Consider the following 261,108-nt stretch of genomic DNA (forward strand, 5'->3'; position numbering starts at 1 on the left):
ATATCAAACTGGGTAGTTTCCATTTAAAAAAACATAACTTTAGTGTTTTTATAATATTGGGACACTCTGTATATATACCGCAATATTTTCTGAATATGCAGTAGAAGCGTAGCTATCATCTAGAAAAAAGAAAAAGTTGATATCTTTAATAACAAATAAGTTATGGAGCTTTTTCGCAACTCTGGGACACCCTGTATGTATAATGGATATGTATCAATATGTATTGTCAGAGATGTTTACTGTAAGTATGTATTTTGGTATAAAGTTCGGTGATTAAGATAAAAACTAGACTTCTCATAGGAACAGTATCGTTTCGAACACTACATGTTTCAGTATCGTCGTGACCAGAAAATTTTTACTTGTTTTGGTTTGCATTCTATTCTGATATCATCGAATGTGGAAATATTGATAGCAACTTTCTACCATAAATTATTATCATTAACAAGGAATTCAAGCTTTTTTATTTATGTGAATTCAATAGGCTGGTCCAATAATAGGTCCACATAAATCCATATGGATTTATGTCTAAAGAAGTCGTTTTTCGGTCTGAAGACTTCGAAAAGGGAGTACGAGTCATTTTTCCTTGGCAACACACTTCACACGTAGTATTGTGACTGGTTGAATCGAGTGCTTCTACGCCTTTAATGGATCCGTTTCCTACAGCTCTGACTGGGTCCCTGAAATTGACGTGTCCTAAACGGCGATGCCAAAATTCCAACAACAAACGCTATGTTCTCGTAGAAAAAATCGTGGTACAGGCGGAACAATTCGAATTGGAAACAGTCTGAAAAAGAACCCTCACAAACTTATTCAAACGAAAATGGAAAGTATAAATTTCGTTGTCACAAGTGCGGTAAATACGGTCACAAAGCAAATGAGAGTAGAGTAAGGCCAGTCTGAGATATGACATTTGGTGGGGGAAATCTGCGCGGACAAAATATTCCAGTGGCGTGACAAAACCAATCACAGCAGAGAATAGCCGTTACAGTTACAATCAGCTGATTGTAAATGTGTTAAACACCCCTATTTTGCAAAGGATGGACTCGTCCGACTATTTTCCGTCTATGCACATCCTCACCAAATGTCATATCTCAGCGCGGCCTTACTCTACGTACGAGTATAATAAGAACGATGAGAATAAAGACAGTAACAATTCGGAAAAATATGCGAAAAAGGATAAAAATGTGTCACTTTGTGCGCATGTCGAATCGTTTATTAATGGTCGTGAATATAAATGGGGTTTAGACAGCGAAGCTATCACACATTTGAAAGACATTTAAACAACGAATCACGAGATTTTTTGAACAAGAAAAAGTTGTCTAATGTCAATTTGAATCTCGCGAACAATCAATGGACAAAAATTGTAGGTGCTGGGGTGGCATCTTTTACAGCCGATGTCTTCGGAGGAGTGAGGAACGTTACCTTGGACAATACGTTACACGTAGTACCACATTTACGCACGAACTTGTTGTGTGTAAGCAAAATAGCGGACAAAGGATGCGAGATTTTATTTAAAAAGGACGATGTACTAGTGTTCGGCGCGAATGGAAACGTGAAATTAATTGGAAATCGAGTCGGGGACTTGTGCTTCGCGCGTGTACCAAGAAACTTGGCGTTTACCTCGAGTAACGACAATTTTTCGTTTTATGGAAATTTGGCATCGCCGTTTAGGACACGTCAACTTCAGGGACCTAGTCAAAGCTGTAGGATCCATCGAAGACGTAGACGCACTCGATTCAACCAGTCGCAATACTACGTGTGAAGTGTATTGCAAAGGAAAAATGACTCGTACTCCCTTTCCGAAGTCCTCAGACCGAAAAACGAATTCTTTGGACATAATCCATACGGATTTATGTGGACCATTTCGCACTGCATCGAATGGTAAGGTAAAATATTTTGTCGAAAATATTGATGATCAGTCAGATTCTTGAAATCCAAAACAGAAGTCGTCGAGAGAACATTTGAAGTCACGAGAAATTACTCAAAAAACGTGGAATCACCAGACGACTGACAGTTCCTTATAATCCGGAACAAAATGGCATCTCGGAACGTAAAAATCGAACTCTTCTGGAAATGGCACGATGTTTGTTAATTAAATCAGGTCTCCCATCTTCTTTTTGGACCGAAGCTGTAAATGCAGCGAATTACCTGAGGAATCGATGTCCGTCCAAAAGTTTAAATGGAAAAACCCCATACCAGATATGGACCCGTAAGAAGTCAAATCTGAAGCACTTACGAATTTTTGGATCTAAGGTGTTTTGCCTGAACAGATCACCTGGTAAGGGAAAATTAAATTGTCGAAGCAAGGAAGGAATTCTCGTCGGTTATTCGGAAGAATCGGAGGCATGTCGCATATTCGCATTTGGATACCGGAAGAAAGGAAAGTCGAGATCAGTAGTGATGTGAAATTCATGGAATTAAATTTTTATTTAATTGAAGAAAATGAAACAGATGTAGGTACTCCTGGAAGAAGAACTAGAAACTATTAGGCCTCAAACTATCGACATCGACGTTCACCCAATGCTACAACACAACGTTTCGCAGGACTTAGAAGTAGAACGAGATGATGAAGTAGCAGATGAAGAACAGAAAGTCGTAGGTGATGAGGAAAATGTTGTACAAGAACAACAACGGTCAAGAAGAGATCCAGGTAGACCTAAATTGGTTGATACTTGGACATTAGTCAATCGACCTCGTGACACTCAAGTCGTTGATGAAATTTTTCAGAGGAGAAAAGCTAGATTGGTGGCTCAAGGTTTTTTTTAATAGTCACCTGTAGCCCGATTTAGTTCCATTCGTCTCGTGGCTTCCCTGGCAGCTCAGTATGGGATGAAAATTAAACAATTCGACGTTAAAACCGCTTATCTTACCGGAGAATTGGAAGAAGAAATTTTCATGGAATCACCAAAAGGGACTCGAAAAGTTCCTGGAGGAGAACTGGGTTGAAGGCTAAAAGTATGCTTCAAGAATTTCGTAAAAGAGACAAGGTTTGTCTACTGAAGAAATCGCTCTATGGATTGCGCCAAGCCGGTAGAAGCTGGTATTCTAAGTTAAACAAAACACTGAAGAACTACGGAGCAATTCCAACGGCATCGGATCCTTGTTTGTTTCGCATCGGTTCAGGGGAAAATGTGACATTAATTTACGTTGACGATATTTTAGTAGCTTCTCGAGACCTGAAAAGGATCAGCGAAATAGGAAGAATGTAGGCCCATCAATTCGAGATTAAGGATCTCGGAGACGTGAGGCACTGGTTGGGAGTAGAATTCAGTCAGGTCAACGGTCAGGTTACGATGCATCAAAGAGGTTACGTAGCTGACGTACTTGAAACGTTTTGGTATGTCTGAATGTAAACCCGTTGGAACCCCAGTGGATTTGGACACGAAGTTGAAGAGAAACGGCCAACAGAGCGAAGAGGATCTCAAACTTTCCTACCGCGAACTCGTAGGGTCGCTGACGTATTTAACTACAACTACGAGGTCTGACATTTCTTTCGCTGTGAGCTGTTTGGGACAGTTCAACAACTGTTACAAGGAGGAACATTGGAAAGCGGCGAAACGGATCCTGTGCTACCTAAAGGGTACCATTGGTGTAGGTTTGACCTATGGACCCAATGCTGAACCAATCAAGGGTTTCGTGGATGTCGACTGGGGAAGTTTTCCGGAAAACAGAAGATCTTACACCGGATTTGTATTTGTATTTGTACTGTGTCTTGGGACTCAAAGAAGCAGAAAACTGTCGCCCTATCAACTACAGAGGCGGAATATATGGCACTATCGGAGTGTGTGAAAGAGGCCATTTACCTGCAACGTTTCTTGCGAGAATTAGGGTTCGACAAGAATGCTGCTCTAAAATTGGCAGAGAATCCAACGTTTCACGCCAGAAGTAAAAATATTTATGTACGGTTGGCTTCAAAAAAAACGGGAACTGTCAGAAAAAGTTCTGTCAGGTTTTATTAAATTTTTATAGTTTGAAATGACCTTTTAGAATTTAGGTTAAAAAACTGCACTTATGTGTCAGAAATACTACTGTCAAACAGACACAAATTGACATAAATTGACAAAAAGGTGAGCGTAGCCTATGTACACTTGCTTTCAAATTAAGTAATAACGATTTTGTAAAATTTAAGCAGTGTGAACGGGTAATTTTGAGATTAGGTTAAAGATGACATTGACAGCAATTAAAAAAATTATGATCGGTCTTCTCCTCACGGTCCCTTCTTGTTCCCACCTCTTCTTTACTTATTACTTGTAGAACATTGCTTTTATTTAGCCCATTTAGCCCCTTCTTATGTACCACTCCTCTACTAATTTGGAAAGCACCAAAACTTTGTCTTGCTCTGTCACTCGAAGCATTTTGACTTTTCAAAAGTTTAAATGTCAGAGTTGATTAATTACAGCCCTGATTTAATACAGCGAAAAATAGGTGTACGCGAAAGTTTTGAAAGCAAGTGTACAATTGCGGCCATCCAAAAGTGAACGATAGCTTGCGAAAATTTCTGTATTTTTCGTTAGATTAAATCAGGCTGTATTCATTGGCGTTCGTGCAGCAGGCGTTACTATTTTAATAATAAAAAGTTGTAATAAATAATCTATATACATACATATAGATATAAAAATGAATCGCCGTTCGTTAGTCTCGCTAAAACTCAAAAACGGCTCGACCGATTTGAATGTGCTTTTTTCTGTGGGAACGGCTGGAACGATTTGGCAAATTTTTTTTTTATGTTCGTAATAATCCGTATGAGGTTTTTATGTAAAGAAAAATTGGAAAAGTTACCCGGAAAATTGGAAAATTCGGGAAAAACTGAAAGTGCTTTTTTGTGATGGATATGCATTTTTTTTTGTTGTGTTCGTTATAGTCGTGAAAAAGTTTTCAGGAAAAAAAAATCTGGACAATTACAAAGGAAAGTCGAAAAATTCGGGCAAACTGCAAAAATTATAATTTTTGTATTTACCTATGCATTCTCGATCATAACTGACGATAGGAACGACATATTTGATTAATTCTTTTTTTTTTTTGTTCGATATGCCCCGAGATGGAAATAACTCAATTGAAAGTTTTTAATAGAAAAAAAAAATCTGGAAGATTTGGAGAAAAATCAGGAAAAACTAAATTAAAATAATTCTGGGAAAACTGAAAGTGCTTTTTTGTATGAACTCAAGACCATAACTCAGGATTCGAACGATGGCTATGCGTAATTCTTTTTTGGTTTTGTTTGTTAGGGTTTTGGATAAGTTTTCGGAAAAAAAATTCGGGACAATTTCAAAGGAAAGTCGTAAAATTCGGACAAATTTAAAAAATTATAATTTTTGTATGCACTCTCGATCATAACTGACAATAGAAGCTACATATTTGCTTGATGATTTTTTTTGTTTTAAATTGAAAAAAAACCTGGAAGATTTGAAGAAAAATCTGGAAAAACGCAATCCAGTAAATTAAAATAAAATTACATTTGCTTGGTGTTGTTACGCGATCTGCCCGACAAATGTAGTATTTGTTTTATTTCTATTCCAATTTATTTGCCTACATGCACAAATGTCATGTGACAGCTGATTGTGAAATTGGGAATCAAACCAATCGGATTGTTTGCTTGAACATCGATCTTGCAATCGAAATCGAAATGTAAATATTGGGTGATTCAAAATAATTGTGGATAAATCTGGCAACTATGTACAAAAATTTATGTCGCAACTGTGTGGGTGGGATAGAGTTGACATTTTTTTGGCAGTTTATAGTCGCACAATTTTGAAAGTTGTCAAATCAATGTGTAATGAAATTTTAAAAATCAAATGCACGCTTATGAAATGTCATACAAATGTCAACTCTATCCCATTCACAAAGTTGCCACATAAATTTTCGTACATAGTTGCAATACTTATTCATAATCATTTTGAATCACCCAAGAAAACTGCTTGAGATTCATTGATATTTCAAATGTAATGGAAGAAAATAAATAATTAGTTTGGACATGAAATTCTGACTTAATTAAATTGTGACTTAAATTCTGGAACAAAACCGCATGGTTCCAACTCGATCACACTCCAGGCACATCACACATTTCCAGCATTTCAGCAGTGTAGAATACTGCCGATAGATCTCACATGTAAAATTCCTCATTTTTACTTTGTGTACACATTTCCAATAGCTTTTCACAAATTCACAAAACGATCACAAACAAATTTAGGTATTGAAATTTGGACAAGACAACGTCTGTCGAGTCAGCTCTTCGCGATGTTATAATATTGGGTTACCCTCCGGATCGACCACTCTTCTTCTAATTTGGAAAGAATGATACCACGTAAACGTTAAATTCGCCTGTCAACTCTGTCAAAGCTGACAACCGGAAATCAGAAATGCGTTTAGATCACAGTGGTACCAATTGTATTTATATTTCATGTACGGTCGGTGGACAAATAAAACTGGGACACTTAAAATTTAATCTATGTAAATCAGACCATTGAATTGTCAATATATTTGTCAGTGTCTATATAATATGTCATACCAAAGTTAACCTATTTGTGATAAAGGCGTAATTAAACGATGCAAATTTGTACATTTTGACTTATGTGATTGTCATTTTTGTCCCAGTTTTATTTGTCCATCGACTGTACTACGGCGGACAATAAATTTAGGCCGGCCTGTCATTGAGTTGACATCAAAATGTGAAGCTGGCATTATGTTCAACTAACCCCATCTTCGATTTTTGTCATTCTTGTCATCGTGACAGCGATAATCAAAATTATAATTGGGAAAAGAAGCGTGCCCCAGAGAGAAGTGCTACTAGAAATCAGTTATGCTACTGCGTCATGATCTGTAAGTTACGAAAAAGGCGAAGGAAACGCCAAACAGCTTGAAAACCTTCAGTTTGACAAACTGACACATCAGTCATAATGACAATAAATGGTCGCTTGCATTGACCTTTTTGAAATGTCAGAAATTTGCCGGCCTAAATTTATTGTCCGCCATAGTACTATTCCGGACACGGAATCTTGGCCACAACTGACGTTTAACTGACAAATATGTGTGAACTGGCCTTTATTGAATATAACCCAACTTTTGACTAGATAATGCCATTTCCATGCTTTTTTGATGTCACAAGAAAAACTTCGAAGTGATTTTTAATAATTGTCATTTATTAATAACACTAATGGTTGGTTTACATAATTTTTTTTAGAAATGTCTAAAAAATGTTGGCCAAGATTCCGTGTCCGGAATAGTACTATTGCGGGCAAAAAAAGTGGGACATTAAATTTCTGTCAGGTTTGAAAAATTCGATGTAGTTCAAGCTTTATTGTCATTTTTTTGACACTATTCCAGCTGACAGTTTAAAAATTTATTTTATACTCCTATTTTCCTTTTCGAAATGCCTTCTTCTTTTGATAAAGGTAGAGTTTGATTGGAACTTTGCATTAAATAAATATTCACTACGTGCTTACTTACAATCATTCCCTACAACCTACAATACTTAATGACAACGTCAATCAATTCAAAGTAGGGTTAGAATCAGGTAAGGGTTATTTCACATTAAAAGTCAAGACAATGACGTTGATGTCCCACTTTTTTTGCCCGCAATAGTACATACAAGACATCAAATTTATTGGAATTGTAAACAAGTTTCATTTAATAACCGAACGAAATTCAAACCGTATAAGATATAGCCAGTACTATTGATCTCAATGAATTGAAGTTGGAAGGTTGATTAGGATTGATTATGGCTAATCAAAATGTTACAAAAAAAAATATTCAAATCGGTGAAGCCGTTTTTGAGTTTTAACGAGACAACGAACAGCGATTGTAGGTGATACGAAGTTCACCGGGTCAGCTAGTTTTTAATAAAAATGAGACTGAGAAGTAATTAATACATTATTAAAGTGAAAGTAAACTTTAGTAAAGAAACCTTTCCAACACCTATTCGCATTGGCCTCTCAAGCCTGTTTTCTTGCCAACCCCTCTTTATATTGAAGATGCAATGTAATTCTCTCGCCACAGCAGCCAACGAACAATATTCTTCTAGCTTTGCAATAGCCCTAGCTGTCTGCATCGGAGTGAGATGTGGCATTTAAAAAAAATTGTTTTAATAATTTTTTTATCGCTAGTGTCAAACTTTGACACAATATAATTTGCAATTGTCATTTTCCAAACTTTCTGGTGTATAACTATAATGTGGTTGTGTATTCTTTAATAAATTGAATTTAACAGCTAAATTCATGTGTATAATTTTAGCGAATATATCATGACGTTTCTTATATTCGCTTTAAGCCAAAACGGTGCAAGAAGAAATGTTGTGTTCAATTGTTTCCCCTTCAGTTCCGCAAGTCAACATTTATCAATGATCGATTGCAAACCGCATATGTGTTTTTTATAATTTATTGTATTTATAACACGATCTTGTATTGCAAATATAAAACCCTCCATCTCAGGGTGAATATTTGATTTCTTAAGCCATGCATGAGAAGCTTGAATATTAATTTCTGGTTGTTCCAGTTCTTTAAAGTATCTCCCATGTAAAGACTTCTGTTTTATATTTGCTATAGTGTCAGGTATATTTGGCTCAACAATATCTGAAATTATATTGTCAGTAGTAATATAACGAGTGACATGGACATTGCCGATTATATTTCGACTGAATTTTACGAGTTGCTATGATTTTGGAAATATAACGAGTGCGAAGCGAAGCGTATCACGAGTTGTATTTCCAAATATCATAGCAACGAGTTAAAATTCAGGAGAAATATATTCGGCACATGTCCATGTCAAGAGTTGTATTTTACATGAGAATTTAACAAACCAGAACCACAGACATTTACGAAACGGTATTTATTAATTATTAATTATATCAACAATGGTAATTTCTGCCACTGAAGTAGACCCCCATCTATTTGCTTGCATAATGACTAGAGAGCGGATAGTCAGGCAAGAAAAAATGGCGTAAAAGGCAAAAAAAATAGGCAAAAAGGCGGCATAAAATTTCCAAAAAAGGCAAGAAAAGTACCAAAAATGGACAAAAAAGGCAATTTATTTAATAAATTATTCTTTATTCAAAAAAGCATTCAGATTATACACACTATAGAAAAACTTAAACATCTACTTTCCACGAAGAAACCAGGTATTTTTCTATATTTTCGGGCAATAAATTTTGCCGTCTATCTGATAAAATAGTTTTATAATGCGAGAACGATCGCTCAACATCGCAAGATGTTACTGGTGCAAATTTTAAGGCACTTGTTTGTTTAATAGTTAAAGGTGTTGTCCCTACGCCCTCCCTATGAATTACAGCTACATCCATAATTGTTTGAATTCCAGGATTTCTGGCTAGCACGTCCTTTAATTTCGTCTGGATTTTTTTACCCACATCACTTTTTCAACAGCAAGTTTAGCACCCTCAAAAATATCTACATATTCAACCAAAGACAAGCCACGGGTCTCTAAATCTTTTATTACTTGTGGCAAAGTTGAATAATGTGTTTTAATAAAAATTAATCCACTTTTTACCGCATTATTGCGAAACGCTGCTTGTGATTTTGCAATGGCCTGTGCAGAAGCTGAATCAAAAGCATCCACAACCTAGTAAGAGTTAAATAAATTAATCGACATAATATGGAAATGTATTAGTATTACCTACCTCTTTGATTCGATCACTTAAATTTTTGTCCAATTTGGTCCATTTTTCAACTTGGCACGTTTTCATCGGTGGCATTTTGAAATAGCACACTATCACTACCTAGCACGGCACTACACACGGCACAGACAACACAGAAATTAGAATGAAAGAGAACTGGTAAATTCGGCTCCTTTTATATACACTTTAATCTTGGATTTTAAACATTTTAAAAGCCGAAAACCCATTAGGCGGCGATGATACTTACCTCAATGAAATCATTGTTTAGTTCCAGGTAAAAGACGATTATTGGTCCGACAACTATGAAAGGGACAATGTGACGCTGAAAGGTACTAAGAAATATTTAATTTTAGGGAAAATTAAAAAGCAATTAGGTGGTTCTTCCAAAGCAAATTTCTTGATAATTGAAGTTTGTATTTTAAATTTTCTTCTAAATTCAATAAATCTGACCGAAAAACACCAAAAAAGGCAGAAAAGGCATCTTTTTCTTAAAAAAGGCAAATTTAGAAAAAATGCATGAAAAAGGCAAAAAAGGCAGGCAAAAGGCATTTGCCTAACTATCCGCTCTCTAATAATGACAAATTTAAACTGTCAAAAGCGAATTTGTTGATTTGGTGACAATTGAAGAGTTAGATGCAGAATAATCGCCTATTTATTTTGTACCTACAGAATAATCAAAAAAGCTCGCTCGTAATTGGCTGTTATTCAGTCCAATTCTTAACGTTCATTGGTTCTTTGACACGTGCGTTAAATTGTCAGTTATAATACCACGAGTAGTCAAAGATTGCCGAATATTTTTGTGGTGGTCTCACGAATGGTCATTCGCTTTATGAACACCATGAGTGCGTAGCACGAATGGTGTTCAAAAGCGTAATGACCATGAGTGATACCATCGGAAAAATAGTCTACTATCTTTGACTACGAGTTGTATTCAACAGACTATTCAATGAACCAAATCAATTATTAAAATAAAAATTTTCAAAGCTAGTTCGCAAATATGTGTTACACATGATTTCATTGTTCAGTTAACTTCGTAAGAAAGTAATAATTTCCTTGAATAAAAATAATAATCAAGGTTTGTTTAAAATATTCACCTCGACCACTAGTGGAATAGTCAGTTATATTTTCACTAGTGGAATATTCGCTGGAATTTTCTGTTGCTAGGCTACGAAAGTAAATTTCTGCAATTTTATTGGTTAATATTTGAAAAATAACAGGTGAATTGAATAGTCACTTAAATTTAAAGGCGGCACGGCAATTTTGCCGGAGTACATACACTATTACGGATATTACTATCAAGTAATAGTGCAGTGCTATTCAACATAATTACCGGCGTCTCGCCTCCACATTTTGACTTTGTTGTGTTTTATTATGTTCTGTGTCAATGTTAAGGAACTTCCTCATGATATGATATGAGTATAATAATATACCTTTTTGAATTTCAACTACCAATGTGTTACCTAAATCCAGAATTTTTAAATTTTTAAAAAGAGATTGCGGTACTATTCTCGTTGCTGAAATTATAAGTGGTAAAATCGAAATTTTTAATATTTATAATTAATTATTATAATTAACGATTGAATCGAAAAATGTTGCGTTGTTTTGTAACCAATTCTAAAAATATTGAGTTGTTTTGCACCTAATTTAACTCCTGTGTCTGAACGGTGTGTACCTACTCACTTTATCACATCGCTTTGACGAAGCGGCAACCATAAATTTTACATTCAGTTTTTACACCTACTTGGACTACAATCATTTAGAGTATCCCTGTATTTTGTATGTGAAAAGTCAGTTCCTTACATTAATATAATTTGTTCAGTACCCCTATTGAAATAGCGTTTCATTGATAATACATAAGTACTTCGTAAACATTCCCTGCTAACACCAATCTCCAAAAATGCCACACCACACATTAACACTAAATCGTCTTTGGAAATTTTCTTCCACAATAACATGATGATTATTATAAATAAAAATTTATTTTGACAAATGAAGTGATTAACATATATCCAAAGGCCAGAGCTTACTTAGTCATTTCGAGCATTTAGAACAAACTTTTGTATAGTTTGCTTTGGTCATTTGACTTTTAAATTTTGTACATTAACTCTTTAATTTTTTGACTTTTGTTTAATGAATGGGTATAGTTCTTTGCATTTTTACACATACTAAATGTACAGTGGTATTTGAAAAAAAGAAGTTGATGTTTATTTGTCAAAAACTGGAAGCACGTTTTTTTTATTTAGTTGGTATTGAAGTGTTTTCAAAATTATTTCGTTTGATGTGTCATGTGTCAAATCGGATAAAAAATAAGCATTGCTGTATATTGTACAGCATCAAAGGTTTTTCGTTAATCACCCGGTATACAACGTGTAACAGAAATAAGTACATTAATTTTAACCAGTAACAGAATCGGCAAATTTTTTAAATATTAGTCGCTTATCCCTATCGACCAGGTAGAGCGGTCTCCAGTGGCGGGTAGCGAAATTTATTTAGAAAAGTTGTTGCTCTTGATGAGTTTTATTACCAGTTAAAATGAATGTATAAAGTGGAACCAGAAATATAGTGTTTTTATGAGGGATGGAGTACATTAACTTGAGAGGGTCAGTTATGGCAGGGCAATAATCTTCTGGCACTCGTCGCGCGACAGGGCTCTACCTACCTTTGTCTCCGATGGTCCATTTTCAGACGGCTCAAAAACATCTGTCATAGAAGATTTATAACTCTCTTTAAGTTGGTAATAAAAGTGACCCCAAAATTGTAAAAGAAATTATCGACCAGAGTCCATAAAAACACTATATTTCTGGTTCCACTTTACTTGTTTCTGTTACAGGCTCTATACTCGTAGATTAAGGGCCAGTTTACAGAAGCGAAATTAAGTTAATCAAATAATGCCAGATTAACTGAACATGATCACATTAAACCAATCGAAATTTCGGATTCATGGGTTAATCGCGCATTAAAATTTAATTCGAATTAAATATTTAATTCTTTTTCTATAAACTGGCCCTAAGACTTTTAACATCCAACCTTAGCGATATCTCAAAGAGAAGTTCGAAAAGTTCAGTTCCCGTAGGTTTTTCAGTACTCCTTGATAAATCTTTTGAAAATCCTTGAACGATTGGCCATTTCCAGAACAATAATTAAGGTACCTATAGTTTATCTCAATTCTAAATTTCTACCACCTCTTGAATTATGTTGGCAAAATAAAAACGGAAATTGACAGATAACCAAACAAATACAAACTGACGCATTTTTCACCAAATAGTGTTGCCGGTTGTTTTTCCAACGTAGAATACAGTGTTGGTGGAAATTTAGAATTGAGACAGACTATAGTTGACTAAATATTATAGCCCGGTTGTATAAAGCTTAGTTAACATCGTGTCAGCTAACAACGCGTAAGTCGGAAATCAGCAGATTTGATTTGATTGGCTGATAAATCCAATTTTAAATATCTCCCAATCAGATCGCTTGAGATTATGTTAACTTTAACAAGAACTTGATATCGCTTTATAACGGGTGACTATTAAAATTTTCACTTTGAGTTGGCTTTGAACGAGTTTTTTATTTTTTCTGTTACTTTAGACACACGCATGAACGAACGACAAATGTCAGTCAGTACAGTTGAAACAGAACCTATAATGTTAATTATAATGTCAAACTTGTCAGTGTCTAAGATGCAACGGAAAACAAAGAATGATCCATAGCCAACCCTAAGTGAAAATTTTAATAGTCACCCGTTACAACCGGGCCTATATGTATAATCAAATTTTCTTGCTATTTCTAAGATTATTTTTTAAAGAGTCCTGTCAGCCAATCGTAATGAGGAAACATTTCAAATGGACCAATAGCATCAAAATTACACTGACTATTTCCTTCGAAAAATTTAAGCTAATCAAAAAGCTCGAATATTTGAATTTTAGCCAATAGCGATCGAATTACAGCGATAATACTACACTAGTGCAATTATCGATAATTTGCACTAGTGCCAAATTTTCGCGTAGTCCTAATTAAAAAATCATTTGGTATTAATTTTATATTTTAAAAAGAATTACGTTTAAAGTCCATTTTTTAATTATAGTCCGATGTATCAATTAAAAAGCAGAACAACTGTCATATTGCTAAAGAAATAGCAATATGACAGTTGTTCTTTTCAACATAATGTAAACAAACTATTGAATTCTTGTACGTATTGTATTAAACGTGTTCCACTATGCATCTCGCTTTAGCATGTGTGATTCGAGCAAGACACGAGTTGTACGTTTATTACATTAGCGACGTCAAATTTTTAGGTTATGTTTTAACCACATTATTTGTGGTTATGTCCTCCGTATGATGCCAACGAAAAGCATGTGGACAGATTAATTTGTAATTGCAAAATTAATATTGGAATTGCGCGGAAACTTGCACAACTGGAAGTTAACAGGTAAGGTAAACTAATTGATGGCGTTGCCGAAACAAAATCTAGGAAAAAAGAAAGACAGTTTAAACGTAGTTGTTTAGTGCTGTTTTCAACATTTTTTAATATATCTGACGTATTAGTTGATATGTAAATAGTTATCCAAAGAGTTCTGAAGGGAGCGGTTTTTTGAAAGACAAAATTAAAACGGAGGAATGAATTTGTAGAAAAACCAAGAAAGCACGAAAGAACACAACTCAAAATCTTAAAAAAATTAAATTTGTAATGATATCTGTCTCATGTTGCTTAAATAAATTTTCAAATATTGGTAGAACCATGCACTGCTGTCAAATGTCGAAAGCAGACGCAGGTCATGTCGACTTCTTGATTCGGACTAAGCTCATCGGACTATAATAAAAAAAAAGGACTATATTTGTCCTTACTTATCATGTAAATTTTTCTCAGGAAATAGTCTGCCAAAATATCCTCATGACATGCACTCGGGATATTACTAGTGATTATTTGCTAGCAGCTAATTACAGCGATAATGTTTTCGTTGTTAAGGTAGCGCAGCCATTTGTTTCAACATAAACATTAAAAATTCAGCACCGTCGCCATTATGGAGTACCACTGAGATTTCGCTTTTGAGATTTGACATAGTTTGAAAAATAATCACGCCGAATTACATTTTTTTTGATAATTTTAACTAGATTAGCACTCATCTTTGTTGCTATTAAGAAATCCCACTCGTGGACTTCGTCCAGTCGTGAGATTTCTATAGCAACAAAGATTCGTATATCTAGTTAAAATTATTAAAAAATTACCATCACTTATGTAATTACTGTTGATAATTTTGCCACAACAAACATAGAAGCGTTTCTTTCTTTCCTTAAAAAGAGTTGAAGCACGGAGTTATTAATTAAGTAAAAATATGAAACATTTATGAAAGAAATTATCAGAGTGGTTATTATTGTTTTATGAAAAATAAAAAAAATATAAGAAATTACAACCTAACATCAGACAACATAAGTAAGTAAGTGAGTAACTAAGTAACTAAGCTTTACTGGGAACCACTAGAGGTGCAAATATTCATAGGATAACGATTATAAAATTTGAATTTCCACACGGCTATTATTAACTAATTAATTAATGTTATGTACATTATGTTTGTTTTTAATGTTCGGAAATACATATTTTCTTAAATGTAATATCTACACTTGCTTTCAAAACTTTCGCGTACACATTCAAAATCAAGTAACAACGATTTTGCAAAATTTATTCAGTGTGAATGGGTAGTTTTGAGATTAGGTTAAAGATGACGTTGACAGCAATTAAAAAAATTGTAATCGGTCTTCTACTCACGGTCCCTTCTTGTTCCCACCTCTTCTTTACTTATTACCTGTAGAACAGTGCTTTTATTTAGCTCATTATGAGTAGCAACCTTTCTTACGGACCACCCTCTTCTAATTTGGGAAGCATCAAAACTTTGTTTCGCTCTGTCAGTTGAGGCATTTTCACTTTTTAAAAGTGTAAATGTCAGAGTTGATTAATTACAACCCTGATTTAATACAGCGAAAAATAGATCTAGGCGACAGTTTTGAAAGCAAGTCTATATTTGAAACTCGATTTCTGTTTTTTTTTTCTTTAAAATCTAAATACATATTTATTTTTGCTATAAAAAAAATAAAGGGTGTAGACAACATTTTGAAAATTTGTTAATTTGTGCACCTGTATCAAAAGAATTTTATGTAACTGCAAGTGGTGAAGACACACGAAATATTAACATGCGTCAGCGTGATTAAACATTTTTGTCGTAATAATTATTCATATAAAGGATGTTTTTTTTGTTAATTTGGCGTCGAAGTTGGCTTTGGAGAGTCGATTGAGAACGCACCACTCGTGTAAAAGCGTAAGATTTTAAACAGGTGATCCGTGATCCGTTATCCGTATAGTGCATTCACAATCGACTCTTCAACGCCAACTTCGACGCCAAATTTAAAAAAACACCCGTTATGTACATACATAACGGGTGTTTTTTAAAATTTGGCGTCGACTGTACATACAGTCGTTGACCAAAATAAAATGGAACAAAGTATCCATCTCTTATGGTTGGCTTCAAAAAAAACGGGAACTGTCAGAAAAAGTTCTGTCAGGTTTCATTAAATTTTTATAGTTTGAAACGGCCTTTTAGAGTTTAGGTTAAAAAACTGCATTTATGTGTCAGAAATACTACTGTCAAACGGACACAAATTGACATAAATTGACAAATTAAATTTCCAATTCGCATTAGGTCAAATTTCAATTCCCGTTTTTTTTAAAGCCAACTGTAGGAAACAAAAGTGTCAAAAATTAAAAAAAAAACTGTTGGTAGGTATTTATTTTAGTTTAATTTTTTAATTTACAATCGCAAGTCCATGTTCGTTTTTCTACTTTAGAGAACCAAATACAAATGAACAAGTTTACCGACAGTTTTCAAAAACTCACAATCATTTAATTGACCACATTATAGTGACAGGGACGAAGGTGACAAGTAAAAAATACACAACCTAACTTTTTGTAGATTAATCGTCAAGTCAAATCAAGTTGTAATCTGAGACACATACACTACACAAATCTTTGAATTGTGAAACTGTCTAAGGTAACACTTTGTCCTATTTTATTTTGGTCAACGACTGTACCTAATAGTTGGAATCAAAGGGGTCACTGAATAGTTTCGTTTAGTTAAAAACCTCATTTATAATAAATGGTACCTATAGCTACTAATTATCTAATTAACAGAACGAGTATTTTATTTGATTTATCAGGATTATCAGAAATTTAAGATTTTTCTTAATACTTACTCGTAGTATATTCGTTGCGTATATGGGTACATATTCGGTAAATATTTATTTAATAAGTAGGACAACTGATAATAAGTAATTTATTTATTAGCGTTGTTAAAGTTTTATATTTAAATTTATCTACTGGGGAGTTTTAATATGATTAACTTTTACTCTGCACATATTATTAATTATAGAGTGCGAGTAAGGCTTACCTTATAGTTTTTTATTTCACCCAGTGGTAGTGCAGAAGGAGATAACTCAAAAATTTTAAATAGGTAGTAACAAAATTCAAATGTTATATTTTTTGAAATAGTTATTTTTGTATTAAGTGCGCAAAATGATTTTTTGTTGGCGCATGAGAATGAGTTTTTCGTTTTTGGTCGAGATCCCCAGGTCGAGACTTCAAAATCATTCGAATGCGCCAACAAAACAATCATCTTGCGCAGAAAATACAAACACTATTTTTTCTACAACCGCTTTTTAAACCTTTGGGAATAAAATTCATACTTTCTAAACGTTGTTCACGTTGAGTTGACAAATTCAAGATCAAATAATTTAATTTTTTGGCTCTGTAATTATGTTTTGTAAATAGTGACATGCAGCTAACAAACATAATGCAATTTAGCAATGTCCAATTCAACGTGAACGGTGTTTACCTTCATGTCACTATTTATAAGGCATTCACGATCTTTTTGGGACCGAGTTGGCTATGACCATCTAGTGATTTTGTTGGCAGTACCTCGGTGATAACTACATTCCCTAAAGGAAAAATTTTTATCGTTATAAAATTATTTTGGCAATTTTGACTGTTCCTTTGACGGAAATTTAAAGTATTTTTACACACTTAATAAATCATTTAGTTTCTTACGAATATTAAAATAATAAATATGGCAATGCGGTGGCAAGAAAATGTCGAACAGACACTGACAGGAAAAAAAATTGTATCCGTTGCATCACTGAGTCAGTTAGTCCAACATGAAAAGAAAAAATCATAGCCAACTCGGCCCCAAAAAGATCGTGAATGCCTAATACAAAACATAATTGCAGAGCCAAAAAATTAAATTATTTGACCTTGAAATTGTCAACTCAATGTGAACAACATTATAACGGGTGACTATTAAAATTTTCACTTAGGGTTGGCTATGGAACATTCTTTGTTTTCCGTTGCACCTTAGACAATGATAAGTTTGAGATTATAGTTAACATTATTGGTTATGTTTCAATAAAATTGACTGACATTTGTCGTTCGTTCTTGCGTGTGTCTAAAGTAACAGAAAAAATAAAAACTCGTTCAAAGCCAACTCCAAGTGAAAATTTTAATAGTCACCCGTTACAAAACGATCAGGCATTCAAGTTGTCCGCTTGCGCTGGTTACTTGGTTACGAATTTTTGTAAAATTTTCCTTGGGTGTTTTAATATTTTTTATTTCATACTGTCTGGTAGATGTTCGATTGCATCATCAATTTGAGTCCGGTAGGTGAGTTATAACAGTATCAGAGCCGGAAAGTGTCACTAAGCAACACCTACCGGATTGTTTTATTTTTATCCATCAAATCTGACATTGAAAAGTGAAAAAGTCAAAAAATATTCAATCTACAAAAACAATAGCAACGGCCGTTGCCACAGGAAAAAAGTGATGCTATTTTCACAGAATAATGTGATTTTTTAATTTTTGAAATAAAATTATGATGCACAAGAGACTTCCAGTATGAAATAAAATACGTTACGATATACATCCGGTAGTACTTGTAACAGGTACTCGTTTAGACATTCTTGACTCGGCTCCTAACGTCGCCTCGTCCATAATGTCTAACTCGTACTGTTACAACTAACCTACCGGACTTATAACGTAAATTACTATTTTTTCACTACTAGTCTCAGAAGGCGTCATTATTGACTATCGAACCGACCCCAGAAGTAGAATTTCTCTCCCTAGGTTAATAATAATTTTCATTATTAACCAAGGTCAATAATGAAAAGCCGTCACTTAGCAACGAAAGATTTTCGTTGATTTCATTGGTTAACGTAGACGATTTTCAGAGCAACCGTTGAAAAATGAGAACTCGGATCGTCGCATCAGAGAAAATAATTTGATTAATAATTATTATCAGAAAGGGTTTTAACGTATCTAGTAGTGAAAAAAAATAGTATATAAACCACGGTGAAGAAGTCCCTTATAGCCTTGGCGCCTTAGAACCCTCGGCACGTCTCGGGCTCTAATCTTGGCGCTCTGGCTATAATCATGAACTTCTTCACCTTGGTGTATAATATACTATTTTACAACCGTCAAAAAATCGTAACATTTATGCATCGTTATCAAGTCGCAAAGTATGTCATTTTTGACAAATATTTTAGCATCCAAGGAAAATTTTACAAAAATTAAAAAATTCAAAAATTTCAAAATGTGGTTGTAGAAAAAATAGTGTGTATTTCGTGCGAAAGATGATTCAAATGAGTTTGAAGTCTCTCCCTGACGGTCTCGACCAAAAACTCATTCTCATGCCCTAACAAAAAACAATCATTTTGGGCACTTAATACAAAAATAACTATTTTCACCGTAAACACAGTGAAAATAGTATATTAAAGAACGAGTCCCAAGTGTAGAAAACCACCCGTAGGGGAGTTTTCTATGGGACGAGTGCGCCAATACCCTTATAAAACCAGTTTTTTAATGTTATTTTTTAGAATTTGCACCCTTGTTTTAATATTTAAATAAAAAAAATAAATTTTCAAATTCTAGGGAATTTCGTATTAATTGGTGTAGTGACCCAGTTTAAAATTTAAAATTTTAATTCCCGGTACCGCCACGAGAGCGCGCCAAATGTGAAGGTACTAGCGGCTAGACTAGGAACTAAGGGATGGGGTTGGTAATCTTAGGGAGTTGGCAACACTGAGAGCGGAAATATAGCGGGGGTGAACCGGTCTCTCGCGCGCGTGGTTGAAGGCGGTAGGTCACTTTTGTTTGGTTTTTCGAAACGAACACATCGTGCGAAGAGCGAGCCATATTCAAAAAATTTGTAAGTTAAATCTGAATCAATTACACTACCGTCCCGAGTAGATATTTTGGGTCCCCGTGAGGAATCCGACGTTTTAATTCACCCCGGGTAATTTGTCCCACGTTCGTTCTCTTTTTGTGTTTTTTTTTTTGGGGACCTGGACCACGTGGTAAGGGTATGTAGTAGCTTTCATTTTGTTGCATGCTGTTTCTTTCGAGAAGCGCCCATTTGTTATTTTTAAGCGTTATCGCTAAGTTTTCCCCGGGAGGTTCATTTTCTTTAACAATCTGGTAATTTCAAAAATTAGTAGCCGCGGGCGTCCATTTTGTTTTGCTTTGACTAACATTTTCTAACGGCACTCGACCAGCCAGCGATTATTGTATTCGTTATTTATGTTGCTTATCGTTTAATGTTGCGTTTTGTGTGCTTATTTTATCATTGTTTAATGTTGCGCTTTGTTTTGCTGAATTTCCTCATCGTTTAATGTTACGCTTTGTTCGATTGAATTAAACTCGGGTTTTTCTTTGTGTTGTTGCTGGATTTCGGAAAAGTTAAAGTAAAATGTTGTAAGTGCGCCCTTGTGGGAGCTAGGTGACAATCAGGAAGTCGTGGGGTTGTTTAGTAAATTTCTGTGGAATCTACGGTTATTTAGAGCCGTTAGCGGAGGCGGACCGAAGTCTTTGCGGAAGCGGCGTCGGGATGTTTTCGTGAAGCTTCCGTCGAGGTTATAGAGACTTCGGGGTTTTGTCGGGAAACGGTTGGTTGGGGACGCCGGACCTAGGTCTTTGCGGCTGCGGTCTAGGAATGCTAATCGTAGGACCCCGAAACGCTCTGTCACTCTTGCTTACTCGGTGAAATAGTCTGACGTTCATTAATACCCCGAATATCTATAAACGTCGCTTAATTTCAAGATGATTCAGATTATTCTTCCCCTCGCGGCCGAAAGTTTGTTACCTCCAGCTCTAAGCTCTCGTTGGCGTACCTTGACCGCGTAGTTCCGAATTAAACATTGTTTTTGTCTTAATCGAATTGTAAAATATGAGTAATACCTGGGATACGGTTTTTGAAGAGGGTTTTTCATCCGTCCCTGTCTGTAATAACTACATTATAATTTGTTTACTTGTTTTGCAAACTTTAACCTGTCATTTTGTCTGTCATGTACCCGTTTTCTGTTGTTTTAAATGTTGCTGCATTCATCTTGTCGTTTATCTTTGTAATGTACTCAACTAGTTAATTTCTTGTACTCCGCTAAACTTAATTTCTGTCCTTTTGTATTCGTTTAATTTTTTTTTTATCGAAGTTATTACAGGCATTTTAATAAAAGGTATTTTGCGTCCCTCACATGTGTGTTTTATTTGCGGCACTCTTCCAACTGGAACCCTCACCGTTTGCATTCCGAACCTTTTCCCCCAAAAGAAAAACACAACGTAGGGCTCCTCCGCTTCGATGACGATCACGACCACATTTGTTACCGTTTTGCGCAGGTTCGAATATTTGGGGGAAAAAGTAATATATTCAGATCATTACATTGGTAATTCAAGGTAACGGATGCAACTACATCTGCAACAGATGTTAAAAAGTAGAGTTTAAACATTAATATTGGAAGTTTTTTGGTGTAATACACTGAAATATTGATAAAAATTTTATTAAAGTACAGTGTACTTTTATAAAGCCATAAACGACTACTATTGACTGACGTTTATAGACGTATTATAAACGCAAATTCTAAAAAAAATATTAAAATATCCAAGGAAACTTTTTGACAACTATTTTTGATCTATCAAAAAATGACATACTTTGCGACTTGATAACGATGCATAAATGTCGCGTCGTCATGGTGTTGAGATAAACAACAAAAATACTGTCAGAAGTTTTGTGAAATTTGTTGCAAAAAGAAAGAAAAGGAAGAATGGCTTTAATGCCTGACGAAGACTTTGAAGGCGATTTTCTTGAAATACAAGAAAATAACCACGGAATTACCAACGCTGCAAGTGCGGTTCTCTACTGATTCGATCCCAGGAGCGATATGAAAATGACTTTCGAAACGGATCAAAATGCATTATTAACGTATGTAATTGCAACAATTGATAGTTAAATTTGTTTGTGTTTGTAGTAAACTTAAAAAAAAAACATTTATTTAGTTTTGAAGATTTATTTTTTGATGAGCCTTGTAATGTCTTTATAGGTCTCTTCTACGTGCCTGTTAAATATTACAGGGCTCTGCCTGTAATTACCCATTTACTTAGTTACCACAAATGCCAAAGTGTCATTTACTTAGAAGGTGGAAATAAATAGTAGTTTATTTGACGAGTTTGTGTGTAAATTGGGCCTTTTTTGGCACTCGTGGGCCTTTAAAACGCTCGTTTCACTCGCGTTTTAAAATGGCCCACGCGTGTCAAAAAAGGCCCAATTTACACACGAACGAGTTGAATACAACGTTTTTTTGTTCGACGAGCCCCTTAAAGGCTCCAAATCGCTTAAAACCTTTAAAATTATGTTGACGTTTCGTTTTGACAAGTTGTGACATTTATCAAAATCCGTTCACATAGGAGAAAATTCTCAAATTCTGACAGTGTAGCACAAAAAAATATTTTGTATGCTTTCATTACTTTTTCATAAGACATTGTTTTAAACTGGACCTGCGCTTACTTTATAAACTGAAACTAATTGTTGTACAATAATATTTTACTTCATGTAAACAGTTATTTCTTGCTAGATTTAATATGTGCAAATTTTCTTTAAATATTCAATTTTACTTGCATAGTTGAATTCTTTGATTTTTTTTATTTACGATCACACTTCTCCTCTAATCAGTACAATTCGTCAAATTAATATTACCTATTTAAACAAAACATTTTTAAGGTAACCTACTTTGAACTGTTTTTTTTTTCGTTTGACACTGTCAGAATTTGAGAATTTTCTCCTGTGTAAACGGATTTTGATGAATGTCACAACTTGTTAAAACGAAACTTTAAGCTATTTTAAAGATTTTAAGCGATTTGGAGCCTTTAAGGGGCTCGTCGAACAAAAAAACTTTGTATTCAACTCGTTTCTTGTGTAAATTGGCCCTTTTTTGGCACTCGTGGCCTTTTAAAACACTCGTTTCACTCGCGTGTAAAAATGGCCCACTTGTGAGAAAAAAGGCCCAATTTACACACGAAATCATTAAATAAACTACTATTACTTAGGCTATAAACAAAAAGTCTTGTCTTATGTAAAAGTAGTATGTACTCGTATATTGGGGTATAAGGTCAGTAAGTTGCATTATAAATTATAACAGAATCGAGAAAGAGTTTGAAATTTTCGAGATTCTGTTATTTTCTTTTTTTGTATTGCGATGAAAATGTTTTATTTTTTCTAATATTGAACATTCAAAGCAAGCGTTTTGAATTTGTCAAAAAATCTGACACTGTTAGATTATAATTACTACAAAAAAAAAAAAAAATACGATTAAGCAGTTATATCATGGAGGCCACAGGCAGAGTTATAAAGAGAAAATGCCTTACTTTGGAGACAAAACAAAGTATTCACCGGTATTTAAAAAAAAATTGGGATGTAAATGGTCAAAATTTGGGGAAGATGTCAGTTTACCCAATGGTTGGGGAGATTTTTGCCGTAAGTGGATAAAAATCCGCTTTTAATTTTTTTTTTTTTTTAATTTCTTTATTTACTTTTGCATCATTGCTAACATACCGGAACATTTTTTTAACTCTGAACATAGCCCACACTTATTCCCTATGTTCAATTTTAAAAAACACAGGTCAATGCATGTATGTAATCACGTAACCAAGGAAACGAAAATAAATACTTGACAGTTTAAAAAAATGGTCAAGTTGTTTGAAGAAGAAATACACATAATGCAGTTATTCTATGCCAATCAGAGCATTAGAAATGTGCGTGACATTTCCAGTGCAACACATGATAGACCAATTCCATCAATCGGAACAGTTTTTAACATTATTTCAAAATCTCTGGTGTTCGGTAGAGTTGGTTGCATAGCAACTCACAATGCATTGATCTGTGTTTTTTAAAATTGAACATAGGGAATGAGTATGTCCCGGTATATTAACAATTAATCATCTTAAGTAGGTACCGTCACGGCTACGGAATTTCGTCAGTCGTTGTCATTCAACTGACATTAACTGTAAAACCCCATATTGGAATTTTTGACATGGATGTCAATTTGTCAATCAAAAACGTTACTGGTGGCATTTTGATTTTTATTGTGCGTGAGAGAATTTCTGTCACAAAAATTTTGAATGTCAGTCATACTGACAATAAAGCTTAGGCTACACAAGTTATCCTCATAAATTATATATCAAATTAAAGCTAATTTTTTTCTCTACACTATGGAATACGGTTGCTTATGAAAAAGTCGCCGCAAATAGGGGTAACTGTTAAAAATAGATAAGAGCGAAAGAGAGTTAACGCACCACATCGTGCATCAGACAAGGATACATTGTGCGTGGTTAAAATAAAAATGACGCAAAAATGACGTGAAGTTGGCAAGTGAGAAATGGCAACTCAAACTTTTCAAGTTCTTTACACATCTCTCTTTGAAATGAATTATAATTTATGTAAAAAAAAAGTGAACGAAACTGTTTGGAAAAAAATAATTAATTTAATTTTAATTAAAAAATACTCCACCCGGCGGCACGGCAATTTTACCGGAGTACATACACTATTACGGATATTACTATCAAGTAATAGTGCAGTGCTTATCAACATAATTACCGGCGTCTCGCCTCCGCATTTTGACTTTGTTGTGTATTATGTTCTGTGTCAATGTTAAGGAACTTCCTCACGATGTGACATGAGTATAATAATATACCTTTTTGAATTTCAACTACCAATGTGTTATCTAAATCCAGAATTTTTAAATTTTTAAAAAGAGATTGCGGTACTATTTCCGTTGCTGAAATTACAAGTGGTAAAATCGAAATTTTGTCTAAACACCAAAGATTTCTCATAGCAACGGAGAGCTCTAAATATTTATTAATTTTTGTGTTATATTGGGTGATTCAAAATGATTGTGGCCAAGTATGGAAACTCTGTACGAAAATTTATGTGGCAACTGTGTGGGTAGGGTAGAGTTGATATTTCTTTGACAGTTCATAGTCGCGCAATTTTGAAAACTGTCAAATCAATGTGTAATGATATTAAAAAAATCAAATGCACGCTTATGAAATGTCATACAAATGACAACTCTACCTCATCCACACAGTTGCCACATAAATTTTCATACATAGTTGCCATACTTGGCCACAATCATTTTGAATCACCCAATATGTCTGTGTTATATTGTGTGAATTTGGAACAGCTATATCTAAAAGATATGCTTGCTTTTGTTGTTTATTTAAAATTATAATATCTGGTCTATTATGCTTAATATGAATGTCAGTTAAAATTGTTCTATCAAAATATAACTTGTAACTATCATTTTCCAAACAACTTTCTGGTGTATAACTATGATGTGGTTGTGTATTCTTTAATAAATTGAATTTAACAGCTAAATTCATGTGTATAATTTTAGCGAATATATCGTGACGGTTTTTATATTCGCTTTGAGCCAAAACGGTGCAAGAAGAAATGATGTGTTCAATTGTTTCCCCTTCAGTTCCGCAAATCCTACATTTAACAATGATCGATTGTAAACCGCATATGTCTTTTTTATAATTTCTTGTATTTATAACACGATCTTGTATTGCAAATATAAAACCCTCCGTCTCAGGGTGAATATTTGATTTCTTAAGCCATGCATGAGAGGCCTGAACATTAACTTCTGGTTGTTCCAGTTCTTTAAAGTATCTCCCATGTAAAGACTTCTGTTTTATATTTGCTATAGTGTCAGGTATATTTGGCTTAACAATATCTGAAATTATATTATCACTTAAATTTAAAGGTGTGTAGCCTTTATCGGCTGAAACCAAAGCATTAAAAAAGGTGTTATCACGAGCTCTATTGAGGAAATAATTTTTTAGTGAAGCAATTTGATTTTTTAGCAGTATTTCTAGATTTGAAAAACCCCTACCACCGTTTTCGCGTGGTAAATTAAATCTTTCAATAGCAGATTTAGGATGGTGTTTACTAAATTTTGTAAAAAGAACTCTGTAATGGAACAGCATATGTATTAACTGCTTTAATTAAATTATTACTGTTTAATTTTGATTTTAAAATAGATTTAATTCTTAAATAAAATTGCTTTTCTAAATTTTCTTTTATAATTGAGTGTTGAATATGATTTGATTGATTAATACTTAAATATTTATAAAATTCTCCTTTATTTAAATTTTTAATCATTTCTCTATTCATAATATGTAATCTATAAAAAATGTATTTTGATTAAAAAACAGATGAACGTAGAAATCATGCAGTGGGATCTCGTACTATTAGGTACGTACTCTTACAGATATCTGAAGGGGAGGTACGGAGTAATTTCTGGGTCGGGAGCACAGGCACAAAATGGAAACGACGCACGATGGAACAGTGCAGAAACATTTGCGCCATTGTGCGTTTTTTTTTTTAATTACAAGACTGGGCTCCAGACGTGACCTGACAGGCTTTGCTCGTGAGCACTATTCATTTTTAATGTCTCATGCTTCCACTCTGTGTCCTGCTCTGAAAATTTTTCGTGAAAATCGGTTTACGTTAAGCTAACATTCTAAATAGGTCAATTTTGATTAATACAACTTACGGCAAAAATCTCCCCAATCATTCCGGTAAACTGGCATCTTTCCCAAATTTTGACTGACCATTTATTTCCTAAAATTTTTTAAAACACCAGTGAACACTGTTTTGTTTCTAAAGTGAGGCATTTTCTCCTTATAACTCGGCCTGTGGCCTCCATGATATCGCTACTTCATCGTATCAATACGCCCGTTTTGAATGTTCAATATTACAAAAATTAAAACACTTTCATTGCAATATAAAAAAGAAAATTCCCTAACAGTAATGTATATTGAAAATGGATGGACTTTATCGGTGCCGTTATTTACTTACAGCAGATTGTGTCAAGAACAATGGTAACTAGCTATAGCAACACGATTGTGTGAAAAATAATGGATTTGTTAGGTGTAGTTTAAAAAAAAGTTTGAGTCAGTCGTAATTCTGTTTATGCACGATTATATTATAATTTGACAATTATGCACAAATTTTCTTGACATAAACGTCTCTTTATGGTCCACGGATCATTTTATGCCCGTGGGCCATAAAGATATGTCAAATAAAAGTCAAATCATTTTTGGTGAAATTAGGAAAAAAATTGCCACTTAACTTAAATTACCTAATCCCGAATGGGGATTACTCGATACTGGACACTCATTTCTGCCGCTTTCTCATCCTCGTTTATCATTTCGTTAATGAATTTATAACCGAAAATTGCAATTGGCATAATGGCTACGGGTGTTTTCACTGTTCCCAAGGTTACGCGCAAAACTAAAAATTTGACGGGAGCACTACGCGATGCAAACATCCCGTGGTGTGGACAGACATTTATTTATTAATTTTTGTTAAATGTTAGGGTTTTAGGTCTTAATCCTGCATAAAATAGTGCATGTACTGCGGGCGTGAACTGGCTTTTATGGCCTTCAGCGTGTTTTTAGCGCTCGTTATCACTCGGGCTCAAAATCACACCTCAGGCCATAAAAGCCCTCTTACGCCCTTAATACATAAATAACTAAAACACATTTCATTTCGGAAATTAAAAAGAAATCAATTACAAATAACTAATACAACAACAACAATGCTTTAGGTGCGCCGCTACGCCCACTAGTTGTTACAAACATTTATAATGACCCCGTACTAGCAACATTCTCGATTTATTCATAATCTTGAGTATAATCACAGATGGTTAAAAGAATTGAATGCGTGAATTGTGTAAGATGTAACAATAGTGCTTTATCATTATGTATACTTATCTAAATTCTAAAATGCGATTTTAAATTTCGTTGTATTAATTGAATTAATGTAGTTTGTATTCTTGATTGTACTGTGGGTGTTTTTAAATATTTTTAAAAATACAGAATTTCCAAGAAATATGGAAAATATCCAAGCAATAGATAAATTCAATAACAATAGATAGTCGGTGTCATTAAACCTTTTAAAATATAAACAAATGATCAAATTATTTTGTCACATCCTGTTAACCTATACATGGTATTTTAAATGTTAATTTAATGTACACATATAAATAAATATGTGAATATATTTAATCAAATTAAATGATTTAAAACATTCACGTTTCAGTTACAGTAAATTATTTTATGTATCAATTAATAATAACAACAATAAATCATATTCAATTGCGATAAAAAATATAGAAATGTGTCTACAGTCGTACTTCCGTGAAAAACAAAACTGGAGACATATTCCGTTAGTCTTCTTACTTCATCTGTAGGCGTGATCAAAAATACTTATCAGTTTCATTAGTAATAATTATTATTGGACTTGGAACTTGATTTTGTCCTACATATATAATTATGATTTGTTTTAAGCGTGGGCAGTTCAGCAAAATTAAACAAAGTGCTTCTATGTACGTAAGACGCGTTTATCTCCAAGTGTCTGTGATTTGTGGGTTTTTGTCAATTGGCAACTAATATGGCTCATTTACTCAAGGTATTGTAAACAGTTACTTAAATTTATGCGAGCGATAAATCCGTACTTCTTTCAACATTTGGTTTTACAGTACAGTGTGGTACCTAACACATTCTGTCATTTAGAATTGCACTTAGGACACAGATTTTTTAACATACTTATATATTGATCGTCAGTGTCAAAGTTTGAATTTCAAAATATTTTACTTTATTAGTCTAGTTAGGTATTCAATCCGATGATCAATGCGTGATTTTGATTAAAGATTTTTTTCAAAGCAATTATTGGAAACTTAAGCCAGTATAATAATTTAGATATTTTGTACTAATTAAATATGTTATTCTCCAATCTTGGAGTGATAAAAACAATTTATATTTTAAAAATTTATTAATTAAGACAACAAATGATACTTATGTTTACTACAACAAAAAAAGTACATATAAGATTAAGAAATTATTTTAATTGTTATTGTTCCTACTACATTCTGCTAATTAAGAAATATACAGATAAATCTACGATATCAATTGACAAGTGAAATTAAACATCATTCACCTGCGCAGCGAAGTAAACATTAATTTTTCTTAATATGGCAATGAGTTTTTATTGAGACAGTGTTTACAACTACCTACATACCTATCTGAAGTATTGTAACTCACTTGCTTATAATAATAATGAGAAATGCTTAATAGCGGATTTAGCTAGTTGAAAAATATCTTTTTGATTATGAATAATTTTTATTCTCATATAAAGATATGTTTTCCATTTTACTGTGTTTACTACACTAAATTCGCATTAACTATGGGAAATGTTAGTATTTATATTTAACTGCTTTAGCTAAAGAATTGAGACCTAGTTTTCGATATGTGTGTATTTATTATTACTCAGCTGACTAACTATTCCAATAACTAATGTAGAAAATTTTAAATGATGGATAATTATATTTGAGCGATAACATGTTTTTTGCCAAAATTCTTTTAATGTTTTATTAGTCTCACTTCTCTGTTATAAGATACCTATCTAGTAATTAAATATCTTTTTTATTATACCTGAATCATAATCCCTGTTTTTAACACTAAAATGCATGCAAAAAGGGCCTTTAAAACACTAAAGTTTTAAAGGTTCCTTAGGTAACAACAAATTCACCTACATTTTGAACAATGAGAAATACACAATTTATAACAAATATACATAGCAACGAAACAACAACAATAGATCATGATACAGAGTTATAAGGGCCTTTAAAGCACTCGCGACCTTAAAAGCGCTCCGCGACGCGTCGTGCTCTTAAACTCGTCGCGCGTGCTTTAAAGGCTTCCTTATAAACTTGTATCATAATGTATTATTATGCATTAATTATTATTCCTGTTTTAATAATTACTTTTTATTCTAATTTTTAGGCAGCAAACTATTTACAGATGATGCTTCTTTTAGTTTTGTTACAAATGGCAGTTACTAGACCAAGCAATTTTGAAGAATTTGGGAGTCAGCCTCATGAAGATAAGTGTAAAGAAGGACACGTAAGTTGTATATATAAAATATAATTTTAATTGTTAATTGATGCGTAAGTTTAGTTTTTACATATACGTATTTTTAAATATATTTTTCTGTTGCAGTCAATGGTTGTTGAAGTTTGTCAAAGGTGTGCTAAACAGACGAAGTCTCCCATAGTGTATCCCATGTGCTGCGTTAACGAAGACGATGTTTATAACTGGTGTGGGAAATACATTAACTATGGAAAAAAATCCAAATAGCTTGCATAAAGTGCTTTACTGCAACTCTTATAACTTGCCACGGGTAATTTTGTGAATATGACAGTCGGAAATATAACTTTAATACTAACAAATTAAAATGTTGGATACATTCCGAATGCACGTGTTTGGTTATAAAGTACGCAGTAGTTATCAATTTTTTTAATCGAATGAATTTTCCAAAAATTCAGTTTTGATAACCGTTTTCTATCGAATCATTTTTTAACTAATAACTTTGGTAGAAATTTAAAATTTTTGTCAGTGATTACTTGAAAACAGTAAATTATTAATTGACAAGCCAATTCTTGTCAAACTTTAACGAAATCAATAAAATTTTATGTAATTAATTGTTTTTTGTCTCTTAACGTTTATGGGTGGACATTTTAGTTTGCTTTCCTGATTTATTTATACTTGTTAATTTCCAGTTATTACATCAGAATAATTGACATATTAACTACAACTTCAACTATTAACTTTAATATCTTTGTTCAATTTTGTGATATCCACAAGTTGAATAAAATGATTTATTTTGGTAAATTCATTGATGATAGACATGGCTGTGAATATAATTTTAAATAGTTTTATAAGTGTGTAATTTTCTATTTTCCTTTTACACATATGTATATGTATTTGTGCAATATTTATTTATTCTTTTTTAAATATATTTTTAGAAAAAAAATGCATTTTTATTTTTCATAATATGTAATTGAATTCATTTATATTTTTTGATACATACCTACATAAACAATAATAATTGTTGAACAAACATGGCTCTTTGAAACCTTTATATCCTAGTTAATTTTGTTTAAGTGGAACAGTTGCTAAATACGGGGTCATTATAAATGTTTGTAACAACTAGTGGGCGTAGCGGCTCATCTAAAGCACAGCGCACAGCCACCTACGATGGTACACTCATTTATAATGACCCCGTACTATGATAATATTAATTGTTTATTTAAAATAATTGGCCATTATACAGCACAAAAGTATTAGAACTGTTATGAGACCTCGTAGTGGAGAGACAAATGCACTTGTCTTCTTAATGTGTTTATTACTCAAAATACTCGATTTTATATTGTATTGATGTATAAGTACTAACGAAGTGTTAACAATAATGGAATTCGAAGGAATGAATTAAATGTTATAATCGTAATAATGTGTCTTGTCGAGAGTGATGGTTTATACCGGGTATCAACCACCAAACCTGGCCATAGGCACATTTAAAATTACCATATTTAAAAAAATATACGAGTTGCTAGGAAATATATTTGTTTAATGTCATATTGACAGCTGTAATTATCATCCGTACAAACTGCAATGCCATTAGGAAGCTTTTGATGTTGTAGGTAGACGTAGAAAGTAGAATTTCTTTTGGAATTTGGAAAAAGGAAGAACGATCACAGGGCAGTATTATGCTTAATTATTGGGCAGATTTGACGATGTATTGAGGAAAAACGGCCCCACTTGACGAAAAAGAAAGTACTGTTCCACCAAGCCAATGCGCCGGCACACCGATCCCTCGTTGTCTCAGCGAAATTAGTGTAATTGGGCTGGGAATTGCTGCCACATCCACCGTATTCTCTAGATTTAGCCCCCGTGGCTTCTTCCTGTTTCCAAACATGAAAAAAATGGCTTGGTGGAAAAAGATTCGCATCGGATGAGGAGGTCATTGCCGAAACTGAAGCCTATTTCGCAGTTTGACAAATCTTATTTTTGGAAGGCTGAAAAAGTTAGAAAGTTGTTGAGCCAAGTCTATCGAGCCAAAAAGTAGTTATGTTGGATAATAAATCGATTTTTTTTTAAATTTTTGCTTCTTGCCTAACACGGTTACTTTTCAATCTTATCATACATCCCTCGTAGGTATACTCCATACCCTGATAGATTGCACGTTTTTTTGACAGAAAGCAGCCACAGAGACAAGTGTGGCGGGAATCTGCAAGGCTACAACGGTTTTCTAAATAACGTGAAACAATAGACCTTTACATTTATAAGAGATGGAAAATATGCGCAGTAGATTTGCGCATTCTGAAACAACAGTTGACGGCCAAACCGTATTCCTATTGCTTTGTGTTGGTTTACTCGTCGAAGTTATTTTAAAATTACAAGCAATTGTGTGGATGAAAAGTTTGGAAACTTTCAACAATGTTTCACTGCAATCATTAGTTTCGTTTTATTACCTATATTCGTGTTACTATTCAAATTAATAAAATCATGATTTGTCATTTACATTTTGTTAACTCTTTTCCGTATCCAGTCACCATCTTTCTTGTTAGTATTTTTCACTGCGTTATGTTTTGGAACTAGAATTTAAAAACGTGCAATCTATCAGCGTACGGACTATACCAGAAATCATGCAAAAACAATTTTTCATGTTAAATCCCTATGGCCAGGTTTGGTAGTTGACACTCGGTATATATTTTGAATGGGTGATAAGCGGTCTGAAAATGTAAGTGTTCGCGCGACCAAATTCTCTGTTTACAAGTTTATAGTTCAAGTTGACATAATTGTTGATATTACACATTTGTATAAATATAAGACAAAGAATTTTGGTTTGTGTCGGGGTTGATTGCCCTTTTGTTTTCGGAAAATGAAGATAATAAATAAAATCAAATAATAAGCTTACATTTCCATTCTATGATAAAATTCTTATAACTAAAGGTTGATGTTCTATAACACACCTCCCTTTTTAAAAGGTTTGATGATGATGATGAGCGTCAAACTTAAATGGGATTTATGATAGTTTTTCACGACTGGTGGAGTTTCTGGGTCGGAGGTTATATGGATTTGAGACTACAGGTGGTCTTTCTTCTTCTGTTCTTGTTACGGTGTTGTTTTCAGTAACAGGATGAAGAAGACGATTGACAGCATCAGATGCAGAGAATATGTTTGTTTCATCGGTGCTAATCTCACGAAGATCTGCCATGCTGATGGGATGTGGAATCATCACGACACTGTTTCGAATTTGATTTTTGCTATTACGACAATATTCGATTAAACTTCCAGACTTAGAAGGCAAGAATTTTCCAAAATATGGGATCCAAGTACAGTCACAACAGTACCTAGAACAGCAGCAACAAATTATGATGATGATGGTGGAGACAGTTAATATTCCAATGAGTAGTCCAAAAATGCAATGGTGTTCAGCTAAAAATGGTTTGTTGACTTCCTTGGCTAAGATTTCGTCAAATTGTTGAAGCTTGTGTTTGGCATGTCGGAGTGCATCGAGATCGGAGTTATCAAATTGGAGAGGTCGCATTTGTGTTGATTCAAGGAGATCTTCTTTCTCTATGCAGCAATTGTCGTGGTTAATATTGATGTTTGGGATGTATTTGGTGAAGTTTCTTGTTATGTTTGAACTTGCTACTAAGGTAGTTGTCATAGTGTAGCAACGACATGTTGGTTGAAGTTCAAAGATTCCTACTCCTTTTAGTGTGACGTCTATGATGTTTTCTGTGTTGGGTTGACAAGATATTGTTGCATGTACGGGTCTTGAAACAACGTAGATCCATTGGTTGGGATTTAAATTGTGCCAAATTTCCATGCTGGCTTTGACAGATTTTGTATTGCAATCAGATGGTATGTCCTTGAGGTCTTCAGTTCTAAGGCGTACTTCGCAGATAGGACGTTGTGAAGAAAGGAAGATTACAGGTACGGAGCACATAAAGGTTGATTCTGGGAGCTTTGTGCAAGAAGAGAGATCTCGCAACTGCCCATAACGTACTCTCGTCACGCTCAACAACAAATAAGGGTTTGGAGGATCAATGTAGGAGAAAATGTTTGATTGATTAGATTAGGTAATGGTATTAATTTGTACAATGCAAAGCTTTCAACATTGACTAAAGGAATCTTGATTACATAAATTAAATTTTGGTTATCATATATTACGGAAATTTTACTTAAGGAGAAATAATTTGAAAATTTTGTGTCATCCTCGATTGATATTGGAAATTGTAAATTTGATTGCAGTTGAATTGTTCTTAGTTCATTTCTAAGATTAATTGGAGTTACAGCGAATGGATGTAAAATATTTTGTTTGGCAAATAAAATTGAAGCAATTATTACGTCAAATTCTTCATTTAATTCTAAGACTAGGTGTGATAATAAATCTATGTGGCTTGTAGCACGTTCTGCAGTTATTAGTTGATTTACTTTTTTTTGTTACTGATTTAGTGAAATTATTGAATGTTTTAATGTTTGCATTCAGCTTGGTCTCAATTTCTTTGAAAGATTGAACAGAGTTGTTATAACTAATGATAGCTGAATTCATGATATGAATTTGTTGTCGCATCAATTTTAAAGTTTCACGATTTTTATTCTGAAGTGTTTTAATAGCAACGGAATAAAATTCGGCATCATTTGCGTCGGGTGCACCAATGAGCCATTTAAGTCCAGTAGAAATTCCGTTAAAGAGACCTCTTCTTTGACGAGATGTATGAACTGTGTGTTCAGTCAAATGAGCTATCGTCTCAAGTTTTTTGTTGAGTTGAATTATTTGGAGTTCAATAAATCGTAGGGATCTATTGCAAGAATAAGCTTGTCCGTTAAAGTTTTCACATTTTTTACAGATTTCAATGCTCTTAGGATATAAATCTTTAATGAAAGTAAATTTTTCTTGGTAAAAACTTAGGTTAGTAGATGAAAGTAAAGATAAGAAACTATTGTATATTTTCGCGTTGCCAAGATTTTGATAAAATATACCAGGTTTGTCTGTGATAGGAGTAATGGTGTATGGATCGGATAAGGACAGCGTCCCCGTGATTATTAAAAGTAGAACTTGAAGGATAAAGTTTTTTTTCATGTTTAGGACGAGTCTGCAACAAATAGTTTCAGTAAATTTTTATGATACGAGTACGTTACAAATTTATTTTTTATTTTCAATGTAACAGTTTGGTTTTCATTGATTCGTATAATTTCATAAGGCCCTTTAAAAGTTGGTGATAATTTTTTATTTAGACCGGGTTTATTTGATTTGTCTAATACGAGAACGAAATCGCCAATATTATAGTGATTGGTGGTAGTATCATATCTGATCTTTGATTTTTCTTTACTTTTTATGATATTAGATCGAGCGATGTCAAATGATTTATTTAGACGTAATTTTAATTGTTGATGGTAATCTTCATACGAATATCGGAAATCAGGTGCGTTAGTTATAGAGTGAGGTAGAATGGCTTTATTTGCGAAAACTAATTCATATGGGGTATAATGCGTAGTAGAATGGATGCATGTATTATATGAAAACATGGCAGTTATTACAAATTCGTCCCAGTTAGTTTGAGATTTATTAATAAAATGTTTTAAGTAATCTTTTAATGTTGAGTGAGATCTTTCAAGGGCTCCATTACTTTGAGGGTGATAAGGTGATGTAGTAATGTGACGAATTTTGAATAAGGAATTTACTTCTTTCATTAATTCGGATTTGAAGTGATTTGTTATAGCTTGAGCGTAAGAAAATTTCGTTAAATCGTCTTGAAATGTTAGTATGAATCTATTACCATTTTCGGTTATGGGTAAAGGACCTACAATATCTAAAAATATTTTTTCAAAAGGTTGCTTGGCAGATGATGTTATCTCCATTGGAGCTTTAGTTGGGTGACGACTGACTTTATTAATTTGACAGTGAATACAACTCTTTATAAATTTTTTTGATATCATTTTTCATATTAATCCATTTATATAGTTCCTTGATTGATTTATATATTTTTGAAAAACCTTTATGTGCAGCTATGCTTGTGGAATGATGTTCTTCTAAAATTTTTGTGATTTCGTCTTTTGTTTTCGGTTGAATTTTTGTTTTATCTACCAGAAAAACTTTGATTTGAGTTGATTGAAATATGAAATAAATTAGTTCATGAATCATATCTTGCTTTAAATTTTTATTGTAAAGTGTTGGATTGGTAATGTAAATTTCTTTAAGATCTGTTTCAGTTACTTTATTTCTTAGGTTAATCAAAGTGTAAAATAGGTCTTTATAGGTGGGAACATCAAAATGGTTTAGATGAGTGAACAATAAAAATGTCTGTTGTTTAGTAACCGTGTTTGTTAAATTTATCGCATCATACAGATTTATTTCTGGAGGAATTGAGACTAAATCTTGGGTTTGACTTAATGTTTCGAAATATAAGTTACTTTCATCTAAATCTTTCGATATGAATATGGCATTTGGGTTTTTTGAAAAAAGGTTAGTTTGAAGACATGGGATTTCAATTAATTCTTGATTTTCATAATGAAATCGAATGAAATTGTCATAAGTATCAGCTGTTTCACTTGTGTTGTTTAACAGTACAGGGTTTCGAGATAAAGCATCTGCGTTGGAATTAATTCGTCCAAGTTTATAAAAAATTTCATAATCGTATTCTTCGAGTTTTAGTCGCCAACGAATTAATCGAGAGGATGGATCGGTGCAATTAAAAAGCCAAATTAAAGGTCGGTGATCGGTAATTATTTTGAATGTTTGTCCATATAGATATGGTCGAAAATGTTTTGTCGCCCATACGATAGCTAACAGTTCTTTTTCAGTTGTACTATAATGACATTCAGCATTATTTAGAGTTCGCGAAGCATATGCTATAGATAGATCTTTGCCTACTTCACCTCGTGATAATATGGCGCCGATTGCGAAATTTGAAGCATCAGTGGTTAATATGAAAGGTTTCGTGTAGTCTGGATATTGCAAAATTGGTTGTTTTGTTAAAGTTTCTTTGAGATTGTTAAATGATTTTTCTTGTTCGGGTCCCCAAATAAAAGGGATATCCTTTCTCAGAAGATATGTTAAAGGTTTTGCAAGCAAAGCAAAATCTTTTATAAATTTTCTGTAATACCCTAACAAACCAAGAAATTGTTTTATGGTTTTTACATTGGTAGGTGCTGGATATTTTACGACTGCTTGAATTTTTTCTGGATTTGGTATTACTCCATTTTCGGTAATAATATGGCCTAGATAGCTTATTTCTTTGTGTAAAAATTCACATTTATCTGGCTGTAATTTTAAATTGTTAGTTCTGAAACGATTAAATACATTTTTCAATTTATTATTGTGTTCTTCAAGAGATGATGCGTATATAATAACGTCGTCAAGATATGTAAAACATTGGCTACCTTGTAAACCGCTTAATACTAAGTTCATTAGTCTACTAAAGGTGGCAGGAGCATTTTTTAATCCGAATGGCATTCGTAAATATTCATAATGACCATCAGATGTTGAGAATGCTGTTTTCTCTATATCTTCGGGTTTGACAGGAATTTGATTGAATCCGGAAGCAAGATCTAAAGTTGTGAAATATTTACAATGTCCGAGTTGATCTAGTATGTCGTCAATGTTAGGCAATGGGAAGGAGTCTCCCACAGTAAAATTGTTTAATTTTCGATAATCGGTAACCACACGCCATTTGCGTTGACCGGAGGCATCGGATTTTTTTGGAACTACCCAGAGAGGGCTATTGTAAGGACTGATAGATGGTCGAATTATTTCTTGTTTTAACATTTTGTCAATTTGTTTTTTTACTTCTATTTGGTGAATTTTTGGAAACCGATAGATTTTTGTTGATATTGGGTTTGGATTGGAAGCTTTGATTTCATGTTCTAATTTCGTAGTGTATGCTAAATTGTCTCCTGGTAAATGGAAAATATCAGTGAAAGATTCGCAAATTTCAGATATTGAATTCTTTTCTTCTAGATTTAAATGATTTAAGCGTAGATTTTCTTGTAATAGTTTAGATCTGTTAGTTAAATTTTCAGATTGTTTATTTTCTGTGTTAATGTCTAAGTGAAAACAATTGTTGTCCGAAAAATTATCTAAATACAAATTTAATTTGTCTATTCGAATTTTCTTTTTAGAAGTGTTTAAAATTGTAGTGAAAGCTGTATTATTTTCAGTCACCTTTAAAATTGCTTTAGCAAGATAAACTCCATCGCATATGGGGATTTCGGGAGTTATACCTTCTGTAATATTTTTGTTTAATATTCCGACTTCAATTTTGGTTACAGACCGTGGTGCTAGAAAATAAGTGGATTCACTTCTTGGATTTGAATTAAGATAAATTTGTAGTGGACAAGGAGAATCTTTAATTTTTAGTTGTAATTTATTGTAATCAATTTGAGCTTCTTGTTTTTTCAAAAAGTCATTTCCAAGGAGTCCGTCAAAAGGGATATTGGCATTTTCTTTAACTATATGAAATTTCATATCAAGTTGGTGGTTGTTTAATTGAGGTTTTAATATTACACTTCCGATTGTGTTGACTGATGCATTTGCGCTGAGGCCATTTAAAGTTAAAGTTTCATTTGGATTGTAGAATAAATTTGTTTGTTTTAATTTTTCCGTTCTAATAAGAGACACATTAGCGCCTGTATCTAATAAAAATTTAAATTTTACTATTCCATTTTTCCTTCATGGGGAATAATTACATAAGAAATATTGTCACTTTTTGATAAAAAGACGTCAACCGATTTAGAAGAATTTGAGGAATTGGCATTATTTTGTACATATTGATTGTTGGCAGAGTGATAATGCTGTGAATGAGGTGGATTATTCCCATTTAATGATTTGTTTGTGTGATGATAACCATTATTAAATGGCTTGTCATTGACACTTTTAAATTTGGAGTCGCCGTTTGAATTTAGATACTGTCCACAGGCACGGCCAACACCTGGGACTGAAGAGAGTTTAAATGAATTTCTTGTTGATCAGGTGAATTATGCGCATTTTGATTTGTTTCTTTTCGTTGGGAAGTAGAATTAAATTGTCGATTTTTGTGACGATTATTATACTCGCGTTTTCTACATTCGTTAATTAAATGTCCAATTTTTTTGCAATAATTACATATTTTTGGAGAGTTCTGGTTTTCGTGATTTGGACTTGTTTTTGAGTTTGATCCGTTTTGATTGAAATTGATATTATTCGTAGATGACGAGTTATTATGTTTCCTCGAACGACAATCTTTAAAATAATGACCAGGTTTATTACAAAAATTACATGTTTTTGGATTATTTTGTCGTGCTCTGAGATATTTTTCTTCTAAAAGTGCTTCTGATAGAGCGTCTGACAGAGTTTTGGGTTTTGACCGACGTAGAGCCATAGAAATTTCGTCTGATGAATGCAAAATAAAACGTTGTAATGCAATGTCGCGAATTGTTTGTGTCCGACCAATCAAGTTAGCGTCGTTAGAATATTGCAATGTTACAGAGTTCAAAACGCGTGTTTGAATTTGTTCTAATCTAGTATAAAATGAATGAACCGATTCGTTTCTGTTTTGTTTGATGCTACTTAGTTCTTCCATCAACTGTGTTAAATCTTTGTTATCGGCAAAGGCTTTAATAAGAACATCTTTTAATTCATGCCAGTTACGAAATTCTTTTTCTCTAATTTGAGAGCGAGCTGAACCTTTTAATTTTGAAACGATAAATGCTAGTATTAATTCTTTTTGTGAACCTTGACACAAGCCATGTGCATTTTCGCAATCTTGGAGGAAATCATAGAATTCGCTTTTCTTTCCCGAAAATGAATCAGGAATCATGGCACCTATGTCAGCAAAATTATGCATTGGAGGATTATTTTGAATGGGAGTTTGAGGAGTATTTGAATCAGGCATTGTGAGTAATCACCAGAGTACGCAAAGCAAATGAGAAAAAAAATCTCTCTACTTACGGGAAAAGAAGACAGTCAATGACCAGGGATTTCCTGATGAGTCTTTGAGGAATCTTCAAAAATTTTTGGGATAGAATCTGCACGATTTCTTCGTTTTAGCAGGGATCCGACTTCTGACGCCAGTGTTATGAGACCTCGTAGTGGAGAGACAAATGCACTTTTCTTCTTAATGTGTTTATTACTCAAAATACTCGATTTTATATTGTATTGATGTATAAGTACTAACGAAGTGTTAACAATAATGGAATTCGAAGGAAATTAATTAAATGTTATAATCGTAATAATGTGTCTTGTCGAGAGTGATGGTTTATATATATTTTGAATGGGTGATAAGCGGTGTGAAAATGTAAGTGTTCGCGCGACCAAATTCTCTGTTTACAAGTTTATAGTTCAAGTTGACATAATTGTTGATATTACACATTTGTATAAATATAAGACAAAGAATTTTGGTTTGTGTCGGGGTTGATTGCCCTTTTGTTTTCGGAGAATGAAGATAATTAATAAAATCAAATAATAAGCTTACATTTCCATTCTATGATAAAATTCTTATAACTAAAGGTTGATGTTCTATAACAGAACCCAAAAATACAATATAATTTAATAATAATTTGTAGCTCTACCTTTGCAGCGATACGATAACTGTTCGAGTCCGTCGAATTCCAAGTTTTTTGAGAATACGTTTCTTTAAACTGTCTTTTGAAGCCTTTATTCTAATCCATCGCACAAATTCTCGATTGGATTCATATCACGATTTTGAGAAGGTACCTAATGGCAATGACAATTTGATTTTGATGCTGAAAAAAAGTTTTAACTCCTTGACGTTTTGTTAGTTTCTTTCAACGTCTTAAGTGTGGCTTGTTTATTGTAAAGGGTGTTTTTGAAATACATATATAAAAAGATTCTGGGCTGTTGGAGAGTCCCAAAAGATTCAGAAAATTGTTAATTCTTACCATATAAAATTAATGGTTGTTTTAAGAAGGAATGTTAGTTGTATTTAAACTACAAAAAGTAATCAAAGTGACATCCACCGTTATGTATGAAACTGTATGAATCACCCTATGTATCTTATTTTTGCTTATGTTGATGAACATCATCTCATAGCGGGCAACTTCAAACTCTGTCAGAGTGATTGGTCATAACATAACTCATAAACATATTGAAAATACGGTTTACGTAGCATAGTAGAAGCTTCAAATAAAATATTACAGTATTCATTTATAATACCACGAGTAGTCCAAATTATGTCGATTATTTTTCAAACTGGTCGCGAATTATCAATTGTACTTGGGAATGAATCCACGAGTGCGTCAGCACGAGTGAGATTCCCAAGTACAATTGAATGAGTGAAATCAGTTTGAAAAATAGTCCACATAATTTGGACTACGAGTTGTATTCGGAGGACCATTCCATGAACCAACTTTGGCAATTTGGCAGCAAATCGGAAGAAGAAATTAATGCAGAAATCGAAGAAAATCTTTCCAACAACACAAAAAAGACACGTGAGTCCATTTGGAAGCAATTCTCAAGGCTGCATTCATTTGTTTAAAATTATGGCTGGGTATTACCGATACAATTTCCACGAGTGGGAATATTTGGTCCAATTTTTTGAAACCATGGTAACAAATGTGTAAAATTGTGTTTTTATTGGTCTATTTTTAACAAATGACAGGCGAATGGAATAGTCATTAAAACTGAATGCCTTTTATATTATTATCATTATGTAGCTCGGATTCACCCAAGGGTGAACCGAATTTTATGATTCCCACACCGTCGCACACCATGACAATAGCAACATTTTCTAATGAGTGTAAGACTTGGTTTTTGCCCAAGGGCGTTATCCCCTCAATATTTGATAATTACTCGATCAGACTCATCGGTACACGTTAAATTAGACAATATCAGCTACAGTCGTACGATAATCTACAATCGGACTCACCTCCACCTCATTCAGTCATTCAAAAGGTAAAGCACAGGTCCGGACTCGGGTTTGCTCAATGGGACGGTACAAACATATAAATGATAAATACCTGACACATCTGTCGCGAATCAAGGTCCTCCCCCTAGCTTCTATCATGATGAGGGGTTCCAACCACTGGCGTCGTCTTCAGAGCGCTACATTCCGGGGTTGCGTTGGATGGTCTGGCAGCACCTGTAACGGCCCCGTGTGCAGTTTGGGGTGCACAGCCCGCCCGCAGTCTCCACAGAGGAAGACCGCCACGGCCAGGGTATGAGCCTACAACCCACTTCCATACGTTACAATGCCCCCTCAGTACCTGGGGACCGGGATGACCTCATAACCTTTTAATCAAGCACGTATGATCGGTGCATTTGGTTGCCACCACCAGCCGTCTCTACGAAACGCGCCCGGTAAACGGCCTAGCCGTGTCATGAGCCAAAGGTGCCCCACCCGGACATCCGGTGCTCAGGAATCATACCATGGTATAGGGAGGTTTTACGCATTAAGGTACTGATTTATAGCCCAGGTTGCCTAAACCTGCTATCACCCAGTTACCAACACACTATGCTATCACTAGCCTAATTCACTACACCACTTCCAGGCCACAATTATTCACCTGCCGTCACTCTCGTACTCGTACCTTGGACAGCCCGTCCGTTGCAGCTGCCAAGCGACACACTGCCTCTGTCTCGCCTGTGGAACTCTTAAAAATCACCCCCGAGTCAAGGACATTTCAGAACATAATTTATGAGCCACATGTTTGGGGTGGAAGAGGTAGTTTTTCTGTTGCGTTTTTAAAATTCTCTTACATGAGCTACTTCGTGATGCCTCATTAAGTGTAGGGAACCGAGAATGACTGCTTCTTGGATTCTGCAGACCGTCAACGTAGAATTAGTGCAGCTAGGAAGGTAGTTCTCTTATGAAGGATAGTTTCATGTCACCGAAGACTCGTACATGCAACACTCGAAGCTGGAACATTCGGTTCCAGTATTTTTCTTTCTTTTCCACCTTTTTCCAGCCCATTTTGAGTGCGGCGGGGAAGGAAGATTAAATGACGGGATGGTCTTGGCTCGGAGGTCGAAAAGCATGACTTGACTTGACTTGACTTGACCGATGAAGGTTGTTTGGTCGTGTGGAATACGTAGTCCCGTAAATTCGGCATTTCACACTTCCCAGAACGGACTTGATCTTTCTTGACACTCCTCGATAGGATTGGTGTCGAGTTGAAACCGTAGGCATATCCTAAGTGGTAATAACTAATAAATCATCCGGAGAGTCGCATTAAGGCGACCTTACACAAAGGCAACAATTGGCAACATGTAGCACGCAACATTTTCTGGTAATGTTGCCAGTCGCACAAACCAGGTTGCTGCGATTATGTAGCACGCGATAGACTTTTTGTAAACTTCGTCCAGCGAGAGATTGGGAGATTTTAAACTGTATTAAATTAACTCAACGCTACAAAATGCACTAGAACACATTAATTACTACTTGAAGGATATATTTCAAATTTTACGTGCGCTAGGTAGGTACTACTTTCTCTACGTAGAATTTAGTGATTTTTATGTCAACCAATCTCTCGCTGGACAAACTATACCTAAGCAATTATGTACCTAATTACCTTCAGTACAAGTGCAATATTTACATTTCAAATGTCGAATACAATAATTGCAGCTACGGCATACCTACCTCATTAATTTTAACTAACAAGTAAAAAACAAAAAAGACGAAAGTGGTGGAATAGACAATTATTACTGTTTGCATAATGAAACTTGTCTCAAGAAAGATTTTCGTCTCAGTGCAATGCAGATAGTGGAGTCCTTTTTAAAAATTTTACAAAAACGAGTTTAGCAACTTCCATTATTTATTAAATAATAGTATATTATGGTATGAGGAGGAGCAAAAATGAAGTTTTATGTGCTGCGGCTGGTAGATTGGCTGCCAAACTCAGTGAGGCAGACAAACCAGCCAAAGCACATAAAACCATTTTTGCTCCGAATAACATAATACTATTTTTTCTTCTAATCTTCATAACAAATTATTTCAGACATTTTAAGAAACCAGGTAGGGATTTCAAATGATTTAGCTAGTTTACTTTACAGCCGCTCATCAGCGGAGATAATAACTTCACGGACGCCCTCGGCGGAGATAATAACTTCACGGACGTTCCTCAGCGGAGATAATAACTTCACAGACGCTGGTCAGCTCGTTAGATGCCATGACAATGAAGTGACATTATCAATGCAGCAGTATAATGCCATATTTTAGGGACGTTTGAAGAAAAACATGATTAAATTGTGTTCTAAGGTCTTTTAATTTCTTTTTTAAATTGACAATGTCACTTCCATATTTATCACTTGAGATAACTTATTCTGTTATTCTTGAAATCTCTTAATTTGTGATTCCAAAGTTTTTCATTGCTCCTGTGATCTTTGATCAACATTATAGTTTTTTCATTGAAACATTCCATCACTAATCGGCTTCAAATTCAAAGCACAAATTTGTCGGACGAATAATGTTGCCTATTTTACCACTCGCTGTGAATCGACGTGCTACAGACGGCAGCAGCAACTTTTCTAGAGCTTGTGCTAACTGTCATGATCGATGACCTTGACAAAAGCTGCGCGAAGGCGGAGCCCAATTTTGATAAGTGAAACGTAAAAACGTCGGTCGTTTAATTCAAATTTTCAGGGTGGTAGCAAATTTGCATTTTACACTGTTCAAGGATAGATACTGGCTTATCAACCAAAACCACCCGGGTTCGATTCCCAGTTAAACATGAGGTTTTTTCAAATCACTACCATCTTTCGGAGGAGATGTAAAGCTGTCGGTCCCGGCTACTACTTAGTAGTGGTCGTTAGGTTATGTTAGAGGCGCTTGCGCGACCTGAAAACATCTAGCACTTGGCCTTAGCCAGAAGGTATACGATTATTTATTTTATTTTTAAGGATTTGGATTAGAATGTCCAACATTCAACGGCATGTTACCTATGGCAACCCATGCTATAGCATAGGCTCCAAAGCAAACTCGATTTATTTTTTAAATGATCGCTCGGTACTTGACCGCAGATAAACGTTCCTTTTGTCGCATTTATAGTAGGCGGTAAGCCCTACCTATAAATCATTTTTCAAGGAATTCTCTGTTGTGAATTCCAGAGCCCTGAACGAACAAAGAATGGGAACGGCACGTGGCGGAGGTAAGGGAGGTAATCGGTGTACAACCCTCTTAATTTTATGGTGGTTGTATAGCTTAAGTGCAACTTCTAGAAAGTGGCCGACTGATACCGCATCTGTGCATTGACGGTATAGGGAATGCTCCGTCCTGACTAATACTAGGTCCATGGGGCACGCTGATATTGGAATGGGTCTTAATTATTATTATTATTATTTGGACAAGTTGACCAACAGGATGTCCCAATTACAGGTCAAACAAGTAAAAAACAAAGCAAAAAAAAAAGAAACATAACGATGAAACCACCAAACAGTCATTAAGAATCAACAGAACTATTCCAACCCATACCAACCAACTAGCATCCTATTGCAGGTCTCTAATGAGAGGGTTGAAATAGCACCTCTTAATAGCATCGATGCCACAACAAAGTATGTTAATCATACCCTCAATGTTCTGATAATTGATCATCATCCGGACAGTCAACAAGGCCTTGGATCAATTTGAACAGGAAAACCACTGAGTGCTCAGCACGTCTCGACAGTAATGGTGACATTCCGAGTTGTCCCAAAAGAAGATCATTAGGATAGCCTCTGGATGGGTAACTACCTGTTAACATACGAGTATACAGGCTGTTTGATAAAAAACGCCTCAACCCATAACTTTTTTATTTATTATCCGATTTCAATGAACAAAAAAACCGAAGATATGGTTTTTCATGCGCTACGAAGCAGTCATAAAATGGTTTTATGGCTGTTTAGTAGCGCTTGAAAAACCATATCTTTGATTTTTTTGTTCATTGAAATCGGGTAATAAATAACAAAGTTATGGGTTGAGGCGTTTTTCATCAAACAGCCTGTATACCCCGTTCTTCAAGAATCTGCTCTGAACGCGCTCTAGATAGGATATGTGATTGTTATATAGTTGAATTTTTTTAATAAACAATTGTCAAAACGTTGTCTTGTTGGTATGAGCCAAACTGTGATTTTCATGAGAATACGATTGGTCACATTGAGTGTCAACAGTTTTTTATGTAACTGAGCCTGCGCCCTAACGAGCGAGAGTTTATTTCAAATTCGAACAGGTTTCTCCTGATTTCTCATTAAATTTGTTTTGAAAATGAATTCACGGAAGAAAGGTACGGGAAGTGAAGTGAACATAACCTTAAAATTGTTATACAGCTGGTCCATATGTCCGAATTTTAGGGTGGTACAGTATGGTTTTTTACTTCATTTTGACACTGACAATTGTTTATTAAAAAAAATTCACTATACATAGGCGACCAAACTATAGAGCATACTCCAAGCCAGATCGAACGTAGGTGAAGTAGAGCAGCTTTAACGTGTCAACATCCGCAAATTCTCTGCCGTTTCTCAAAACAAAGTCGACAGACTTAAAAGACTCGATATGGATAGTGAACGACAGCCTGGAGTCAAAAACAACACCAAGACCCCGAACTGAATTACTGCGCGGAAGTGTTGTACCGTTGATGCTATAATTGAACAAGTTTTCTTAGTGAAACTGACCACCTTGCACTTGGCCCAGTTCACAAACAGATTATTATCAGTGCACCATCGGACGATGTTGTCAATACCATCCTGTAGTCGTAGGGCGTCATCTTGGCAACCAATCATGGAGTAAACCTTCATATCATCGGCAGAAGGCGAACATGGCAAGTCCAAAGATTCCACAATGTCATTTATGTAAATGTTGAAAAACAGCGAACCCAGAACTGATCCCTGTGGAGCTCCGGAATCTTGTCTAAAAAATAAGATGTGAAACTATTCAAGTATACATATAATTACCGGTCATGTAAGTATGACTGAAGGAGTAACGGCAGATTATCAGAGAAACCAAAGGAATCGTGATCTATGCTATACATACAGGGTGTCTCAAAATTCGCGAATTCCGAATTCAGAGCGTTGTAGGGGACGACTTCCGTAGTTCAAATTTGGAAATAAAAAATAAATCGGGACTCCCCCCACAAAGATACATTAGTCTGAAGGTGCACTCTTTGAAGTGCGTTTTCTTCAAATATAGGCCGAAGAGTTCCGTGTTTATTGTTATTTATGGTGTAGATGATTGTAGAAAATAATAACGTAAAACAATTTTGTGTGCAACCGTACGCGAAATGAGCACTTCGCGTGCCTGCAACAGGCGGCGAAATTGAATTTCGCAGCCGTGGCCTTGACAACGGCCGTAAAAGTAAAAGTAATTTTTATATTTATTTATTATCACAATTACAACATATCTATCTGCATATTTCCGGTGTAATCTTACAAAATCTGGATTGGTTACAGTTAAAGTTTGATTTTGTGTCAGGAACGGCCACTATTAGTACAGAATTTTCATCCGGTTTGAAATTTCCACCAATTTCAAATGAGACAGCCATGCAGCCGCATGAGAAGGAGTCGGTAAGAAAGATCCCCATTATCGATCTATCATCTACAGTGCATTTTTTTTAACTGTTGCCATAGGGAATTGCATGGTAAAACTTATACCCCCTGTTAACTTTTGTTCTAATGAAAATATTCAAACCATTTTTGGAACAAAGTTGGAAGATTTTTTAAACTATCGGATAGATTACAATTCAATATCCTAAACTGTTGAAAAAATTGGGAAAAAAATATTTTAAAGCGCGCCGGAATAATCGTACGTCGAGCGGCCGCCAGAATAGCGTCCTTGTAGTTACTAGTTAATATAGGAGTTACAATATTTATATTATACAAGGTGATTTACGAATAGTGTCTGATTTAGCACATTTATTTCTGCAACATAAATTACTCTCTCATAGAATATTTCGCTGTTTTTCAATTTGAATAAAATTTTGGGATCATAGTAATCCGATTTCAGAAAAATGAAACAACAATGGCAATCAAATGTGTCAAAATAATTATATTTTTGTAAATAAATCAGACACTATTCGTGAACCACCCTATATGTAATTGTATGCTATTTGGTTTTTGAGAGCAAAACGTATTTTTCATTAGTAATAAACAATTTTTTATTAAATATAACTTAATATAAATATTTTTGTACAAAATTTGTCATTTTTGGATGCAACTGTATTAGTTCTTATTTTGCAGTGAGTGAAGTTTGTAGTAAAGCCCCTTTAGAGCTATTAGCTCCGAATGTGTTCCCATTTCTGACACTATTCCTTTGTCGATTACACATATGACATCAGCATCTTGGATAGTTGTTAAACGGTGAGCAATAGTAATGCAAGTTCTTCCTTTCTTTGCATTATCTAGGGCTTCTTGTACGATCTTAAAAAGATATTATATAGAAACTATTTACAATGTAATTCTTACGAGTATTTACCTTTTCACTTTCAGTATCTAAAGCAGAAGTAGCTTCATCCAACAATAGTAAAGGAGGATTTCTAATTAGTGCCCTTGCAATAGCAACTCTTTGTTTCTGACCTCCTGATAACTGTGTTCCTTTCTCGCCAAGTGAAGTATCGTAGCCCTACGTGTAATTAAAATTAATTGTAATTTAAACAAATAATTTAATGCAATGTAATATTTACCAGGGGCAGTGACGAGATAAAATTGTGTATATTAGCATTTTTAGCAGCTTCTATTATTTCTTCTTTTTCAACATGTCTTGAATTGTCGCCGTATGCTATGTTTTCGCCTATTGTTCTATCAAACAAATTTGGTTCTTGTGAAACTATACCCAAATGTGAACGATGTGATGCTAGTTTTATATTTCTTATATCTTCTTTGTCAACTACTAAATTACCCTCAAGAGGATCGTAAAATCTTTCAATCAATTGTATTATTGTCGATTTGCCACAACCACTTGGTCCAACGAGAGCTACGGTTTTTCCTTTCATAACAGATAAATTTAAACCTTTAAGTACGGTAACATTTGGTCGAGTGGGGTATGCAAAATATATCATATTGTAGTCAATAGAACCATTTCCCTAAAATTGTGTTTTTTATGTTATAATCTTATTGTAGTGTAATATCGTATATTATCATTTTACCCAAAGTATGTCTTTAGCATCTAATTCATCTTTTATTTGAGGAACCCTTTTCAATAATCTTATTATTCTACTTGCAGCAACCAATCCTTTTTGTAGATTTGGTGTAAACGCTAGGGCATTGGCTATAGATACAGTTCCCATGATAAGTGATTGTGATACTCTGTAACATTAATTATTGTAAAAAATTTGCTAATTGTAGAGGTAACATATTATTACTTGAACACATCTTGGTAAGGTAATCCATCTCTGATAAGTATACCTCCGTAATACATGCATGCGGAATATGCAAAAAACATTAAACTCCTGGCCAGTCCTAAGACCACAGCACGAAAATGAGTATTACGCAAAGTTGTTTTGTGGTGGAGTACTAATTGTGAGATGTAAAGATGATGAAATGTTTCTTCGCAACCTAAAGATGCGACAGTCCTAACGTTACCTACAGCTTCTACAGCGAGCTATAAAAAACGTTATAATACTTATAATAATTTATAATTATATAGCAGAAAATATTTATACTTTGGTTGATTTTTGTAGTGATTTGTGATGAGCGTCATTTTCTACATTCATTAGTCTATGTTGTAAAAATATAGCCACCAAAATGAAAGGAGTAAAAGCTAGTGCAACCAATCCCAATTTCCACTGGTAAAACATGGATAGTCCAACTGACAGTCCTAAAGTAGCAATAGATTGCAAAATTGTACCAATACGTTGACCTGTTGCCTAAAATACTTGAGTTAATACTATGTATTAAGCAAAAAAGTCGCTATCTTCTACCCCTTGAACATGTGCAGCTTCTCCAGATAATCTGGCTGTTAACGCTCCAACACCATTGTCTTTTTTATCATACCAACCCATTTCTTGTCGTAGCATGGTGCGGAACATTGAACTACGAAGTCGCATCGTGAGTTTTTCTCCAGCAATACTGAACATAAATATCTGAAAAATTAATTCTAAACTACCGTTTCAATTGCGTTGATTCAAATTTTACCTGCAAGAATGTGGCAATTCCAGAAACTACTCCAGCTATTACAAAATATATGCAGTATCTGTTGGTTTCTGATTGAACGTAATCTGCGTTTGGTTCGGCTAAAACCTACAAAAATTAAAATTAAAAATGAAATTATTTTGGGTGGTAATGGAAAACAGTTGTTATTATTGATTATTCCCTTCATACATAACTACATATAAAAAGTAGTTGTTATGGTTTTTCTGGCTTTTATATCGGTTAAATTTGAAACATCAAAATTTAGCCGGGTAAATATCTGTGTCAAAATTTAATCGCTTCTGAATTTTTTGCAATCATTGTCAAAAGATGTTGCAAATAATTCGTTATAAAATCTATTTGTTCATAATAATTCAGGAAATAATCATTCCGAATACCCCGCTTGCATAAAGATAACCTGATTAAATTTTGACGTTTTTTGTCGCAACGTTTTGCTTAAAGAAATATTTCTCGTAAATTTTACACACAAAATCCCTCGTGCTACGCACTAAGCAAAAACGTCAAAACGTCAAAATTTAATCAGTTATTTTCATGCGCTCGGGATATTACTGTTGATTATATACCACATCATAAATGTAGCCAGTAGCAAACGCGAATTTTGCATAGCGACAATGTATAGATAACTTAGTGAATATACCATTGACGACTTGGTATAATTACTTCGGTTATTCGGTGGATCCAACAATGTGAATTTTGTTATAGTAACAATTGTTAGACGCTTGTTGATAAACGTCAGAAAGAAAAAACGTCAATTTTCGTGCAAGTTTATTTGTTATATAATCAAAATGAATACCACTCGTGCAAACGAAAATAATCATTACTTACCTCCTCACTCGACGTATTTCTTAAAATTAATATTTCGCAAAATACGTCTCGTGACTCGTAAGTATAATCGATTATTTTCTATGCTCTTGTGATGTTATGCAGGGTGTATCCGAATTCGATCGACAAAAAATAAGCATAAAACTTTTACATATGGGGTCAAAAACGCTTAGTTTGCGAGATAACTAACAAAAACGTAAAAATAATTACGATCTGAATTCCTTGGATTTTATGGAGTCATCTGTGCATTGAACGGGCGCGAAATTTTGACAATTTTTGTAAATAGCTCCTTTTTATTTTTGTACGTTTCATCAAAAATTTTCACCCGATTCCTTTTGTTGCTGGTAGAATTTTTAGTCGATTATCTCGCAAACTAAGCATTTTTGACCCGATATGTATTAAGAGTTTTATGCTTATTATTGATCATAGAATCTGCCTTAAAAGTTTGTCTATCGAATTCGGATACACCCTGTATATGAATAAAAAAGTATAAACAAAAATTTGTTTTTTTAAAAGAGATAACAGTTATTTGTAACGATTTGTCGTTATCAAAAAAAATTGATCTGATATTTTGCGACATGGGATTGCCTCTATTCATAATATAATAACCGATAAGTAAGTAATGTTTGTAACATAGAGATAGCCAAGTGTACTTACTCCCATTATATCACCAAATATAACAGCAAAGGCAGGCATAGAACAGCCCATTGCGATAGAAGATATGCATCCTACACAAATGTAAACCCATTCTGGGGTATTCATCTTCAATATTGACCAGAGAGATACAGGTCTTTTTTCTTCGTCTTCGTCAACCTCTTCATCGACGTGCTATAAAATTATTGAAGTGTATATTATAATTAGGTACATTTTTACAAAAATGTTTATTGCTGCTTACCTCCTGTTCATCTACAACGGAAATTTGTCTTTGCACCTCAGGGTGTGTGTTATCGTAATCTTGATCTTTATTTTCAAAATCCCCTGCACTAGTCACCTGAGTAGTGACAAGGTTATAATATTCATTTTTCAGAGACATTAACTCATTGTGGGTACCTTGTTCTACAACTTTCCCTTTAGATATAACAACAATTTTATTTGCACCACGTATTGTGGACAAACGATGTGCCACTATGATAGTTGTACACCCTTTACTAGCTTTATCTAAAGCTGCTTGCACTTTAGCTTCACTATTTGTGTCGAGGGCTGAGGTGGCTTCATCCAAAAGTAAAATTGAAGGATTTTTAACTAACGCTCTGGCTATTGCAATTCTTTGTTTTTGTCCACCTGATAACTGAGCTCCTCGTTCACCGACCAAAGTATCATATCCAGCTGGTAACTTTTTGATAAATTCGTGAGCGTTAGCCTTAATAGCCGCATTTTTTATTTCTTCGTCAGTTGCTTCCCGATTACCATATTTAATATTTTCAGATATTGTTGTCCCAAATAGCACGGGTTCTTGTCCAACAACACCAATGTTACTCCTCAGCCAGGTAAGGTCAAGATCTTTTAAATTCTTGCCATCTATAGTGACCTAAGTATTTCCGATTTTTATTTAAGTATATTTTTTTAATTTGGAAAATAACAATGTTACCTCTCCTGAAATTGGATCATAAAAACGCTGAATTAACTGTATACATGTGGATTTGCCGCATCCGGAACTTCCTACAAGAGCGACAGTGTCTCCTGCTTCTATTTCCAAATTAAGTCCTTGCAAAATCTGCAAATAATTGAATAGATATTTTGTATAGATTTTTGATGAGTTAAAGTATTGCACACATTTTTTATTTTATTTATACAACTAAAGTGTCTTTCCCTACCCAAAATTTTCAAATCGATGTCCATTGTTATAATTTTATAAAAAATATTTTTCACGCTGAAATTATATGGTAGACTATAAGGAGTCCGAGAGAATTTGTCTTATTGTCTTTAAGTTTCCTAGCCAGTTTGACAATAACAATAAACATTATTTGAGTAATAGCAGAAGAGTGGTAAACAGCCACTAGTCAAGATGCACTGGGGTTTGGTGTTGTCATGGTTTCATAAAATTAGCAATTTACTCGTCACTACTTGGTAACAGTGCTCCTAATGAAGAACTCTGAATCTGGGTTAACTGCCGGGTTAGGGGTAGAAATGTATAATAATATTTTTTATTATTAATTGTTATTTAAATTATAGAGGCTGTCTTAAAAAGAACAGCCCACGCTATAACTTTGCTATTGATAACCCAAATGGAAAAAAATATACAGGAAACGAAATGGCTCGAAAAATACTACAAACCTGAGTGAGCATGTAATTTTTATACCATCTATCCATTTATGGGCAATGAGCAACTTTTATTTTTCAAATGGTACATTTAAGTGAAGTTAGTAAAATGAAAGCATATATTTTTAACTATAAAATATATGTGCATGATAATATGTTATGCATAATATACAGGTGTATTGAAATGTGTGATTAAATTTTAACGACGAGCTACTGGCTTCATATCAAATGTACGCCAATGCGAAGTAACCTTTAGGAAATATGCTTTAAAACAAGGAAATCGCATTGGTGTATGTTTTATAAAATATGATAAACAGAGTGTATTTTTAAAATGTGTTACCTACGAGGTTGTGGGACAACGTAGAAGACTAAAAGCAATTAAAAAAAAAGTAGCTCAAAAAATAAATGTCATTTTATTTTTCCACAGAATTTTTTAAATATTTTTTCCGAGTTCTACATGAAGCCAGTAGCTGGTGGTTAAAATTTGGTCACGCATTTCAATAACATCCTGTATATAAAATAACAAGATTCAATTGATCTTGGCAGAGATACATTTTTTTTTAATAGTTGTCCGTTTTCGTCTCCGGCAAATTCCTCGAATGCAGTTTCTCGAAATCAATTGCTCGAAAATGAAATTGCTCGATTGTAACTTTTCTCGAAATACAAGTTCCTCGAACGGCAATTTCTCGAAAATGTTTTGCTCGAATTTATATGGCAGAAAATGTTTATCATTAGTGTAATTAGTAATTGCGGACTACATAGTCATAACACTATTCCTTAGTTCACGATCCCTCAGTTCTGCAATTTGTAACAGATAGATAGATAGAATTTCTAATTTTCAGGTAGGTTTAGATTAATGACAAATGATAAGAAATATCCAAATCTTACTTTCAAAAGAAATTTTGAACAGTGTGATTTTTGTGTCTGAGAGTGTTTGTTTTTTTGTCAATTCATTTATAGAAAATGTTTACGTTTAAGAGCCTGGATCGAAAGGGAACGACATTATTGCATAAACTTACTCTTTCATTTAAAAAAAAAACGTTGTGGCCTTTGGAGAAAATACTGGAATTTCAAATGCCTGCACCCGAAAATCTCTAACGGGTGCAAATCTTTACCCTTATCACAATTGCAAATCCCATATCAAAAATAAAACCAATCTTCAGATTTTTAATATTGTTTAATATAAAAATCTAATTAATATTTTTCTTCGTTAATTTCGCCTATAAATTTTAGAAATGAATCCTCATATATCAGTGTAAAAATCAGAAGTTAAAATTTTTGTGTAAAACAGTTTTTTTTTTAAATTTATTAAATGCAATATGGATGCGGCTTTTGTAATAACAATCACCGCATTATCCTGAGTACATACATGATAATATTACCTTCGAGCAAAACATTTTCGAGAAATTGCCGTTCGAGGAACTTGCAATTCGAGCAAAGTCATATTCGAGCAATTGACTTTCGAGCAGCTGATTTCGAGCAATTCGTTTTCGGGCAATTACATTCGAGCAATTTACCTAGATTCGTCCGTTTTATCCAAAAATTTTATGTTAGACAAGGACATTTTGCTGCCTTGGGGTATTACATGGACTTTGCCTACAAATTGTCATTTATGAAATAAGGATAAATCTAATTTTGATGCAACATATTTTCTTTTTTTTCTCGGAAATTTTCTTATTAAAGGGTATAGTTTTTTAATGCCATTGCAATCAGAAAAAAAACAGAATCAATAAATGTCCATAAATGGGTAGATGGTATAAAAATTAAATGCTCAGTCAGGTCTGTAGTGTTTTTAAAGCCATTTCGTTTCCTGTATAATTTTTTCATTTGGGTCATCAAAAGCAAAGTTATAGCGTGGGCCTTTTTTAAGACAGCCTGTATATGTATATTATTTTAAAGTTTATTATTGAAGTTTATTAAATTTGTAATAAGATGATTAATTTTTGCAACATCATACTAAAATTAAAAACCTAATTTACAAAACTATATAAATACAGCAGTGTAATTATTAATTTACATAATTAATAGGGTCAGTATTATTGGTCTGTTTAAAGCTTGAAAACCAAAAAAAATTGTATGTGGAATTTCTAATTCTCTATATTTTTGTTATTATTAAGATGTGCATAACATAAAACCCTTTGTTTTAAATATCTTTATTTTTAAGTGCTGACCAATAGTGTGCAATAGAAGAATCAATCAATGTGTCATGAAATTAAGCAAGCATGGTGAAAGATTATGTAAAATACGATTAGCCAAAAAAGGAGATAAGAGGCGACTATGAAAAACAAAACAATTTTTTTATCAGCGCGATAATCGTAGCTATATTTAAAATTAAACCAAATCTACGGGTTTAGTGTTCATCTTTTATCTGAACGTAGACAAAGATAAGATTAAAAGAAATACTTACTGGAACATCTTTTCTCGATGGATACACAAACTCGACATCTTTAAATACAATTTTCCCTTTCAGGTCATCAATTTTTTCTCCCTTTCCCTTTGAAAGATTGATAATGGGAATGTTATCTATAATCTGAAATACTTTACTTCCAGCTGCCTTTGCTACTCCAAATGCTTCTATATATGGAGACGAAATTCCAAAATTCATGCTGCCTGTCATTACACTGAAGAATACCTTGAAAACAAATAACATTAATGAGTAATGGCTTTGAAGAGCTGCTTATAACAACTCACGGTAACCATGTTTCCTGCGTCATATGTCCCGGATGGGTCTCCGCGATCTTGAAGTACTAATTTAACACCATACCAGAACGCAAGTGCGTAACTGCCATAAATAAAAAACCACAAAAGTCCAAACCCTGATGCTGTCATTGATTGTCTTTTGACATTATTTCTTTTTGCAGCATCTAATTCGATATCATATCGAGTTATTTCTTTTTCTTGTCCTCCAAATGCTATAACTGTTCTAATTGAAGTTAGTACCTCTTCTGCTATTGAACCAGCAGAACCATAAGCATCTTGTTCCTTTTTAGCCAGCTTTGAAGTCAGCTACAAATTGCTTTTTTAGATATTGTTAACGGACTAATCTTAACGAACAAACAATTCCTATGATTCCAATAGCAACCATTGAGACTGGAAGTGAGATCAGGCAAATGAGAGCAAGCTCCCATCCTTTTACCAAAGCCATTATAAGTGATGCTACAAAAGCAGCTTGGAAATGAACAAACATGGGAACCTTTTCACCTATGCCATCTTCAAATTTTGAGAGATCGCTGTGGGGAGGTAATTAATGTTAATTAAAAAAAAAAATAATTATAGAGTACGTACTCTGACATCCTGCTGGAAAAATCTCCGGTATTGTTGACGTCATACCATGATATATCTTGATTAAGAACTTTTTCCAAATACAAGGATCGAATATGAAATATCTTAAATTAAAATTATAATTATAACGGTTTCAATATTTGTGCAAGTACTTTCGTATTAAATAAGTTAATTACCTGTTTTAATGCAGTGTAGTTAAAAGTTTCTGTAGAAATGTAACTTAAGACCAACATTCCAATTCCTATTAGAGTGTTGTAGATTGCAAAGTCATCAATACCATTAATAAAGTTATTAGTAGCTTCCTCTAATTTCTCCGGTGTAGTATCGTTTGCTAATAAAACTGATACGTAGTCAACTATGCTACCTGTTAATGTTCCGAACAACAATGTATTTAATGGTTGTAAGACTCCTGTGCCGATAGCAGCCAAAGAGCCTATTATCATTAAGATATTTTCCACCTTGGTAGCATAGCGAAACTGTAAATAAATAATGTTATTTTGTACTCCTATTATACATCTGCGCTATTAATTTATTGCACAGCATTTTGTAAAATTATCATAGTGAGTAACAATTTGTCTGTTTATTTCTATGTATTTATGTTATACAGGTCTTTATGGACGAATCCTACAGTTTATGACCGAACGAGCTTTTGAGCGAGGCTAATAAATAGGGCAAGTTCATAAAGCCTAATTTATGTACGAATTACATACAAAGCTTTATGTACGACTGCTTTGGAGAAAATTAATTAAAGAAAATCAATCTTTCTAAAAATCTACCAAATCTAACAATTATTATATTATTTTCGAGGTTTGCTTTGGACGTTGCTATTGATACCTACTTTATTTTACTATTTTCTACTTTATTGTACTAGTACATAAAATGCCACTTTATGGCATAATGGCATAATCGTACATAAATGTATTTTATGAAAATACTCGTTTTCAGTTTATAGAAATGGAATATCGTTTTATTGATAATAATCAATTAGCAACGTATATCAAAAATTGTATTTTATCGGAGTACTCACTAATTTAAAAAATCCTACAGGTGGAGCTTTCGTTTCCTTTTCCTTTGGGTTGATAAATTCGCTATAAACCAAGAAAATACGTTACTATAATTATGTGTATATTATGTACCGAGCGATCATTTAAAAAATAAATCGAGTTTGCTTTGGAGCCTATGCTATAGTATGGGTTGCCATAGGTAACACGCCGACTCGATTTATTTTTTAATTGATCGCACCGTATATTATGTACTTACGGAGTTAAGGCATCTGTTTTAGATAATTTGTCATTTGGTTTAGTGTCTAAATCGTACACTTTTTTTTTCCCCATTTTGAAACCCTACTGTTGATATATATATTATTCTGTTAGTACACAATATTACTGTAATATCAATAAATTAAGTTACTATTAGTTGCAATAAAGTTTTTTATCACCTGTTTTTTAACGTAGAAGTATTCACTGATTCAAATTAAACTGTTCTATTTGATACAAAAGACTACCTATTTTATAAAGAACAATAGATGTCTTATCATGATAATAGCTAATCATTGGACGAATTTTATCTGATAACATGGATTATATCATTTTGATTAAGTATTGTCATAAAAATATTCTCGTCGATACTTCGAATTACAGTTCAGTAAACGTATAATTTACTTTTATCTCGAATAAAATAAGTTTAACACATTTTTTTGACGTCCGTTATTCAATGCACAGATTTTTTTATAAAAATAAAATATGTGATTTTTGAATCGGTCCAGAAGCGTTAAAAGAGTGCCATGGCGGTTCATTTTTTCATCCATTTGCGTTAAAAAATGTTTTTTATGACGCAAATGAATGGAAAAACCTGTGCAGTTAATAACGGACGCCAAAAATTGTTTGTATGTAACTCGTTAGTAAAGTTTTTTTTTCTCGGTGGATTTTTTCCCCTCTCATAAACAAAGTATTACTTTACTCACTTGTTACACTTTCATAAATAAAACTCCGAATTTATAAAACAAATTTAATTGAGAAAGTTAACTTATACATATAAAACATAAGTTAACTTCATTATTTGAATTTATGATATTTAATTTTTAGATTTACTGACGAGTTTTCAAAATGCCACAATTGGAAATTTGATTTGGTTTTGATATTACTCAAGTTACAGTAACTAATTTAGTTAGGCTCAAATTATTTTTAATCAAAAATAATAACCTCTGAAATCTGAAATCAATTAATTATTAATAGGTATACATATTTTAGTTTAACATTTGTTTACGAGTCGACATTTTATAGATGAGGTAAACCTTATCTGCGTTATAAGTTTTTTTGTCAAATAATTTATTAAATGAAATGAATTTTATAGTTCGTGAATTATGGAGCATATCAAAGGTTTAGACAATTTCGTCGTCAATCGAGTATAATTCACCGAGTATTGCACCAAAAAGCAGTAAGAGTTATTCCAAATTCTGTTCAGTCAACTGATGATTGAAATCATGTTTTCTTATGATGACTGTTTTAGACAAGAGAAAGGCATTTACAAAATTGGAAAGCTCTGTTGAGATTTTTTTTTACTTATATCTATTTATCATACGTTCATAATTTTTTGTTGCATTTAAAAATGTAAGATATGAACTTTTTATATAATTTAAAAGATGAAATTTTCTAATAAGGAACCAAGCAAATTTTTAATTCTTTCAATGCCAATTAGGTATTTAAGAAACAGATAGAAACAAATTTATGAGCAGAATAATATAATTTTTAATAAATTATATATTCAACATATCGCAATGAAACACGTTGCAACTCACAACCAGTATAGTGCATACAAATGAATATTAATTTTCACAGAGATAAATGAAAGCAATAGGTATGGTGAGAATTCCAAAATATGGATAAACGACCTTTGTGTGATTTGTATTTTCAATTGGCTAGAATCCTTACTACCTTACGCTGTAATTTAAAAATACGGTTTGTAAAGTTAATTGTTCCATCAAACCAAGATGGCACTTATACAAGGTGATTCTGAAATAAGTTTGGAAAAAAACCGGTAATTAGTGATGATGAGAAGTCATAGACAAAACAATTTTCTTATAGAAGTTTTTTCGTTTTCGAGATACAAATCATTGAAAATTGCTAGTACGCTGCTGAGTTAAAAGTGATTAATTGATTATCCTGGTAGTAACAACAATAATAATCAAAGGTAAAAGGTGCCCGTCAGTCACAAACGTGACATTATCTCTTTTAATAATTTCCATAGAAACATTTACAAAGCAGTGTGCTTGCACCTACGACTTTATAGAGGAGTTGATATAACAATGGTTGCTCATAAAGTGAACAAATTCGGACAAATTTTCCCTATTCATAAGCGTCGCAAATACGCGAATATGGGGTAATTTCCATGCTTTTAATTTCACCTTCGAAAGCCATTTACGCAGAATTATGTTGTATCAAGGATACTCCACATTAATTTCCAAACTTATTTCAAAATCACCCTGTATCAGTCTGAACTATATTATGAATGTCATGTTTCTGATTTGGCTGTAACATATTTAAATCCTGAAAAGAAGAGGAACTTCGTAGTTATATGATAAGAATGAGCAATTAGAATAGACTATCCACAAAATTAAATTCGTCATCGACTCATCAGCACTGAAAGAAGGTGAGGTATGATTATTATTTTAGTTGAAAATAATGAATAATGATAATTCTGCTTTGGTTCTGTATGGAATAGCAACAATAGGTAATACACAAATGTAAATATACCTACTCATATACTGAAAAACACTATCAGAACCATTAATTGGTGCGATTCTGTTTTAAAATTTACCAGTACATATTGCTATACCTATAACAAGGTTGTAGTTGTTATGATATGAAGCTGTTGACTGGTTTGATCTTTTCAAAATCAATGTTGTTCAATAACAATATTGCTAAATTTTGAAACAGAATTGCACTAATTCTTAGTTTTTTAGAAACTGCCATTGTACGAGTATTTAGAGATCTTTTCTTTTTTGTATCATAAATTGAGCAAATAAGTGAAAACAAGAGACTTTCATAACGTGTTGTACACACTATTTTTTTGCATAATTATCGAAAAAAGTTGAGAAATTTGGTCTAAAAGGATTTATGAAAAATTACGAAAAAAATAGGTATGCTTTGACAATCATCTCCAAGGAGATGGAATAAAATGATGCAAAAAAGTACAGCTTTCACTACGATTTTTCGTGTAAAAAAAAGTGCTAATTTCACAACGATTTTGCGTGTAAAAAAGTGCCACTTTCATTACGATATGCAAAAAAAAAAGAATTATCTAAATCGGTCCAGCCGTTCTCAAGTGATGCGCTTACCAACCAACAGCATTTCATTTTTATTATACAGGATGTTTTTGAAAGTTGTGCAGAAATTTTAATCACGAGCTACTGGCTTCATGTAGAACTCGGAAAAAACACCTTGTATAGATGAATGAAAATCAAATTAACCGACCTCCATTATTCAATGATTTTTATGAATTATAATTAAATTAATAAAATTTGCAACATAAAACGTGTGTAAAATTGACATTTAAGTGAATTTCAGCACACAACCAACAAATTTTCGTTTATGAAATAGGTATAAATCTAATTTTGATGCAACATATTTTCCTTTTTTTCTCGGAAATTTTGTTATCAAAGGGTAGTTTTTTGGTTTAAAAGGATTTATAAAAAATTACAATCAGAAAAAAAATTCTAACAGAATCAATAAAATTTTTTATAGATTACCATTTGAAGTTGCCCATTGTCCATAAATGGGTAGATGATATGCTCACTCAGGTTTGTAGTGTTTTTAGGGCCATTTCGTTTCCTGTATATTTTTTTTCATTTGGGTCATCAATAGCAAAGTTATAGCGTGGGCCGTTTTTTTTTTAAGACAGCGTGTATAATAAGAGTTTGTTGTAGATATATACTTGGGAACTTTTACCTATGAACCAGTACATTTTCTTGTATTTTACAACGAGTTCTGTTTATTTCTCTTTCACGTACTCCTTCTACTTCAACTTTGTGTCTAAAATCATTCCGAGATATTTGGCTGTATTAGCGCAGGGTATTATGATACCATTCATATTAATATTATGTTGACTCTCTATTCTTTTGTTAAAAAAAATTATATGTCTAGATTTTGATTCGCTTAATTTGATTCATCAGTACAGTTACGGCCACGGAATTTCGTCAGTTATTTTACTGTCAATTCGAAAAAACTTGTGTAGCCTAAGCTTTATTGTCATCATGACTGACAGTCAAAATTTTTGTGACAAAATTCTGTCACACACGATCAAAATCCCACATGACATCCATGTCAAAAATTCTAATGTGGGGTTAGAAATATATAAAACCTGGTTTATAGATCATGTCAGTTAAATGACAACGAATGACGAAATTCCGTGGCCGTAACTGTACACAAGTTTGCCAGCGAGAGATTGGTTGACATAAAGATCACTAAATTGTACGTAGACAAAGTATGTAGTATCTAGCCCACGTAAAATTTGAAATATATCCTTCAAACAGTAATATTTTTGCTCTAAAATTATGTTCTAATTAATGTATTCTAGTGCATTTTGTAGTGTTGGGTTAATTTAATACAATTTTAAATGTCCCAATCTCTCGCTGGACAAAGTATACCTACTTTGCAATTTTCTAATGCTACTGCTTATTTCTTTGCCAATCGCTAATCTCGCTGTATCATCTGCAAAGTTGGCCATGGTGATGTTGTTTGCTTTTCGTATATCATGCGTATACAGTAGATAAAATACTGGGCCCAAAACACTGCTGTGGGGCACTCCAGTCCTTTATCTTGAACTCCGAATACTCATCTTCCATCTTCTTGTTTTACTCGAAATATCATTCTAGTGAGGAATGATTCCAACAGATACACATATCACTTTGGCAGGATGTTGTTTAGTTTACTCATCAGTTCTTCGTGCTAGACTTTGTCAAAGGCCTACTAAAGCCCTAAGGGCTGCAAGGTTAAACTGCCGACATTTTTTTTTCAAATGCAAACATACACTTACACACCAAAAATAGAAACAAAAAAAAAACGTTAAAAAACGCTACTATCGTCTATGCTTAATCCCCCCGCAGTAAAATCCACTCCAAAAGGGAGTCTATTTTTAGATTATTTATAAAAAAATCTTCGGAGTGAAATACAAAATTCTTTGACTATTAGTGGTTTGCCACTACATAAGTTAGTATTGAAAGTTAATTGCATCGTTTTACTGATCAGAAACTTAAATACAAAGGAAGCATTAGGTAGTCAATGGAACAAGAACGCGCATCAAGTTTATGGATCGTGATGCTATTGATTGCGAAGTTTTAACTGGAACCGCACACAATAAGAGAATTTTGATTCCACGTATAAATTTAACATATACCTATTTTACCATTTAACTTTCAAAGAACTCAGTTTCCAATTATACCTGCATTTGCGATGACAATAAGTAAGTCAAAAAAAACATTCGAAAAAATTTGAATTTAATTGAAGCAGCCAGTTTTTACACATCATGGTCAATTGTACGTCGCAGCAAGTAGAGTTCGATCATTCAATGGTTTGAGATTTTATTTTTCCGAATATAACGGTCAAGGGAGTTTTAAATCATTAAATTCATTTTCAAACTATTTTTTTGTTTCAATAAAAAATACAGGCTTTCACGTAGCAGGTTCATTAGAAACTTTCTGATTTCCTAAAATCATATTAATATGAAAATTGGTAGTTCACTATAATCGACTACTCCAAGTTCAAATGAAATATTTTCAAAATGGCGGCACTTCCGGAAATAACGGAAATCGACGCCATCTGTGTTTTTTTAAATGGAAAGGCCCCATTTTGATTTCACATTTTGATTCTACGTTAAATTTTGAGTTTGGAACGTCTTTATGTCAACACTTATCTGTCATCGTTTTTGACCTATGCCATTTTTTTGTTAATTTGCTTATTTTTTATTATTTTGTTGTTATCTACTGTTTATTGCATGTGATTTTTGAATAAAAATTCAAATAAAACAATTGCTTGATACAAAAAAAAAAATTTATTCAAAAAATCGCAATTACGCGAAAACGGCTGGGAACAGGTATACACAATTTAATAAAAGTAGGCTTAGAATTAAATTTTACATTTATATCTAGTGTCAGAAATGGTAGTTGCCATTTAAAAAAATTAAGTTTTCGACATTTTTTGATTAGCAATTTTGAAAAATTGCAGTAGGTGTATGAAACATAAAAAAAGTTACACTAATGGCACAAAAGATCGGCCAGGTCTTTAGGAATTTAATTAAAAAAAATCAATTATTTATTTCCAATGGTTCAGGAGTTTTTATTATTTTTTTTTCTCAAAGACTTCCTTATGTAAGATAACAAAATTTTTATACTGTCATTTAGACAATTAAAAGGGCTATCAGAGTCAAGAAAAAAAAATAGGGGGTTTTCATTTAAAAAAACTATTGATGACGTCATAACTCGAAAACAAATGACTGCTTAGAATTTTCTTTGGTACTTACTAAAACTGTATAAAAAAATACGAAGCACGTATTCTTCATTTAATTTTTAATTTTTTTATTTATTAATTTTTTATTACATTTTATATAATTTGAAAAAGATAGGCAAATTAACTCTGTAGCCTTGGCGAAACCTGGCCAGTATAGCAATAAAAAAACCCAAGGAAATGTCAAAAACGCGTTATCGTTTTTTAAATATGCTTAGCAAGCTATACCTCATTTTTCCTATCGCTGGTATTTTTCAAATAACTCGAAAATTAATCCATAGTGACGTAGTTGTGCACGCTCGGAGCTGGCGTAATAGAAGAAAATTCAAATAGCTGTGTGTGCAATAAGTTAGGAAAATAGTAGTTTATTTGACGAGTTCTTGTGTAAATTGGGATTTTTTGGCACGAGTGCCAAAAAAGCCCAATTTACCCACGAACAAGTTGAATACAACGTTTTTTTTATTCGACGAGCCCCTTAAAGGCTCCAAATCGCTTAAAATTTTTAAAATTAGCTTGACGTTTCATTTTGACAAGTGGTGACATTTATCAGAATCCGTTCACATAGGAGAAAATTCTCAAATTCTGACAGTGTCGAACAAAAAAACACTTTTTCTACGAATTGCACACATGATTTTTTCTACTGGAGTTTGGAAAATACATAAAATTTGGATATTTTTAATATACTATGTAATAGCTTATATAAATAACATAATTACATAAACATTTTTGTTTTATAATACAAAAATTTCCGATAATATTGCGGAATCTGGAAAAGTGCCCCGAATGCTTGCAGTGTTTCCACGTTGAATGGCAAGGGAAATCCTCTCGAAAAGGAATTTCTTTGATTTTGAATCGCCTGATTCCGCGATAAGTCGGTTTCCGATGACATTAATGAAATCGATGGCTTCTTTGCACCAAGGGCCTAAGGTTTCAAATGCTAAACCTTTAAACACGTAGTTTGACGAAACGATTGAACTATATTTGCTATGTTTGCGTTTGCAAGCCATTTCAGCGGCAGAACCTGAGACTTCAGATGTTTTCAATACGTAACTGTCTGCAAGTGTATCTACCACAGTAACGTCCCAAACCAAAGGTTGACCTATAATCCACGATACTAAAGTCATCCCATCTGGGCGTTTTCCGTCATCCCGAGACAGTCCGTTTGGTTCTAAAGTTGAATTCACATGAATTGAAGTTAAAGACCGGTTGATAATGGAATTAATTTCAGTGTGTCTTGAAAATCTACCACTGCTTTTGAAACAACTTAGACCGTGGGTGCCAATTTCGTCAACTTTCGCATTGCATTTGCAAATATGAGGTGTACAGAGATTGCAACCCAATCTTAAACCAATACAAACTTGGAAGGAAGTGTTATCTAAAAGAGTACCAATATTAGGAGCAGGTATTGCATGTAACCAAGATCCTGATTCTCTGCATTGCAAAGCTTTAAAACGAGCCAAGTCTCTAGGTGATTTAAAGATTAAGTCATTGGCAATTATTCCTTTGATATTAATATTATCCCAATTCTTCCGAAATTGTGGAATTGTTGGTATTTCGTTCTCATTTGCTACACCCCAGACTGCTAAAGCTTCATCATAATGGTGAATATTAAGCTCATTATCCTTTGAGTTTAGTAATAAAGAAACAAGCTTTTTAACCCCATTAATTGAAGATAGGAAAGCAGGGAGGCAAATATTGGAAATGCGACGAATTCCCAGACCACCAAATCTAATCGGTAAAGTGAACTGACGCCATTGTAAATCAGTTAAACGTAAATTAAGTATTCTCTCTAAACAAGACTTTAAAGAAGAATCAATTGAATTAACATAATTAGAAAATTTCCAAAATGGAGTTGTTCTTAATAAAAAATTAAATTTTGGTATGAAAAGACAGTTTTTGATTAAAGTATAAGCCACGTGTCTGTTAAGGAGTTCAGCTTTGTTTAAAAGAATTTCAACTGTAATTATAGCTTTTTCGACGGTGTTTTTGAAACCTTGGTCAAAGATTGGAGAGCCTAAAAGAGATAAACTTTCTCGGTCACAGATTTTAATGCCTGGTGCTAAATTTTGAAATTCCTTTATGACTTTTAAATCTGTGTCTCCAGAACAGCAAAAGATCTCGCATTTGTTCAAGTTTAATTCAAGGCCAATTTCCTGAGATAAATTTATAACTTACTTAAAGTCGGATAAAACTACTTCTGGATAATCAGCTAAGGTTCCATCATCTAAATACCATATATTCATTTGAGAATCCAAAGATAAAATAATTGGTTGAATGGCAAGACTAAAAATCATGGGACCGCAGGGATCTCCTTGCTGAGCTCCAACAGAAGAAGAAATTAAATGATTACCGAAAAATAAAGTTGAAGGATTTCTATAGCACTGATAAAGATAAGGGTACAGAAGTGGGGTATGACATTGGACTTCTTTCAGAATACAATCCCGTTCGACTGAGTTAAAGGCATTTTTGAAATCTAATTTAAGAAGAACTTTGCCACGGTTTTGATCGTTATTAACAAAGGTTCGTGTGGTATGAATTGCTGCTTCGCATCCTAGTTTAGTTGCAACTCCAAGTTGGTGTGGAGATAAATACGAATTTACAATATTTCGACTTTGAAAACAGGCTAGCTTTGAGGTCAATCTTCGCAAACAGTTTCCGATAGCGATCGGTCTAAGTCCTCCATCTTTCTTGCTAAGGGCACATAAAGACGCACCATACAATAAATGGCAGATTTCTGAAGGAAGTTGCCCAGATAATAAAAAATTGCACAGTTTGGTTAAAGCTCTTAGTGCCTTCTGACCTGCTTCACCCGCTGACAAAGATATGATATCTTTCAAATATTGTGGTCTCATGCCATCTAAACCTGATGAAGAACCGGCAGGAAATGAATTGATAGCTTCTCGAACGTTTTGCTCATTGACTATTAAACTAATGTCTCCTGGTTTGGAAGGGTCTGGGAAAAAAAGTTCGCGAGATGGTGAAGGATGTTTTTTTTAAGTTCTTCAGCAACATCTTCGTTGAATGAAGCTAATGAGTCATTCGAGGACAATAATTTAACAGCTCCTCTGATATCAAAATCGGCTACTTTTGCTTCTACTTTCTTAGCTAATGATACATTTGTACGTTTCTTAGAACCAGTTCGTATTTGAGGTACTTCAAAATTAGAAAGATTTTCTTTTATATGCTTATTCAACGACTTATCAGATTTCTCTGCTACATTGAAAGCTCTATACGAAAAAAGCAAAAGATTCTCAAAGGATGATAATGATTTGGTCGAAAGACAATTATTAATAATGGAACTTAATTTATCTGCAGCTAAATGTCTACAAGCTTTTGGAATTCTTCTAATAGTTGGTAACTGAAGTTTCAAATTAATTAGCAATTTTGTTATTGAATCGGTTGAAGAAGAAGTAGAAGAAGTTGATAGATTATTATCGACATGATACTTATCTACATGAATTTTCAATCTGTTGTTATCCTTAAATGATTTTCCAGGACTACATAAATAGAGAATTTCCGAAACCAACGACCTCAATGTGTACCTAATCAAAAAGACAAGGAAAATGCGGGGTATGAAAATTTTGACAATGCTAATGTCGCGGCAAGTTTGCTAATGCTATTTCATTGCAGCGCCAAGGAAAGCCGACTACAAGAGCTTTATGAGATTCCAGAAAGTGCCCCCACATCTTGTCTTCAACTTCTGTCTACATAAAAATTATTATAATAATCGATTAATTTTGAATAAATTGTTTTGTTTTGAAATCCTGTACCCGCAACTTTGCATACATTTATTTCCCTGCCGATGCTGCCCACGACCGAGTTTTAAGGAAAATTGTTGAATTACATAATTTTAGTCCCTAAAAAGTTGCTTCTATTCACACCGACACGAACGTTTTTAAAAAATTCATGTAACCCACTGAAGTTTGTCAGGGAAATAGACGTGTCAATAATTTAATTAAAGCAGTGAATACATATGCTGTTCCATTACTGACCTATTCTTTTGGTGTTATAAAATGGTCAAAAACTAATTTACAGAATATAAATATTCAAACTAGAGTTCTCTTTACAAAATTTTGTAAACATCACCCCAAATCTGCTATTGAAAGATTTAATTTACCACGCGAAAATGGTGGTAGGGGTTTTTCAAATCTAGAAATTCTACAACATAATCAAATTGCTTCACTAAAAAATTATTTTCTCAATAGAGCTCGTGATAACACTTTTTTTAATGCTTTGGTTTCAGCGGATAAAGGTTACACACCTTTAAATTTAAGCGATAAAATAATTTCAGATATTGTTGAGCCAAATATACCTGACACTATAGCAAATATAAAACAAAAGTCTTTACATGGGACATATTTTAAAGAACTAGAACAACCAGAAATTAATATTCAAGCTTCTCATGCATGGCTTAAAAAATCAAATATTCATCCTGAGACTGAGGGTTTTATATTTTTGCAATACAAGATCGTGTTATAAATACAAGAAATTATAAAAAACACATATGCGGATTACAATCGATCATTGATAAATGTAGGATTTGCGGAACTGAAGGGGAAACCATTGAACACATCATTTCTTCTTGCACCGTTTTGGCTCAAAGCGAATATAAAAAACGTCATGATATATTCGCAAAAATTATACACATGAATTTAGCAGTTAAATTCAACTTATTAAAGGATACACAACCACATTATAGTTATACACCAGAAAGTTGTTTGGAAAATGACAGTTACAAGTTATATTTTGATAGAACAATTTTAACTGACATACATATTAAGCATAACAGACCAGACATTATAATTTTAAATAAACAACAAAAGAAAGCATATCTTTTAGATATAGCTGTTCCAAATTCACATAATATAACACAGACATATAACACAAAAATTAATACATATTTAGAGCTCTCCGTTGCTATGAGAAATCTTTGGTGTTTAGAAAAAATTTCGATTTTACCAATTTCAGCAACGGGAATAGTACCGCAATCTCTTTTTAAAAATTTAAAAATTCTGGATTTAGATAACACATTGGTAGTTGAAATTCAAAAAGGTATATTATTATACTCATGTCACATCGTGAGGAAGTTCCTTAACATTGACACAGAACATAATACACAACAAAGTCAAAATGCGGAGGCGAGACGCCGGTAATTATGTTGATAAGCACTGCACTATTACTTAATAGTAATATCCGTAATAGTGTATGTACTCCGGCAAAATTGCCGTGCCGCCGGGTGGAGGTGGGATAAGAGTATTTTTTTGTTTGACACTGTCAGAATTTTAGAATTTTCTCCTGTGTGAACGGATTTTAATAAATTTGACAACTTGTCAAAATGAAACGTCAAGCTCATTTTAAAGATCTTAAGCGATTTGAAGCCTTTAAGGGGCTCGTCGAACAAAAAAACGTTGTATTCAACTCGTTCGTGTGTAAATTGGGATTTTTTGGCACGAGTGGACCAGTTTAAAACGCTCGTTTCACTCGCGTTTTAAACTGGTCCACTCGTGCCAAAAAATCCCAATTTACACATGAACTCGTCAAATAAACTACTATTATGTACCTAGAATAGTTATTTGTATAGCAAGGCTGCGAAATCCTACTTTGACGAACCGAGAGAAAAATTGTCGTCAAGGCCGCTTTGCGGCCAAGACAAGACAATCTCGAGGTCGTCAAAGGATTTCGTAGCCAAGATGTACACAACATTTTGTGTGCAACCCGAAAATTTGTAATTATAAAATAAACAAGTAAAATTTCCTTCACTGTCAATAAAAATAAAGTCGGTCTACATGTCGCCATGTCGCTATGGAAACGACATAAATAAAACAATTCATTTTGAGAAAAATTGGAAAAATGTTGCAAGAAAATTACGTTTTTGTTCCGTCTACTTCCCCGGAGTTAAAAAATATTGCAGATTGTGCAGTGTCCAATTTAATACCAGAAAAGTCCAAACGGCAGTACGATAAGTGTTACAATGACTTTAAAGAGCGGTGTAATAAAAATAATGTGAAAACGGTGTCGGAGAATGTTATTTTGGCTTATTTAATGGAAAAATCAAAAACTGTGAAAAGTTCAACTTTATGGAGCACATATTCAATGTTGAAGCTCACGCTGAACATAGGGGATGGCATTGGTGTTACGAAGTTTCTGAAATTGGTACCTTTTTTGAAAAAAAGTCAGTTAGTTATCAGGCGAAAACGTTTAAGGTATTGACACGAGACCAGATCAATTTGCTGTATAATCTGCCCTTTTTTAGGTCATTTTAATCATGGGAATATCAGGAGCCATGCGAAGAGAAGAACTAACCAAAATGTCTATCGATGACATCAAGGATGAACATTCTGTATTAATAGTGGCCGTTCCTGACGCAAAAACTGGCATAAAACGAACTTTTACTGTCACCAATCCAGAATTTGTAAGATTATACCGCAAATATGCAGCTCTTGTTCCGTGTACTCATCCAGAGTTAAAAAAAATATAATAAATTGTGCAGTGTCGCATTTGAAACCTGAAAAATCGAAACGGCAATATACAAAATGTTACAGTGACTTTGAGACTGATGTAACAAGAAAAATGTGAAAACCGTGTCGGATAATGTTGCATTGGCTTACCTATTTAGTGGAATTTATTTATTGTGGCAGGTAAATGTTAAATTCTGTTATGATAAGTTGTATCATCTGCTCCCTTTTAGGTTATTTTAATCGTGGAAATATCAGATGCCGTGCGAAGAGACAAATAAACCAAAATGTCTGTTGATGCCATTCAGGATTCAGGATATGTTACTAGTTACTAGATATTTCCCTTTTTGGCCGGTGAAAAATTAACCTAATTCATACGTGTCTGTTCTAGATCGATAATGGAGATCTTTTTTACCGACTCGTCATTCATGAGGCGACCACTCCATTTGAAATTGGCGGGAACTTCAAACCGGATGAAAATTCTGTACTAATAGCGACCGTTCCTGACACAAAAACTGGCATAAATCAAACTTTAACTGTATCCAATCCAGATTTTGTAAGATCACTCCGCAAATATAGAGATAGATATGTTGTAATTGTGATAATAAATAAATATTGACATGACTTTTACTTTTACGGCCGTCGTCAAGGCAACGGCTGCGAAATTCAATTTCGCGGCCTGCTCTAGGCACGCGAAGTGCTCATTTCGCGTACGGTTGCACACAAAATCATTTCGCGCTATAAAATTAAGTTACTTTCTAATAATTATTTACGGTGCTATGTATTATAATTTATAACTGTATCATTTAAATTTCTAAAAATAAATGGTATATAATTAAATTTTGAGGGTAGTTGTATTTGACACAGTATATGTATAACGATTTAATCGTTATTGGATGAATTTGTCTAGTTATTTCTATACTTACAAAATACAAGTAAAAAGTCATATATTAATCAATTACAATTTATTAGTTTCAACTTTAACATTTATGAATTTTACAATAAGTTAATGACTTATACAATTAAATTTCTACAAGTATTGTCAGCTAAAAAAATATTTTTCTACAAGAATATATGTACAAGCATTTTTAACGCAGAATATTGTTGCCAACATACTGTTGAAATCAGTTTGCAAAAATGTGGTCAATTTAATGCTTAATAATGCTCATTATTATTATTCTAATAGGTCATTATGAGGCACAATCAATAATTTATAATCCTACTCAAATGTTATATTTTTCATCGTCAGATAAAAACATTCATGTTTATATCAATTTGCCTACGCTTTCTACATTTTCTACGAATTTTTCAGAATATTTTTAAGTCTAATCGGTGTATGTTTCGTCTAAAAATTCCTAATAAACCAGATAAATAATACTTCATCATAAAATATTTCTATTTTACTTTTTTTTAAACTACCATTATTTTCGATTGACTACGATTGAGTAGAAGATTTAGGTAGTGCAAGAGCTTTTGATGCCTAACCAAGTAACCAATGACTGAATATGATCACTTAAACAACTGAATTGTTGCTTTGTTAGTCATCATTATTGTAACGCTAGTATCTTAGTAATTTAAACTTTATCAGCCCGGTTATCATTTAATTGGACGATTAATATATTTTAGATAGTAATGATGACAGACAAAAAAAGTACGTGATAATCATAACTCCACGTTTTTGTCCACTCATCACAATATACAAAACTACTTATGGAATAAATTATTCAGTAATTTCAAAACGAATGATATTTTTGTAAAACGCTCGCTAAAACAGGTTGACTTAAAATCTTAGAGTGCGCTGGTTTCAAGTTACTACACCTATTTATGATGTCATCTCTTTCAGAGCTGTGACATCATAGGCATTTTTTAAATAATATAATAGATATTTATGCATTAGGGGAGATATGAATATGATTTTTCGCTGTGGTTGACGTGGTCATAAACCGAGGGGAAAAATATGAATATCTCCCGTGGTCCGTGGTGCATACAATATTTTATTTTTTAGTGTCTGTACTTAAAAGTTAAAACTTTCTTATAAATGTTTTGCAGGGAAGATTGTGTGAATATGTGGTTGCTATAGTTTGGTTCTCATGGAGAGCGAAAAAATTTGAAAAATCTCAAGGGAGTTATAAGTTGTTTTTCATAATGTGTATCTGTGACGAAAAGAAACAATATCGTGTTGCTAAAAAATAAATATAATTATATACCGAAAGATATCATGTAAGATTTGTTACAAAGGCTGTTAAGAGTAGGTATTAAACCTTGCTCACGTTGAGTTAAACATTTCAAGGTCAAATTATTTAATTTTTTGGCTCCAACATGAACGGTGTTTACCTGCATGCCACTATTTACAAAACATAATTACAGAGTCAAAAAATTAAATTATTTGACCTTGAAATTGTCAAATCAACGTGAACAACATATATCAAACACTGAAACAAAAATTATTGCATTATAGTTAAAAAAATGAGGGCAACGTCATACGTCAAAAATGGATGACGTCATGAACAAGTGAAGTAACTTAAAATAAACATTATGAGAAATAAAAATTGACCTGTTTCAGTGTTTTCGACAAATGTCATTAGTTTTGAAATTATTGAAATTTATTCCATAAGTAGTTTCCACACAGTATAGTTATAACCGAAATATTTGTGCTGGATATTTAATTTTAAGACGGCATGTGTTCCGTTGCGACACATGGGACACACAAATGTGAGGGCACAGCTTTGAATTTGTAACATTGCATAACATTGCGGTAGTCAACTTGTAAAAAATGAATTATAATCCAAATATAACATGTGTTCAATTGAAAAGTCCATCAAATTGTCTCTTAAAAAATACAGTCATAGCCAACTTGATGAACAATAGAACAATTTAATTGAACACTTGTTGCTTCTTGCACAAAAATAATTATGTAGGTTTATAATGTTGTTAAGTACCAAAATAAATTTTGATGTTTAGATTTTTTGTATTATACAAAATTGTTAGAAGCAGTGAAATGATGCAAACGTATAAATTAATTCACTAGTTAGTGGAATAAAAATTACTACAAATGCTTGTCCAACGTTATGTTTAATTTAAAATCTAAAGAAAATTACCTAGTTGCTTAATATTGATACTTTGTACAGTTTTATGCACTAATTCTCAAAAAAAGTAAGTTCCTCTGTATTAATTTTAGTTCCTTAAAAATTCAATTCAAGAAATCGGTATGTACAAGTATTTTTGATCGTCCATCACTGCTTCAAAATCCGGCTTTCATTAAACAGTCTACATCTTCATCTGCTGAACTTTCAGAGGGACTTGTTGATGGGGTTGATACGTTGCCTATAAGTGTTCTCCCCAAGGTTTGTTGCCTTGAAATACTTGCTCGAGGAGTAAGCCGTGATTGAGCAAACCATGATGGCCTTCGAAGTGAGTTGTCAAAATTTTCTTCTGGAATAGTGTCTCGAGTTATTGACCTACGAAAAATTTGCTTGTCAAATATCAACGCAACATCATTTTGATATACGCACACACTTACAAGCATACATTGGTTTCCAAGTAAGTATATAATATCATTCTTATTATCAAATATTCAAATTCTAGTTTTGAACTTTATCAAGAAAAGAGTTACCAAATATATTAATAATACAAAGTTACACCGATAGATGTATCCTTAATGGACTTACTAATGTCTGCGCAGAATTTTTATGCACTTAGTAGCAACTAAGCTAAGCTAAAGTTAAATATAAAATAAATATTTGTCATATCTTTTAAATACGTTTCCAAAAAAATTTAATTTTAATGATGAACGGAAAATTTCACATGTAAATTAAAACACCCATTATTTTATCGTATCATCAACTATTATGATCTCTTTATGTTAAATATTTATTGATAATTATCAAGAACAGAATATTACAATACAACAATACATTAGTTACTCAGAATGCATTAATTACGAGCTCATAATACGTTCGATATAAACCAATAACAAGCTAGATACAAAATTTTATAACACAATATTTTAGAGGCAGCAAATAGTGTAGTCGCTGACAGAGTAGTCAAAAAGAGAATATCGTCTGTTTTGTGAGTGGCAGAGTTCAAGGTGCTGTGGAAACGCTCTAGCTCGTTTATTTCGTGAAGCTCTCAAATGAATATTGTTTTTCATCTTTGTGGCTGAAATATTCTATGTTGGCGATTTCCACTCTTTCCTTCAATTCCAAACAAGGTCACAACATGACGTTTTTTTGTATAATCGACAAAATTGTTGATTCGATGTAGCATCGTCATCGTCGATGATACGATAAAACTTTGAATGTAAATCGAATATTAGCGATTTAAATCCTCTCGGACGTTATAAATGGCATAATATTAATAGCTGTAATTATTATTATTAACAAAGTGCAACTTTCCTAAATGAAATTATGCAGAATTTACTCAATGTGGTCGATGATAAACTGGAATAAGCAGTATGTTAATAGATACGTATTTAAATAAAATATATAAACATTGTTAAATAAGATTATAAGAAACTATGCTATTATTTATTTCTTTTAGTAGACTGTAGCAACTGTAACTTGGATTTTTTTTGTCAAGGTCAATAATGGTATAATCTGTTTCAAAATCAAAAATCCACCAACAGTGCATTCTACCTCGAAAATACAACCGACAACGTCGCCGACTTTTGTTTTTAGTGTGTCTGCAAGTGTCAGAAAAAAGTGGGGTTATGAGAGAAAACTGTTGGACAATCGTTTTGGTCGTAGTTCATCGTGTTTTTTATTCTCATTTTATTATTTTACTCAAAAAGTATGATATGATAGCTAAAACCTTTTTGTACATAATAATTATTTTGTGTTTCGTAAATAAATAGTTCAATGTCGTAATTCAATGTCAAATTTTACCGGGAGGTTGAGCCAACCCAAAAAAATTAAACTTTTTCTAGGGATTTCTTTTTTTCTGCCGACATAATTCAACAGGTGGTGGATTTTTGATTTTGAAACAGATTATACATAATTAATGATGTTGTGTATAAAATTAAAATTTAACTGTATTATTTCATTTTTAAACGTTTAAACATTCATTTTTTATAATAACTGTATAAACCATTCACGATTATTTCAAATTCGGACTATCTATGAAAATCTGACATTTTAGTTGGCAGTATTGTGATTTGTCTTAATAAATCTATTTTAGGTTATAATTCAACCGAACACCGCTCCCAAGTTGTTACATTTTTTAAATATGTAATTGAACGCATTAGGAACAATAATCCTAAAATTGTAATTGAAATGAAACATACATATTTGTAGGGCAGTTCTGGGTAAATGCTTATTAACTAAATTAATTACGGAATTGGCAACAATGCGAATGTTTCAAAACGAAACGTCATATGACAGGACCTGACGCCAATCTAACAAAAAAATATCGCGGCCTCCTGTGTGTTTAAAATAATCGTGAACGGCATATATACAGGGTGGAACAAAAGTATCAAATATTGGCTGTAACTTTTTAATTTGACAATTTATGAAAAAATGTTTAATATAAAAGTTGATTGGTGTATTATCTTGCATCATCTGGTCTTTCTAGTTTGTTCCTATCTTCTTTTGTTTCGCTGCTATGGCAACCAACTTTGGTTTTTTAAACAGCACCCATACATTTTTTGTGTGATTTTCAAACAAGCGTATCTTTCTGTATTCATAAATACAGTTTTGCCATTATGGGGAAAAAGAATAAAATTTAAAAAATGGTGATAAAATTAACTTATTAAGTAATAAAATGCAATATCAAGAATGTTGACAATTTTTGTTGAACGTCATACTCGGTATACCGAGTGGAACAAAAGTATCAAATAATCGCTGTAACTTTTTAATTTGAAAAATTATGAAAAAATGTTTAATATAAAAATTATTTGGTTTATTATGATGCATGACGTTCAACAAAAATTGTCAACATTCTTGATATTGCATTTTATTACTTAATAAGTTAATTTTATCACCTTTGTTTTTTTTAAATTTTATTCTTTTTCCCCATAATGGCAAAACTGTATTTATGAATACAGAAAGATACGCTTGTTTGAAAATCACACAAAAAATGTATGGGTGCTATTTAAAAAACCAAAGTTGGTTGCCATAGCAGCGAAACAAAAGAAGATAGGAACAAACTAGAAAGACCAGATGATGCAGGATAATACACCAATTAACTTTTATAGTAAACATTTTTTCATAAATTGTCAAATTAAAAAGTTACAGCTAATATTTGATACTTTTGTTCCACCCTGTATGTATACCTATCTAAATAAATTGTTTCACTGCATGTTTTAAAAATTATATCTGAAACAATCCAATTTTTCTGGCTACCTATTAAAGCAGAGTGTCTACCACAAAGATAAAATGTACCTACTTACAGTGTAACTTCTAAAATTGTGCTAAAAATAAAGGTACATCATTTTACTTTATTTCAAAAATGTATATTTCCGTTTAATATGCAGTGTTGTGTATTAATATAAGAGTATTCGAATAAAGCTAAATTACTGAAAGGTGCCAGTGTATCTGCGTGTTAGTTTTTTAGAATAATGAGACATTAAATTACACTCACAATATTAGGTGTTTCATTTCTTACATTGTATTTTGTACAAGTGTCACATATGAGAAACTTCATCATTGTTAACACACCCGCTAAGTTCCAGCATGGAACCTCGACGGGCTTGCCTCCGTTGTCCTGGGGTCTGAGGAGGTTGAGGGAGTGGCGGTATTGTACCGGTTTTTTGAAGAACTCCCAAGGGATCACTTTCTCCATCTTCGATCAAGAGAACAGCATTCCGGCCCAATGAACCACGTCGTTCTTTTTGTGGTGTCGATTCTGTACTACTTAGATGCTCAGATCCGAAACTTTCTCTTCGAAACAGACCAATCACTGACGATCGGGGGTTTTCTAGGCCTCCTAAAGTTAAATTTAGTTTACATAGTTTACTGTACTTCAGAATGATGACAATTAATGTCTGTAGGTTTTTTTTGTTACAGGTAATCTTCACTTTTAAATACGCGTTAGTACCATGTACTCCTAGGTACTAGGTACTACAGTCGAACTATTTTTTGACATTGAAAAATCAGATATTGTGGAACTTATTAATTTTTAGAGTAAGCGTGCTTACTAGAAAACACCTGTTTGAAGCGTTAGAGAATGTCAAGATGATGTTGTGCTGGGCTTACACAGAGATAATTTGCGCATATCGATCTGTGCATCCCAAATAGTTCAAATAATAACCCTTGTATCTAAACACTAAACACACACAGAGAACACTGAGGTTGGTGCAAATAAAAAACCTAGGTCTGTAGGTACAGTTACGGAATTAAAATTTCGGGCAGTATTGTCAATGTCATGATATAAACTCTAAAACGATCTTTACGTTAATAACCTTATTTTTTACTCTTGTCATGTTTTTGTCTTTTTGGCATTCAAAAATTGTCATTTGTGGCATAATAACAGGTAGGCAACATATCAAAGCGATGATTTAATTACACTCAGTGCAACTAACTGAAATATCAAAATTCATAATTGATTGGGCGACTGACAGAAAAGTGTAATTTTTGAATGTCAGTCATGATGACAGTAGAAGGTGCTTTACAGAGATATTGTTGAAGTGACAGAAAAATAGTGCCCGAAATTTTATTCCGCAACTGTACAAAATCTGTTTTCATTTGAAAAATAAATGAGTAGGTACGGTCGGTGGACAAATAAAACTGGGACACTTAAAATTTAATCTATGTAAACCAGACCATTGAATTGTCAATATACCTATTTGTCAGTGTCTATATAATATGTCATACCAAAGTTAACCTATTTGTGATAAATCCGTAATTAAACGATGCAAATTTGTAAATTTTGACTTATATGATTGTCATTTTTGTCCCAGTTTTATTTGTCCATCGACTGTACACTCTTTCTTTGCCAACTATTGTCTCGTTATAGATCCAGTAAGAGTTATTTACGAATAGAGTCGTGTGCGAGAAGACATTATTTGAGGCATGAGCGACGAAGGAGCGAGTACTTCATTTGCCCGAATATGCCGAATACGTCTTCTCGCATCGAAGTGTGTAGGTACAATATTTTTTTTTTAGACGAACATTATGTTTGATTTGTCGTGTAGCCTTTGTGAATAGATGGCGCTTGTCCAGGCGCTTGCCAAAGTGTCAGTGGAATTACTGGTGATTTATTTTCACTATTTCTAATTTTTCACATCGAAATTGGAGTAATGATGTTGTGTAAACCAGATTTTATTATTTTCAGAATGTTCAAAAAGGCGAATGTTTTTTGGAAGATTTCTGAAGCATAGTGTGCGAAAGACCTAGGTTAAGGAACTGATTCCGAGTATCTGCGTCTTGAGTGTACTCGTTCAGTGACATTCCATCGTAGCCTTAATCTATCTGCTGTGCGCGCGTAATTATCTATTCGGTACATAGATTACGAAGGATTAAAGTCGTCTTATGAGTTGAAGTAATAACAAAAGTGAAAACAATTTCTATGTGCCTATACATACGTATTGTGTAGAACTGGCTTCAGCAACAGATCTCACGCTGTATTCTTCTGGGAAATAGATTTTCGCTTAATGCGACATTTTCACTAGATGCATCTACCGTATTAACCGAAGACTAGCTGTATTTATTTTATTCTTATTTTTTTTACAAATCATGTAAAAATCCGCTTAAAAGAAAAATGACAGAATTGCAAACGAATCAAGGATTTGTTTAGTGTCGGGCAAGAATATTTAAGTTGGGTGGTACCTTGTTTTAAAAATAGCTGTCAAATTAAGCGTAATTCGTAAATACGTTATTTTCAATCAGACACACGCAAAAATCGTAGTGTTAGAAACAAATTTCTTTGTGGCGTTTAAGTTTATACAACCCGCGTAATAAAACTTGTTTAATTTATTTAATTTAAATACATGTTCAACATAGTAACTATAGTAAAGATAAAAACTGGAATTCTTTTAGTTTTGATAACGTCAAGTACCTGTTAATCTTTATTTCACGTGATAATTCTGTTATCTAAAAAATTATAATGAAAGTAAAGAGGTTGCAAATATGTAGACACAAAGTCGGTAAATCATTATTTTTTTACTGAAATGAATTGTGTCACGTGAAATAGTATATTATGTTATGAGGAGCAAAAATGAAGTTTTATGTGCTGCGGCTGGTAGATTGGCTGCCGAACGCAGTGAGGCAGACAAACCAGCCAAAGCACATAAAACCATTTTTGCTCCAAATAACATATACTATGTTTTCTTCAAACCTTCATAACAAATTATTTAAGACATGTTAAAAGAAACCAGGTAGGAATTTCAAATGATTTAGCTAGTTTACTTTACTGCCACTCATCAGCGGAGATAATAACTTCACGGACGCCCTCAGCGGAGATAATAACTTTATCTGCCGCTCTCAGCGGAGATAATAACTTTATGTGCCGCTCGTCAGCTCGTTAGATGCCATGACAATGAAGTGACACTTTAGCATTATCAATGCAGCAGGATAATGTCATAATTTACGGACGTTTGAAGAAAAAATATTGTATTAATAAAAACAGTTGTTCCTACGAGTTAACAGCATGTCCATTATGCTGTCTATCTTTCCATAATTTGCAACTATATCATATTTCACTTAATCCAGAAGGACATGTTTCCAAAATTTTACGACATTAAATATGTATTATCGTTTGCTTAATTGTCAAAGTTTTACCGATTAAAGGGCATCTATACACAGACAAATATGTCTATAGTCTTTAAACGTGAAGATTTTGTAATAATGTATTAAATTACTTGACATTCTGCTTCATCTATGCAAATATATTGATATACACGTCAATATCGGATTTTCATCTAATTTATCTTCGATAACATGCTCTGATTATTTTATATTAAAAAACGTATTAAATAAAATGTTTTTTTATTATACCTGAATCATAATCCCTGGTTTTGACACTAAAATGCGTGCGAAAAGGGGCCTTTAAAACACTAAAGCTTTAAGGGTTGCTTAGGTAACAACAAATTCACCTACATTTTGAACAATAATAAATAGATATTGATACACGATTTATGATAGCAACGAAAGAACAACAATTCACCATTTCTATACCAACGATTAATGACATAGATTACATCGGAAAAGGTATTTTCATTTACTTTTTTTGTTATAATTTTCAGATTGTAGTGCAGGTATAATAAAAAATAGCGTATGATACACGTTTATAAGGGCCTTTAAAGCACTTGCGACGTTAAAAGCACTCCGCTACGCGTCGTGCCCTTAAACTCGTCTCGCGTGCTTTAAAGGCTTCCTTATAAACTTGTATCATAATATACTTATATATATTTCGCTTTTACAACATAATGTAAACACGTCAAATTGACCTTAGGTCTAATAATATAGGTACATACATTTTTTAGATTCACAACATCCATCTTTTTTAAAATATAGAGATGCTAAAAAAATCTTTAAGTACCTAAATTTAAGTGGTTTGTGGTTTTTTATAATATATGAAGAGTACCTATTATTACAGTTGCTTTGAATATAACATAATAAACCCTTATTTAGCAATAATTTTACATAATTAGTTTAAAATACATATCATATCATTGGATGAAAAAGAGCATGTTGTAGATACAATCATATATGTAGATAGTTACTCTAATTCCAAATTTGAAAAGTTTTAATGTTCGCAATGAATGGATAATGTAGATATACATTTTTTATCCAACTTAAGATTGACATGATGTTCAGTTGTGATAAAAATTGCATCAACAATTCTGATAACTACCCTAGACTCTGTGTCAAAATAAACTTTTACCTAAAAATGTAGCCGAGGGGGAGTTGTAAGCTAAGTATTCTTTGTTCGATGCCCACGCAGGGAATTCCGACTGTTGTAATGGTACAGAACCTTCTTCTTCGTCACGTTTCCAAGGCAGCATTGTTTCCGTTGCTGTAGGAGTTGTGACGCGCATTAAATCTCCACCTAAATGTATACAGAAAAATATACAAATGTATACTTATACATACTTATAATGTAGTAATCATATCACATTATTTTAATTTCTCTTTGTCCAAGCTTTCTTAGCACGAACATAAATTATATAATTTCATTAAATAATGGGAATTTGGAATTTCACATCTAGCCGGCTATGACTTTTTGTCGAAAAATGACGTATTGATTGGATACATACAGTGAGCATTTTATTCCGCTGAACATCAACACTATGTTCAGTTTTAAAAAAATCATGTCAATGCATTACAAGCAATTACAACATATCCAAGCAACCTGTGATAAAACAATTGCCATTAATGCCATTAAAAAGTCTTAAAGATTTACAATCGTTTGGCATATTGTTTGGAACAAGAGGCTGGTCACTTTAAACATTTGTTAAAATAATTTAATTAACAGTTTCTGTTTAAACTTTTCCTTTCGTTTTGACAAGTTTTCCATTTATCAAAATCCGTTCACGCAGGAAAAAATTCTCAGATTCTAACAGTGTCGAACAAAAAAAGATTCAATATCCAGCAACTATTGTATATTAAAAAAAAAAACAATGTTAGTGTAAATTGTCATCACCAAATAATCTTTTTCGTTATTCTATGAGGTTTGAAAGGAGAATTTTATAAAATGCATACTAGATACATATTATTTTGTTTTCGTATTAATTCTAAAAAAAGCCGTAATAATTAAGGTGATGAATTACAGAACATGACGAATTAGCGAGTGACGAATTATGGAGTTTCTACTGTAATTACAATTAGGTAAGTTATTCTCTACGTTTTGCGTGAATTTGTCTTATCAAAAGTGTCATAGTTGGCTGGATGTGTAATTTAAAACATCACCCCGAGTAAAAAATTGTAGAATTCAGATAGTTTATGCACAATTGTTAATTTTTTATTCGTAAAGTCGTAAATTGAAATGAATGAATGAAATAAAATTCAATTTATTGTTATTTCGGGTTGTGAAACGTTTTAATTTCCGTCTAAACTTATAAGAAGTTTGATAATAATAACATTTTACATAATTAATGTATTCATGGTAACCAAGTTGTTTTATGTATTTTTGTGATTTGCAATAACTGAAATACTTTTTAAAATTCTTGTAAGAATAATTTAAATAATGTGGAGAATAATGCAAGCAAATATGTGCATCAGTTGCAATCATATTAAAGTAATATACAGACCATGCAATGCAAAAAGTACAAAATTATCAAACAAGTCTACATACCATCTATGGAACCTCTTGACATGCGTTTCCCTGTATCTGAGAAAATACTCTCATCTGTAACTAAACATATAATACAGTGCTTGGAATCGTGAAAAAATATGCAAAAAGAGTGTTTCCCAAAATTGTCAACATGATCAAGCACAAGGATGTAAACACTCCTTTTATTGAACACAATAATGAAGCAAAGCGTATCATGCAAATGGTGTTGATGTAAGAAATACATCAGTTAAAGAGATATCTGAAGCTGTTGGGCATAAAACAATAGCAAAAGTGATAGAATTAGTGCTGTAGTAATGCAAGTTCAAAAGTTGATCAGAATGATAAATTAACTAATATTTATCAATTGTTTATATTGACGAAACGAAAATGGAATAATTATTTATACCTTTCATCAATAATTAAATACATATAAAAGGTATTGTTAGAAAAATATAATAACTGAGCAATAATTAATAATAATTGTCTGCTTGTGCTTCCGCTATGCAAAGTGGTTGCTGCAAAATATTTGATATCTAGCAATCTAGCAATTAACTTTAGTTACAATTTTAACAAATCATCTCATTATATACGAGTATGTATAGTCAATATATTATACATATTACAGTAGGAGTATGGGTAAGAGTGTTCTAGGTTTCGTTAGTTAATAATATTTATTTTCTGCATCGTTCTAATATTGTAACATCGTTGGCGAAATACGTATTAATATAAAGGTTTGGTGTATTTTGTTGAGAAGGAGATTCTCCTATTAAATAAGACATTCTTTACACAGTGCGAGTGTAAAGTAAAGAACAAAATGTATGTCTTTGACTTCGGGCAAAAATCCGCGAACACATAAATTTGTATTTCTAAACCGTCAACTTTTGAATCTTAAATTTTAAATGCAACAGGGTCATATTTTTATGACGACTTATTAACCTCGATCTAGTAATGAAAGTGTTTTTTACGTGTAAATAGGTCGATTAAAAGAAAAATAGCAACTGCTCGTGTCGCAATTATTCGATTATGCGATTAGAATACGTTAATTTTTCTTCATTCTCGTGAGTAATCACCACCATTATTCTGTCGTTGAATACCTAATTAATATACATACTAGTATTTCCATGTGAAGGTATTTAGAAGTTTGCAGATGTATCTACCTATTAATCCCGGATAGTAATAATAATTTTGTTTTTATTTTGTGCATAATAATGTTAGATTTTAAATCTATTCTAAAAGAGTCCTATATACTAAAATAAATATTTGGTATCATTTTGAGAGTATAGGTTACGATTTTTTGTAAGAGATATTAACCAAATACCAAATATTTTTATGTGATAGTGAATCATAATTTAACTAAGCAAGCGGTACTACTGAAATCGTACCATCAACATTAGAAGGTTCTCCTCGCCAAGGGAGACAACCCTCAGCTGCCGTCGGCTTTTTATTTTTCGTTCCCATCAAAGGAACTAATTGACTAGCAAAACTTCCACTGAGATCCGTTTCCGTGCTTGCTAAAATAATGAAGCTCGTTAAAATTAGCAAAACGACACGAGCTTCTAAACCGCTTTATATACTGAAGCGGTCTGATACCTTTAAGAACCCACGACCAATTTTTCAATTGAAAAATTGTATGCGAGGTGTCCTATTTATCTTAGATGCATAATCTAATTTTCTTATAAGGTTAGGTACTTTTGTTAGTAAATGCAGCTAAGATATAAAATGGCAAAATACTTGAAAGCAAGTTAACACTGAAGAATAAGCTTGAAATTGAAATGAGAACAAACTCTATAGAACCGTAATATAAAACAATATGCATGCTTTTTCTTCAGTACAGCCGTTTAAAGCAGAGTTAGAACAACCAGCCACTCGAGCATTTCTTCCACTGAGATCTGTTATATTAACCTAACAATGTACATCCGAATACTCACGAGACGACTTCGCTGTAAAGGTAATCGGACTATCCCAGTCCTCCTTATTAGATTTTGGTTCAGTATCGTCTTCATGTAAAACCTCACTTATGTAATCTAATGGAAGAAGAAATGTAACCTATGTACTAGTTGGGGTCTACAACTACAGTGATGTAGGTTAACTTACCATGTGAAAATTGTTTGGCAGTACCATTTTGTTGAAATTCTGGAAAACTGACGTGATTTTGTTTGCCATCCTAAAAATGTTAAACTTTGTTAATATGTTTTATAGGTACATATAATAATTTCATACAATACTAAGTATGTATTGTATAGGTACGAGTATTACAAATACTAGGAACGCCAAAATTTCAACTATCGAGCGATCAAATGAATTTGTAATCGAGTCATTCATGGATTTGAACCCGTATCTCTTTACGATTGATATGTCGAGATTTAACGTGTGTTTCGCACTGTGTTTATTGGAGCGTGGAGTTCAAGTAACGAAATAGATACGATTTCGGATTCATGGATAACTTGATTGCAAATTAATTTGATCGCTCGTTATATAAAGTTGATTCAAGTTGCAAAAAAACCACTTTGCATTTGCAACAGCACTTTTATGGCATTAGTCATTTGAAATTAGTTTAAAACTGTATATTGCCACGGTATTTTTCTACTTTGGGTCGGCGGTTGGCAATTGTTGCCGGTAGCTCAGTCTTGGGCGGGGTAAGCGAACGAATTAGCCAGACCCGAAAGACAAGAAGATAAGGGCGCCAGGATCCTCCGGCACTGATGCTTCGGGAGTATCCGGATCCGACGATACTCCGGGGCCGATACCCGAAAAGAAACACACGTGTCCCAGTTAACAAATTTAATCAAATTAGATCCTCTGGTACAATAAATATTTACAATAAGTGAACATTAAAAAAAAATAATGTGTACAATTGATTGTTGGTAAAAAAAAAATAAAATTACTGTTCGATGTTCGATTGCAGCAAACAAAAAAAAAATCAAGGAACGGTCCTGACCGGTAACGCACAAAATAAATTAAAACTAAAGATGAAATTCCCCCGAGCCGCCGACGATACTTGTACAAGCTCGGTGCGACCGCAAAACAAACGGTAAGTATCGAATTAAAACGCAACTCTTAAGTTACCGGCGTCGGATTTACAAATAATATTGTCAAAAAAGGTTTGAATTCCAAATTACACACACACACAAGATAAAACACGCGACACAAGAGAGAGAGACAGTAAAACAAAAGAAGAGACGTTATCTCCTTGCCGAAAAACGGCTGCGGCCTCGAGAGAGGAGATACCCGGCACGAGCAAACTGGAGGCTCTGTTCCTGTAGGCGCGATATGATATTCGGGAACGATCTGACCTGAGCCTCCTGCGTCGTCCTTCGGCGTCCTGTGGGGTTCGCGGCTCGGCGGTCCTGCTGCCGTTGAGGCCGCTGCTGATTCCGGTAGAGATAAAAAAAGAAGGCCAGAAAAACAGGAAACTCGACGAATCCGCTGGAACGGGTCCGGCAAAAGGTCCTCGTAAGAGATCCGCTTAAAAGACCCTTTCATAGAAAGAAGAGAACGCCATTAGGTAACGTACGACGGGAAAACTGTGACTTACTCAGTCGGCGTGAGGTCTTTTTTTTTGGGGCGACGAAAAGCCAAAAAAAGTCCGTGACTCCCAAGATCCGGAAATTCCGATTGAGTTGGGGTTCCAAAAGGTACGCTATCCAGCACGAAACGGAGAACCACGCAACTCTTCTGACGGGCACAGGAGACTTCGTGAAAATCCCGAAAATCGGTGCGATCCACAAAAAGAAACGCTGACACGAAGTTCACCCAGTCACGGTACTTTTGCGAAAGAGGAAGAGTGGCATCGAAACGCGAACTTATCGCCTTGCCCAAAAAAGGTCTAACCAGTCTCGGTGAAGGAAAACAGACCTTAACAGCTGTCGACCGAAGGAATATCGTGAACCGACAGGTGCGTGCGTGGTCGAATTTTTGACGCGCGACAGCGGGACCGAGATAGGTTAGAAAAATCAAAACAAAGGCACCAAAAGGCCTACGCCGTCGATCATCGATGAGAACCGTCGATCGAGACCGTCTCCAGGTGTTTCGGGAGATAAAGAGAGTTCCGTGAAAGAAGGAGAAAAAAAAATGTCCAGGGACGAGAAGGTGAAGGGAATTTATGGAGTTGGTGTCTTAAAAAAAGGGAAAGGTAAGTGAACGGTACATTCAGAAGACCTACTCAACTCCGATAAACTCTAGGCCGTGAAGAAAGAAGAAGATAGGAAAGAGCGAAATTTTTCTGGCGAAGGGCCAAGGTTCGCGACCTGACAAACCCGACGGTATATAGCTACCGTCCCGCTGAAATTGTGAGGATAAGGGCACGATTCCAGCTGCCTCTTCAGCTGGGGCCAAACGAAAAGAAAACGAAGAAAAGCCGACAAGGAAAACCAAAAGAGAAGGCAAGGTAGAAAGGATTAACGACAACGACAAGCGAACGGGAGGATGAGGGATTGGGAAGGAAAAGACACAAACAAAACGGTCGCGGTAACATGCGATTACTCTCAGCCTAACTGCGAGCGAGAGTTTACTGAATTCGTTACTTTTAAGGTTACTTTCGAGGTGTTCGAGTAACGATGGTGCATCCCCAAGCATTAGTGGAACCCATGGGCCTTCCACTCCGGCCAAATCCGCAAAAAAAACGAAAAACGAACGGGATGAAATTTTCGAACCGTGACAATATCTGTGGCGGTCGTGAAAAAGTAGGTAAGTCAAATAATTTCAAAAATGAGTTAACGATGTTTACACCTTAATAATAAATCATGGAGTTAAATAATTCAGATTTTCACAGTTTAAAATTTACTTATATTAAAAGCAAGTACAGGTAGAAAGAAGTTTTTATTTAATTACAGGATTTTAGGAATGATGTGGAATTTTGAATTGTTGCCCTGAAAAATTAACATTTTCGACTTACCTACTTTTTCACGACCGCCACAGATATATTTATATGGAAAATATTCAATCCAAACTATGATTTTCTGGTCCCTTTGTGGCTTTATTTGGTTCAAAAATATGAAAAAAATGCTGTGGCAAATGACAAGTGGATTTTTGCAACTTGAGTCAACTATACCTACGAAGGGTTGTACTTTTCAGAATTAACATAGAACGTAACTTTAGTGAAGACAAATCAAAATTTATTCAGGAATAAAAGCAAAGTATTTCTTGGACCGAACGCATAACAGGCATATGTTTGTAAAGTCGTAAGCAATGAATTTTGGTAAAATGCCATGCTGGGGTCATTGTTTTGAACAATTTTCAGAAACTGCTCTCGACAATTCAATATATCTTTTTCACTAGGTATCATTGTCATTTTGTTAACATTGGATATTATCAAGAAATTACTTAGACATTATCAGAAATTTTTAAATGATATTCAGGCCTATTCTGTAAGACACTTGGTTAAAAGTTAAACGTTAAAACAACGGTTAAAATATTTTAACCCATTGCGCTATTCTCTAAGCCAAAATTTTAACCAAAAGTTGTTAAAATTTAACTGAAATTGCAAATTTTTAGCTAGTGGTCATACCCATCCGTTAAAAATTAACTTACGTCAAAACGGTCCCAAATTATAATGGCGTTTGCAATGAATATTCTTTTGGTGCATGAACTGGAACGAAGGCGACAAATGTAAGTAAATTTTTCGACAAATCAAATCTGTGAATTCCATAAATTTTTCTCAATTCTTAAGGGTCGTTTTGCCACCGGCGGTAAAAGATTAATCACCCTGTACAGCTTTCTCATTGTGGCTTGAGCTGTAAGAACCGCATGCGCAGTGGTCTAACAGCCCCTCCACTAATTTTGTCGCATTTCTTTGCCGCTTCCAGGACCTCTTTATCTGACCTCCTTATTCAACTTTCCGCATCCCTCACAGGTCAAGCTACAATGGGCAAGCTGTAACATATTTGAGTTGATAAATACCTAAAGTGCAACTATCGATATTTAAAACGACCTTTTGATTCCTTGAGTGGTTTATTGCCGCTTAACGAGGGTTGTCGTAAAAGTGGTACCAATTACCAATTACTTTCATTTATACAGTGAGGGGCAAAAGTAATGCAACAATTCGATAAATCATAAACTGTTGAGTTTTGAAAAAAAGAACAAAAACCGGTTGATTTTTAATTTCAATTTCACGTTTATTGACGTAACATTTTTTTATATAGGGTATTCCTTGTCAAAGTAATGACGTCATCATCTATTTTTTTAAATAGCAACCTATTCGTCATAATTTTAATAGGTCTTTTAACTGTCAATATGACAGTATAAAATTTTTAACCCCTTATATTTAAAAAAAATTGAGAAAAAATTGTTGAATATTAAAAAAACTAGTTAGTACCGAAAGGCATTACTAACACGTCAATTGAAAAGTTCATCAAATTGGCTTTGATCTTTGTTGCTGTCTTTGTCTAACCAACTTAATTTGCGATGTTGTTGTCTTTTAAAAAATAAAGTCAGAGCCAACTTGATGAACATTTCAATTGAAGTAATTGAACACTTGTTATTAGGTCAGTATCATTTGGACTAGAAGAAATTCTTAAACAACAGGAAATGAAATAAGACAAACAGGATTTTTCTAAAGTAATTTTTTGTTTGTGTTTGATTATTATTGTTGAAAACCTTCAAATGATACTAGTTGCTGTAATGATTTCAATTTGTTTTTTGGTTGTTCGGGGGCCCGTTTCTTCTTTGCTTGATCCTTTTCACACATTTTGCTAAATGGAGGTGGCATTGTATTCTTTATAATAAACAAACGTTTTTCTTACCCATACCACAGATTACTCATCCAAACAGATAGTGTACTCAAACCTCGAATTGTTTCCAGTTTCAGTGCGCATGCCTCTCTTTTGATTCGCACGAATTTAAAAATCTGTTTAGTTGGTTTTGTAAATACGACAAAGAAGCCCCTGTATAATTGTTATGGACATAACATCAATAATAGTAGTTTATTTAACGAGTTTGTGTGTAATTTGGGCTTTTCTTGGCATGAGTGGGCCAGTTTAAAACTCGAGTGAAACGAGAGTTTTAAAGGTCCATGAGTGCCAAAAAAGCTCAAATTACACAAGAACGAGTTGAATACAACGTTTTTTTGTTCGACGAGCCCCCCAAAGGCTCCAAATCGCTGAAACTCTCTAAAATTAGCTTGATGTTTCGTTTTAACAAGTTGTCAAATTTATCAAAATCCGTTCACACAGGAGAAAATTCTCAAATTCTGACAGTGTCGAACAAAAAAATTCATTAAAGCTCATTCATCATTTCGCCTCGATTGGTTCACATTTTAAATTCGCGCAAACCAAACGAAAGAAGGTGGAGCTACAGCGGCAAGAATCTCGGACCCCTAAAAACAATGCATTGCGGATCAAGTGCACTACCTATCTGCTTGGATGAGTAGTCTGTGCCCATACCAATGTAGTCTGCAACAATTAGTTGAGGTTAGGTATAATTGTGCAAATAATTATTTGTTCCTCCAGCTGACAGTGATTTGCGACGTTGCCATATGTATTTGTACGCTTCCCTGCCTGACTTCATTCTTCAAAATAACCTAGCCGCTAAAATAATGCTTTTTAACCTACCCGTTAATAATTTGTCTTACAGAATAGAATTTTGGTTATTTGTAGATAACCGGTTGTTAAAAATTAATTTATTATTGGATGGTTAAAATTAACAGAACAGTTACAGAATAGGCCCGATTGACGATTAAAATGTATTGCCCAAGACTAAAGTTCTTGCAAACTGGCAAACATCTTAAATTCAATATAAAAGTACCTAAGTAATAAAATATATCCTTCTCCTAGAAATCATTTTTGATGTGTTTTTTTTTGTTTCACTTTGGTTCTCGACTTTTATTGATAAATTTGTTAGGTGATATATATACTAATCAAATTATTTACATAATCTCAAATATTTATTGTAGGTATTCTATCACATCCAAAAGTATGTTATTTATTCTATGAAACGTGACAGGTTGGTCACGTTTCAAGTTGGCCAAACTAATAAGTAATAACAAAAGTTATATTTTGAATGTCGCGTTGTATCGTGCGTTCATTTAAATTTATTCTCAAAGTTGGCGTTGGAGAGTCGATTGAGAACGCACCACTCGTGTAAAAGCGTAACATTTAAACAGCTGGTCCGTGATCCGTTAACCGTATAGTGCGTTCACAATCGAGTCTTTAACGCCAACTTTGACGATACATTTAAATGAACGCACGATATGTTATGTGTAATAAGTACCAAGTGACTTTTAATGATTGAAATGTTTTTTGTTCGTTTGGCACCACATTTACGATTTTATGTTGATACACCTGATTGTCAAATTCAAATATGACAATTGAAAAGTCAAAATAAATGAAATTGCCATCATTTATTTCTACACCTTTTTCAATTGTAATTCAGAAACGGTAAGATTTTAGAAAACGTTAATTGTAATTCAGATTAGTAAGTTGTATTTCAGAGAGCGTAAATTTTATCCAGAATAGTTATTTGTATTTCAGAACGCGTTATATGTAATTCAGATTAATGAAATGAATTACAGATAGCGCAAATTGTTATTCAGAGTCCGTCATTTGTAATTCAAAATTCGTCAGTTGTAATTCAGAATCCGTTATTTTAGCGATTTAAAAATGATATTCTCAAAATAGGTAGGTATACTGGGTGCCCCAAAATTCGCGGAACAACTCAATGGAGCAATGTCAACTCATGTTAGAAAATAATGAGAAAAATATTTAAGGATGAACTGGAGTAACATTGAAAAATGGCGAAATTTGCTTAAAATTGGTACAATAGTCCTTTCATCCATTCTAAAATACTGTGCCAAATTTAAAAAAATTTGATTGAGGAATTTTAAAGTTATTACCTTTTAAAGTTTCGGGATATTTTACATGTATGTGGGATATAGTTTAAGAAAACAAGATTTGTAACAACTTTTAATGATAAATTATAACGTCTCTCCAAAATTCAACGTCAAACAATAATAAAACCTTCTCCTCGCCCACTATCCATTTCCTACAACTCGGCCATCCTGAAATTCGTTCGCCTCGAACGAGTCGAGATCTTCTTGACACCACGGCTTCATCATCTCAGCGCATGATTTGGTTGTTCTCAGACCATCATGTGTGCCGATCTTCTTAACATCATAGCGGTCATTTCCAATTTTCTTGATTACTTCATACCGACCTAAATATTTGGGCAGTATTTTGGCATTAGTCTTAAATTGGGTTCTTTTTCTTTTGATGGCAACTTGGTCTCCAGGTTTATATTCTCTTGCCATTTTACGTTTCCTATTATAATTCTTGATGTTTTCATCGTGGATCTTCTTAATCTGTTGTTTCGCTTCTTTGCGCAGTTCATATCTTTCTTCAATTAGAGTAACAACTTCTCTTTCAGAATTTTCAATCTTATCTTCAGAAACATCAACAGAACAAACATCTTTTTCTTCATTTTTGCAATTCAACTCGTTTGCCATTTTGTCGACAGCTTCAACCAGTCTTCTTCCCAAGTTGTCAAAATCTTCTTCAACTTTTTCGGTGCTTCCTTCTTCGCAAGCCTCCACTTCCTTATCTTCAAGGTTGACCTGACTAACATCATCTTCATTTTTAAGTATATTGGAATTAATTTCTTTTGCTATTTTATCCACAGCTGCTTCTAGTTTTCTTCCTAAACTTTCTATATCTTCATTCGTGATTCTTTTTTCTTCACCGGACCCAAAAGTTTCGCCCAAATTTTGATTTTCTTCGCTCTCCACACCAACGTCATCTTCAGAGCTTGTAATTTTCAGTGCATCATTTAGATTCTCTTCAGTATCTTCAATTTTGTCTTCATCTGAAATTTTCTTCGAAACTTCACCTTCTGGTAATGCATCATTTTCCTCTGTTGTATTCCCATCTTCTGCTGCGATTCTCTTTTGTACTTTCTTTTCATCATTCAGTAAGTTTGTTTCTTTCATTTCGGTTACATTTTCAGTTACCATCACTCCTTCGGAATTCATGATTAACGTTACTTTATTCAAGATTGGTCTTCCAATTATGAGATTTATGTCATTTATGGAGATTGCTTCATCCGATACAATGTGAATTTCGGTCACAAGTTCGCAATTATCAATGTTTATTTTTGTCGAAAACTTTCCAAGTGTCTTTACCTTTCCATTTCCTAAACCAGTGAGTGTAAGTGGAGTTTCTTCAAAGCGTGGAGCACCTATTTTCAAAAAAGCACTTGCCTTAATTAAATTAACGTCACTTCCAGTATCGATTAGAGCTTCAAAATCTGTACCACAAAGTTTTAAATTTTTGAAATTTCTTGAATTTACTCGATCTGTTACTTCTCTGTTGCAGATTTCATGATTTTCAGGCGGTTCTTCGTCTTGCAATGAATTTGACAAATACACTGTTGGGGATGATTTCTTTTCAATTTCGCTTTGTTTCTTCTGTTTATTATCTTCGTTGCATTCTTTTGTACGATGTCTATAATTATTACATTTAAAGCACTTCGTTCCCTTCTCTTTGAACTTGCAATCTGTTGATCTATGGCCTTTTAAACCACAATTGAAACCACGAATTTGCTTGACTTCTCCTTTTTTGTATGTCATATCTTGCTTCTTCTTTAATCTCCGGTTCTTTCTTAGTTTTAAACATCTTCATTGAATTTTCTCTCAACGATTCGAAAATTTGAAGTTTTCTTTTAAACTCTTTTAAGTTATTAGCTCCGTAGAGAATAATTTTGTTACTCATGTCGTCGGTGATGCCATCAATAGTATATTGGATAAGTGCATTATCTTCTACATTACCTCTTGAGGCCAGTTCTTTCATAATCAAAAAATATTCCTGAACAGTTTCTTTCTTCTGAATTTTTCGTGACGATAACATCTGATGTAAATGTGCGCTATTGAGTCGAGTTGAGAATTCAGACAACAAAGCTTCTCGCAGTTGACTCCAAGTAGAGGTACCATATTCACTCTGTATATAAAGTTTAGCAATACCTTTCAAAGATTTCTTGGCGAAAATGAATTTATGTAATCGACTCCATCTTAACAAAACGGAAGTATCTTCAAAGTCTTGAATCCATTTTTCGACAGGATACTCGTCATTACCACTAAAAGGACGAATTGAATCTTCCACATCTCTAAAACTTAACGGAAAACATGAATTGCCTTTTGCATAATCGTCATCTTCATCATCGTTGGGTCTGCTGTTTTCGAGGTTATTTACCCTTCTTAATCTTCTTTGATTTCTCTCTTCATCTTGGTCGTCTTTGGTATTATCTTCTTTTTTCTTAGAGGTTGTGACTCTTCTTTCTTTGTTACTATTTTTCTTCTTTGAAGCTGTTAGCACGTCATATTGCTCTGCATCTTCGTCATCTTTATCATCTTCGTCGTCTTCATTTACTTCATTTTTTTCCAACATGCTAAGGTTCATTAAGTGGTAGCAAATTTTTCTTGATAGCTCGTCTTCGTCACCATTATTGTCGAGACAGAGAAGATTAGTAATAGAAATCAACTCTCTTACTTGCAAAGTCTCAACCACGTATTCTAGTTTGGTCTCAAATTCTTTAGAATTTTCGTCGAAATCAAATCCTTTGAATGCGCGCAGCCTTGATCTGTTTTTTCGATCAACTTCTGATTCGAAAATAAACATATGAAGGGCTTTAATCGACTTCACAGGAGCATTTTTGATATTGTCTCTGATAAAAGCAATTTCACCCAATGATGTCATTTTTTTTTTAATTTCCTCGTAACTGTCACTTGTTTTTCACTTTTCCGTAAAATAATTAGAATTCCTCTAATTTATCACCGTTCTTCTTTCTACAATTCTCTGTTTATCTTGTTTCTATCCCGGTTGAGCCCCCAAAATTTGTGGGATATAGTTTAAGAAAACAAGATTTGTAACAACTTTTAATGATAAATTATAACGTCTCTCCAAAATACAACGTCAAACAATAATAAAACCTTCTCCTCGCCCACTATCCATTTCCTACATGTATTCTTATGAGAAATCGAGCAATGGTCGCATAAAAATTGATAAAAAACATATTTCAAAAAGGCCTATTTTTCTTAAATTTTTCACACATAAAGTATCGATATCGTAGAATATTCTAATGAATTTACAAAAAAAGTTGGTCGAGGATTTTCCTTGTAATCGCTAATTATACAGGGTGTCCCAGAGTTGCGAAAAAGCTCCATAACTTGTTTGTTATTAAAGATATCAACTTTTTCTTTATTCTAGATGATAGCTACGCTTCTACTGCATATTCGGAAAATATTGCGGTATATATACAGAGTGTCCCAATATTATAAAAACACTAAAGTTATGTTTTTTTAAATGGAAATTACCCAGTTTGATTTTATTTTTGACCTCTATGCTAAATTATGAATCAAATTTATACAGGTTGTTTATAATTATCTGCCATCGTTTTTAATCAGTGGCGCTTTTTTTACCAGAATTTCGAATTGCAGGGGTCCCTTCGAAAATTCGTACCTTCCAAATCGTTGCACATAAATTAAAATGATTGACGCTGTTTGATTTCTGCTGCATCTGCTGAGTGTTTACTCAACAACCTGTTTAGTCGCATATGCCCACTGCGATTTTTTAAACATAACGAATTAAAAATGTTAAAAACTCATTTTTTTCAAATGGCACCCCGTATTTATTATTGCATTGGTCGAAAGCTTTTTTGATAAGCTTTTGAACAATATAAGGTTTGTATAGTCGAATCTGAAAATCTAGGGTGCTATCCTAAAATCCCTAAATTTGGTGCAATTTTTCCGTTAAAAAGACAATACAAAAATCTAGTAGGCCTAACAAAAGATAATCACACAATATGGTCACTCCATAAAGATGAATCAACCAACAAAACAGTGTTTAACAATTAAACATTTAATTATTTTAGTGATTTTTAGTGTTTTTAAGATAGCATCCTAGATTTTCACATTCGGCTATACAAACCCAGACAGTTGGAAAGCTTGTCAAAAAAGCTTTCGACCAGTGCAATAATAAATGCAGGGTGCCATTTGAAAAAAATGAGTTTTTGACATTTATAGTTTGTTATATTTAAAAAATCGCAGTAGGCATATGCGACTAAGCACGTTATTGAGTAAACACTTAGCAGATGCGGCAAACATTCAGAAATCAAACAGTGTCAATTATTTTAATTTATGTGCAACGATTTGGATGGTACGAATTTTCGAAGGGACTCCTGCAATTCGAAATTCTGGTAAAAAAAGCGCCACTGATTAAAAACGATGGCAGATAAGTAAAAACGACCTGTATAAATTTGATTCATAATTTAGCATAGAGTTCAAAAATAAAATCAAACTGGGTAATTCCCGTTTAAAAAAACATAACTTTAGTGTTTTTATAATATTGGGACACTCTGTATATATACCGCAATATTTTCCGAATATGCAGTATAAGCGTAGCTATCATCTAGAAAAAAGAAAAAGTTGATATCTTTAATAACAAACAAGTTATGGAGCTTTTTCGAAACTCTGGGACACCTGTATGTAGAAAAACACGGTTTTTGAGGTTATGTATCTGTTTTAATTTCAATAAAAGTGAACAAAATGCATATAATTGACGTCGGTATGCAACATTACACTCATATAGCACGTTTTACTACAGCTACGTTAAGAACTTTAACAGAAATCAATGAAAATTGAAATTTAGTATGCTTTTGTTTACTTTCACGTACAGTCTTAGTCAAAAGATTGTAAAATCACATGTAAGTAATTATCTAAATATCAAGAAAATAAACACAAAATTTACTTGCAACTCATTACAATGCATTTACAAAAATTAAAAACTATTTTTTCAAATATTGATTTCTCGTAATAAACGTTTCATAGCATTATAAGAATTCCGCAACTTTTTGCTGAGATTGTTACTCCAGTTCATCCTTAAAAAAATTCATGAGGGCTCAAAAGTTGCAGCTAATCTCATTTATTTTAGATACATATTAAAAAAGATTCCGACTACATATTTTGCCTTTTACTAGGCAGTGCCATAGTAATTCTGAATGATTGTGATCAGGTTTGCAATTATTTTCTTCATTATATCCAGCATTTCCAAGAAGTGATTTTGTGTCGGTTTTACCTCAAATAACGTATGGCAATATGGGTTTTGATTTTTCTTTCTTATTTCCATGGATACAACAAAAATGAATATTTGCAGACTATTGGGATAAATAGACTGTTTTTAAATGTTGCCATATTTAGTTTAACAAATAGGTCCATGTCTTCTACAAAAAACGAAGATTGAATTTTCTTTACATTTTTACCTGATATTTTAATGACTACTTAACAACGCACTGCTAAGCTGTTCTGCGAATTTTGGGGCACTCGGTATACTTATGAAAATAAAGTTTTCCGACGACCACTATGCAATATGGCACATTTCACACAGTTTTCCCTTAGTGAAAATTTAAAATTGCAAACAATTTCAACACGAAGACGAACGAACGACCTACCCATACCGGGACATTTTTAAAACTGAACATAGGGAATAAGTATGGGCTATGTTCAATGTTAAAAAAATGTCCCGGTATAACCTACCCGTGTGAAATGAAAAATTTTGAGAAATCTGATTGGCCGACAGCTGTGTTTTTATTTTGCACACAGGCCGATGATTAACGATGTCTACCTTTCCGCGCAACGGCATAATTATTTTGTCCGCAGCTAGAGTGCTCTGCCAAATGATATTTTAAGTTTTAACTTGACGTTTGCACCGTTAGCAAGTGGAAGAGAGAGTAAATACTATCTTTGGGAACGAGAAATTGGAACTTTAGTTTCTTCACTTGTAATGGGTTTAGGTTTAGGATAGGTTGCAAAAATTATAATAATGACGATTTACGATACTGGTAAGTTTTTGCCTGCCGACGTGCTAGTCTAGTCTATCCACCTGCTAGTTACTAAAAGGGGATGCCGAATATTAGCGTTCTTTTGTTTTTTGTGGTCGTCGGAAAAATATCGTGTATAACACGTGTTGAAAATTCGATTTCACACTCGTTTGCTAAAATGCCGGCGCTACACGATGCTACGAACGTTGGCTCCAACGTTGGACCGAACATTTGAGACAAATACGTTCGACAGTTGGTGCGACAAATGTACCGGCTACACGGTGTAGCGAATGTTTGATCCAAAAAGTGTGGTACAAACGTTTGTCCGGTTTGTCTAGAGTACAACCGTAGCTGCAATTTTCGCTTTTAAGAGTTACGGTGCCGACAAAGGCATCCAGACATAAAATTTACAACCGATTTTGGCCCCAGTGAACAGTTCTTTGGACGTTTCGTTGAAATTATTTAAAAACAAAAATTATTTATCGAACCTATTCGGACCATTACAATACAATACACACCTGTGAAATACAAATGAAACACTTTGTGCTACACCTAGTACGCCTAGTACCCCCAGAATAGCCACCCAGAAATTGAAAACTGCTTTGAAGTTCGAACAAATCGTGTAGCCGTGCATCAAACCAAATGTTTTCGTCAAACGTTTGGAAGAAGTCCTTTGACGCGGTCAAGAATACCGACAACAGCCGGAACGTGATCCAACGCGAACGTTGGATGCTCGACATCTGTCGTTCGTGGATTGAAGATCGGCCACACGATGCGACACACTATCAATCCTCCAGCGTTGGAGTGTGTTCGTAGCATCGTGTAGCGCGGGCATAAAGCCACGCGCCTACGGTGTGGCTCAGTTCTGCAAACTCGTGTGAAATCTTTCATTTTCAACACTTGTTTTGTTATTTAATATACGGCGTGATCAACAATGACTGAGTCTGTTGGCAATGAAACAGTTGAAAAGTGCTGGTGTTTTTTGTCTCGTAATTTGCGCTGACTGAATTTTTTAACTTGAGACGACATTAAAAACATTTTTGGTTATGCCGGTTATGTTTATGCTAACTATTACAAAAATGAATCTTTGATGGTAGATTGCAAATTTGTCAAATTTCATTGTTACCAACAGACTCAGTCATTCTTAATTACACCGTACTATTGTTATCCTGTTGGCAATGTAGTATATTTCACGAGTGATAATGAGCCCGGCAGGATTGAAAATGCAACCCAACAAGTAAGTTACTGATCTGAATTACAATTGATACTGAAATTGAATTTACTGTTCTGAATTACTATTAAGGCTTTCTGAAATTGAATGTACTATTTAGAATTACAATCAACACTTTCTGAAGTACAACTGAGAAATTTGAATTAGAATTCATGTATTCTGAAATCAAATTTACTAATCTGAATTACAATTGAAAAAGGTGTAGAATCTTAACCTAGAAAGCGAATCCACAGACAACACTTTGACAAATGACTAGGCTTACCAATTATTCGGAAGTGCCAACCCACTAAATTTGTGTCAATTATTAAAAGTCACCTGGTAGGTATAATGGAATTGGTACATACGTATCAAGCGTGTAAATACTTACTTTATTTAGCTTCTTACTATGTCGCTTGTGGTGATGTTTTTTGTCAGCAACAAGTCGTCTCATATTAAAATGCATCCTATAATTGACTTGGGTTGAAAGGTCTCGGTCGTTCACAGCGTGCCTGCTGTAACTTAATCGACGATGCTGAAAAGTTCCAATTAAATTTACATTTAGATTAATTGATAGTATTTACTCTTCTAGAAGGTTTTACCAGCTCCTCAGCTAGAAGATGGTGAATCTTTGCATCTGTCAAATCTTTTTTGGATGGGTTATATTCTAATTCTTGCATGTCTATATTCCAGGTACTGGAATCTAAGTGACTAAAGCTGGTACTGTAATAATTAACTCATTTAGTTTACATAAATAATATACAGTCGCGGCCAAAATAAAGTAGGACAATGTTTTTTCGCTAATGTAAATTTGCTTGCCCTTTCTATGGTTACTATGAAAATATTTATTTATTTATTATAGTAACCCCGGTTTACTCAACTCAATTTTGGCTAAATTTCTTAATAAGACTTGTCCTACATTATTTTGGCCGCCACTGTATATACAGTATCTTCAAGAACAATCAATGACTTTTACTAATGAGAAATTCCTTACAGTGGCAAATTAAATTAATTCTTGAATAATAGTTATTTGTAGGTATATCAAGGCCGCGAAGAAATCATTCTTTAACGTATCGGGCCTTCAAATAAATATATATTTAGAGTAGGCGTAGGCGACATTCAAATTCTGTTAACAGTGTAAAGTAATTTTTGTAGGTAACCAATTACTCTCCGGAGTTACACAGGTTACATATTAAGCTTTTTCCCAATTTCATATTGTCATATTTCGTGGAGGGGGAATAGGGACAAGGCATGGGAGAAGGCACTATAAAAATTAAAAATATTTTCCAACCTAATTTTATTTCGCTAAAATGTCAGACGATTCTTGTGTCATTTTCTGCGCTGGAAAAATGTTGCAAACAATTGAATTTCCATAGGTTGCTCTAAATATAAATTTATTTGAAGGCCCGTTACTATGAGAAAAATTGTCGCCCAGACCGCTTGCGGCCAACACAGGACAACTCGAGGATATTCTAGGATTTCGCGCCTATACAACATTTTTTGTGCAACCGAAAATTTATAATTATTATAAAATGAACAAGCAAAATTTACTTCACTGTCAATAAATACATATAAATTCGGTTTACATGTCGCTAGAGAAATAACATAAATAAAATGATTCATTTTGTAAATAATCGTAAAAAGAGGATTGTAGTGAAAGTTCAGAATTAAAAAGTAGGTACGTATTATAAATTCTGCAGTTTCTAATTTCATACCCGAAAAATCTAAACGCCATCGCCAGTCTTACATGGAAACTCTGATTTGTATCAAATATTAAAATGACGTTTACTTTAACGGCCGTCTTTAAAAGTAACGACCGCGAAATTGGATTTCGCGGCCTGTTTTAGGTATGCGAAGTGCTCGTTTGGCGTACGGTTGCACAAAAAAATATTTTAATTATGTAGAATGTTTCAACTAATATTATAACATCACGGATTTTGCGAGTGCGAATTAGTTTTATGACTTATGTATATGTTTAAAAGAAAAAGACTATGTCTGATGTATGATAAAAATTTTTTAGTTCATAGTCATTCTTGTTCTTATGACACTGTTTACTTTTATTAAAAATAGAAACATCTATAAAACTACGTACCAGTTATCTTAAATTAATGAACAAACCAATGTAAAATAATCCACTTGCAAATTTTATATTAAATGGAGAAATTCTTTTACACAATTTTACACATTCATTAATTGAATAAGATAAGTGCTGTATTTCATTTATAGTTTCACATGCTACTGTATGTTTCAAAAAAATGTATGTACCTAACTATAATGAAGTAATGAATAGACATACATACAGATCGCTAAAAAGTATGAATGCAGCTAAATATTTTTATAACGGTTTAGCAGAGCTCGTTGACATTTGGCACACCGTTAGAAGTGTTTAAATTCTATTATTCTGAAGATACAAGGCTAAATGGCACAAGGGATTGAATTTAATATCTTTAAAAAGAGTATTTTTTGGTGACTTCAGTGATGTAACACATGCATATTTTATTTTAATCGAAACTTTATAAAAATTATCGAATTAATAAAATTTGAAAAAATATCAAATTTAGTTAGCCTTAGAAATGTTTTTAGCTATCGTTAGTCCTTTGCCGCCTGTACTTTAACCAAAAAATAAATAAATAAATAATAAGTGTCAAAATAAGACATTTAACAGAAACAGAATACATTTTAATATAAAAAAAAGTTAAAAAAAAAAAACAAACAAACAATTTTTTTTAATTTATTTTTTATAAAAAAAATAATAAAAAGGTTAAACGCGAATTACATAATTTTTATGCTAATAAAATTTTCGAAATAGCGGCATGTGTTACATCACTGAATTCACAAAAAATGTTCTTCAAAATTATTAAATTTGACTTCTCGTGCCATTTAAAAAAATCAAGTTAGCCTTGTAAGTATCTTCAAAACAAATGATGTTAGAAAATTGAAAAAAATTCCAAATAGAATTTAAACACTTCTAACAGTGCATTAAATTTCAACGAGCTCTGCTGCCGTTCTGACAATGTTTAGCTGTATCCATACTTTTTAGCGACCTGGGGGGCTTTATTTGAAGTCATTCGCAAAGTTGGGTGTGCGCAAATCAGCAACATGCGAATGGTATTGCGAGCATCGCTAAGCGACCGCTGTATATGTAAAGTAAGGCCGGGCTGAGATATGACATTTGGTGGGAATTTGCATAGACGGAAAATGGTTTGACGAGTCTATCTTTCGTAAAATAGGGGTGTTCAACAAACTAATAATCAGCTGATTGTTACTGTGACCGCTATTCTCTGCTGTGACGGGTTTTGTCACGCCACTGAAATATTCTGTCCGCGCAGAGCCTTACTCTAGGTGCCAAGGTATAGTATTTTTACCCCTAATAGAAACATTGACTAAAATCATAAATCACACCAACAAAGAAACAGATCTTAAAGCACCCCATCCGGTAATTTATGGTGGGATGTTAAATAACCTCAGCCAAATATTTGGGAAAAATGACCGGTTTCTTACCTGTAATTGTAAGTACCTGTAAGTGAATTGTAAACTGCTTCTTTGTTGGTGTGATTTATGATTTTAGTAAATATTTCTATTAGGGGTAAAAATACTATAGGTAAAGTTTGTCTAAACGTAAGTGAATTTTATGGTTTTAACATTTAAAGTACTTTATGAGGGATTTTAGGGTTGTTCACGACAAATCCATCACAACAGATATTTAGCCACCCTGTCGTAAATTTTGCAACGCGTGCCTGTCTTTGTTAAACGAAAAGCTGCAGATTTGGTTATTCCCACTTTTACAACATCCCTCATAAAGTACTTTAGTTGTTAAAACCGTCAAATTCACTTATGTTTAGACAAACTTTACATGTATTTCAACAGTTTAAGCAAAGTGGTTTTGATTTGAGAGTTGAGAACGGTTTCCTACCGCTCTATGCAGGTATACTCCGTACACTGATAGATTGCACGTTTTTTGACAGACACAGAAATTACGCGGACAAAACATCAGTGACAGATTTGGATGACTCGACGTGTTTTCCCTCTATTCTATAGTACTTATTCACAATGGACATAAGACATAAGAACTACATAAGAGATACCTAAGAATAATTTGTAAATTTGGGCAATTGGAAAATAATTTTTGCGTCCATATAACTCGAATATGATTCTCCATGCCTTTTTGTACACAACAATAATGTTTACTGAGGTCACTTCTCATAAGTTACGTAAAAATTAATAGTATATACACTGCATGTATCATGAATTTCTTATGCATTATGTCAAGCTTATGTCCATTGTGAATAAGCACATACTCTATATCATTATACTCGAAGAATCAATAATTTCAACAACACTTTATAACAATTTGAAAACACTTGTATTAGTTGTATTGAAACTTCATTCAGATTGACAGTTGTAATTCTGTAAAGAACATCATAGGTGTAGGATTACTACTGGCGGGAACTAATCTGCAAGGCTACAACGGTTTTCGAAATAACGTGAAACAATTGAGATGGAGAGTTTAGTATTTTTCACTGCGTTATATTTGGGAACTAGAATTTAAAAACGTGCAGTGTACGGAGTATCCCGTCCAATATCACTGTAATTTGGAAATTCAAAGTTAGGTTATGTGAATCTTACAAGGAGAGGTCGCCAGATGTGCGACGACTGCCCATATTACTACCCTGGAAGGAAACACCCGATTGTTCGTAAATTTACGAGAAAAAAAAAGGTGAGCAAATCAGCTAAAGGCGTTTTAAATAATAGTATATTAGGTATATTATAAGTGATAGAAATGCATCATTATACAAGAGTGAGAATTTTGACCGACGAGTGCGCTTCCGCATGAGTGGGACGCTTCTCACGAGTTTCATAATGGCATTTCGATCACGTGTGATATACCTACGACGTTTTATCTTACAGGTGCAATTATTGCAAAAAATCCAAGTAAAATGACAGCTGTCAAATTTAGTAACTTGTGAGTATTTTATGTCAAGTTAAATGGCAGCTGTCAAATTTACTCACTAGTGAGTACTTTATCTCACTTGTGATTAAAATTTGACTTCAGTCACCGAAAACAATGGTCTCAGGTAGCTCAAAAACTCCACCTGTAAGATAAACATTTTAAAACCTAATTTAATTTACAAAATTCAATAAAAAAATAAAAAAATTATAAAGAAGGTTGCACAGTAATGCGTTTTCTTTCTCTCTGTAATAAAAAAAAAAAACTCTAGCAAAAAGATTCGAACCCGCAGCGTCGAGCGTTCGGCTTGGCCCACAGCACGCGTCGCGAGAAACGCGTCAAAATTTGCCACTTTTTTACGAACGTTCGGGCGTTTCCTTTCAGGGCGGTGATATGGGCAGTCGGGGCAACCACTTTGATTTTTTTTTGTTCAAAAAGCCGTTGCACATCTGGCGACCGCTCCTGGTACTCCTGGTTAGTCTGTCGTTATGTGTAATAAACTAATAATTAATAAATAATGTAAAGCTGCGCCGCACGTTTTCGATGTTTTTATTTTTCAAGGCCTGTCTTGATCCTACATTTTTTGAAACGTACAGTATTTTTTCTACACTCCTATAACAATTTACTATTTTAAATTAAAATAAATCAACTATAGTGTAACTGAAACATGTAATCCCGTTATAATTTTCTTCGTCAAAATAAACTATCTAAATGTTTTTACTTTTTAGTGGTGTAAACATATTCGTTGTTAGTGTGTATTAGGATGAAAATTTCGTGTGACTTATCTATTTCAACAGTCTTGTAGGTACTTTTTACACATCGCAGCACAACTCCGTCAATTTTGGGAATGACGGTTCTAACAGTAGGTAAAAGTATTATTGATTATTCCTGTAGTCGAGTCAATGAAACCGAAAAATAGCTGAAACTTCTTAAGGGTGGAGTTTACCTGTTTTGAAATGGTCGAAAAACGGTGTTTTTAAACATCCATATCTTTAAAACCACAACACATGAAGGCAAGGTCCGTTTTTTATTTAAAAGATACGTCTTTCCTCTAGGACCCCATACTTTTCTTTTTTCGATTTCGTTATAAATAACAATAAAATAAATTGCAATTTGAGGACTATCCAGGAAGCTGTAACACTAAAACCTAATTCGAAATTAACAAAAAAAAAGTATGGGGCCCTCGGAAATTGAATTTTAAAGTGTTTGGTGCCATCACCGTGCTTCCAAAAAAATCACAGATCTTATTATACATAAACATACGTACGTACGATTTTACCACTAAATTCACATTTGAACCTTTATTTGGGAGACGAAAATATCTAAAAGCTTAGTAATGAAATTTGCTGATTAACTACACCTTCTGGCAGGTACTTACCCATTTCAGGTAAAAGTAGGCCAATTGAAAAGCCGTTTATTTCATTTCAAACATTTCCAATAATGCAACCCAAACTACACGAATTGTGAAATTTTCATCAGGTAAACCCTACCCTTAATACTCAAGAGCAGCCCAGATTTTGTTTTTTTTTTTTCAATGTTTGTTTTTATATACAGGTGTCCCAGAGTTGCGAAAAAGCTCCATAATTTGTTTGTTATTAAAGATATCAACTTTTACTTTTTTCTAGATGATAGCTACGCTTCTACTGTACATTCGGAAAATATTGCGGTATATATACAGTGTGTCTTAATATTATAAAAACACTAAAGTTATGTTTTTTAAGTGAACCTACCCAGTTTGATTTTATTTTTGAATTCTATGCTAAATTATTAATCAAATCTATACAAGACGTTTTTATTTATCTGCCATCGTTTTTGATCTGTGGCGCTTTTTTTTATCAGAATTGCAGGGGTCCGTTCAAAAATTCGTACCCTCCAAATCGTTGCACATAAATTAAAATGATTGACGCCGTTTAATTTTGATTCCTGAATATTTGGCGCATATGTTGAGTGTTTACTCAACAACCTGCTCAGTCGTATATGCCAACAGCGATTTTTTAAACATAAACTAAAAATGTCAAAAACTCATTTTTTTCAAATGGCACTCCGTATTTATTTTGCACTGGTCGAAAGCTTTTTTGACAAGCTTGTCTTTAACGGAAAATTTGCTCCTAATTTAGTGATTTCAGGGTAGTATCCTAGATTTTCACATTCGACTATACGAACCATATACCGTTGGAAAGCTTGTCAAAAAAGTTCTAGATTTAAAAGCCGTGTACAGAATTCCCGTCTGGCAGGGTAATCATCTGGCTGCAAATGCTGCACACGCGTATAATGGTATGGATGTCGTCGTTCAGTCTTCATGGCTCGATGTACAAAAGTTTTCGAAATATGTATTCATTTCGTGCGATAACACTGAGGATCGTTTTGTAATCGGGATAATTTCTATTAGGAAAACGTTGGGCATAAACCCTTGCTGCCTCTCCAGCATTCCGTCCACATTCTCCGTAAATTTTCAACATTCCCACATAATCCGCTGTAGAATACATGTTGAAAGAGCACGGTTGACCACGACGGCGTGGCGGTACTAAAGCGATTTTAAGGGATTTGCATGAAATTTTGACACTGACGTTTCTCAAAAGTTTCATAGTCGGTCAGTTTACTGAAAACGTAATAAAAGGTGCAACCTAGCAACAATTACGGCCAATACACCTGGATGGCTTAATTGTTATTTATGCAACGACTTTCTGTGTAAATTGGGCTTTTCTAATTGCCCGAGGGACAAGATTAACACACGAGCGTAGCGAGGGTTTTAAAGCCTCGAGGGCAATTAGAAAAGCCCAATTTACCCAGAAACGAGTTGCATACAAAATTTTATTGTTTGAAACCACGTCCCTGAAGCTTCCAAATCTTTTTCGCATTTGCTTTTGACAATTTTGACAAATTTTTCAAGACCTGTCAGAAATGTAACTTTGAATGTGTTGTCTAGGGCAACGGTTCGTTATCTGCTCATTTTGCTTTAGGGCAGTTAAGGCAGTTTACAAAGGAGAAAAATGAGAAGTTATGACAGTTGAAAACGATAAAACACTTTGATGGTGGAATTAAAATGTTCTTTTCTTGAATACCGTTCAAAATAGAAACATTTTTCTTTTGGATTATTTATTTGTCCTTTTATGAAGAATTCTCCTTTTTGAAGCGAAGCTTCTTAACGCAGGCTTCGGGGATGGGGATTCAATACAGAAAAACCGATCGTCACACGTTACGGATGTCTCATGTATCTGTCACAATAGTGTTAATGGTAATGTTAATGTTAGTGTTAGCCAGAATGTTAATTTTCAGAACATTGGTGAAACGTTCAACCGTTCACAATAATGGTAACGGTGATGTTAATGTTAGACACGATGTTAAGAGATCCAGAAAATGTCTGGTTCTTTAACATCTTCGTTAACATCTACCAATCACCATCGAGAATTTCACGCACACGCAGGCGCAGTGACAGTTCACACCACGTTGACAGCTGTAAGAGTAACATTCCGTTAACATTATTGGGAACACTGGACTACTAACCTTACCATTGCCATCTCCACTAACATTATAACATTACCACTAACATTAACACTATTGTGACAGACCCATCAGGCCCTCAGACGGCATAGAACTGCAGGCGCATCGATTCGATTGGGAATGGGAACAGTCAACAGACTGCATTAGTATAGTCCTACAGAAACTCTAGTAGAATTCGACTTTGGTTGTAAATTTAACAACAACCGAAGAATAAGATTTTATCATCAAGTAATAACTTTTGACATAAATACCACTACCACTACCTGTAACATCCCTGCCTGAAGCTGACATTGCGAACCCTAAGCCGACGACCGTCATTATTAGCATTTGTGTAGTGGTCATGACTCAGGAGTGCTTTCTTCACTCCCTCTCTCTCTTGTAATGTATGAGCTATGAAAATCCAATTTTCCATTTAACAAACTGTCTTCTGTTTCAGTTCAAGTACTACAACCACAGATGCAGTTTTTTCAAGATTTATTAACAAAATAGAATCGCAGACATTTATATCATATTTCAGTTATCACAAACCAATTGTTTCCATGATAGAATGTGATGATTAAATTGGCATTCGTTTCAATATACGAGTACAATTTAAATTTAATGTAAATAAATGTTTAATCAATAACTCCTTGTATGTCATATACTTTTTTTTTATCTGTTTTAGTTATAAATTATCAATAAATAATGTGTTTTTATATATATTTTTACTTGTTAACATTATTATTTATTAGAAATACATAAATAACTATATGATTTTTTAATGTTTTGTTTCATTTAGGGGAACGAATTGATTGTACCCATATATCGGGTATTTTTTTAAATGTCACCTCATAGTAGGCGTCGGAGAGTAGATTGTGAACGCACTATACGGATCACGGATCAGCTGTTTAAATCTTACATTTTTACACGAGTGGTGCGCTCACAATCAACTTTTCAACGCCTGCGAAGTGAAATAAAAAAAAAACCGATACATTTATACAGTAAAGTGTAAGAAGCTTCGCTTCTGTCGTGCGTCCAGTCACCGACACGCACCCATTTTTTTCTCTGGGGATCGAGTTGTGGGACACCTGTATATTGTTTTTACGCTCCCTGAATTAAGAGGAATAGAGGCACCCTTTGCTATTTGCTACTATCTCTCTCTCAAATCGTAAAATAGTCGCTAGCCGTCGTTCCAGTAATCATAAGTAGTTCCGTAAATTTAGAAATGTAATAAAATGAACTATGTAATAACATTCAACGTAGTTGATTTGAGATAAATCGTTGCCTAGCGAAAATACATTTACATAATATTTTCATTGCGGAGGAATTTTTTAATGTTGCCAATAAATAATGTACGACTTCTGCTAAAATTTGTATGCCTGTCCCAAAACAAGACGGAGGTCGTAAGCGAATGCAATTAAGTAGCTGATTTATATAATCGGGACAACCAACAGCTTACATTATTGCCCTCGACGCTTCGCGTCTCGGGTAATACCTAATCCAGCTCGGCTTAGAAAAATATGTTCTCTACCTTGGTGTATAACATACTATCAAATGTTTGACTATTAATTCATTTTAAATTAAAGCGTAACTAGATAGTAAATACTTATCGGTTTATTTTGTATGATTACAACATGAGAAGAATTCAATCACTCAGTTTCTAGTATACCAGTATGTCTATACCTACACTAATATTTCGTAATTTTCAAATATTATGACTAGAACTGAAAATGTGGATGATGTTTCAGTTATACCAAAAAAAAAAAACATTTCTCAATTCTATATGTTACGTACATCTAAGGCAAAACATACCGTGAGTTTTTTATTTTACTGAACATAGGATTCATGGATTTGTAAGTTTGGTTGCATATTTCAAATGAATTGACTTGTCCATTTTAGAACTGAACATAGCCATTTTACATTGTATGTACAGCGAAATAAAAAACGCAGTGTATGGCAAAAGCACTGACTACAACTACGGCAAAATTAATTATTGTTATTACTTATTGTTAATATTACTCTTATTACGCATGAAGGCAAAGTGGTAAGTGGTCAGTGCTGTTAGTTTACCAGGTTAATAATGTGGTGGCGCACCTGCCGTTGAGATTGCCCGTCGTATAATTCTTGAAAATAGCGGACATGCTTTCAGTACCAGAAATGTTACCTATGGTGGAGGCGTTCCTGCGCATGTATTCCATTGCGTCTCTCATAGCCAACTTCGAATACGTTTCTAATATTTTTGGTTCGGCTCCTTGATGATTTCGTAACACATACGGGCGAATGAACTGATTATCAAATCGTTTAAATCTAGAAAACAAAAATTAGGAAACTTGTACCTTCTGTATTTCTTTATAAACATAAAAACATAAAGTAAAGGATCTGATAATCACCATGTATAGTGCAATAAAAAATTTGTTACAGTTCATAAAGTAAATATGATTTCAATGAAAAAACATTTCATACTTATCACGTATGTGGTAATTGCCGTGTTGACCCAGTATATCCTCTATGGCAGCCATAGCATGATCCATTAACTTAAAATATAGTTTGAAAATAACACTTGACTATAAACTATTAGTTTAAGAATAATTACCCTTTCATGTATTCTTTCATTCATGGTAGGCTTCCTTTTTTCGGCTGTCTTCACATTAAGAATTTTTACCAAAGGTTTTATTGTTATTCCCTGGAAGAACACTGTGAAGTACACAAGAGCAATTGTAGTAGTCATAAACATTGGTTGAAGTGGCACTATTTTTGGGTTGATTAAAAGCACCAATGCGAAGGCTACAGCCCCTCGTAAACCACCATAGGACATTACAAATTTCTCCACTTGGCTCAACTGATGTAATCGAAAATGATTTGCTATTGCTGTGAATATTATTACACCTGAAAGATGCAGTTGTTAAAGTTGGATTACATTTATCATTATTGCTAAATTAATTAGATCTATCTATGTTTAGTAGGATTCAAAGAATCACAGAGTTTTCATGGATATACCTATGTTTACCTACTCCAACATAGCTGTATACATAAACCGACAAGGTGTTAAAAACTACTGTTTAAATTATGTAAATACAAATCAAATCTTTAAGAATTTACGTATTCAGACTAACAAAATCAAAGTTTTATAAGTATGGCCTCATTTAAAAATTTTAGTTATTTTTGTATTAAGTACGCAAAATGATTGTTTTTTGTTGGGTCATGAGAATGAGTTTTTGGTCGAGACCATCAGGTCGAGACTTCATACTCATTCGAATGCGCCAACAAAACAATCATCTTTCGCACGAAATACAAACACTATTTTTTCTACAACCGCATTTTAAAATTTTTGAATTTTTGTAAAATTTTCCTTGGATGCTAAAATATTTGTCAAGAATGACATACTTTGCGACTTGATAACGATGCATAAATGTCACGTTTTTTGACGGTTGTAGAAAATAATTATTTATTTAACGAGTTCGTGTGTAAATTGGGCTTTTTTTTGATATGGGTATGGTTTTAAAGGCCCACGAGTGCCAACTAAAGTTCAATTTACACAAGAACGAGTTGAATACAACGTTTTTTTGTTCGACGACCCCCTTAAAGGCCCCAAATCGCTTAAAATCTTTAAAATTAACTTGACTTCGTTCACATAGGAGAAAATTCTCAAATTCTGACAGTGTCGAACAAAAAAATATATTTTTAGCTGCATATCGTCCTACTCCTGTCAAAAGTCACTAAGATTTTCACCACAATAGAGTTAAAAATTCCTACAAGCATAATTTTGTCTTGTCATATCTGTTCGCTTCAAAAGTAACTAACTGCTAAATTAACCGGAAGTAAAAGGTGAAGAAATCACTAATAGAACATCTGATATATTGGATTCTAAAAATAATTAACTGCACTTCGTAACGAAGGAAAATATATTGTTTTTTAATTTTTTTTTTACAATCAGTATTTCTTTATTTTACTTTTTACGAATGTTTATTTAATTAATAAATGAGGAATTTTAAATCTCGCATTTTTTTTCCGATAGAAGTTGTTAACTACTAATCAATAATTTGCAATGCTGTCTCAGATAAGACCTTCGAGCCTAATAACTCGGTTATTTTCCAGCGGATTTTTATGAAATTTAAAATGCAGATATTTTAGACGGTGAAGAATAAAATCCCATTAATACAATCACCGAAGTCTTAAACACGTAATTTTTACATGCCTTTTTAAATTTTGTTGAATCAATTAAGATTTACATAAAAAATTGATCGTCAATAAAAAATGCTGTAGAGACAAACTCGTCCTTGAAACCTTGAAAGACGTGTGGTTTGCAAGAAAAAAGCAAAAAACTGTGTTAAACGTGGCTGCAAATGCAAAAACGTAGACGCGTATGAAACAAACGCGCAATTTTGCAGAATTTTGGTCATCCCTTTTCGCAGAAGCGCAGGTGACATATTTGACGTTTATCTTGCTAACCTTACAAACACTTACAAAGTTAAAAACAACATTTGGACGTAATTTATTATACTGGATGCTTTAATTCTTCCATACAGGACTAAAACATGATCGAGATATTTTAGCAAGGTAATTTAGTCTACGTACGCTTCCTGAGTCTTCAAATAAATTGACGACTCTCTTAATCTTACATTCTGTAAAGCCTACATTTGGATAGTGTTCCAATAATATTGAAATTTTTGCCGCTGTAGTCTATTTTTCGAGTATTTTCAATAAATTTTCACAATTTGACGTTTCTAATAAAGCGCGCCCAATTTTGACAGATTTTAAAGGGTGTACAAAATGTTGCTTGGCAATTAATCATCAATTGTTTCAAAAGGTAACTGCTCAAATACCTTCAAATTTTACATTAAATTTTTAACAACAAAATCTAATCTTTTCGTTGAATCAGACAAGTGATTTACTTAATTGTTTGTGTAGACCCCTATTTTTTAATGTTTAACAATCTAATAATAATCGCGCATAATTTTCGATAAAGGAAACATGTGTTAAAATTACATTTTTTAACTCGAGGTAATTTTATTATTACTAATTGAACCTTCACGGTCTAAAATGTCTGCATTTTAAGTTTCATAAAAATCCGTTAGCAAATAACCGAGATATTAGGCTCGAAAGTCTTAGCTGAGACAACCTGTATATGAACATCTATGCTGTGATTTAGAAATTAAATTTTGAACTTAAAATTACTTTTGTCAATATTAATTAACGATTTTTCACAGGAATAGGACGATACAATGGAATAAACATATTTCTGGATAATACAGACCGATTCACATAACTTTCCAAGCCTGACGAAATTTAAATGCAGCCAGTTTTTCATTTATAACTTGATCCAAAAAAATGAATAATTTTTAAAATTTTCTATGGTTTGGACATTCCTCACAAAAATCTCAATTATAAAAATTTTAAAATGGCAGTAATCGACAATATTTTTTTATTTAACCCTGCGTCACACGGGTGGGGTCTGTGGGACCCAGACCATGTAAAAATATGCTATATTTTCGTTATGTCTTAAGTAATTCAATTGGGCTCATCAGTACCTTCTCAATTTTTGGTGTATTTTAGTCTGTACGAATTAAATTAAATAATTCCGGAGCCGTTTTTTGTCAGGAGGGCATTTGGGTCTGTGAGACCCAACCCGTGTAATCGTGTAACTTTTTTTTTCTTATTTTTGAAATAAACAAAATAACAACTAACAAAGAAAACAACAAATAACAAATAATAAACACAAGACAGTGACCTTTAGTCATATATTATCATCCAAACCTAAAACGAAGCATTCTAGAATCAGCAAATCGCTTGATTGGACTTCCAAAATAACAGCACCCGGATCAACTTGCAAATAGTCTAGGACCCTATAAATAATGCGAAGATCGTAAAACAAAATATTTTTGTAAATTTTGCAAATGTCAGTTATGTTTAGAACACACTGTTGCCTTTTGTTTATATTCCAAGGATAATTTAGGCAGTGATTTTGAACCTGTCGAATTTCTGTATTGATTTTTGTTTATGCCTTTTGATGCCTTAAAAGAAGAGTGTCATGTATTATCTAATGAAAAAAAAAAATAATAATAAGGGGATATCACAAAATGTTTGTTTGGAATTAAACATAAATAAACATGCCAAAAATGCAGTGTTTTAACATAAAATTGCAAATCATAGTTTTAGTTTAAAATTCATAATAATTAAGTGGATATGAGAAAGACAAACAATAGTGAACAATATAACAGTAACCGAACTTAAAAACCATTACCTAATTTGCAAAAAAAAATTATTCAATTTTGGGTCTCTCAAACCCAACCCGTGTGTTCGTGTAACTCTCAAGCACCACCCGTGTAACGCAGGGTTTTAAGATACTGACTCATCATGTATCAATATCATATTGATCCTTTCGTCATTGGAGCACATTTTAATTAATAAAAAATATTTCAGAATTATACAAAAAAGAATTGTCAAGTAATTATTATCAATAATGCCAGGAGTGTCCCGCTTTCATAGTAAATAAAGGTACAATCGCTGGCCAAAAAAAACTCGTACAGCAAAAATTTTAATACTGTATGGCCTGGTTGCATAAAGCGATGTCAAGTCGTTGTTAAAGTTAACATAATGTCAAGCGATCTGATTGGAGGATATTTAACATTTTATTTGAATCAGCCAGATTTCCGACTTGACGCGTTGTTAGCTGTTAGCTTTATACAACCGGACCTAAATCAAAGTCGACAACGTCAAACGTTATTCCCAAAGTGTCAAAGTCAAATTTGTCAAATTTGAGCGATTTTAACATCTGAGTCGGTCCTATCAAACCTATACATACATAACCTTTATTAAAAAAGCGGTGTTTACACAACTCAAATTATGAATTTTTGGATCTGTTTTTCTGTCATCTATGTACGAGTTTTTTTTTGGCCAGCGATGGTACATATCAAGTTATAAGTGAATAACGCATTACTGGTTGCATTTAAAATTCGTTAGGGGCGGAAAGTTATGTGAATCAATATGTGCATATTTAGTACCTATAACAGTTTTTTCAGTCACATAAATATCACTTACCTACTACCCTATAAAATGAGCAAAATAGAATTGTCAGTACCACAAACCATGTGTTCCAAACATGATCTGTACTTACAGTCGCCACACCCAAAAACATGAATATGATAGTCTCGGACGAACTGCTAAGCATTTTCATAGCATATTTTATTGTCGTGTGAGACTTGTGGGATACGTTTGCCTCGACGTAGTTTTTCATGGTTATACCACAAAACGTGATTCTGTAAAAATAATACGAACGCATATTACATATAGAAATATAAACTTCTAAAATATTGGATAATGTTACTGAATACATAACTCTAAATATGAAATTTTTGGAAAAACTTAAAAATATTTATCTACATACTCGTATTTCACTAAATGTTACATGAATTTAATGAATGATATTATGAAGTATTCTTTATGTTAAATGCCAGCATATATCAAACAAATATCTGACTTCAGAAAACTACTAGAGACACGTAAAAAGTCGAAAGATATTTTAAAGCGCACAAGTAAGTCGATAACCTCCAAGTCAGCATTTTGGAGTTAGAGGTAAAGTCAAAATGAAACATGACATCACGTGGTTTGCGCAGAAGACGAATGTAGATCAGTTGAATCCAGCTTACGTATATGACAGTGGCGGAGTCAACAATTTTCTTTTGTTTACGCTATAGAGGGTGTTAGGAGAATGTTCTGAAGATGAAGATAGTTTTTAGTGTTCTATTAGAGATTCTACAAGAAAAGTAGATGACCTCGGTGTAGAATTTCTTTCATCAAATGAAGAAAATTGAGTTTTGGTTAAGTTTTTGCCCCTAAACTGACGACTGTATGATACGCCCCTGTCAGCGGTAAATTGGAGAGCGCGCATCATAAGCTCCGCCCTGTCATGTTTCGTTTTGACTTTAGCTCTACCTATATAGTCATAGTAATCTGACAATACATTATTAACATTATAAAACATGAATGTATCTAAAATGCGTGTGTTAATTTTAACACGTAGCAGAGCTTGTTACCCGCCTCTGGGTAAGGCGTAAGGGTGAAAATTTTCTACACTGCCCCAAAAAAGTTAAGGATTTTCTCGATATGTGAATGATAACGCTCGTCTGCAAGGGATACGATTGGTTTTGGAATCCTTAGATTTGCAGGAAATTCAACATTTTCAGCTACCTGCACGATATCCGGACTTCAACCCCATTGAACCCGCGTGAGATCTTGGAAACACTCTCACAGAATATTTGCCTTATCCAAAGAATATTCGGGAATTGAGTGACTTGTTCCCTATTTTATGGCAACAGATTCCCCAGGAAGAGATTGACAACTTAATACGTCGTATTAGAGAAGTTATACGGGTACGAGGACGAAATACCGATTATTTGAAATTAAAACAAAAATTATTTGCTTTAATTTAATTTTTATTTTATTTACCCCCAATTTCATAATCAGCCTAAAGTTACTTTAACATTAAAGTTTACCATTTACCATAGAAACATATTGTTGCAACAATCCATTATAGTCACGTTAAGATAAAGTCGACTTTAAGTTTATTATGAAACTGGCCCTTAATTTCAAAGGTTTTACTTTTATTTTAGTCCATTCTGTATTGATTTGGCTGAAAATGAATGGAATTACACATGTGTATCGATTATAATCCCTGTTCTTCCTTTCTTGTTCACAAACAGCATTATCCTTAACTTTTTTGGGGCAGTGTATTATTAATTTTTGCTAAGAAATGCAGGAAAGGGCAAACCAAGACGAAACTTTTTGTCTTCTATTTATTTTACCGACGAATGTACATTTCTATTCAATACAATAAAACGTGGTACAAGTGCTGCACTCAATCTTAGCAATATTGTGCTAATGAGTTCTTTTTCACGTTAAACGTTACATAACACTAACGGAAAACGTTACCGTCAAGTTTTTGGGCCTTGATACACAAATAACTATTTCAGAAGATAAATTGAGGTAGAAAAGGAGATGTCACATGATTTTCATAGGTACGATTTTCACACACATAATATAAAAGTAATTATTTCATGTTAAATTCCTATGGCCAGATGTGGTAGTTGACACTCGGTATAGAAAAAAAATTAATACTTAATTAAAATTCTCATGGTTACAAAAAACAAAAAAAAATTGGGGGTAGTTAATCACGCAAAACAACTCGTTTGGTTAAAATTGAGGGGCAAAAAATCTTGGGAAACTTTTGTGAATTTTGCAAAATGTTGAGAAAAGTTTCATAAATTGACGAGTTCTTCACTTGTTAAAATTATGTATGTACTATCGACTAGCAAGAAAAACTGGTAGATGGTGTTGCTGTAGACACTTCCAAAACTCAATCAAAAATGTGAGTTTTGGAAGTGTCTATAGTAACATACTGTACCAGTTTTTTTTGCGAGTCGATAGTACATACCGTGTGACTGACGAAAAACCTTTGACACTCTATCTTCTTATTTTTATCCTAATTGAATAAATGAGAAATCAAATTTAATGCAATATAGGGTCTCCCAAAATTGGCATACTAACTACTTACTACCTTATCGAGGATGTTTAAATGTACAGTGGCGGCCATTAATTTGGAAACACCAAGATTTTTCTATTGTAAATTGTTTGTCACTTTGACAATGTTATTGACATATCAATTTCGGCTGCGACAGTCTGTTGAATGCGCTCAACGATGACATGAGTGACATGAGTTCATGACATAACGCTTACACTATCAAATATTAGAAATATACAGTAAACTAGATTAGGCCGGTGTTTCCAAATTAATGGCCGCCAGTGTACATGAAAAAAATATAGAAACAATTTTTCAGACAAAAAAAAATCAATTATTATTATTATTAATGGTAATACAATGTAAACAAAGACATACGCGTACATCATTACCTTGCAATGTTGCCATAGTGGATTTAAGATAATTTTTCGATTTCCAAAGCGTCTAAATTCTTTATTAAGCAGGATTAGATATTGGTAGTGCGTGATCTTGTACTTGTGATAATATGTACGATTAGAGGTCGCTGTCATGACAATTTAATATATTTCGAAATAATTGACCTGTTAAGTGCCACTTTCAAAGACCGCCAAATCAGCAATTAAGTCCAATAGATTTTTTTTTTACATTCTTTTGTTCGTTAGTACGCCATTTTTGGGACACCTGTATATTAGTTCACTTCATCTAATTCGATATTTTTTCGTAATCTATTTTTTCACAGCCGATAGTCAACTTTTTTTTAATCATATTGTATATTTTTTTATTCATTCTTGTAGAGAATTTTCTTCTGAATATTCCTACATTAGAAAAAAACAAAATATTTTAATAGAAAAAATTAAAAAATCAAAAATCAAATACAGCAGTTATATCAGTCCTTACCACGTACAACATGTCAAATTTTTGCAGCCCGGTGATTGCAGACACACATTTTGCGAATGTATGCTTGACAAAATTAATAGACAACCTGATTTCTTAAATAATGTGTCATCAACTGAAGAAGTAGGTTTTACGAGAACAGGCATATTCAATGTGCATAACAAAATAATAATAATAATAATAATAATAATAGCTTTTATTAACCCAAGAACAAAACTGTCCACAAAGGGTAACAAATAATAAATAATGTATATGTATATTCATAGGCATATACATAAATAACAATAAAAGAGAAAAGAAAAGGTAAAAAAAAACAACCTAGAAAATTATATAATAGAGAAAAATTAAATAAAGAATTAAATGAAGAAAAATTAAATAAATAAATAAATAAATAAATCCCCAACATAACCAGCAAATACATCAAGCACATCAATTCAACAAAGACAATGCTTCAGATATTCGACGACGGAATGTACCAGCATGATATTCAAATATATCAGCAAATAGCTGCAACTGGTTATACAACGTACACATAGCAATAATTGGTGAATTTTGATGGTAATTAGTGCTTGAAAGTTGATTGCAGAATGTAGCACTATAACGAATTCCCAATTTTGGGATTCTAAACTTTAACATTTCAACTAATTCCGAACAATCAATCTTGCAATGCACGATTCTGTGTAAGTACAAAACAGATGCAATCTGACGCCTGACATACAAGGGTTCCAGCTGAAATTCCTTGACTAAACATGTGTAGGCATAACCCCTAACTGGATAAGCACCAAATTTAACAAGGTACAAATACTTTAAAAATTTCCTTTGTATGGACTCAATGGAAGAAACATGAGTTTGATATCTAGGGTTCCATACCACACAAGCATATTCAAGGTGAGAGCGAATGAAAGCATAGAATAATAGTTTAAGGCAATCAATACTTTTAAAACTCTTAGTGTTCCTAATTATAAATCCTAACATTTTATAACATTTAGAAGATAGATGTTCATAATGTTTAATAAAATTTAACATAACATACTACAGTGTGAACATTAAGTTTGGAACAAAATTCATAATAACGTAATGTGGTGTTTTTAAGAAAATCACTCGGATAGGTAGATTTTATTTTGAAAAATGCCATCCTGTGACGTGCAACTTGTTTAAATGACGTCACTGCTTTTTGCGCAATGACGTCATCACCAATTTTTTTAAATGACAACCCCCACTTTTTTCTTCTCTTTTTGATAGACCCTTCTACTACCTAAACAACGAATGAAAAAAATTGGTACCATACATAACAATTTTTTTGAGAAAATGGCAATTTTTATTTCAAAGATTTAATTTAATTTTTAATGTAATTTTTTTTTTGTATGGGTTTATTTAAAACAGAAGGTTTATTTTAATCAACCAAACAATTTAAAAGATTTACTGCAGCGAATTCGCTCTAAAATGGAACGAAAAGCCCTGACATTATTGAGCGCAGTGTACGAAGTGTCGGTAAGTGCCAGGTTAAATTAATTTTTTTAAATAAAATTTGCCATTTTCTCAAAAAAAATTGTAATGTAAGATACCAATTTTTTTCATTCATCGTTTAGGTAGTAGGAATGTCTATCAAAAAGAGATGAAAAAAGTGGGGGTTGCCATTCAAAAAAAATTGGTGATGAACTGATGACGTAATTGCGCAAAAACCAATGACGTCATTTAAACAAGTTGTACGTCACAGGATGGCATTTTTTAAAATAAAATCGACCTGTCCGAACGATTTTCCAAAAAACATCACATAACGCTACTATGAATTTTGTTCCAAACTTTATGTTCACACTGTACATGGGCTGATGAACACCCTCATGCCATGTGGGAACAGAATTTTCAGCAACAATTTTCGGTAAATGTATGAGTAGTTATATTAAACGGGCAACTAATTGAACCTTATATTTTACCACATCGTATGAATGCAGAACACTATTTGCATTTTTTGAGGGATGCTCTTTTGCATTTCCTGGAGGATGTACCCTTAGCAATTAGAGCAAATGCATGACTGTCACACTGCTCACATTATACGCAATTGGCTGAATTGGCCTCAACTTCGAAAGCATTCTGTATTTATCGTATGGTGCTGCTAACGGCAATAGCCGAGAGCCTGCAAGGATTTATGGAGAGCGATTTCCGAATAGGCAGTAGCCTTATTATACAACTTTTGCAGCAATGCATCGACGTGGAAAATGACAGATGCAGGACGTGATAGAATAGTTCGTACTGTGGGATTAGAGGAAAATGTCTTGGATGCTGTTGCTAATAATCTGAGAACTATTATTCGAACTGTAGCACAGGAATTTCGAATCAGGGCTTCAACAATGTGACGAGTTCTTCGAGAACAACTCATACACCCTTTTAGATTTCAAAAAGTCCAAAATCTGAATCGTAATGGCTTCGATCAACGAGTTCAGTTTTATAGGTGGTTCTTGAACAGCACACAACAGAATGAACGGTTTCTAAAGTTGATACTTTTTATCGATGAGGCTTCGTTTACAAGGGAAGGAATGTTCAATACTCATGCACGTGTGGGCTGAAGATAATCCTCATTCAATACATTGTAGAGGTTATCAACACAAATTTTTAATTAATATCTGGTGTGGGATTGTTGGCAACTATTTGATAGGTCCATTTGTGTTGCCGGATCGCTTAACGGGGGCGGTTTACACACATTTTTTGGAAAATGATTTACGAAATGGAGTAGAGCCGGTTGATATACAGCTGAGACATGAAATGTGGTTTATGCATGACGGTGGACCAGCACATTTTAGTCGCCAGGTACGCGCTTTTCTCGATGTCACTAATCCTGATAGATGGATAGGCAGAAACCGTCCGATACCGTGGTCGGCTCGCTCCCCAAACCTTAATCCCTTGGATTTTTTTATGGGGTCACCTGAAAGCCATGGTGTACGAAACTCTAGTCAAAGTAGTGGAAGAGTTACTAGCACGCGTAACTGCAGCATGTAGAGCAGTTAGAACCATGCCCACAGTTTTTGAACGTATCCGTCGTTCTTTATTGCACCGGTGTCAGCTGTGGATTGAACATAAGCGTGGGCGAAATTTTGATTGATATGTATTAACAGTTTTATGCTTATTTTTGATCATAGGATCAGCCCTGAAAGTTTGTCGGTGGAATTCTGACACACCGTGTATTGTATTCTAATGTAGTGTTGGGTTACAACCCTACAATTTAAAATCTCCCAATCTCTCGCTGGACGAAGTATAGCATTACCTATGGAAATATTGACTGATTCAAAATCATTGTGGATAAGTATGCCAACTATGTACGAAAATTTATGTGGCAACTGTGTGGGCAGGATAGCGTTGACACCTCTTTGACAGTTCATAGTCGCGGAATTTTGAAAATTGTCAAATCAATGTGCAATGATACAACGTGATCAAGAATGACTGAATCTGTTGGTAACAATGAAAATTTGAATGATTTTGGTACCAACGTGATCTAAACGCATTTCCCGTTGTCAGCTTTGACAGAGTTGATAGGCGAATTTGACGTTTACCATCAAAGGGTCATTTTTCTAATAGCATGAACATACCCGACATAACCAAATTTTTTTTTAATGTCCTGTCAAGTTAAAACATCCGGTCAGTGCCAATTACGAAACAGAAAAACACACATTTACATAACATAATTACAGAACCAAAAAATTAAATTATTTGACCTTGAAAAGCAAATCCAACGTGAATGGACTTTAGTAATTTACGTTATAAGTCCGGTAGGTTACTTGTAACAGTACGAGTTCGGCAGCCAATCTGCCTTTTCACACTAATTTTCATAAAGAACAAAGACTTGGTTTTGCCCTTCACTTTCTGTAGAAGGAAGATTTTTGGAATCGTGTAGTGTTTTCAGACGAAAAGACGTTTAAATCGTGTTATGATGGTAGGATTATAGTACATTGTATATCAAGAGTTGAAAATGAAATCGAATTTTCAACACGTGGTATACACGATACTTTTCCGACGACCACAAAAAAAAACGCTAATATTCGGTATTCCTTCAAACTTCAAATATTATTCGACAGAGCTGCGGACAAAACATACATTGGTGGCCATGGTTACTACAACTGTGTGCAATGATTTCATTGCGCACAGGCTAGAAGGTCTCTGATTGGCTAACCAGTTTCATTGCACAGGGGTTCGCTATTTGCATGCAATAGCCAACTTTCAATAATAGTTATTTGTGCGAATTTACGCATTTTTCATAGTGGTCGTCGGAAAAAGTATAATATGCACGGTGTAACTGAAATACGTGTGTTAATTTTAACCAGTGAAAGAATTTGCCAATTTATGAAATTTTTCTCTATAACATTTTGCTAAATTCGCAAGTTTTCTAAGATTTTTTGCGCCTTAATTTTTACCCAACGAATCGTTTTGTACAGTACAGCGTGATCAACAAGGACTGAAGCTGTTGGCAGCAAATGACAGCAAAATATTCCCAAAGTATGAAAATTTTTTGTGCATCAGTGTTGGCACCCGCTGCAAGTTGTGAACGTCAAAAAATTTAGGTTATGTTACGGGTTGGTGGTTTTAAAACACGATACGTACAAAACGACAAAAAATAGTATAAAAAGTAATTAGCTGTACCTACTTAATTTAATGGCTCACTGTTTCGATATTCATAAAAGCGACAGGCCGTGCCGACAAGCCTGTAAAGTAAGGAAAAGGAATGACGGGATTTTTAATGGTAAGGATTATTAGGCCCTTCATTAAACGTGCCCAACAAAGAACTTTGGATGCGTGTGTTTTAGATAAGAATCACCTGTTTGGAGTGAAAGCTTTCGCACTGACTTTCGAGGGCTTTGTTCATTCTACCTCGAATATTCTCAACTACATCTTCTGTAAGTGTTCTACCAGTAGGTTTGCCCTTTTTCACATCACCTGTTTGTAGGTAACGTTGCACCGATCTCGTGCAATGCTGCGCAAACGCAACTACTTAAGGTAACAACTGGCTCGGGGAACATTGAAATTGGTGAAATGCATCGTCCGTGCTCCGTGGCATACTGCCAACCGTTAGCAGCATTAACATTTCAAGTCCGAAAGTACGCCATAGTCATACCAATAAAAATGTCTTGCTCTAGTGTAAAAACCATTTTTTAATTAATAAATTGATACAAAAATGACACTTCATTTTGAAGTTTGAATTTGCCCGTCAAAATTGACAACTGAAAATGTAATGCTACCAACTTCACTGAAATTTTCATCATGTTGTCATTGTTGCCAACAGCTTCAATCCTTGTTGATCACTCTGTATATGATTAATAGTCCCGTTTTTTTTTGTAACCATGAAAATTTTAATTTTAATTATTTAATTTTTTCAACAATGTAACTTCTTGGTAAGGCTCCCTTTTTATCACAACAGGAAATTTTCGCCTTTACCTATAGACAGGTATACATTTTTATGGTTAATTTATTCCAAATTTTAAATCAATTTGTAACGCTTTTTCGTAAAAAATTCAAATAAAAAAATGTTTCATTTAATAAGTTCTGCTAGGTGTTAAAATTAACACACGCATTTTAAATACACCTGTATAGGCCCAGAAGCACATGTTTCGAAGAAAAATATATTAAAAAGACTAACTCTTTTGGCCGTTTTTCCGTTAGGCATGGATCAGTGCGCAAGGGCCGGGCGTGTTGTGTATGGTATAGATAGAGGAAAGACTCAACGCAAATACTCATACAGGGTGTTTCAAAACTGCCGCCAAAACTTCACAGAACATGATAAAATATGCTATATTGAATAATAAATCATTCCAGAAGATAAAGCGTTCCAAAGGCTGGAACAAAGAGATCATGTGTTTAAACACTCTATGTGTGTATGTGTATTCATATTATTTTAAGATGGGCACATGGACATAATTGACACGTTCGATTAAAAAAAACTGTTTTTCTTCTTTTATCAGGATTTCTAAACGCTATTTTTTTTTTAATTTACACCTGACAATATCGATTTACCTTACAATTTTCAATGTGTCAAGGCCACGACCTGCTAGATAGTCAGAGTGTGTATACCGGCCTGGGCGTAGACCGAAAAATCCTATGTTCTCATGATTCTGACGTTTAGGGTTGATTTCGGGGGTTGCTGTTAGCAACTAACTGTCATGCTATCACATCGTCATGTGCATCGTGACAATTTTGACATGCAGTCCAAGATGCAGTCCTCACACATGTATCTGCATGATGCATGCAGTCATGCGTCGCTGTCCAGTGATAAATGATACATTACTTTAATTGTAATTAGTAATTACAGTTTGGATATTCTAAATGGCAAAAGCAAAATGTTGCGCACTGGTTCGGTTGTGCGGGAGGGACAAAGTTTCGGCGCCGCGTTTTTTGAAAATATCTCGGTCAGTGGCGAGTGCAAATTCATAGAATAATAATTTGCCCAAAATGATATTCTATTCAAAACTGTACAAAACGTAAAATATCCTTTCCACTCATTTCCACCAAGAATGGCACGGATTAATTAAGCAAATATAGGTAATTGTTTTGTTGTGGGCCCATCTTTATCTGAAATGACCCGCTTAGGAAATAATGTAGGTAATGCAAATCCAAGAATGAGATTATAATTTTAATATTAATCTAGAAATAGGAAGTTGTTGCTGCATTTACCGCAATATCGGTTCTAATATGATAAAAGAGCCAGTTCATAAACACTAACAGCAAAATGCTAAAAACCAGAAACACCACACAGAACTAGCATCAACAAAATTAATAAAATTGTTGTTATTAAAGCTACTTTTAAACTGCGACACTCTTTGAGTCTTTGACACTGCATTTTGACAACTTCACTGAATTCATAACATTTGTTTATGAGGTTATGATTATTTAGTGATATTCCCCCCTAAAGTGGCGCCGTGGAGATCACAGGCACTAAAGCTTCGCCCAGGCAGATGTATAGTGAAATATGTCAATCATCAAGACGGCGGTGGTCAAGGCGATCTAAAGTTACAGGCCAGGACACTGGCTGCGTTGCCACATTCTCTGGTAGGCTATTCCATGACCTACGATGTTCCTAAAATTTTGAAACCAATTTGACATTTAAAATAAATTTTGACAAGTCCTTGGTCAAATTCGTCAAACTGAATTAAAAGCGCCTTTTAAGTGTTGCGTGCCAAATTGCAACTCAAATTATGCGCCTTCTTCAAATTACGTAGGTACTATCGCGGCCAAAATACTTTGGTCGTCACTTTTTGACACTTCAAATGTAAATCAAGTATTAATGTCAATATACATGACAATTTCAAATTCTTCTTGTCAAAAATATGGCACCTTCAGTTTTTGATAAATATAGAATCGTCTTACTTGCTTCTGAAGGTTGTCTAAACCGCGACCATGTTGATCTTTTGCTTTTGAACCCTGCCTCCGCAGCTGGGATTTACCCCAGCCGTATGATACTGATAGATTAAAATAATTTTGACAGTAGTAAAAAATAAGGTTAAACTTCCTAAAGTTTGCTTTACAATTGAATGTCATTTATGTCACATTGACGACCAAAGTATTTTGGCCGCGATAGTACTATGGCGGACAATAAATTTAGGCCGGCCTGTCATTGCCTTGACATCAAAATGTGAAGCTGGCATTATGTTCAACTAACCCTATTTTCGATTTTTGTCATTCTTGTCATCGTGACAGCGATAATCAAAATTAAAATTGGGAAAAGAAGCGTGCAGAAAGAGAAGTGCTACTACAAATCAGTTATGCTAGTGCGTCATGATCTGTAAGTTACGAAAAAGGCGAAGGAAACGCCAAACAGCTTGAAAACCTCCAGTTTGACAAACTGACACATCAGTCATAATGACAATAAATGGTCGCTTGCATTGATTTTTTTGAAATGTCAGAAATTTGCCGGCCTAAATTTATTGTCCGCCATAGTACCTGTATTTAAGTTTCCATTAAATGAGGAAACGAACCCAATTTGGAAAGATATTTGCAAAATCGAAAAGTGAAGAAATCGCAAAAGCAGCCATGCTTGTGCTAAACATTTTAGGGGAACAGATATAAATGGGGACAAAATAAAGCGACTTCTACCAAACGCTGTGCCAATAACTTCTAATTACAAAGAAATTACATTTTGGGAAGAAATAATCAAAATTAGTAATGACCCCCACAATCACTTGGGAAAATCTTTTTGGCTTTAAAAAGGAATATTGAGATGAGACTGGGAAGCAAATTACAAGAAATGGGGTGGGATTCAGGCAATGGGGAGAACAAAATTGTTATATTTAAGTTGGAAATGCCCACCTCGCGTTAGTTTATAATAACCAAACAGTTTCAATAGCCCGGAACACAGCAGGACATCTGAAATATTATCAGTAATGAGCACCGTTATTTTTCTGTCCCCAAGGTGGATTTAAACTGTATATTACAATGCGATAATGCATTTTTAAACTGTCGCAAAATTAGATCACTCATATTTGACAAATGCAAATTCAATGACAGGTTTAGTGGATTTCGAATTTTTTCACCAAATGTTGGTGAAGCAATGTTGCCAGACTGTGGTAGGCCATTCCATAGCACACTGTCTTTGGTCAGTGTCAAGGCCTGGTAAATGAAGATCGCCTTGAATGTGTAGATCGTTACTATGACTATACAGTACATATAATAAAATGGTTTGGTTGCTGTGTTTACTGCTGCTCATTATTATCATATTCAGAACATCTTTTGTACAGGGCAAGCCACATAAGGTTTATTTCTGAATTTATTTTGTACGCAACCAAAAATACTAATGACGCTGACCACTTGATACCGTTTATAATGTGATTTAATTTAGTAATCAACGTAGGTATTGTATGTAATTTGGCTAAAAATGTCAAAATGACAGTTGATGAACTTAATTTTTGATTTCATTAATTAGAACAAGAAAACGTCATTTTGACATTTGTGGTCAAATTACATACCTACGTTGATTACTAAATTAACTCACATTATAAACGGTATCAAGTGGTCTGCGTCATTATTAGTATTTTTGGTTGCGTACAAAATAAATTCAGAAATAAGCCTTATGTGACTTGCCCTGTACCGGGTGGGGCATCGTATACGCGCACGCCAGAAATCGCTACTTCTAATTAAATAAAATTGGGGAAATTTTATATACCTGACTAATTATTGATAAGGTATATTTGAGAATTTTTTAATTTTTTTTTTGTTAATAAATAAGGCCGTAACAGTTTTATTAGTTTTCTGAAATTAACTGTTAATTTACCTATAAAGTTTTTACACTAAATGAATCTGTATCTTCTAGCGCATCAAACCCTGGTGGCACAATTACAAATTTTGACTTGGTTAGCTAAATAATTCGCTTTTTTATTTAAACGTAAACCAGACGGATGATTTACGGCACAATGGTATAATTTCCCAACAAAGGTATAGCCGACCGTTTTAAACCTTTTTGCCATAAAATTGACAGTTTCCATTGTCACCTAAATTTACGACAGCACAAGTAGCAGGTCATAAATAAAAATGATTTTGAAAGTTGAAATGTAAAACTGCGTTTAATTCAAAATCTAATTGGTATTTCATTCCGTAGATTTCGTAAATAATTATAGGAAATGAATCTGGGTAGGTTAGTATAAAAATCTGAATTTGACTTTTTGGTTGAAATTTACATTTTAATTTTTTTTGGCTTTGTTTGTAAGGGAAAAATTATCAAAAAATTATGAAATGTACCTTACCAACAGCCAGGTAAGTCTGAAAAATTTCGACAATTTTATTTAATTAGAAGTCGCGAATTCTCGCGTGTGCGTATACGTTGCCCCACCCGGTATAATGTTGCCACTTTTATAACGAGTTTGATTTGGAGCCTATGCTATAGCATGGGTTGCCATAGGTAACACGCCGACTCGATTTATTTTTTAATTGATCGCACCGTATTATAGTCCGTTTTTTTTTTTATCAAAAGCCACCAACACCGCAATTTGCACTCAAAATAGAACTGGCAACATTGTACAGTTTTTACTTAGGGTGAAAAATCTCATCATATAAAAATTGCGGTTATGTAGAGATATTAAAGTAGCACAGCATGTTAAGGATGAACTGGAGTAACAATCTCAGCAAAAAGTTGCGGAATTCTTATAATGCTACGAAACGTTTATTACGAGGAATCAATATTTGAAAAAAAAGTTTTTAATTTTTGTAATCAGTTGCAAGTAAATTTTGTGTTTATTTTCTTGATATTTAGATAATTACTTACATTTCAAAAATATTAAATTTGAGCCCCTATTCTATTAAAAAATAAAGTTAGCCTTGTATCATCAAAATAAATGATGTGCTAACTATGTACCAAATTTCAACGAGCTCTGATAAAGCGTTCTGAAAATATTTAGCTGTATGCATGCTTTTTGTGACCCTGTATACTGGGCGCCCCAAAATTCGCGGAACAACTTAGCAGTACGTTGTTAAGTAGGTAGTCATTAAAATATCAGATAAGAATGTTAAAAAAATTCAATCTTCTTTTTTGTAGAAGATATGGACCTATTCGTTACACTAAATGTGGCAACATTTAAAAACAGTGTATGTATCCCAATAATCTGCAAATATTTCATTTTTGTTGTATCCATGGAAATGAGAGAGAAAAATCAAAACCATGTTGCCGTACGTTACTTGAGGTAAAACGGCCATAAAATTACTATTTGGAAATGCTGGAAATAATGAAGAAAATAATTGCAAACCTGATCACAATCATTCAGAATTATTATGTCACTGGCTAGTAAAAGAAAAATAGTCAAGTTCTTTTTTAATGTTTAAAATAAATGAGATCAAAGCTGCACCTTTTGAACCCCCATATCTTCAAATCTAAGAGGGGTAGAATTTTTTTATTATTTCTCTTATTATTTTCTAATGAGTTGAAATTGCCCCATTAAGTTGTTCCGCGAATTTTGGGGCACCCAGTATACATATCATATACAGGGTGAATTTGTGTGGAAAAATGTGGTCGAAAACCTTAATACCATTTTTTCCTAACATGAATGGTTTTCTCAAAAATAATAGTTATTTATTATACGAGCGGGCTAAATGAATGTTTAACGAGCGATGCGTTTAATAGCGCGAGCGGCGAAGCCGCAAGCGCGTTAACATCGCAAGTTAAACATTCATTTAGTCGGCGAGTATAATACAACTGCTTATCCAATTTTACACTAATAAACCTCTCCAATTTGAGTGTATTTTTTTTTAAATCAAGTCCGAAGTTTGTGTCACTAATCACCTATGATTGTCGAGTCGCTGAGTGTGATTTTTTGTTGCCATGGCTTTATTGACACGAGAAAAAAAAATCGGTGTGACAGTGAATTATTTTATCCAATATTACTCCTAATAAAATTAGGGGTCATATGCATAAACCATAGTATGTAAATGCTTTTACTTGTATTAGTGAGAGATAGAAAAACATGGACTCTATTAGATAGAAAAAGACAAATATATAGTATAAGCAAATGCTTATTCTTATGCATACTACCCTGGGTCTTTACGGCGTATACACGTATAGAAGGTGAAAATCTAGAAAATGGATGATACAATTATGAACAATTGCTTCCCAATACCTGTAATGTATGTATAATTATTGTTTAATAAATTTTTATTTATTTTCTCTGATAGTTACCTACTTGATATTTTTAAACCGTTAGCGAAATAAAAATTTTAAACGGCTAGAGCAATTAAAATTTTATTCGATTATTCATTAAACAAGTGCTTTTATCCCCTGTATCTAAGTATTTAAACATGACTTTATAAGGCAAAATTGGATAAAAATTTAAAATGGTGCCCCACTGTTTGGAGCTTTAACACCATTTTATTGTTGTGATAATTAAATAAATAGTTAACGTTTTGTAATGAACGTTAATTGCTTAGCAGCCAAAAACAACAATGCCTCTTTGGCAGATTTTATTGAGTACCTACTGTCACAATGACGTTTCGGTTTTACATATTTCTCTTGGATAATATCTCATCAAAAACTACCAGGAGTGAATTTTTTATTACCAAAATCAATAAAATATTCAAAATAATTATCTGCATTCACCACAATCTTGAGGTACTCGTATGTAAGTCTCCTTTTATTGTTGCAAAGAACTGAAATTATTTCCGCAGCTTTATTTGTGATACCATATCTCGATCAACCTCTAAAGGGATTTGAAATCGAGCACTGACCACCAACTAATAAGATTTGTTAATTTCTGTGTAACTTTATTTATTTGTATTGAAAAAATTCATAATAAATGTTCAAAATATCCTCCGTTTTCCCTAATACAAGCATTAGCATACCTTAGGACAGCAGCATTGGCATTTCCGTTACATTCCTCACACACAAAATTCATATCTGCATACTCCTCGATAGAATATACTGGCATTGTAAACGACTTTAATCTTTGCAAGCGACCGATAAAAATTAGATCAAGTCAAAGTGTATACTTTGACAGTAGTCAATTTCGAATCGTTACCAAGCAATCATTTTTAAATCGAAACATTTTTTCCTGATTATTTCCTTCAGGTGTCTAGCAACCAATTGCGTGACAAATATTGACCAATCAGAACGAGAAAACAAAAAATAACCCGATAAAATTTCTCTAAAATGCACACTGTGCAATAATCGGATAAAAAATGTCGGTAGGTACAGTTGCGGCCGTTGAAAACTCAGACACTTTGACAACGCCAAACTTTTGGCTTTGTAAATGGTATTGAAAGTGACGTTTCCCATAGTGTCACTCAAACATTATCCACATTAATTTCTCTCGCAATGGCTCTTATACTCACACCGTCCTTTAGTCAAACACATTTTTGCAAATCAGATAATTGCGGCATTTCAAAAGTTACGCGCGATTCTGACCTAATATGTCAAATACTGACACTGACTTTATAATCCTTGATGAAAATCCAGTTTACGCTAATCAAATTTCGGAATTTATACAGAGTGTTTAAATCTTTTCTGCCTGAGATTTCAACGGCCGCAACTGTACCTGATTTTTTTTTTTAATAAATTATTTTGAATAAAAAGGATTGGAAATAATGTGTTTGTTTTCATTCTATTCAGGAAATAATCAGCCGTATACCCCTCGTGCAAAATTTTAATATCGGCAAATTGTTTGCTAATGAACTCAAACATCCATAAATTATTCGGTCAGAAGACCAATTATTATCAAATAAGAGCACGAGACGAAGTCGAGGGGTCTTCTGACCTCATTTATGGATGTTGTTGTTCATTAGCAAAAAATTTTCCGATAAAAAATTTTGCACTTGGGATATAATATGTGAACAAAGCAATATTTCAGCAGTCCCAAAACAGCAGGGAACAATTTTATTTTCAGAAAACGGTTGAATTTATCCAAAAACGGTATAAAGGTTTTCGACCACATTTTCTTTGATAAACTCACCCCGGAATTTTTGAGAGACGATTCCCTAACACCCTGTATGTTCAATCACGGCCATCCAAAAGTGAACGTTTTTATTTAATAGTTTAATTTTTACCTTAAATCATATAGGCGTCCTAAAGTGTTACAGTTTGATACTAGCGTTAAAAAATTATTGAAAGTATTTTTTTTAAATCCCATGACATCTCACTCCGATTCAGACAGCTAGGGCTGTTGCAAATCTAGAAGAAAATTGATCGTTCGCAAGCTATCGTTCACTTTTGGATGGCCGCGATAGTACATATTTGCTCTAGATCTTTTTTTTTTCACACAAATAAAAACATTTAAATTGTAAAATTTATCATGAACTATAAAATCTATATTTTGTTATAATGTTCAAAAGAAAACTGAAATAAACAATGCCACTACAAAACAATGATGATTTTAGTTTATTAAAAAAATCAAATTTAATGTGGTATTGATTAATTCGTGGTTCATGTTTACTGTCTTATTATTGTCTGGATTACCTGTATCCACGCAACCAACCCTGTTGAAGTAATAACAAAACTTGAACTAGAATTATTATTCAATGGGTTCGTCACACTATTAAAAGATAATTCGTATGATTATTTTCTTTATCATCACCTTGACAATTACATCTTGCTAATTATTATTAGCCTTGTTCTTTATTTATTTATTCGAGATAACATTTAATGCATAAAGCTAGATCACCTAATTTTCTAATAAAAGTGGGCAAGAGCTAACTTACTTAAAAAAGTATAAATTTGCATTTCTGCTGAAACTTATTAATAGGTAAATAAAAGCTTCTCCTCATCTGCACTGCGTCAGTAAACACAAACGGTCTCACATTGGGAGCATCATTTCATGTAGGTATAAACTAATAAAACTTCAGAAAATTTAGCAAATATGTTGGTAATTTCATAAAACGATCATTTTAGAACGGATATTTATACGGTTCATGAAATTTTGTTCGTGAAGGGCACGCGTGACGTAACTAGCATGGGTGATGAGTATGTACATGGTATCTGAGATCTTGACGATCAGCATCTATACCTATGTTCTCCTGAGGGCACTCCTCATTTTTCAGTTGTAAAAAGTCATTCAGTGTAGGTGTAATTTTAGCTGTCATCATAGCACAGAAATTGATAAAAAATAAAAGGAAATGCTTAAAAAAAAACCAATCTGGGTAAAGAGTTGCAAATTATAAAGATGCAAAATTTTTACTGCTTTATATCAATTGAGTATGAGCTAAGAAACGAGAATATTTATTTTCTTCAATTTATTTGGACTGAACCCTGCGTAGTTTGATTTTGCTGGAAAAAGTGAACACATTATGTATACGTGAAACTTTCATTGCTAGTTGCTCGCACGTACCTACGTGAGTTGTGTAGACGATTTGAGCTCGCGTGAAAGGAGTGTTGAAGAGCATCTCAAACGCCATTTTATAAACTATGTACATCCGCCATTAGTGATGCAAGATGAGCACCCAAAAATATGTTTTACGGTAATGACAACAACCTCTACTATGATGTAATGTAATACATATTTGTAAATGGGTCTCTGCTTAAATTTAAAAAAAATACGAGTGTGAGGAATGTCACTTAATATAATACGAGTAGGTTACCTATTATTTAGCAACTAGAACATAAATCTGAAAGCACCAATGAATGTACCTAACAATGAATTTTATGGCACGAATAAATGTAGTAATAAGACAATAAAATAACTCTCCATCGCCAGAAGTGAAGTAACCGAGAGCAATACCTACTTACTCGTATCTCAAATTCAGTATTTATGCATAAGCTACATAGTTACATAAGTTAAATTTAGGCTTCATTTCAAAAATTCATATTTCTTCAAATCTGTCAGTTGACCTTTTTAATAAATTTTTATTTGTATTATTCTAAATTAATACGGACAAATTTGGAGAGAAATTCTAATCTTAACTAGTATGTATAAAAAAAATATATATATGACTGCCAAGTGGAAGCATACTTACAAAATTAATCTCTATTAAGAACAGTTTGTGAAGTCTTTATTTTGTACAGTTCGAGACACGGAATTTCGGGCATCACTGTCAATATGCTGTCAAAAATTGTAAAATAAACTTTACATTATTAACCTCAATGACTGACATGCGACTGACATGGACAGAAAATAAATTTCAAAATTTGACTTTTGAATGTCACGTTGACAATAAAGAGTGATTTACATCGCAATTTTTTGAAGTGACAGAAAAATGATGCCCGAAATTCCGTGTCCCGAACTGTACTAGTTACGATACGAGGAGAATTATATGAAACAAGACGAACATTTAAGTGAAATTGTAAAATCAATAGAAATTATTTTATATTTACACTTGCTGCAGGTACGTAGAAACAATAACTGGCTCAGCGGTTTTTCATATATCATTCACTTAAGTAATCATTAGTTTCAATTTTACAATTTCAAATTTCATAAAATATAAAACATATGAAAAGTATTAATAACAATTAAAAAGAGATACTCACGCTAGTATTCCGGACATGTGGAAAATTTCAGCATTTAAATAAGCCAGATAGGCCATAACAAATATAAAAATAGGTTCTATAACACGCACTTCATTTGTAAATTTAGTAACAAATCCAGTGGCGAGTCCCCATATCACACCGATCACAGTACCCCCGATGGCCACTACGAAAAAGCTCGCTAAACCCGCTAGAAGGTCCTGATAGACAATGTTTTCTAGGCCCATCTCTGTATACGATTCGAAGAGATGATATAACACTACCGTAACGGCATCATTTAATAGTGATTCACCAAACACAACTATATACAAAATTTCGTTAACTTGAATCTCTTCAAAAACAGCTAGCACGGCTACTGGATCCACTGCAGATATCAGCGATCCAAATAGGAACATGTCCAACAGTGGAGTCTCACAGGAGTAGAGGCCTGTCATTCCTACTGCCCATAAGGAAGCACCTAAAACAATAATGTTGCATAAATAGGTATAAATGTATGTTATATAGATAAATCATAATAAATTTTTCAATAGTGTTTCTTCATTTACAGTTTACTCACTTAAAAAGTTTTACTGTATATTGGGTCGTAAACATCGGTTTATTTGTCTCTATCTCTACGTGTAAAAAGTCTCTTTAAGGGCTAGATCGGTAATAGTACTAATAGTATTTTACAATAGAAGTCCGTTAGGACAGCTTTTACAGCTGGTCCGGAGACTGAGACGAGATCGAAGAACGAGTCGAATAATACTGGCGAGGCAGCGAAGACCCTAACGGACGTGTATTGTAGAATAGTTGTTGTAATTAACAAACAGTCCGAAAAACAATCTTTAACAACTAGATATTAAAAAAAATACCGGGCTTTTATTTATTGTTGCCATACTAACATACTAACGTTGCCATACCAACTAATTCATTAGATGTTTTCAACGGCAATTTCGATTGGATAGCTTACGTGTTGTGCTGCACTACCATACAAAATGCAAGAAATTTTATAAAAGATTTACGACCCAATATACCGTAAAACGCTCGTATGTACAATGTTCGACTCGTTATCACTCGTTCGTTAGGTACTGAGTTCCCACGTAAAGTTCTATGTAATGGTCTTGCATCGTAAGTAACTATTGAATTAATTATATAGGGTCATTATAAATGATTGTAGTCGAAGTAAGCCATGCCCATGTTATGAAATTTTTGCCGTCTCACTGTGAATTTTTGTCTCTGTCAGTTTATTTTTTAGGTGAAAAGTGTGGTGATGAAAATTTTATTTCTTTCTTTCTAAATATATGGTTGAATTTAAAAATATCAAGTTGTTTTTCAACCAATTTAACTCCTGTGTGTGAAGAGTGTGTACATATTTACTTATTCATCATTTTTTATATGGAGCGGCAGCCATAAATTTTACATTCAGTTTTTACGCCAACTTGGACTACAATAATTTATAATGACCCTGTACTTCTTAATAACAATATATCAGATTATAAATTTAGGTATACATACTTATAAAGCAGTCAGAGTATTTTGTACCGGGATATCAAAAATTATCTTGGTCAAAGGTGGTCATAGATTGGAAAACGTCCGTCTCAACTTGTTGCGTGTGTTTTCTAGGGTTGTGTTCCATACGTTGACGAACGTCATTAACAAACAACTTACGTACGATTTGCTTACCAGTACTTTTTTATGAGTCAAGAACCAGTTTCGCGAAACACACCAACACAATTTGTAAGACATGCATAAAAATCCGGATTGTAACATTCAAAAAATGATTGACACAAATGCACGATCTAGCTTCGACAATTATTTTTTGAAAATCCATGACCACCTTTGACCATGATAATTTTTGATAATCCCGGTAGCTTATAGTATTGATACATCTTTATTAAGAGTAAATTTTAAAAAAATTGACAATATAATGAGCATGAAATTAAATTTCAGTTTACTTTGGTTCATTCAAAATATTGTTTCAAACCTAAATAAGTATTTACTTATTTTACCACCAATATTTAATGTTAAGGTAAGTACAAAGTGCCTCTAAAAGAATGTCTATCAAGAGTTCTGTGGAATTCAAATTCTGCAATATTTAACCGATAGTTACGTTCAATGAGCCAAAGAAAACATATCCAATAAAAAAATAGGAATTAAATTTGTCAATAACTTCTAAACAGTTGTGGGAAGATGGTTCATCAGTTCTTCTCCTTGGCATAGAAACAAAATACTAGAAACATTCAAACAATTTCTCAAATACTGGAATTATTAATAGTTTGTAAAACTGTTTTCCGACGACCACTATGCAATATGGCATATTTCACACAGTTTTCCCTTAGTGAAAATTTAAAATTGCAAACAATTTCAATGGTTGTGTAAACACATGAGCGGGTATGAATTTTAGGATTCATATCGTATTTAATTGTAACTCTGTTTTGAAAATTTTGCGGGAAAAATGATAACTAAAAAAATGTTTAATTTAACAAGTCCTACTGGTAATTAAATTTCTTATGTGGACTTCTATAACACCCTGTATAGGTACAGTTGCGGAATTAAAATTTCGGGCACTATTGTCAATGTCATGATATAAACTCTAAAACAACTTTTACGTTAATAACCTTATTTTTTACTCTTGTCATGTTTTTGTCTTTTTGGCATTCAAAAATTGTCATTTGTGGCATAATAACGGGTAGGCAACATATCAAAGCGATGATTTAATTACACTCAGTGCAACTAACTGAAATTTCAAAATTCAAAATGGATTGGGTGACTGATACAGAAAAGTTTAATTTTTGAATGTCAGTCATGATGACAGTAGAAGGTGCTTTACAGAGATTTTGTTGAAGTGACAGAAAAATCGTGCCCGAAATTTTAATTCCGCAACTGTACCTACATTTTTCAGCCATTCCTAACTTGGCATCTGTCAAAGATAACCTCAAAATTTACAATTAATTCATGTTTTTCAAAATTTTTTAACGAACACGAAAAACATTGTGTGCACCTCGGTCAAAAAGTACCTTTTGTCCTCCCCTGTTTTCAAGTCTCGGCTCCGCCTCGATTAGAAAACCTAGACTCGGATGCACTTTTTAAGCCTTGATACAGAAATAACTATTGTGCGATAAAAACTTTACAGTTTTTTTGAAGAAAGAACGATCGCTGTTCTAATACTAACAGTTTTTTACTGTTTTTCATTCGAGTATTTTAATAGAGTAATTCTTTTTTCGTGCTTCGTTATCAATGGATGTGTAAACACAACGGTTGCCATTTTTCCAGTTTCAATTTTCGGTTATAAATTCATTATCAAAATGATGAACGAGGTTGACAAAGTGGCAGAAAACGCAAGAAATTGTCTCTTGCTGCCTAGAAAATCCAAGCAAATGTACGAAATAAAGTTAAATAATTGTTGTAACTGCATTGTTTAAATAATGTTTGTAAATATACAATATCCAAAATAGTTTTCAATAAATAGTTTAAATTTCAATAACAATTTTGACTTTTATTTGACATATCTTTATGGCCCATGGGCATAAAGTGGTCCGTGGGCCATAAAGAGACGTTTATGTCAAAAACCTAATTTTTTTATCGGATAAATTTTTCAATTTTACGAAAAGTTATTGCATTGATAATTTTACGAGCTGAATTTGGGCATTTTTATTGTGGTTAGGCTCGAGAGCTAAAGCTAAAGCTCTCGGGCCTAACCGGAATAAAAATACCCAAATATCAACGAGTAAAATTGTCTAAAGCAAAAATATTTAAGTGAAAATTGGGAAATTTATCAGATATTAAAAATTAGATCGTGTTATTTTTGGCAAGATTAATTCCAGAATACAAATTTTAACTTTACGTAATAATTTATTTATAATACAGTTATTAAAAACACAATTTGAGAATCTGACAGGAGTAGCATGCAATTTTAATCACTTTTGACAGATGACAGAGTAGTAGGGTGTTTTTACCGCGATAAACATTTTTGATTGGATGAAAGCAAGCGCTCTGATTGGCTGAACACGCATGTTTGATGTACAGTCATGTTCAGATAAATCTGGGACAATTTTATTTTTCGAGGGTAATGTGGGCTAAACATTGAACAATATTTCCATGAATTTTTTGCTGCCAGAGCAAATAGCAACTTTCATTTATTTGTCAAAGTTGACATGTGATTATACTTTTCAAAGCAATTTTACCGCAAAATAATAATAAAATAACAACCATTGAATTGTTAATTTTAGCCAAAATATTTTTTTTAATAAAATGTTAAGTTAAGGGGAAGTAGGATATGTTCACAAGATTCTGTATCAAGTTTAAAACGTCGTAACTGTTTGATACGAAGTACAAATTTCTTGAAATACAAACCTTTTTTTCAGAGGTACCTACATTATTACTACTCGGATTTTATCCACTTGAAAAAAACAAACATTATTAAACAATGGATCGGCTAATTCTTAAACGTAAAAGAACCACCAACTAAATCTCATAAATGTTAGAATGACCATTTGTTGACAAATCGTGTTTCATTTATCAGTTAACACCTCCTAAGTCGTGGACAGTAAATGACGAACCATCATCGTATATGCATCTTAAACTTTATAAAGTTCCCATGGTAGATAAATGCTATACAGGGTGTTTTCGAAGTTGAGGCGTTTGTTGTAACACGAGGTACTATACATTATTCTTAAGAATTTTAGCCTAAATCTCTTAGTAAAATGTTTGTATTTTGTATTAACGGAGATAATTGATTGTGTATTTTTATTGTTTTCTAAAATTTGGAGTCCGGTCCTGTCTATTTCTCCGCTGTACTAGATTAATAACTGATGTGGCCCAGGATGGTGTCTTTCTGGAAATCGTTCTGCGTACTCTCTGGACGCCGCAGCTGCATTCTAACAACGTCATAACATTGCCACTACATCTGTGTGCTCATTATTTTCGTAATGATAAAGCCATTCCGACTAATTAGATGACAACACTGACAGTATTTTTAATTAACGTCAATGCTCATTTCATTTTTTTTTTGTCAATTCTAATTTATAACAAATCAGCGTAAATTTGAGCAGGGCCGGTTTCAAAAATTTCAAAAAAATTAACTTATTGTATCTTCATTGCCGTACACATTTTACTAAGGTCACTTTAGCTAAAACTCTTTAGAACAACGCATACTATCACATGTTAAAACGAACGCCTCAACTTCGAAAATACCCTGTATAATGTATTTTTGAATACAAATTTAGAAAAATGTAGGTATTAAACAATTAAGGCATTTACGATTGTTGCAAATTCGGACTATCTATGGAAATCTGACATTTCGGTTGGCAGTATTATGATTTGTCATAATAAATCTGCGTGTTAAAACAATCGTGAACGTCCTTTATGATACAAGATCATTATAAATGATTGTCCCATCGTAGTTGGCGTTGAAAACCGCCAGCCTCGCAACGTTAGACAAACTAGTAGACAGATTTCCACTACCGCCGGTAGCGCCACCTATCGACGATACTAGTCTCACTCATGTTATGAGGCTTGCGGCACATTCAACTACGTCACCAACGCCTACTGCGATGGGACAATCATTTATAATAATTATGTATGTCATGTATGTTGAAATGTAGTCCTGATTATATTAATGGTATTATTATTACTTTTAATTTTTGCATATGAAAATAAATAAAAGCAAAATTTTATCCTATTTTTAGATTATAATTAACTATTAATTTATATTAATACATATGTAGTTATTTATTACATATTTATATTTTTTGTTAATGTAAATCTAAAATATCTCATGTATCTACATGAAATTTTAGCTAAGTCTAAGCAATTAACCACTCTTGTTTATTTCTCTAGAGCTTGCAAAAAGAAACTGAAATAGAACATTTATAAATGATCAAATTATATTTAGGATTTTCTTCTCGTTTTCATTGACAAGTAGGATAAATATTTGACTGTAATTGCCCATTTGGTTTCTAATTAAAATAATCATTGTTATTAATTGTTCTTTCTATATATGCACACGGTATAGAAGAAGGCCCAAAATTGGCGCACTAACTACCTATTTACTACCTTATGGAGGATGTTTAAATGTACAGTCATGTTCAGATAAATCTGGGACAATGTTATTTTTCGAGGGGCTGAACATTGAACAATATTTCTATGGATTTTCTGCTGTCAGAAAAAATAACAGATTTAATTTATTTGTCAAAGTTGACATGTGGTTATACTTTTCAAAGCGATTTTACCGCAAAACGCCTAATCATAATAAAATAACAACCATTAAATTGTTCATTTTAATCAAAATATTTTTTTTAATGAAATGTTAATTAATTAACTGCTCAAAGTCATATTTAAAATCCAAAAAGGAAGTTGTCCCAGATTTATATGAACATGACTGTACATGTTTAAACGAACGAAAAAAGTAAAGCACTATTATCTATAAGAAGTATTTTAGAAAGAACTTACCTATGGTTAAAGTATTAAAAATAGTTCCGATTACAGCAAACAATAATATAGTGCCTAAATGATCGAAAAATAATCTGTTAGGCATAAAATAACCAGCATCCAAAATGATGGGCGGAAGCATATAAAAAAAGAACGTATCAGGTGTAAGAGGTGACAGATGAACGCTGTCCGTAACGTGGACCAAAATAACGCCGATGACTACTCCAACAAATATCAGTAGACAGGATTCGGGAAATATTTCACTCAATTTAGGGGCCATGTGAAAACCTGAAAACAAACAAATATTTCATTAAAATCATCATCAATACATTATTCTTAAAATTCATAAACTTTTTACTACTTTAATTATTAGTCACCGTGTATGTATAGCACTATAGCACCCGAAGAGAGTGAAGAATGCAATTTCATTTAGTAATAAAGGAATCGAGGCCGGATTTTATTTTATCATTACGAATATTTCTATCTAGTAATGATAATTCCTTCTTCATGCCGCCGGCCGTTATCGACGGTTTTGCATGATTCAAAATCCGCCGGGAACGTTGAATTCCCGGCCTAGTACTTACAAAAGTGACCTTGGTTAAAAATTCGCTAGAGAATGGGCTGGCAGCATTGATTCTTAAATGTCAACAAAGTTTGACATAGAAGTTACTTTGTGGATTACACGCTCGTGTTGCTCGCCGCGGCTAGACGCCTTGGCTACGCAATACCACTCACACTCGCAAAATATAATTTTCTGGACTAGTAATCCAAATAACTATGAAAGCACTAGGTATTCTATTTTTTTTTTGCATTTTTAGTTATTTATCATGTACTTAAAAGTATCTACATCAAACTATTGAGACGAACGGCGTGGATACCGGAGACCAGCGTGTAGGTTAAATTTGCTGTACACGGTTATTAATATACATCTTTCCTAAAAAAAAATTAAATGGGGGTGACTGGGATGGGTGAAGCGGAAATAATGAATGAGGTGATGATTATACAGGGTTATTATAAATGATTGTAGTCCAAGTAGGCGTAAACCTGAATGTAAAATTTATGGTTGCCGCTCCATACAAAAAACATCAAAAACATAGGTCTGTGAATTCACGTAATCTTCTAAAACTTTGAGGAATGTAAGTTGCATCGATCACTACAAGGCAGCAATTATTGGTTTTTTTCTAAAAAAATAATTTTCCCATTTGCACCCCATGCGACCAATTGTGCGACTTTAACGGAGTAAGGTATTTCTCTTCATTTTCGGTAATTTCAGTGTTTCAATGAATCAAGTCGACAAAATAGCATTGTAAAGCTCAAAAAAAAATACCTTCATGTAATTTTATATGGATGAAGACCGACAAAGGTCAAAAGACAATATGAGTATTTAAAGGGGAGTTCGTCTAATTTTACAGAGAAAAAGACCATTTTTGCCAAAACCCCTGAAATGTAGATTAGAAAGTACATCCGACGAAGAAAAACAGAACCTAACCACCCCCCCACCCCCCAACGTAACTCAGATGAGGTGATATTTTTGTCCTAAAAAAATAAAAAAAAAGGAAAAACTGCAACAATTGTGCAAAACTCATTTGGAATCTTCACTCCACCTTCTTGTGTGTTGATTATATAGGGTAAATTTTCTTTTCATAAAATTAACTACCATAAATTTTTCATTTAAATTTTGTCTGTCTAAAAAATGTAAGGTTACCTTTATATTTCAATAACACCCGTAATAATGTATATCAACCTGCTATATTTTGGACAACTGTTACCAATGGTCCAAAGAACATATTTCAGGTACTACAATTAAAAAAAAAACACAATTTAAGAAAAAATGGGGATGGGATCAAAATCACCCCATGCGCCTTACTGTGCAAGCCGATTTGGGCGCGCCTAACTAAGGGTTAAATTGCGTCCCTCAATCAGCTGATTCAATTATAAACATTTCAAATGTAAATTAACGATTGAATCCAAAAATATTGAGTCGTTTTGCAACCAATTCTAAAAATATTGAGTTGTTTTGCACCCAATTTTTACACTTACTTGGACTACAATCATTTATAATAACCCTATACATATAACCTGGTACAAACATTATATAGGATAGTTATCTGACTCTAAAGGCCCGACTAATAAACCGATAATATTCAATTGTTCACCGAAGGGACACCAGATGAAGATGGTGGTACCGATCGTTTTATTGTAATTTTACCTTAAAAATATTTAGCCATAAGGGTCATTTTTGTGTCAAATCAGGTAGAAACTCCGAACGAATATTCAATCCCTCGTCTGCAGAGAGCATTCTTAGTAAATTCAGATTGAATAATACTTGGGGAAATAACTGTATACACAAATACACTCCCTCCATTTCGTGAATATTATAGTTTTATTAATGGGGCCTTCAGAGTCAGATAAATATTCTATATCTTATCAGCCGCAGGTAAAAAAATTAAGTAGAGTTATAGACAATTTATAAACCATATAATAGTAGATTACATACCGAGATGGAAAGTGTTTCATTCCTGTCGAGAGCTAAGATAGTTTACCAAGGCGTAGCCGAGGTGAACTAATGCTCGAGACAGGAATGAAATACATTCCCACCGAAGTTTGTATACTATTTTATTCGGAATCATTAAATTTTTAGCAAATAAACAATTAATTTGATGCAGTTTTATTTCTACTGTTTTTCGACTTTCAGTAAGTACGCCACTGGAAAAACCTTATAATAGGGCGGAAAGTGGCCTATTACTGACCAACAGAGGGAAGTAAAGATGAAAAGGAATGGTTAACTTTCCGCCCTCGTATAAGGTTAGGAATGTGCATATTACAATAAGATTCCGAATAAAAATTTTATTTGAAAATCGCACGACACTTAAAAATAGCCAATGGAAAAACAGAATTCGGTGCAGTTTCTATAACAATATAAAGATTTCCTGGAAATTTTTTGCACCTAGCTAACCCAACATGAAATTAATAAGTGGAATTTTTTTCAGCCAATCAAAATCATTTATTTATTAAAAATCTTAAATTTTTTTCCGTTGTCAAGGATAATTCTGTTATACAACTTGATTTTTTTTGTCAGAAATTTATAATTTAAGAAGCGTAATGTCCGTGTCGTTGCGAATATGCCCTCGTGCATTGATTAATATCCGGAAATTTTATTCTTTCTTATGCATTTCCAAAACGTAATTAATTAGCCCGAGTGGAACACGTTTTGGAAATGCGTTCGAAAAAATTTCCGGAAATAATCAATGCACTTGGGATATTATAAGTGAAAACATTGAATCATACGATACTACGAGTATAATAGTTATTTTTGTAATTTGCCTAAATTTTGATTCTCTAATAGATATAAACTAGGCAAAAATGAATAGGAAATTTTTGCATTTTTGAATTTTTTATAAATGCAGTTTAAAATTTGTAATGAAATGTGTTAGAAATATAAATATATACACATTAAATGTAATGTTTCAAGTACTTGTAACATTTTAAATGTATCTAGTGTTTAAGAATACGTGGGAGGATTGGGGCAATAATTTTGCTTTCCATGAAAAATTGTGGAATTCCCTATTCATTTTGGCCTAGTTTATTAACGAACGCGACGTCATCATCTGGGATGTCCTTATAGCCATTATTTCACAGAACATTTTACGAAAATTTTTAGGTTGGCAAAGCTTGATTTGTCATGCGTGTCAGTTTAAATTACAAAATGTGCAAAGAATTATTCATCAGGATTTATCAAGCAACAAATTCGCGACCGTATTTTTGGAAATTTCACGTATTTCAGCGGGCGTACATGAAAGATTATCTTTCATATTCGTGTTTTGTGACAGAACTTGGATAAAACAAAAGGCGACTTTGAAGACTTGATCGAATTTTCACTTTTAAAATTAAGATATTACCAACCGCCATGAAAATCCCTAAATCGAGGAATGTAAACGTTTTGTTTAAAAACGGCTTAAAAAGGGCAAATTACAAAAAATAGTATAAAAAACTCGTTTCATAAGACCTTGAAGTACTCATTCTTTAAAATAACTCGTGGCTACGCCACTCGTTTTTTAATCTTGAATTCGTGCTTCAAGACTGGTCTTATGAAACTTGTCTTTTAATATACTATTATGTGACGAGCTTAGTAAATTAATCTTTACGGGCGCGCTGGCACTTGTAAGACGAGTGACGTAAGAAACGAGTCTCCATAAGCCAGTAAGCCCAGCAAAGATTAATTGCTAAGCGAGTTGCATACAAACTTTTATTTCCACCTTCAGCCTTTAAATTTCGTTTTTTAATTGTTATTTATGTTTATAAAAATTTTGTAATGAAAGGCGGTGGGGCAATTATACCTACGTCGTCATGGTGTTGAGATAAACAACAAAAATACTGTCAGAAGTTTTGTGAAATTTGTTACAAAAAGAAAGAAAGGAAAGAATGGCTTTAATGCCCGATGAAAACTTTGAAGGCGATTTTCTTGAAATGCAAGAAAATAACCACGGAATTACCAACGCTGCAAGTGCGGTTCTCTACTGATTCAATCCCAGGAGCGATATGAAAATGACTTTCGAAACGGACCAAAATGCATTATTAACGTATGTAATTGCAACAATTGATAGTTAAATTTGTTTGTGTTTGTAATAAACTTTAAAAAAAAAAATTTAATTAGTTTTGATTATTTATTTTTTGATGGCGCCTTGTAAAGTCTTTACAGTTCTCTTCTACGTGCCTGTTAAATATTGCAGGGCTCTGCCTGTAATTACCCATTTACTTAGTTACTTACCACAAATGCCTATAAAGTGTCATTTACTTAGAAGGTGGAAATAAATAATAATAATCTATTCATGCACTTGTGGAGGTGTTTCGTGTGGTTGTGATTCATTATAAAAAATTTTATCATTTGTTTACTTTCCAGATTCTGAATCTTTTCTTCAACAGAAACAATAAAGGATAAAATATCTATAACCACGCACACATCGATTTGACATTAGCAAGATTCTAATAGTTAGGTATTGGTGTCACAAGGCCAGAAACTGCACGTTTGCGAGCATGAGTACACTTTGCTATACGAGTCGCAGACGAGTGCTCGCAAAATAGTTTCTGAACGTGTGATACACAAAAAATTTTGTGCCGACTTCTGCGGATTTTTGTGAAATAAAAGTTAAAAATGTTACTGCTTGAAGGATACATTTCAAATTTTACGTGCGCTAGGTACTACTTACTCTACGTAGAATTTAGTGACTTTTATGTCAACCAATCTCTCGCTGGACAAACTGTATAATAGTAGAGTGCATTGATATGCTTTTTGTGACTTCCGTGGGGGTTTTGTTGTTACAAGCTGAATTATATATAAAATAGAAGCTTATCTACTGAGGTTTCAAAATCCCAAGGCCGTCAAAAAACGTCCTGTTCCAAAGGGCATTAAACTTAAAAAGCGAGTTAGATAGATGATCATCAAGAAGAATAAATGACAAAATTTTTGGTATATTTTTCACAAAAAGTTTTGTACAGCAAATATTTTTTTTAATATTTCTAAAATGGTCCGTGATTAAAGTTAACATTAGTCTCTTACGGGAGAATAAAATCGAACAAAACTTTAAACCCCAATATCTCAGTTTCAGATGGTTGAAAATCTAATTCATTTTACACAATTTTTTCGTTTCTACCGCGACATCTCTAAAACAAAAGCTCTAATAAAAATTTTGTATTCTTTATAAAAGTTTGTATTATCTTTTGTGTTCATACTAGTATCAGTTTTATAATTTTGTGAATTATAATAAAAACGTTATATAATTTAATGCAATGCAATGTAAATTTTCGGTGATTGGCTATAAGTCGCTACTAGGCGTCCCCACCCCGATGAACCATTTTTTATTGCACTTTTCTCCGTAGCTCCATTGCGCTTCCACACATTACAGATATTATCACCGGATATTATGTATTAATTATTACTATTATTTATGTACTCATAGCAATACCAGTATATAACTAGTATATTATAACAAATCTATCTTTATACAATATTTCAAATTTAACCAAGGGGTAGATAGAAACAAAATAAACTCGCGTAGAATACCAATCAATAAAATATAAACATATTGTAATAAATATGTATATAGCCTAGTTATGATACTGTTAAATCCATATTGAATTCTAAATGAAACGTTTAAAGTTAATAAAATTTCACTGGTCATCACTCATCAGAGCTTTCTGAATCACTTTGTGGAACTGTTGGAAGTGATGCGGCTGCTGTTATTGTTATTGCATTCCTGCAGGACTTCTGGGCCATGCACTTACAAGCACCTATGCACCCTAATGTACTTTTCTTGCATGTGCACACTTTCCTTGCACAATCTGAAATTACCAGATTATTAGTAGACCTATGAATGATTAGTAAAACAATATCTTACCTTTTTTGCACCCGCAAGAAGTTAAAACTGTAAATTTCTCTGGAAGTGGAGGCAATGTTGTTAAAACAGGTAAAACTTCGCCTTTCTCCTCCATTTACCAACCGAATTCTTCAATTGGAGGTAATTGTGGACAAGGAACCATGGCATTCAGCCACACTTTAGTTTGATAATGCACTCTTAAGCAATGTTGCTTAAAAGCATCCTTCGTTGGTGGTAGCTTAGGAAATGATGTCGAAGCTGCCACGCAAGGTGTTAATTGACGTAATATGTGCATTTTTTGAGTACAGGTTAAGGACAAAGTCATGCATATTACCGAAAATATCGTCGGAGAAATACTATTTAAATAGTGTGAGTGTGAATGATTTCTCTAATACCTTGCGTGGACTCATGGCAGCTTCGACATCATTTCCTAAGCTACCACCAACGAAGGACGCTCTTATGCACATTGCTTAAGAGTGCATTATCAAACTAAAGTGTGGCTGAATGCCATGGTTCCTTGTCCACAATTACCTCCAATTGAAGAATTCGGTTGGCATATGGACGAGAAAGGCGAAGTTTTACCTGTTTTAACAACACTGCCTCCACTTCCAGAGAAATTAACAGTTTTAACTTCTTGCGGGTGCAAAAAGGTAAGATATTGTTTTACTAATCATTCATAGGTCTACTAATAATCTGGTAATTTCAGATTGTGCAAGGAAAGTGTGCACATGAAAGAAAAGTACATTAGGGTGCATAGGTGCTTGTAAGTGCATGGCCCAGAAGTCCTGCAGGAATGCAATAACAATAACAGCAGCCGCATCACTTCCACCAGTTCCACAAAGTGATTCAGAAAGCTCTGATGACCAGTGAAATTTTATTAACTTTAAACGTTTCATTTAGAATTCAATATGTATTTAACAGTATCATAACTAGGCTATATACATATTTATTATAATATGTTTATATTATATTGATTGGTATTCTACGCGAGTTTATTTTGTTTCTATCTACCCCTTGGTTAAATTTGAAATATTGTATAAAGATAGATTTGTTATAATACTGGGTGCCCCAAAATTCGCGGAACAACTCAATGAGGCAATGTCAACTCATGTTAGAGAATAACTAGAAAAATAATTAAAAAATTCTATACCTCTTAGATTTGAAGATATGGAGGCTCAAAAGGTGCAGCTTTGATCTCATTTATTTTAAATATTAAAAAAGATTTTGACTATTTGTCTTTTACTAACCAGTGGCCTAATAATTCTGAACGATTGTGATCAGGTTTGCAATTATTTTCTTCATTATTTCCAGCATTTCCAAGTAGTAATTTTACGTTCGTTTTACCTTAAATAGCGCACGGCAACATGGCTTTGATTTTTCCCTTTCATTTCCATGGATACAACAAAAATGAAATATTTGCAGACTATTGGGATGCATGGAATGTTTTTAAATGTTGCCACATTTAGAGTAACGAATAAGTCCATATCTTCTACAAAAAAGAAGATTGATTTTTTTAAACATTTTTACCTGATGTCTTAATGACTACTAAACAACATACTACTATGTTGTTCCGCGAATTTTGGGGCACCAGTATACTACAGGGTCTCTATAAATGATTGTCTGGTCAAGCCAGCCTTGGAAAAAAAATTTACTGTTCCGCTTTTTTGAAACCGATGCCAAATTCTAGTTCGTTTTCACGGTCACTTCTGACATTAGTGAATGACGTTTCGTTTGCGCTTGTCAGTCGAGTTTTGGTTCCTTATATTCGTTTTATGGCAGTTAATCACAGTTAATATACACCAAAAATCTGTATTTTTCAATCAAAATTGCAAGTACGTCCGCTTTTAGAGGTAAATACACTGGCAAAATTTGTGAGGTTATGCTTTAATGTTTTATGTTTTATTTTAGCTTTATTTTCTTTACAATGGTTTATTCTGTTGAACAGAACACGTTCATTGTTGTTTTTTACTTTCGAAATGTAAGGTTTAGTAATGGGGAATTATCTGTTTGTAAAAATGAATTCCATCAAAATATCTGAACAACATTGTGAACAGATTTTTAACAATCAGAACAATTAGCAAGGGTAAATCATTAGGACGACCACCAGTATCTGATGAAATACTCGAGAATTTGAAAGAAATGGTGGAAAAGACTACAGATATCCATAGCCTGTTTATCTCAACAATCTGGTGTACCACGATGCACTTGTCACAAAATCATTAAAAATAGGCTACAACTGCATCTTTATAAAATTAGTGTTGTACAAGAACTCCAACCTGTAGATTATCAAAGCTGTGTTTAATAATGTATTCAGTTTGAAAATCACCTCAATTTCATAATTTGGAGTGCTGAGAATCCACACCAATTTGTAGAGACTCCTTTACATGTTTTGAAAATTGGTGTGTGGAACTGTGGATAGCAGTGTTGCTGTACCCTTAACTAAGAAATGCTGCAAAATATTTTTGAAAATAAATGAAGAATTGTCAAGTGTTTAGAAGTTAATGGGACATCATCAATCTATTTTATAAAAAAATACCTATTTGTTATCGTTATTTAGTCTTGTAAATTATGTTGTTGAATATATTTGATTTTATTGAAAAACCAGTAAGACTTATTTGTTATGAAAAACACTGTTATTTATATTGGAAGAAAAAATGGGAGTCAATACCATATTCGACAATTCAGTCTAGGTCGTATGTACCACTAGCATAAAACAAGAAATGTGAAAGCACTAAAGCAGACAAAAAGGCAGTATCAAGTATTGTATTGTGGTATACAGGGACAAGGTGTTCTCAATATTTATCTGTTTGGATTTGTTCTCATACCAATTCCTGTACAGTGTGTGGCGGTACGATGGGGGCAATAATTGTTCCCCTGTTGGTGTTGATATTAAATAATAAATACATTAATGTTAGCAAGAGTAAAGCACAGTTGAAACTTGTCTCTGGTTAAAAGCCAACAACCTAATCTGAAAATATGACATTCATTATTTGCCCAACAAAGCGGCACATTCAAAATTTGACAAGTTTCCATGGCTGGCTGGACCCGACAATCATTTATAGAGACCCTGTAGTTATATACTGGTATTGTTATGAGTACATAAATAATAGTAATAATTAATACATAATATCCGGTGATAATATCTGTAATGTGTGGAAGCGCAATGGAGCTACGGAGAAAAGTGCAATAAAAGATGGTTCATCGGGGTGGGGACGCCTACTAGCGATTTATAGCGAATCGCCGAAAATTTACATTGCATTGCATTAAATTATATAACTTTTTTATTATAATTCACAAAATTATAAAACCGATACTAGTATGAACACAAAAGATAATACAAACTTTTATAAAGAATACAAAATTTTGATTAGACCTTTTGTTTTAGAGATGTCGCGATAGAAACGAAAAAATTGTGTAAAATGAATTAGATTTTCAACCATCTGAAACTGAGATATTGGGGTTTAAAGTTTTGTTCGATTTTATTCTCCCGTAAGAGACTAATGTTAACTTTAATCACGGACCATTTTAGAAATATTAAAAAAAATATTTGCTGTACAAAACTTTTTGTGAAAAATATATCAAAAATTTTGTCATTTATTCTTCTTGATGATCATCTATCTAACTCGCTTTTTAAGTTTAATGCCCTTTGGAACAGGACGTTTTTTGACGGCCTTGGGATTTTGAAACCTCAGTACATAAGCTTCTCTTTTATATATAATTCAGCTTGTAACAACAAAACCCCCATGGAAGTCATTTTTATGCATATATTGGAGCGCCGAGCACTCTACTATAATACAATAGCAGCAGGCTAGGCGCACGGTATAACACACGTGCGTGAGTGTGGTGCAACATCTGCAGATTTGCTCGCACTGCTCGCAGTTCTCAATTCTCATTCTCTCATTGGTGGTTAAACCATACACAAGCGGATCGAGTAGAGGCCAGTTTTATGCGTCTCAGTTAGTGGATTTAATTAATAATTTTTTGCTTTGGTACTACTATTAGTAATCGGAATCAAAGCGTGAACTGATTCTCGCAAAATCCATCAAATTAAATGTCACAATTGTCATCATTTTTCAAAGATAACTAACACACTAAGGGCCGGGTTCACCAACGCCAGTTAAAGTTAACTGTAGGTTAAAATGCTTCGTTACTTTAGTTACCTATTGTTATGACAATGTTTTCGTATATTTTAACCTACAGTTAACTTTAACTGTCGTTAGTGAATCCGGCACTAATACCATTAATAACTGTTAAACTGATAAAAATGTTCTAACTTCAAAAACAAAACATACTTTACGAGAGCTCGGCCCGTCACCAGATCTGGGGCCTGTACGACCTGCTGGACAGTTCTGGATCCGCAGATAAATTAAGGCGAATTGGGATCAGGTTTTAGTGAGATTCTCGGTCAACAGATGGCGCGGGATTTACTTAGCTGTTTGTAGCTAAACCAAGCGAAAAATTTGTAATCTGAAAAGGGCGATGTCTTTAAAATATTATTGAAAATTGTGGCAACGTTTTACTTTTTTTATTTTTTCTTCCTTTAAAAAATTTTTCATTGTATTTTTTTTAAACAAAAAAAAATCAAAAAGTGGTCAACAGCGACGATTAAGCCATATTTACTAATGCTTAATCGATTTTTATTTAATTTTTTCGTTAGAAAATAGTGTCCGAAACAGTAATATACGTTTTCTCTTTGATCGAACCGCCCGCACATGTCTGGCACTGATCAAGAGTGTGCCATAACAACAAACAAGGAATTTGAGCAGTTACAAAAGTATTGTAGTTTCAATTTGGTTGTAGGTCGTAAAATTTTATGGTACTTTAAGTTAAAGATCTTGCGGGGCTTATAAATCATAATTTACCACTAGCAGGTAATGTTTTAAGCAGGGTTGTATTGTACATTTGGTATATTTGCATTGTACGGAAAACGGCACGCGTCGCTTCCCAACCTTTTCAAACCCAACCATTGTGCCCGTTAATCGCTCATAATATCCAATAAAATTTTACGACCTACAACCAAATTGAAACTACAATACACTCACCGGCATAAAATTCGATCCATCTAATATTTTTATCAAATCTTTTTTTTTATGAGAACATCATATCAAATGTATATTTGATATATCAAGTGTAAACAGTGCTAAGCTACTTTTTCATTGAAGACAAGGAAAAAAATTTTATATTCCAAGTCTGAATGAATTTTAACAGTTTTTGAGGATTTTCTACATATTGTTCTCTCGTATTTTTTTCCACTCTTTGTGCAGCACCGTTCGCGACTGTGTTGATAACAAGTAAATTAGTATTCGTAAAACTAAAATGTGGGTTTAACTCCATCCGATACTGCCAGAGCTATTGCTTTAATTCAAGATGGACGGTCGAAGTATTACGTGGCTCGCGTTCTTGATGTTAAAGGATGTAGTATCCAGAGAGCTGTTAAACGATTTCCAGAAACCAAAGGCTATACCAGAAGAGTTGGGTCAGGAAGAAAAAGGTCTACAACTACCCGGGATGATCATTTTCTTACTTTAACAAACCTGAGAAACAGAGACACTACTGCAGTTAGAACCCGGAACGAACTGCAGGAGGTACGGGCTGTTGCAGTAAGTGAACGAACCGTAAGAAGAAGGTTAGAGGAACACGGTTTAAGTGCAAGAACACTCGCACATTGCCTAGTGTTGACCAGGGAACACCGAGTGGCGAGGCTTCTTATTGCTCACTAACACCGAAACTGGGGAATGGAAGAATGGGGTCGAATTCTTTTCACTGACGTGTCAAAATTTTGCCTCAGATCTCCAGATGACCGTCAAAGAGTATGGCGTGGAACTTGCGAAAGGGTTGCTCAGTGCAATTTTGTGCCAGGGATCAGTTTTGGTAGTGGTTCAATCATGGTATGGGGTGGCATTAGTATGGAAGCTCGCACTGAATTAGTGGTGGTAAACGGAGGGGCAATGACAGCAAACAGGTACATTAGGGACATCCTGGAGCCACATGTTGTGCCCTTTGCTCCATTTATTGGTAATGACTCCATTCTAATGCACGATAATGCCCGTCCACACATTGCTCAAATCGTAAATGAGTACTTGGACACAGTTGAAATCCACCATATGATTTGGCCTGCAAGAAGTCCCGATCTTAATCCAATTGAACATGTTTGGGACATGGTCGGAAGACGAGTTAAACTCCGAACTCCTGCTCCTGCAAACTTGAGAGACCTAAGTGCAGCAGTCATTCAAGAATGGCAAGAAATAGACCAAGCTGTCATTCAGGACCTTTTTGAAGGAATGCCAAGACGAATGGAAGCTGTAATTCGACCTAGAGGAGGCAATATACGATAATGAGTTTTTTAGTTTATTACATCTCGTGTTAAATTTTTAAGAGGTTTTGTAATATTTTTGTTATTAGAGAAATAAAATGTGAAAAAATAAAGAAATAAAATTCTCTTCACCACACTTTTCACCTAAAAAATAACACTGACAGTGACAAAAATTGACAGTTCACAGTGAAGCGGCAAAAACTTCATAACATAGGCATGGCTTGCTTCGGTTACAATCATTTATAATGACCCTGTATTTCCACTTTTTTTTTCCTATGCAAGAGTGCAATCTTATCTTTATTGTACACTTAATATTATCGGTATGTGATTGTCAAAGAAAAACGTATATTTCTGTTTCGGGCGTTATTTTTTGTCAAAATTTAAAAATAAAAAAGATTTGCCATTAAGAAGTGCGCCGTTGAGCCGATTTTTAATTTTTTTTTAAATAACCAAGTAAAAAAAAATATTTTTTGAATGGAATCAAAAATAAAAAATGTAAAACGTTGCCGCATTTTGAAGTAATATTTTAGGACACTTGCAGTTTAAAAATTGAAAATCGGTCATACCGTTTCTTTAAAAAACGCTAAATACTTTTCCGATATCTTTATCTCTCTCGCACACTTGGTCATCCCGATTAGCCTTAACAGAATTATAGTAGCGGCCGGGGAAAATGGGAATCTGGCTTCTTAACTTTAATAACTTTGAGCTATATTTAAATAATACTGTAAATAAAACTGTAAGAGTTATCATTATTAAGATTTACGATAGGGATAATTTTTTTTCATGTCATTAGGGGCTATTCTGTATCCAGTACGTTAAAAGTAACACACCGATAAAATTTTAAAGCACCGTCAAATTGAAAAGCTATTCTGTATCTGCGCATCCTGTTAAAATTTTGACGTAAATTTTAACAGGCGGTTTTTTGCCCAGTGTATCATCATTTTTGGGTTATGTTGTTGAGTTCTGTGAGTTTTTACAATAATTATAACCTTTTCCTTTTTTAATTCAACAAGATTGGTTTCATGCAGCAGTTCGAATAAAACAACATCTTGTAAATGACAATTTTACCAATTAAAAATAGATATGCATTATTTAAATGTTTATTTCATTATACAGGGTGTTAGGGAATGGTCTCCCGAGAATTTCAGGGTGAGTTTATCAGGGAAAATGTGGTCGAAAACCTTTATACCGTTTTTGGATAAACTGAACCGTTTTCTGAAAATGAAATTGTTCCCTGCTGTTTTGGGACTGCTGAAATATTGCTTTGTGCACGAAAAAATCTTGTATGTTTCGATTTAAAAATGATTGCTTGGTGACGATTCGAAATTTACTACTGTCAGAGTCTACACTTCACTCAACCAACAATCATCACAATCGTTTATAATGCCCGAATACTTTATATTGAACTCTGAATTTTGAGCCACTCTTCATGTTTTTCTGCGATATTTATTAGATTAGTTTGGGGATGATTGCGTTTTCTACCCCTTTCTTCTCTTCTGTTAGGTATGCGTATCGACACCCAACATATTAATGTCCACCCCAATGTCAGGCGCCTGCTCATGAATGTCGAAGTTACATACAAGGCTGCAGCATATATCTAATAAAATAAGCTAAAAATGTGCAAATAGTATATTGTTATACGAGTTGCACAAGACAGTCTATTGTCGAACGAGAGTTCGACGACATGTTTTGTGCAACGAGTGTAACATGCTATTTTTTCTACTTCGGCTTCATTAATTTAATTTTTTTAAACATAAAATTATTATCTAGTGACTTTTATTTTAATGGAATTCGGTTGGTATTGACGAAGCAATGTCATTTCATTGAAAATTAAATTTTAAATGGTCTCCCAGATTTTGTTACAATAATAATCTACCCCCTTAATAGTTTATTTTCATCCAAAACATGGATTCCGGTTCAAATAACATCACATTTAACACTGATATTTACTTTCAATACCAACCCCAAATTCAATAATCACTAGTAGAAACGATGCTATAAAATTGATCTTTGTGAAACTGTTTTCGGTGTCACAAAATGCTCATTGTGAGACCGAAGTAGAAAATAGTATATTATGATACGAGTCTTATAAGAAGCATTTTATCGCACGCACGGTTTTAGGCCACGACGAGCTTGCGAGGAGTGCCCTAAAGGAGTAAGTGCGATAAAATGCCTTATAAACGAGATGTCATACAGTATTTTTTCTACTTTGCCACTTTTTCAATGAAAAAAAAAAAATTAAAATTTAAAACCGTTAAAGTTGAAGGATTCCACCCATGGTCACGTCTGCGGTCTGCCGCGACACCACAGTATCCGTCAAAATTAAAAAATTAAATTTCACTATTTTTAGTATTATTATTATATCACGACTTTTCCTATTACGATACGCAAAACAGTATCGTAATACCTAGCATCAGTACGAACGCAAAGTAGAAAAAAATCATTTTGAAATTAGCAGTAGAAAACCCATTAACACGAAATAAAGTTTACACCATGTAAATTCCCATGGTTCATCGATAAAAAAAATTCACTGTATTGTCCGCAACGTATTCTTACGTCTCCCGTACTTTACGCGTATTTGCTATGACGGATTCATACGTTTTCCGGTTTTAGTGTGCTCCGTGTGATGATTTGCAAGTCCTTAGAGAACGGTGTAAACTGAATAATCGTTTATTTTTCTAAAAATATCTTGTTTGTTAGATAATTATGTACGGTCGGTGGACAAATAAAACTGGGACACTTAAAATTTAATCTGTGTAAATCAGACCACTGAATTGTCAATATATTTGTCAGTGTCTATAACTCTATATAATATGTCATACCAAAGTTAACCTATTTGTGATAAAGCCGTAATTAAACGATGCAAATTTATCCCAGTTTTATTTGTCCATCGACTGTACATACACTGCGTTTTTTATTTCACTGAACATGTAAAATGGCTATGTTCAGTTCTAAAATGGACAAGTCAATTTATTTGAAATAGGCAACCAAACTTACAGACCCATGAATCCTATGTTCAGTAAAATAAAAAAACTCAGGGTATATCAGTCCAACCTAAACACAAGAGATTATGTAATATACACAAGAAGAAAAATTCAAAAAAATAGCAAAAATAGCTAAAAGTTAACAATTGTATGGTATTTCTCAAAACATGGTTGTTTCACCATCGCAAAATATGAAAAATTTGATCCCAAATCTATTATGTTTAAATGGTATCCATACATATGTTGTTTGAAAAGCAAGCGTGCTTTGGAAACTATTAGGGACTTGTATTTACAAATGTTTTTGAACGGGTAGAAAGCATTTTGATAGATATTCTTCATATTTTCTTATCCTATCTTTGCTTTTTAGGTTGTATTGTCAAAAAGTTATGTAAATATTTTAGAATATAATTCAACGATTCAACGAAAGGATTAGATTTTGTTGTTAAAAATGTCATCTAAATTTTGAAGGTATTTGAGCAGTTAGCTTTTGAAACAATTGATGAAAAGTTGGCAAGCAACATTTGTACACCTCTTAACATCTGTCAAAAGTTCTATTAGAAAAATGTAAATTTATTGAAAATACTCTAAAAATAGACTACAATGGCAGAAATTTCAATATTGTTAAAAAAGGAAACAATTTTTGCTTATGGAGAGTGTCGTAAGAACTTCAATGACACAGTTGGTTTTCTCGTGGAACACTATCCAAATGTAGGCTTTACAAAATGTAAGGTTCAGAGAGCCGTCAATTTATTTGAAGACACAGGAAACGTATATGAACTAAATTACCTTGCTAAAATATCCTGATCGTGTTTTAATCCTTTGTTGAAGAATTAAAGCATCCAGTATAATAAATTACGTCCAAATCTTGTCTTTAATTTGTAAGTATTTGTAAGGTTAGAAAGATAAACGTCAAATATGTCACCTGCATTTGAGCGAAGAGGAGTGACCAAAATTCGGCGATAGACCGCGTTTGTTTCATACGCGTCTACGTTTTTGCATCTGGAGCCACGTTTAACGAGTTTCTCTCTACAGTACTTTTTATTGATTTTTGATATAAATCTTAAGTGATTCAACATTTGAGAAAGGCATGTAAAAATTACGTTTTTAAGACTTGGGTTATAGCATTAATGGGATTTGACTTTTCACCGTCTAAAATACCTCCATTTTAAATTTCACAAAAATCTGTTGGAAAATAACCGAGATATTAGGCTCGAAAATCTTAGCTGAGACACACTGTATTTGAGGTTAAATTATGTTATTTTTAAAGAAAGTGGTAATTTTATACAAGAAGAAAGTAAAATAAAAAACATCAGTATCTAGGCTCTGTTAAAATATTCATTAAAATAGTTATTAAAAACTAAAAACTAGCTGAAGTAACAAAAGTCAACTATTCAAAGGAACAAGTAACTTTATCTATTTCACATCACATTTGCATCATCGTAATCCTTAATTTATAATGTTTCCCAATTATCTATGCATGCAATATGTCAAAATTATATAAAGACGTGATTCAGATTTATATAACTTTCTCGTGCTAGGGTATTGGAATTATTACAGTTTTGGATTAGGATGGCGTCATAAGAGTATAGGTATCAAGTTTAAAATAAATTAAATAAAATAGTGTCAGAACTTGCATTTATATTTTTATACTTAAAAACTGACCAAAACATCAAAAGATTTAGATCCATTAGCAAATTTGGAAGCTAAACTGAAACGGGGAATTCCAAGTGGGGCCTAATATTAGAAAAGTTTGAGACCTCTGTTTACAGATTTCACGGTTTAGTTTGACCATGAGTAAATATTATGTTTATGATAATGCACAAGTGTTCTAAACATTACCTAGGTAATAGTTTAGGGAAGAGCTGTGGATACCTAAAAAACAAGCCATTTATTCAAGTTAATTGGGAGAAATCTGTCGTTACACCATTTCAAAATTAGATTTAATCTATCCTCTAAACTTGTATATGCCGTTAAAGGATTTAAGTTAAAAATGTCAATAGATCAGTTATACGAGAAGAATAAAGGACCTATAGTTGGCGCGGCGAACCAGTGGCGTAGTCACGAGGTGTTCACGTGATAGTTCGTAGCGACGTCATGAAAAGCCTGATTTACACTGCCCTGCCAAATTTGAGGTTTGTGCTGCACCATTACTTCTTAACGCACGCCCTTTAACCAATAGGAAACATCCCCCCAAAATCACGTGAAGATCAGACCTGTTTATTACTCCAGTCAGTCGTCGCGCCGACTATAGTACAGAACCCTGAGGCATATTGAATGGATAGATCCAACTTTAACGAAAAATTTACGATTTGAATGAAACGCTTTGATCCCATTGAATAAAATTCTCCAAATACCATACTACTCCCACGTAACAATGAGCAGATGATGAGGAACTTTTTCAACATCAATTTAAATCTAATTAAATCTAAGATTATCGTTTACTGATTAAGGTAAGATACAAAATTCCTAACCGACCAACCTGATATAAAATTGTGTTTATTTACTTGTAAAAATGACAGCATCTATTTAATAATTATTTATTTTTCATTATTTTACAGGTAACCGAAGTTTGACTAACAGGTCAATATAAATGAAATTTAATTTAGCATTTAAAAATAGGTCTCATGGAAGCTTCAAGCCATTGTGATAGAACGAATGTACATAGAATAGAAGACTTGAGTACCTATTGTAGACAAGACAATTCTGAAACGCAAAACCTAAGCAACTTAGGTTTCAGTTTGTCTGGCCCAGAGGCGGGGTTGTCAGATAGCTCATTCAATTCATTTTTAACGAGTTCGGTATTACTTTTAATAATAATAACAATTTGTGTCAAATTGATACGGTTTCGTGAAATCGTCAGAACAGGTAAGAGATGATGACTGGTTAGGCACGTATACACAATGGAAAATGCGTTATCTAGAATATTGGTTAACACATAAATAAAATTACTTTAAGGTACAATTTCTTTTTAAATTAAATCTAATCTAAAGTATTTGAAATTTATTAACTTTAATCGACAATTGAATTACTAATTAATTATTGCAATATGTTTACTTCAATCTGGGAAGTTTTAGGACAATGGTGTTGAAAATTGATTTTTGTATGATATAAATCTAAAGTATTTAAAATAAATCGCTGTACCGAGATTAAAACCTTTATTATAATATATTGTTTTCAAAATTAGTTTCTTACGAACGCGTAATAAGGAAACATTGTTAAACTTCGTCCAGCGAGAGATTGGGAGATTTTAAATTGTATTAAATTAACCCAACACTACAAAATGCACTAGAATACATTAATTAGAACATAATTTCAGAGTAAAAATATTACTGCTTGTGCTTGAAGGATATACATATTTAAAATTTTACGTGAGCTAGGTGTTACTTTCTCTACGTAGAGTTTAGTGATTTTTATGTCAACCAATCTCTCGCTGGACAAACTATAACAAGGTTATTAATTTTACATGTTCCAAATTGGTATTAAGTCCTTCTATGATCTATTGTAATAATTTTTATTGGTCACATTTAATGGCTGCTTTGATGAAAGATTAATCTTAGAATGTGTTACAATGATAAAAAATAAAAAAAATAATAAATCGAAAAATACATCAAGACAAGAACTGTTTTTTGAACTTAAAGTTCAATTTAACCATGGGTTTTATAAAACAGTAACTGTATTCCTTAGTATATTCAATCTTCAGGATTAGATCAAAGATTTCTCTAATCAACAATTAGACGTTGATTTTGTAATTTATACAACAAATTTATCAATTTGTTTGAAATACAAAAAATATGTTTATTAATCATTGTCTTAACGGAAACGTTTGAATTAATTGGTGCTATAGTTCCATACTAACCAAAAGTTGCAGTTATTAATTAAATAATTGTTTTGAATGTATTAAGTAATTCTATGTGTATCTACCTCTTCCCACTATACAATGTCCCAAAATTCGTCAAACAATCCAATGTTAAGTAGCGACAAAAGAATAAGAGCTCTCTGAAAAAAATTCCATCTCCTTTATTCTTGAGCTTATGACGACCTCTGTCTGAATGCATCAGCATCTGTTTTTTGATAAATGAAACACAAAAATTAGGACCAATTTTGTCCCTGCTTATCCTCGCAAACCTCAACTCTTATAATATTACCATGTTTCAAAAAAGGTATGTTCAAGAGCGGCTGTGAAAAACAAAATACCTATTTGAAAATGTATGACATAACTTGAATAATCGAGTTGTAAATATCATAATTACGATAGTTGCCATGAATGCAGATCAAAAATGTTTTGGTTTGGGAATCGTTACCGACATTTGTTATTGTTTTCCACGGCGAGCTTGATTTTTTTTTTTAATTCATTAATGACATAATAACACATCGTAAAGTAATAAATTTTTATTGCACAAAAGACAACTTGTTAGACATCATTGAAATCAGGAAAAAAATTTCTACCAGAATAAAAATAAATAAATACAGGTGTCCCAGAACTGGCTCCCCAGAGAAAAAAGGGAGCCTTAGGGCGAATATATTAACGTGTATTTTAAAGAAAAAAATCCTATCTCAAATGATAACCGAGAAAAGACATTCTGAAGTTGACCAATTAGAGTTGAGCATCATTAAGGTGGAATAATCGCAATTTTGCGTTGCCTAGGTTTCCTTTTTATCCGTAAATCTCTATAATTCTGTCCATTTGATTTGGTCCACTACATTTATTAGAATGATTGTTTACGTCAGTTTGACATTTGTTATAGAATTTCGCTGCGATATTTAATTCAGGTGTATCATTTAACATGTATTCTTCCTCTGAGTACGTAGATATGATTCTTACTTTTGCGCGATGTGGGAACAATGCACGTGAAGCAGTAAGGTTGTACCGTGACAATTTCCACAAAGACAAAACAATCCTGAAATTAATCGCTCGGGGTCGAGAAACGGGTCAGATGCAGCCAGTTCGAAGAAGAAGTTAGGGGTGCTCCAAGAAATGTAAGGACTGTCGAACACGAGGAAGCCGTACTGAATGTCTTTGAGGAAGACGGCACCCCGAGTATTCGAACAGTTTCTCGTGAAATGGGTTTATCCAAGAGTTCGGTGCAGAGAGTTCTAGCTGATAATAGGAGACATCCATACCACTATACACGAGTACAACATCTTCTGCCAGAGGATTATCCAATTAGGCGAGACTTTTATCTATGGTTAATAAACCAAAACGATGCTTCACACTTCTTGTCACGGATACTGTTTTCTGATGAGTCGCTATTTTGCCGGTAAGGTTGTTCCAATTATCACAACCTTCATATCTGGGCAGAGGAAAATCCAAGAGAATAATTTCTCAGAGGTTTTCAACATAGGTTTTCTGTTAATTTGTGGACTGGGCTATTGGGCGATCGTTTGGCAAGTATAAGCGTGGTGGATCCTTCCATTTGTTAAAATTCCGAATCCCCGGCTCTAGATTGGACTGTTTGAATTCCCCGCAAGATTAACGGGGGCAAGATATGCTCAGTTCATTGGAACGGAGCTACCTGATTTACTTGAAATTGTACCTCTTGCTTATCGCATAAATGACTGGTTCCAACATTTTAGCAGAAACGTTCGGGAAATTTTTGATAACCAATATCCACAGCGCTGGATCGGTCTCCAGCCAGGTCTCCAGATCTGAATCATTTATCGGCGGCCCATAAATTCAGAGGCTGATCTGAGAGTTTGAATTCAGGAGGCTTTGTTTCAGTTACTGAAGAAATGATAACTAACGCTACTACAAGAAGTTTGTTATGTAGAGCACAATTGTGCATATAAATGAATGGTGGTCATTTCGAACATCTGCTTTAACATTGTTACCTATTTAAATAAATGGTTCTTTTTAGAATCGCCATTTTTATTGTTTTATTTCGAATTTTGCAATTGTCAAGTCTTGATGTTGATGACAGATAAACGTCAACGAATTTTTATATCGGAAAACGTCAAAATTCCAGTTGCCCAAACATTTTATTGATTTGTGCGATATCAGAGATTTTTTGTTGTTGTTTAGCAACTGATCGGATTTTTTAGTAATACCTGAGGACGAGCTTCCAGGATTGGTGAAATTAAAAACTTTGTAACTCGGTAATTTGAGCTAGCAGAAAATTTATTTTAGTCAATTTAAAGTCTTTTTTGTTGTCGGCACATGCCTGTTTTCTCTGGGCAGCCAGTTCTGGGACACCCTGTATATATGTATATTTTTTCATAAATTGTCAAATTAAAAAGTTACAGCCAATATTTGATACTTTTGTTCCACGCTGTATGTTTTCGTTTGAAAAAACAAAGTGACAGTTATTTGACATAACAGTTAATGTTGAAAAAATAAAAAATTAAGCCATTCTGTAGTGTTTTTTTAACTATTGTATTGCTTCTTTTGTTTATTAAAATCTGACAATAAATAACGGAGCTACGGCTTGCGGCGATTTTTAGGTAACCCTGTATATGTCGCAGGCTTATAGCAGAATTAGGCTTTTTGCAAAAAACCTAGGCGTTTTGCACAACAGCGTCACTATGAATAATTACTTTCAATTATTCAAGATAACTTGCGGTTTTCAGTTATTTTGCAAAATGCCTGATGGCAGTTAGGCATATTGAAAACATTGCAGTATATAGGTGTCTCAGCTAAGATTTTCGAGTCTAGTATCTCAATTATTTGGCAACGGGTTTTTATGAAATTTGAAATACAAATATTTTAGACGGTGAAGGTTCAATTAGTAATAATAAAATGATCTACAGTTAAAAAATGTAATTTTAACATATGTTTTCTTTATTGAAAATTAAGCGCAATTATTATTAGATTCTTAAACATTAAAAAAATAGGTGTCTACACAAACAATTAACTAAATCACTCGTCTGATTCAACGAAAAGATAAGATGTTGTTGTTAAAAATGTAATCTAAATTTTCAAGGTATTTGAGCAGTTCTCTACCTTTTGAAACAATTGATGAAAAATTGCCAAGCTACAATTTGTACATCCCTTCAAATCTGTCAAAAGTGGGTACGCTTTATTAAAAAAGTCAAATCGTGTAAATTTATTAAAAATAGTCTAAAAATAGACTACAATCGCAGAAATTTTAATATTGTTGAAAAAGGAAACAATTTTTGCCTATGGAGAGTATCGTAAGGACTTCGTTTTCTCGTGGAATGCTATCCAAATGTAGGTTTTACAATATGTACGCTTCAGAGAGTCGCCAATTTATTTGAAGATTGCGTTTTAGTCCTTTATGGAAGAATTAAAGCACACTATAATAAATTACGTCCAAATGTTGTCTTTAACTTTGTTAGAAAGAACGTTAAATATGTCACTTGCGTCCTGCGTTTGTGCGAAGAGGGTTTTTTTTTTCTTTTTTCTTGCAAACCAGACGTCTTTCAAGGACGAGCTTCTCCTTACAGCATTTTTATTGACGATCAATTTTTTGATAGAAATCTTAAGTGATTCAACATTTTAGAAAGGAATGTAAAAATTACACTTTTAAGACTTTGGTTATTGCATTATTGAGATTTTACTCTTCACCGTCTAAAATACATATCTGCATTTTAAATTTCACAAAAATCTGTTGGAAAATAATCGGGATATTAGGCCCGAAAGTCTTAGCTGAGACACCCTGTACTGTTGTAAATGACTAGGCACTTTGAATAAATCCTTTTTTAGACACCCTTAATGAAAAAGGTAATTTTACATACTACCAAGCGAACGAAAAGAAACTCTTTTTCGGCCGCACTTTTTTGGACGCACTTTTCGGCCGCAAATTTTCAAGTCGTACTTTTCTGACCCCGGACCGTGGCGCCATCTGTTGGTCTGTTTAGTAAGTTAACAACGAAACCGACAAAACCGAGTAAACCGACTGAAAACAATGAAAATGTAACAACCATTTTTAACATTTAACCAAAGTATTTTATTTACCCGAAAAAGTGTTGTACTATTGGGACCAAAAAAAGTGGGACATCACTGTCACTGTTTTAACTTTTAATGTGAAATGACCATTATCTGTTTCTAACCCTGCTTTGAATTGATTAACGTTATCATTAAGTATTGTAGGATGTACGGAATAAGTGTAAGTAAGCACGTAGCGAATATTTGTTTAATGGAAAGTCCCAATCAAAATCTACCTTTATCAAAAGAAGAGGGAGATTTGGAAAAGGGCTGAAGGGGGGCTGGAGATTAGGTTTGCAAAGCATGGCAGGTAAGAAATGTACGTAGGCTTCATTTTTCTAGAAGATATGCCCAAGAAAATATAGTAAATACATAACACACTATTTCGCACCCGAATTTGACACTTATGTGAAGACATTCCCTTAAAAATGTTAGTCATTACTCATCACTCATTAGTCATTATTAATAAATCCGAGATATCGCTGTACCTATAGAACACGTAGAACGTTTAGGTATTTTCCCCTCAGTAGATGTTGAGTTCTCGTCTTGTGTCTTCCGTAAAAATGTGGCAGCCGTGTCTAAACCAAGAACACCGTTGAAGGTGAAAATTAACTCTGAATTGTGGAAAAATTGCGTTAATCACGTGAAAAAAATCTAAGACAGTTTCCTTTCGGGTGCAACTGTACAAAATATTATAATTAATTTAAATGATGACAGTGACGATGATTTTGATGAATCTTAAATATTTTCTTGTTCTTGCTTATTAATTTGTATATTAATTTACCTACTTTATTTAAAATAAATTGTGTTATAATTTGTCATCAATTTAGTATCAAATTCGGTGCGAGAATGGTCTGTTGTTTACATTTATTCGAAATTTATTACCTGCTAACCCCCAAGCCCACCGAGCCCTGACCCAAGCTGCCACCTATTGTTTGGTAATTGCAGTCAAAACCATAAAGTTTTAGGGTAGCTCAATTTTCTAGACGTATACTGTACTACCCTGTAAACTGCCAGGTACAGAACGAAAGTGATGATTGACAGCGGTCTACTTAAGTCGCTTATCGGCATCTCAATAGAACTATTGCCCTGCCATAAAATCTCTGCAGCTCTGGGACAACTATACATTTGTATAAATCCTTGGAAAATGTAAGTTCGGCAAAACTTTTTTGGATAATAATGTGATTTTCGTCTAAAGGGACTTTGTTCTAGGTCATTTCAATATTATTACTTCAGCCTGCTTCTTAAATAACTGTTCATTTGTTGTCGTTTGAGTTTTTTTTTTTTTGGTTATCATAGACAAGTCCCAAAACGTAGCTTGATACTTGAGAAATGGATGCACAGTGAAATTGTGGGAAGTAGTGGAAAGAGATCCACTGTAGAGTGGTATATAACTCCTAGAGGAGTTTTTGAGAGTTAAATTTGCGTTCGCAGCCTGGTTGCCACAGACTTTATGAAGTAAATGCAAACAAATCTAAATAGTTAACATAATATTTATAATTTATTTTTCACTCTAGAAACATTTTGATAATTAACAGTTTTATTTAAACACAAATAGTGCCAATTTTAACAATAAAAGCGTAGCCAATTATCAATCGAAAAACGCCCCTAGGAACCAGAATGGAGCCAACTCTATTTAATATAGGTATAGTGGAACCTGAAATATAGTGATTTTATGAGGGATGGAGTACATTAACTTGAGAGGGTCAGTTATGGCAGGGCAATAAACTTCTGGCAATCGTCGCGCGACTGGGCTCTACCCACCTTTGTCTCCGATGGTCCATTTTCAGGCGGCTCAAAAACATCTGTCATAGAAGATTTATAACTCTCTTGAAGTTGGTAATAAAAGTGACCCCAAAATTGTAAAAGAAATTATCGACCAGAGTCCATAAAATCACTATATTTCTGGTTCCACTATACACTAACTTTAGTCCACTGTAAACGAAGCCGTCGGAGGATTTTCGGTCTTTCTTGCAAGTCGGATTTCTCATTCCTATCTGCGCATCTCAAGTATCAAGCTATGTTTTGCGACTTGTATGTATTTCATATCATGTCGAATTGAACTTGCAAAGCGTGGAAAATTTTTGATTAAAGAAAAAATGAGTCAAACCTGTAAGGAACAATTATAATCACTTTTGGGTAATTAGAAGTAATTTGACTTTAGCTGTTGAAATGATTAATATACTCGTAGATATGTATGAATTCACCTTGTGAAACACTACAGGGTTATTATAAATGATTGTCCCATCGCAGTTGGCGTGGAAAACCCACACAAATTTTGGATGTGCCGCCACCCCCGTAACGTTAGATAAACTAGTAGGTAGACAGGTTTCCAGTATGGCCGGTAGCGCCACCTATCGGCGATACTAGTCTCACTCATGTTATGAGGCTTCCTGCACATTAAACTACATCACCAACGCCTACTGCGATGGGGCAATCTTTTATAATGACCCTGTATTTCAGTACACGTAAAATTGTTATCTTGTCAAATAAATTGGCGTTATTCAGATATTTCGAATACAATCCAGTACATATTTATCCTCCAAAAATACATTTTTTTCGTTTGTAATTTTTTACATTTAAACCATAATTGTCCTATGTTCAGTAATGGAACACTTTGAATTTCTGATTAATTCTTTTGTTAATCCACCATAAAATTCAAGTTAAATATTGGGTACACACTGATTATGACTGCGCAATTTGTGGTTTTCCATCGCAAAGCAGCACGCCTACATGTTGAAAACGGTAAAAATATGTTTTCTAAAAATAATACAAAACATAATTTATGACCTAAAAAATTTAACGGTCTCCATTTACATGTTACAAAATTTAGATTCACAATTTATTTATTATCATTTAATACAAATTTTCGAATTAATGAAACGAACTGTAACATTATCTACGCACAACCATTTGGTTCATAATTACGTAAATTAAGATGTTTACATTTCTTTAACATGGTAGTCTGAAGTCTTAGTTTCATATTCGCTTGATTAATTTATTTAAATGGATGAACAATAAAAGAGATTATAATTATACCAGTTAAACAAACGAAGCTATGAATTAAAATGTTATTTGCCTAGAGTGAACTTGGACAATTTTCTTGATATAACTACGGTGCAATCTACAGTTACTTAAATAAGGGGCGGCTATGATTTTGACAGTTTCAGATTTTTCGTACCTTTGCTATAGTTCTCCCAGAGCTACAGCGATTTTATGGCAGGGCAATAGTAATTATTACGCCTGTTGAGATACCGATAAGCGACGTAAACAGACCCCTGTCAATCATCATGTTCGTTCTATACCTGTCAGTTTACAGGGTAGTACTTGGACGAATTTATGATTAGGGGTTGTACTTGCGGTTTAAACCTATTGTCGGTGTTGTTAACGTTTATACAATGGTACCCTGCCATAAAATCGCTGCAGCTCTGGGAGAACTATAACTAAGGGGGTCATTCACGAAACTCAGATAATTTGCAAATCGTAAACGGCAAATACGAGTACAATGCTTCAACATAAGTTGTCATGGTTTTGAATTTGCAATGTCTTATCGAGCCTTACCGAGTTTCGTGAATGACCCCCTCAGCTAATAAACATCAAACAACTGTCACTATGTATCGAATTTTAACGCAAAAATGGTTTTTTACTTCAGAACATAAAAGATTCATCCTACTTTCGTAATCGTGTTTTCAATAGCAGAAAATGGACATATAGCGCTATTGCCTGTTTGACCGAGTTTCGGCAAAATTTTCCAAATTTAAATTGAAACAGGTATGTATATGCAACCACAAATACTTCCATCATTCCAGAGCATCTGTCGAAATACGTCCAAAACCTCAAAGCCTTCTTTGGTCTAAATACATAATTCTTGATCGCACGGTACAAAATCATTCAATAAACATAGGTAGGTATTCGGCTAATTTATAAGAAAGTAGTTAAAGAGAATCTGAGAACGCATTACCTATGTGTCTTCTTGTTGCACTTGCTGTTAGGATTAATAATAGCTAAGATGTATAATTGATTAGTATTATTATACTAGAGCAGTTAAAATAAATATGTAAACAGAATTTCATTAAAAAATGATATACAGCTGGTTCAAAACAAAACGGTATATGTACCTATTTCTGTGGAATTAATTCTAACAATAAGTACTGTACGGCTATATTGATTATTATTAGAGTTTCCTTCAACAAAATTTTATATTTAAATGCGTTTACCTACACGAAATACTACTTTAGGAAATGAAATTTATTGCATTTAAAATGTATTTAGGAGCTACTTGGGATATATATCCTTGAGGCATATGAAAATGAAATAAATATTACAATAACTTATTTACCCAAGCACGCAATAAATAATACTTTAAAACGAACAGGATATATGTACATACATATGTATTATTATCATGGAAACTGCCACATTTTTGTTTACTACTACTGAGGGAATAATAAAACTTCAGAATGAATCGTAGGTACTATCGGTGGACATTAAAACTTGGGACATCCAAAATTTACTTATTGTGTATCAGACTTTTGAACTCTCACTCAAAATAAAAACAGTCAATATTTAAAATTAACTCTTGTCAAATTTAAAAAATGTCTAATTTAACAGACGTGCAAAAGCAGACTATTGCACAACGCCTCCGAGATGGCGTATCTATGCGAGCTATTGCCTATGAATTAGGTATTAGCAAGAATACTGTCTTACTAGCAAAGCAACGAATTGCAGAATATGGGAAAATTGCAAGAAGACCAGGTTCGGCTCGTCCAAAAGTGACGACTAATGAAGAGGATGATCGACTCATTAATTTTCTTCGTCACCGTCCTTTCCAGTCAGCAGTCAACGCTCGACTAGAAACAGCTTTTCCTGCATGTTTAAAAACGGCTCGAAAAAGAATCCGGGAATCTGAATTGCGAAATAGATCTGCGACGAATAAAATTTATTTAACCGAAGAGAATAAAGCAGGTAGAATACGTTTTGCGCAAGAATACATTAATCAGGACAATAATATATGGAATAATGTGGTATTTTCGGATGAGAAGACTTTTCAGTCTTCTCACAATGGACGTATCCGAGTATACAGACCGCCAGGAACTCGATATAATGAACAATATGTTAAAAATTATGATAGAAGTGGTCGCTTTTCGTTAAATATATGGGGATGGATCAGCAGCAGAGGTCCTGGAGTATGTGTGATAGTGGAGGAGAGATTAAATAGTGCTATTTATCGCAGACTGTTGGAAGAAGTTATGCTTCCATCTGTCTTACCTGTATTTGGCCAACAAAACTTTATATTTCAACATGTAATTTTTATTTATCATTTATTTTTCAATGTTATAAATTGCTAAAATTTTAGGATAATTGTCCTGTTCATCGAGCAAGAGCGGTTAGGGAATATTTAGAAGCTCAAAGAGTAAACGTTTTACCATGGCCTTCCAAAAGTCCGGATTTAAATCCGATAGAACAAGTTTGGGGATATATGACAAAATTCATGTATAAAAATGATTTCCGTCCCCAAAATGCGGAGGAACTACAACAAAAAATTATTGAAGCATGGCACGTAATAACGCCAGAATATATCACAAATTTGGTTACTTCTATGCCTCGTCGGCTACAAAGTGTTATTGATAATAACGGGGAGATGACAAAATACTAGTCTTTTCTTGTTTTATTTTTTTATAACGTTACAATAAACGTGCTGCTATTTCCTTATTTTCATTAACCACTAACCAGAGAAGGTGCTGACATTTCGTCTCATTAACCTGTTAATAAAATGGTCGTCCATAACCACTACAGGAGTGAAATGTAGCCAGAGATGGGCGTTGAAACCCTTTGAAGCTAAGAGATGGTAGATCGGATCAAAGAACTGAACTTTAACTTGATGTTTCTGACAATATGTCATTAGCATGTCATAAATTTTATAACCTTATTTGTAAAAAGCCACATTTACGCAATGTATATTTGTGATTTTTGACTTTATACAATTGTCATGTTTGTCCCAGTTTTTTATGTCCACCGATAGTACCTACATAATTACTTCAAAGTTAAAATATATGGTTAACATTTCAAAAAGATAAAGATCAGATGTTATTATTTATTACAACATACATAATTTTATTTTTCATGCATCCTGGTAAATTTTGGAAATTTTCATAATTATAAGTATTGGGTGATTCAAAATGATTGTGGATAAGTATGGCAACTATGTACGAAAATGTATGTCGCAACTGTGTGGGTAGGATAGAGCTGACATTTCTTTGACAGTTCATAGTCACGCAATTTTGAAAATTGTCAAATCAATGTGCAATGGTATAAAAAAATCAAATGCACGCTTATGAAATGTCATACAAATGTCAACTCTACCCCACCCACACAGTTGCCACATAAATGTTCGTACATAGTTGCCATACTTATCCACAATCATTTTGAATCACCTAATACGGAGTTATTATAAATGTTTCTGACATCTAGTTGGCGCAGCGGCACACCTAAAGCATGGCGCACAGCCACGAACGATGTTAGAAACATTTATAATAATCCTGTATGTATTATAACAACGATCACAATAACACACATTTATTAGCGGCCAAAAAAGTAGGTTGTTTTCTGTTTCTATACTTCTTCTACAGTTACGTACGCGTATTTCTTTCTTTCTTTACAAAGCATTCATTGTGTTTTGGTATTTAAAAATTAAATCAGGAATCCAAGTAGGTATTCTGTTAATTTGAAAGATTGAAAGATATATCTGTCATTGCCTTTTTCGTTCATATTTAATATTTGAAAAGGTTTTCGAACGATGACTGAATCGATATAATCCTGCTTACCCATTCCTTTTGTGATTTTAATTGCTTATTATTGTTATTAAATCATACTTTGTTGAGAGAGGTGTTTTTCTGTCAGAACTTGACATTCATTAGGCTGACGTTAAAAGCTGTCTATGTTTTATGCGCATTATGATAATGCCGAATATTGTAATAGGGATCGAGATTGCTTTGTGAATTGCCTTTTGGGTTGCATTTTTACCTGGTCAAGCTCGTCATCTTACGTGAATCATCCTGTATTTACCGAAGATAATTATCGTTATTGTTTGAAGAACTTGTTTTTAAATTTTGTTTTTCATCAAATAATTTTTTTAATGTTCCAAACTCTTGGTTCCTACCTTTGCTCTGTTTCGATCCTTTTTCTTCAATGCTCGTTTTTGTTCCTAGCATTAGATAAGTCTTTGCCTGTGGATAGTTAAAAATTTCAAAGTAACATTGTTAAATAACCTGTACTTATTTTTTTTACAAGTTAAGTTAAATTATATAAAAAGTTAAGGCCCGGTTGCATAAAGCTTACTTAAGATCGCGTCAAGTCGGAAATCCGCCCATTTGATTGGCTGATTCAGATCCAATGTTAAATATCCCCTAATCAGATCGCTTCACAGTATGTTAACTTTAACAACGAATTGACATCGCTTTATAATACAACCGGGCCTATGTACAGTACCAATTATTATTGTGCTAGACTTCGTTTCAATAGTAATTAAAGGATACCTTCCTGCTTCCTATGTGAACGGATTTTGATAAATGTCAGAACTTGTCAAAACGAAACGTCAAGCAAATTTTTAAGATTTTAAGGGATAAAGCCTTTAAGGGGCTCGTCGAACAAAAAAACGTTGTATTCAACTCGTTCGTGTGTAAATTGGGTTTTTTTTGGCATGAGCGGGCCAGTTTAAAACGCGAGTTAAACGATCCACTCATACCAAAAAAAAAACAATTTACACACGAACTACTATTATAGTTTCAAGTGATTTTTTTTTTTAATTACGAGTACATTATAGCTATTAAGCCAACAAGTGTTTTATAGACGATTTAAAAATCGAGATCGTAGTTTAAATCAGAGCGATCGCAGGGAGCGAGGATTTAATAGATCGAGATTTTTAAACTATAAAACACGCGTTGTCTTCAAGATTTTTTCTAACACTAACATCTTATCAGAAATTTTAATAAATTCAGAAATTATTCGAGGCGCGTCACAATACACAAAATGCGGAGGTTGCCGTGGGTACTATGGTAATAATATCAACAAATTTGGAAAAAAACAATTTTCATCGTTGAAATGTGCCAAAACGTTCCAGAAGAAATTAGAAAAAAGGGGCAATTTTTTACCAATGAAGTCTAAAAGTGCATACGAAAAGGTGTATGTATATGTATATGGGGTAAGTGTGTAGAACTTCATTAAAAGTTAATTCACACTACGGCAAGAATCATTTGAAGAAAATGTAAAGATTGCCAGTTTTCGATGGCCGGGCACTTGCATTGGATGAAACAGCAGAAGTTAAAGAGGAAGATGTTAGGAACAACAGCACGAAGCTAATGTGGCAGTTCCAATTCAATAATTGTACTTTTCACTTTTGTGATAATTACTGTAAAAATGATGAATAAAATGTTACTTGAATGATATGTGTGAGCGTATTTTATGACTCTATAAGATACGTTGCTATTGACGACGTGTCTTATAGAGAAAAGCGTATTTTATGGGAAACATAAGGTGTGAGCTCAAATGCACCATGGAAACAGTATAAGATATTAGTGTTAGAAAAAGTATATTGGCCATTTGTTGCTCTTTATAAAATCCATCTAATTTTATTAAAATATATGTTTTTAATTTACACTATGGCACTGAAACTGTTAAAAATTTAACAGAGCTAAAGCCCGGTGGAGGACAAATTGTTGGTTGCAAGGGCACTGCGTCTAGATAATCAATATTCTCTGACCTTAAACTCTGCAGTATGTACAACTAAAATCCTCACTTAAATAAACTGATTTTATAAAGGGATGGAATTATCGGCCTAGCTGTTGAATCATCCACATTAAATTTATTGATATCTACCCTCTCGACAAAAATAATTATACTTACGTTTACTTTTCGTTGGAAGCTTTGTGATTATTATCTCTTAAAATATAGGTCTTATTGTATTCTGTTGCTTTGTAAAAAATAGAAAGTACGTTTACTTGAATTACAGAGATTTTTTTTCAACAATATGCTCTACTATAATTCAATTTTTACCCTTTTCCTCGCTTTCTCTCTATTGAAACGACAGAAACAGAAAAAAACAAAAAAGGCGGCACGTTTATTTATTGTTGGTTACTTTGTGGTTATTTTATGCTCCTGTAAATTTGACAATTTTTAATTTCTTTCACTTATTACATTGATTACAAACATAACTTTTCGAAGCAATTATCACCAAATTTGAAACATAATATGCAGTTATTTATGATCAATTCAAATTTGTTTCTGATCCTAGCTCAAACATACGTAAAGATAATGACGTCATCGCAAAAGGGTAAAATTGGACTCTACATATATTTTCATTATCTAAGGTTTATTGATAGGAATTGTTAAATGAAAGCTTGTTTGTTTAACAATTTTTTCATTTACTTATACGGTTGGCTTCAAAAAAAACGGGAACTGTCAGAAAAAGTTCGGTCAGATTTTATTAAATTTTTCTAGTTTGAAACAGCCTTTTAGAATTTAGGTTAAAAAACTGCACTTATGTGTCAGAAATATCACCGTCAAACAGACACAAATTGACATAAATTGACAAATTAAATTTTCAGTTCACATTAGGTCAAATTTCATTTCCTGTTTTTTTTTTGAAGCCAACTGTACCTATCCTAGTATTCGAATTAAATAACTAACTCGCGGTAGTGGTTCCGTTAAAATGAAATAATTAACTAACAAAAATAATAATTTACTAAATTTTAGTTATTCGATTACTTAGTAACTTGGATTAATTACTATACCTGTCTAAATTCGGAATAACTTGTTAGACTGATAGAATGCAGTTTTTGAAATATCCTTAGATAATAAAATTCCCAAACCATAATATTAAAATATTAACAAAGCATCATAGATTGTGTTGGGAATATCTTGAAATATTCGCGCCACTGGTTCTTGTTGGTTGTTACGAAACCCACGCGAAATAGTATATTATACCCCAAGGTGAAGAAGTTCAGGATTATAGCCAGAGCGCCAAGATTAGAGCCCGAGGCGTGTCGATGGTTCTAAGGCGCGGAGACTATAAGGGACTTCTTCACCGTGGTTTATATACTATTTTTTCCACTACTAGAGACGTTAAAACCCTTTCGGATAATAATAATTATTAATCAAATTATTTTGTCGGATGCGACGATCCGAGTTCTCATTTTTCAACGGTTGCTATGAAAATCGTCTACGTTAACCAATGAAATAAACGAAAATCTTCCGTTGCTAAGTGACGGCTTGTACATCATTGACCTTGGTTAATAATGAAACATTTATTAACCTAGAGGAGAGAATTTCAACTTCTGGGTTCAGTTCGAGGGGCAATAATGACGCCCTCTAAGACTAGTAGTGGAAAAAAGAAATTATATGACATTTCACATTTGAAACTGTCACGTGGTTTAAGGATTTAGATTTGCGATTTTTCATCTTTAAAGCTTTTTTTGCGTTTTTCTGGTTTTAAAAGTTATTAGTTTTGATCGTGTTGCTGTTTTCATCAGTTCCGTTGCGGTTTTTTGTTGTTTTTTTTTTTTTAATTTGTGAAGTGAATGCGTGCCTCAAGAATCTAACATAATGAACACTTTAAGTGACATTACAAACATCGAAAATGATACAGAGGTAATTTTTGTTCATGCATTAAATATTAAATAATCTCTTGTTTGTGTTTAGCCACAGTGACTTTAATTTTCAATTGTAGGTAATTTTTTAGAGAAATTATTATTAGTGTTTACTTTAAAGACGGTCGATATAATAATATACATCGAGCGATCAAATTAATTTGTAATCGAGTCATCCATGGATTTGAATCCGTATGTTTTTTGTGATTAATATCTCGAGATCTAACCTGTGTTTCGCGGTGTGATTATTGGAGCATGGAGTTCAAGTAACGACATACGGTTTCGGATTCATGGATAACTGGATTACAAATTACTGGATAACAAATTAATTTGATCACTTTTTATTAATAAAACCTAATATATTACTCCTACTATACTGAAGTTTTCTTTCGTCTTTCCAGTGCAAACATGCAGAATAATAATAAAACATCACGTATAAATCTGCACTAATACTGCAACTACTCGTATTAAATGTTTAGGGCTTGGAAAAACATCACAAGAAACACCTCATCCATCTCGTGTCCATTCAAATACTTTAAGAACATTCCTAAAATTACATTAAGAAAAAAGTAAAATATTCCCAGTGCAGACAAGTACAGTTGCGGCCGTTGAAATCTCAGACAGGAAAGATTTAGACACTCTGTATAAATTCCGAAATTTGATTTGCGTAAACAGGATTTTCATCAAGGAGATTATAAAGTCAGTGTCAGTATTTGACATATTAGGTCAAAATCGCATGTAACTTTTGAAATGCCGCAATTATCTGATTTGCAAAAATGTGTTAGACTGAGGGACGGTGTGAGTATAAGAGCCATTGCGAGAGAAATTAATGTGGATAATGTTTAAGCGGCATTTTGAGAAACGTCACTTTCAATACCATTTACAAAGCCAAAAGTTTGGCGTTGTCAAAGTGTCGGAGTTTTCAACGGCCGCAACTGTACGTAATGTTATAATTAATAATTTAATTAATTTTTCCCATTTTATTCTGTACCGGAATGTTTAGAGCCTTCATTATTAAATGTAATAAATTTTTTGTAAATATTTGAACGTTTGATGCTGATGTCATTTTATTGACGAAAACATAGTTACATAATGGTATATTATCAAATGAACCACTTCTAATTAGTTTTTTTTCGCTATGACAAGAGCACTCGAAGACATGTAAATGTTCTAGTCTGTGACCTGTAGACCTTGTAGACTTTGGTTACGCTTTTGATTATAAAATCTCATCTATCTGAAATAGATCTTACAGCAGTGAAAGTAACAATTCATAACTTACATCTCACTAATATTAAAATTTACTTCCCACTATATCCCTCAATTTAGGTAAATATGCGAAGTATTTGAACATATTATTAAGATTTGCAATCCAATTATAACAGTTACATACTTAAATGTAATTTGGGACTAAGATCAATTCAGTTCTTTAATACGAGGTACCATTACTTCTGTATTCGCAGTATAATGATATAGTGAATTCGAATAACAGAATGTTGGATCCAGTCACGGAAGAGATTAAAATTCTGAAGTTCTTTTAGTTCCGGAAAATACATTATCCTTGTTTAAATATAAATACAATTCATTACAGAGGGCCAATAAAATTTCTTTATATGAGTACCAAAACATAATTTCCGTAGGACTAAATTTAGAGTAGATCTGTATATGTATAGCACTTGCTTTGGTTAACTGGCCACTTTTGCAGACTACTGATAATGTTGAGAAGTAAGTGATTACTTTTATTATGTTACACATACATACAGTGAGTTTTTTTTTAAGACTAGGGTTATACATGCTAATTTTTCAACCTCCTGTTAACTTTTGTTCTCATGAAAATATTCAACCCAGTTTTGTAGTAAAGTTGTGGGATACGATAATGTATTGAAACAATTTTAATTTAATAACCAGAAGCAAGGAATAAGCTAGCAAAAAGACTTTTTTTTATCTATTGTTATTACTATCCCTCAGCCACCCGGCGGCACGGCAATTTTGCCGGGGTACATACACTATTACGGATATTACTATCAAGTAATAGTGCAGTGCTTATCAACATAATTATCGGCGTCTCACCTGCGCATTTTGACTTTGTTGTGTATTATGTTCCGTGTCAATGTTAAGGAATTTCCTCACGGTATGACATGAGTACAATAATATACCTTTTTGAATTTCAACTACCAATGTGTTCTCTAAATCCAGAATTTTTAAATTTTTAAAAAGAGATTGCGGTACTATTCCCGTTGCTGAAATTATAAGTGGTAAAACAGATTTTTTTTCTAAACTCCAAAGATTTCTCATAGCAATGGAGAGCTCTAAATATTTATTAATTTTTTTGTTATATGTCTGTGTTATATTATGGGAATTTGGAACAGTTATATCTAAAAGATATGCTTGCTTTTGTTGTTTATTTAAAATAATAATGTCTGGTCTGTTATGCTGAATGTGAATGTCAGTTAAAACTGTGCGATCAAAATACAATTTGTAATTATCATTTTCCAAACAACTTTCTGGTTTATAAATGTAATGTGGTTGTGTATCCTTTAATAAATTGAATTTAACAGCTAAATTCATGTGTATAATTTTAGAGAATATATCATGACGTTTCTTATATTCGCTTTGAGCCAAAACGGTGCAAGAAGAAATGAGGTGTTCAATGGTTTGATTTCTTAAAGTAATGTTCACACTATTTTTTCACAAATAACATTTTGTTTGTGAATTGTCTATTAGGTATCACAAAATAAAGTAAATGACTGGATAACGTTAATATTTAATCTAAAAACAGCGCAAGGCTTTGTAATTTTCACAAAAATACAAGTTAATTACGAATTTTTAGCCTACTGAAAATTTAAAATTGAAGCAAACGGAATTCAAAAGACGTCTTTTTGCTAGCTTATTCCTTGCTTCTGGCTATTAAATTGAAATTGTTTCAATACATTGTCATATCCCTCAACTTTACTACAAAATTGGGTTGAATATTTTCATGAGGCTAAAAATGAACGGGGGGTTGAAAAATAAAACCCTATGGCCAGTCTTAAAAAAACTCACTGTATAAGACTTATTTACACTATTGCACATGTACCGCTTCTACTTCATAAAAAAGGTCACAGATGTGCTGATTATTTACGAAAGAAATCGTGAAGTTGATTAAACAAAAGAACAGATATTGACATAATTTAAAAAAAAATGGGTCAGAATATCATTTAGATAAGTTTAGACACTTGAGGAAGAGGAAGTTAGTAACACCTAAATTCGAAAAAAATATTTAGATTTTATCAACACTGAACACTCGAATAAATGTGACCCTAATAAAGAAATTTTGAAATTTTGTGACTTTAAAAAGAAAAAGTGGTAGTATTCGGGGCAAAATGATTAATGGTGGAGACAGTTTGTATTTCCTCGTAATCAACACATAGTGACCGCATTTGCTGCAGTCTTCCAGAATTATTAACATATCTGTTATACTCGTAAAAATTGTAATCCTGGGGCAAGTTCCTGTTTTTTCTGTGATAAAAAATAGTGCTCTACTGTGATCTATCAAAAATGTTACATCTATTGTGTTTCATACATTCGGTGTGAATTGAAATGAATAATGATATTATTGGGTGGTGGAGGGTTTTAAAGGCTGCTAAAAGGTTCATATTCGTTGTTTTTTGACGTTTCTATGTTATATTTTTAATTTCATCCTTAAACATTGTACATAGATGCTCTACAATTCAGAAACTGCCCCGCATTTATACAAGTCTGGAGATAAATCTCACATTAAAATCTATAGACCTGTTGCCCTTTTATCTAGCTGTACCACACTATTGGGTCAGTGTAATCAACTGTTGTTTATTCATACGTTATTGACTATGTTATTCAGGAATAACATGGGTTTCATGATAATAGATCTATAGCTACAAATCTGTGCGAATTTACAGTTCCCAGGTTTTAGATCAAAGATTGCAATTTGATGAAGTAGTGTGTACGGGCTTGTTAATTAAATCTTTAGTAACCGATAGAAGTAATGTATAGTGCAATGGATTTACGTTCCCAATTTTTCTGGTTAATATTGGTGCGACCCAAGGGTGAAACCTTGGTCCATTACTCTTTAACTATTATATTCTTTAATCATGTGCTTCATTATAGGCACTGTAAAACTTACACCTATGCGTATGATTTAAAATTAAATGGTGCCATTAGATCTAATACAGAATGGAGTCTATTCTGTAATTTACGTTAATTTTAACAGACTCTTAAGATTCGTAACCATGACAATGACCAATCAGAGAAAAATACCAAGCGATCATTTAAAAAATAAATCGAGTTTGCTTTGGAGCCTATGCTATAGCATGGGTTGTCATAGGTAACACGCCGACTCGATTTATTTTTTAATTGATCGCACAGTATTTACTATGTAATATTTTAACAGGTTGTTAAATTTAAAAAAATGAAATCAAATTAATTTGTAATTGAGTCATCCATGGATTTGAATCCGTATGTCTTTTGCGATTGATATATCAAGATCTAACCTATGTCTCAAGCTGTGTTTATTGGAGCGTGGAATTCAAGTAACGACATACGATTTCGGATTCATGGATAACTTGATTACAAGTTAATTTGATCGCTATTTACATATCTATTTATACAGGGTTATTATAAATGTTTGTTTCTAATGTCGTAGGTGTGACTGTGCGCTTTATTTAGGTGCGCGGCTACGCCAACTATGATGTGTGAAAAATAACCTTCAATTAAATAATAACAAATTTAAAACCGTGTTTTTCGTAAGGAAAGTTAATAAAAGCGATTTTTCGCATTCTTAGTATTGATAACATCCAACTCGAACGTTGTGATAGATTTTTGGATGTTTAGATGTGTTGATGAACAATGCCTAATCGCTTATACTACCTACATAATGTGAATAATATTGCATATTAAGAATATTGCAAATATCACCATTAAAACTTTAGCTGTTATTATTAGTGAATACCTCTCATCTCTCGGATTAATTTTTGTATTAGGTTGTTATTTGATAACTTAACTAGCTTCTCCCTGCCGTTTCGCTTACACGAATCTTAAAAATAAAGTTTTGTGATAATTAATGAGCTCTTAATTAATGAATATTAACTTGGCCTCAAAAACCAATTCCCAGTTGCATGTCGTTTAAGCATTCCTCTTTCTTCAAGAAGCCAAAGTTGTACTTTTAACATTTGAGGAAGATTTTGAGAGATTAGATTTTAGTTTGGCTATTACCGTAATTTCACCTCAAACGGATCGATCGGGGCTGAGCTCCATCCACTATAGACTGCCAAAACATCCGTTTATATTGCTTCTACAAATTTCACAAATGACTTGTAAACTTAATGTTCTACAAGGATTTCTAGTACATACTGAACACATTTAAACTGTATGTACTCCATGTATTATCTGTACATGTATCTGTTTCCACATTACCAAGTACTTAAGTTCAGTCAAGTTCAGAAAAAAAAATAGAGATGCAAAGACCAAACAAAAAGGTTGTCAGCTCCTGTTGTTCCTAGGCTTCAAAAGTTATATCACCCCCATCCATTTTTAACCTAAATCCAGACAAACAGATTAGTTGGTAATTACCTATGTATGCATAAACTTTACAAATGACTACATTAAATTATTTGGTACTTTTCCTCAACGTCACTGTGAACAAAAACGATACACACTGATTCATGAAGTGTGGTAAGTAAATATTTGAATCTGTGATAGCTCCTTATTTATAAGCCCCTGTAAAAATAAGAAAAAACTGTGTATGATACGATATTAGAGAAATTTTATTTTGAAATTGTCGTAAAAGTTATTTAACAACTGTGTAAGTAAATCAAAATAAACTAACGAAGCAGCTGTTTTCAGCAGTGCAAAACAATAGTTATTTACGTTATAAGTCCGGTAGGTTACTTGTAACAGTACGAGTTAGACATTATGGAAGAGGCGACGTTAGGAGTCTAAACCTGCTACAAGTACTACCGGAAGTGTATCGTAATGTATTTTATTTCACACTGGAAGTCTGTTCTCTATCACATTATATTGTGAAAAGCGCACCACCTTTTTTCCCGTGGGAACGGCCATTGCTATTGGTTTTTACATTGAATAGTTTTTGACTTTTTCACTTTTCAATGTCAGATTTGATTTATAAAAATAAAACAGTCCGGTAGGTGTTGCTTAGCGACACTTTCCAGTTCTGATACTGTTCTAATTCGTCTACCGGACTCAAATTGATAATGTAATCGAACATCTACCGGACAGTATGAAATAAAAGCATCTTTTATTGTGTTTAGCTGATCATTTTTTTAGCCTTGCATTTGATTTAAGTAATCGTATCAGTCTGCTGTTACTCGTGAAAGGGTGTATGTCAAACAATGGCTACTTTTTTGTAATCGAGAAAACTGATATGGTTTTACTCGTATGTTATGGAGAAGCATTGGGAAATGCGTCAAGGGAACAAGTGTTGTACCAGAAATTTTTTTCTGGATAACGTATACCAGACACAATGTTAAGAACGATACAAAACCTACGTGTTTTAGTGATGCTAGTGATATCGGCTCCTAGCCAATTGACCGTAGGTTAGAAACGGAAACAAACATTTTGAATACCGTAGAAGCAACTCCTAATGTTAGCACAAGATGCCTTGCTTTGCAGACAGAACTTTTCCAGTTTATGGTTTGGAGAATTTTGCATGACCAAGGTTTGCAATTGCATCCGTATCATGTGCAAATCATGTGTGCGTCCAAGCGTTAAAACCAGAAACTTTTCCTCGTCGAGTGTAATTTTACTGTCAAATGTTATCAACGGTGACTCATTCATATTGATATCGTTCTTAAACCGAAACCATTTTTGATCTTATTAAAACTGTTGGAACCCGTGCGTAGGTATCTCTTTTCCGTTACTTTATGCCAGTTAATTCATGACAACTAAGTAATTAATAACGGCATTTACGGTTGGATGATTCAAATTAATCCATAAGTTTTTTACCATTTTGTTTTCCATAGCCGTTCTCGACCAGACATTTTTTGAAACATGCGATACATTTATGTATACTAGAGGTCGCCCAGCGGTCGGAATTCGACCGTTTTCATTAAATTTTTGACTTTGAACGTTCCGGGTTATTTGAAAAATACGAACGATAGGAAAAATGAGATATAGTTTGGCTATGCCATATTTAAAAAACAAAAACGCGTTTTTTGACATTTCCTTAGGTTTTTTATTGCTATACTGGCCAGGTTTCGCCAAGGCTACACAGTTGATTTGCCTATCTTTTTCAAATTATATAAAATTGAAATAAAAATTTAATACAAAAAATGGAAAATAAAACACGTGTTTTGTATTTTTTATATGTACCTATATTTTTTATTGAAACAAAAAAACCGGGATGTTAAAAAAATAAAATGTCCATTGAACTTAAAATAAAATTTCATCGTTTGCTAAATGCCCTTGGCAGTTATATTCGGAAGTATAAAATCTCAAACCATACTTGCCGCGACGTACACTTGCTTTCAAAACTTTCGCGTAATTTGGGTAATTTATTACATTGTAACACAATGAATTTTGATAGCTTCTCGCTTGGTGCTCGTCATTTGTTTCAAAATGTAGTGTTATTAAAAAAAAAAATTCTTATATGAGGTTACACATGTCATGTCATACATTGTTGTTTTCAGAATAAAAATCTCTATCAGAATTACTAAAAAAAAGTATGTGTCCGCATTTGCAAAAAATATTTTGATAGTTTAACCTTGAAGCACTTTGGGTTTTACGTGAATTTAGTACGCCATTTTATAACTTATTCACAACCATTTAATTTGGTGTACCTATAGATAATTAAAATCCTCCGATAAATAAGGGAGCTATGGATTTGTCTCTTTTTTCGGGGACGCCCTGTATATTATACATAAATTTTATCTTTCTGCACTCCTTCTCCACATAGACTTTAACTATGCCAAATCTTACACTCCTCCGTCCACGCAATTTGCTTAAAAAGGGGTACAAAGATTTTCCTTGACGTATTAATATATAGATATGTACGGTCGGTGGACAAATAAAACTGGGACACTTAAAATTTAATCTATGTAAATCAGACCATTGAATTGTCAATATATTTGTCGATGTCTATATAATATGTCATACCAAAGTTAACCTATTTGTGATAAAGCCGTAATTAAACGATGCAAATTTGTAAATTTTGACTTATGTGATTGTCATTTTTGTCCCAGTTTTATTTGTCCATCGACTGTACCTTTCAGATTTTTATTATTAGTGACGGTTAAAGTTGTCGATGTACATGTATTTTGATAACAAAAGATAAGTGTGATTATTATCGATCGAATAATAACGGCGCATGGAACCATCTGGTATACCAGGTAATACATACATACAGTGATTTTGAAGGTTGTGCAGATATTTTAACCAGTGATAGAACTCCACAAAAGGTGACAATTGAGTCAGTGATGCCTTATGCAAATGTTGATATTTTTCGAGAAAAAGGGGCTCAAATTTAAAAAAAAAAGTTTGGGGGCCACTGAATTTTATGGAAAAATGGGTCAAAAATAAATCATAGTATACTTTTTTGTTGTCATTTAATTCAAAATTAAGTCATTGTGACAAGAACATCAATTTTAACCTCAATTTAAATCACAAATATTTTTACCAACCTGGAGAAAACCGATATGCTTTAATTTATAGCGAACATTCAGAGCTAGCACGGCAAATCTACGGTGAAAAGTTGCCTCAAAGGATACTTCGCAATGCACGAACCTTTGTAAATGTTGCACAGCATCTTCGCGATTGATGTTGGCCGCCAACGAGAAGATCGCATTTCAGTTGCAGAAGAAAACGTTCCTCACGAAATCCAAAAGCGTCACTTCCAGCAGTTATTTCAATTAACGTGTGGGTTGAGATTGTTGATCACCTCGTAGATCCCTGTTTTACCTCCGCCTCATTACGTTCAAAAAGCCGCTCAGGAAATTTGTGAAAACAGAGGCATTCTGAATCGAGTTCGGCTTTCTTGGACACGTCGTCGTACTGAAGCTTGCATTGTAAACGATGGCAGGCTTTTTCAGCAATTTCTTTGATGTTTCATTTTATACTTTTACTTACAATTAGATTAGAGTCCTTTCACTTTGTTATTTAAGCCTTTGTTGTTTTCTAAATTAGTTGCAGGCACTATCATCACTTTACAAATTTTGTCCTAAATTCACGATAAAACTAAAAGAACTGTTGCGATAAAAACCAATTGTATTAGTAACTTCGAATGACAGAGAAATTTAATATTTTAGGTTGGTCGTACGTCAAAACTGCCTGCCAAATTTGAAAATTTTCAGCGTTTCCCAAACAAAGTGATTTCTTTGATTTTCTTGTAAACCATTAACATTTGTATAAAGTAAGTTTTATTATTTTACCTTCTTTTATCACGTACCTACTACCTCAGGTTAAAATATCTGCACAACCTTCAAAATCAGACTGTACATAATATGTATATCGGGTGTTTTTTAAAATTTCACTAATAGTAGGCGTTCAAGACTCGATTGTGAACGCATTATACAAGTTACGGATCACGGATCAGCTGTTTAAATCTTACGTTTTACACGAGTGATGACTGATGATGTGTTCACAATCGACTCTTCAACGCCTACTACGAGGTGAAATTTAAAAAACACCCGATGCATATACGTATATTTTTTTACAGAACATAAAAAAATGCTATGTGCATAAGAACATAGTGTCAGTAGTTTCAATTAAATTGTGTAGTTATACCCTAAATACATTTCAAATGGAAACAAGTCTCTTGTAACATAATTATTTGTATCTAAAACCTTAGTGCTTATATAATTTACAACATATTTTAGTAGGTTTCGAAAAACTAGTGGTGATAATAGTATATTATGATACAAGTTTATAAGGAAACCTTTAAAGCACGTGCAACGAGTTTAAGCACGATGCGGAGCGGAGAGTTTTTAACGTCGCAAGTGCTTTAAAGGTCCTTATAAACGTGTATCATACGCTATTTTTTATTATACCTGCACTACAATCTGAAAATTATAACAAAAAAAGTAAACTGAAATACCTTTTCCGAGGTAATATGTGTCATTAATCGTTGATATAGAAATGGTCAATTATTGTTGTTGTTTCGTTGATATCATAAATCGTGTATCAATGTCTATTTGTCATTGTTCAAAATGTAGGTGAATTTGTTGTTACCTAAACAACCCTTAAAGCTTTAGTGTTTTAAAGGCCCTTTTTCACATGCATTTTAGTGTCAAAACAGTATATTAAAGAACGTGTTTTATAAGGTTTGCTTTGGCGCAGGTAGGTGTAGAAAACGACCCGTAGGGGAGTTTTCTATGGGACGAGTGAGCCAATACCCTTATAAAACCAGTTTTTTATGTTATTTTTTAGAATTTGCACCCTTGTTTTAATTTTTAAATAAAAAAAATAAATTTTCAAATTCTAGGGAATTTCGTATTAATTGGTAATTCAAGGTAACGGATGCAACTACATCTGCAACAGATGTTAAAAAGTAGAGTTTGAACATTAATATTGGTTTTTTGGTGTAATACACTGAAATATTGATAAAAATTTCATTAAAGTACAGTGTACTTTTATAAAGCCATAAACGACTTCTACTGACTGACGTTTATAGACGTACTAAAACGTAAATTCTAAAAAGAGGCATTATGATTCAGGTATAATAAAAATTTACTGATTATTATTAATTTCTATAAATAAAAATTGTAACATATTATTTTAACTACAATTTTTACATAAATAAAATTTATGCAAATATTTCTTCCTAAACAATTATTTATCAAAGCTTCTGAGGTTTGCATATCAACACCATTTTTCGGAAACGTGCAGATCTAATTATATTTACTTTATGATAAATAAAATAAATGATAACGATACGTTAACCTACGTAAATGTAAATCAAATAAATGTTTCTTAATTAATATATTTACATATCATATTAACCGTCAGCATTTCAGAATTATAGTATTCAACGAGATAAGGTGAGTAATCTCGAAAATCACTTCTTTTGTAATTTATACGTTAAAATATTTGTATAAATTTCTTGCGTCATTTATTTTGACATTTTAACATCGTAGATGCACGATATTAGGTTGAACGCGATATTGTAGATTCGTACAGTGTGATGAACACAATTTATTTAAAGTTTTCAAGCAAAACGCTCGGCAGGTCAATTTTATTTTTTAATTAGCCACCTTATGACATAAAAATTTTACTTATGACGTAATGTATTTTTGCACAATGACGTCATCATTGGTTTTTTTAAATGATAACCCCATTTTTTTCTTCTCTTTGTGATAGACCCTCTTACTACCTAACCGTTGACAGAAAAAATTGTTACCTTACGTAACAATTTTTTTTTTAGAAAATGACAACTTTTATCTTAAAGAATTTCATTTAATTTTTAACGTAAAATTTTTTTATTTCATACTGTCCGGTAGATGTTCGATTGCATCATCAATTTGAGTCCGGTAGGTGAGTTATAACAGTATCAGAGCCGGAAAGTGTCACTAAGCAACACCTACCGGACTGTTTTATTTTTATCCATCAAATCTGACATTGAAAAGTGAAAAAGTCAAAAAATATTCAATTTAAAAAAACAATAGCAACGGCCGTTGCCACAGGAAAAAGGTGATGCTATTTTCACAGAATAATGTGATTTTTTAATTTTTGAATTAAAATTATGATGCACAAGAGACTTCCAGTATGAAATAAAATACATTACGATATACATCCGGTAGTACTTGTAACAATGGACGAGGCGACGTTAGAAGCCGAGTCAAGAATGTCTAAACGAGTAAACCTACCGGACTTATAACGTAAATTACTATTTCAATGGGGTTATTTAAAATATAGGTATTGAATAATATGAATTCAATTGATTAACGTAAAAACATATTTTAAAAAGTTCACTTTAAGTAAAAATTTAAACTGTATATTTCAAATTTATTTAAATGGTTTTAATGTGTATATTTATAATACAGGAAATTAGGTCATCAGATGTACGATCTGCTGCAAAATTGTTAAATTTTAGTTTCCAAAATTTCTAATAAATATACTACAAAATTATCCCATCACTTATTTAAAAGAAAATTCATCACCATCGTAAATTAAATTTTGCCACTTGTTCAAAAATACGGAATTTAACCGAATATATGCAAGTTTTTTATTCCAGATAATTGTAAATATTAAACATTTGATTTAGGGATGAACGTGTTTATGAAAATTAACAAATATTATTATCATTAATAAAATTGCACAACAACCTATTCTTGGTTCATTAATGATTATAACAAATTAACTGCGACTGATTTAACAAGTATAGTTCTCATATTTCTGTTCATTTATGCCAGTTGTATAAAGCTAAACATTGAAAATCACACTTGGATTTTTGCCAAAACATGCTTCCTCTAAAATCGTATTATTGACAACATGCAGAACGCATTAGACAAAAATGTTTGTGAATTATTATAGTTCTCCTCAACACTTAACTAGTAAATTCTTATATTAAAGTTAACTAGCGTGATTAAATTTAAAAAGAGTTTCACACAGAAACACATTAACACATTAACAGAAAGTCAGTTTTGCTTTGAAAATTATTGTTTTATGCAGTTTGAAAGCGGTCTGTCGTACTAACAATAAGAAGTAAGTAATTATTTTTATTCTTTAATTCTCTATGTTTATAATATAAAAAGATGGCGAGCTTAGGTTAGAGGCAAATATGTCGTGCGTCGTTTAAGCTTCCTTTTCTAACGATTTTCAATTACGTTGATTTTGTGTTTGCCAAGAATCAAGTAATTGTCGTAAACTCACCAATTTTAGCCAGACTGGCACAAAATATCCATAATCCTATGATGAAGGGGATCTCAACCCTATAAAAAGAGACAGACAATACGGGATATCGTTCCACTTCTTTTTTCTTGGGTTCTTTTGGCGTGGGGTTTGTCATCATCGACGTCGTTGTTTCCTCTGGCACCGCATTTCCCGTCGTATCAACCGTTGTTCCCACGTAAAGACTGCTAATGTCTTTAGTGTTGACACCACGGTTGACGGGAGGGTGCATAACTGTGTCCGAGGCATGATCCGGTGGCTTGGGATATGCCAAAGATATCCCGACTAGCCACAGCAAAATCAGACCAGCCGTGCACGCCCGACGCGAGAGGTTTACACAGTGTTGCAGTGAATACATCACATATGGTTTAGGGTCGCGGGAGGACTGCCATGGGGGCAGCCGGCTGCAGGCACCGTGCACCTGCCGAGACTGGGCGTCAAAATCCAGCTGATGACGGCGTCGCGGCGCCTGGAGTTGCGCAGAAACCCTGGAATTTAGTGAAAAGCGCTCGATGTGTTATTCGGCTGTTGCCACTTATTGCGGGTATTTTAACGTCGCAGACATTAAAGACGAACGTTGATTGGCTTTACTCGTGTAGTTTGCTACGTATTTTTTTCTATCAAAAAAATTATCTACCTAATTAACAACGTTCAAAACTTGCTTCGCGATTCATTTGAACTGAATCAACGATACAAAGAGAATGTTCTGTCTAGCAGAATAAAAAACGGTGATAAACTATAGAGTGATTTATATTATGTGAACAAAATTTTCCAACAATCAAAGCTTAAAATAGACTATCTGCAACTTGAAAATGGTGAAAATAGTTGCTAAAGATAACTTTTAATGATTTATAGAGATTTGTTACTTTCATTACTCAACAATTGACGTTGTGCCAAATTTATTTGAAAGCAGCAGCATAAACAGCCCAATAATAATATAACATTTACAACACTCGATGACAGTGTTAACACATACGACACGTGGAGGGTAACATCTATAACAAACCTGTATAAAAAGGTTTCATGCACAATTTTTCTTTAACCTCAAATGAAGTACACACAACATTGAAAACCGGTTACATTCTAAATGGCAGCTTACGAATGAATAATGAGTAAATGCGTTAACAACATTTTTACATTATCGGTCATTTTCACGTGTTTACTGATTCTGTTTCCGGGATATGTTTATCGCCAAAGTTAATCGTTACGACGATAGATCACAAGTCCTTTAGGCGGTAATTTCTTGAAAGTCTAATAACATACACTGTACCCGTTCCTTTGACTTTACTGATAATTGTTTATAAACACCATATTGCAGCAGCTTCTATCTCTGATGACTAAGCCTGCGACTTGAGGTGCAGTTTGTGTTCACTCTCACTAAAGGAGCGACATGAAAATAAGAAAACCGTAGGCATCGAGAGAGGAAGCCATTTTATCAATTATTGCCAAGCCCGACAGTTATGGGTTTTATTCACTCGTACCCCTGTTGCAACTATCTTCTCCCAACAGCTATCAGGATTTCTTTATAGATCTTAGTAACGTTTTTATTTCCGCAAATATTTCCTTCAGCAAATTGGACGATCATACCTTGAAACAGTTTATTAAAAGACCCTTGGAAGAAACTACTTAATTAATATTTCTTCTATGACAATTATTTATACAGTGTGGAAACTACTTATGGGCTTGGTACATTGTGTTTTAGAATACCAGCCACTACACTTGCTCTCTGCATGCTACCGGTAGCTTCATTAACACTAATTCATATAAATATCGGGTGTTTTTTTAAAATTTCACCTCGTAGTAGGCGTTGAAAGTCGATTTGGAACGTACCACTCGTGTAAAACGTAAGATTTAAACAGCTGATCCGTGATCCGTAACCTGTATAGTGCGTTCACAATCGACTCTTCAACGAAGATGAAATTTAAATTTTTATCTAATCCCGTGGGATAAATGACACTTATCCCACTCATTTGAGTGGAATAAGGAACTTCATTACCGGACGCATTTCATTACTCCACTCAGTGGGATAAGTGAGCTTCATTACCCCACTCAGTGGAATAAGTAAGTTATTATCCCACTGAGTGGTGTAATGAAACTGGCGGAAATAAATAAGATTTACCTTTTTTTTTTAATTCAGAGCGGTCTTATTTCATCCTGTGTCAAATTTCAATACTTTACGTCATCAGTTTAAATCCGGGAAAACACAAAAAACGGCCGGACGCCGGTTAAGTGTTGTTATTGGAAACATAAAAGTAACAATCGCAATAACAATTATTCAGGTTTAAGAAATGTTTTATTCAAAAGTAGATCTAAATACAAATTAACAATGTAACTATTTCGGCCACAAAGAAGATGATGCACTTACTTTCTCAGACTAAAAACGTTAGTTCACAAATAAAATAATACAACCATTTAATCATTTAAACCAAATCTAAAAAATAGGCCAGCCAGCATAACCTCTTCCGTAATTTTCTTCACATTATTTTCTGATTTCCATTTACAAAAATGGCTGAAATGTTTTTGATACCTTTCACCAGACTTGCTACTCTTGCTAGGTATTAATTCAGCACAGGCTTCTGCAGATTTTCTTACAATTTCTGGAGGATTTGCTTTAGAAGTCATTTTGACGCACCAAATTATTTCAACAAAATAAACAATTGCCAAACAGCCGTTGCTAATCATGTTCCAAAAATGTACTAGATTTGGAGCATTTGTTGAATTATTTTGAAATTAATTTCAATGTTTCTTTCAAACGAAATTTGAGGCAGGATGAAATAAAATTCTTCGTCCTTAAACGTCTCACTCGTACTGTAAACTATGAGTTCCCGGACTTATAACATTAATTACTAATATGAGTTAGTGTTAGTGCTACCGGTAGTATGCAGAGAGATGTTGCAAGTTGCAAGTGTAGTGGCTGGTGTTCTAAAACATAATGTACCAAGACCAAGCCCATCATACATTAAGTTAGTAAAGTGTCAGATGAGTGATAACAGTAACTCGAGACTCATTACCACTTTAGTATGTGATAATTTAAAATATTTTTTTGGTAAAATGTATACTTTTTATTTTTTATTAGAAATAGAAAATATCTTTTCCAACATACAATACATACCATCGTGATCATAAAAAAGGACTACAGTTAACTTGGGACGCCACTGAGATTTTTCAAAATTTAGGCTGAGTGAACGTACCGAGATTAGTCAAAGTTTGTCAACCTCAATATTTAAAATTTTCACATCCGTAAAAATAAACCCCCTCGCAACACAGTGCTAGTGCTAACACCCAGTTCGGCAGCAATGTTTCTAATGGTACCACCATCATGTATTCGGGTTTGCAGAATGTTTTTTTTTGAAATTCTCTTAATTGCGGAATTTTTCAATTGTCACAATGACATTCATTCAAATTTACACAGCCAAATTTCTAGTGTAGTTGTTTTTAATGATCACGATGGTACTTAATAAATGCTTTACACTGCATTGCTGAATTTATTCGGGGAGAATTTGTAGATATGGAGAAATTAATTAGAGAATAATAATAATAATAATAATAATAGAAGTTTATTTCCAACAGACTTAGAGAAGAAAGAGTCCTCGATGAAAAAGAGGCCATGTATGATGATTTTGGTGTATGGTTGGTGGACAAAAAAACTGGGACACAAGATTTTTTACATTTGTATCAAGCTTTTAATTGTCAAGATAAAGTCAAAATAAAACTGACTTTTACAATCAGTGTTGACAGTTATCTTGTCAACTGTAATGCCGAATATAACTGAATTCCAAAAACACCTAATTAGACAACGCCTTGGGGAGGGTATTACCATACGAGCAATTGCTAATGAGCTAAACGTTAGCAAAATACTGTTTTGCTCGCCAAACAAATGTTTGTAAGTGTCACACGGGGCATTTTTATCTTATGTCATCATACCATAGTTAACCTATTTGTTAGCAAGCCTAAATTAAACGGTGCAAATTTGCCAAATTTGGATTTAAACAGTTGTAATTTTTGTCCTAGTTTTGTTTGTCCACCGACTCACAACAAATAATTACAAGAAATGCTTGATTAAAGAAAATTCAATTGAAATTTACAGCTTTAACAAATTTACGGCCATTTAATTTAAGTATATGAATATGTGTAAGTCTTTAGACGTGTTCCCCTCATTAGTTGGGATGTCATTTTCAAAGTTGATGATTTAACCTCCGACAGACATTCGTTACCATTACAAAAACGTTAGAAAAGCATGTCGTTATTTGTTACAGTTAGTATCAAATCACTTAATATGTATCTCAGTCAGAAGACTTAAAATCACAATTTTTCATAGTTGTTTCAACCAATCATATTCCGTCACTCAACAATGACTACTAAGTTTCAACTGGAAAAATCAATCTAATGAAAATTTTGTCAGACCGCATGGTTCAATCAAATCGCGAAGCTAAAGAGTTTTTAAATGGCAAAATTTTTGTCAGGTTTAATATGATAACCAAATAAAAATCCAAAAATTTGTCTAAAATGAATGAACAGAAACGTTTTTATTCATGAAATAGTCCTCCGAATACCATTCGTGGTAAAATTTTGTCTGACAAAATTTGACGATTGATTTACTCGACTTTGTTGTCAATTTATCTCGTGACATTGATCAAAAACCACTCAGTAAATTGCTATGCGACAAACTCTCGTACAATCTGAAAATTTTTCCGACAAAATTTCACCAGATGATAATGGGTGTTCATTTAATATTCTGGTAGCATCACGTATGGAAATCTTTTGTTGTGAAAAACGGATGTCGCAGCGTTAAAATACGACATAACCTCACTATAAAATAACAGCATGACACGAATTATGATAAAAAAAGTAACACAATTACAATTCACGCTCAAATTAATCAATTTATTAAATGAGGTGCTGGAAATTCTTCTTTTCCTAACAATTTGTGGCACGTTCCTACTTTCCTATACAAGGTTCAGTCTGTTGTGTTGTGTGGGGAGCATTTTGTATTATGTCTCTTACAGTTGCAATAACTGCAACAGTGCGTTTTAGCGGCCGCCTGTGGTTTTTCTTCGGTAAACGCTTCCAGTTTCACGAAACAACTTTACACACCGGCTCAGGTTGTCTTCGAAGGTTTCATGGTCAACAATAACATTTGGAAATTCGGCGATAAACTCTTCTAAGCAGTTTTGTACGGAGTAGATCCATGAACCATTCACTTTCAAACCATTGCGAAAATAACTTTCAATCAAAAACGTTTTCTGCTCTAACGTGAACACCAGCAAACATTACCTAAACCTCTCTGAACGCAAATGTCAAAATATGACAGTTCTATCTAATTTTACTAACCGGAAGTTCAAACGACGACATGCCTTAACAAAAATAAAATATTTCCATAGTTAATGCTACCAGAATATTAAATGAACATCCGATATTATGCAGGGTGTCCCAAAATTGGCGTACAAACTACTTACTACCTTATCGAGGATGTTTAAATGTACATGAAAAAAATATGGAAAAAATGTTTCCGACAAAAAAATTAATTATTTTTATTATTACTATTATTATTAACGGTAATACAGGGTTATTTTAAATGATTGTAGTCGAAGTAGGCCATGCCCATGTTATTACGTTTTTGCCGCTTTCATGTGAACTGTCAGTTGTGTCGCTGTCACTGACATTTTTTAGGTGAAAAGTGCGGTGTTGAGGATTTTATTTATTTTTGTTAAATTAACGATTGAATCCAGAAATATTGAGTTGTTCTACAATCAATTTTAAAAATATTGAGTTGTTTTGCACCCAATTTAACACATCATTTTGATTATTTTTTTATGTGGAGCGGCAACCATAAATTTTACATTCAGTTTTCACGCCTATTTCGACTACAATCATTTAGAATAACCCTGTATAATGTAAACAAAGATATATTCGTACATCATTACCTTGCAATGTTACCGTAGTGGATTTAAAATAATTTTTTCGATTTCCAAAGCTTCTAAATTCTCTATTTTGCTGGATTAGATATTGGTAGTGCGTCATCTTGTACTTTGTGATAATATGTACGATTAGACGTAGCTGTCATGACAATTTCATACATATATTTCAAAATAATTGACCTGTTAAGTGCCACTTTCAAAAACCCCGAAATCAGCAAATAAGTCCAATAGAATTTTTTTAACATTTTTCTGTCGTTTACGGTAATCTCTTCTACATCGTAATGCACCGTTAGTACGCCATTTTTGGGACACCCTGTATATGATATAAATATCTAGTCATATCGACCAAATTAATATTCGCCATTTGCTTTAGGTAATTATCACAGTATCTCATCGTCGTCAGTTGTTATCTTTTTTGGCTTGGTGGACGATTGCGATTTTTTACAGCGACAAAAAATACGAGCTATAGATTTCATTATTACTACTAGTAGTTAGACTCCGGTGGTAGAAGGTATTCACTAACCACCCGAGATCACGCCGCGGCAGGAGGTTTTCCGAGATCGTGAGTGGACACCCGCCCAGAACTCCCCATGGTGCCACCGGGTCTATGGTCGGTCGTAGTAGACTTTATGGGCAAATCGGGCGGTTCAGAAAGAGGTTTATCTGCTCCGCTCATCGGATGATGTCCCCGAAAGGTGGACAGGGGTGGGTGGCCCTCGGGTCACCTGCTTTTGAACTAGGGGAGCAGACAGCTCCCCGAAGTAGCGACCAGGCAAAGATGAGGGACAAGAGATGGATTGTGAGAGGATTATATGATGGCCTATGGCAGGGACCGAGAGTGGGGCTTTCGGGCCAACATGAGCCGTCCCCGAAAGGTGGCCGGGGAGCCGGTCTTCGGACCGCCGAGATTAGGGGAGCAGACAGTTCCCCGAAGTTAACGAATATGCTGTGATTGGTTTCTGAGATGGTTACGAGTGGATGACGTGAGGGTCCCCTTCGGGGTATCGATGCGCGGAGAACACTGCAAGGGTCCCCTTTTCGGGGACCGATGCGCGGTGTAACATCTTTCTTGCCTTCGGGCAAGAAGAGGACGGGGGAGACTGCGGTCTTTGTCCCCAGGTGTGGTACGGGTAAATGGCAGACCACAATCTGTTTACCCATAAAGCGTTCCGGCAGACTACCCAATCCCACCGCTCCGTGGGCAACGGGGGTCGCGGCTCGCAATTTATGTGTGGAACTAAGGGGGGAGGGAAGCCCATCGGCCTAGTCGGTGCCCTCCCAAGGGAACGGACTCTTAGTGGCAACGTGTATACGCTAACCGGTAGGTAGCATTCTTCAAGGACCTAAAACTCCAGGGTGTAAAAAAAGGTCGGGCCAGGGCCCAAGATATTCATTCATGGTAGTTAGACTCCAAATCGCAGGCTTACTGATGAATACTCTTCACGGGATATACTCATTGTTTACAATAATTGTTGCAATACAATGGAATATAAAAACCTTTGGTTGTTTACTAAATTCCATATCACTTGCATAGCAACCGTCCATAAGCAATGAATAAATATCGTATGATCAAAAAGACTTTGGGTCAGGGTTGCCGTTGAATTAACAAGCTATCTTATAACATTATTTTTGACATTTACTTGACAACCTTTAAGTTAGCAGGTTATAATTCAAAATGTTTCAAAGAGAACATACAATTTTTATTATTAGCGCTACTTTGAAGTACAATAAAAACTACGGGTAGTAGAAGTAAATAATTCTATAGATGGTTTTTACATTTCATTGCTATCGCGATCCAAAGACTTTTTGATCATACGATACTATCAAGAATTGACAAAGGCTGCGCATGAGAAGAAGTGAAAGACCAGACTAAGACGACCTCTGTGACAATTATTACCTCGAAACTTATGTGTTTGTTACAGAGGTAGAAGCCGCGACCCCTGTTTATTCTTGGTAGTACGAGTATACAACGTGTCTCAGAAATAAATACATTTTCGCGCAATCTGAAAGTTGAACTTAACACCCCTAATGTTGTATAGTTATCAAGGTATCAAAGGTGTTATAAGGTTGATAACGCGTGAGGTCGGCAGAGTGAAACCTGAGGGGCTCCGGCCCAAGGGGAGTACACTGACCGAGGGCGTATCATTATAACACCCGTGGTGCCTACAAAACTTAATGTCCGACTAGTTTCGTGTTTTTGGATTGACAATGATTTGATTAATTTCTACCAATCAGTCAAAATTTGGTCGTAACTACGCAGTGAAGACCTTATAACGCCCTAGAACCTGTTATTTGAAGATAATGCCCTAGAGGATTATTTCTCTAATAACGTATCAGAAAACTGTGTCATTATCGCTCAATAACAACACAGTAGGACATTAAGTAAATAACGACACAATACCTACTGAGATAAGTCATTAATGACATTAATGTCTTCAAAATATTCCTGTCAAAAATTGCTTCGAACCCATTTTTTTTTCGTATAAGCGAATGTGCGAAAAACGTTGTGGGAAATACGGTTCGTAAGTGCCATAACAGAATCTTGGAAGTTGAAAAATCTCGACTACGTCTCGATTTTTCTAACTCTTTCTCAATTCTATTATAATGCACTTTATCCCAATATACTAGGTATAATTTTAACTGGTAATATATGGTGCGATTCTATTTTAAAATTTACCAATATTGCTATACAAGTGTCCCAGAACTGGCTCCCCAGAGAAAAAAGGAAGCCTTAGGGCGAATATATTAACGTGTATTTTGAAGAAAAAAGTCCTATCTCAAATGATAACCGAGAAAAGACATTCTGAAGTTGACCAATCAGAGTTGAACACCATTAAGGTGGAATAATCGCAATTTTGCGATTTTATTTTTATTATTATTATTATCAAGGCGGTCTCTATTTTAACAGGCCAGGACACTGGCTGTGTTGCCAAATTTCTTAGTGGGCCATTCCATAGCATCCTGAGTTTCAAAAATATTGGCACTTCCATAGAAAGACGGTTCATTAAAAAATCATTTTGGCAAGACAATTAATTGTGCAATTAATTTCAGTAATTGAAAAAATAAACATGCCACACAAATGTTGCGTACCCAATTGCAAGTCAAATTATGCTTCAAGCAAATCTTCCTGCGTTAGCGTTTACAAATTCCCATCGAAGAAGATTAGAATGCAAGAATGGATGCGGATTTTGGAACTAGAAAACTGGCGCGTGAGGTCTTTGTTGCTCGTTCCATTAGGTCTAAAATCCATTTTAAATTATAAACCTGTATTGGTGGTAGGGTCCATACACCCGAGTGGGTACTTTTTGGAGTTCTTAATTCATACTACACCTTTATTAGTTTTTAATGGTCTCTGTGTACGACTTTAGAAAAAAATCTTGTCCTGAACTGTACCGTGTACAGGTGGCATGCGTTGGAATTTGCACTGGAGCTAATGCAATCACGGTGAACTAAAAGGACTTCTATCTTCATTTTGGATAGGATACTTGTTCCGAATACAGGACTCATGAAATTTTACTAACAATAGCTATCTTATAAAATAGGATACACATAATTACCTTGACTTGGACACCTGATATACTTTGACTGAAGTAAAATTGCAATACGAGAATTAGAAAAATCTTTCAGTGATGATTGACTGACAGCTGACAATGACAAAATAGTGAGTGACAGTGAGTGATCACAAAACTTCAAAACTAGTAACTTTTTTCATGGCCTACTAAATCTGAACTGCGCTGCGCTTATTACGGCCGTAACAAACTAGCTGAATGATTGATTCGGCTAACCTCAAAAAATCTACCATAGACAACACAGTAAACCTATAGAACGCAAACTCCTATGCATTTTCCCTGTTTTTTTGGAAACGCACCCACCACAAGCCGTCAGGGGACGCTGCGGTTTTATAAAAATAAAAATCGCGAAAACTTATGCCAAAATTTAAAAAAATTATATTTTGACATATCAAGTCATAAGGGTCATAAGTAATAAGTTTACTATTGTGAGACTTTGCACCGTGCAAAGGTATTATAAACCATGTAGAACTCGCCATAGATTTCCAAATCCAATTAAATATCCTGGGCGTTTTATGGAATGTATTAAAGAGACTGGTAACAAGCAGTTATCATCTTTGGAGCCTATGAAAGTGTTGGTATAACAGCTACACTGTGTATGAATTTCATTTTACCAGCAAAGACTTCGGCACGAACGAATGTGGCCGTACCCTCGATACAACTTCCCTCCTTTTCCAGTCCAGATTTACTTCCAGTAATTGTAAAAAAACATTGATAATTATATTTTAACTGAAAACTACTTTTTATAGAATTTTCATCCGATCTACTGATCTACGACGTTTATACTGAAGACACTATAATTGTGTAACTCTTGTTTTATGTAGTAATGAAGTTGAAGATATAAATTCTTATGATGTGAAAGTTTCAAAAAGAAAATAAGAAAAGCTCAGCATATTCAACATTTTAAAAAGGCAAAATGTCGATCCAAAATTCGGACTGTAATGAACCGAAAACGTATAAAACTTCATGCAAAATTCGATGAAAATAAACAGCAAAATTTTGGATGAGGATGCAAGAAATACCAAACCAAAATTTATAAAAATACAACGGAAATGTATCGAAAAAGATTAAAAATAAAAACTTCAAAATAAATGTAGTCTTTTAGTTTCATAAATAATTTACTTTAAATTAAAATAAATAAAAAAGCCAGGATATCCAGCTGGCTGTGTCTTATTTTGCACCTACCACAAGCCAGTAGATGGCGTCGGAGCACAAAAAACTATGGGAGTTTGCGTTCTATAGGTTTACTGTGTTGTCTATGAAATCTACCCTTAACTAGCGCCATCTCTTTAAAGATATTAAACTACAAATCAACTAAATTGCCACAATAATTTAAATTTCCTTGAATTTCATCAAGGTTGAAGTACTAACATGGGAAAATAGTGCGTTGCATGTGGAGAAAATAACAACAGTTATTTTCAAATTCCCAGCAACCTCCAAACCAAATCCAAAATTGATAAAATTATAAAAAAAAAACTAAATGAAACATTTCACTGTAATACATGTTTCTTCTTTATTATCTACAGCAACTCCAGGACCCTTGTTACGATTAGTTTGGCTTCAAGACCGTGGGGTCGGTAAATTTGTGGGGCTTTTAAAAGAAAATCCGAGCTTTGTTACGGCCGTAATAAGCGCAGCGCAGTTCAGATTTAGTAGGCCATGCTTTTTTTAAAGGTTGGCGAAGCAACGTTGTCAGACGTTAGTGGGCCATTCCACAGACAACTTTCTGAAGTCAGTGTCACGGCCTGTTAAAATAGAGACCGCCTTGTTATTATTCATTTAAATTGTTGCTGAGGCAAACCTATTTAGCAACTAGGTTGCAACTGCGTGGCCTAGGTTTCCTTTATATCCGTAAACCTCTATAATTCTGTCCATTAGATTTGGTCGACTACATTTATTAGAATGATTCTTTACGTCAGTTTGACATTTGTTATACAATTTCGCTGCGATATTTAATTCAAGTGTATCATTTAACATGTATTCTTCCTACGAGTACGTAGATATGATTCTTACTTTTGCACGATGTGGGAATAATGCACGTGAAGCAGCAAGGTTGTACCGTGAACAATTTCCACAAAGACAAAATCATCCGGATGATAAAACAATCCTGAAATTAATCGCTCGGAGTCGAGAAACGGGTCAGATGCAGCCAGTTCAAAGAGAAGTTGGGGGTGCTCCAAGAACACGAGGAAGCCGTATTGAATGTCTTTGAGGAAGATGGCACCCGAAGTATCCGAACAGTTTCTCGTGAAATGGGTTTATCCAAGAGTTCGGTGCAGAGAGTTCTAGCTGATAATAGGAGACATCCGTACCACTATACACGAGTACAACATCTTCTGCCAGAGGATTATCCAATTAGGCGAGAATTCTGTCTACGGTTAATAAACCAAAACGATGCTGATCCACACTTCTTGTCACGGATACTGTTTTCTGATGAGTCGCTATTTTGCCGGGAAGGTTGTTCCAATTATCACAACCCTTATATCTGAATCCACTAATTTTTTTTCTCTGGGGTCTTTTGAAATCTCTCATTTATCGGTGGCCCATAAATTCAGAGGCTGATCTGAGAGTTCGAATTCAGGAGGCTTTTGTTTCAGTTGGATACTAAAGAAATGATAACTAACGCTACTACAAGAAGTTTGTTACGAAGAGCACAATTGTGCATACAAATGAATGCTGGTCATTTTGAACATCTGCTTTAACATTATTACCTATTTAAATAAATGGTTCTTTTTAGAATCGCCATTTTTATTGTTTTATGTCGAAGTTATTATCTTTTACAATTGTCAAGTCTTGATGTTGATGACAGATAAATGTCAACGAATTTTTATATCGGAAAACGTCAAAATTCCAGTTGCCCAAACATTTTGCGATATCAGAGATTTTTTGTTGTTGTTTAGTAACGGATCGGATTTTTTAGTAATACCTGAGGACGAGCTTCCGGGATTGGTGAAATTAAAAACTTTATAACTCGGTAATTTGAGCTAGCAGAAAATGTATTTTAGTCAATTTAGAGTCTCTTTTGTTGTCGGCACATGCCTGTTTTCTCTGGGGAACCAGTTCTGGGACACCCTGTATAACAATGTTGTAGTTGCTATGATATGAAGCTATTGATTGGTTGGATCTATGCAAAATCAGTATTGTTCAATAATAATATTCGTAAATTTTGAAACAGAATCGCACTATTTACTTGTTAATAGCAATAATATACAGGGTCTATCAGAACTGGCGGACCAAAATAATACGTTGAATTCATCATCTTCTGGGAATAATAGGAAAAATGTTTAAAAAAATCTATCTTAAATAGTGATTAGGAAAGAAGAAATTTAAACTGACCAATCCTGTTGTTGATGTTAAGTTACCTATAAATTAGTTTTCCTGCTTTATTCGTAACTATGGATGCATTTCAAATGATGCATATGCATTGTTGGGTATCCGCATTGTTTTTAGGTTATAGTATTTTTCAGGTTATAGTATTTCTACTAGGATGTTCCCTATTGGGAAAACAAACTGCGTACTCCTCAGCAGCAACTGTGGTACTCTTATCACACTGTCCATATAAGACAAGCATATCAAAATATTCTGAAGAAGTAAACATTAAGCGTTTTTAATAACTTTTGTAATTGTCAGAAATAATTTATTATGACATAATATTCAATTATTATGTCTTTGCAACAATCAAATTTGTTTCGATAGTTACTAATATAATTTTTTAAGGTAATTTTATATCTACACGCGATTGGTCAATTAACAATGTTCTTATTTTAAAATCCAATGAGATTGGATTTTTAAAAATATTTTTTCTATTATTCCCAGAAGATGATGATTTCACCGTATCATTTTGGTCCGCCAGTTCTGACAGACCCTGTATTTCAATATTTTTCCTATCCCTTGAAGTTATCCAATTAAAATTACATATTGAAGGAATTGGCACAAATTTCGTTATCCGCTTATTAGTTGCATCGCCGATGCCGATAAGCGAAGAATAAAAAACAAATGCAAGAAAACGTTCATTTGTTTGTTGCTAATTTAAGCAGAGCGGCTAATTGCTGCGCCCGTTGCTGTGTCCTATAATGATAACGATTGTTACCATCCGTCGCCGGTGTCGCGGTTTTATTACTTTTCGAAGAAATAGGCGCCGCCGGCCGAGAAAAGTCAAGTTTAGTTTTACACTCAAAAACGCGTGCGTCATTTTACTTACCAATATTTTCTAAAATATTTGAAAAGCTAATAATGTTACAAATTTCCAACTATCTATTGGAGAATAAAATACTAGTAAGTAATCAATTTGGTTTTCGAAAAAAATGTTCAACATTTAATGCTATTTTAGCTTTAGTAAATAACATTGTTATATGTTTTGAAGAAAATAAATATTACGAAGCTTAGTTTTTAGATCTGAGCAAAGCATTTGATACAATTTGTCGTGATATTTTAAGTAAGAAATTGCAATATTACAACTTTAGTGTGAACAGTATAAACCTTATTGAATCATATCTCAATCATCGTACGCAAAGAGTCAAAATTGATGAAATCCTATCAGTGAATGTAGCGTCACACTTGGTGTACCGCAAGGATCTATTTTAGGGCCATTATTATTTTAGATTTACATTAATGATCTGGCTCACTATGTCCCACAAGTTAATTCTGTTCTTTTTGCAGATGATACCACATTGTGTAAATCAGATGCTTCCTTGCAAAGACTTAAAGAAACCATGTCGCTTCAATGCGTGAAAATAGAAAATTGGTTATTGGCAAACGAACTACACCTAAATAAAAACAAGTCAGTTGAAATGATTTTTACATTAAAAAATAGAAACAACTTTGATAGTGTAACATTCACGAAATTTCTTGGCATATTTATTGATTGTGGGCTGACATGGCATAAGCATTCTGATAGTTTAAGCTCCTTTACTCGATGCCAGTAACTCGTACGAGTTACTAAAACCGAGTACTGGATTTTAGTACTCGCCTAGTGTAAATAGGTGTTTTAGTGTTCCAGTACAGTACTCGCTCCAGTAGCCATTCCAGTCGAGTAAATAGAAAGCAGTTGTATTTTTTAGAGTTTACTGGAGCGAGTGGTTACCCCCACCCTGACCTTGCCGAACTGTCTACAATACTAAACACTTGTAGACAGCTAGACCGTACCTAGTGAAACTTCCTTTCATTGTTTTGCGGAAGTTTTGTGACTGAAAATGGTTTCTAAATGGAACCAGGATACAAAAACCGAGATTAAAAATAAAATTAAAAATTGAAGATCAAGAAATAACAAAAATTAGATATTTTTTGTAAAAGCATGTTAAAGCATCTTGGAGACATTCTCATACAGTTTCGATAGTCTGGAACGTCTTCTGAGGCAAGCTCTTTCTTTTAAAAGTAACTTTGTTTCTTTAAATCCATTTTGAATTAATGGGTGTTGGTAGACTAGCTATGTTCTACTTGTACTAGCATGAAATTTACTAAAAAAACTGTGTAGACGCTACTATCCTACGAAACACTCGTGTATGATTAATCAATGTTGATGTACAAATGTTAAGTACCAAGGATAGTGGTAGACTCTGGCTTTTACCGCTATATCCCGACTTAAATAAGGCACGGACTTCAAAAATATTGGAATTAACAAAGATCGAACATGGTTATTAGAAAAAGGATTGTTACATAACAAACATGACAAAAAAAAAACATTAAAAAATACAAACATTGAAGACAATTATAAAAAGGGTTAATACATAATTATAACAAATATTTACACGATACAAACATAGTCTATTCATTCGCTGGCAGAACGCACACTTTTCGCGTGGCTCTTTTGAAGATGCCATTGACAGTCTTTACGGACACGACGCGCACAACACCGTCACTTCCGGGATGCGTCCCAATTTCCATTGTAGTGGCGGCGTGTTGTCTTCAACTAGAATTACCATGGAACCAACTTCCAAGGCGGGGGTGGACGGTCTGGAACCGGAACCACGGAGCTGCTTGGAACGATTGATGTTTTGAACAAGGTACTCCCTTTGCCAGCGGTGCCAAAAGTTCTGCCTCATCTGTTCCACTTTTTGCCATTGCGTCAATCGGTTGATCCTCGTCGTCGTAAGATCTCTTTCACTTATAGAAGTTAGTGGCTCTCCGATGAGGAAGTGACCAGGGGTTATGGGGTTAAGGTCATTAGGATCGTTACTCAGGGGACATAAAGGTCTGGAGTTTAGGACAGCTTCAATTCTTGTTAACAGGGTGTACAATTCTTCGTAGGAAAGCACGACTTTTCTAATTGTTCTCTTTAAATGACCGTTAATGGATTTTACGTTTATTTCCCAAATACCGCCCATGTGCGGGAATCTGGGGGGAATGAAATGCCACGAGATACCCTTATTAGCCAGATTTTCTGTAATTTGATTAAATGAAGCTGACTTTAGAAATGTTCTTCTAGTAATTCTTTATTGGCGCCAACGAAATTTGTAGCATTGTCCGAATAAAGATGGTACACATGACCACGTCTTGATATGAAGCGTTTTAGCGCATTCAAAAAGGTTTGAGTTGTTAAGTCACCAACTAGTTATAAATGAACGGCTTTAGTTGAAAAACAGACAAAGACGCAAATATATGCCTTCACAGTACGCTTACTGCGACCACGACATTCCTTGATGTAAATAGGCCCGGCATAATCTACGCCACTGATTGAAAATGGTCTGGTTGGTTCGACATTTGGGCAAATTACCCATAATAGGATACATGACGCTTGGTTTGACTTTAAAACATTGCAAACACTGGTGCAAAATCTTGCGTACCACACTGCGTGGAGAAATTATCCAAAAATTTTGACGTAAGTGCTTATTCACAATGGACATAAGACATAAGAAATACATAAGAGTACCTAAGAATAATTTGTAAATTTGGGCAATTGGAAAATAATTTCTGTCCATATAACTCGAATATGATTCTCCATGCCTTTTTGTACACAACAATAATGTTCACTGAGGTCACTTCTCATAAGTTACGTAAAAATTAATAGTATATCCACTGCATGTATCACGAATTTCTTATGCCTTATGTCAAGCTTATGTCCATTGTGAATAAGCACTAACTCGGCTAAAGTTCCCTGAACACCAGCGTGCAGTTGCTCAATGTGCACGTGTTTGACTAACATCTTAATCAAATGGTGATCGTTTGGTAGCACGATGGGATGTTTGACATCGTAAGTTAAGGATGAGTTTTGCAACCTACCTCCCGCGCGAATTAAATTATCATTCCAGTCGAGAAAAATATTTAAGCACAGTAAACGTGATTTCTTGTTAATCGGTTTGTTTTGTTTAAGACAAGCTAATTCATCGTTGAATGCAATTTCTTGAATCCAACGCATAATGGCCTTCATGGAATCTTTTAATTCTTCACATGTTAAAGAACTAGAGTGTTGCGGCGTTGTACCGCAGGAAAAGAATTGTTGATTTTTAAATATTTAATAACTTCCAAACAATAACATTAACAAAGTATAAGTAAATGATTGTATAAAAATGGTTATGTCTGTTTGAATTTGTTTGACTGATCTGATGTATCTGTCGTATCTGTTTTTTCCTGTGGGATGCGTCTCGCTTTTAAGAGAGGGTGGTGGGGTGCGGTCCTCCCTGGTCGGGTACCTAAACTAACGGTACAGGTCGGTCCTGTACATTCCTGTCCCCCTTTGAACGGTCCTGTTCAAAATCTTCGGTCGGAAAGGGACATATCCTGTTCGTGGCTCTCGTCACAATTCCTGTGGATGTTTTGATGGTTGCTGTTCGTATCAGTCCATCTTGCCCAGGGTGTACCTCGAGAATGACACCCATACGCCAGCACAGGGGATGAAGATTTTCTTCCTTTAGGAGGACGGGAGTTCCTGCTTGTAGAACTTCTTGTGATCGTTGACGCCACTTGTTTCGTTGTTGGAGTGTGTTCAGATGTTCCTTGCTCCACCGTTTCCAAAAATGTTGGGTCACCTGTTGAACTCTTTGCCATCGTGAGAGGAGATTTTCCTTAATTAATGTTAAATCTGGTTCACTGTTTGATGTGAGTCTGCGTCCTATTAGGAAGTGTCCAGGGGTTAACGGGGAAAAGTCGTTTGGGTCACTGGATAATGGGGTTATAGGTCTGGAGTTTATACACGCTTCGATTTGTACCAATACTGTTAGCATTTCTTCATATGTAAACAGTGCATTGCCTACAACCCTTTTTAAATGAAATTTTATTGCCTTAATGCCGGCTTCCCAAAAACCTCCGCGGTGTGGAGAACGAGCAGGTATAAAGTACCATTGTATATTCTGTTGCTTTAAAGACTGGATGATTTCGTTTTGAAAGTTTGCTGATGTAAATAATTTTGTTAATTCCCGGTTTGCTGCGGTAAAATATGTTGCGTTATCTGAATGAATTGAGGAGACCTTTCCTCGTCTAGCCATGAAGCGTTTTAAAGCAGCTAAAAATGCCTCACATGTGGCATCTGTAACTATCTCAATATGAACGGCTTTTGTTGCAAAACATTTGAAAAGAGCAATATAAGATTTTGTCGTTTTTTTGCTTCTGCGGTTACCCTCTTTTATTAAAATGGGACCTGCATAGTCCACGCCGCAGTGTGAAAATGACATCGACGGTGTTACCCGTATTGAAGGTAAATTTCCCATTAACTGATCTGTTGTTTGAGGGTTTACTTTAAAACAGGTATGGCACTTGTATATTAAGTTTCGCACAACTGACCTGGCTGATAATGGCCAATATTTTTCGCGAATTGCCGTAATTGTGGCTGATGGCCCTGCGTGTAGTTCTTTTTCATGTTGATCAAAAATTATTAATTTTGTTATATGATGTTTAGATGGTAAAACGATTGGGAATTTTTGGTCATAATTTATGTGTGCATTAATTAATCGACCACCAACACGAATTATGCCGTTATTGTCTAAAAATGGATTTAGATTTAACAGTTTGCTGGACCTTTTTACTGGCTGGTTTTTCGTTAATTCTTTCAGTTCTGATTCAAATTCTTGTTTTTGTACAAGTTTGATTATCATGTTAGCAGCATTATTTAATTCAGCGACGGTTAGTGTTTTATCAGTTTGTTTTAAGTCATTTTTGGATGAACAATTTTGTATAAATCTCAGGCAATATGCAAGAATTCTTTGTGTTTTTGCAAAAGAAGAGTATTTTGTTAGGAATGGAAGTTCTAATTTAACCGATACCGCTAGAACTTTGTTGTTGGTACGTTTCTCTGAATCATTTGTTTTCGTTTCATCAGGTAGTGAGTTTGGCCACTCGGTTTTGTGATTTGACAGAAAAGATGGGCCATGAAACCAAAAGTGATTGTCAATTAAATTTTCTGGAAGCACACCTCTCGAAACTAGATCTGCGGGATTGTTTTTCGAACCAATATGATGCCAATTGTCGACTTCAGTTAGGCGTTGAATTTCCGCTACCCGATTTGCTACGAATATTTTCCAAGTGTTTGGCGATGAGTTAAGCCATGATAAAACGATAGATGAATCCGTCCAAAGAAAAACTGATTTAAATTCTCGATTTAATGTTGACAAAATTGTGTTAACCATTCGCGCTAGGAGTACTGCCGCGCACAGTTCTAGCCGCGGTAAAGTTATGATTTTAAGCGGAGCCACTCGTGATCGAGAACATAAAAGTTCGGTATTGTATGTATTGTTTGTTTCATCGCATGTTCTTATGTATATGCATGCACCATAGGCGGCCATTGAAGAATCACAAAACCCATGCAATTCAACTTGATTTTGTGCATTTGATATTATTTTTCGGGGTATTTGCAATGTATTTAGTATGTGCAGCTGATCTGACAACTTCATCCATTTTTCACGTATATGAATTGGGAGAGGATCATCCCAATCAAGCTTAAGTGCCCACATTTCTTGAATGAGAATTTTTGCTTTTACAATGACAGGTGAAAGTAATCCTAAGATGTCATAAATTTGAGCAATAGTTGAAAGTACAGACGTTTTTGTCGGACATTCTTTGAAATTTGCATTTACGGTATATTTCAGAGTATCGTTTTTACAGTTCCAGACTAATCCTAAGGTTTTAACTTCATGTTTATGATCAAGCTTAACTGTAGAATTTGCACCTGTTTCATGAGCAGGTAAAATTTCTGAATAATTCGAGGCCCACTTTTGTAGTTGGAATCCTCCTTTACTTAATGCGCTGATTAGCTGATTTCGTAGTTCGATTGAATTTGAAATTGTGTTAGTTCCTGTCAACAAATCGTCTACGTAAAAATCTTTTAGAATTACTGGACTGGCTAACGGAAAATTGTGTTGTTCGTCTATGGCTAACTGTTGCAGACACTTAGTTGCTAGATACGGCGCTGATGCCGTTCCATAAGTAACAGTTTTCAGTTCATAAATGTTGACAGATTTCCTTACATCATCACGCCAAAAAATGCGTTGAAATGCGGTGTCGCGTGGATCAACCCAGATCTGGCGATACATCTTGACAATATCGCACGAAAAAGCAACTTGATGAGTTCGAAATCTGGTAATAATTGAAAACAGATCCTGTTGGACTGTGGGTCCAACCATCAACATATCATTAAGACTGATTCCGGTGGTAGTTTTGGCGGATCCGTCAAAAACTACTCTGACCCTTATGGTGGAGCTTGATTCTTTAATTACCGCATGATGCGGAAGAAAATATTGATTGGCATGACTGTTGTCCTCTGGCACATATGGTGAAACTAACATCATGTGTTCTAAATGCAAATATTCATTCATGAAAGTTGTGTAATCGCGTTTTAACGTTGGATTTTGATGAAGCCGTTTTTCAACTGAATAAAACCGCTTGAGGGCCATTTTATTTGATGGTCCCATTAGTAACACGTCACCCTTGAATGGTAATCGAACAACAAAACGACCATCGCTACCTCTCCTGACCGTTTCTGCGAAGTGTTTTTCGCAGGCAAATTCGTCTGCTGATAACGGTGGTTGATTGTCGGTTTGCTCTTCGAGTTGCCAAAATTTTGTCAATTGATTAGAAAGTTCGACGTCTGGGTTTTTATTGGAGGTAAAGCCGACAAAGTGTTTGCCGCTGTTATTTTGACCATTTATGATTTTGCCTGTGACGACCCATCCTAAAAGGGTGCGTCGTAAATAAATCTGTTTGTTGAGAATGTCGATTGCTTGGGAAAAACCTATTATCCTCCAGAAAAATTCTGCACCAATTAACAAATCGATTTTATCGCATTCATTAAAATGAGGATCTGCGAGATCAATGTTATCGGGAATGTTCAAATTGGCTCGCGAGTATGTTTGATTTGGAAATTGTTCTGTAATTTTTGGTAATATTAGGCAGTGCATTTTTAACGCAAACGAGTTGTAACATGACTTTATGGAAACATTTGCTGAATATTTCACGCGAGTTTCTATTTCACCTACACCTGATATAGGAAGATTGATATGATTGGTTTTAAGCGAGAGTTTTTTACACATATTGCTCGTTAATATGTTACTTTGAGACCCGCAGTCTAAAACTGCTCTACAATTATGATAGTTACCGGCGGAATCTGCTATTTTAACAATCGCTGTGGCCAGCAAGACAGTTGTTTTGTTCGAAATTGATAAGGTTAAATTGTCGTTAGCTGACGTGGATTCTGAAAGATGAAGTAGAGTGTTGTGTTTTTGTTGACATTCTCGACAGGTATTGACTGACTTACAAGCAGATGCAGTGTGATTTAATTTGAAGCAATTTCTGCATGCTTTTAAATTGTTTATGGTTTTGATTCTGTCTGATGTGGGTAAATTGAGAAATTCTGGACATTTAAAGACCATATGTGACTCTGATTTGCAATGTATGCATGATTTATTGATGACTGTTTGAACAATTTGATGTTTTGACTGATTAGTTTGCTTGTTGTAGTTTGTTTTTTGTTTCTCATTGTGTTGACTTGATTTGTCGTTTTTGGACATACACTCTAAAAGTTCACACCGTTTTCCCAAAAAATCAAGTAAATCCTTTAATTTTGGAATGTCTGTGTTTAATTTGGTTTGCCATTCTTTTCTCGAAGTGTAGTCTAATTTTTCGCAAATTAGAGGGACAATTAGGCAATCCCAATGATCTACCGCTTGTTTTTGTACCCTTAATGCTTCTATGTTAGTTGTGATGTCATTTAACAGTTTTCTAAGCGATACATGATTTGCTTTGGAAATAACTGGACTATTGATGATTGCTAGAACGTGCTCTTGCACAATTAATCGTATGTTATTATACCGTTTTATTAATAACTCGTATGCTGCATTATAATTATCTGTCGAAATTGTGAGAGATTCAATTGTCGCTGAAGCTTCCCCTTTTAAACACGATTTTAAATAGTGAAACTTCTGGCAGTTATTTAAATTTGCATTGTTATTAATGAATGAATTAAACGTGTCATAAAACGGCAACCATTCAGTGTAAGACCCTGAAAATTGTGGTAAATTTAGGGCTGGCAATTTGACGGCTAATTCTGGTGACGATTGATTGTTACCACCGCTGCTATTATGAGAATTAGACGCACTGGGAGATTTAACTTTGCTGGTCAAGTTTTTAATTTTAGCTACTGTATTGTGATACTGAATCTCTACTTCTTCCCGAGTGTTATCGTCCTCCTCGAACTCGAACTGTTCAATTTCATCTTGATACTGTTCAAATTCCTTAAACGCGTTTTCTAAATGTGGTATTCGACTTTCTAATTGACATAAATCGTCACCGTCTTTAAAGGATTTGACAAAACTTTCAATTCTCGTAATTTTTGATTTAACAGTGGTTCGTTTCCTTTTCCAACCCGGGAGATCGATGGTCATTTTGAATTTGATTGATTAGGTACAAATTACGCGAAGAAATGCAACGTTGTAGTGATACAAATTTAGCATGCACGGAAAATGTAGGAAGGTTTGATGGAATTGACAGACTCACGTTTTGATGCTCTGTGATGCTGATGATTGACGACAGTGGTGCTTGGATTCTTGAATGTAATGTAATGTTTATTGTTGAAGTTGATGCTGAATGTTGATGCTTCTGAAGATGAATCACGGATTCGACTTCCTCGTTGGCTGATCACGGATCGCACTTTTTTGATTGTCTGGATCACGGATCCGACTTTCTTCAATTTGTTGACACTGGATCACGGATCCGGCTCGATTGGACCAAAATGTTGCGGCGTTGTACCGCAGGAAAAGAATTGTTGATTTTTAAATATTTAATAACTTCCAAACAATAACATTAACAAAGTATAAGTAAATGATTGTATAAAAATGGTTATGTCTGTTTGAATTTGTTTGACTGATCTGATGTATCTGTCGTATCTGTTTTTTCCTGTGGGATGCGTCTCGCTTTTAAGAGAGGGTGGTGGGGTGCGGTCCTCCCTGGTCGGGTACCTAAACTAACGGTACAGGTCGGTCCTGTACATAGAGATTTGCCTTTGGTTTGGCTTCCTACAATTGTTGATGAATCGTAATACCCATGACATTACACGTTCAGTTTTTTTGTAATTTGAAAATTTTGTAAGAAGCGGTAGTTGTCTTTCGCGAGAATGAATAGTAGTCACAGTGACAGTTCGACGTTCTGGAATTTCAATATCCGAAAGATTTATGTTAGATACGGGCCAAGTGTCGTTGTTTTCTGACAGCCAGTCAAGACCGTTCCACCACAGTTTATTAGTTTTTGGTTGACCAGGTAAAGCACCTCGGCTTAATACATCCGCAGGGTTACTTTCGCTTTTGGCATGATACCAATCTTTCGCATCCGTTAGCGTTTGAATTTCGGAAACTCGATTTCCTACAAATGTTTGTAAGTTTGAAGGTGTAGAGTTTATCCATGCCAGAACGACTGTGGAATCTGTCCATAGAAATTGCTGATCAATTTTGACATTTATTGTTCGTAAAACTGTATTAAATATTCGCGACAAAATTAGGGCGGCACACAACTCCAAGCGTGGTAACGTAACAGCTCGAAGAGGAGCCACACGAGATTTAGCGCAAATTAAATGAACTTGACGATTGCCACTATGATCGGTTGTTCTTAGATGTAGCTGCGCCTGTACGGGACTTGATTTTATTATGTTTCTGGGAATTTCGATTTCGATTAAGTGAGCGAGTTCTTACAAGATCCTAACCCATGCACAATAAATACTTACAGGTAATAGATCGTCCCATCAAATTTTCAAACTCCAGCATACTGGCGCCACAAGACCCAATGGATCGAATTCCTGGGCAGTTTTAGACAGGATTTCGCGTTTTGTTAGTCTTTTCGGAATGTCACAGCGTTTTACCTGATACCGTAACGAATCGTGATTAGGATTCCAAAAAAGCCGTAACGTTTTAGTGTAAGCATCCTTATCGAAACTGACGTTGAGATTAGGCCCGTGACTATCTGGAATTAATGAAGGATGATTGGCGGCCCATTTACGTAATAAGAAACCACCATGAGCTAAAATTTGAATTATTTGATCTCGTAAAGTGATTAGGTTTTCAAGTGAGTCCCCTCCCGTCAGAAGATCGTCTACGTAAAAATCCTGTTGAATTGCTTTAGCGGCTTCCGGGTACCGATTTACGTTTTGAAGAGCTAGTTCTTTAAGACATCTTGTTGCTATAAAACTGGCCGGTTTTGTACCGTAGGTTAGAGTGGTTAATCTATACGTGTTTAGCGGATCTTCGGTGTTCTCGCGCCAAACAATTCGTTGATAGTCAGTGTGATCGGAATGTATTTCTATCATGCGGTACATTTTAGCTATGTCCCCGTTTACGACGTACTTATTTAAAAGTTCTGAATCTCAACAAAATTGCAAAAAGCTCTGGCTGGATCGTAGGTCCTGCCATGAGATTGTCATTTAGACTCAATCCATCAGCTGAGCGAAATGACGCGTTAAAAACAACTCTTAACTTGGTCGATGTAGAATCCTTGAGTACCGCGTGATGAGGCAAATATGTACAGTTTAGTTTATTTAATTCGCAACCCGGAACTTCCTCCATGTGACCCAAGGAGATGTGATCCCGCATGAATTGCACATAATGTGATTTTAGTGTAGGCCTTTTGTTTAGGTTTCGTTCCAGATTGTTAAAAAACTTTACAGCAGTATCGTGGTTTGACTTGAGAATTGGAGGATCATTTTTCAATGGCAGTTTAACAAGAAACTTTCCGTTTGTTTGTCTGCACGTATTTTGAACAAAATGTTGCTCGCACATAATCTCTTCATTTGAAAAGCATTTTTGTTCGGAAGCGTTGCTGCATTGTTCTAGTTCGAAGAATTTTTGCACTTGGTTCTCTAAAATGTCGCTTACCGATGTTAGAGAAAGCGAGCAGATGCTTGAGCTATTGTTATTGTTCATATTTAGTGACCCACCTGCAATGAAACCTAAATGGGTATTTTGCAGCATTAGTTTGTTATGGTTCTCAAGTGTTATTTCTTTGCGGTCTTGACATAAAAGGTTCCGAAACAAATCAGCCCCGATAAGTAAGTCTACTGATGCAGTTTCTAGCTAGGCTAGCTGTAATTCCTTTGGAATATTTATTGCAGACATATTTATGGTCACCAGGGGAAGATTTTCGGTTATTTTTATCCAAAACAAAACAACTTAAGTTCGCCGAAAACTTATTGTACTGAGATTTGATGTTTACCTGGACGGCCTGTTTGATGTTCGTCGAAATTTGACCAATTCCGCCCACGGTTATATTTACATTACATACATCTACATTTATGAGACTTTTTATTACGATCTTCTATGAGAACGATCGCGGTTGATAACAAAATAATTGATGATTGGGACCTCATAGAATGAGCGTTTAAACTTTCTACCTGTGCTGGTGTTTCATTGGTTTGCGTGATTTGTCTTTCTTTATGAAGCAGAGTATTGTAGCTTTGATTGCATTTACGGCATTTGAATTTGGACTGACAGTTGTTAACAAAATGATTGGTTCTTAGACAATTAAGACATAACTTCAGGTTTCGAGCTTGAGCGTTTCTTTCCTCTACATTTAATTTTAGAAATTCATTGCATTTTTGATTGTATGATGGTCATTTTTACAAAATGTACAGTGTAGTTTGTTTGTGGCAACATGAGATGTAGTGCTTCGTTTTTGTGACATATTGTTTTTTGCATTATTGAGATTCGGATTGACGTTTGATTTGGGGTGCAATAGATTTAAGGATTCCAACAACTGACATTTCCTTTCTAAAAATTCGATCGTTTGACCGTAAGTTGGAACCTCGTCGGTTAATGTAGCCTGCCATTCTCTTGCAAGATTGTCGTCTAATTTGTCCACAATTATTACAACTAGAAGAGCATGCCAAGTATCAATCGGTACTTCTAGCTGTCTTACCGCGGCAACATTTGAATTCAACGTATCTAAAAAAACACCTAAGTGACGAATGCGAGGCTTTAATTACTTGGGGTGCCTTTGTGATGGCTATTATGTGATCGTGGACGATCAGCCGTTTGTTGCAGAACCGTTTCTTTAAGATATCCCACGCTACATTATAATTTTCTGATGACACCGTTAATGACTCGACTGCTCGCAAAGCTTCACCAGATAAACATGATCGCAAATATTGGAAACGTTGACAGTTGTTTAGCATGTTGTTTTCGTCTTCAATAAAGGATTTAAATGAATTTTGAAATGACAACCATTCCTTATATTTAGCAACCAGTGAAAGATTTTAAATTTAAAGTTGGCAGATTCAATTTGATTGATTGATCACGATTAGAACAATGTGAATTAGCGCTGGAACAACTACCGTTACCGTTCGTTGTGGCCGCAGTGTGCAGTGGAGGCGTCATTTGTTCAATTTTTGTTTGAATTGATGATAGTACATATTTTGACTCAATTTCGACGCGGTCCTGAGTCTGCGTTTCAATAGCTGTCGTTGAAGAATCAAGTAATTCAATTTCAGTCTGTACCTCTTCATAATTTTTGAATGTCTGTTCGATGAATGTTTTTTTAAATTTTAGTGGATTTACATCGTTATCATTTGATTGAAAGTTAGCAACAAAGTTTTGAATACGCCAAATTTTTGTTTTTAATGAGGTTCTTTTCTTTTTTAAAGCCTCTAATTTGGCAATTGATTAATCTAATAAGGATGTCTCGGGCATAATGATTGATTTGATTTACGTGGTCGAGATGAAAATTTGCGAAATTAGGAACAATAGAAATAGTCGTACGTAGTAATGTAGTTTGGAAGGAAAATCGAAAGGATTGAGAGCCACTAACCTTTGTTGATGTCTTGAGTGATGATCGCTTCGCTGCTACCCAATTCGGTGACTATTCGTGCTGCCCTTTTGCCCTTGCTGAAGCTGACGAAATCGTTGCTGCCCTCTGGGTGTCGAAACTGCTTCTTGAATTGTTGATGTATGTATGTACCGGCGTTGGTCAGTTGGGCCAGGCGTCAGGTAGAGGGATTAATTTATCGTTCAGTTGGGCCGATCATTAGTTAGGGGTAGGATTATAGCGTTATTTGTAACCTTCTCTTCCTATGTTTATGTTCTCGACAGCACCAAACAATAGTATATTTCAAACCAAGGTAAGAAAGTGGTTTCTTGCAGACCGCAGGCAAAGATTATAAACCGAGTCGTAGACGAGGTTTGTAAGTGCCTAAGGTCTGCAAGGACACTTTCTTAACAAGGTTTGAATACAATTTTTTTCCCTACCGGCACAACTTTGTTGAAAAAAGTCAAAAAAGATGGTTATATTCGTGATTAAAACGAAAATTTTGAGAATTGAATAGTAGGCTGTGTTATTTGTTTAATTAACTTGTCATCGCATTTGAAGATTTGAGGTTTGTTCGAAAATTTGATATAAACAGGGTAAAGTAATCTACCTACCTAGCTTATCTGTTTATTTTCCAGATTATATGATTGACCTACCAACTTACTTCATTGAATTGGCTTTCATTTATCAATAACTTATTTCACTTTTGACACTTTTGACATTTGTATTTTGGTACAGTTTTTCCATAAACATTTCATGATTAACTTTCTTACCTTAGCGAGAAAGTTGAATTTTCTCACCTCAAATGAGGTATCCACAGCCTACATTTCTAACCGGTAGGGAGAAAAATACTTTATTAGAAGTGTTGCTGTATTGCTATAGGAATAAATATTTAAAATCAAAGATACAACATAAAAAAAAATGCACGGTGTGGTGCGCTAACTCTCTTTCGCTCTTATATATCTTTAATAGTTACCCATATTTGCGGCCACTTTTCCATAAGCAACCGTATTCCATCGTGTAGAGAAAAAAATAGCTTTAATTTGATATATAATTTATGAGGATACGTTATGAAGGTATAAATTAAACAGAGAGGTACATGTTTACACCCGGTTGCCAAGCGGTTGCGGCCAAGTGAGAAATGGCAACCCAAACTTTTCAATTTCTTTTTGTAATATCTAGTTGTTAAAGGTGGTTTTCCGGACTGTTTGTCACCATGTAAACAACCTCATAACGGCCGGAGTCCGTTAAGGGTGTCCGTTATGAGCGGGAGCGGCCGTTATGAATGACTAAATAACTATAGCAACGTAGATCTAAACTTTATTTTTCAACTTTTTTACAATTGGTACAATAATTAATGTTTAATGTTATGGGACACACCTTGAATTAATCGAAATCCGTATGCCACTAGCAGATGTGGACGAGATCGAAGATGATGCTTCAGACTTTTAACACCAACACAAGCGCGATTTTGCAGGGAATAACGATGACCTCACTTGCTCTCCGGACATCGGGAATATCTTGATTGCGATTTTTTATTGATTTCAGTCTTTTATTTTCAACGGAAAGTTAAGTGTTGAACAAATCTGACAAACAGCAGCAAATGTAGACAAGATCGAAGATGATGCTTCACAATTTTAAGACTAACACAAGCGCGATTTTGCATGCAATAACGATACCTCACTTCCAGACATCGGGCATATCTTGATTGCGACTTTTTATTGATTTCATTCATTTATTTTCAACGGAAAGTTAAGCGTTGAACAAATCTGACAAACAACATTGAAACAATTTTTTTGTCACAAACAACGGTTGACATGACGACGTCCTCCGCACACTTATTAATCATTCGATTTTTTCGATGGCGTTGAAAAAAATGTATTTCAAAAAGATAATTGTGAACGAATCGTAGAGATATTACAAAAACTATTGTACAATACACGTCCGTTAGGGCCTTTACTGCCTCGCCAGTATTATTCGACTCGCTCTGCGAGCTCGTCTCACAAAATCTCTGGCTCGGCAGTAAAGGCTATCCTAACGGACTTCTACTGTAAAATACTATTACACATCTCTCTTTGAAATGACTTATAATTTATGTAAAAAACAAGTGAACGAACCTGTTTGGGAAAAAAATATTTAATTTAATTTTAATTAAAAAATACTTGCGGCCATATTTTGATAGGCAACCCTGCAGAAACATATTTCTCTATTCATAACTATCTATAAAAATTTTGTTTTGATTAAAAAACAGATGAACGTAGAAATCATGCAGTGGGATCTTAGACTATCAGATGTGGTCAAATTTAAGAGCATTATCTCTCTGGCCCAACTGCACGGTCAACTTAATACTCCCCCTGCCCTCCCGTTTAGAGTGCATTTCAACGAGAGGTACACAGGCGTGGCTACCGAGATGCGCCAGATGTAGGGGAAGGGCGACCCAAAATCGAGTGCATTGGCGTAGTCCAGTTTTATTTTCGTTCTTCCTTTCATAACACAGAAAATATCAGATTTTCACAACCGGGAGTTGTATGATATAAAAAAGAAGACGGTAAAGAACAATAACCTGGCTGTGATTTGCGACAAAATGGCGATAAATCAGCTGTTGGAATGAAATTCCCTAAAAAGTACAAACTAACGCCGCTACTGTGTAGGTAAGCCACGCCACCATAGACCGAAACAGATTTCTGCGCAAGTTTATAGACGTGTACCTCTCGTTGAAAAGCACTCTACCTGCGTCGTACTTTTTGGCCCAACTGACACACGTTCGTATGTACTACACTTGTTATTACACTAGACGACCGTCGTGTGATATGGATTTAATCATCCGGCTCGAAGGACCAAAATTATGTACGATTAATCACTGTTGGGTGGTGATATTAGCCGTACAAATAATATGGTCGTCTTTGTATAAATACCTAAAACTTGTATAAATTTAAGACAAAATGTTGATGTACAAGTGTTAAGTACCAAGGATAATGGTAGACTCTGGCTTTTGCCGCTATATCCCGACTTAAATAAGGGTAGGTGATTTCACCCCTCTCACAAGAGAAAGTAGGCAGGACTACCTGCTACAGTACCTGTTTCTAACAATAACGTTCAAAACTACATTATTTTGTACAACTCGTTTCCAGTACTCGGTTTTAGTGACTCGTACGAGTTACCAGCATCGTGTAACGCCGCCTTTTTGGATAATCCAACTTGCTTTGGATAATGATATTACTCAATCGTCGGTTGTTCGAATAGACAGTGAATTTTTTTATCGATGAACCATAGGGATTTACATGGTGTAAACTTTATTTCGTGTTAATGGTTTTCTACTGCTGATTCCGAAATTATTTTTCGCACACTTTTAGCTTACTTAATTTTTCACAAGTTTTGATTTTTTTTTTTAAATATTGTTCCATTACATTTTACAGGCAGAATATAGCCTAAGGGAGTCCGTTTCGGCTTAGGAACGCGAGGGTCGAGGGTTCGATTCCGATCCAGGGCGAAATTTAAAAAAAAGCTATATTCTATCTCGTGATTCGGAAGCCACGTTAAGCCATTGGTCCCTGTCTATTGAGTTGGTCATCATGCCCCTCATAGATTTGTAAACCAGTCCTAGACTGTGAAACAAATTTTTTATAATTTAATAATTTTAACCCATTTTTAAATTTTATTAAAGATAGTAGGCTGTGTCCACTGACATTGAAATAAACTACAAAGCTCTAAAAACATTTTAACCCCTATTATTAAAACATTTTCCAATTCGAAAGATAAAAAAAAGGTCCCAAGAAAAAAATTATTTAATGAAACATTTACAACCTAAATTTTAAATTAAAGAGGTGGACAAATATTTTGCTATTTTAAATGCTCAGATTGTTTGCTAAAAGCCGCTAAATAGTAATTAAAAGGTCTATTTTGTAAAATGTAGAGAAAAAACGATATCACTATTTAGGGACAACCGTTTGGAGAGTAATATCGACAGTTTTAACGATTTTAGCAAATCGTCTTGGATCAAAACATAACGATTAGTCTTTAATTTTAAGTTGATTAATATTATTCGTACCTAACTTCACTCATTACAATAACCAATCGCAATTGCTCGACGCCAGCGTGCGAATTTTAAAAGTTGACTTTGACGTCACTTGAAAAATATAAAAATATAAAAATACTCACTATTAGAACATTTAATACATGAAAATTATTTCTATTAATGAACAGATTTCCAAGATATAAAGGATGATTTGCTGGGGGCGGAACAATACTCACAAAGGTTCCGTCAATGCAGCCAATAACTCCAGGAAAATTATAATTTTTGAAATAACCAGTTTGTATTGTGATTATTTCTTCTGGGGTTCTGGGAAATTTTACGCACTTACCTATTTCCCAAATATCTAATGATAATGTTAGTAACCTGATTGTTACTGTTACTGCTGTTACTGACTGCAGATTGAGAAAACTGCAATGTTGATCTTTGCCAATAGATTTTTGGTAGCTTCCATGAGAAAAAAAGTGTAAAGCTGCCATAAATTTGGTTTTTGCTGAAATTTTCGTAGCCCTTTGTCTGTCTTCAAGATGATTTTAAATTTGAAGAAATATCCAGCTGCCTCTCTACTCAAGCGATAATATTTTTTAATAACACCTTAATATACCTTCCTACTTTATCGAAAGCATGAAGAGAATTTGTCAAATAAATAATAATAACGATATCATTCGAGAACAACGACTGGTCAAGGGACTCTCGTTTGTTAACGATATAGTTTTAACGACAAATCGTTCAACAACAACTCGAAAATTTTTACAAAATACGTTTTTATAGAAATGTAGTTATTTCAACGATTATCCTTCATTATCCGAGAGCCGGTTTCACCAACGCCAGTTAAAGTTAACTGTAGGTTAAAATGCTTCGTTACTTTGGTTACCTGTTGTTATAACAATGTTTTCGTATATTTTAATCTGTAGTTAAATTTAACTCACGTTGGTGAAACCGGCCCTTAATCATTTTCGGAAACGGTCGAATAGTAAAATTAATAAAATCGTGAGGAAGTTCCTTAACATTGACACAGAACATACGAGTAATAAAACACAACAAAGTCAAATGTGGAGGCGATTAGCACTGCACTAGAGATATTTTCATATTTGATGGCGGAAACAAAAGACTGAGAAATGTCACAAATTTCTATTGTCAGTGTCAAATTTGTCAAAGACGTTCGTGATTTCCACAGAAATGGAAATTGGCAAGAAGAGAGTTATTCATCCATAAATTCACCATTTAGGGCCATGATGTGTGTTTTTCTTGGAAAAAAAAAACACGAGAACATGTATAAAATTAAGTAAACTACAGGGTTATTATAAATGATTGTAGTCCAAGTAGGCGTAAAAACTGAATGTAAAATTTATGGTTGTCGTTCCACATAAAAAAAAATCAAAATGATGTGAATAAGTGGGTACACACCGTTCACACACGGGAGTTAAATTGGGTGCAAAACAACTCAATATTTTTAGGATTGCTTGCAAAACAACTCAATATTTTTGGATTCAATTGTTAATTTAAGCCACGTTTTGTATAAATGGGTTTATAACCAAACACAACTGTCGCTACTGGTCCAGTGAAAATCCTCATTGGATGATGGAACACTATACACAGCATCCACAAAAACTTAATATCTTGGCTTGTATAATTGGTCACCACATAATAGGTCCATACTTTATACATGAAAATTTGACAGGAGATAGATAGATACCTAAAGTCCTAAACCCATTGCGTGATCACATTGTACCTGACATTGCACATTTATTTCCGGATGAAGATCGACAAGGAATGGCAAACCGCAATGGTTGGTGTCAGCAGGACGGCCCTCCACCACATTATAGAGTTGATGTTCACCTGTTTCTAAATAACATATTTCCAGATCGTTGAATAGAACGTCGGGGATCTATTGAATGGCCTCTCAGGTCGTCTGATTTGAGTCCCCTAGTGTTGAGGATCTGCTAATACTGGTGGATCGGAAGGTGGCTGCAAGTCTTAATTTTTTTGTTGATGGAACACAGTTTTTTTATGTCTTTATTTTAATCACTACTCTATTTACAATACACTCACTCTAATTTACTGCATGATGATTTTCTTTTAAAACTACTGATGATGGTGATTGACTATGATTGATTACTGCCTTGTATGATGATTTTCTGATGATTTTTTCTTTTTCGATCGGTTTGTGGGTCAATAATGATAATTAGGGCCCGGATTTTAGGCAAAATGGACTATTTTTATTTTTTAAGGCACATGTATGAAACTTGTCTATAAATGATTGCTGGCTTAATTAGAGTAATTAGAGCCATATTTGATTCTGCCTATTCGGCCTAAAATGCCCTTTAAATACCTATTTTACTTTTTAACTGCCTGAACATGCCTAAAATGACCAAAAATCAATTTCATTTTCGCGATTTTTTCCCAATATTCGAATTCTGGGAAGTTTACGGTATTAAAAATGTAAAAGTGGTACCTCAATAAAATTTACAATGCTTTATGATTTTGAAATTTAAGGAGATGTAACTATTGAAATGTACAAAGTGCAGTACAATAGAGGAATAACTTTTTCGCTTTTACGGTTGGGACCATGGTGTCAGCGGTAAATACTCCGACAATACCTAAGTACCACAAACCATTAGACTGGACTGGCATAAATTACAGTTTATCTGTTTGCCTCTGTTCGAAGGGGTGCAGGTATACACAGTCTAATGGTTTGTGATACTTAGGTATTGTTAGAAGCTTTAACGTTTATACAATGGTCCCTGCCATAAAAATGAAAATTAGAGATTTAGAGATGAAGATGTGTCGGAACATGAAACCAAAATGGAAGAAATTAATTACAAATTTGCGCCCATTACCTCTTGCGAGGTAGAAAGAAGTTTCTCAAAATATAAGTCCATTTTGGTGGATAACGGACAATGTTTTAAAATAGAAAATTTAGAACAATATATTGTATGCAATGTAAATACGAGTATATAACTAACAAACGTGTAGGTAGATATATTAATTAAATTAATAAGGAATAATTAGTAAATATCTTGTTGGGTGTACTTAAAACTTTAAAAACCCATTTTTTAATTTAATTAACCACAACTTTGAGGACCTAATGTGACTTATTTTCAGTTTTTAAGGAACTATTTGCAGTAGTTTAAGGGACTATTTTAGGCACCTATTTCCGACTTTTTAATTGCCTAAAATCCGGGCCCTAATGATAATGGTATCTGTGCCGACGCATTCTCATGAGCCCGCGCCATTTGAAATTAGCGGGAATTTCAAACATTCTCCCCGCCTTCTCCAACAGATTTGGGGAATGATATGCAGCTATGAGACGTCTAGTTCTTAATGATGATTTTCCAGAGAATTCTCTGAGTTTTCCTCGGGTGGTGAGATTGGTAACAAAGCGAGCTTTGGCACTGGTCTTGTTAGCATGGCGGTAGGTGTCTTGATCGTCACTACCCAAGTTTACCCATCCACACCTGGGTGAAGTTGAGTTACTCTGGCAAGCGGCCACTTGGACGTTGGGTACCGCTCGTCTGTGAGGAGAGCCTTGCTTGATGTCGTGTTGCCACTTTGAGGTTAGCTGATGAGCTTGCAAACATTCTGTGGACCATCTACCCCAAAATTTTTGGAGTCTTGCTTGGCTCCTCTGAAGGTGAGAAAGTCGTGAGTCTGGCAAATGAGTGAGAGTTGGCTCTGGAATCGTGGTGAGAGCAGCAGCATGAATGAAAAATGCCCTGGAGTGAGTACTGAGATGTCTTCTGGGTCACCTGAGAGTGCACTGAGAGGTCTTGAGTTGAGAATCGCTTTTACTTGGGGCAACAATATTGAGAAATCTTCATAGGTCAGCACAGTATCTGCGATTGTGCCTCGAAGGTGATGTTTCACCGACTTGACGGCGGTTTGCCATTTGCCTCCCATGTGGGGAGCACCTGGAGGATTGAATATCCACCTTGTCCCATCATTGGTGAGAAGACGTTGAAGTTCCTTGAATTGATGCGTTGACTGATCGAAAAGTTTTTTGAGTAGTACCGACATCAGCACCTTTAAAGTTCGTTCCGCAGTCGCTGCGTAGAGTCTTGCAAATTCCACGTCGACTGATAAACCGTCTGTACGCTTCGATAAATGCTTCCGATGAGTAGTCTGTTGCAACCTCCAAATGAATCGCTGATGTTGAGAAACACACAAATACGGCTATCCAACCTTTGTAAAAGCAACTGCCTCTACCTTGATTGAATTTTAACGAGACAGATCCTGCGTAATCAACTCCTGTGTTTTCAAATACTAATGAAGGTGTGACACGTGATGCAGGGAGTTAACCCATTAACTGTTGAGCTCGAACTCCACGAATACGAGCACAGGTGAGACATTTCTGGATGAATGACTTTACAGGAGACCTGCCTCCTACAATCCAACAACTTTTTCTGATCAGGGAGAGGGTGAGTTGGGTACCTCCGTGCATTGTTCTGGAGTGAGCAAGGGAGATAATGAGTCGAGCTAGTTGACTTTATTTGGGCAAAATAGCTAGGTGCTTACTGTCTGCATCTAGCTGTGAGTTCTGGAGTCGACCACCGACATGCAGGATGCCTGCATGATCAATGATTGCAGTCAGTCTTGACAATACGTGAGATTCTTTGAGAGTCTTGAATTCCGATGAATAATATAATACGCCTGTTAAGTTGTTTTTATCCAAAAAAGCTTGGCACTTTCTAGAACCGCTGGTATGTTGCTGCAAGAGTTGCTGATGAATTTGTCCATGTGAATATGGGCATTTCTTGCAGCTCTAGAGTGACCTGGACTCATTTCACGAGTTTTGCAAATAATGCTACAGCTGATAATTCCAGCCGAGGAATTGTGAGACGTTTCAGAGGGGCTACCTTCGTCTTCGAGCATACTAATGTCATGATGGATGAGGAGTCTTGATTTGTTACTCTGATGTATACTACTGCAGCCATTGCCAGTTGGGATGCGTCTGAGAAGCCATGAATTTGCGCTGATGAGATTTCTGAATGCAATTTCAGCCAGCGGGGTATCTGAAGTTGAGAGAGTCGTTGTAGATCCACCTTCTCGAGCCATAACTGTTGCATGAGGATCTTTGCTTGGATAACAACAGATGAGATGAGACCGAGAGGATCGAACAGTTGAGCAATTTCCTAGAGCATGGCTCTTTTGGTACAGATGTTATGCGTGTTGAGGTTGCCTTTGAATGTGAGCGTGTCTGGTTTACATTGCCATGGGATTCCTAATGTTTTTGTTGTGAGATCTTCAAATGAGTGAGACTGTTCTGATGAGGGTTCTGAGGATGTCATGATGAAATCTTGGTGATTGCTCTTCCACTTTGCAAGTGGTAAGCACGCTGTTTTACACATCGCCGTCAGCTCTTCGGCGATTGCACTGAGTTGTTCTAGTGAGTCTGCACCCCCGCCGATGTCATCGACATAGGTACTGTAACGGTCCGAATAGATTCGATAAATTAAGAATTTTAATTTTTAAAATAATTTCAACGAAATGTTTTAAATACCATTCATTTGCCACGGAAATGCTGGTCAGTTGTAAAATTTATTGATGCCTTTGTCGGCAAGAGTGGTACCACATTCCTCAAGTGAAATCTGCCAACCTTCCTATGAAAATGCAGGTACGCGCCCGGTCCGGACATAACACGAAGATAACAGTTTTCATGGGAATAGAAACATTGCAAAATTGATAATTGAATTAATGAATTTGATGTTAGCAGGTTTCAAATTGAGAGAACCACCAAATCAATGTTCATTAGGTTAATTTACTTTTTTAGCATTCTCAAATTTGTGGCATATTTGTAATTAAAGGGCGAGAATTGCAAATTAGAAACAGAGCGCTTTATCGTAGAAAATAACTAAAATCGTTTGCACTTTTAGTTAGAAAAGTAACAAAGCAAAGTAGAAAGGGAGTCGGTAGAAAACAGAGACAACAGGGTAACGGTAAAGCCAGGTAGTCGTAGAAATCAGAGGTGTGAGTAAGAGAGAGAAAATGAAAATTACGAATTAATTAGAACAGTTTTGGGGAATCAAACCAACGTAGAACAATTTTTAGAAGTAGCAGATCAACGGAATTTAGTTGCTTGACATGACACTTACGTAACAGCGTTTCAAGCCCAATTTAGGTTTCAAAATAATGTTAATTTGTTTCATTTTAATTCTGTCTGTTTCTGTTTGTTTCATTTTAATTCGGTTTGTTTCATTTTAATTCTGTTTAATTCTTGGTGCTGATTTTTATTATTGTACCTATAGAGACAGCAATTCAGTATTCCTGTTTAATTCTGTCTGTTCCATTTTTAATTGTGTTTGTTTCTTGATGTTGAGGTTTATTATTGTATAGAGTCAGTAATTTAATGTTCTTTTTCAGAGTTCTAATTCAACAACAAATTATGTACACTTGCTTTCAAAACTTAATTTACTTTTTTAGCATTCTCAAATTTGTGGTATATTTGTAATTAAAGGGCGAGAATTCCAAATTAGAAACAGAGCGCTTTATCGTAGACAATAATCGTTTGCACTTTTATGTAGTTAGAAAAGCAACAAAGCAAAGTAGAAAGAGAGTGGGTAGAAAACGCAGACAACCGGGTAACGGTAAAGCCAGGTAGTCGTAGAAATCAGAGGTGTGAGTGAGAGAGAGAGAATGAAAATTACGAATTAATTATATTAATTAGAACAGTTTTGGGGAATCAAACCAATGTAGAACAATTTTTAGAAGTAGAAGATCAATGGAATTTAGTTGCATGACATGGCACTTGCGTAACAGTGTTTCAAGCCCAATTTAGGTTTCAAAATAGTGTTAATTTGTTTAATTTTAATTCGGTTTGTTCCTTTTTTAATTGTGTTTGTTTCTTGATGTTGAGGTTTATTATTGTATAGAGTCAGTAATCTAGTGTTCTTTTTCAGAGTTCTAATTCAACAACAAATTATGTACTTACATTCGATCTGGTCCTAACAAAAGTCTAAATTTAAACATTTCAAATAATGGTGGAAAACGGAAACTGTAAGTTCTAGAGATATCGAAAAGGTGTCGCGATCGGCGTAAAGTAGAACCGAGCTGATTGGTCACTTTGGTCACGTAGGGGTTGCGTAAGTGGGTGCGCCAGAAATGATAAAACCGAATGCGGAACGGGAAACAAGGCTTTTTGATTCGCTCGGGGTTTGATCTCCAAAGTAACCGGAGGTACGTTCGGTACCTCCAGCAGCCATTTTGTGACCACGTGCTTTACATTTACAAGGTAAATTATTTCTCTAATTTCTGTATTTTAATTGTAATCGCGATCTAATTATTCAAACGGCTTTAGTTCCTTATCGTTTCAAAATAATGGCTTAAATTCTTTATCGCGAAGTATCTGATCTTCTTGCATTTACCGATTGGGGAAATGTGACAAGGCGATGTAGTTTAAATTATGTAGTATAAAAAAGGGGACATCTTAATTCATTATTCGTCGCTTTGGGACTTTCTCTCGGTCGGGGGAAGCTACCGCCAGTGTCTATCGTTCTCAATTAGCTGTTGGTCCAGCGTAGAGCACAAAGAGCCATCGCCCTTTAGGTACAGCTGACACGTGAAGAAAGGTACCCTTGTAACTCTGTTAGAACCTTTACCCTTTTTATTTTACCCTTTATTAGACGGCTAGACTGAGAGGTTCCAGGGCATCGCGTCGGGTTCAATTTAATTGGGGAAATAATTCAAATTTAAATAGGATCACATAGTTCGGATCTCAAACTCGTATAATGCTGTTCGCGCCAGAAACTTCTATATTTGCCCCGCTTAGTCATTTGTTCATGAGTCAGGTCTCAATTCGTGGGTCGCGAGTCAAGTCTCATTGGATCAAATTTCCACCAACTTCGGTTATTAAGTTCATTTATTTATTTCCACCATTTGTTGGGACCAAATGCCACCACACTCGATTATTTGTTAAATAAAATTTAAGTAAAATGTGTTCAATCGTTTTAATTACATTTTTTGAAAAACCTTCCGAAGGTACGGCCTCTCGTTAGAACCTAATTAAACAAAATGAAAAATAAAACACAACGTAGGATCTATAAATATTTCTTTTCTCATTATCTTTCCGCAAAAATTTCATCCGAGGGAATGCGGCAACCAACAATACACCAAATGAGGGAGGAAAGTTTCATCGAGGAAAAGTCAAGGAAGTCGAAATGTTTCAGTACCTTTGTTGAGAAGTTCTGCTGCTGAGGAGATTTCTCGCTTTCATCTGTTGCGAGTTGCTGGAGCACTCGTCCTGATAGGAATGGAGCTGAACGGGTTCCGTAAGTCACTGTTGTCAGTTCAAAAACTTGCTCTTGACCTTGATGATTGTGCCAAATGATTCGTTGCAACGGTCTGTCATCTGGATGAACCACTATTTGACGAAACATCTTTGAGTAGTCATAGAAGTACGTCGAATACGTCAGATTGAAGCTTCTGACCCGTGTGTCATTGAGAGATACACCTGTTGATGATTTATTTGAACCATTAAATACTACTCTTAGCTTAGTGGTCTTGCTCTCTTCACGTATTACTTTGTGATGCGGCAGATAATGCACATGAGGTGGCTCTGGAGCATCCGACGGCACCGGAACGATGTGTCCGAGGGATTCATACTCGCTCATGAAGTTGGCGTGAGAGTTGCGTGAGAAGTCTGCGAAGACATCGTTGAGCCTTTTCTTTTGAGTTGCCTAGTGTTGAGACCTAAGGAATCTTTTGAGTGTTCTGATGAAATGATCTTCACATGCGGCTTCAGCTTGTGTGAGGTTTTCTTGTGGAACTTCTTCTTGGATCCAAAATTTGGAGAAGGACTCTTGGAGATTGTCATTGCTGACCACATGGAGTGATTGCTGTGATGATTGTTGAGATGGATTTGATACTTTGCCGAAAAGTACACAGCCAAATACTGTGTGAAGTCCTACAGGTTCTGAAGGACCCCCAATGAGTGCAGCTGGTGATGAGATTACTGCTGCACATGAGTCAACACCGATGAGTAAGTTAATTGGACCTGATTGATTGAAATCTGAATCTGCCAAGTCCAGATTTTTCAGATGTCTCCACTGTTACTTTGGGACTGCCACTGAAGGAGTTTGCTGTGAGTTATGGCAGGACATGTGCATCTACATGTACTTGCGCTTCTGAGTGTGTTGACTTGAGTTGACATGAGACGACACCGGCTGTGCGACCGGATTTGACGCTACCAACGCCAAGAATAGGGATTGTTGAAGATCTTCGCTGAAGATGTAGCTTGTTCACGAGTTGTTCCGCAATGAGAGTTACTTCCGACCCTGGGTCGATGAGAAGTCTTATCCGATGAGTTGATCCGCTGGGAGAATATATCTCTGCCTGGCTAGTCGCCAAAATGACTGTTGGCCTAGTTGCTGTCGCGCTGTGAGATGATCCGATTTGAGTAGAAGGAACCACGGCGGGTTGAGATGTCTTGAGTCGAGCGGTGTCCAAGTCCGTTTGAGTTGATGCATTGATTTTGAGAATACGTTTTTATGAGTGATGAGAATTCCTGCTGACTAGTCAATGCGTTTGAGTTGAAAGACTGCGAGGTAACCTTCTCGCAGTATTATAGGGTGAGTCATGCAACATCGTGAGGTGCTTTTCACTGCACTTCTTACATACGTGTGGGGATTGATACTTGTAAGCGTTGTGCGGATCGAGACAATTGAAACACAAATGCTGCTGAATTACCCAATCAAGACGTTCTTTTGCGTCATACTGTCTGAACATAGGACAGAACACGATGAAGTGAGGTTTTAAGCAGCATGCGCAGTCCTTCTTTGGGTCAGTTCAGACGATAGGAGACCCATCGGGAGATGGCGATAAGTTGGATGAGCTGGCTGGGGGGCTTTATTTGAAGTCATTCGCAAAGTTGCGTGTGCGCAAATCAGCAAATGCGAATGGTATTGTGAACGGTCGCTTAGCGATATGCGCAATACCATTCGCATGTTGCTGATTTGCGCACACGCAACTTTGCGAATGACTTCAAATAAAGCCCCCCAGATTCCGATTTTGTTTTGCAACGTGGACGTGCGCAGGTTTTCCCTTTTGATGAAACGACTGAGTTGGTGTGCTTTGAGTGGGCTTCCATGATGGTTTTCGAGGGGTTCCGTAACCCTCGATGTTTTCCTGTGCCTTTGCACAGGCTGAAAGGTATTGTGCGAAATACTCGTACGACGGGAAGCAGGGCGGTCTCTATTTTAACAGGCCAGGACACTGGCTGTGTTGCCAAATTCCTTAGTGGGCCATTCCATAGCATCCTGAGTTTCAAAAATATTGGCACTTCCAATAGAAAGGCGGTTCATTCAAAAATCATTTTGACAAGATAGTTAATTATGCCATTAATTTCAGTACCTAATTGAAAAAATAAACATGCCACACAAATGTTGCGTACCCAATTGCAAGTCAGATTATGCTTCAAGCACATCTTCCTACGTTAGAGTTTTCAAATTCCCATCGAAGAAGATTAGAATGCATGAATAGATGCGGATTTTGGAACTAGAAAACTGGCGCGTTAACGCGCCTAGTGTAGTCTGTGAAAATAATTTTACTTACGGATATGACCGGTACCGAGAGGAAGCGTCTCATTGCCACTGTAAAACCACTTTCGGCACATGATGTTTATTTTGAAGACAATACACCTTTGGAAATTTTTGATGACGTTGAAATTAATAGTAACAATGCCAGTGACTTAATTATGATACATGATTTGGAAGATTTGAAAGTAAATTTGGAAATGAAAATCGGAAACATTTTGAAGAAGTTGAGTTGTTTTATATTATTTTATTTCGAAATTGTTAGATATTTGTTTTTCCATGTGATTTGCACTGGAGCTAATGCAATCACGGTGAACTAAAAAGACTTTTATCTTCATTTTGGATAGGATACTTGTTCAGAATACAGGACTATGAAATTTTACTAACAATTGCTATCTTATAAAACAGGATACACATAATTACCTTGGACACCTGATATACTTTGACTGAAGTAAAATTGCAATACGAGAATTAGAAAAAAAAATCAGTGATGATTGACTGACATCGGACAATGACAAAATAGTGAGTGACAGTGAGTGGTCAAAAAACTTCAAAACTAGTAACTTTTTTTAATGGTTGGCGAAGCAACGTTGCCAGACGTTAGTGGGCCATTCCACAGACCACTTAGACCACTTTCTGAAGTCAGTGTCACGGCCTGTTAAAATAGAGACCGCCTTGCCGGAAGTCAGTATTAGTGCCAAGGCTGAATTCCCAGTCTTCGCGTGTGCGTATGTCCAGTTTCTGGACCAGGAGATGGACTAATAGTTGATCCCATTGATCCACTGGTGAGTCAAGGGCTGCTTCACTGGTTGTATTCAGGAGATCGTTCAGTTCCTTTGCCGATCTGTTCTCAATTCTCTTGAGTGAAAACAGCTTGTCGAGTTGAGCAGTGATGAGTAAACGCTTATTTTCGTAGCGTTTCGTGAGTAGATCCCATGCTGTCTTAAATGAGTCGCCACATACTGGTAAGTTCCCTACGAGACGTGCAGCATTGCCTTTCAGACTGGATGTGAGATAATGCATTTTCTCGACGTTCGAGAGTGTAGGACTTTCTCCGACTAAGGAGACAAACAAGTCTTGAAAAGGACGCCAGTCCGGAATGTCACCGGAAAATGGCTCGATATTTATCCCGGGGAGTGTCGGCCTAGCGTGAGTCGGTGCTAGAAGACTTGAGTTGACCAACTTAGCTCCAGTTGGAGGGTGGTGAGCTGATTCTAGGTCTACGATACGAGTTCTGAGCGCAGCCTTACCAGATACGTAGACATACATTGTTGTCTGGTATGCGTCGTTCTTGAAGTACTCTAGATCTTTTGAGACGTCTGTTTTTGATGTTAAGAGCTTTTCGTGCTCGGCTTCAAATTTTTCCCAGGTTTCATTAAGCATTTCTAACTTGGATTGGGCAGCCTGCAAGTTGAGTGCACCTATACTTCCAGCATCGTTCTCAGCATCGACGCTGTTGATGAACGCCATCCTGCTGGCCTGGAGCGTGATCCTATTGTTGACAGACGCCATCTTGTTGAGAAGTGCGATGAGATGTGGATGAGATGCCGATGGATGTGTTGAGACTGAAACGGCCACGAAATGAGGTTGAGGTTCTGATCTAGGCACACTTCACACAAAATTTAGTTCCCAACCGGCGTGTCTTTTAAATTTTGTTCAATGACGTAGCACGACGTTCTGCGTGCTCTGCAATGCGTCAAGGTCAAGGGTGAAGCAATCAGACAACTGATGAGATTCTCTTTTTCGTGGTTTTGGTTTAATTAAGACCAGCCACCAGTCTCATCCGGCTCGAAGGACCAAATGATGTCGAGGTTCTGAAGATACTGGTGGATCGGAAGGTGACTGGAAGTCTTAATTTTTTTGTTGATGGAACACAGTTTTTTTGATGCCTTTATTTTAATCACTACTTTATTTACACTATTTACACTCACTCTAATTTACTGCATGATGATTTTCTTTTAAAACTACTGATGATGGTGATTGACTATGGTTACTGCCTTGTATGATGATTTTCTGATGATTTTTTCTTCTTCGATCGGTTTGTGGGTCGATAATGATAATGGTTTCACCGACGCCGTTTCATTTGAAATTAGCTGGAATTTCAAACACCTAGATTTTTTCCTCTGGGATCATTAAAAAATAAAATTTACAAAGAGAAACCACAAAATTTGTGATTTGTAAAAAAATTTTTGTTAAAGCCATTCTGTTATAAAGTTCATCTTTACGGAAATAAACCGCACATTCCAAACTTCTGACTAACCTGTATGTTGTACTTACAATAATACCTACCTTGTCACCCTTCCACAATATCTCTCTCATGTGTGCCTTATCCGTGAGTCTTTCAATGACTTGCAGAAACGGTTACCTTACAAAACGTCTTACATTTTATTTTCATAAAAACTATTGTAACCAACATCGAGTAAATTATAAAAATGTTTCCACTAAATATAAAAAAGTAGGTAATCAGTTGTAATACGACAAGTAGTCAGTGTTATGCTGATTATTTTTGTGGTGGTGTTATGAATGTCAACAATTAGAGCAGTCGTACTTAGGTAACCTGAGGTAAACGTAAACCCAAAAAATCCAATCATAATCTAGACAAGACAAGACAAGACAATAAAGTATGGATTACAATTTGTTTTTTGAAATGACAGAAAGTGACGGCTAAAATTTTTTGGTCGCCATTATCAATCATGCACCGCCTCACTACGCTCAAAACGTCGCTCAGGAAATTTGTGATTTGAGTCGAGTTCGGCTTTCTTGAACACGTCGTACTGAAGCTTGCATTGTAAACGATGACAGGCATTTCGAGTAACTTCTTCGATGCTTCGTTTCACGCTTTCACTCACAACGACAGTATTTTTGCTTTGTTTGTTTAAGAAGTCTTTGTTGTCTTCTGAATCCGTTGCAGGCACTATTTTGTCATCACTTTACAAAATTTTATCAAAAATTCATGATGAGACTCAAAAAACTTTTAAACGATAAAAGTCAAACATAACATCGAATGACACAAAAACTTGACTTTTTAGATTGGTCCTTCGTCAAAACAGAAATTTTTCAGCGTTTCTCAAACAAAGTGGTTCCTTTGATTTTCTTGTAAACCATTAACATTTGTATAAGGCAAGTTGGGTTACTTTGCCTTCTTTTAACACGTACTGCCTCAGGTTAAAATATCTGCAGAACTTTCAAAGTCAGACTAGTATCTATACATATTTCGAAAAAATGGTACCATCGGTGGACATTAAAAGCTGGGACAAGATGACAATTGTATAAAGTCAAAAATTTCAAAATTTGTATCGGTTCAATTTGGTTTTTTACGAAAAAGTTATCAAAATTGTGACGGGGTGAATGACGTTTATTTCTCAAAACCATCAAGTTAAAGTCTTGTTTGTTTCATATTGAATGATAATTAGTGCGATTCTGTTTCAAAATTTAGCAACATTGTTATTGAACAACATTGATTTTGCATAGATCAAACCAATCAACAGCTTCATATCATAGCAACTACAATCTTGTTAGGGTGATTCTGAAATAAGTTTGGAAAAAAAATGTGGAGTATCCTTGACACAAAATAATTCCGCGTAAATGACTTTTGGTGGTGAAATCAAAAGGATGGAAATTACCCTATACCCAACGCCTATGAATAGGGAAAATTTGTCCGAATTTGTTCACTTCATTAGCAACCATTGTTACATCAACTCCACAATAAAGTCGTAGGTGCAAGCACACTGCTTTGTAAATATTTCTATGGAAATGATCGAGAGGAGTAAGGTTACGTTTGTGACTGACGGGCATCTTTGATTATTATTGTTGCTAAACTACCAAGATAATTAGGTAATCACCTTTAATTCAGCAGCGTACTAGGAATTTTGACCAAACTTTCAATCATTTGTATCTCGAAAACGAAAAAACTTTTATAAGAAAATTTTTTTATCAATGATTTCTTCTCATCATCACCAATTACCGTTTTTTTTTTCCAAACTTATTTCAGAATCACCCTGTATAGCAATATTGGTAAATTTTAAAACAGAATCGCACATCAACTCGTTTTAAAATAAATTGAGTTAACCGCGTTTTCATGATATGTTCAGGTGTCATAGTTACATTTGGTTGTTTATACAAACAGACATTTCGCAAAATGAGTTTGAATGGTAGTGTTTTACCGGAAAATTCATTTATGCTGACGACCTAGCAATGGCTTACCAACATCAGAATTTTGAAAATGTAGAGAACCGACTGTCAGAAGATTTAATACCTTTGAATAAATATTTCACAAAATGGCGACTTTGCCCAAATCCTCAAAAGACAGAAGTTTGCTGTTTCCATCTCGTAAACAACCAGAAAAATAGAAAACTGAAAGTAGTCTTTAACGAAACTACAATTAAGCATAATTATTCTCCGACATATCTAGGAGTAACTCTTGATTCATCTCTAACCTTCAAATTACACATCGAAAAGTTACGACAGAAACTGAAAACGAGAAACAACATTATACATAAACTCGCAGGCACAAGTTGGGGAGCGAATGCACACACTTTACGTATCACAGGACTAGCTCTAGTATATTCAACGGCAGGATATTGTTGCCCTGTCTGGATGAACAGTGCACACGTGAACAAAATAGATGCTCAATTGAATACCACACTTCGAATAATAACGGGTACTTTAAAATCTACTCCAACACCATGGCTACATGTCTTAGCGCACATTATTCCGTACGATATTAGAAGAAAATACGTAACAAAACGAATTTGGGATAAATTTCAAAATTCACCGAACATGTACTCCATAACACAAGACATGGCAAATTTACCACCCTTTAGATTAAAATCGCGTAAACCACTTTGGAAAGAAGAATTTCTCATGGAACCATTTTCCAAATCTGACTATTGGAAAGCAGCCTGGCAAGATGTAGATATTTTCAATAAAAATCTAATTGAGGATCCTACAAAACAAATTCCGGGATTTGACCTACCTAGGAAAATCTGGTGTAAACTAAATCGTTTTAGAACCGGCCATGGCAAATGCAATAATATGCTGTTTCACTGGAACATTCGTGAAAACCCTTCTTGTGAATGCGGTGCAGAAAAAGAAACCATCCAACACATTGTGGAAGAATGTCCCCTTACTAAATTCCAGCAAGGTTTCTCCAAACTCCATCTACTTACCGAAGACGCCCTAAATTGGCTACAACAAATTAAAAACATATAATTTACCATAATTATTTTATGAATTTCGAATTGTAATTTTTCTTCATACGAATATATATATATATGCCGGAAAACGTCTTAAATAAAGAAGAACAATCTTTAAGTAGCTTAATACCGGAAAAATCGAAAGGCAAGAGGTAGTTTCGTAGGGTATTTATCTTCAGGGTCATTATAAATGATTGTCCCATTGTAGCTGGCCTTGAAAACCCACACAAATTTCCTCGCAACGTTAGATAAACTAGTAGACAGATTTCCACTACCGCCTGTAGGGCCACCTATCGGCGATACTAGTCTCACTCATTTTATGAAGCTTGCGGCACATTCAACTACGACACCAACGCCTACTGCGATGAGACAATCATTCATAATGACTCTGTATTTGTTTATACAGTCGAAGAAGCCCCTAATTATTATGGACGTACCACTCGATGCTACGAAGTGCAGATCATTTTTACTATGGCATAGCTCCGTCTATTTAAGTAATTATTATTGTTTTTAGTTCCGTCTGTTTGAATTAATAATGAATAAAGTTAGATATTGTCCTTCATTTGTTGATTGTTGTACTAGTACAGTTATGACTCACCTACCATCCAACTTTTGTGAATGTAAACCAAGGCTTACTATACTGAAACCGGTAAAGTAAACAATTACCCAATTTTGTTATTCTTGACGAGAACTTGCGAGATCTTTCACTGGTTAAAATTGATGTACTTATTTCTGAGACACGTTGTATATAATACTCCAACAACTTAGTTGTGTCCGCATAAGATAATTCAATACGATAGTGAGGGAGAATGCTTATTCCTGCAGGACTCTACTGAACTGTAAACTAGTAATTAAATTATGGATGGAATTTTGTCATATCAAAACTTCGAGCTGCTTTGGATGCAGACGGTTTGATCTATACGTGTCTGTTAAATTTATTATAATCTTGGATCAATAGAAAGCTGTCAAAACAAATTAAACCAAGAGAACCTTCTACATTCGTCTACATAAGTAGCGTTAGCTGATATAAAAAAATCTATCGTGAAACCGTGAAGACATTTGTGAATTTTGAAATCGTATTTTCGAAAATATGTACTATCGCGAGCAAAAAAAACTGGTCGTCAAAATCATGCTTTGACACAATGAAAAATGCTCCATTGTAAAACGGTCGTAAATATCATAACCTATCATCAGGTTCTATGACATTAGTTGTTATTTTTTCTAATTTTCTTGACACTTTGTTGACATGGGCATAATCAGGCAGGATTTTTTTTTAAATTTGTGACAATCTAACCAAACTTTGAAAAGACATTAACGACCAGAATTTTTTGCTCGCGACAGTATGTTGAATACATAAGTATGTAGTATATGAGTTGTTGAGCCAGGCCCCGGCCTGCCTGCTCAAAGGGCTCTAGTTTATAAAGATATTCCTACGCTCCAGCGTTTCCACGTTGCCACTAAAGTCCCCATACACGCTCCGGAAATCCTGAGAGGAAAAGCTGCGCAGCCCAGGCCTTCTCTATTTCCAGAGCGTCTGTGGTAAAAAACTGCGGGGACTTGGCGGACTGTTCAGACGGCCGGATGAGAATGAAAAAACGATTCGGAATAACTGTGCAGTTCCAAACGTCGGGCCAACCGGAGTGTGCGTAATGTTGTCAGTTCAGTTTAGTTGAGGCCGCCTTTCAAACAACATGAATCGAGAATTTCTTGAAGAAGTTTATCGAGATTTGCAAGTCGGAACCATACCTTTGGCAGGTTAAAATAACTTCTATCACGATAGAGTGAAAGGCGATGAAACTATATCAAGTTGACATGTTAATTATTCCTTGGTACTCTAATGGTCCGAATAGGTTCGCTAAATTGAGTCCTATAATTTTACCGGTTTCAGTATAGTAAGCCTTGGTTTACATTCACAAAAGTTGGATGGTAGGTGAGTACTAACAGCATAACTGTACTAGTACAGTTATGCTGTAGGGTAATATTGCCATAGTGACATGTCAACAACAATCAACAAATAAAGGACAATATTCGTTATTAATTCAAACAGACGGAACTAAAAACAATAATTACTTAAATAGACGGAGCTATGCCATAGTAAAAATAAACTGTACTTCGTAGCATCGAGTGGTACGTCCACCGAGACGAACTTGGTGTCGATCAGTCAGTATCTATCTGATGCGTTAGATAACCATTCCCAAGTGGATGTAGTTTACACGGATCTCTCGAAGGCCTTCGACAGGATTGATCATGGTCTTTTGTTGATCAAATTGGAGTCATTCGGTTTTTCGGATAGATTTGTGGAGCTAATAAGGTCTTATTTAAGCGATCGATTTATGTACGTGGGAGTGAATGGGTATGCGTCTAAGTCCTTTAAGCAGGAGTCTGGCGTTCCGCAGGTTTCGGTTTTGGGTCCGCTGTTTTTTAATATCTTCATAAACGATCTGGTGGACGATCTCGACGTACCGCACTTCTTGTTTGCCGATGACATGAAGATTTACCTTACGGTAGACTCGATTGATGATGCTCTTCGACTTCAGGGCTGTATTGAGGAGATCTCTAGAAGGTGTAAGTTAAATAACCTTGTTCTCAACCATCTTAAGTGTAGCATAGTCTCATTCACAAGGAAGACCAAGCCTCTCTTATTTGACGGCTTATCAACGGCTCCATTCTTACAAGACGTGAGTCAATTAGAGATCTGGGTGTCATCTTCGATTCCAAACTATCCTTCGGCGAACACATTCGGACCATTGCGGGGACTGCCTTCAGGGCACTGGGTTTTGTTTTGCGTGCTGGCAGGGAATTCTCTGATGTCGCGACCCTGAAGCTTCTGTACATCACCTATGTGAGGTCCCGGCTCGAGTATGCTTCCCTTGTGTGGTCACCGATATATGATGTTCACTCTTCTCTTTTAGAGCGAGTGCAACGCAGATTCCTGAAGAATGTAGTCTTCATGTTGAATGGTGCATCTCCGCCTCGTGGGTGTCCACAAGGTCTTCTGCTCGGTGAGGTTGGTCTGCAGTCTCTGCTTGATAGTGTTACCGGGCACCTTTTTGCTAGTGTGAGTTTAGTTTTGCTTAGTCCCAACTTACCCAAAATGATAGGCGGCGCCGGCCAAAAAAAAAGTCAGTTGTGAGTTTAAACTTAATAACGTGTGACATTATTTTGTACTCCTACCTGACCTGACCTGACCTGACCTAACCGGCGACCTAACTCCGACGCCCCTTGAAGGAACAACCTTCGTCGCCAGTGACATTTTGGCGCTAAACGTGGGGCCACTTCTGGCGGATACCGGAAGAACCGACGAGAGACCTAGCCGGACATGGTGCTAACCCGTTCGCAGCCAGGCAACGGGGACCAACCAAACTCTTCGAGCAGTGAAAGCTCGATGGCGCCCAACAAAACAAGTGATGAACCGGGGGAGACCAGTCCTGGAGTGCAGTCCGCCATGCTGGAGGCCATTCAACGCACCTCCAACGCCTTGGAAGAAGCCCTGGACAGGCTCTCCCACTCCCGGAGCAGCGAACCGCCCTCCGTAGTCCCACCAGTAGTACTAAGGTTGGAGGACTACCTGCCAACATTCAGCGGGGATCCCGATAAAGACCCGGAGTACTTCGTCCATCGGCTGGAGGAGTACTTCACCGAACCATCCAACTCACATCTATCGGAGGAGACGAAGGTGTGTATAGTATATAAACAACTTCGAGGTCCTGTGTTTAAGCGGTACAAAGCCTTTGCGAATCGTGACCGTGAATTTCGAGTTGTGAGAGACAGGATCATGACGCACTACGGCGTGGATGGACATTTCTCCGCGCTTTATGAAACGTTCCAGCGAGGACACGTAGAAAGGTACGAGGATTTTGAAGTGTTCTGTGCGCGCCAAGAAGCACTCTATCGAAGACTGTTTCCTGATGCGTCCGAGTCACGGCTGGTTTCGGAGCTTGTAAAGCAGCTTCCGAAGGAATTGCGACCCCATCTCGTTGCAGCGGGGTGTAGAACAGTGACGTCCCTTGTAGAGATGGCGCAGCAGCTGGCCGTCCACGTGCCGAGTCCCATAAACACCACTAATCGCACTGGAGGAAATAAGGTGAATCAGTTTTCGGGAAACTGGCACAGGACCGGGCAGTCCCCATCTCGGTCCGCGTCAGCCGAATAAGTATGTCCGCCTCACGGCTTCCACGAGTTCCACTTCAACTGGGATCTCGGGAAATGATGGCGGCGGTCGACTCCAACTCCACCGTTAATTGCATCGCCGCCCGCCTGTCGCCGACACCCGGCCACCGCTGCGAGGTCTACTTGGAGCTAGCCACGGAGAATGAAACCACGCTTTCTATGGGAATAGTCTACGTGGACATCGTCCTCAGCGACATCACCTATCCCGGCACCAGACTGTTTGTGGTTCCTGATCTTCGGGATGACGTCATCCTGGGACATGAGTGGTTGGAGGCCGCAAGAGCTTCTGTGTGCTACGCCCAGCAGTGTGTGCACCACGGGACACATCGTCGCTCCACTACTTACTGGAAGAAGACCAAAGGGATGACGCCCGTTGATGTGGATAGCCGCCCCCTGCCCGAGCTGCAGCATCAGTTCCCCGCACCTCACCTCACCGTCTTTTTGGACGCTGTACGCGAGTTTGTGGGTGTGATGGACACCAGTGCAGTGACCGGGAATGTGCGTTCAGTAACGCATAAAATCAGACTCGAAAAGGACGAGCCCTTTAGAATAAGGCCCTATCATCTAAATGAAGAAAAGAAGTGCGCGTTGTACGAGTGTGTCAACGAGATGCTCACCGCGGGTGTAGTTGAACGCTCCGACAGTGAATACTGTTCCCCGGTGGTGCTTGTAAAAAAAAAAGGACGGCACACTGCGTTTTTGTACAGATTATCGCCGCCTTAACGCACTAACCAAGGACGAAGCCGCTCCGCTGCCACGAATTCAAGAGGTACTTCGCGATTTTGGAAATGCGCAAGTGTTCTCTTCGCTCGACCTCAAGTCGGGATATTGGCAGATCCCAATGGATCCGATGTCGAAGTACTTAACCGCGTTTGCAACACCTGACGGCGTGACTTATCAATATCGAGTTATGCCATTTGGACTGAAGAACGCGCCCGCCACTTTCCAAAAACTGATGGCTTGCGTGTTAAGCGGTCTCCTCGGTAAGTGCGCGCACGTTTACTTGGACGACATCATTGTGTGGTCCGCAACATACGAAGAACACATCGGTCACCTTCGACAAGTGTTCGAAAGACTCCAAGAGTTCGGACTACGCTGCGCCCCCAAGAAATGCCGTTTTGGGGTAAGTGAATTGCCATACTTGGGTCACATCGTTGGGCGGGACGGCAACCGACCACAGGAGCGACACCTCGTTCAAATCCGCGACGCGGTGCCGCCACGGACCAAGAAGCAGCTCCAGCGCTTCCTGGGGTTGGCCAACTGGGTGCGTGAGTACGTTCCAATGTTCGCCACCATCGCGGCGCCTTTGACAGACCTGCTGGTCATGAAAAAAACTTTCCGGTGGACTGACGCTGCGCAGAAGGCCTTCGACAAGCTGAAAACCGCCATCGTCCAACCCCTCCTACTACATCGACCAGACGCGAGCCGTGAGTACGTGCTACAAACGGACGCCAGTGGGCTCGGTGTAGCCGCAGTGCTGTACCAAGAAAGGAATGGCCTCAGAAACATCATCTCGTATTCCAGCGCCAGGCTCAACGACGCCCAACGTCGTTATCATATCAACGAGCAAGAGTGCCTGGCGGTGGTGTTCGCGATCAAGAAGTATCGTCCGTATCTAGAAGACAAACCGTTTTTGTTGCGGACCGACAACAAATGTCTCAACGGGGCAAAAGATTCAAACGCGAAACTCACCAGATGGTCCCTGCTTCTGCAAGAATTCAATTTCCGCATCGAGCACTGTCCCGGAAAAAATAACGAGTTGCCAGACGTGTTGTCCCGCCAACCAGAAGATGTCGAGATACCGGACGATACAGAAGATGTGGACCGAATGTTGGTGCCCAAGAGAAAAGACGAGGCCACCGCAGCCACGGAACGTGTCTGCGCCATAGACGTCCCGACCCTGATGGACGAAGTGAAGGGCATTCAACTCGCCGATCCGGAATTCCCAAAGGTTCTGGAGCGTTGGCGACGCATCCGCGAGGAGGGCCCACAAGAGCCCGGTGAACGAAAATTCGCAGAAATCTACGACGTCCTCGACGGCCATCTCGTGAAGCGAGACGGCCAGAAGATACTTCTGTGGGTACCAGAGGCAGCTAGGGAGCGGGTACTTCACGAGTTCCACGACGTACGGGAGGCCGGCCACCCAGGTTACGAAGAAACCTTGCGTTCAATCCTTGGCCAATACACCTGGCCAACAGCCAGCCGCGACGTTCGGACGTACGTAAAGAACTGCTTGATCTGCGCCACGACAAAACGAGGACCCATCCAACCAGGAGCCCCGCTTCGCGCCTACGACCCTGAGCGGCCCTGGCAAACCATCGCCGTCGACTTCATGGGACCGTACGCGATCACAAGAGAAGGCAACAAGTACATACTTGTTGGCACGGATCTCTTTACTCGCTGGGTTGAAGCATTCCCAGTGAAGGGGGCAACGACTAAGACGACCGTGAAGCTGCTCGAGAATGAAGTGTTTTGCCGTTGGGGTTACCCACAGGCAGTAATCACCGACAACGGTACCCAGTTCAGGAGCAACCGTTTCAAACGTGCTTGTCATCGGTGGCGCATAAGGCACTGGCCGACGGCCAATTATCATCCACGTGCTAACCCGACGGAACGTCGGAACCAAGAAATAAAAAAGCTTTTACGCGTCGCCTATCAAATGTTCCCGGGCCAACCCTGGGATCGTCATCTAGCGAAAGGATTGTTCAACATTCGTCGCCGCCGGAATGCCGCCACCGGTCAGTCGCCCAGTCACCTGCTTATGGGATACGACCTACGGATGCCAGGTCAGTGGGAGATGGACAGTGGACCCCTCGAAACGACGCCCGACCAGAGACAGGAAGAAGCCCTCGGCCTCCAGCGAGGCTATCGAAGACGATACATCCGTTCTGGCGCTCCTGTACCGATCTTTCAACCCAACGATCTCGTGCTGATACGCCACCATGTGAAAAGGGGGTTTGAACCAACATGGGTAGGACCTGTTCGCGTTATCGCCGACGCTCGAGGCAACTGCTACTGGGTCGAGCGAGGGTCTTACGCGACGAGGGAACACATTGACCACCTGCGACCGGCGCCCGCCGGACACGAGAAGCAACGGAGAGGTGTCCAACTTTCCGCAGAGGGCCGAGGACCAGACCAAGACGAGGCCAATACCGCTGATGAGGGCAAAGATGATGCACCACCCATCAATGTGGGTAGCCTGGACCCCACCACGCCACCGCCGCAAGACGTCCTTCGGGGTCACCGTCGACGACGCCGTCGCCAACAAATTGCGCGACAACGTGTCTACACGGGACGCTTACGACAAGGGCTATTGCCGTTACCGCCGCCACTATTGTTAACAGCGGAGATATCACCGAGCGAGGAAGATGAGGAATCGACAGGTCAAATCGGGGACTAGACCATCAACTCCCACCGACTAGCGCTCGGGGCCGGCATGGGCAGGATTGTCTTTTTACTTTTGTTATTGTTATTGTTGTATCGTTGCTGTTACTATTGTCTTGTTTTTAAAGTTGTTGTTAATAAAAAGGTGACGACAGGAGCCGGCGTCGCCGAGTGCGGAAGTTGGGCCTCCGGAAGGTGGGAGAGTGTTACCGGGCACCTTTTTGCTAGTGTGAGTTTAGTTTTGCTTAGTCCCAACTTACCCAAAATGATAGGCGGCGCCGGCCAAAAAAAAAGTCAGTTGTGAGTTTAAACTTAATAACGTGTGACATTATTTTGTACTCCTACCTGACCTGACCTGACCTGACCTAACCGGCGACCTAACTCCGACGCCCCTTGAAGGAACAACCTTCGTCGCCAGTGACAATAGACGCATGGAGCATTCGGTGATCTTTTTGTTCAAATTGTTCAGAGGGCTGCAGGAATGTCCTCACGTTCTGGAGAGGATCAGCTTGAGGGTTAGCCGGTCGGGATCTAGGGTAAGGAGTGTTTTCTACATCGGTCAGCGCCACACGGACATCGGGCTCAAGTCACCCGTCACTCGAATGCTGCGAAATTACCAGAGTGTCGAGGCCCACATCGATATTTTTTGTTGCAGCATTTCGCAAATCAAAAAATTCAACAACATTCAACAATAATAATAATAATAATAATAAAAATTAATAAATATTTAGAACTCTCCGTTGCTATGAGAAATCTTTGGTGTTTAGAAAAAATTTCGATTTTACCACTTATAATTTCAGCAACGGGAATATTACGGCAGTCTCTTTTTAAAAATTTAAAAATTCTGGATTTAGAGAACACATTGGTAGTTGACATTCAAAAAGGTATATTATTATACTCATGTCATATCGTAAGGAAATTCCTTAACATTGACACTGAACATAAAACACAAAAAAGTCAAAATGTGGAGGCGAGACGCCGGTAATTATGTTGATAAGCACTGCACTATTACTTGATAGTAATATCCGTAATAGTGTATGTACTCCGGCAAAATTGCCGTGCCGCCGGGTGGTGGAGGGTTAAGATGTAGGGGCAGTATCAAATTGTGGCGGCGGTCAAGTCTTAATCTTTTAGGGGAAGCAGGTACTGATTTCCAAATAAGTAAATAGCAGGGCTTGTCATTTTACCCCCGCTGGGAGTGGGCAGGTAGACGGCCTGATGTATTGCGTTTTCGAAATCTATAAGTATTTCGGTACGCGCAAATGGTAACTGAACACAAACTCATTACGAACTGTAAACAGTGCTCATAACTCTGAGCAGTTTTGTCCGTCAAAAGAGCGAACATAAGAGGCACAGGTCCATTTTTATATCCGTGAACAGTAAATACTTGTTTAAAAAATTTTGTACAGTGTGAAAACGTACCGTCCACGTAAATTTTTGACGTTGTTGACAAAAATTTCAAATTTGTGTGACAAGAAAAAATTATAATATGTTTTTCTTTGTCATTCACCTGAAGAAAATCTTGATTTTGATTAGTTTTAATTTGATACATCTGGATAATGAACTAAGAAGTGCAGTGCTGAAAATTTCTAAATGATAAGCCGACTCCTTATTAAGATTATAAGCGCTGCAGTTTACATCAGGTTATTAAGACCCAAACTAACCGTGCGCTGCAATTTAGTACTTAGGATTTTAAAACCGTCGATCCTCGCCGCAATTTGACATCGCCGAGATGTAGGGGCGCACTCGAATTCCCGTCTGACTTATTTCTTGTCATAAAGTAATGCAAGAATTCCCGTCAGGTAATTATCAACTGATATAATCTATAACTTGAGTTCCCGTCAATCCCTTACTTACCTACCCCTCTAGCCGTTGCCCGGTACCATTGTTGTTTACCATTATGTGGACCAAAAAAATGTTTAAAATTTTAAAAAGTTACAAATACCCTGTGATCAACAATTATATACTTAGATAAGGGGCGGCTGTGACTTTGACAGTGTCAGATTTTTCGTATCTTTGCAAAGTCAGCTAATAAATATCAAACAACTGTCACTATTAACCAAATATTTTAACGCAAAAATGGTTTTTACTTCAGAACATAGAAGATTCATCATTGAATCTTACTTTCGTAACAGTGCTTTCAATAACCAAGATTTTTTTCTGACGGGAATTCGAGTCTAGAATTTGGGGTGCATTTTTGCCTTGACGGGAATTCGTGTGCAGGATTAAAGGGCCTATGTCCAAGTCCAGGTATAAAATTATGCTGACGGGAACTCGTGTGCACCGAGATGTAGTACCCAAATGAAATTTGCCGACCTTGGAAATTGTACCTGTCCGAGCGATGAACAAAGGTATGCAAGGGCTACAAATTGTCATGGGGAAAAACGTTGCAATAAAACATTGGTTCAACATTTTTGGTAATTCCAGTTAGAATCAGGAAATAATAATTGAATTAATGAATTTGATGTTAGCAAATTTCAAATTGAAAGAAACACCAAATGAATTCACTAGGTTAATGGACTTCTTAAATTTATGTCAAATGTATAATCAAAGGGGGAGAATTGCAAATTAGAAACTAAACGCTTCATCGTAGAAAATAACTAAAGTCGATTGTACTACTTATAGTTAGGAAAGAAAGTCTGTGGCGGAGAGTTCATTCAGTCATTCTCGAAGTCTAGACTACACGGTTTTTCCTCAGAGGATTTCCGGATCGTGTATGGCGGAGGAGGTATTCAGGCCGAATCCGGAAAAACGGAAAGTCGAGGCTCGAGGCTGTGCACTTTTTTCTCTGAGGTGCGTATATGGGAGCTTAAGAGTCCGTTCCCGTGGAAGGGGGTGGAGGCGATGGGTTTCCCTCCCCTCCTAGCACCATACATAAACTGCAAACCGGCCGTTGCACACATGCGTGGGATTTGGTAGTCTGCCTGAACGCTTTATGGGCAAACAGATGGTGGTCTGCCACTTACCCAGGACACCGCTTTTGGGAGCAGACCGCAGTCTCCTCCGGCGTCTTCCTGCCTGAAGGTGACGTTCACGTCATCCATCTGTAAATCAACCCTTTAACCCAACCCATTGCCTGTCTATTCCTTCGAGGAGCTGTCTGCTCCCCTAATTTGTTGCAGCCCGAAGACCGGCCCCTGTCCACTTTTCGGGGACAACTGAGTTTGCCCTTAGGCCCGCTCCTGGTTCCCTTACGGGAACCATCACAAAGTCCTTCCCTTTACCATCTCGTGTACCAGTCTCCATTGCTTTTCCCGTCATTTTCGGGGAGCTGTCTGCTCCCTTAATTGGTAAGGTGCCCTAGCGTACCCAAACGAAAGTCGCCCACCGCCGTCCATATTAGCGGGGACAGCTTTGCCGATTGAGCGAACAGTTCCCCCTATGAGCTGCCGTCCAATTTGGCCATAAAGTTGGCTACGGGGAGGGCCCCGTATCACCAGCGACACCAGGAGGAGGTCCGGGCAGGCTGCCCATTCACATCCTCGGCGTCCACCTGTCAAGTCTGATCTCGGCTGGTGAGTGACACAGTTTCTATCGCCAGTATATGTAGTACAGTGGCCAGGTGTTCAATTTCTGCTACAGCGTCGCAAACGAAAAACCAAGTTCATCCTCTATGGATGTCCCAACTGTGAAAGTGACCACCACGTCGATATCAGCCACAACCAAATCCAGTAAATCAAAACCAAACTACTCGGAAGCACCAAATACGATGTCAGGTCAGTCTCATCGAGGGCCCCATGACTCATTTCCTCCGTGTCAAGCAGAACCTCGACACTAACCTCGGCGAATAATTCTGTGTTTAACGGGGGATCATCTGATTAGTTTTAGAATCGACGCGTCGTGACAAACCCTGTCGAAGGCTCTTTCTATGCCCAAACAGGCTGCGATCGGGTTGATGGCAGAGCGTTCGGATCGTTCTCTGAACTCGGAGGCTCCATAAGTTTCTAAGTTTCTTGAATTGATTGGGCGAAACAATTTGCTTTATCTTCTGGAGAGATGAGGGTTAAGTTTGCTCAAAAGGGTTTTGGAGTAGGGATCCCTTGTTCGACCGAAATTTCGATAAACACGTGGTTGATCTCAGATTATGGACAAGATGAAATGATTGAAATGAACTTTCTTGGGACTATTTAGGACTGGACTTGGAATTTTGGTAAGCGGCTTGTTTGAAGTCGTGCCCCAAACACAATCGTGCTACAGTAGACTCCTTTATTAAAGTATAGTAGCGGTCGGGCAAAATGGGAATCTGACTTCTTGATTTAAATAATAAAATAAATTATAAATTTTACAAAATGTGCATTACATACGAGGGCGTATTGATATGTTCTTAGCCTACTATAGAAGCAACTAAAATTTGAAACTCAAAATATTTTATTACTCAACGTTTTCTCCTCTTAAATTAATACACTTAGTACAGCGAGCCTTTGTTGCCTCTTACCCTTCAAAAAAATGTTTTGTTTTGCTCTGCAAACTATACCTCCACTACACAGCTTCTATTCGTCTTCCTTGCAAAAGAATGTATGTCCTTTTAGACTTGTTTTCAATTGAGAGAATAGATGATAGTCCGAGGGGGCTACATCTGGAGAATAGGGCGGGTGTTCCAGTAATTGGAACCCTAGATCCCAAATTGTTTTCATGGCAATGTGTGATTTGTGTACAGGTGCATTAACCTGCAAAAACAATACACCTTTCGGTAACATGGGCAGTGTGAATAAAAATGAAGTTTTTGCTTTTAGCATTTAGTTTTAGCAGTAGCTTTTGCTAGGTAGTTTAAGTTTTTTCTAAAATCCTTTGCTTTCACTTAACAGTAAAAGCAGGAAAATTATAGCATTTGCTAAATATAAACTTATCGCCCGATTTCACGTCTTCTTTGCTGTCCACGCCTGCGCAAATCTTTGCGTTGATTTTTTTCAACGTCTTCATCATCAAGATCATCGTTTAACTGAAACAAATCTTCAACTTCATGATCATTTGTTGGTAAATTGTCCTTTAGATATTTAGCAACGTTATGCAGTACAAAACAACTTATAATAACAGAAGGTATGTTATGACATGAGTGTCTACTCGTATAGGATGCTGCAAGACGGGAAATCGATGCTTGAGTTGTCCAAAACACCGCTAAATAATGACGCCTTCTGTTTTATGTAGGTTATTGTAGGCCACTTCTGCAGGAGTTGCAGGTTCTTTATGTGGTGTCAGCAACTAGGGAGTTATTGTTGAATGATTTACACCCTCCTTTTTCCAATTCCTATTTGGAATCCTGGATCACTGAGAAATATTTACATCCGCGTCTTTGAACTTAAAATGAACCTCCTCTCGTCTCTTCGTTATGCCCAAGAAAATGTTCCCTTAACCATTGTACATTTTCTTCGCTGAAGCGATAAAATAAAAATTTATTTTTACTTAATTATGTTCAGCTCTTACTTGTTTTATTCACACCGTGATAAGATTTTCTTTTTTACATTTAGCAAACGCTGCATTTTTATTCAACCAAAACATAGCTTTTACTTAAAAATTGTAAGTAAAAGCACTTTTACTTAAAAATTGTAAGTAAAAGGACTTGCATAATTTTTATTCACACTGCCCATTGGAATGCTTGAAGGCGGTCCGGCCAAGTAGAAGTAGTCCAAAATTTTAGGGATAGCCAGAGTGCTGTAAGTGGACTGTGGAATCGGTTTGCTAAGACACATTCTGGTAGACAACGGCCTAGAAGTGGAAGACGGCGAAGTACAACAGCTCGAGACTATCATTATATGCTTCTAACAAGAGAAGGCACCCTTTCTATCGAGCGTTACAAGTACGAAATGCCTTACGACAAGCTGGTAAACCAACAGTTCACGTTCAAACAGTAAGATATCGATTAAAAGTATTTGGTTTAGGTCATTTTCGTCCATACATAGCACCTCGATTAACACCAGTTGACCATGCAGAGTGTTAGTGGACAAGACAACATCAAAATTGGGTAGCGAAATGGACTTTGTTCTGTTTGGGGATGAATCACGATTTGGTCTTCATAGCGATAGTGGTCGTGTACGAGTCTGGAGGAGATCAAATGAACGGTATTTACAACAATTTATGGAAACTAGAGTACCTTTTCGGGGTGGGTCTGTTATGGTTTATGGTATATGCAGGCGTCTGTGTTGGAGGGCGCACTGATCTCTATGTTTGCCGAAGGACGATGACGGGAAACATGTATGGTAGTGATATTTTTAACAATATGTTGCCACAATTTCAAGCTGCTATTGGTGAAAACTTTGTATATGTGGATGTGGACGATAACACTCGTCTGCACAGAACACAATAATTGGTTTTGGAAATGTTAGATTGGCACGAAATTCAACATTTTCAGCTTTCACGATCTCCGGACCTCAACCCCATTGAACACGCCTTGGAATATTTTTGGAAACGCTCTGGTAGACCATTTGCCTTATCCAGACAATATTCGGGAATTGAGTGAGTTGCTCCCTAATTTGTGGCAAGAGATTCCCCAGGGGGAGATTGAGAACTTAATTCGAAGTATGCCACGTCGTATTCGATAAGCTACACGGGTATGAGGTCGAAGTATCCGTTATTAGAAATTAAAACAAAAATTATTTTCTTTAATCAATTTTAATTTTATTTAATTTCAAAAATTTTACTTTTTTGGTTTCATTCTGTATTGATTTGGCTAAAAATGAGTGGAATTAAACATTTGTATTGATTATGTTCCTTTTTCTTCATTTCTTGTTCACAGAACAACAATATCCTTAACTTTTTTAGTATGCTGTTTTCATAGTTTGAGAGGAAACGTAGTTTGGACAGATTACGCAGAAGATATCAAAAGTTTGTCCGCTAACACGGAGTAATACATCAAAAGCTTAATCTTGATTTGTGGTTGATTTTGGACGTCCAGACCTTGGGATATCTTTTACATTTTCAGTTTCTCTAAATTTTAACCAATTTAGACACAGTGGATTGTACAATAGGATTTCTTCTCTCCGTTGAACGTTATTAAATAAATGACAAACATCTTGGTGTGAACGTTGTCGATCTCCGTAACCAACCATCATTTGGATTTCAATTCTTTCAAATACACTGAATTTCACCAGGTTTACAAATTAAAATGAAACTATTCTTATTAAATTAACTTGTTAATTGAAAAGTACTTGACAATCACATGGAAAATAAGATTAAGAAAACAGAGGCCACTATCATTTTTTGTAGAATTATCTTCACATGAATAAACAAGAGTATACAAAACTGGAGAATCTGATTTGATATCACATTTTCCCGTTTATTGGAAATTATGATTTTACACAGAAATTTTGTTATTAAAGCATAGGAAAAAAATATCAAGTCATTTGAAGCGAAAAAAGAGGAATAAAAATCAGCAAAAAAATCACTTGTTTGCAATTAAAAAAAAAACGTTTCCATGGAAATGCGTTGACATACAAAAACGAGTAGGCTAAGAAATGGAGAATAATTAGTAAAAATAGTTATTTGTATATCAAGGATGCGAAATCGTACTTTGACGAACCGAGAGAAAAATTGTCGCCAAGGCCGATTTGCGGCCGAGACAAGCAATCTCGAGATCGTCAAAGGATTTCGTAGCCAAGGTGTACACAACATTTTGTGTGCAACCCGAAAATTTGTAATTATAAAATGAACAAGTAAAATTTCCTTCACTGTCAATAAAAATAAAGTCGGCCTACATGTCGCCATGTCGCAATGGAAACGACATAAAAAAACAATTCACTCTGAGAAAAATTGCAAAAGTGTCCGAAGAAAATTACAATGTTTCAGTTCCGTGTACTCATCCAGAGTTAAAAAAAATATAAATTGTGCAGTGTCGCATTTGAAACCTGAAAAATCGAAACGGCAATATGAAAAATGTTACAGTGACTGTGAGACTGATGTAACAAGAAGAATGTGAAAACCGTGTCGGATAATGTTGTACTGGCTTACCTATTTAATGGAATTTATTTATTGTGGAAGGTAAATGTTAAGTTCTGTTATGCTAGGTTGTATCATCTGCTCCTTTTTAGGTTATTTTAATCGTGGAAATATCAGGAGCCGTGCAAAGACACAAATAAACCAAAATGTCTGTTGATGACATTCAGGAAATGTTACGAGATATTTCTCTTTTTGATCGGTGAAAAATTAACCAAAATTAACCTAATTCACATGTGTATGTTTTATATAGATGATAGTGTGAGAAAAAGTGGATGATGACACATAAATGACCCTGGTCCGAGGAATATGAACACTTTATAGTTTTTAGTATCGATATGTTTTGCATGCGTGGCAAAAAGTGTGAGACGTAATCAGGTGAAGGGTAGAGAAGTCAGTCGATTTAGAGTAGTCGAACGATTTGTACGTTGTGTGAATAAACGCTAGTTTTGGAAATTTAGGGAGTATTTCTTACAATAGATCGATAATGGGGATCTTTCTTATCGACTCCTTCTCATGCGGCTTTCTCATTTGAAATTGACCGAAATTTCAAACCGGATGAAAATTCTGTACTAATAGTGGCTGTTCCTGACACAAAATCAAACTTTAACTGTAACCAATCCAGATTTTGTACGATTAATAAATATAAAAATGACTTTTACTTTTACGGCCGTCGTCAAGGCAACGGCTGCGAAATTCAATTTCGCGGCCTATTGTAGGCACGCGAAGTGCTCATTTCGCGTACGGTTGTACACAAATAGTATATTATACACCAAGGTGAAGAAGTTCATGATTATAGCCAGAGCGCCAAGATTAGAGCCCGAGGCGTGCCGAGGGTTCTAAAGCGCGAAGGCTATAAGGGACTTCTTCACCGTGATTTATATACTATTTTTTCCACTACTAGATACGTTAAAACCCTTTCTGATAATAATTATTAATGTAGTTATTTTTGTATTAAGTGCGCAAAATGATTGTTTTTTGTTGGCGCATGAGAATGAGTTTTTGGTCGAGACCGTCAGGTCGAGACTTCAAACTCATTCGAATGCGCCAATAAAACAATCATCTTGCGTACGAAATACAAACACTATTTTTTCTACAACCGCTTTTTAAACTTTTGCTAATAAAACTGACACTTACTACAAAACGATCAGCTCGCGCTGGTTACTTGGTTAGGAATTTTTGTAAAATTTTCCTTGGGTGTTTTAATAATTTTTTTCACCGTAAAAACAGTGAAAAAAAAAATATTAAAGCATCCAAGGAAACTTTTTGACAACAATTTTTGATCTATCAAAAAATGACATACTTTGCAACTCGATAACGATGCAAAAATGTCACGTTTTTTTGACGGTTGTGGAAAAAAATTATTTTGTCCGATGCGACGATCCGAGTTCTCATTTTTCAACGGTTGCTATGAAAATCGTTTACGTTAACCAATGAAATCAACGAAAATCTTTCGTTGCTAGGTGACGGCTGTTCATTATTCACCTAGGTTAATAATGAAAATTATTATTAACCTTGGGAGAGAAATTCTACTTCTGGGGTCGGTTCGAGAGTCAATAATGAAGCCTTCTGAGACTAGCAGTGGAAAAAAACTTTTGTTAAAGACCGTCTCACTACACCTTTATTAAATTTAAACATGACTCTAATTACCATGGTGACGAATTCATCTCTTTCTTATGTTTACTTTAATCACGACTCTAGTTAACGGCAACTTTAATAACGGTGTCGTGATACGGCCCATTTTGTTATAATAAAGTTCATATTTACAGAAATAAACCGCGCATTCCATACTTTTGACTAACAAGCCTGTATAACATCGTAATATAAGAATAAGACTCGGCCCGGGCAATGTTTTCTTTTTTTTTAATTGAAATTCGAGGTGCGATGCACGCGCCCGACCAAGTCAAACGGCCAATTATTTTTTCAAGCGGTGACATATTTATTCTATTTACCTGGTTAATCTGGTCAGTTAGATTCAAAACTACACTGCTCCCAGAAATTAACGCATCCCTAACATTTTCTGCAGTAATCGAAAAGTCTACAAAAATTTCCAAACATGGATGCTGTAATTTGTTAAAAAAGTACATGCAGAAACTAAAATACTCGTAGGTACAATAGCTTGTCTCTGCTTATTTATCTTCAAAAAAGCCATACTAAAAGATAAGGTGTTAACATGTACAGTAAACGGTTGTCTGCAAATACAGCTAACCCGAGGAAGAAACGTTCGAATTGGCCTCGAAACCATCGCCAACGTCTTCTAGAAGACAACTTGCACATCCGACGCCTTGCTACTGGACCCTTATTAACAGCAGCTCACGGCAAGCATTTCGGCAGTTTGCCGAAAACCATGCCAGATGGAATGATAACAATAGTTACAAAATTTCACTTTTTGTCTGTTGCCGCAAATTTAATGGCTAAATGTGAATGTTTTTTTTTATCTGCCGTCAGAATCTTATCAACAGCTCGAGTTTTTGTGTTTTTTGCAACACTACCTCACATAATATTTTGGTATATTTTGATCAGTAATCCCTGTGTACGACTATTAATGGAACTGTAGTTGCAATGAGTTCGTCAAGAAGGTTTTGTTTCAACGATCCGTAGCATTTCTGCTACATAATTATGTGGCCAGTATACTTTTGAAGAATCTAGGAAAACAATTTTTGATTTTGTCGTAAGTAACTATTTTTTGTACTTTGGCATGCCTTGGGATAAAAATAACAAGTCGTAGGCTCCTAATTAAATTTGGAATTCCAACAATTTGGCGATAACCTAAAAGTCATCTGGAAGATTGTTATTTTTGCAGTTTCAATGTGAAGGCTATAAATCGAAAAAATCGACATAAATGGGAATATCCAAGTACAACCTACGTCTGTAAAGCTTCTCATACAACATTCAGATGATGTTTGAGTTCCGTCGATTCCTTTCACTGCTGAGAAAATTTTACAAACTTCAGTAGATGATGACTTTTCAGAAACAAGATCAGAAAACGATTCTGAATTTGACTTTTCACCATCAACACCTCAACAATTTTCACAAAACGAGCTCGATGATCTCGCAAGAGACTTGAACCCTCAAAATAAGCTTCTGAATATGGGTTATTTATAACTCAAAAACTAGAGCTGATAAAAAAAAAACTAGAGGCATTTTCGGCAACTGCAGACAAAAATTACTCGGAAACAGCAAAAAAATATGAGACAAAAGATACTTTGTAAACAAGTGTAATGAATGGTCAGGAGCGCAGGGGTACTGTTCTCAGATGAGTCCAGATTTTGCTTGGAGTCATCTAACAGACGTGTAAGAGTAATTCGACGACCAAATGAACGCTATGCGGCTATGCCCAATGCAACATTCTTGAAAAGCGGCTTTACGTGGGTGGTTCAGTTATGGTTAGAAAGAATTTTCCAGATTTTGTGGAAAACATGACGGCCTGACCAAGCATAGCACCTCCTTGACAGACTGAATCTGTGAGGTGTTTCTTCTCTCAGCAATGATATCATTAGCCAGCTGCCATTCACACTTCGTCAGATGTGCTGCCAGGTTGCGGCCTGGACCACAACTTCAGCATAAAGTTTTCACTGCAATGTACATGGCCCAGTTCATGTCCCACAAAGTATGCATCTGAAGAGAGAGAATGGCCAAATATTCAGCTGGCGGTCTCTTCTCTCACATGAGGTTATCGCTCCCTCCCATTTGAGGCGTACGAACGCGATGAGGTTCGTTGCTGGGTTTCGTCAATCTTTCGAAGAAAGGCTACCTAGCTGTCCAAGTTCTGCTCTACCAAGAACGTCAGCTCAGGATACACCTCACATCATAGGGCCTGCAACCTTCCCATATAGCTCCTCCTGGGACACGGGCCATACTTTCATTTTGAGAAATGTGAAACCTCACAACCTTGTTATTATTACCACGAGGATTATCTTCTTTGGGGTTTGAATTTATTTATAATGACGAATTTAAAATTATAAGATGAGTAATTCTTCTTACAAGACACATTTGTTTTTAATTAATTATTGTTTATGTAAATTTTATAGTTTACTCGTATATGTACCTACATTGAATTACATAATAATTAAGATGTTTCATTTTGTTTAGGTAATGTATTCAATTCTTTCTGGCTTCGATGGGCAACAATTCCTGCTCCAAATGCATCTCCCATTACATTTATGGCTGTTCTAAATCGATCTCTGCAAAAAATATCCAATTAAAAATCATATAATATTGTTTTATCTGTCAATTTTACATGTTTTGATAACATGTACCATAAAAATAACAAATTTGATGTAATTTTGGTATAATTTAATTTTTAGGCACCCTTAATGAGAAAGGTAATTTTACGTACTACCAAGCGAACGAAAAGTAACTCTTTTTCGGACGCTAAATTTACTTTTGCCCGAAAAAGTGTAGTATCGTTTATTTCTGGTACTATTTGGTGCATAATAAGAAAATGAACGTTCACATAATCGATGGCAACAACGTGATGAAGAAATGTCTAATACAACAGTAAAATTCATGAATAATAATGTCCAATACGCCGCCGGACATCGCAGATGATAATCGCAAAATTGTCCTGTCACAATAAATTACGTAAATAAGTAATTGTATTGCAAATAGTAAATTTCTCGTTTTATAAATGATTGTCTCATCGCAGTAGGCGTTGGTGACGTAGTTGAATGTGCCACAAACTTTATAACATGAGCGAGACTAGCATCGCCGATAGGTACCGCTGCTGGGAGTAGTGTAAATTTGTCTACTAGTTTGTCTAACGTTGCGAAGCTAGCGGCACATCCCAAATTTGTTTTCAATGCCAACTGCGATGGGACAATCATTTATAATGACCCTGTACTACTAATTAATAAAAAATTATTAATATGTATTAATAAATTTATCTATTCGAAAAAAATATAATATAAAATAAATTTGTAAATTTTTCAATGATGTTTTTTTGCTTTGTAGTTCGTGCGGATGCCTAAAAAATTCAATGTGCACCCCTGCCAAAAAGTGCCTTTTGGTCCTCTCCTCGGCTTGAAAACCCAAACTCGGACGAAAAGGATGCACTTTTTGGCCTTGATACACAAATAACTATTGTAACCATCTTAATCACAGCAATTTCTTTTTAAAACTAGTTCTAATAATTGCGGATTACTATATTTACTTAATCTATATTATACCGGGTATCAACCACCAAACCTGACCTTAGGCACATTTAAAATTACACATATTTAAAAAAAATATAAGTTGCTATGAAATGTATTTGTTTAATGTCATATTTGGTGCGATTCTGTTTTAAAATTTACCAATATTGCCAATATTGTAGTTGCTATGATATGAAGCTGTTGATTGGTTGGATCTATGCAAAATCAATGTTGTTCAATAACAATATTGCTAAATTTTGAAACAGAATCGCACTAATTGACAGCTATAATTATCAACCGTACAAACTACGATGTGATCAAGAATGACTGAATCTGTTGGTAACAATGAAATTTGTCAAATTTGAAATTCACCATCAAAGGTTTCTTTTTGTAAAACATAACCGACATAACTAAAATAGCTATTTATGCACCAAGGGCGTTACAACGATGATTACGCCCGGAGAACGATGAATCCAGCTCGAGGGCTTTAGCCCGAGAGATGGATATCATTCGATGGGCGTAATCATTCGGTGACGCCGTGGTGCCTACAAGATTTTATTTTTCACTATACGTGTTCTTTAAAAAAAAAATGGCATCTTTGCAATTATGAATTGATGAGGGCGTTATGAATTCATTACGCCCGCTTATTCTTATTACGCCCTGTATTATTCCCCGGTTGTTATGGACATGTTTACGTATTTCGTATCCTAGGAGTTATCATGCAATTATACTAAAGTGAAAAATAAATGTTTTTAATGTCGTCTCAAGTTAAAAAATCCGATCAGTGCCAATTACGAGACAAAAAACATCGGTAGTTTTCAATTGTTTCATTGTCAACAGACTCAGTCATTGTTGATCACGCTATACAATGCCATCAGAAAATTTTTGATGTAGACGTAGAAAGTAGAATTACTTTTTGCTAAGAAATGCAGGAAAAGCCAAACCAAGACGAAAACTTGTTGTCTTCTATTTGTTTTACCGACGAATGCACATTTACGTTAAATATTGAGCCAAACACCCAGAACTCTCGATATTTGTCTCAAGAAAATCCGCGGATATATTTAACTACAAGAACGCAATCTTCTTAGAAAATTAATGTTTGGGCTGGTATTTTTAATATGTAATCAAATAAATTGGGCCATTTGAGATGGTAGGAAATTTAAATTCACAAATATGTTCCAAAAGATCCAGGGGTTTGGTTCCAGCAAGACGGCTGTCCTGCGCATTTTGGTGTAAATGTGAGAACCCGCTTAAACCAAGTCTTTCCAAATCGCTGGATTAGTCGTGGTGGTACCATAAACTGGTCGGCCAGATCTCCAGATCTTGCACCATGTGACTTCTTTTCGTGGGCTTATCTTAAAAACAAAATTTATAAAACACGACACCCAAATATTGATTCTCTGAGGGAGGCCATCGTTGCGGAATTCAATAGAAAAACAACTGCATTTTATCATCGGTTATGGGTTGCAGTTTGAACAAGAATGGAAAATTATTCGAAAAACTATTTTTCATGTTAAATCTCTATGGCCAGGTTTGGTAGTTGACACTCGGTATGAATAAAATTATGTAATTTTCGCTTGTTTCCTTGCAATATCGGACAAAAAGATAGAGAGCGTATGTTGACGAAGCTCCAGCACTGAGACTGGATGATGTCGACGAGATTACGATGTTACGAGACAGTTAATTTAATGTTCGTAAATTATTCAAAATGTTTCCAAAAGTAGTTTGGCAGCGTTACTTTAAGTAAGTGTAATTCACTGTAAAATAATTTTTAACTTACAGTAACCAGTCTACTGCCAATATTAAGGATACATCTTCGGCAGGAAGTCCAACAGTGTCTAACACCATTACCATAGTAACGAGACCAGCTTGTGGTATACCGGCAGCTCCAATACTAGCAGCAGTAGCAGTTATGCTGATAGCAATGTAAGTCCCAACTGTCAATTCTACTTCTCGAACTTGGGCAATAAAAATAGCGGCAACAGCTTCGTAAAGTGCTGTCCCATCCATATTTATAGCAGCACCAATTGGTAATGCAAAACGGGCTACTCTAGGATCAATTCCATTTTTTTCTTCTAGACATTGTATTGTAACTGGTAGGGTTGCTGAACTGAAATATTTGAATAGTTATTGTTGAATTTATGTTAGATACACATAAAGGCATTTCAAATACAGTGCGAGCGTAAAGTAAGGAATACAATTATGGATAAAAAAAATTATAAATGACCATCATTTTGCATAAATTATACGTTTATATTCAAACCAGCGACGACGAAAGGGGAGGAACTTAAAAATTTTAAATGATAACAGTGCTCAAATGTACATTTTTTGAAACGTCCTTATCCTATATCCAAAAGAGAAAGTATTTTTGAAACAGGTTTATTATTATTAAACACCTACATAAATGAGAGAACATTACGACTATAGAGCATTCATTTTAAATGTTGGGTAAAGTTGTAAACGTAAAGCACCATAAATTACGAAAGCGGCAAATTTTCATTGTGTTGGTACCGTAAAGTAGTAATCCATCCCTCTGTTCATATAAAACTGGTAGGTATTTTACCACGTCGTACTTTCACCATCTTATCGACAAGCAAAGAAAGAGACGTTAAAATATGCACACAAAAAAATGAAAACACATTTTGCGATCAAAAAAATGTAAAGAGATTGTTGATTTTAAGTAATGTTTTGAGAAATAAGATTACTAAATCATGAAATAATAAGAGTAATTAATAAAGTATTAATTACATGTATATTTTAAAGTAAATTAATAAATAAAATAATAAAATACATAAACAAATAAGAAATTAATCATCATCTGAATCAAATTCATTAAATAATTCCACCAGTATTGGCAACAAATATTAATCGTTCCACTTGGTCTTCTAAAAGTTGTTCTCTATCCCACCATTCTTTAATTTTGGACCCGTATATGTTGAACACAGTTTTAGATTCACACAAGTTTCGGACAAGTGTCAAAGCCGGCAAGTTTTATTACAAAACCCAACATTTAAAGCTCTATAACTTGAGTCCTAAATTGCCGAATTCTTGCCCTCCCCATTTTTTTTTTTTATTTATTATACATGATTTACATTTTTTCACTGCTCTGGTGATATTATCTTATTTTAAAGGATTTAGACTATTGTTGTTATTCTTTATTTAGCTAGAAATCAACGACCCAGTATTCTATCCATTGTAGAAGTACTGTTTTGTAAAGATTTACATTTAAACGTTAGTTTTCGAATAGTAAGCAGCACGTTTTAAGTGAAAGATACGCTTTACAAAACGAGATCAGTAGAATTTTTATTGCAATAAAATGTTAAAATGTAAATTGTTATCTCAAAAGTTGAAACATTTCCGCCGAAATCAATATGAAAAATCAAAACAAGCAATAACTAACTGTGGATTCTGATTTATCCATTTCCATCAATCATGTTTGTTTTGTTCACTTTTAATTATTTTAAAATAAACGAAGTTTGATTTTTTAATTGATCAAGCTAATTTTAGCGTACCAACGATTGTTCTGGTTTTTTAATCAAACGGAATAAATATTTCTAAAGGAAGTAAGTCCTTGCCTCTAGAATACATTTTTCTCTCTCCCAATTTTAGTAAAGATACAGCATATGAAGCAACAAATGATGGACGAGATCACAGTCCAATAACGAATTAAGACTGTTAAAGTCCATATAAAACCTAGGAGACGTGGATGATGCTAGCGCAACCCTAGCGTAGGGCCGAACTAAATAACCGTATTTAGTCGATGATGAATCGGCTATTTACGTTGACAGTGGGAAATTTGTTCGTTTCAAAAATCTTTATTAATCATTGTCAAAAATTTGCTAATCAATTTCGTTATGATAAAAATTATAAAATAATCCAAAACGACTTTCGTACTTGTCCCGAGCCTCTTCTACCTGCGATGTCGAAGCCTGATTAACTTGTTTGAATAATTTTTGACCAAAAAGTTTGTATTCGGTAAGTAATACTTTCGAAAAAAAAGTTATTTTCAGGATTGAAAAAAGCTGGATAATGGTTTTAGATACTTCTGGAATACTTCCTTCAAAATTACAAAATCCACTCATTTGGCAAGACCACTTTTCAGAAAATTATTTTACAAGTTCTCAAAAAACTAGATTTTGTAGGTGTGCCGTGCCATTCCCATCAGTTTTTCGTTCCAAATTCACAGTGTCACAAAATAACAGTTCTTCCAGACAATTCGAAGATTTTAATGACTGTAAATTACAGAAGTTGTGATTCCTGATCTTGAAGTTGTCCCAGAACGTGCACATTCATCAAAATTCTCAGGCAAAGTGTTATAGGTTTTTCAACGTACCAAATTTGTGAACTCAATCTCAGAGAAAAGTTAATCTATTACATGGATCGTTATAAGCGAAAAACAATTTCAAAATTAAAAACTTTATAAGAGAACTAAAAATAATGAAATAAAATGTTTGGATAATTGTTTCTTTGTTTTTTTTTTTAATAAAGAAAACCATAATATGAAAAATAGGTAAATAAAAACAAAAAAATATGTCCGTATGCAACTAATTATACATTCGATTGCAATAATTGAAGAATATGCAACTTATTATACACCTAGTTCGGCCCTACGTTAGCGCGTCGCTAGTATTGCGCGTCGCTGAAATTTGAATAGATCTAGACAGTCTTACTATGTTTAATTGTCTGTGGACGAGATTTTTACAAAAATTTAAAATACAGAATGGCTATGAAAATTGGAGTCACTTTTCTTGATATTGCCAAGAGATGTCGCCGTTCTCGCGAAAAATTTGACGATCAAAAAAATATATTTAATTAAATGGCAACATCGAATTCAATATTTCGTGCAATTGTCACTATTTTTAACAATTGTCAATGTCACTATCGATTTAAAATTATTAAGTTTAATATTAAGCAGCGAATAAGTATCATAAAATAGTATTATCTTGCTAGAGAAAGTCTAGTAGAACAGCAGCTGTAAGGATGCAGGATCATTAGCGTGCAACATATCCCAATCGGCTACAACCAAGATTTAGCTTCATTTTTTGAAAGCATAGTTATGTAAAAAAAACACTGTTGCCAGCAATTCCATTTCATATTTTTTGTAGTTCCATCTTTTGGGTAAATGTGGAAAAGTGAATCCAATTTTCGTAGCCACTCTGTATACAGGATATTTCCAGAGTGATAATAAGTCCGACAGAATTGAAAATGCAACCCATAATACATTTTGCAAAGTTTACGTGGATATTTTGTTTTTTATTAAAAAAAAAACATAAAATAGTTAGCTGTGCAGTTTCGTAAATTTTGACATAAACGTCATTCGCGTGGTTATGAAATTGTGAAAAAACGAAGAGTTTTTGGAAAATGTATATTGTCTGCATAAACGCGTAACGGCAGAAGCATTTTTATTAAATTCGCCATAAATCATCGTATTTTAACTTTTTCATAAATGTCAGTTGTGACAAATAAAATTATTGGAAGTAAAGCCATCATGGATTCATAATTTCAGTTTAAAACAATACGATATTTAAAATAGCCACATGAACTTTGGAAACGTATTGTAGGTTGCATTTTCAATTCCGCAAGGATCATTATCACTCGTGAAATACCCTGTACATAAACTAATAATTATTATTTTAAAATCGATAGACTGGAAATTAGTAAACTTTAAACACAATCAATCGAGATGATTCTTACAAAGTGAACCAATCAACTTTAACTGCATAAGCAAACTGAGTAACAACTACATATTTGAAAATAATACAGTATTTTACTTTTTGCGCTAATAAGCTATTAACACATCCGAAATCTAGGAACTTTTTTCGGTTGGTAACACACATTGTCGGCAGCAAATTGACTCTGGTATTTTCTGCTATTTGCTGAATTTCTGGATAATTCATCTTTAATTGCAATTTCACTTGCGAAAAATGACAATTATGTTTAGTCTAAATTCAAATTTAGAATTTCATTTTAAATGTAAACCATGAAATAAATGTGTCACCAAGTGTCACAAAATTCCCTAAATTACGAAAATTGATTTTATTTGTAAAAAAAACATGTATTTAATATGAAAATTAAATTGCATAAAACACTGGTTTTATAAAAATCTGACTCGTGTCTAAATATAACTTTTTTAGAATCTGCGTCTCTAATAGGTGTATTATTGTATTCAATTTGGAGTCGTTTATGGCTATCTCTTAAAGCACTCGTAGTTTAATAGATCTCTAAGAAAATGTTTGTCAATATTTCAGTATGTTATTGTCATTTACACCAAAAAACTTCAAAAATTAATGTTCAAACTCTATCTTTTAACATATGTTGCAAATGTAGTTGCATCCGTTACCTTGAATTACCAATTAACACAAAATTCCCTAGAATTTGAAAATTTATTTTTTTTTATTTAAAAAAAATAAAACTAGTGTGCTCCATTCTTACAAGACGTGAGTCTATTAGAGATCTGGGTGTCATCTTCGATTCCAAACTATCCTTCGGCGAACACATTCGGACCATTGCGGGGACTGCCTTCAGGGCACTGGGTTTTGTTTTGCGTGCTGGCAGGGAATTCTCTGATGTCGCGACCCTGAAGCTTCTGTACATCACCTATGTGAGATCCCGGCTCGAGTATGCTTCCCTTGTGTGGTCACCGATTTATGATGTTCACTCTTCTCTTCTGGAGCGAGTGCAACGCAGATTCCTGAAGAATGTAGTCTTCATGTTGAATGGTGCATATCCGCCTCGTGGGTGTCCACAAGGTCTTCTGCTCGGTGAGGTTGGTCTGCAGTCTCTGCTTGATAGACGCATGGAGCATTCGGTGATCTTTTTGTTCAAATTGTTCAGAGGGCTGCAGGAATGTCCTCACGTTCTGGAGAGGATCAGCTTGAGGGTTAGCCGGTCGGGATCTAGGGTAAGGAGTGTTTTCTACATCGGTCAGCGCCACACTGACATCGGGCTCAAGTCACCCGTCACTCGAATGCTGCGAAATTACCAGAGTGTCGAGGCCCACATCGATATTTTTTGTTGCAGCATTTCGCAAATCAAAAAATTCTTCTCCATCTCCTCGTGAATTAGGGCGATCCTACTCAGATGAGTGCTCGGTAGTTGTAGCCTGGGTGTTGGGATGCTCTCTGTGTAATGGTTGTTGTGTTGTGATTGTGTTTTGTGTATCATTTTCTTTTTGGCAGGGCTTCTAATTGGGCGTCAAGCCTGTTAGCCGTCAACAATAATAATAATAATAATAATAATAATAATAATAATTTTAAACAATAACATAAAAAACTCGTTTTATAAGGGCATTGGCGTACTCGTCCCATACAAAACTCCCCTACGGGTCGTTTTCTACACTTGGGACTCGTGCGCCAAATCAACCCTTATAAAACTCATGTTAATATACTCATGTTTTTATAGAGTGAGTTTTTT

The 261,108-nt window shown here is 34.8% G+C and overlaps 6 protein-coding genes and 1 long non-coding RNA gene across 16 annotated transcripts in view; 2 read left to right on the top strand and 5 right to left on the bottom strand.

The window, feature by feature from the left end:
- Window positions 1-28,233: 28,233 nt before the first annotated feature.
- Window positions 28,234-30,821, top strand: LOC138132524 (uncharacterized). Its single transcript, XM_069050052.1, has 3 exons — window positions 28,234-28,449; window positions 29,823-29,942; window positions 30,039-30,821. The coding sequence occupies exons 1-3, from the start codon at window positions 28,432-28,434 to the stop codon at window positions 30,174-30,176; spliced, it is 276 nt and encodes a 91-aa protein (XP_068906153.1). The 5' UTR covers window positions 28,234-28,431; the 3' UTR covers window positions 30,177-30,821.
- Window positions 30,822-47,920: 17,099 nt separating this feature from the next.
- On the bottom strand, window positions 47,921-57,862 carry Mdr50 (Multi drug resistance 50). Its single transcript, XM_069037386.1, has 19 exons — window positions 57,737-57,862; window positions 57,559-57,683; window positions 57,326-57,386; window positions 56,475-56,774; window positions 56,302-56,402; window positions 56,075-56,246; window positions 55,708-56,022; window positions 55,424-55,648; window positions 52,346-52,471; window positions 51,653-52,285; window positions 51,415-51,585; window positions 49,921-50,025; window positions 49,707-49,868; window positions 49,449-49,652; window positions 49,149-49,387; window positions 48,933-49,092; window positions 48,471-48,869; window positions 48,263-48,409; window positions 47,921-48,207 (listed from the first exon to the last, which is right to left on the bottom strand). Exons 2-19 carry the CDS (start codon window positions 57,630-57,632, stop codon window positions 48,010-48,012), a joined length of 3,792 nt encoding a protein of 1,263 aa, XP_068893487.1. The 5' UTR covers window positions 57,633-57,683; window positions 57,737-57,862; the 3' UTR covers window positions 47,921-48,009.
- Window positions 57,863-71,200: 13,338 nt separating this feature from the next.
- Window positions 71,201-187,118, bottom strand: LOC138122994 (Na(+)/H(+) exchanger protein 2-like). Of its 9 annotated transcripts, none has more exons than XM_069037456.1 (16): window positions 186,623-187,111; window positions 139,614-139,880; window positions 133,188-133,641; window positions 113,929-114,146; window positions 109,484-109,776; window positions 109,354-109,424; window positions 108,961-109,197; window positions 99,047-99,185; window positions 98,854-98,997; window positions 84,554-84,623; window positions 84,388-84,483; window positions 83,842-83,970; window positions 82,481-82,540; window positions 81,071-81,235; window positions 76,906-77,173; window positions 71,201-73,710 (listed from the first exon to the last, which is right to left on the bottom strand). In XM_069037456.1, the coding sequence occupies exons 1-16, from the start codon at window positions 186,996-186,998 to the stop codon at window positions 73,494-73,496; spliced, it is 3,204 nt and encodes a 1,067-aa protein (XP_068893557.1). In that variant the 5' UTR covers window positions 186,999-187,111; the 3' UTR covers window positions 71,201-73,493. The 9 variants fall into 9 exon arrangements, with proteins under 9 accessions (XP_068893557.1, XP_068893563.1, XP_068893583.1 ...); XM_069037462.1 differs by having other exon boundaries at window positions 108,985-109,197; window positions 186,623-187,107; XM_069037499.1 differs by having other exon boundaries at window positions 73,569-73,710; window positions 76,829-77,173; window positions 186,623-187,112.
- A 9,146-nt stretch (window positions 187,119-196,264) lies between these two features.
- Window positions 196,265-197,219, top strand: LOC138122266 (uncharacterized). Of its 2 annotated transcripts, none has more exons than XR_011156410.1 (2): window positions 196,265-196,767; window positions 196,877-197,219. It is a non-coding gene; the product is annotated as an uncharacterized lncRNA (long non-coding RNA). The 2 variants fall into 2 exon arrangements; XR_011156409.1 differs by having other exon boundaries at window positions 196,740-196,821.
- A 4,736-nt stretch (window positions 197,220-201,955) lies between these two features.
- On the bottom strand, window positions 201,956-208,933 carry LOC138122239 (uncharacterized). The gene is made up of 3 exons (XM_069036417.1): window positions 206,293-208,933; window positions 203,766-204,777; window positions 201,956-202,460 (listed from the first exon to the last, which is right to left on the bottom strand). Exons 1-3 carry the CDS (start codon window positions 208,931-208,933, stop codon window positions 201,956-201,958), a joined length of 4,158 nt encoding a protein of 1,385 aa, XP_068892518.1.
- A 1,349-nt stretch (window positions 208,934-210,282) lies between these two features.
- On the bottom strand, window positions 210,283-210,852 carry LOC138122240 (uncharacterized). The gene has a single exon (XM_069036418.1). It carries the CDS (start codon window positions 210,850-210,852, stop codon window positions 210,283-210,285), a length of 570 nt encoding a protein of 189 aa, XP_068892519.1.
- Window positions 210,853-252,476: 41,624 nt separating this feature from the next.
- The window catches only part of LOC138127130 (excitatory amino acid transporter 3-like), a 17,987-nt gene continuing 9,355 nt past the window's right edge, over window positions 252,477-261,108 (bottom strand). The window contains exons 5-6 of the mRNA XM_069042993.1: window positions 255,476-255,805; window positions 252,477-252,747 (exon numbers count right to left, since the gene is read on the bottom strand). Coding sequence (XP_068899094.1) covers window positions 252,633-252,747; window positions 255,476-255,805 — 445 coding nt within the window. The 3' untranslated portion in view covers window positions 252,477-252,632. The remainder of the gene's footprint in view (window positions 252,748-255,475; window positions 255,806-261,108) is intronic.

The sequence above is a fragment of the Tenebrio molitor genome, chromosome 1, assembly GCF_963966145.1.
Source record: "Tenebrio molitor chromosome 1, icTenMoli1.1, whole genome shotgun sequence".
NCBI classification, from domain to species: domain Eukaryota; kingdom Metazoa; phylum Arthropoda; class Insecta; order Coleoptera; family Tenebrionidae; genus Tenebrio; species Tenebrio molitor.

Coding starts and splice junctions, on each gene's coding strand:
- LOC138132524 (XM_069050052.1), top strand. Junction 29,943..30,038: donor ATAAGTGTAAAGAAGGACAC/GTAAGTTGTATA, acceptor TTTCTGTTGCAG/TCAATGGTTGTTGAAGTTTG.
- Mdr50 (XM_069037386.1), bottom strand. CDS start 57,632: ATGGGGAAAAAAAAAGTGTACGATTTAGACACTAAACCAAATGACAAA. Junction 49,869..49,920: donor GAATTGCCACATTCTTGCAG/GTAAAATTTGAA, acceptor TTAATTTTTCAG/ATATTTATGTTCAGTATTGC. Junction 49,093..49,148: donor CCTTACCAAGATGTGTTCAA/GTAATAATATGT, acceptor TTAATGTTACAG/AGTATCACAATCACTTATCA.
- LOC138122994 (XM_069037456.1), bottom strand. CDS start 186,998: ATGTATTCACTGCAACACTGTGTAAACCTCTCGCGTCGGGCGTGCACG. Junction 109,425..109,483: donor ATGAAAGAATACATGAAAGG/GTAATTATTCTT, acceptor CTATATTTTAAG/TTAATGGATCATGCTATGGC. Junction 81,236..82,480: donor GTCAAGAGGTTCCATAGATG/GTATGTAGACTT, acceptor GTATACATTTAG/GTGGAGATTTAATGCGCGTC.
- LOC138122239 (XM_069036417.1), bottom strand. CDS start 208,933: ATGACCATCGATCTCCCGGGTTGGAAAAGGAAACGAACCACTGTTAAA. Junction 204,778..206,292: donor TCAGCTAATCAGCGCATTAA/GTAAAGGAGGAT, acceptor CTCAAACAACAG/ATCAGTTAATGGGAAATTTA. Junction 202,461..203,765: donor GTACAGGACCGACCTGTACC/GTTAGTTTAGGT, acceptor CATTCCCCCCAG/ATTCCCGCACATGGGCGGTA.
- LOC138122240 (XM_069036418.1), bottom strand. CDS start 210,852: ATGTACCGCATGATAGAAATACATTCCGATCACACTGACTATCAACGA.